The following is a 239,003-nucleotide window of genomic DNA, read 5'->3' as shown; positions in this document are numbered from 1 at the left end:
TTCTATTATACCAGCTCATCACCTTAGTTTCCCCCTTTTTTTTGGAGGGTTTGTGCACACTTGCTGTTTGTTTAGTGCCTTTTAGCCACCTAGCAGCAAGAATACACTAAAAGGGGGCACGCAGTGGCGTCGGGGTGAGCTAATCCTAGTTATCTACCTGAGCCACCTGGTTCACCCAAGCTAACTTATTATAAAACAAACTCCAGAGTAAAAATTAAGTTACTTACTTTAATTACTCCTTTATTTGTTACCAACTATACAGGTGATAAGTACAGTTTACATTTTTACCTGAAGCATTTTACCCAGCAAGAAAATATTAACACATTTTCTTGCTGGCTCATGCTAGTTATACCTTTTTTTTTTGTTCTGGTTTATTATGAAAGAAAAGTGTTCATTAAATCATATGCTGCCATAATATGCCCTAATTCATGGTAAAAAACAAGAGCCGAATATGAAGATAATTGTGTTAAAAATGGGATATTTGTACCAGAAATGGTCCTCATGCTAGTTTAGTTGGGGGGAAAAAAGGTTAGCTGTAGCTAAGTGGCTAGCAGCTCTGTCAGATGATCCCCACACATGCATAAAAGTCCTGAAAAAGTAATTAATGACCAGATTAATCATTAAATGTGTGCCAAAACCCTCCCAAAATCTCGGGCAATAAAAGATAAAAGGATGTATAAAATGTTCTTTTTAGTCCGCATTGTAATCATTTAGCTAACAGTATTATGTGAACTCACATTTCTTTTTTTCTGATACTGCATTTTTGTCAGTTTCAGGGCTCTGTGTTAGTGCCGTGTGCAAACCTTAAGAGTACAATGCAAAACATAATTTATGTATTTCAGGCGAGTACAGAAACCTGTCTGTGGGATACTTTCACCTTCTTCTAATCAACTTCTGTCTCTTCATCAGGGGTGGTTTTCTTTAGGCTGCTAGAGTAACCCATATTATTTATCTTTTTTCAACATATAAACGTGTGTTTGTAGAAGATTGGGCTGAGACATGGGTGAAAATTAATCTTATAGCATTGAGAGGTTTTTTTTTTCCTTTGGGAACATTAAGATGTCACAGGTGACACTAAAAGGATTTATAAAAGGAACAAGTATTGAGGCCCTTCTCTTTGAGAATAAATCTTAATGGTATTCTTTATGAAGATTTACTGAAGAAAAACCATAATGTATGATCAGAGTGGACCACATAGAAAGATTTTTAAAGGTTTATTTGCCTCTGAAAGCAGCATTTGTGTATCCCTTGCCCAAATGTTTCTTGGTTATTTATGTCCTTTTTGTGTGAAGTGTAAATCACTGTAAAAAAAAAAAAATCCCCCATTAGATATTTTTGTTTTCCTTCTGATATGTTGTCATTTTGTTTTGTTTTTTTCTCTATTGTGGGGGAAGGTCTTGTTATTAATCCTTCAACCATCCATCTACCTCACTTTTTTTCTTTTTTTTCCAATCTATCTACATGTACAGAACAACAAAACATCTCACCTACAGTTGACTGGCTGTAATGACGATCTCACTGCATGCTGTCAATAACATGGTCAAATCCAAACCACAAACCAAACCATCCTGGAAACATGGTAAAAGTTCCAAGGGGAAAAACATGACCATCAAACATCTTGCTATTGAAGTTTGGCCCACGATGGCTTTTGTATTTGGGCTTTCTAAAGTCTGGAGGAGCTGCTACAAGCATACAAGAATGGAGGAAGGGCAATTCTGTCCTTTGCACCTACTCTGCACATAATCCACCACCACATTGTAGGGTTACGAAGTAGCATGTAGAATCCCCCCTTTTTATCTTTTGTATTTTTCAGGTTATCCTGTAATCAGGTGGATGAAGTTGTGACCTAAGCTAGCCACTATATGGCAAATCCACCTATTCGCTTGGTAAAACACACACAATGCAAACTTTCTTTATGGTACTATAAATTACTAACGTTTAATATGAAAAAATATAATGAAGAGTACAACTTAAAAATGTTTTATGGGTGTATTAGGGCCACATTGAGAAATTACTATATATTTTTTCATTATGTTGCCCTAATATTTGTACAGTTCTGGATGCCATTGTTGCTTGGAAAAACACTGTCGAGTGGGGTTTTCAAAGAGAGGAGAAGTAAATATAGCTGTAATTTAGTAGTAGTGCATGAAACTGGGTCTACCTGAAGGCCAAATTCGCACCTTTTAAATCCCACACGTGACCTGTGCCATGATGGTTCCGACCTAGAAAGCCCACTGAAGATGTTAGACAATCATTCACTTTATTTTTCTGGTTTATAAAAACAATGCTGCTACTATATGCTGTTTTAAAACTTGTTTAAACACATAAGGATACATATATGCAGGACTGCAGGCTGACAACCACCAGTTTCACCACTTTCAGTGTGACAGTTTAAATCCGTGAAAGCCCTCACTGCCTTTTATTACACTTTGAAGCACCGCCGAGTCTAAAACGAGCTTTCTCTGGTGATTTCTTCTTCTAGCTGTGGACAGTATAGACCGGTTTCAGCAGGCACACATTTTATATGACTTTTTTTTTCTGTCAATACTTGCAGCAGGTATTTGGTACGTAGAAATGTTGATAAGTGAAGATTGTGTGACTTCTGGATTTCACTATAACTATTACTTGCTTCATTTGAGGATTTTTTTTTTCAACTTTTTTACTGCCATAACAGGACTTTAGAGCTGTTGCTTTTGCCTCTAGACCTGTTTCCACATCAGTCAAATGCTCTCCCTCGTTTTTCTTTTCTTTTTTTTAAACCCTTCTTCCTCTCCTGTCAGGGTCATAACTTCAAACTGGAGGTCTCTGTAAGCCCAGCTGCAGGAAACGAATCCATGTTGGGTGGTCAGGATGGGTATTTTGGAGTTTGTGGTCTGAATTTTGCCTCACTTTTACCACTGGAACACCTCACAGAGCCGACATAAAATCAAATTTCGATATTTTTTTTTCTCTCCTTTTTGTTACATTGATGGTCATTTTGTTACCTGTACTTTTGATTTGTGTAAATTATTCATAGCCTTCCAACTTTTTGCGTTTTTATTGAAATGATCTGTTAGACTGAGGTTTCATTTTGGTTTCTCTTTTGTACATGCTGTTGTAAGAATTTTTCCTGTTATCGATATATTCTGAGTTCTGGGAAAAATTATTGGCTGAAGGAAAAGAGAATGTCTGTTTCTCTGATTCTTTTTTTTTTTCTACAGGAGATTTAAGATGAATAAAAATGTATGCAAACTGTTTTGCTGCGTGTTTTGTTGGAACGGATGTTATTTGGGATGAATTTTGTATATTTCTAGTCAAGGTTTAAGGAAATATAAGTAGAACATCTCAGTGTATTTAATTTATAGTTCAATAACATGAGCACAGTGAATGAATATGGCTGAATTTATATAACAGGTTTAACATAAACGGCTGAAGCATGTTGCTTATTTTTCAAAAACAGGATTTGGTAACAGTAACCTGTGACTATAAACTGGATGTTGGATGCAGCTGCCAAAACCACATGTGCTGTCCGTGTTAATTACAGTATTCAGTTTTTATCCAAGTATTCCCTGTGAGCCAAAAGGTCAATTCAGGAGGATCTAAATGCTTTATTCAAGGTTCAAGGTTCTTTATTTGTCACATGCATAGTTATACAAGTATAACACACAGTGAAATGTAGCCTGACACGCTCCTCGACATGTGCAAAAAAATTGGGGGGGGGGGGGTGTAGAGGAAGAACATTATATACATATAATAATAAAAACATACATACATACATACATACATACATATATATATATATATATATATATATATATATATATATATATATATATATATATATATATATATATATATATATAGATATAGATATATATATATATATATATAGATATAGATATATATATATATATATATATATATATATATAGATATATATATATATATATAGATATATATATATATATCTATATATATATAGATATATATATAGATAGATATAGATATATATAGATATATATATATATAGATATAGATATATATAGATATAGATATATATAGATATAGATATATATATATAGATATATATATATATATATATATATATGGGGTGCAACGATATTCGTATCGATATTGAACCGTTCGATACAGTGCTTTCGGTTCGGTACGCATATGTATGAACAATACAACATTTGTAATTTATTTTATCAACTTTCCTTCTGACGATGCTGTCTGTGTTGAGCGCTCAGTGAATCTGTGTTCGACTACTCCGCCTAGGCTGCACTGTCGAGCGCAGATCCACTGAGCGCTCAACACAGACAGCATAGTCAGGAGGAAGAGCGCAGGGCAAGCTAGTGAGACAGAAGTTAAGCGCTCCTTACAACATGGACCTCCCCCACCCTCATTCAGATCTGGCGTTTGGAATTATTTTGGTTTTCATGTGACGTATGACCCTGAAGGTAAGCGAGTCATGGACTAAAGTAAAACAGTATGTTGGATGTGCCATGCAATGCTTAATTACATTGGTGTGAACTAGTGTGTTAGCGCAGTTAGCTCGTTAACGTGTTGGCCGTCTAGCCCCATGCACGGGGCGATCGGCGGTAGCTCGTTAACGGAGATTTGCCGTGTTGTGGCGTTAAGGTCATTTCAACGAGATTAACCTGAAAGCACTAGTGGGAACACAACGAATATGACTGCACATTTACACCGACATCATCCTAGTGCAAAGACAAAAACAACAAGCATGCTACTAACTTTAGCCGAGTCATTTAGACAGCTGTTAGCACGTGATTCTCCTTATGCTGCTGAGAATATAGCCCAGAAGAAGCGGATAGTATAGTTTTTATTTTGGAAAGAGACATTTCTCTGTAATAAACTCTCTTTTCCAAAGATGAGTGATTCCTCAATCAGATACAGGGCTTGCAAAATCGCTAGCCTGACGTCCTGGAGCTAGCGATCTTTCCAGTCGGGCTACAAAAATCTATCTCTTCCCTGCCCGTCGGGCTATTGTAGGAAAAATATATGTCAATGCTTTTGCATTCTTTCAGAAATGTAGCTGGGTAATTATGTCATTGGCATCCGTGAGCCACTGTCAATATGTGACATATTGAAATCGCGTTTGAATTTGCGCTTGTTTTTTGCTTTCACTTTGCAATCGTGCGAACTGTGTATAGAGAGCGACAGCACTGATCTGTGAGTGATGATAATTTGTGCACCAATTCCTCTGACATCGTCTTATTAATCGTTAGCTTACTATGCAAACATGACAAGTGAAATCTCCTGCAGCTTAAACATGTGAGAGGTTGATCGCGCAGAGAATCGCTGAGCTTATGTGAGTCCGTGTGTAAAAGTAGCAGTATATATATTTTAGTTCTGCTGAGCCAAATAAGACAGGTCGGGGTGAAGAAGTGACAGCCAAAGAAAAGCTTACCACAAAACGGAGAAGTTATGACAAATGAGACTATAAGGCAAAAAGAAAGTGCAGCTTTATGGTTTCATGGACAAAAGAATTTCTGTGGCTGCAATATGACGAGCTAAATAACCAGGGCTGCACATAAGTGGTCCGCAGGTGCGCATTCGCTGTCAAAATAAAAAACGCGCACAAGGGTTAGGGTTAAATTTAAAAACTGTACTTTTGAGTTAAAATATATATTTATAATTTTAATAAATGACAAATTAAAAAGGCATGAACATTTTTTTGTATCGAAAAAATATCGAACCGTGACACCAAAGTATCGAACCGAACCGTGAATTTTGTGTATCGTTGCACCCCTAATATATATATATATATATGTAGTATATACATTGGGTGAATGTGCAGTAGTAGCAGCAAGCAGGTGAATTCTGTACATTAATATGAATAGACATCTGACTATTTACAGGATAGACAATATAAACATATTTAAAATTAAAGGAATTGAAATGTACATTGTGCCTTGGTTTAGAGTGCCTGGAAGAGTCCTGTCTCAGTCAATTATAGATGATGTGAGAGGGCGGGTGTGTGTGTTTAGGGCACGGATGGCTTGGGGATAGAAGCTCCTCTTGAGTCTCTCTGTCCTTGCCCGGAAGATGCGGAACCTTCTACCAGATTGCAGAAGTTGGAACAGTTTGTTGCCAGGATGGGACGGGTCCTTCAGTATCTGCGCTGCTCTAGTCCGGCATCTCCTGGTGTAGGTGTCCTGAAGCGGGGGGAGAGCAATCCTACAGCAGCGTTCTGCTGTACGGATCACTCTCTGGAGAGCTTTTTGGTCCTTCACACAGCTGTTCCCAAACCACGATGTCATGTTCTGTGTGAGGATGCTCTCCACAGCGCCTGTATAGAAAATCCTGAGGATCTTTGGAGAGACCCTGAACTTCCTCAGTTGTCATAGGTGATACAGGCGCTGCCTAGCCTTTTTGGTCTGGACCTGAATGTGGGCAGCCCATGTCAGGTCTGAGGAGATGTGGACACCAAGATACTTGAAGGACTGCACCCTCTCCACTGGAGCTCCATTGATGATAATGGGCTTGTAGTCTCTGTGCTGACTCCTTCTGAAGTCCACCACCAGCTCCTTGGTCTTGCCGACGTTCAGCTGGAGGTGGTTGTCCTGGCACCACGATGCCAGATTCTTCACTTCATCCATGTAGGCCGCCTCATCGTTGTTGGAGATGGCACCCAACACCACTGTGTCGTCAGCAAACTTCACAATGGTGTTGGAGCCATGGGTGGCCACACAGTCTGAAGTGTAGAGGGAGTAGAGCAGTGGCGAGAGGACACATCCCTGAGGTGCTCCTGTGTTGATGGTGATGCTGTTGGAGAAGCACCTGCCCACCCTCACCACCTGAGTTCTGCCAGTGAGGAAGTCCAACACCCATGCACACAGACGGCTGTTAAGTCCCAGATCCCTCAGCTTTGTGAACAGTCTGCAGGGCACTATTGTGTTAAACGCTGAACTGTAATCAACAAACAGCATTCGCACATAGTTACCCTGTTTCTTGTCCACGTGGCTGAGAGTGGTGTGTAGGACGTGGGCGATGGCATCCTCTGTGGATCTGTTGGATCTGTAGGCGAACTGCAGCGGATCTGTGGTGTCTGGGATGGAGGAGGAGATGATGTTCTTCAGCAGCCTCTCAAACACCTTCATTACTACCGAGGTCATTGCAACTGGCCGGTAATCGTTCAGGGATGAGGGTTTGCTGTTCTTGGGCACAGGGATGATGGTGGATCTTTTGAAGCATGTGGGGACCACAGACTTCGCCAGGTACTCTTTATCAGTTTTTTCTAGTCTTGGTTCTGTGTGATGTCAGTGAGTTTAACATGGCCATCTCAGGCACACAGCTCTCTGTATGCAGAGGCTCTACTCCAGTGTTTTCCCAAACCACAACAACACTTCCCTCATGGTGCTTTATATTGTAAGGTCAAAACCCTACATTAATACACAAAAACTCCGACCCCCTATGAGCAAGCACTTTGGCGACAGTGGGAAGGAAAAACTCTCTTTTAAAAGAGAGAAACCTCCGGCAGAAGCAGGCTCTGGAATGGGGTGGCCATCTGCCACGGCCAGCTGGCGATGAGGGAAGGAGGGCGGTTTTAAAATTAAATTTAGAAATTAAATTTAGATGCCCAATTTAAATAAATATTTTACGCCAATTTAAGAGTTTTGTCACATAATCGCATGCGCGTTTCAGTTACATTTTAGCGCTGGCATGAGAAAGCCCTAAAGATGACATTTTGGCTCTTCAACTTGGCATGTTTTTGGAAGGTTTTGACGATTACTTCGTCAATCACTGAGTTGCTTGACCTCATTAAGAGTACTGGAGAAGGCAACCTTTCATGGAGTTCATTGTATACTGTCAGGCTGCGTTGTTAAATGTTCTCTGAGGACATTTTGTAGTTTTTGGACAAAATTTTGTTCCAGATCTTATGGGAAACCCTCTGCATAATAAACTCAGATGTATCTGGATGCCATGTTGCCGTCTCATTTCCTTCAGCCATAGCGTGCATTACCAGATCTTTAGTGAAATTTTTCACAACTTCCTTGTACTCTTCCCTGTTTTCAGAGACACTGAGTAGTCTTTTTGGTAAAGCCAACAGGTGTTTGGTGAAGGTTGGGACAGTAATGTTATCAAGCTGTTCTCTCAGATTAAAAGTCAAACGTTTTTCCTTGCAGTTATGTGTTTTGAAAAGATCCTTGAGAATGGCCTTGTCTAGATTTTTCAGGTAATTTGGGGATAGATCCATTTTGGGAAAGATAGACTGTCCTTCTCCTGTTTTAGGATCAGGATTTCACCGTCTCTCTGCTGAAGCTACAAACTGGGGTGTGTTTAAGACTGCTGCCATAAGAGAGGACGGTTCTGTGAATTTAGAGGAATATGCATCAGTGGTCACCAGCTGCATCAGCACATGCATTGACAATATTGTCCCCACCAAGCGATACAAAACATGTCCAAAATCAGAAAACACGGTTGAACTGTGAGGTACGTTCCATGCTACATGCATGCTCCACTGCATTTGTCCCTGGTGATGCAGAGGGCTACACAAAGGCCAGATATGACCTGCATAGCGCCATCAGGGAAGCCAAGAGGCAGTACAGGCTCAAGCTGGAAGGACACTAAAACAACTCAGACTCCTGACACATGTGGCAGGGCCTGCAACACATTAGTGATTTCCAGCTGCAACACGCTACCAGATGAGCTGAGTTCTACGCTCGCTTCAACACCATCAACACCAACCAACACAGAGGGATTCTACCAGCAGAGGCAGCACAGAGCTCTTCACTCACTGTGACTTCGACTGAGGTATGCAAGGTTCTGAGGATTAACCCGCGACAGTGACTGACTTTGAGGGTGTGCTCTTCAGAGCTGGCTAAGGTGTTTACAGACATTTTCAACTTGTCCCTCACCCAATCAGCTGTGCCCACATGCTTCATGTCTACCACCATAGTGTCCCTCCCCAAGAAAAACAACATAACCTAATTGAATGACTATCGCACTCACTTCAATTGTAATGAACTGTTTTGAGAAAATAGTCATGTCCCATATCAAAGCAGACATCCCGGATACATTAGACCCTCTGCAATTTGCATATCAGCGCAATCGTACTACTGAGGACGCAGTTAATGCAGCCATCCACACAGCCCCTTTCACACCTCAAAAATAAGGACACCTATGTTCAAATGCTGTTTATAAACTACAGCTCAGCATTCAACACCGTCATCCCAAGCAGACTGGTGGAAAAGCTCTTCACTCTTGAACTGACACCCCAGTCAGTCAGAGTTGGTATCAGGACAACAGGTACAAAGATAGTGAGCACAGGGACTCCCCAAGGCTGTGTGCTCAGTCCACTCCTGTACACCTTCTTCACCTATGACTGTGTTCCTGCACAGGTATACACTACATAATAGAACTGTAATTACCCCTAACCTGTAAGTTTGCAATTTTTGTACAGATCTCTGCATATACACCTTAATATTGCATACTCCATATATATTATCACTGTGACAGTGTTGCAACTACTTTCACTTTAAATTCTGTTAACACCCACATATAAGCTACAAGATTTACAAAGCACTGTTTTACTTATTATTACTTTCTTTTAGTTGTGTGAAGGGAACCCACAAAGTAAGAATTTATCAGTCCCATTTATTAGTATTAATTCAGATATGTCCCTCTGAGGAACAGCTGGACTGGATGGTGAATTTTTGTTTTTATGGGCCAATGTTTGTTTGTTTGTTTGTTTGTTTTTGTAACGGTATAAACAATGAAAGGTGGGGGATTGGCCAATTGGTAACAGTTGACTCTGGGCTGGACCAATTACAGCCAAGGAGGTTGGATGCATCCTCCTCCTTGCTTGAGTAACGGCTCTCAAAGCAGTCTTATCACAGGCAAACAGAAGAAAATGGTATTGAGGTATCCGTATTGAGGTTAAAAGGGACGCGATTTGATCTGTACTTCAGCTAGAATGAAAAAAAGACACAAAGCTGGAGTTATTCTGTGTCTTTGCTGCACAACTGCCCCTTCTTCTCTCATTCTCTCCCCCTCCCTCTCCTGTTGCTACTTCAATCATGGAACTGATCAATGATCAGCTGATTGGCTTTTCTGAAGCAAGTCTCATCTCTCTTGTTTGTTTATCACCCACTTTGCGCCAGAAAGAGGAAACCAGCAGATGTCGCGCTAAACAACAGCAGCACGTTTAAGCTTGATCAGCTGATGTTAGAATTTATTTAATATTACTTTCTAGTTTCAGCGGATGTTTGCTGGAGCCACAGCTGTAAAAGCTGCTGGTCATGATATCTGTTTGGATATGTGGTGAGAGGGAAACATGAAGCTGAAACCAGGAGATGTCCTTAGTGAATCATCAGAGCTGAACAGGTGATGGAGAAACAGGTTTACCTTTTAGGTGACATGAAGGAGTTGAAGGAAAGTTATGAACTGTTTCTGAGAGACAAATAACAAAATAAATCATTTTCTATGTAGCTGACAGCTGGTAACTGTGCAGGGGCGGGTCTAGCAAGGTTTTGCCAGGGTAGCCAGTAGGGGACAAGGAAAGGGGGGCACAAAGAAATACTTTTCTTTCTTATTCTCATTTAAAATGTCTAGTTTTTGATAAATAATTATCTGAATCTTACAACCAAAGTTTTTATCTGGTGTAAAATGTATAGAATTCATACATACATACCAACAAGACAGTGTACATTACTGTCACAACAGCGTTTCTTTTCATTCAAAGGCTTTATGGCTTTTCCTATCCGGTTGTTCAGTGATGACGTGACGAATCCTACTTCCGGGTCTAAAGTAGTCTGCGTTTAATGTGGCTTTTGTGTTGTTAACATGTTTAATGTTATGTATTTTCTTCTATTTGATCTCAAAAAGCTCCTAAAACAGTCAGTGATCACTGTTGACCTCCCTCGGCTTTTATTACCACTAATCATTTATTTAAGCTCAGTTTTTAAAACCTTAGGATGTAGCTACAGCCCAGCCCATGCAGCAGTATATGAATGACTAACCTCGTATTGTGGATGGATTATCTCAGTTGTTCTCCTGGCTGAAGTTTGGTCCTTTTACAGCATCCTGCCATGCGATTACATTTGTTCCTGACCACCGAGAAAAAGTTAGCTTGTTTATGTTATGCTAACATAGCTGTGTCGCTAGCGGTCACGTAGCGGTCACGTAGCACATCATTATATACCAGCTAGCCAAACGTCTGTAACCCTACAAACGTCACTGCTGTTTAGTTTTCTGTCTTCATTTATGCTGGAAGTGATAACAGAGCTGTACGTTTTAATTTGTTTCCAAAACCCCGCAGTCAGGACATGCTATATTGTATTTAGATAGAAGCTAGCGAGCTAACTCCCTGCTAACTTCTAACTCCGTTAAATGTCATAAATTCCGTTTTCATGGATGCCTGGATGTTAAACTCAATTGTTACACCTGGTAGAGCAGAACGCTGATCATTTTATTAAAGATGAAAGACTTTAGACAGTTTTTCAACTCTCAGTAATGCCATAGTGATCATTTGATATATGGACCTGCAGCAGAGTTTAGACCCAGACACGGCTAGTGACGTCAGACTGAACAACCGGATAATACCTCGTGGGGTGGTCTCTAGTCAAAATGCCTCTGCCGATTTTTTGTCCCAGTCCAGCCCTGATAAAAAATCACCCCTGATATTCCTCTCCATCCACTCTGCCCTACCTGCACTCTCCTTTACCTTTCTTGTGCACAGACCATTGCTTTGGACGGTTTACCCCAAGTATTTAAAGTCATCAGCTTTCACTTTCTCTGCTCCTTGCAGTTTCACCATTACGGCTGTGTCCCTCTCATTCACACCTATACCTCATAGCTGTCTTCCTGTCCTCATTTATGTACTGCAACCCTCTCACATACTTCTCTGCCACTCCTGATAACCTCGTGTAGTACCACTGTTTCTGTCTTAGCACCCTATCATATGCTTTCTCTCGATCCACAAAGACGCAGTGCAACCTTCTCTATACTTTTCCACCAACAGTCTCAAAAGTCTTTTTCTCCTTCTTTAGTGTTCAGCCTCATATACAAGTCGGTATAAGCTACAATTCATATATATTATATCTATTATATCTTCAATGTACTAATAACTTGAGAACAAAAATGTTTATCCTGAAATATTTACATGTTTGGACTACAGTTCCATAGAGCCCATTCTTTTTGTGTCATCTCGCGAGAAAACGGAAATAGAAATACACGAATGACCTGAAGAGGGCAGTAACGCCCCTTCGCTCCGTCTAGTCCGCCGAAAACTTCCCCACAGGAAGAAGACGACGAAGAAGGAGTTAGCCTTGACGTCTGGCCGTGGTTGGTTGTTGTTGTTTAGCAACCATTTGCTAGTTAACGGGTAGTTTACCTTTGACATCGTATATGGCGCATTAAGCTGGTTATGAGTATATGTGAGGTTTAAAGGGGATTAAAATGGCCCTGCAAAGCTGAGGTAAACTACAGTTTTCATGTTATTGGACAGTAGCAGCCTGTTAGCTGTCATGCTAATAGTTTAAAACAACAGATATTACTACTTATTATGTTTTCTTGTGTGTCATTTGGCGTCTAATTTTGTCTAATATTAAATGAACTAACAGGTTCCTACTTTATGCAACCGTGAGCCATTAACTGTAGTTGCACATCACACGAAAACCCCCTGTTAATGTGGTCTGGGTCCACCTCATGTCGCCATTGCAGCTTGGAATATCTGTCAGGACGTCTGCTCATGTGTTTGTCTGTCAGGATCCAGTGATGCCATAGAGGTAGGAGGCACTGCCAGGGCTCCTCCACCGGAGGACGAGAGGTCTCCTTAGCAATGGCAACCGAACTTCATGAGACCATATTCATGGCCAAGCAGGAGCGCCACAAAAACCTGTTTCTTAACTACAAAAACCTGAACATTTTCCCCGTGGAGCTGCTGAAAGATGAAGGCCTGCAGTTTCTGGAGAGACTTTACATGAAGAGAAACTCACTCACTACACTGGTATCCACACAGTGCATTTTCATTTTACCATATGAGACACTTATGAAACCCAAAGAAAATTTCTAACTACTTCTGCTTTTGCTCTGTCTTTATCAGCCTGACAATCTTGCTCAAAAGCTCCCAAATCTCATTGAACTGTAAGTATTTTGCTAAACTAAGTTTTGTTTTATAAATGATGACAACAGAGAGTTGACACATGCTGTCGAAGATTGATGGTGTGTTTTGTGTTTATCAAGAGGTTTCTAGTGAAGTTAACCACCAGATGTTGCATCACTAAATGAGATTAACTGTCTCTCACATTTAGGTGTTTTCAGCAGCAAACACCAGAGCTGTAATTGTCTTACTTGTCTGCTTGTACATTTCAGGTATTTGCACTCAAACAATTTGGTCATTATTCCCGAGGGTAAGCACATTGTCCAGTACAATAATATTAATAACAGTGTTTAATTCACTTGTTTGAATATTAAGATTGGTTTCATTCCCAGCTATTGGAAACTTGGCCAGACTGCAGTCGTTAGACCTGAGCAATAATGCCCTGCAGGTTCTCTGTCCAGAGATCGGCAGATTGAGGTCTTTGCGGCACCTGAGACTGTCCAATAACCAGCTCAAATGCCTTCCTCCAGGTAAGACACAACAGTTGTCTGTCTTGTTTTTAGATTTCCTTTTAGAGGCTTAAATTATTTTACATTATCTTATATTAGCCTGAGTCCTTTATTCAGGGGCATCGGTTTAAGTACAGCTACCTAGACCAGTGGTTTGTCTTGGAGCAAGTCCAGATGTTCCTTCTGATTTTGTGCCAACCATACACTGCAGCAGCACAAACTGAATGCTTAATGTTTGCGAAATCTGATACAAACCAGAATTTAACCCCTGCCCCTCCCCCACAACAAACGTTATACTTACACTATGCATTGGCAACATTTTTATATCATTAGGACCTAATTAAATGAGATCATTGAACAAAATGTGCTTATTCACATTATAGAAAACCAAGAAAAGCTTAAAAAAAACTGTGCTTAGCTGTGTCTTTATGAGCACAGAGAAGGAGGATGTCCGCTGGAAACTGTCATAAAATTCTACTCTGTACTCGTGTCAGTGCAACAACACGATTGGCTAATGTATTCATGTTTGAACTCTTGATTGTCACTTGTCTTACATAAAAGCTTCAAAACAAAACACTAGTGGAATAAAATCGTTTACTCTGAAATATTACAAAAAAAGAGCAAAACATGTACAACATACGTGTATTGGTAATGCTTTTACCTGCTTCAGCAATTTCTCTGTAAGAGTAAGACTTATATTTCATGTTTGGCATAAAATCACTTTGAACTGTTGCTTTTTTTCCCAGCGTGTTTGGTTTTCCCGACTTGTAAATATTTTAATTGCCAGCAGAGAGCAGCAGAGCTCTACCTGAGAGAAAAGTTGTTTTAATTTTTTTTTAAACACAGATTATCGAGGCGCATGTAAGTAGTGTAGCTGAAGCTGAAGGGAGGTTGTGCAATTTCATATACTTTAAAATAAATAAAAATAGTTACCTTCCATGGATTTTGTCAATAACTTGAAACCATTAGATTATTATTTGTTGTGCCCATAGTCAAATTCTCAGTAACGCCTGTTTTCTTTTTGCCATGGTTCTTGATTTACCAGGAATGTTTCCTGAACTTAGTGACAACACCAACAATTTCTTTTTCGAGTCTCACAATTTCTGTTGACTGAATTTCATCCTAACTATGAGACAGTGTGTGCAAAATAAAAATAGTAGTGATGAGAAACAGTGCTTCCAGCCCTATATCAAAGTATACTTAACCAAAACCAGAGAGTATATTCAGTTACAGCTGTGGTTCGAAAATAATATAATCATTTGACTGTGCTGCTGTTCTTTTTGCAGCGATGCTCTCGTTTTGCTTTAGAAATCCCACAGGCTCCTGCCTCCTTCTAAGAGGAGGGTATAATGGGCTTACATCAGCTTTAGCCAAGATGATGAAAAAAAGACCTGTCAACAAAGATGTTATGTCTAGTTGAGATGTTTGGAAACCCTTTGGTTTTAAGGCATCCAGCGAGGAACAACAAATACAAATCAAATTTCTGATAAAAGTTTGACAAAACTGGGATTTTCTTTTTTTCTTTTTTTCATTCAAATAATAAAGTTTTGCAGCTTTATCTGAGATTTACGTCTCTCACATATTTGTGACACCTGCAGAGATTGGTGATCTGCAGGACTTGGAGACGCTTGACGTGTCGATGAATCAGCTGATGTCTCTACCGGACCGACTGCATCGCTGTCTCTCACTACAGAATCTGACAGCGGACCACAACCTGCTGAGCCACGTTCCCCGGCAGCTCTGCTGGCTCCACCGCCTTAACCAGCTCTCTATGGCAGCTAACCGGCTGACTTTCCTACCACTGGGTCGGTGAATCCTCTTCTCTGTCCCTCCGTTATTTGCTCTAGTGGTGACAATAAAATGAGCGAGGTGGTGTTGAAATCTTTGTGTGTTTCAGATCTGGGCAGATCACGGGAGATGCAGTTTGTGTTTGTTGACAACAACGTGGACCTGAAAGGACTACCGTCCTACTTGTACAACAAAGTTATCGGCTGCAGCGGGTAATACACCATCCCAACAGCTCAACAGATACAGTTTAAGACAACTGATAAAGGTCATTGCTGATAAGCAGAGTGAAAAAGAAATGCAATTCCATGATGTTGGATATAAGTTAGCCAGAAAATTAACTGGTATTTAGCCCACAGACTGTTGGAAAAGTGTAAATACTAAATGTATAGAGAATGTGGCTGGTTGGGACAAGAGCGAGGTGGTAAGTATTATCCTCTGCATAGTGGTGAAACTGTCTTAACATATCATCTTAAGATCTGCACATGTGAGGGGAGGATACTGATATACGTCTTGTATAAAATAAAGGTGGTTTGTAGCATCTTTACTAAATACAACTGCAGACTTAATGGGCTGCATACTTGTGTTTGTGTGTGTTGTTGTCCTGCAGATGTGGCTTATCTGCTCAAGCGCTGGAGGGTGGACTTGGTGAAATGCTGGGTGAGGAATTAAGTGAAGCCTTGGTTGGCCTGCCAGCTGAAGTGAAGGTGGTGGGCTCAGAGACAGAACATGTTGTTCCCCTGGAGGAGCTGGCTATGAGGACGCTGCACCGCATCTACCACCGCCGCCCAACAGGTGAGCAGACACTGTTCACTCTTAAGTTAGAAAACACCTGCTGGTTATAATTTAATAACTTCAAACTTTAACGGCACCTTTTTTGTTTACTGCTGTTTTTAGAGCTCAGCTTGCTGCCTCCCATCACCCTCCCAAAGAGCCTGCGGGATCTGTTGCAGTTCCCCCTCGGTCACTGTCACCGATGCAGCCAAGCCATGTTCACGATCATCTACCCCAAACTCTTCCCCCTCCGTGACACCGCCCTGGCAGGAGTGCACCGCAGGTCAGGCAAACACACCGTCTTTTTTAGTTTCCCCCTGAAGAAGGATTTAACATGCATACTTACGTCCTTCTCCTCTCCTGTTCAGGACCACTGTGAGTTTTGTAGCCTACTGCTGCTCCAGTCACTGCCTCCGAACCTTTGACCTCCAGGGGTGATCTCATTTCCTTCTCTCTCCCCTCCCCCACTCACACACTGACATATAACATCAGCTGTGGATCTTGAATGTCTGTGGCTCGCTACTTGATAAAGAACCTGACAGAAGCAGCGTATGCAGATGTTTGGTAGGTCAGATGATGAACACAAAGCTCAACATTTCAGAGCTTTGCATTCCTGTTTGTGTGGGGGGGAGGTCAGCAGCAGTGCACAGTAGTGCTCATTAAATGGTAACTACCCACTCATAACTGGGCACTTTTAAGAACAAACACTTTCATCTTTGTGGAATAAGATGTTTTTTTCCACTGAAGCTTTTTGCAGCAGACTCATTGATTGCAGAGTGATCTTTGAGGTGTTAACATTTGTAGCATGCTTTTGTTTTTATGATAACCGAAGAATATTTGAAGGTTTGTGAGTTCAAAGAATGTTTATCAGTTTGATGTGTGTTAATTTCAGAAGAAATTAAAGTGAATGTCTAAAATAGAAAATCTACATTTGAGACAACATACTGCATGAAGTCATGTTCTTAGTCACAGTTTTTGTGAACTCTAAGACCTACTAAAGACAATGAGCCAAGGATTCATGTTAGGGCTGTCACGATATCAGACTTAAACTTCATCATTATAATATTGTAATATGAGTGGTTGAAAAAGAAACTTCTGTACTTATGCTTTCAGTCAGATTCATTAACTTTGTTTATTGGCCAGTTAATTAAACTCAAAATTCGTAGACATGGCGGGAGATGCTATGATGCTTAACCCTACAAAAGCATACAAAACAAAGTTTTTTCATATTGTGCATTGACACAATATTTACATTTCATTTTTAAATATCAGGATTTTCAATACATGTAATCGTGACACCTCTAACTCGCATTTATTTGACAGGTTATGAGAAAGTTTGTTATATTCTATATCAGCTTTTAAGATTTGACCGTTTTATATGTTAACAGCAATGTCTTTTTGTCATAACAAGAATTATAATAACACACTCTGTGTTTAAAAAAAAAAAATACACAAACCAAAAAGTCAGATTTTCACACTTTTTAGGGTTTAAAGGACACAGACTGTCTGCCTGAAGAAAAAGAGAGATTTAAACACAAGCAGCGCTGTGTGTTTCTCTTGTTGTACTGATATGTGTGTGTGTGTGTGTGTAATGTTTATTACCATATTGTACAGTTCTAATTTATCATTTGTTTTGTTTGGCAGTAAATATTGACTGATGTTTGACTTTGAATTTGTGTTTTTCTTACAAAAGAGAGTTCATCATAACAGTTGTCCATAAAGAAAACTGCAGAGAGGACAGAAGCATCTATTATCAGATCCATTACATAAAGTTCTGAAATGTCTGAGAAAACACAGCTTTTAATGTGACTCAGGTCTGAAGCTTGTGAGAATCATGTCAGTCTTACAATATGTTGTTAAAGCCACAACAGAAAACATGCCGTAGTCGCCTTTTGACTGTACCCATGTAAGCACCAACCTCTGCACCACCATGCCGTTCTCCTTTACAACAATAACTCAAAGGTCTGGAGATCTGGGAAAAAGAAATAGAAAGAAGTAGCCTTGGGTCAGCCACACAATCGCCAGAACCCAGAACCTCCCTCCCTAAACTAATTACGTAATTTGAACTAAGCTAACAAGTAAAAGTGAAAAACAGACACTAGGAGAAGATACGAGAATGAGAATTGTTATTTGTAATAAAGCACTTCACTTAGTTTGTTTCTTAGTTTCGTTTGTAGTGGAAGACTTCAGTCTATAAAACGACACAGGTTTAGATTTTATTTATTTTTTGTTCTCTTTCATGTGACTGATGCCTTACAGATGATTGAAATTGCTGCCCAGATCACCCAAAACACTTTCCACTTGAAAGTTTTCAAACATGAACACGTTCAAATCTTCTGTTTTCCTTCTCTTTGCATTTCACAACTAAGAGTGCATGTTTTTTTCTTTTTTTGTTAGAGTTAAAGTTCAGCTGCTTGGCTATAACAGTTGTTTGTGTCAGTAGGGCAGGAGAGTCGAGCTCTTTGGCTCCCCATTATGTGGGATATAAAAAACATCCGGCCAACAGGAAGGTCTTGTGCCAGTTAGCCTCGAGCCAAGCATGCCAGGGGAGCTTTGCTTAACTCCTGAGTCAGACTTTTATTTTCCTTATTTATTCCTCTGATATACCAGCTATCCCCCGCTGAACATGCTAGCAGCATACCCCGCCTTTCATTTCTTATTTTCTTTATCGTTTGCATTTTTTGCAATGAGTCCATCTGTAGCTGCTGCATAATAACAGAGGGTTGTTGAGAGGAAAGCGGAGCAGCTCCATTACCTGGATCGATGACATGTTCAGACAGATGTGATACCATGATCCTCTCTGACTGGTGCTTCAGCTTTCTGCCCTCCCTCTGGGACTATTCCATCTCAGCTGCCTGCACATAGGAAATATCACTTGTCCATACTTTATGCTCACATAAAGACACAGGCAAAGCAAAGCCTCATGAATTTGTACATAAACACAGCACTGCAGGAACACATGACGAGAAAGTCATCAGTGCAAATTGAACATGTGAGCTCAGATGAATCTGAAGGAAACCTACATTTAAAAGGAGGATTAACCCCCCCAAAAAAGATTGCGAATCCTTGTGCAGATGGACTGGTGTTGTGAGAAGTCAAGATTTCTCAGATGGTGTTTTCAGAGCCTGATGTGGTATGTTCACATGAAGTAAGAAAAAACCTACTATCTACTTTCTTAACCCACATTACAGTGGGGCAAAAAAGTATTTAGTCAGCCACCGATTGTGCAAGTTCCCCCACCTAAAATGATGACAGAGGTCAGTAATTTGCACCAGAGGTACACTTCAACTGTGAGAGACAGAATGTGAAAAAAAAAAAATCCATGAATCCACATGGTAGGATTTGTAAAGAATTTATTCGTAAATCAGGGTGGAAAATAAGTATTTGGTCAATAACAAAAATACAACTCAATACTTTGTAACATAACCTTTGTTGGCAATAACAGAGGTCAAACGTTTACTATAGGTCTTTACCAGGTTTGCACACACAGTAGCTGGTATTTTGGCCCATTCCTCCATGCAGATCTTCTCGAGAGCAGTGATGTTTTGGGGCTGTCGCCGAGCAACACGGACTTTCAACTCCCGCCACAGATTTTCTATGGGGTTGAGGTCTGGAGACTGGCTAGGCCACTCCAGGACTTTCAAATGCTTCTTACGGAGCCACTCCTTTGTTGCCCGGGCGGTGTGTTCTGGATCATTGTCATGTTGGAAGACCCAGCCTCGTTTCATCTTCAAAGTTCTCACTGATGGAAGGAGGTTTTGGCTCAAAATCTCACGATACATGGCCCCATTCATTCTGTCCTTAACACGGATCAGTCGTCCTGTCCCCTTGGCAGAAAAACAGCCCCATAGCATGATGTTTCCACCCCCATGCTTCACAGTAGGTATGGTGTTCTTGGGATGCAACTCAGTATTCTTCTTCCTCCAAACACGACGAGTTGAGTTTATACCAAAAAGTTCTACTTTGGTTTCATCTGACCACATGACATTCTCCCAATCCTCTGCTGTATCATCCATGTGCTCTCTGGCAAACTTCAGACGGGCCTGGACATGCACTGGCTTCAGCAGCGGAACACGTCTGGCACTGCGGGATTTGATTCCCTGCCGTTGTAGTGTGTTACTGATGGTGACCTTTGTTACTTTGGTCCCAGCTCTCTGCAGGTCATTCACCAGGTCCCCCCGTGTGGTTCTGGGATCTTTGCTCACCGTTTTCATGATCATTTTGACCCCACGGGATGAGATCTTGCGTGGAGCCCCAGATCGAGGGAGATTATCAGTGGTCTTGTATGTCTTCCATTTTCTGATGATTGCTCCCACAGTTGATTTTTTTTCACACCAAGCTGCTTGCCTATTGTAGATTCACTCTTCCCAGTCTGGTGCAGGTCTACAATACTTTTCCTGGTGTCCTTCGAAAGCTCTTTGGTCTTGGCCATGGCGGAGTTTGGAGTCTGACTGTTTGAGGCTGTGGACAGGTGTCTTTTATACAGATGATGAGTTCAAACAGGTGCCATTCATACAGGTAACGAGTGGGGGACAGAAAAGCTTCTTACAGAAGACGTTACAGGTCTGTGAGAGCCAGAGATTTTCCTTGTTTGAGGTGACCAAATACTTATTTTCCACCCTGATTTACGAATAAATTCTTTACAAATCCTACCATGTGGATTCATGGATTTTTTTTTCACATTCTGTCTCTCACAGTTGAAGTGTACCTCTGGTGCAAATTACTGACCTCTGTCATCATTTTAAGTGGGGGAACTTGCACAATCGGTGGCTGACTAAATACTTTTTTGCCCCACTGTATATTATATACTGGCATTTTTAATGTATCTGGTTGTCATACTTGTACAATTTCCTTCATCAATGACAGATACTGAGGATTTCAATCATTTATGTCCAAGGTGGTGGTTGGTGGGGTGTTAGGGTTAGCCTCAGTAGACTACCTGCTCTACCTCCTGAACTACAGTTGTTCCCAACTTCCATTTGAAGCTGATTTAGGTGAAATAAAAACTGCTCTTTCCTCCCAAAGATAACATCTGTTCTTCTGCACAGAGATCAGTACCAGGACTGTAGTATTTGATAAGCCAGCGACAAACATTGTCCAAATATCACTGATAGCAGAATGTTTGTCCACAGCCGGCTTGTTTGCTGTGGTTGCTCAGCTGTCAAACAGCATGTGCCTGAGGATAACTTGGAATCTTGTTCTAGGTCTATTAGGCATAATTCATGGTTCACTGTTGCAACACAGTATAGTATGTTTGTAATTCAAAGCGAAAAGGTAGAAAAGACAACAAAAAACCCCATAACAATAGCACATAAACAAAGGGATTCAGACCTGATCCAAAAGTTAATGACCTGTCCCTTTGCCTCTCCTCCACCTCTGAGTTTCATTAAATTCAGCCGGTCAGTTTCAGGTACACGTGTAGATTACTATACACCCTGAAAATGAGTTGATATCTTTGTAGCTGCATGGGTTTTATGATTAACAATAGTGCAGTGCAGTATTCAAATGTCCCAATACCACACGTGTAGTACTTAACACATTATGCAGCAGGAATCCTGTCACTGTTTTGTAAATGATAGCTAAATACTTATCAGATTATATGCATTCAATTGACACAGCCAGTTGCCAGTTCCCAACTGTCACACATCAGAGTAATCACTTGGAAATGTCTCTTTGCTGGATGTTCTGTGCTATGCATAAATTTGCACTCTGAGCCATTTTCAAACACTCGAGGAGGACTGCTTCAATCAGTGGCAACACGGTGTCACAGTGTTATTGGGTTCTTGACTTTATTGCTATTGGATCATCAACTGGGAGGGAGGAAAGCCAATCCATCACCTGCATAGATCCATTCTGCTGCTAATCAGCTGCTTTCAGGCCCTGAAGGTCAACTGGATTTCTGGAGAATGTTTTAGTGTTTTAATAGTAAATAATGAGGAAGAAGACAGTAGGGCGATAAGGACATTAATCCATTAAACTAGGAGAGATGACAAGGACTAGTGTAGGATCACCACATGCTGCTGATGGAGCACAGTAAGGACTTACTTGACAAAACAACAAATTTAAAGAACAAGAACTAAGGGCTGATTGGCTCAAAGGACACTTGGAAAAGCGTAGTGACATAATTTTTTTTAATGCGTTTTTTTTTTGACAGTGTGGGAATTGACAAGGAGAAAGATGATATGATCTGATCACTGCTAAGCCTTTACCTTACACTCCTTTCCCCAGCTCATTAGGACCTCTCCTGTGTTATCTCTCCACAGTCACAGAAATAATCAAGGCACCATGGCTCTCATCTTTTACCTGCTTAATGTTTGTCTTGCATGTATGCTGTTTGCATCTGCAGATGTGAGTCATCTAAGGCCACGTATCCGTTAAAGTACAATAAATAAAAGCTGTCAAAAAGAGAGTGCACACAAGCAAATTTTCATCTTAAAAAAGGAACAACAAGCTTCTAATTTCTGCAATTTCTCCAGCTAAAAAGACCTTTTTAGTAAAGAAGACGTGTTGCCCCTGCACCATGTCTTTTCAAGCATTTTAGCATTTTGTGTGATTATGTAAAGTCAAGGACTCCAGGGGCAAACAGCTGAGCACACAGAGGACAATCTCAAGAGGCTTTTTGGGCTCTGTGTGCATATAAACACACATGGATAGATATGCTTGTGACAGGAAGTATGGTCAGTGGAGATGGGAAATGTATTGCATGTAAGGGGATGTAAGGTTATTAAAAAAATATTTAGGGTAGGAAAGAAAATCATCATACTTGTAACTATGAAAATCTTTCTGTATACCAATTTTAAAAAAAAAGAATAGAAAAAAACTTGAACTACACGCTTTTGGATTTATGTCAGAAATATTCTATAAATAAATAACATTTTCTTTGAATGCTCTCTTATCTATCCCTCAAATCGCATTAATCACCTGCACTGAAAAAAGTCAGATTTGTCAGATTTTTCTTTCTCACATTTATTATTGTTTTCATTTGAGTTCCTTCAGTAAAAAGTTTTCTTTGTCAGTTACTCTGCTTTCTAAGTAGTAAACAGTCGGACTAAAGCACCGTGACTTTAGATCACAGACAATAATCTGCAGTTTGCGCAGATCAGCCTGCAGCTCTGCCTGATATCAATGCAGAAAGACAGCAGCTTGCAGCCAACATGGCTTTGGGCAGCGCGCAGCTGACCTACCTTTTTATCCGTTACCGCTGACGTCAGAGGGCGCGGCCATTTTGTGAGAGGCGTCAATGAGACAGGAAAACAGGTGGCATGACTGTCAAATTAAAACCAAACCTAGTATTATTATTATTGTTGTCAGAAGTAGCTGTGTTGCTATATATCTTATATTTTATCTAATAGGAGAGCAGGTAGCACTGCCTGGTTGGCCTGTGCCTAATGCCTTACGTCCTTCTTAATGCAACTCTCAAGGAATTTGTGTCTTCCCATGTAATCAAACCGGGGATCTTTCACAAATGTTAGGGAAATGTGTATTATTCACTTATATTTCCTTCCAATAACAGGAGTAAAGCATTTCGTGGATTTACCCTGTGCTATAATCTATGTATGACATGTATATTTCGACATTTCCGACTTGTAGTGTTGTTGCTTTGCCACCTTTAAAAATAGTCCTGGATTTCTTGGGATGTCGGAAGTTTTTTTCAGCACCACTTCCTGTGTATGCACCTCCTAATGACCAAACACCAGTCACGTTATACACAGTTTTCACTTAAAGTAACTACACAGTTCCTTCACAGGTTTTATTTTGTGAATCATTAACAGGAAGTGTTTGATGAGTAGACCTGCGGAGATTAACGCTTGCTATGGCAGTTAAGGGGGAGGGCGGTGCTGATCCAGCGGAGGGCGTGGGGGTTGGGGGGGGGGGACAGTCCCGTTGAACGGAGCGGCTGGACGGACAGACATCTTCACCCTGTACAAACATACAGCAAAAGAAAAAGAAGAGAAAGAGCCGAAGAAACTTAACCAGGTCGGTTTGATTCGATTTTTTAATCCTCTCATTTTGACCCACAGAATAATCAAAAGAAGAGCGATAATTAAAGTTTGAATGATTCTCCAGATTTCAGGTTTTAGCAGTTTATACGTCCCAGGACGTGACAGAGTTCTCAGCTGTAAGAACGCGTCATATTTGCTAGGTTATTTTTTGTTTGTGAGGTGATGATATCTGAGGGGAAACGAGGACCATGTTGCTGAGGTGTTTCTGTTGTGTTTGTAGCGACTCTGTGCTGAATTGTTTGAACTTTTGGCTGTTTCCTGTTTTCTGTCACAGGGGAAGAGTGGTTGTTTTATGTAAGGATTAAACAACAGGATAACACAGACTGTGTAATCTTGTTTTTCATGTTTCTGAAAGCTTGTAGGTGTAGCTGGCCATTGAACAGAAAAGCCGTGTGCAGGTTCAGGACCTTGGACAGCTCCCGAGTCTGAAACACGCTGAAAAACACTTTACGCACAAAGCGAAACGTTTGTTCTCAAAGTGCCCCCCCAAAAATGAAAATCTGAAGTTAATCTATTCGTGAAACGAGGCAAACTGAAGCAGTAAGTCGTGAAAAATACCTGAATCTAGTTTCTGCGCTCTGGAAACAAGTGAGACAGCATTCGTTATCACACTTATTGTTTTTATAAAATGGCCAGGCTGTTTGTGGTTCAGATCTGTTTTAATCCAGAGGTCTGACTTTTCACCTTTCCTTCACTTCCTTTTTCCAGAGGACCGTACAGACACAGTGAACAGGGAGCCGTTAATGGTAACAGATCATTTTCATGAGGGAAAGATGGATGTTCGGTTAGGAGCGTCAGGTGCAAGAAAAACAGAAGCAGAAAAAAAAGATCAGAGGTCAGCATATAAGTATTTGAAATAATTATTTTAAGATGCTAGTTTTTAAGGCCCTGTCTGAGAAAACGTGTACAATAGTCACTCCTATGACTGAAGCTGCGCAGTTGCGACATTAAGGTTGAATTTTGTTATGAATTTTGATTATGAATTTAACTCAAGTTAAAGTAGAAACTGCTCCAGTCTTTCTCCCCTTCCTGCATGTGCACCTGTGTTAATGTCAGAGAGGACAAAGAGCTCAGGCCGACTCTTAAGCAGATCAACACGTGTGTGTGTGTGTGTGTGTGTGTGTGTGTGTGTGTGTGTGTGTGTGTGTGTGTGTGTGTGTGTGTGTTGTCTTTTTTTGGCAGCCTGGTGTTGTTTGTAACTCGATGTAAACAGGTGGATATTTCAATTAGGGCAGGAAATGACTGCAGCACACCCAACATGGACTAATTGAAGCATATCCAACTTCCAGTCAATTCTATGTCCTATGTTGTATTTTGGTTTTGCTGCTGCTTTAAATTATGGAGTGCAAATGCATCCAGCATGTAAAAAAAAATATCAATCTCAGCTGCAACAGGTGAACTTTACTTCTAACAATTTGTTAAATTTAATTAATAATGTTTTCCTAGGACTTCCTGTGTTTTCTTGTCTATTTTTTCCTCCCTTACTTCCTGTTTTACTTTGATAATATGTTTTCTTGTGTCTCTGGTTGCTTTGCTTCACTTGCTTCACTTTCTCTCTTTATGGTCTGCTCCTGTAGGATTCCTGGTTTATTTTCTGGAGTTATTCCACTGAGTTTTGGTTTTTCCTTGTACTGGATTATTGTTGGACATATTCTGCTCTTCTTCAGTTTATTAAACTTACTTTTGTTTTGTTTTTTTCACCTTAAGAAATCTTAAATGTGTCCTACAGTTGTGTCCTGATTTTGCTGAAAGCTGGTGTACAGTGAACCAAGCAGTGTTGGTCAAGTTACTTGAAAAAAGTAATCAGTAACTAATTACTGATTACTCCCCCAAAAAGTAATCCCGTTACTTTACTGATTACTTATTTTCAAAAGTAATTAATTACTTAGTTACTTAGTTACTTAGTTACTTTTTAAAAACACGATTTACAACCTGAAGAGGTGATAAAGTGATAGATCTTTCAGCCCAATTCTACTTTTTCTACATAATCCATCATACAAAATGTAATCAAATGGAAAAGTCTCTTTTTTTAACTTGTTTTATCAGTTTTAATCTTTCAACTTTATGCATCAAGCAAAACATTTAATTATATGCAACATTCTCTGACTTGAATAAATTAGTTTAACATTTAAACCTATTTTCTACACATTCCAGCACATAAAATAAAATATTTTTTGTGTTTTCACTCACTCTTTCAAACAGATGCAAGTAAAACACAGCAGAAAATAAATAAAGTCAAAGACTCAGCGGTCCTTTTGCTCTATTTTCACCTGTAAAGCAGGAGCAGGGTAGGCGGAGGGTTACCCTGGTGCAGGTGTGCTGCGGTCAGTTGAAGAATCCGCGCAAGTGTCTCTGTGAGTTTCCCATCACGTCGTAGCTACTCGGTGCTTGCTCGGAAGTTTAGGGGTTTTTTTCGCTGTAAAAAGAAGTTTTCTTCCCACGCACGATGGACGCTAATGTTTTTGTCACTTTTTATGGAATCAAACTCAAAGTAAGGTCAGTACTTCCACACTTTAAACGCTGCACGCTCATACTCTCTCCCGCACTCGATATATTATCCATTGTTGATCTGCACACAGCTGCTGTCACCAACGTCGCACTTGCTTACGTCACTGTCATGAGACATTCTCGCAAAAAAAATCACGGTTTTAGTAACGCAGTAACGCAGCGTTCCTACGGGAAAGTAACGGTAATCTAATTACCGATTTTGCAATAGTAATCCCTTACTTTACTCGTTACTTGAAAAAAGTAATCAGATTACAGTAACGCGTTACAAGTAACGCGTTACTGCCCATCTCTGGAACCAAGTGTAACTGGTTTGGTTGATGAAATGTTAATTGCAGCTGTTTGCTTTTCCTGGAGCCGAAATGTTATGATTAACATGAACCCAGGGTGCTCAAATAATTAGCTTCCTGGTGAGAAAGTGCTTCCTGCTTTCATTAGCACATACCTGCCCCCCACCATGATCAATCCCCCATCCTCCCCCACAGCACCTATCACTCACCACTCTGTCACCCTGCCCACAAAGAGGTGAGAAATTACCACCAGTCTCCCGCTACATCTGTCAAACACGCACACATGCCACAAACAGCGTAGCAAACTTTTCCTCTCCTTCCTCTTCATTCGATACTTAAATGTACTCCCCTTGCTATTTATTCATTTTGCTCTTTACGCCTTCCTGTTAAATTTCAGTGCAATCGTCTGTGAAATTGCCACATGATAGACAAACCCGAGTGATTATGCGCCCAGATCACAATCTCACTTATTAACTTTGAGCAATAAAATGAGTGCGGGGATCTTCTTCTGGCAATGACTTCCCTTTTTTATTTTACCCTGTGAGGTTTTTATAAACACATGCACTCTTTAAACTAGTTTGGGCAGCACATCATTTATCAATCTAGGGCTGAGAGGGGCAGATGTTTTAAGAAGCCCTCCAGTATATTTTGATTGCACCCGCAGGGTTAATTTTTAAAGCTGAGTCAGTCAGAATGAGTGCTGCTTACAGAGTTTAGCTTTAACAGGGTGAGTTTTTATCAGTTTAAGTTCTTTTCACCATACAAAACAATTTACAGATGAAATAGACTGATATACACTCACCAGTTTGTTGGGGACACCTGTTCAACTGCCCTCATCAAATCAGATAATCACACTTTACTGGGTGAAAATCCCAGTGCTCAAAGGAGAATAGGAAGATGATTTTGAGATGACAGGAAGACAACCGTAACTCAAATATCCACTCATTATAACTAAGGTAGGCGCATCTACGGACACAAAATAACAACAAACACAAAGCAAACAAGCAAAAAATTGGTCTTGGCAAATGTAAATGCAGAATTTCAAAATCTGTGCACTTCTAATTTTAAAGAATCCAGCAGCAGTAGCACCAACAAAGAGCAATTACTGGTTTAGAACTTGAAATGCTAAATGCGGAACACGAGATTTCATATCTAAAGATTATTGCACATTTCTTTAACACTTTGTTTCATGTCTGGCCAACTTAATGTAACTTAAAGGCACCTTTGTCTTTTACCTCCAATCACAGTATGTTCGATGAAATGGGTGGATCTGTTTCAGTAAAAAAACACGTCTTTTCACAAGTAAATATGGATGTAAAAATGTTAAAATACATATTAAAACTCTTACATTTTTGCAAATATCTAAATAAGAGATGCAGTTTATGCATGTGTTGGACATCAAGGATAGACAAAGAAATACTTAATGTTGTTTGTTCTGTATTTTGATCCTGGTGCTTCATCAAATTATCATTTATAAAACATTCAAAATGGTGATATGATCCTTCTTATTGATCACAATGGCGTTATCGAGTTGCAGTAACTCGATTCCTTTGATGGCTTCAGTTTTACCCTTACAGCAAGGTTAAAGTCGGTGCAACACCAAAAGTACAAATCCTTTTGCAAAGAAGCCGCGATTATCTTTTAAGGATGTTTATGTTTTTGTTGTTAGCACAAGCATGTGATAACTCTAATCCTGTTGTCCACGCAGGAGGAGAACCATGCTGTTTTTACATCCTTTTCCCCCATTTGTCACACGTACAAACAGAAGAGTGTGTTTTTACCTAATATATACAGCTCTATATGTGCCTGTCAACAATCTGCATGTCTAAATGAGTGCGCACAGAGACGTATACTGACAGGTGTCCATTTGAATGTATACATGTAGAGAAGAAATGGAGGAGAGGAGATTGTGTGCGCATGTGTGTGTGTGTGTGTGTGTGTGCTCTAGGTTTTGTGTGTGTTTGTGAGAGCAGAAGTGAGAGAGAGGCTGTGAATGTCAAAGTGAAAGAAAAGCATGCAAAAGAGAGGAAGAGTGGTCTGTGTGTTATGTAAGTGTGTGTGTGTGTGTTCTGTAGGCCTGCAGATTAATCCAGTGGGTTTTATCCTCAGTGAATGGGACAGTGGGGCTTTGCAGTGATTATCCCTGGAGGCCACAGATGATTGCTTTGAATTTCTTGCATGTCCGACACTGCCACGTTTGCCTGCCTGCGCATTGTTCTGTCTGCCGACTTTATTGGCAATACTGTGACGCTCCGTAAAAGTTAAAAGGCCATAAAATTGGAGAGCGTGGTAGATGCTTTATATATTATTCTTAATATGTGGAAGGTTTTACTGGAATAATGTGTCTTTAATTGTGCAAAGTAGTTTAACCGGCTGTGTTAATGTAAAGTTTAATGTGTACTTTCTTTCTGACCAGCTACTCCGCCTCCTCATGTCTGTCTTTCCATAAGTCTGCTTCTCTGTTAATCTGAACCGCAGCTTTCTGCCTGTCTGTCTCTACTTTGGATTATATAACGAGGAAATATCAGAATTGCAATCTGCTCCATCATCCCTGCTCAGCTGAGACAAAAATGGCTGAATGCTGGGAACCTGCCCCCTCCATATGTTTTGGCTTTCCTAAAGGTGTCAAAATCAGAGCCTGGCATCTTAAAAGGTGCATTTTTGTATGCTTGTTGCCAGGTGGTCGACCATTTGCCTCTTATGTCATTGATGTTTGGCTGGGAAGTCATCACGTTACAGTACAGTTTATCTAGAAATATATAAATCCCTTTGATTTTGAAGCATAAATGGAAAATATAAGAAATGAAGCCATTTTGGTGGCTTTTTAAAAAAATAACAAGTCTTAATATTTTCCTATGCTTTTCCTCAATGATTTTCCACGGCAGATTTCTCTCTGTGTGTCTATCCTGCCTCTCCACAGGGAATGTGTTAATTCGTTATAGCCATATTGTCACTGCGGGCGTTGCTTTGGGCAGGACACCAGCTTGTTCCATTCACACTCCACCACTATGGTCAACCTGGATGGTTGTCAGGAGGCTTGATTATAAAGCTGTTCTCTCAGTAACTGACATTCATCCTGCTTTTTTGAGTCCTTTTAATTTAAAAGTCATAATTTCTTTAATTTTTAGAAGCCTTGCTTTGGGCCACCTTGACATTACATCTACAGGAGCTTTTGTAAGCCCCGATCTTAAATTCACATTTCTTGGAGGACTTTCCAGTGAATTTTCCAGTGTCTCCTAACTTTTCCCACAAAGTTAGAAGCACAGAACTGTTCAAAATATCTTGTTAAGCTGAAACATTAAGATTTCTATTCACTGGAACTAAGGAGCCAAGGCGAGCCCCCCAAATGCATCCCCAAACCATTATCCCTCCTCCACCAAACGTCACAGCTGGGACAGTGAAGTCATGAAGGTAATGTTTCTAGCTTTTGTCAAACCCAGACTCATCCATCAAACTGCCACGTAGAGGGGTGTTATTTATCAGTATGCAGAATGTGTTTCCACTACTCCAGAGTGGGTGTGCTTTACACCACTATGAATTCAATAATTCTGCAGATATCTGGCCAGCAGACCATTGGACTGGTGCTTATAAGTAAGTAAGTAAGTAAGTAAAGTTTATTTATTAAGCGCTTTTCATAGACAGGTAGTCACAAAGCGCTGTGTCTTTCTACTCAATTTGAGCACTAAAGCGCTTTCTACTATAAGTAGTACTACAGCGCTTTTGTTTATGCCTAAGGACTTTGACTAATATCTACATCTACACTCACACTCGAATAGTCAAGGCACTTGTATAAAAATTCACCCCTGTGCAGAAATTAGCTATAGAGACCCAAACTCTTTTTGTAGCAGGTTGTAAACATGCTTATTTCTGCAGTAAGGTTGCATATTTTACCAAAGGAGTCTATGGTTTTACTCACATTTGGAGACAGCCTCGAGCAACCAGCAGAGGAACTCTTTTGGCTTTGTTTTTCAGCCCCAGAGGTTGCTGCTGCCGCTGCTGCTCAGTCTGTGCATTTGTGCATGTTTTGATGTTGGCCCATGTATGCAGCAGCAGCAGTCAGGCGTAAACGGGTGGGTGAACTGTCTGAATGGTTTAGCCCTCAGGCTCTCATCATGCTCTCTGTCCAGGTCACATCTTGGCACGTGTATTTATTGTTTATAGGTCAACATGGTGGTACAGTGTTTATGCAGGAGTGGTTTTTATGACTGGAATTCTGCAATTTTTTTTGTTGTTGTCTGTACCGATATAACAGACACATTGTTTCTGCATAAGCTTCAAATTATCCAACAGATCAGTTTGGGTCAGGTGATACTGTAAAAATCCTGATCCTTCACTATCGTGTGGATTTATCTGATGTAATACAAAGGTTGTCTGAGAATGGATAATGTAATAAATCAAGTGTCAGTGGCCACTTTAGCTCCTGAGTCACTACAGTTACTTTTAGCTTTGCCCAGCCAAGAGAAAATCAACTTGAAAAGCCATTAGTACATACGGGGGATGGATGCAAGTGTATCTGAGCATGAGTGTGTTTGTGAGTGTGTGTGTGTGAAATGGAAAGGTATCAGCCTTTTCATCTTAACAGCAGTCTGTCTGACGCAAGATGGAAAAGTATCCTTGCAGGGTTACGCAGCTTTCCGTGCGTAGGATGGATGTTGATCTTGATAGACATTGAGATTTTATATTTAGTGATTAGTTTATTGATTTCTCTTTCCAATTTCCTAAATTTTTTTTAAAAACAAATAGGCCTGCACAGGATTTAGAACCCCTACAGTTTTATTATTCTTGAGTCCGAACACTGAAACCCACAAAACAGGAAACATGCCGTGTTTCTCAAACTGTGAACCCCACTAGTACTGCGCTGAGCAACAGCAGACGAGATGTAAAACTAGATCTTTGTTAAAAATGTATTTTTTTTTTAAAATGAGACAAGCTTTTTGGGATTCTTATATTGGGCATGTGAGAAAAAAACCTTTAAAAACCACTGATTTATTGAACTACAGAGGAAGCGGGGCAAGTAGTTTGCCTCTGGGATCTATAACAGACACGGAAGGTGCAGGTGGAAAATCTGGAGAAGAGAGTTGAGGGCATCAGAGGTCACAACAAGAACTGCAAGCCTAGAGAGGAACTTATTCCCTAAACACTGTCCAGGGTTGAAGAGCTGGGGTTCATATACTGCCCGTTGGTGATCAGTTGATGCATGTCAGGTATGTGAACAAAGGAACTGGCAGGAACTGGAGAGAAGTCACATCTCAGGAATTCACACAAAATAAGTCAGCTATATGAAGAGGGAGAGAAACCTCCACTGCATGGATTCTGATGTCACGGCTTTGCAATGCACAACAATAAAAACGTTATTAACTAATATTTTATTGACTAAAAAATAGCTCACCTGCATATGTAAACAGTATTTATTTACTTTACCTCCAGGATCTTTCAGGTCAAGGATGACTTGGCATAATGTAGTCAAAGAATTTCACACATTATAAAAACTAAATGATATAACACATTAACTGCCAATGCCTATCATTAAAGCATATACATTATAATGTTGTTTGCTGCAAAGACATACCTGCATTTGAGTTTCAGCAGGTAAGAGGTGTAAACCTGCAAAGTGGCAATCAGGAGATGAACTTTTCAGTCCCTCCTTCGTTAGGTTTGTTTGGCTTAAAATCAAAAGTAGTATTTACATGAGTGTTTCTGCATCTTATCTTTCTTATCCAGATGTTCACATGTTGCACATATGATGTGTCAGCAGGTTAGGATTGGAAAAGAGTGCAAAAGCACCTGTAAACACACAGTATATGTGTGTAGCACACTGCTGTTGCATTATTGACCTGGCTCCATCCAATAAATAATGAAACATAGTTATGCTTTGAAGTGGTGGATGTTGCTTCGTCCCACCCTTAACACACAAACGCAGCAGTATCTGCTCCACTGCTGCTCGCCTTCTTGTCCTTGGTCCTGTTCATCACATGTGGGGTTTTTTTTTCAGTTTCTTGGGTTCTCGGTCTAGAGAAGTGTTAACCTTCTCCCACACATTTTCTTTTGTGTGATGTGTTTCTGCAAATTATTATTAGGAGAGAAAATGACAAGGAAAAACTGGTTGCATGCCTGTTTTATAAAAACTGACTTTTGTCAGTGTTATGAAGCTTTTTGTTGCAGTCTCATTTATCTACTGCTGTGCAGAAGCTCCAGAGGCACTGAAGTGAAACAATACAAAAAGTCAGGTTTGGTTCAAATAGAGGAGGGAGTGAGTGAACAGGAGGGTGTTAAATGTCATCCCAATAGAGATTTGTTTTCTGCCTTTAGTCATAATTACTAATGTCACCTCTGGTACCCTCAGCGCTTCTGGTGCACTACCAGAGATTTCTGCAGTAATGAGAACAAAAGGTGTGAGAAATCTTTTCTTGCTGGGCGGAACTGCAACCTTTCCACAAACCCAGTGACTCCACAGTCTTCATTTCAGTGCCATTAAGTACTGCACATCCAGATTTCATTGCAATTATGCAAAGAAAGGAAGATTATAGGAACAGAAGTGCTCATTTTCACTAGCAACCCAAGTAACCTGAAAAATCCCCCATATGAAAGAGAAGGAAAAGTGCAGCAGCTATCCTAAAAATACAATAAATAAACATATAAATCTCAGGTTTAGGTTAGTGCTTCTATAAGCCTGTGAGAAACATACAGCCAACAAACTGATGGACTGACCTCGTTTCTCTTGACTCTCAGATTCAGTGCTGCCACGGTGTCCTGATGTCCTATTTTCTTCACAAACATTGTTTATCTCCAATGAACACGGCACTTGATTGATGGCGGTGTACTCGGTCTAACGGAGACCGTTTGTCACAACAGACTGACAGTCTGCTGGATGCTAAACATGAGCCTCTTCACTTTTTAAATCCTGATTCTGTCCTGTGTTAATGTTGCATAGAGTGTAACTGTGCACTTATGGTTGTATCTAAATTTATTTTGTTCCTTTACTGCAGACTAGTGCTAACATCTTCTAAAAAAATTTCTTTGCGGTTATATGTTGGTGTTTGTTAGATGTGACTCAGTTATTGTTTGTTTGGAAGCCTTTGATGTGAAGCTACGATATGATATGAAACAAGCCAGCACATGATGATTTTTGTTGCTGTGTGATGAGCATGGTGAGTGACGAATCAGTGTTAAGCTGACCTCAGCATTTTTCATTTCCTCCAGTGACATGTTGACATGATCCCCCGACTCACATGCCAGTGGATCATGTCAGCAAACTTGGGTGCAACTAGGGGGATGCTAACCGTGCTTGATCACTGTGTGAGGTTTTTTTTTTTGTAGCAACAATTTTAGTTCAGCTTTGGTAATATATATTAAATCTGACCATTTAGATACGTTAGCTATCAGGGTTGGTTGAGTTCATTATTTTTATTTTATTTATGTTACTCATGTGTGATTGGGGAACTGCTGTCGCCCATATATCATCCCCAGAGAGTATAAAACATGGACGTAGCTTCTGAGTCTGAAAAATGAAGCCAAATGAGAACTTTCCTTCTCTCTGATGTTCAAAAAGACTTCTCGTTCTATAGAAGTTTAGGTGGAATGGGCCTCAGCTTTAACCTCTGAAAACATTTTCTCATGAGTTTCTGGACTCAGTTGCTTATTTCAAATGATACAAAGAAGTATAAAGTCAATTTTGTCAATTTTGGTCATTCTAAGAGTCAGAAAGGAAGATTATCCTCCTTTAAGCCTGTGGCTTTAAAGTTAGACCACACCTCATTTGTCACAAAGAAGGAATTTCAAAACACAACATTGGTGAAAATGAAAATACTAATTTAGGCTTTATAACGGTGTCAAAGCAACGGTTGATGTGACGCTGCCTACATCCTACATTTATACTGTCTATAGTTTGAAGACAACAAATGCTCAAGCACACTAGCATCAGTGAAAGGAAACACAAAACTTTCCTGCACCTCTGTGCACGCCAGTGTGTTCTGTATATCAGGCATATTGTACAGCAACTGAGAGAACAGCCTTAAATCTGAGTGTTACAGCTCATGAACGAAGGCTTATTTGCTTTGCCTCACCTGCGCACACCTCAGCAAATATATAAATAATCACTGGTGTGTGTCTTAAGTGCCTGTTGTAATTTGCTCCAGCAACATTTTGTGTTTTAATATCAGCAAGATATGAAAATGTGCTCCACTTTACTCCAGAGGAGATGATTTGAAGATGATTCACACACACCATGTGAGAAACACATTATATTAAAACAATAACTCACTGAAAACATATGATTCATCATGTGAATGGACTTCAGTTTGCTAGTCATATCTCTCTGAGTTTTTATTAGATGAAAATGTTTATTTTTCCAAAGTAAATACATTTTATTTTTCATAGAGGTAGATGCTTTTAAAGCGGGGTTTTCAAAGTGGGATTTGTGTTTGTGTCCTTTAACTGTTTTTCTTTGTTTTTGACTAAAATAATTTGTCGCTAGATTCTTCCACGACTGGAGCTCCACAGTGGCGTGTTCATCGTGACAGTCCTAATCCATTCTCCTTCTGGAGCTTCGTTGCTGCTCTTTTCTTTGGACCATCTGCATATTTATAATGAAAAATGTGAAATGTCTGATTCTGAAACACAACATCAACACTCTCTCTCATCGAGGTCATGTCCTTGTTATTTTCAAACCTTCTCTCATCCTGTTTCCACATCTACCTTCAACAGCTTTCAGGATTAATGCTATTAATATTATCAATCAATTATTCATCAGTGACCTTTCAGTGTCTTCAGTGAACTTTATGTTCACCCATTACATTTAGTTTTGATGCTCATTCTGCTAAAGATCCCGTCCATTTTCCTGTGTAGTAAATTATACCAAATGTTCAGGTATTACATCATTCAGCTACAGATAAGACGGTAAATACTATAAAGTTTTTATAAAATATGCTTCCTCTTTCCTGGACAAACACTGTAAACATCCAGAGGGCGTTGAAAGAAGAGGAAGCAAAACAAAGAAAGCTACCGGCAAACTGAGAGGCGAGTGTGTGTGTGTATGAGAGAGAGAGAGCAGAGAAAACAGTGGAGACTAAATCCTCTTTTCCCCCTGACTGTAATCTCTCCATGGGCTGAGCCTGGCAGTTCAGGCCTTACAGCAGCTGTCAGTCAAGACGAGTGACAGGCAGCAAGGCCGTAGGTTGGGAGGGGGGATGGGAATGACCGGAACGTGTGTTATGATAACTGTAGGTGTGTGTGTGTGTCTTTGAAATACAGTAGGCGTGTTAAAGAGCAAGCGACTGTCATAGAGGGAGGGTCATTTTTCATGCTACAATTAAAAAATTCTTTCTAAATGTGGGTTACTGTCAAATAAACAAAACATTTAGCTGAGTTTGCCAAGCTAGCACTGCTTACTGTATATGTCCGATTAGTTTTTGCTCCTTGACACTGGATTTCGTTTCTGGTTGAAGAATCATGCCTACTCCGTGAAGGCTGGTTTATTCTCCTATCCATGCTATGTACTTGCATTAGTCCTGTTCAAAATAAAAACCACCTGGCTAATTCTGGTCCCCCTTGTCCCAGTAAAACTGGTCAGAAATACTGGACCTTTGTCTCAATGTATCTGCCACCACAGGCTTATATACTTTAAGTCATACTTGTTATGGAATTGGGCGTTTATCCTGTCATCTGGCATGGTAATAGATGCTTAAAAAGTTTTAATGCAAATTCTTTTAGTGTTCTGGCAAAAAAAAAGAAGAGAAATAAAGCTGCTATCGTTTAATCTTAGCATATTCCCAAGCACATAATTACTATTTCATGCTTTCCAAACATGTTCTTGAAGCTGTTTCACCAACATCCATTATTGATTTTTCTTTTTTTTTTTACAGTTGAGTGCTGCTCCTTACTTTCTTGTAATGATTATGAAACCGTATTTATCAACAGCACGAACAGCTCAAGCAGTGAATTCAAAACAATCTCAGTTCCACATTTTTAAAAATTCCAAAATGAAAACAAAAGGACCTAAAGAATTTTGCATAATTTTTGCACGCTGCCGATGATCTCTGACTTGTCGCAGCAGATGGCTGGATGCTTGCTCGTGGTTGGTCGTTTGATTGTTGATCTGGTTTTACCACATATTGTTGACACGGCCCCATCTGACAACAGAGGCTCTCTGCAGGTTTATGGGTAGCCCGTTGCTGCCCACGAATGTCAATGTTCTGCCACCGCTAAACAACAATTTCCCCTTTTAGTCTAAACACTGACTGTGTCCCTATTCTGTAGCCACAGCACTGTGCAATGTACACATAAGTGCTGAGCGTCTGTTACTCTTTGGAGTCGGTGTGTACATCTCTGTTGACTGGGTGAATGTTTTCACACTATTGATGCTGAAGTGACTGGCTGCAAGTCTCAATAGATGCTGGTGATGTGATTCTACAAATTCATATCTCACGCTAGTCTGTGAATGGCGACTTGTTTTTGTATTGAGCACATACACAGGGGTGATAATGATGATGTTTAAGAAACTTCAAAAGTAGCTGGCTAGGTTTGCCATTTTTAAAAACGTCGCTATTGTGTGAACTAGAATGAACTAAACAATTGAGTGTTGCTGTCCTTTTGAGTCAGCAGCAAAAATACAAGTTGGTTTATTATTTTTATAAAATGAGTAATAACTCACAATAAGATTTTATGGGAGCAGGTCATCTTCACCCATCGTGGGAAGTAGAAAAAAGCAAGGTTGAAAAAAAAGGAAAAAAAAAGTCCAGCTCACCAGCGGCCTTTTGATTTAGAAAATGAATGGTTGTATGCTGGACATGCAATACACTGTTTATACTGTTTATTCACTTCAGTATCAAAAATACGATATGATTGAACTGTATTTAAATGAAAATGTACTTTAACATTAAAAATTAATGAACAAGATGTTTTTAAATTTATAAAGTTTCGATGGCTTGAGAAGGAGGGTGAGAAAGGCCTCAGTCAGTATAGGAAAGAAGTAGAAGAGGCTGTGCAATGTGTGAGTAAACAGGAAGCTCTGCCACTGCAAAGAGATAAGCAATCAACGGCTGATCAATAACACAGTGGACATTACACTGGGGTAGATGTGTTGAAGTGTAGTAGGAACAGAAAACATAGAGCATGTTTGAGAGTACATGTGAGAGTACAGGCCTGACACGACTTATAATACTGTTTAATTCAGGTACTGCTGCTGGTCAAAGGGTTTGTAAACACACTCAGACATGTTTCACTTCAGAGTATGACGATTAATGGTGTTGTATTTGATAATGGGAAGGGCCAAAACGGGACCCAAGACAAAAGGCTTTGTTTATATGACACTTCTCATACAATATGTGATGTACACATATACAACATCCAAAGTTAAAATCAAAACTCTAGGTCAAAGACCCAGGACTGTGACATTACAATGTTTTTTACAGTGTCAGTTTTTTTATTGTTAGTGAACAGGAATTTATAAGTAATGCATTTCAGTAGGAAATAGATTTTATAGATAGACTTAATATATTTTTGTAGTGATATTGACTGTAGACAACAGTTTTCTACAGTCATTGGTAGTGACAGTGGCAGCCAGGAATATAACGTTTTGAAAGAAGTGGCAGCCCCTGTATTTTAACTAATATCATTGTATTTGGCATGAATGTCAAGAGAACTTATTCCCCCACCACTCCAAATCCAAATCAGTAGGCTACATGTGAGCACAGAGTGATGAAAAATGTCTTGTGGGATATGAAATAAAACTGGGAAATTTGTGTCGAGGAACATTAAAAAAACAAACACACACATTGGGATGCACAGCAAGACCTAATTTTAGTCAGATAATCAATTAAAAAAGACACCGATAGTACACAAACAGCAAAGAAGCCCAGTTTATTGGCTCAGTGTAATGGTTGACACCCAGCAGATACTGACTGGGACAGCTGCCACCCCACTCACAGCTGTTATGAAGGGGAAATTAACAATACGGGGTAAACTATTTGTTTGTCACCAGCCTGTTAATATGATTTTTAATGCAATAAAGTTTGTCTCAGACTTGGCCTCAAATGACACCTAGAAGAACTGCAGGCTTTCTCATTTCTGTTAGAAAAGTTTGAAAAAATACACATAAAAGGTGACTTCAACAAGGTTTTTTCATAATCTGAAAGATAACCCGTAATGCTGTTGATCTGTAAGCTAACTCATTCTGCTGTTGCACTCAGTGTAAGCAGCTCTCCATTATAGCATTAGTCACATGGCTAAAATGTAAAATGTCAACATAAATATTTTAAAGCAAAATTACATACAAGGCTGAGCAGACACAACACACACATGTGCGCGCGCACAGAGCACGAACGAGGAAAAGGACTGATTTTTCTCTTTCCGTTCCATCTTTTTTTCCCCGCACATGTTCAATTATTAACGGCTGTGACGACTCCATTGGGATCGAGGCAGAGGCGGACAGACAGAAGGAGGGGCAAAAATAGGCAATATTTTATCAAACATCCAGCTGTGGCACTAACTGACCATGCTTGATTGATGGCAGAAAACCTCATTTGAATGTCTCAAAAACTGGTCGTTTGTGTAATTTATGAGAAATTCAGAGTTTTACATTGTCATAAAACATGAAAATGATGGTGACTTACAATCAATGTAGAAAAATAACTTCCACTTTTAATCATGAGCATACATGCTATTTTGCAGTGGTAATCTAATAAAAATCCTCCACCACAAAGCTTTATAGAGTGCAGAAACCAACGGTCTGTTGGTCCCTTTGCTATACTTTACGCTGCAGTAGATTAGCTTACATAAAGCTTTAATGATCCTGAATTGAAAGCTGCTGGGTGGTTAAATATATATCAGCAACAAGCCTCATCACAGCAAAATCTCTTCAATGTGATTTGTGCAGTAGAAACAAAAATTCATTACACTTATAAATGAGATCTGCTCAGACCTGATTCTTTGCCTCATTGCAGGCATAATTGAGTGAAGGAAACAAAAGCATCTGAGCTGGTTTCTTTTGTCTCCTCAGCCTCTCATCAGTGCCGTCCCAACCAGCAGCAGACTTACTCTGTCAGACTGCGGAGTAACAGCCACATATATTTTTCATGAACCATACCTCCGGCTCTACTGTGTGTGGCTGTATGAAAAACTGCCTGGCAGTGCATCAGAGCAACAAAAATAGACCCCTGTCTCCTGTCCTGACTCTTTCTTCTAACTAGAATCATCATGGCACTCCTCCCTCGTTCATCTTAAATGATCACTGGTTCCAGAGGAAGAAGATCAGGGTTAGCAGGGTAGTGGCTTGAACTCACGGCATCCGTCACAGCAGTGTTTCCATGATACTTTTCTGGTTATAGCAGTTCACATATGTTGTTTTCTGCCCCTAAAATTGGATTATAGTGCAGGTGGTAAATGTTAATTTTGCCAAGCTTTAACTTCAGAATTCTGAAAGTCAGTAAAAAGCACCTGTATCAGAGAGAGACCGAGGTTCCGTTCTCTCATGATTCCTATGTGGACACTGAAATATAATCCTTGGACCTCTGGAATTAAAAAGTTTCCACTCATCTTGATTGTGCACATAGTTTGATCGGATCTAGGTACATCCGAGGACAAGAGAAGCAGTGCTGCTGGCTGTATTCTTTTTTTCAATGCAGAGATTAAAGATTACTGCTAACACCTGTGCCTTTGTCTGGCTTACTTTAGTTTGGAGACAGTAGCAGAATTAGGTGACCTTTCAGCTTGTGAGACACTTTTTTTTTTTTTACAAAGCGTGGTCAGTCTGTGTGTGTGTGACTGAGATTCACACTCAGTTCTAACATGTACACCTCCACGTGCGTCATCTCGGTATATTTAAATCGTGAATTCAGCTGTTTTCTCAGTGCAGATGGGTTGTGTGTTTATAGGTTGCATGGTAACACTAAATGTAAATGGGATATCTTGCTTTAATTTGAATTGGATCAAATGAATTTAAGTCTGTGCTTCCCTGCCTTTGCACTGCCAGGATGGTTCTCCAGAACTGCTTTTTGGATAGAGAGCTAAGTGCTAAGTAATTTTTATTGTGTTTGATTGGCAGTAAGAATTGTATTCAGCAGGTTGAAGGTAGTTGTGGTAAATGTCTTGTAACATGTTGCTGGATTTTAGTTTGCAGTCATACTTTTACTCAAACGTTAAATCCTATGTTACAGTGGGGAAAAAAAGTATTTAGTCAGCCACCGATTGTGCAAGTTCCCCCACTTAAAATGATGACAGAGGTCAGTAATTTGCACTAGAGGTACACTTCAACTGTGAGAGACAGAATGTGAAAAAAAAATCCATGAATTCACATGGTAGGATTTGTAAAGAATTTATTCGTAAATCAGGATGGAAAATAAGTATTTGGTCACCTCAAACAAGGAAAATCTCTGGCTCTCACAGACCTGTAACGTCTTCTGTAAGAAGCTTTTCTGTCCCCCACTCGTTACCTGTATGAATGGCACCTGTTTGAACTCATCATCTGTATAAAAGACACCTGTCCACAGCCTCAAACAGTCAGACTCCAAACTCCGCCATGGCCAAGACCAAAGAGCTTTCGAAGGACACCAGGAAAAGTATTGTAGACCTGCACCAGACTGGGAAGAGTGAATCTACAATAGGCAAGCAGCTTGGTGTGAAAAAAATCAACTGTGGGAGCAATCATCAGGAAATGGAAGACATACAAGACCACTGATAATCTCCCTCGATCTGGATGATGCAGCAGAGGATTGGGAGAATGTCATGTGGTCAGATGAAACCAAAGTAGAACTTTTTGGTATAAACTCAACTCGTCGTGTTTGGAGGAAGAAGAATACTGAGTTGCATCCCAAGAACACCATACCTACTGTGAAGCATGGGGGTGGAAACATCATGCTATGGGGCTGTTTTTCTGCCAAGGGGACAGGACGACTGATCCGTGTTAAGGACAGAATGAATGGGGCCATGTATCGTGAGATTTTGAGCCAAAACCTCCTTCCATCAGTGAGAACTTTGAAGATGAAACGAGGCTGGGTCTTCCAACATGACAATGATCCAAAACACACCGCCCGGGCAACAAAGGAGTGGCTCCGTAAGAAGCATTTGAAAGTCCTGGAGTGGCCTAGCCAGTCTCCAGACCTCAACCCCATAGAAAATCTGTGGCGGGAGTTGAAAGTCCGTGTTGCTCGGCGACAGCCCCAAAACATCACTGCTCTCGAGAAGATCTGCATGGAGGAATGGGCCAAAATACCAGCTACTGTGTGTGCAAACCTGGTAAAGACCTATAGTAAACGTTTGACCTCTGTTATTGTCAACAAAGGTTATGTTACAAAGTATTGAGTTGTATTTTTGTTATTGACCAAATACTTATTTTCCACCCTAATTTACGAATAAATTCTTTACAAATCCTACCATGTGGATTCATGGATTTTTTTTTTCCACATTCTGTCTCTCACAGTTGAAGTGTACCTCTGGTGCAAATTACTGACCTCTGTCATCATTTTAGGTGGGGGAACTTGCACAATCGGTGGCTGACTAAATACTATTTTGCCCCACTGTAGATAATCCTTCCAACTCAGAGGTCACTCAAACTTGGGCTGAGTCCTGAAGCAAAAACACTCCCACTAATGACAGCATCATGTGTCTCTTTGTTTTGTTTAGCTTTTTAATTTGAACAACAACTTACTTTCAGAAATCAGATTCTTCCCTGTGATTTGTCTGCTGTTCAAAGCATCTTTTGTGCAATAGATTTTGTTGTGTTGTTGGTGCACTAACCCTGCTTCTCCCCTTCTTCTTCTCTCTATTTTTCTAGTTTTTCTTCTTTGACGTCAAAGTACAACAGTCGTCATGGCAGACGAATCGGACATGCGCAATGAGCTGGCCGATCTGCAGACACGTGCAGACCAGATAGCTGATGAGGTACAGTAAGAGAAACATGTTTTTTAGAGGTTTTCGTTGTTGTTGTTAAAGTGTTTTTCATTTCTGTTCTACACATTGTTGTTTCTTAAGACTCCTCTAAAAGCTCATGATCAGACAGTTTTTTTCATATTTGTGGCTCTGTATCATGCCAGTGAAAAATGATATCCTAAATATGTATATACTAGGTGTTCTCCTCTCCTCTGGACGCATAAGCCCCACCCACCTGCTGTTTAAACCATTTATAAACACAGGATAGCCAATCAGAAGAAAGCTGGAGCCTGGCTTTGAAGAGACTGGAGCTAAAACTGAGGATTAGATGCAACTGAGAATCAAATCCAAAGCTACTCTAAAAGAATAAAACTATATAAGTGAAAATGAGCAGAATAAATCCACTTTAAAGAGATGGGATTTACAGAAAAAATATTTCCTATAAGGCTGAAAATATATAGTAGTAGTATAATAGAGTATATTTTTTATCTTTAATTTACAATATGTGACAGTTACACTGTAATATTTCTCATAGATATAAATTGCTGCTTTCCTGCAATATTGACAGCTGCCTGAATATTTATTACAATCTATTCTCTATTTTTCTGTCAGTGTGAAATGAAGATCCATTCAATTTAGCCCATTATTGGCTGACGCTGTTCCTTTCTATCTAGTGTTTCTCTGTGGTCCAGATAGATTGAACTGTTAGCTGTCAGACTCCAACTCCACCATCCAGACAACAACTGGCAACAGTAGCACTGCCTCTTTTATGCAGTTAGGTCCATAATTTGTAGAACAAAGACACAGTTGGATTTTAAATCAAACAGTGCAGACTGAAAGACGTCGTTCTTTTTCTTTTTGTTGTGCAGACTCAAAGACTGCACTTAAATCACACCATGGTTATTTGATTTAAACTCACCTGTGGTGGTTTTCAGGAAAAACCATAAAACCTGCTTCTTTGTCCGATAAATTATGAACCTAATGTATTTCATGTGCTGCTACGTTGAAGCTAATCGAGGCTGCAGAGCAGAATAAGGACTACTGTTGCCAACTGCATCTAAGATGGTGGATCTGTAGTCCATTCACAGGATGATGAATATTATTTACAATAACTGTAAATTTTATCGTGAATAATTTATTTACGAGAACAAGCCTGTGCCCTCTGCATCTTTAAATACAAAGTAAAAACAATCCAGCTCTGTGTGAAACACTGCGATTCCAAATCATTCTGCTATTTATGAGCTATTGTTTAAAAATTTACTTTGTAATTAATCACTTACATCAGCTACAAACATGCAGAGAACTCCTTCAGGCAACAGCGCCAAGTTTTAACTAATGATAATGTAGCTCACTGGCAAAGTTACCACATAAACAGGGAACAAGCATAAAAACTGAAATCTCCAGTAAAAACTGATTTTTCTGTGACATTCCAATTATAATTTGACATTTGAAAATGGACCGTTCTCATAAGGACACAAATGTATCTCCAAAGCCTGCAAGCTGACAGATACAGCTGCTAAAGTGACCTCAGCTTGTTTCAGCATTTGGAGCTCTAAGAATCTTTCATCAAGAAAGTGCTTTTTTTGGATAAGGAAGAACTCTGCCCTTTTTTAATGAGATGAGAGGAGCTCAGGAAGAGCAGATAATTCCATGCTGCAGAATAATGGATCAGCTCAAATGGCATTATTAAACATTCATGAGGAGATAATGTAGGGCCAGTGATGGGAATAGAGGAAAGGAAAAGAGGAGAAATGGGTGGAACGTTAGATTGATAGAGCAACAGGAGGCAAAGCAAATAACAGTAGGAATCATGGAATCAGACAAGAGGAGAGGAACATCTAGGTGTAACTATATTACTGAGTGACACTCATTCGTCTTACCATATTAGTGGTCCTCCGTTCTCCCTTTCCACCTTATGTTTTTAATACATTTTCTACGTTAACACACTGAGATGTTGTTGAGAAATTGGTGCCACACCGTGTGTCTGTGTTTGCTCTCCTTTGGACTCTAAGTTAATCCTTTGCTAATCTTTCTCTTACTCTCCCTGCAGTCTCTGGAGAGTACTCGGCGCATGCTGGCTCTTGTGGAGGAGGTGAGTCCAGTGATTCAATGACACACATCACATTAACAGATACAAAAGACATGAGAGAGAGAGAGAGAAGCTGATTTACCAGAACTGTGAGATCTTCTTGTTCTTGTACATGCCCCTCGCCTGTGCTTCTGCTTAATGTCTAAGGTTGAGTTTTCACATGGATTTACTTGGTTAGTCAGTCCCAAAAGATCTACACTTGGCCTACTAAACTTTCTATAACTTCCACAAAGTAGTATTCTTTGACCCTGTACTTAAATACCTGATGGACCTCCTCTTCTTCTTTTGAGGACTTGCACTTGTGCATGTCCAGTGCATGGTAGAGCTCCTCCACTGTGTCACAATAGCAATCCTTAAACAATTCTGAGCAAAGGACAAAAGATTTGCTTGAGTAGGACAGTGATGAACACTAGGTGTGCTAGTGTGGCCAGAAAATGTTGTCAACATGCTGTGTGATAGCTATGGCACACCTCACAGTTAAAATGGCTTGCAATAAATGTCGTCCATCAGGCTTGTAAGCCTGGAAGAACGATAACTGTGCTCCTGTTTGCACTACTGACCTGATTCTGAGGCTTTGAACCCATTGATTGTTTCAATGACGACTGCTGTTTAGCCTGTGGATCAACATTTATCATAACAGATGATCCTCAACAAACAAGTTAGATGAGTTTGATGGATTAAGTTTCACAAATGCACAAGTGGTCAGAACAAGACTCTCAACAGAGGGATCTAAAAATAGCAGGATGCCAAGCGCTGAACACTTGCTGAAGTACACTAACTTAATCAGGAGGTCAATATTTGGAGAACTCTGCAGTTTGTCACAGTGAATTTAAGCTGCACCAGTGTTTTCTGTGTTTTTGTGTGATCCAGACTGACCCTAAGATGTTGAGATCAGAGCTCTGTTTGAAAGAATCCTTGTTCTTCTTGTTGCTGAAAAAAATATTCACACACACACACACACACACACACACACACACACACACATGTATGTATGTATATATATATATATATATATATATATATATATATATATATATATATATATATATATATATATATATATATATATATATATATATATATATATATATATATATATATATATATATGAGTTCCAAATCTATACTTATTTAGATTTCTCTCTTATGGTACAGTATCATTTGAATTACCTACGATGCCTAAATTACTTGTCATTCCATTGAGCCAGGAAAAAAAACAAGATATTGTTGTTTTTACTTTTAGCTTACATGTCAGCAGGATATTCTAGCTTTAAGTGCTACCAAGATGAAAGCAATAAACAGCTGTTCATATGTCCTTTAGTTATCGGTGTATTCACACTGGCTGCAGAAATGGAGACATGGCTTCACACTAACCCCTGGACAAATGACCATGTCTAATGAGAGAAAGCCATGAGTGACAAATGGAAGTCCTTTGGGAGACCTACTCTACATACCAAGCTTTTCATTCACATCGAAAGAAATTAAATATGTGTCCCTGAAGGGTTAGCATGCTGATACTGTATTAATTTGGTTCTACAGTGTGTGCTTCTTCTGTAAAGATTAAGTGTTATTTGTAGGGTAGCTATGATTTGAAAAATGATGCGTTTTGAAGGATAATCCCACTTATTGAAGTAATCCTACTTATTAAAATAATTATTTTCTTTATTATTAAAACAACAGAAACTGACAGATTAAAAAACAACCTTGTATAATAAATCTGAACATTCACTTTTTTCTGGCACCATCCTACAGATTAGTCACAGTCACTGACGTATGTGTAGTTTTAGCTCAGATAATTTATTTCTATCTTCAGTATGAGCCACATGTGTATTGAAAGTCATGACATATTCAAACCAAAGACCAAAAACAGGATAGGTGAGTAAATCAGGCGAGTGTCTGTTGAGGGAGCGGAGAAGATATAAAATGACAGAAGCTAATAGTCAGGAAAGTATATAATTAAAATAAACTTGCATCCATCTTCAAGATCCCAGAATAAAATCTTAGGCTGCTTTTCTGACTAAGTTCCCCTTTTATGCTCAGATGTTTAATTTCCAGTTGTAAAAATTTCCAGTCAATTCATCATTATTATTCCTGAGCCATTAATTTTCTGCCACTTACAGTCGGTGATGTAATATGTCGTTGTCTCGTGCAAATTGGACAGGAGCAATGAGCGACATGAGCGCTGTTTTGTTTTAATGACTGATAAATGAGCGAGACAGACACAATAAAATGACTGTTTGTACAAAGAGAGTCAGCCAGTAGATCAGGTGAAGAAGACATAGACAGGGTGAAAACAGACGAGCAAAGGTATAAAAGCAGAAGACAAACCTCTGCACAGCTGTTATATAATTACGTGGCTTTTCAGCATCTACTCTGAATTCAGGTGTTAACATGATTTTCAAAATGATCCTGCGTCATTATTTTTCGTCTTCCTTTTTCTTTAATATTGGCATTTAGAAACACAAAAACAAAACTCCACTTTTAGATGAAGGCTATTTTTTATCGCTGAGACAGTAAATAACCAAACTGAATTAATACTTGTAAGTGCACAGTTTCCTCCATATCAGATGTAAAAGTGTGGTTAGTAAACCTGCATTAGTGCAGACTTGGAGGGTTTTTAAGGCACTTCAATTAAGTCTAGTTGGTTGGAAAGAGCTCTTAATGTGGCTGGCCCTCCATGCGAACCCACAAACTGAGTGAAAGTGTGTAAGGAGAGCTTGGCTCAGAAGGGCCAGCCAGGCAGACTGAAGTGCGGTTTGTAGCTTAAATAGGCCACTGCTAATGTGAAGGACAGAAATAAACCCAGACCTGTACCATTATCTTGGTGCAAACACATCACATTACACAATGTCATAGCAGAGTGTAGTAAGAAACCTCTAATGTGTATTGAACAACTCATGTCGGACATTGTAGAAGATTTCACTGTGCCTGGTAGTCACTGGCAGGAAAACATTACGTCATGTAGTGTGATATAACATGACGCTGGTAGGTGATGTGGAAATCATCTGCAAATGCTCTTTAAATAACTGAAAACTATTAGACTTTATGGTTTAAAAAAAGCTGAACAGGCTGTTTGTTTTCTGCAAAACTCTTAAGGTTTTACTTTTCTTTGATTTTGAAATTCACTGATTAACAGCGAAGTGGTAAATGTATCATCTAAATAACAATAATAACAATCCTGTAGCAGCAGCGGAGCGATGTAGAGAGAAGAATAAACTCATGCAGCAACTTGAAAAGGTTTCATAAACGAGGACCCGCAGATTATTAAAGTCTTTATGAAAGATGTTATCGTCATGTCAGGCCTGTAGGAAGAGAAATGAAAAACTGCTCCTTGGTTTGTGATACGTGAACAAAGCAGATGAGAGCGGTGGAAATGAAGTAAAAGAATGAAAGACGGAGATGAACACAAGTAGATCAGACGAGGGGAAATGTGAACGATAAACAGATGGATATAAAGAAATCTGTGAAGGACATAAAATTGGATTTCAGTGTCTCTGTGAAGCAGATAATAACACAAGAGATCCGCTGGACAGACCTGGTGCACCTAAACGCGTAGTGAGGGTGTGCTGGGAACGTCTAGCAGAGGCCCCAGTCCGCGAGATATTCAACGCACACCTCTGGCAGAGCTTCAACAGCATTCCGAGGGAGACTGGGGACATTGAGTCCGAATGGACCATGTTCAGCGTCTCCATTGCCGAAGCTGCTGCATTGAGCTGCGGCCGCAAGGTGGTTGGTGCCTGCCGTGGTGGTAATCCCCGAACCAAATGGTGGACACCAGAGGTGAAGGGAGCCACCAGGCTGAAGAAGGAGAACTATCGGGCTTGGTTAGCCTGTGGGACTCCGGAGGCAGCCGACAGGTATCGACAGGCCAAGTGGAATGCGGCTCGGGCAGTGGCTGAAGCAAAAACTCGGGTGTGGGAGGAGTTCGGAGAGGCCATGGAAAAAGACTTTCGGACTGCCTCGAAGAGATTCTGGCAAACCGTCAGACGTCTCAGGAGGGGAAAGCGGTGCTCTACCTGCACTGTGAATAGTGCTGGTGGAGCGCTGCTGACGTCGACTGAGAAAATTGTCAGGCGGTGGAAGGAATACTTCGAGGACCTCCTTAATCCCACTGACACGTCTTCCGAGGAGGAAGCAGAGTCTGGGGATGAGGGGAATGACCCGCCAATTTCCGGAGGCGAGGTCACTGAGCCAGTTAAACAACTCCTTGGTGGCAGAGCCCCTGGTGTTGATGAGGTCCGCCCCGAGTTCCTGAAGGCTCTGGACGTTGTAGGGCTGTCCTGGTTGACACGCCTCTGCAATGTTGCGTGGAGATCAGGGGCAGTACCTGTGGACTGGCAGACCGGGGTGGTGGTCCCCATCTTTAAGAAAGGGGACCGGAGGGTGTGTTCCAACTACAGGGGGATCACACTCCTCAGCCTCCCTGGGAAAGTCTATGCCAGGGTGCTGGAAAGGAGAGTTCGTCCGTTAGTCGAACCTCGGATACAGGAGGAACAATGCGGTTTTTGTCCTGGTCGCGGAACACTGGACCAGCTCTTTATCCTCTCCAGGATACTTGAGGGTGCATGGGAGTTTGCCCAACCAGTCTACATGTGTTTTGTGGACTTGGAGAAGGCATTCGACCGTGTACCTCGGGGTGTCCTGTGGGAGGTGTTGCGGGAATATGGGGTGTCTGGCCCATTGCTACGGGCCATTCGATCCCTATACAACCGTTGCAAGAGCTTGGTTCGCATTGCCGGCAATAAGTCGGACTCATTCCTGGTGGGTGATGGGCTCCGCCAGGGCTGCCCTTTGTCTCCGGTTCTGTTCATAATTTTTATGGACAGGATTTCTAGGCGCAGCCAAGTGGCGGAGGGCTTTCGCTTTGGTGGCCTCAGAATCTCATCTCTGATTTTTGCAGATGATGTGGTTCTGTTGGCTTCATCGGGTGAAGGCCTCCAGCTCGCACTGGAACGGTTCGCAGCCGAGTGTGAAGCAGCGGGAATGAGGATCAGCACCTCCAAATCTGAGGCCATGGTTCTCAGCCGGAAAAGGGTGGAGTGCCCACTCTGGGTCGGGGATGAGTTCCTGCCCCAAGTGGAGGAGTTCAAGTATCTCGGGGTCTTGTTCGCGAGTAATGGGAGAAGGGAGCCGGAGATCGACAGACGGATTGGGGCAGCAGCTGCAGTAATGCGGACGCTGCACCGGTCCGTCGTGGTGAAGAGGGAGCTGAGTGTAAAAGCGAAGCTCTCAATTTACCGGTCGATCTACGTCCCTACCCTCACCTATGGCCACGAGCTGTGGGTAGTGACCGAAAGAACGAGATCGCGGATACAAGCGGCAGAAATTAGCTTCCTCCGAAGGGTGGCTGGCCTCTCCCTTAGAGATAGGGTGAGAAGTTCGGCCATCCGGGAGGGGCTCAGAGTAGAGCAGCTGCTGCTCCACATCGAAAGGAGCCAGCTGAGGTGGTTCGGGCATCTGACAAGGATGCCCCCTGGGCGCCTCCTGGGTGAGGTGTTCCAGGCATGTCCCACCGGGAGGAGGCCCCGGGGCAGACCCAGGACACGCTGGAGAGATTATATCTCTCGGCTGGCCTGGGAACGCCTTGGTATTCCCCCGGATAAGCTGGAGGAGGTGGCTGGGGAGAGGGAGGTCTGGGCCTCTTTGCTTAGGCTGCTGCCCCCGCGACCCGGCCCCGGACAAAGCGGATGAAGATGGATGGATGGATGGAGATCCGATTTGATGAGCGGTGTCAGGCCTTAAGTCGGAGAGTAAACTACACAAGATGAACATGCTATTTTGTATTCATACAAGCTGTTTTTATTAGTGAAGTGATATGAATTGTAAATTATAATCTAAGCCTAAATAGACGTATAACTAATAGTTTTACCAATGAGGTACACTCACTTCAACCCACAAACTAACAACCCATGTTTTCAGCCGTTATTGTGGTATCGTTATTGAATCACAAGGTAAATACGTGAAATGCATCAGCGGTATTGTGAGGGGCAGAAAGCAATCCCATAGCTAGTTTGATGAAGCTTTTTAATTATGACCTTTATTATTTAGGCTAGATTAGACCAGACTAGTATCGAGGTACCTTTATGTGCCATGTGAGCTGGAAGTAAAGTGTGGTTATGCAAATCATGTTTTTTTCTCAACTCTAGCCAAGTAGTTTTAGCGCCTAATGTAACCAAATTAATTTAGAAAAAAATGCCATGCAGGTTGCTGTGTGTTTCCCGTGTGTTTGTACCCCAGCCCATCTCTGAACATGGCCTTTTAAATAGTTTCAAAATATGCATATTTTTTATTATTTCAAAGTACTGTTACAGATTAAACTAATGAGAGGGTGTTAAATACAGTTGTGCAACAAGTACGCACAAAGTGTCCTTTGGCACCTGTAGCAATAGTATGCTGGATCTGTCCTTACAATTAATCTTGTGTGGATTCCAACATAAGGACCCTTTAGCATCACATTTAAACACACCGGTAAGCCAGACAGCAAAGTGCAAATGTGAATGAAAGATCAATACCAGCTGTGTTTATCTGAAGGACTGTAACTGATACAAATGCAGCACTGAGCCTCTAAGAAGCTTAGAATAAGTTCACCTTTAAGATATCACATTATTTTTATTCTTCCTACTTCACGAGTTGACTTTATATGCTTAGAAATATATCAAAAGAGGTCTGCTTCACATATTTACAAATGGTTAACATCAAAACAAAGTGCAAAGAAAGAAAGCGCCTTATCTGTTCATTGGGTAGAAATTTTTTGGGTGGGTGGGGGGACAGTATCCTGTGACTTTATGACTCACAGTGAAGTGTGAAAAAGTCCTGATACTCTGTGAGCATGTGTCCTTAACTAGCCATGCAGAAAGAAGTGATGTCACCGCGTGAGACTCTGCCAATTGGCGAGGTCAGATATCCTGTCCTGTAGTTCTGAGGCCATGGCTGCCCTCGCATGATTTCCCATGAGCCCTCTTGGGGAAACAAGCCGCCCTCCCATAGGGTTTATGCAAGTGTATCTGCAAACTTTGGCACAGCTGAATGCGATGCTAAGAATTATCAATTTCTTTCATCAAAACTCATGTTTTTTGTCTTTTAATGTTATTTATACTGAGAAAAATTTCCTCATCCAGTTTAACTTTACTCATACAGACCCATGCAGACCCAGTCTTTTTCAGCATTGATATAGATGTGGATCAATTTCAGTGATACGACTGATTTATGACTGATTTATTCTAAATGTGTAAACTTTTTAACATATGTAACTAAATACACAAAAGATGGATACTTTGTACAGACATATCAGCACAGCAAACAGCCAAAAAATTGTAATGGGTTTTGTTTTGCTTCCTGGCCTGTTCACACATTGTTGTGGGACCTCTGGGGGCGTCCTGTGGTGCCTGACAGTAGGATGTTTGTAGCAGTCTTTGGTTCCTTCATGATTCCTGCTTTTTACACAACGTTAGACACAATTAGTTTTGTATTTTGGACATTTGGAAGTCCGATCAGTTCCTTTACCATATTTCTCGAGCTACAACTAAAAAAAAGCACAAAACATTTTAATGTATACTTTATTAATCCCCTGTAGGGAAATTACTCTCTGCATTTAACCCATTCACTCATTGAAGCAGTGTACAGCCACCAATCCAGCGCCTGGGGAGCAGTGTGTAGGGACCTGCTCAGGGGTACCTCAGGGTAGCCGTTCAGTGGATTCAAACCCTTGACCTTCCAATCACGGGGCGACCACTTTACCTACTGAGCTATCCCTGCCCTATTTTGTGCAGTTCAGTGGGGTGCACTACTCCTTTGGGGGAGACAGCTGTACCCCGAACCCATCTGAAAGTTGCTTAAATATCTTTTATCCCATTTTAAAAGATAAAAATATCAGGTTTTCTTTCAGAGGTGCGTTTTTGTCACCTTTGGACGGAGCAGACTAGCCGATCATCTGCTTTAATCTTTATATTTAGCACACAGACATAGGAGCAGTTTTGTAAAGCAAGAAGCTGTCAAAATGTCCCTGCTGTTTTCTGCTGTGCCTCTCAGGATCAGTTTCAAAAATGTGATTTCAGATTGCAATTTGACCCACTTTTGCTGCTGCTTTGATAGCTTTGCTCTGTTCTGCTCTGCTGACCTTCACTCATCTGTCAACTTTATTTCTCTTCTTCCTTTCACTTCTCTTCTCTGCTGTCGTCTTCTTACCTCTCCTTCTGTCTGTCTGTTAGAGTAAAGATGCTGGCATCAGGACTCTCGTCATGTTGGATGAGCAGGGAGGTAAGTTGACAGGGAGAGATCACTTTTATCTGCTCTGCTCCTGATTCTCTCTTGCTGCAGTTTCACGGTGTACAATCGGAGAGTCGTCATCAGTACATCCAGTATAACACTCTAGATTCTCAGACCAAGTTTAAGGAAAAATAATGACATTTATGGTCTTACAGCAGACCTGCACAGGGAAAAGTGAAATGAAGGGGTTCCCACAGGTTCGGAGACCCTTTGCAACTTTTACTTCTTCTAGATCAACCTTGGCTTCTTCTTCTTGGCTTTCTCTTTCCATAATTTCAGGCTGAACTAAACATTGATTAAGTTTGGCTTTTAGGGATGCGACTTTTTAAAAATACAAACCAAAACAACAGAATCACTGTAAAACTGACTGCAGCACAACACTTTTTTTTATCAGTGGCGGAAGCCACAATTGTAAGAAAAAGTTACATTTGATTAACGGAGTATACTGGAATGTGCTGCTGAGCTTGCCTTCTGCTTTGCCTCCCTGTATTACACTTTCATGCCCTTTTCTCAGTCACATGTTTATGTTTATGCACCAATTCATCAGCTGAGCTTTGATGCAGGCTGATATTCCCCTCGTTGTTCACCATCCACTTCAGATATCATGAGATTTGTCAAAGGCAGTGGTTGATAACAACATAAACAGGCATCAGCTGTTAGTCAGTTTAACACTACACATTGATGTTAGCCCACATTTCACAATCATTGCAGCCCTACACCTTATGAATTAAAACTTGGATTCTTTCTTAGCTGTATGTTAAGTACATGTTTTACTTTGCTCTGTTAAACCAAGCTAACATGTTTGCGGTTCACCTGATTGTCAGGTCTAAATGTTCAGAGGTCAGTCAGTGACAGATAATGTGTCTTACCAAAGTCATTTTTGGGAGATTTACTCTGACTCAAGAAGAGCCTTTTCCGGCCTGTTTTTGTCTACGTAACTTGGGAGCAAGTCAAACAAATAATGATTTTCTGTGGAGATTCTTCATTTTAAGATTTTCAGTGAGCAAAACAGCTGAACGCACTTCACAACAAAGTCAAATTTAGAGGGAAAAAAGTAGTATAGTATAGTATTTTTATTTCTTAATACTTGGTACATAACTCTGGGTGGATTACCATTACTTTTGAAAGCCACTTAGATTAATGGAAATCATGGATGTTTACCCTCAAAGTAGGGATTATAAATCCCTTCACTGTTTGTCCGCAAACTACACACGTACATCACTCTGAAGTATTAATTAACACATGCGGACTGTCAGAGCGTAGTAACTCCAGCTGTTTTCAAACTCAAACATAACCTAGTTATAAGTGTAACTGGAGATTTTATGCATGATGTAATACATGTTGTTGTGCCAGTTGTGCAGACACCCAGTAACCATCATGTGTGGCTCAACTAGCTAGCTTAACTGGAAGCTCTAAGCACTAGCTTTGCAAAACCTGTTTAGAATGAAGAATACAGTGAATGAAACAGTCCATGTGACAATTTATTAAGATTCACTTAAAAAAAAGTGTAAACTGAGTAGAGCTGAAATTAAAGAGCTAAACATTACAACAGCAAAACATTGTGTGTGTGGCTTTAGTTTTAAATGGACACAGTTAGCATGTTAGCTTGACTGCATGAATGAAACACTTTGCTTATAGATAGAAATAAGACCTCTTACTGTTTAACACCAATGGTTATGTTAGTTCTGAGTTTTTTCCACAATTTTTTAAAGTGTATGAACACTATCGTCTCTGAAAAAGTCTCCATGTTTGCAGAGAGTCCGCACTATTTTTAAAAAGTGTGCTAGAACTATGGAAAGGTTTTTTTGCACAAACTCTGTGAAACATGCATTAGAGTGTGTGAAGAAAATGAAGTTCAGTGAAGGCTACTACCAGTCAGAGGTCAGTGGTTTGAGTCCCACAGAAGTTAAAATTAATAACATACTGAAACTGACTGAATTTGTATGTTTTTCCAACCTTCATAATAATATTTGAAGACTACTTTTCTGCCTTTAATAACCACAAAATCTGCTGGTTCGTGGATGCATGTAGAGACACAAGGCTCATGGATTATGCGTAAAAGAGTTTTAAGTAAAAATACAGGCAGCCAGAAATGCTATAATAACAAACAAAGGAGGAAGAAAGAAATTCTCAGTAAATATGTACAGTTAATATCCAGTAAATATATCTAAACATTTAGTCATTTGCTGAAAAAGTGTGAAAAAGTGCTTGCCCCTGTCCTGATTTCGTATTTTTTGTATGTGTCACACTTAAATGTTTCAGGTCAAATATTATAAATAAATATTACTTTTATTTTTGCTAATGTATTTATTTAGCTTTATATTAATCCTTCTGTGCTTTAATTTCGCTCCCATTTTAATTTATCTCCCTTTATATTTATGAATTATGAATTTATTTGTGAATATTATTTTTTAATGGTTTTACATTTACCATATTTATCTCATTAAAGACAAACATCAGATAAACATTTACAAAGCAAACTATAAAATACCATGTTCTGTCACATCTTACTATGTTATTCGTGGCACATTCAATTTTATTTATAGTGAAATCACATTTTGTTATTTAATTCTGGTCCTCCATATAGGAAATATGTCTGTATCTTAAGCAGGCAGTTCTATGCATGAGAGAGCAGCCTACAGTAATGGGCCTGTCAAAAGAACAGATAGCCTATTTTCCTCTTCTCTCTTTCCTCACATCTACTTTCCCCCTGAGTAACTCTTGCCACAGCACACAGCTCACTGCTGTAATAACAGGACAACAATCAATGCAGAGATTTAAATTACCTCTGCCTCTAAACGAATGTCCTCTGTACCTGACCCTACATCTCTCTTGCTTGCACTGCCTTTCTCTTCTCTCTTTTCTCTCTTTTTTTCCATCTATCCTTCTCTCTTGGTTACTGATGGTAATTTATTTGTGTCTCCTTCACATATAGATATAAGAATTACCTCCTATATTTCTGTTAAAGAAAATCACTGGGCTGGTCATGCCTGTAGTAATTAGTACACTCTTGTTGAGGTGTAAACTGGGCTGTGACTAATCCCTCTTTGCACTTTACACTAAACGACATGCACGCACACTCATGCACAGGTCACACCGGAGGAGATTTGTCATTTCTTGCAGAGATGTCTCACCTGTGATGGAGGTCTTACTGCAGCTAATGAGCCCCTCCCTACTTGGCTGTTACATGCTGTGTGACCTAAATTCAACCAGACTCAAGGCTGATGGATTATACACAACTGTGCTTGGATGAGTTTTTAACAATTGTGACATTTTTGCAAACAGCACTAAACTTTGTCGATCACGTTTTCCATCTGGGGTTGCCATTTAAAACAAAATGCATTTGTGTTTATCCATGAACTTAATTTTAAGATCACAAAAATAATTTAGTTATTTTTAATTCATTAAAGAAGCTAAGTGTTCAAAAAATCAAGACTAAACCTTTTGTGAAGACAGACGATGGCCACTAATAGAGAAGATAAAGTCTACTAAACATTGAGTTAACAAACAAAGCTAAACATGTAACTTGGGAGTGTGTCACTGCTGCGTTCAGCAAGCAGCCTTTTCACAGGCTTGGATATGTGTCGGAAATTGCAATACATAAGCAAGAAAATCACTTACATAAGTCTAGACTTTGCAAAAGGTTTTATATATAAATAATGAAGGAGTTTTCTATTTAAATCAAGGTCAGTCCGTTTTATAAATGCGGCCCCTGCAGGCTGAACATGCATAACGATTTTGTCATGATTTATGTTGTTACGTCCCCCCCGAAGGAGTCTAGGCATACGAGTAAGGGGACCAGTAACAAATGAGTCCAGAACAGAATGAAAGGAGAACAGACAGGTGTTCTTAGTAAATAAAAGTCTTTATTATAGATAATCTTAACATAAAGAGCCGGCAACGCCGTTTTACCGATAACACTTGGAAAAAGGAAAAAGGTTGCAACAACACAGGACACAACAACCAAACAAAAACTCCACACCACGAGGAGGCACTTCCAGGGGCCCACAAGCTCACCCTGTCACTAGCAGCAGCTAGCTTTACTGCTGCCGAGGCCCACAAGCCCACACTACTCACGTGAAGCAGTTACACTGCACACTGCTTCCACACTATAGGATCTCTCCCGACAACTGCGACACCCAATGTGGGAACACCAGAGAAAAACCCCCTGCTCACAGCTCATCCCCAGCTTAGATAGCTTCAGAGGTGATTGCTGACTGGATTCAGGTGGCAAACCAGGCTAACCAAGAGCAGCTGTCTCCTGGGGAGAGAGGAGAGTGAGAGAAACAGAGGGGGTAGGAGTGGCAAGAGAGGAGGAGACGGAGAAAAACACCACGCCCACACAAGGGCAGTTTCAGGAGGCACAGCTAGGGCCGTAACATATGTTCATAATAACTAGTTTATTAATAAAGAGTTGAAGTTTATCCTTTCCATTTTCTTAACTAATATTGGTTTCTGCTTAGCGATATATCTGAGCCTCTCTGTCTGTCATTTTATTAGCAGGATTATTTAAAAGGTTATGAATTCATTTGCAAGGAAATTTTTATAGAGGTGGAACTTGGGCTAACTTTGACGTGATTAACTCTTGAAATTGATCTGGATCTGAGGATACTTTGAAGAATTCTTTTTAAGTAGACATTTTGCAGTTTTACAAAAATAGTATCACACTGACGTAAGAAAACTCGGGAGAGATTTTCTTGGTGATCTCAATTAAATATCATAAGACTAATCTGGAACCAGATATTCCTCCTTATCCAGGGATTCAGTTTATAAATGGGGTAGGGTGAATTCAGTGTCAGACAGCTTTCATTTCTATCTACATCACGCAGTTACAGCCAGGCTTGAGACTGAAAAATCGATACATTGTTTCCTTTTGTCTTAATAATACACTGGTGGATTTTATTAAAATGTGCAGGCGCCATGACTGGATTATTCAATCAGTTTGAATGACCAGAGTAACTACTATGGTGGCACCTATAGATGGCATTACCTTCTTTTTCTGTGGCATTAATACTGAAGCCTGTTTAATGCTTTGCATGCGGCATTGTGTTGTTAAACCCTCCGATATGCCTTTACACAGGCACAGTAATAGTTTTTTTCAACAATAGTCTGTCCAAATTTGTACTTAACCTATCATATTTTGAGACCTTTTAAATAATCTTTGGCCCTTTCTGCCTCTTCTGATCCTTTTTTCTTCTTTTCGTTCCTTTTGGATCTCAGGCTTCTCAGCCACCTAAGCCATGAATTTCTGTCTTTCACTCTCTTTGTCATCTATTTCTATTCTCACTGACATGCAGTAATATTTAAGCAGTTAAGGTGGCAGAATAAATGTCCTTGTGTACACTTGCAGAATTGGATGAAGCATACTGCTACTGATTCTCAGCACCACTCACATCAAATACTTACTGAGAAAAGATGATCCCATGGAGGTAGGGAAAAAAAGGCTATCACGAGAAATGCATGCAATTAAAAGTCACATGGAAAGCTCCAGATGAAGAAAAATTAAAGTTCATTTGATACTTTTAATGCTTTTTGCCCGCTTTGCCTTCTGCATCTAGCAAAACACAGTCTGCCTCTTGCAATCTAGCGTAGAGCGCCAGCCCTCGATACAAACCAGTCAACTTTATTTCAACACTCTCATGCCTTTGTCCTCACCAGAACAACTTGATCGTGTGGAAGAGGGCATGAACAAGGTGAACGCAGACCTGAAGGAGGCCGAGAAAGATTTAAAAGATATAGGACAATGCTGTGGTCTGATATGCCCATGTATTAAAAAGTAGGTACCGGCCAGGAGTCGTGCGCTCTTGCCTGTCCAGTGCTGGTGATGGTGGTGGTGGTGGTGATGGTGATGTCTGATGTCTCTCTTGTCACAGTCAATGTCTTTTTTTGTCTTCTCTCCTTTGTCCCCCTTCTCTACTCCCATCCCCTTCCTTCCACCCTGCAATTTCTTCCTCTCTTCTCTTCTCATGTGCTTACGTTCTTTTGCTGGGATAAATGACAATGTGTTGGTAATCAGAACAACTGGAACGCATCGAGGAGGGGATGGACCAAATCAATAAGGACATGAAGGATGCAGAAAAGAATTTGAACAATCTAGGACAGTTCTGTGGTCTATGTTCATGTCCCTGTAACAAGTAGGTGTTGCCTATGTCGCCTGACTGCATGTGTTTCAGTGCCTGCCTACCTGCCTCTTTATCCATCTGCCTGCTTCTGGTGTGTAGAGCATGGTGAACTGTGGTGTGAGCAGTCAGGCCTACAGCCACAACAGCACGCTCTCTGAACAGGCACCAGCATTGCATGCACGAGTGTGAGACAGATTATTTAAATTAAGACTCTGCAGGGAGAGAATGTGTGCATGCATGAACAACATACGGATGCCACTGTATTTTCTGTCCAGCCTCAGCAGCTGTCAAAAGCCCTTCATTCCACATTGGATGAGAGATTCTCTTCCAGCAGGGAGCAGCATCTGCAAGGATCTCGGCCACAGAAACACTCCAAACCCTACCCAAACTCCCACCCTAACGTCCTGCAGCATGATGCATCACGTTGTGTAAAAGTCCAACCAAGAAACAAATCAGTTAGTCGCCTCCTTACATAAAGATATATAATTGGTTATGCCTCAGTGCATTCAAATGAATCCAAGCTTTTTTCTATTTTTTCTTTTTTATAACAATAGGACTCTTTGAAGAAAAAGGGTAACTTTGTTTTACTGGCTGTTATTGTTATCAAGTAAAAAAAAGCTTATCCTGGGTTACACAGTTACTTGATAGTCACAGCCAGTCAGTCTGACGGGTCCTCCAGTTCAGAGACATACGTTAAAGTTTTATATTTCACATTTAGCCTTTTGGAAATGTGTTTATTTGCCTTTTTGCAGACATTGTGGTGAAAATCTGCATTTTTAAATACTCTATCCATGTCAGTTCAAGACCCTACAATATTAGAGAGCAACCCCCAGTGATCCAGGAATTTGTTTGGAGGAAATTATGAATTTGGTGACAGTAGGAAGGACTCTATGCTTCTGTAGAGTGTAACTAAAGGTGTTATTGTATCACTTATAAACACATATATATATTTAAGGAAGTGAAAGCTGGGAAAATTTACAACCTTACCTCTGATTATAGATTGAATCCTACCTCTCTTCCCTCAACATTGCCCTGCACATTACAGTCTCATGCATGAGTTAGGCAAACTTGTTCTCTTTTTTCTGACCACTGTTTCAGTATTAAAGTTCTTAAATCTGTATATTTACTTTTTAAAGTTAAGTTGGATTGCTAATGTCAGTTTTGCCAAACTCCTGTGTGATCTGTTCTCTACCCTTTTAGCAGCCAAACTATGGCTGCTGAGTCATGTCTGAGCATACTACACGCTGGAACAAATACATTTGCTGGATATGGTTATACTATTTCAGAGCTATAGAAAATACAAGTGGCTTACAAACCAAAAGTGTATATATAAGAAAATTATATTTTTTATTTTCATTTGGTTTACACCCAAAGTGTTTCTCAGATATTTGCCTGGGAGTGAATAAAGTGAAGTCTTAATGATTAACAATATGCACATTGTATGTACAAAGGTACAAGCCATGAATATGGGGAGTTGGGTAAAACTTGCTCTTTTGTTTTTGAGGAAAGGATTACACAGAACCAAACAAATGATTTTTGTGTTATATCTGATTTTATTCCTGTATTACTTAACTGGTATTTTTTTTAGTATTTTTGTTTGCCTTTAGTGTGTAAAGCAACAATTTTTAGATCTAATCTGGAAATGACATTACATTTGAACAACAGATAATTATTGTCCAACACAGTGACATTGACATTAGCACTATCCTTTTCGCTTTACTTCAACACATCAGTCATTATGTATGAGTAAAGTCTCTTTTTCCCATTTGGAGAATATTTAATATTTGGGTGTATTTAAAATCCGTCTTTATTCTGCTTCCAGAAGATTTGGTTTTTGGGTTCAGAGCTTGTCTATTCTATGGCTCTTTGGTCCTCCCTTTTGTAAACCAGTAGTTATGTAATCCTGTGGTTACGTCATATGTTTCATTTGATTGAGACTGTTTGTATGGCAACCCTGGGTCAAATAGCATGAGAAAAAGAATTCTAGCATGTCTAGAATACCTGGTGGGTGAATTTGTGTTGCCTCAAATGGGCTGTAATTGGCTGAAAACCAAACTAAATTTACCTAAGTGGAAATCTTCACCTACCAGATATTCCAAGCATTGTAAAACAAATGTTAAGAATTACATTTGCTTATTTGACTGTATGCAGTGAATCCTCCTACTGATCTATCCATCCAGATGAAATGAAGGGCTGGTTTTAGCAAGTCTTCCATGCAAAATGATCACATTGTATGTTTAGGGATTTTTTTTTTTTTTAATTAATATGCTTTTTTTTTTTTTTTAAATCACATTGGATCTAACGGCTTTCTTTTAATAGATAGAGCATGTATCGGATCCTTTGCCTTTTTTACATTTTTCCTTTTTCATGTCAAATATCATGTTTCTGCCTTGCATGTCTCCTCACTGCATGTTTACATCTCTGTGTTTGTGTGTCTTCTGTCTGGAGACTGCTTGTTGTGTTCAGTGTTTGTGCTTTTCTGTATGTGCTTGTGGGAGAAGTTTAGTTTTTAAACTTTTAATTCCTTTCTTGCATAAGCCACATTGAAGCTTACTGTGTTGGATTCAATTGATCTGCATGTTAGATCAATTATTTGCTAACAGACTGCAAATGCATGTATGTAACCTTATCATACGTGGCTGGCATGTTGCTTTTAGGTGGCTAATTGGCTTAAAACCATCTGCAGTGTCTTCTAAACATATATTCATATATATATGTTTTGATTGTAAATAGCAAGAAATAAATCCACATGGATAAAGCTGCTTACTCACATTCACACTCACTGGCTGCCTTACATGTTTACTCAGATACACAAACCAGCCCACAAATACACACATACACAACCATTCAGTCATTAACAAACATGCATATACATGCACACACATAAACATACACACACAGAATAAAAAGCTACACTGACTCTGACTGAACTGTATGTGTGGTAGGATTAAGGGCGGGGGCCAGGCCTGGGGAGGGAACCAGGATGGAGTGGTGAACAGCCAGCCGGGGGCACGAGTGGTGGACGAACGCGAACAGATGGCCATCAGTGGGGGCTTCATCCGCAGGTAACCATTCATGTGTGTAGGTGTTGGTTTGTGTACGCCCCAAGCTTGCTTGTTTGTGTCTGACTCTGTGCATAAATGCTCAGGTTTGGTTGTTGTGCAAAATGAGATATGTGGTAGTGTTTATGTATGTAATTATGTAATGACTGGAGGCATATCCTGGAGCCGACTGTTCATGTGACTCTTTAAGTAACTGTTTTCCTTCCTTATGCACAATGTGACTGTAATCTCTCAACTGAGTTTCGCCTCAGGAACAGATCAAATTGTATATCAGTTTAATGTTTAAAGATGTAAATACTGACGAACTGTGGAGACATTTCAGTCTGCAGCAATATCTCTTTAATTATGCATTAATTCGATATTTATATCAACACAATAATAGTTCCCACGACAACATTTTGAACCTATATCAGCGTTTAACCATTTAAAGCAAAACCTTATTTTTATTTATGTATCGCAGCTTAATTACCTGAAACCTATCTTTGGCTTACCAGAGGGATCTCAGCCCTCATGTTGAAAGTCATTCAGTAATACCTAGTTATGTAATTTGCTGTCTGAAAGGTGAACATTTGTACTTTTAAACGTGATGTTTCTAACCCTTCATTCTCACTAGAGACAAAAACACTGTAGTAGTTAGTGTTTCCTTCTTAAAGCAGATGTGTTATGTGTTAACCTATTTTCTGTTGTGCACGTACTTCACAGTAGAAAATGGTCACCAATAATGCTAATATTTTAAGTTAGAGCATGTACAGGTATTTCCTTTGTGCCAGTAGGGCAGGCTTTTCTACTTTTCTGTCTATATGATTTCAGTGAGAGCAGAAATTCCTCACAGGTAGAAACCCGACTGCCTTCTATTTAAACCTTTGGTTTGCAAGAGGCAGTCAAACAGAACACACCAGACTTAAAGAAACCCTCCTGTAGAGGCAAATGAGTTACAATGACTCACAGACAATGGATAAACTGAGGGGCTGCATGAATAAGACCTTTTAGTAAGGAATAAGGATTGGATAAGGGCTTTTTAAAATTAATATTACATGTTTTTAGGAAGCAATTTAACTCCATTAAAATGCTCTCCAGCACAATCCAACAACAGCTCCCATTGACCTTAAGCCAATAAGCAGTCTCACTTCAACCTTGTGAATTTTTCAGGGTAACAAATGATGCTCGGGAGAATGAGATGGATGAGAACCTGGAGCAGGTGGGCGGCATCATTGGCAACCTGCGTCACATGGCCCTGGACATGGGTCAGGAGATTGACACGCAGAACCGCCAGATTGACAGGATCATGGACAAGGTAGTGTACAGTCAGAGCTTTTTATGCCACTACCATGAACAGTATTCAGTTTATTTGATATGGGATGGTGTTTTATATCTGTATAATAAATATATATGATGTTTGATGGAAACAAGTCAGCTTCAAAAATGACGCTTTGAAATATATCTAGACTGACTCATTAGGTTATAATTTCTCAAAACATTAAAAAAAAAAGAAGAAGAAAAAGACAGAAATCGAAAAAAGGAATTAAAATCAGAACGTGTAGTTGGACCGTTCCATTGCTGGAATTTTATGTAATGCAAATAAAACACAAAAATACGTGCAAAATATAACTGTATAGAAAAAACAGAAGTTGGCTAATGGATTACAGGCTTGGCATCAGGGTATATAACAGCAGATATAAACCAGTTGTGCTGACTTTGATCAGATTTAGCCCCGATTTCACACACTAATGGGGAATTCCTGATTCACGTGCCATTGCATACTTTATCCATCCATTCAGTATCTTCATTTAATTTGCCCCTCTCCAATCTTTAGCACTGGTTTGACCACATTTTCCTACCTGAGCTCTATAACAGTTGGTGCTTCTTTCTTTCAGGCTGATTCCAACAAGACCAGGATTGATGAGGCCAACCAGCGTGCCACAAAGATGTTGGGCAGTGGCTAAACTACAGCGAAAAGTGCTTTCACCCTATTTAATCCATGTCACCCTAACCCCCACCCCCCCCAAAAAAACAAACAAAAACAAACAAAAAAAGAAACCCTCAACCAAACCTATCCCTGCCCTTAACATCGACACCTGGCGCCCTCTTCCTTTGCTTAGTAGCAGGCACTGCAAAATTATGCTTTTATTGTGATACTGATAGAGTTTTGCACACATGCACATATCACACGTTGCTCTGCTCGCCCATCCAACTCCTGCATCACTTCCAGTCCTTGTTGTCAGTGTTGTTCTGTGATGTTGCTCATCTAATTTTGTTTAAAAAAAAAATAGTTACACAACCACCAGTCAAACTCTTTCCATGCTGTACATAGTGTTTCTTTAATGGTTTCAGTGATTTAGATCACGTGTCCTGTTTTCTTCATCATTCTTTCTTTTTTTTAAAAAAAAAAGTATATGTGTAAGATAAGTTGTATGTACCCCCCGTTTCAAAATGTCCTTCACTCATATCAGTATTCTGGTGTTGTCACACAGTGTATTCAACAGTTAAGATGTTGTGATGCTACAGTACCAATAAGGCCACACTGATTTGAAGTTACCAAATGAACATGCAGCCTTTACTGTTTATTACCAAGGCTACTGTTTAAATACATTTAATGGCCATAGTTGACCAAGTGTCTGGGCCATTTGGATGAAGATGTGGCTTTCTGGTCAAGACTATACACTGGTATTTTATCAACTCAATTAACAGAGCAGTCTTAAAAGAATATAATGCCATTTAAACTGTATAGAACAAGTATTTTTCCTCAGGGAGCGAAATCTGACCATTTAAAAACAAAAGCAAAATGTTTGTTTAATGCATTGAAATCTATAAAAGCCACCGCTTATAAGGCTTGGTGTGTAGGTGAACAACTGCAGTTTCTTATGGTCTGAATAGCATCATTGATAATCAGACAAATATTAGCATTAATCACAGTGAATGTACAAGGATGTGAGGCTTTGATGGAGGTCAGAGGTCAAGCAATCAATCCAACAACTTATTCACGTACCATGCTACAATTTATTCATGATCCAACCCTAGCAATATAAAGTAGTGCATTAAACGTATTATGCATGTCCATCTGCTGCTAGAAAACACAAATTAATTCAGTTAAACAAGCAAATATACCCCAACATGGAAACCGCATGCTACTATGTAGGCCACACAGAGGAGGGACCCGTATTTATCTGCAATGGTGCCACTCTTTGTTTCATGTCTCTTTACCTTTCCAAACTGTGACCATCACTGTAAAATAAAACCTTGGAAAATGCCAATAAAACTATCATAACTGTAGAATCATACTGAGTTTTCTTCCTTTTTTTGGAACAGAGTGGAAGTGGTGAGAAAACAGTTTGAGTAATGGCGTTAAATGTCTGCAGTGTTACACTACACACAAGTTAACACCTAATCTGAGTGTGTGAGTTGGTTAACAATTGTAGTAGCATTTTCAGATTCTGTATTTTTTATGTCTTTCTTCAGAATAAAGTACAATAATTGTTATGCAAGGAATCAGAGCCACAGTGACATGTATGGATTTTATCTGGAATAGTTGAACAGTGTACTCCACCCCTTGCCCTATGAGCTGGGGTAGGCTCAAGAGATAGGCTTAAGAGAATAAATGAACTCAGAAGTTTTGGCTTCTTGGAAACATTTTGAGGTTTCATGATATCTGTATCATCTCATTTTTCACTTTATGGTGAATTTTTGAATTTCTATTCTTATTCCAGATGACTTTACATAAGAACAGTAACTTAAATTGTAAAGACTCTTATAAGAGTCTAATATCATTTCAAACTCATATGGGAACATGAATGTTCTGTGTAAATCCAATTTAAGAAAATGTTTTTTTTTCTGCTGCTGTTCCATGGTGAGGTCAGAGGTCAGGGAGCTTATAATTACATGTTTAAAGGAATTCTGAAATTGAGGCTAAATGCCTAAACATACAACGTCAACATGGATATTTACAGAGAAAAGAAGAAAATAAAAGCCTGACTCGGATAGAGAAAGATAGAAAGAGACAGGCAGAGACAGAGAAGGAAAGATGTGCAGCAACACATTACACTAATGGACATCTACTGTGGTGCTCTGGGCTTAGGGGGGATTACAGTTCACCGCGTCACTAAGAACACACACACACACACACACACACACACACACACACACACACACACACACACACACAAACTTGAATCAACACATGACAGAGTGATCCACTGTACCTTAGTTACATCCACAGCAAAGGCCTGTCATGTGACTACAGACAACCCCCACATAAATCAGTATTTGAAAACTCTAAAGTATTTGATCATTTGTGTTTTGCATTGACATCTTCCACTTCTTTGACTTGGGCTGCACCTGCAGCCATACTAGAAAATTACTCGTGCTGTTACAACCAGAGGGCTAAAGACTATATTTTAAAACCAACAGCTCCCTCTGCTGGTGTTATAGGCCATTACCAGTGGTGTTACACTGTACCAACTTGAAATATGAATTTTAGTTTAGTAATTTACTAGTCTACTCCACTATTAAATTAGTTTACTAGTCTAATATATAAAACTATTAAACTAGTTTAGCTTATGAAGCCAAACTAGTTTGCTAGCCAAACCTCTGCTTAACTGATGTAATTATGGGACGGACAAATGATTTCGAAGATGGAACTGCCAGACAGGTGGAAAGGAGGATGACCACGGAGAAGATTCGTGTATTTAGTGAAGGAGTACATGCAGAGGATTGGGCTCACAGAGGAGGATGATCGGGATATTGTGAGCATCGATACTCAGCTATGGCGACCCCTAAAGGAAGCAGCCAAAAGAAGATAAGTGAAAGCAAAAATTCAACGCAAAATTCGAAAATATAAAACTGTAATAACTTTTATTTCTGCATATATGACTATATTGGGCATAATACTAATTTTCCATAATTGGAAAACGAAACTAAAAATAAAATGGAAACTAAAATGAAAAAAATATAAATGAGCAAGAAGAAAAAAATTCTTTTTAGAAATTTTATTGTTAAATCAATATATTTATATATTACTTTATAGTAGCAAAAAAACCCAAACAAAAAAACAACAACAACAAAAAACAAAAAAACAACAAAAAACAAATCGCTCACGGCAACGGCCTGGAGGAGGCATTCGGCTGGCTTCGTTCAGTCACGTGACCATGGCGCCCTCGTCGTGTCCTTCCGTAGGTCCAGAGTACCCCTTTCTAGCACGTACAGGACGGTTAGTATCCAGTGCGGTAACATGTTCCGTGCCGTTTTCCGACTGTCAGCTTCAGGAGCGCGGAGTCTGACTCGGTCACGACCCTGCTACTCAGGTAGGACCGTCTGCTTTGCACCTTACTTGAAATTAAACAAACTGTGTGATAAATTAAGTAAAATGGGCTCGTATAGCTACCCAGCTAGCTTAGCTAACCCTGTGTGCTTGTATGTAGCTAGAAGCTAACATGGGGTGACATTGAATTAAAGTTGTGACCTGCTGTGTTTAAGGGTCTGAAATTAAAATAGTCTGGTGTTTTCACCTTTCGTTGTGTGATTTAAATATTGAGGCGCGAAGTGAATTAAAGCGTAAAAGTCACGACCTTGCGATGACCCTCCTCGGTTTGTTTGAGAGAGTCAGCGACCGCAGTTTGCACGCAGCTCATATCAACACGTTGAACTATGGTCAAAATTGAATGCAAATCACAATGCTACAGAGTTTGATCTAAGATTTACACCATGAGTATGTATTTTTGGCCTTTTTAATGCTGCTGTTCTCCTGAAATAACCGACCCGAGCTCACCTGTGCAGGTCATCTAATGTTAGTTGACGGTATATGGCAGACGGGTTTAGAACATTAATGAGTGCTATGTAAAAAGTTAATCATTATTCAGGATTGTTGGACTAAATAAATGGAGGCATTACAGTATTTGGTAGAAGTGGTTTTCACTATCTGTCCTTCAGTTAGTTTAAGAAGGTGCTCTGCTGCCTGTCCAGTAAGCGGTGCAGAGGGTCATCTGGATTATCCATAATGCATAACAGTTTGTTCAGTGACCTCCTCTCTACGACAAATTCTTAGTTTGCTGGCTTCCTACACTGGAAATAAAGAAACTGAAACCAAACTCGTTTACGTCTTCAAATGTACACGCAAACACCAGCTACTGTGATCAAGGCGATGTAGCAATAAATTGCATGACCCTATTTCACTTTACTCCCTCAAAATGTGTAACGACTACTGTTGTGCGTGTTTTCACTCTTTCTGTAATGCCGCTGGAATTTATAACTTTGGTACAGTACTTTGAGTTCTGTTTCTGTGTATAAAATGCAATTTCATACCAGAGTAGAAATGAAAAGGAATTAGAAGGTTTTTGACAATGTACCCTTGTTCAAAAGCCTCTGAGGTTGCATTCAGCCAGAGTGAAAAGTGATAAGAAGCAGCACTGTTAATGATAAGGCCATGCGAAGAGCAGTGGGGCTTTGAGTACTGTGGAAAAAAAATCAGTTTAACAGCAAAATGAACATATTGTTTTAAAATATATTGTTTGTTAAAATATCTATTTAAAAAGGTAAATGTTTATTACTATGGTTCAGCACCAAGATGCACTTCCTGTTCATTTGTAGATGCAGGTAATTTTACAGTGTGTTCCAAAAGTTTAAAATGTCACTGTGTGTATGTTTGATTAAGGACCTGGAATGTTTTATTTACTTTAAGTACAATACAGTGTTTTAGAACTTTCTTTGTCTCGGGTAACAAAAAAAATAAATGTATGTTTTTTTAAGTCCAAATTAGTTCAGTTTTAAACTGTATTATTTATGTATGTATGTAATACAAGTATGTCCTTGAAACTTATTTATTGAATCCTTTTTTCAAGCTCCCTTGGCCTCCAGGTGCTACTCCCATGGAAAGGTGGAGACAGATGAGGAGTTTGATTCCCGTTGGGTCACTTACTTCAGCAAGCCTGACTTAGATGCTTGGGAACTCAGGAAAGGTGACTTTGAGTGGATTATTTTTGTATTGTTATAGTTCAAATGAGGGTTACTCTAAAAATCATAACTTTAAAATGATGTTGCTACTTCTGTAAACTAAACACACACACAGGAATGAACACCCTAATTGGATATGATTTGGTACCTGAACCCAAGATCTTGGATTCGGCATTAAGAGCTTGTCGGAGGCTGAACGACCTGGCCAGTGCCATCCGCATCCTTGAAGCTGTCAAGGTGTGTAAGACTCATTTCAATAAAATATGCCATTAGAGGAAATGAAGTCACATAAATCGTAGTCTTTGAGATTACAATTGGATGTACACCTTGTTAGGATTTTTTTGTGCCTTACAGCTGATCACATTTTTATCTTTATCTTAGGACAAAGCAGGCCCCCATAAAGACATCTATCCCTACCTGATCCAAGAGCTAAAGCCCACCCTCACAGAACTCGGCATTTCAACACCAGAAGAGCTGGGAATTGACAAGTTGTAGATTATCAAGGTGAGACTGCACCATACTGCAGCATGTTACCTGGATGGGCAGTGTGGATTTTAAAAAGAATTGCTTCAGGCATTAGTAACTGATGCTGCCCAGTGCTACCTCGAACTGTGCATTTGCATGCTGTTCTACTTTATTGCACAATATTATTGCAGATTATGTGGCCCGTTACGTACTTTCAATTGCAAACTTGTTTTGTTTCTCTTTCCTCAGGTTATTAGATGTATAAAGAGATGAGCTTTCCCGATTCTCTCCATGCTGAATTGCCAATATTGTTTAAATCCTAGCTGTCCTGTGGTGTACAAAATAATGGACCTTATAAATAAACCAGAAATTGATGATGTGTGCTTGTTCTTTGTCTATGACTAATACATCCTTTGATGTACTTAATTACACCTTCATAAATATCTGATGTGAAGAATAGATAATAACCAGCTGAACTCTATTTAAAAGGATAGGAACTGTAGCATTTTTTTTTTTTTTTAAACGGATGGTCATGATGAATTCGATGAACCAGTGTTTTAGATTTTAGTCAGTCCTTACAGTACCCATGTTTATTGCCTATAAATAAAAAAAAACAAACAACAAAAAAAAAACCCCACTCCAAAACCTCCAGGGTCGCAAGCAAACAGGAGGCTGAAGACGATCAAAGGAGCAAAAGAAGTGTGTGAGCAAAATCCATTTTAGTGAATCAGAAGACTCCCTGATGGCTGCAGATCCTGACTGTAGACTATGCAGAGCTGGGCTAGTAATTACATCTCAAAGAGAGCAATTAATTTGTATTTTGAACTGTTTCTCATTCTCATATTTTTATATATTATATACACAGATGAAACCCTAATGAAAATGTAATTTTTAAAGTAATTCCCAAGTTAAAGAATTTTAAGTGTTTCCTTTTGCTCCTCTTGCTTTCTAAAGAAACCTAGTTTAGATATGCTATGTTAAAACTCCAAAGTTATTTTTAATAATAAAATATTTCTATCCAGATATTTAGGTGTATATGTAATACAAATGTAGACTTTTTATTTTTCACTTGGTCACAACCGTTTTAGACCTCTCTCTGGGCTCTTATTTTTGCCCATCAGGTGGCGATGAGAGGCTAGAAATCATCCTGGTTGTAACTATATATTTGCGTAAATAATATATTTAAATTGATACGTGTATCTTATTCATTTTTGCTTAATGTATTTATTGTATTACTGTAACTTGAAACCAAGTCATTGCTTGAAACTGCTTGAAAAAACTTTCGTTTAGTTTCACGTGAACCGTGAACATTAATTGGCAAATATGACAGTCTAGTATTATGACAGTTTAGTGACACATTTAAGGCCCCTTTAATATTTATCCGCAATTTTCTTAATAAGCTGGGCCGGGCTGCTTTGTCGTACTTCATGATTTTATAAACCATTTAAGGAAACATTCTCGAGTCGAGCAGGGTTTTATTTTGAAGTTTCTGATTCCCGGAAGTAGTATGAAACCTGTCCCGCGAGAGCACAGCTAGCTAACAGAAGTTCCTGTTTGCTTATGGACTAAAAGTCCCTTCCCAATGGGGCAGCTGTCAACATGGGTGTGTTGCGGCGTAAACTGTGACAACTAAAGCCAAGATGATGAACGACATTTTGGAGGAGCCGGAGAAGGACTCCCTGCTGGAGGCACAGCAGGATTCGCAGGGTTTGTCGGTAATGTCAGCTAAACCTAGCTAACGGGGGAGGATAGCTAACTAGCTTAGCGTTTGATTTTTGACATTTCGCTAATTGGGAAATCATTTCAAAATCATTATAAGGATGAACAAGACTTCGTTGATAGACCTTAATAAGTGTGGGAGAAATTAATGGAGAGTGAGTGAAATGAAAAATTATCAGAAGTATAGCTGTTTTTGCAAATCGAAAGGACTAAAACTATAGTTTTTAATTTCTCTTATATTCTTTGGCTGCTGCAATGTAATAGACAGCCCTGGGGAGGAGCTGGAGCTAAATCAAAAATGAATCCAAACGAGATTCGTTGCAATATTAAACATATTAACTAATTAATTCAGTTTCTATTTCTGTTTTGTAAATAATAGCACTAGGATATTTTTCTAAAAAGATGATTAATTACAATAATATTTGACTGATGTACAGTACTGTGCAATTGTCTTGGGTAGCTTCTCATTTCTGTATATTGTTCTGCAAAAATGGGAAATAGTTGCAGTGATTTTTTTTTTTTAAACTTGTGCAAGTGTGCATGAAAATAAGGCTGTTGCTTGGTCTGAAATACACTGGGAAGCCATGTTGGGAGAAAATCCTCCTGAGTTTCTGTGACAAACCTGCTACATAAAATACAGCAGTGCTGTTACAGTTTTGATTCTTTCTTCCTGGTTGGTGACTGGCATTCATTCATATGCATCTTTGCTGATTTGACAAAAGTCCAACTGGGATAACCGCATGTTTTAAGAGCTTTCTTTACACACCTATATTACTTTTCTTTCTGTCGGTGCTATAGAGTGCTGGCTATCCCAAGTTTGTGTTCCAGTGGCTGGTGGAAAGTGTGTGTTTCCAGTAAACTTAAAGGTTTAGGCTTCTATCCTCCTCAATGATCACAGCACAGACCAGGGACAATGATCACAGCACAGACCAGGGACAATAACCTATTATGCTTCGTATCCTCCCTGGTGAACCTTGTTTTTATCCACTGTTGATTTGTTTGGTATAGGCTTCTACTTGTTTTTTGACCCAGTTGTCATCCATGTATCAGTACCAGTGGCTAGGTGTTATCCCTTTGAAGGAGCCCAAAGCTTTAATTTCCACTTCCTCTGTGTAAAGGTTATGTACAATGGGTTATAGGGGGAGCCCATGGTACATCCGTGCTTATGTCTGTAGCAATTCTAATTGTTTTTGATACATGTGGTGGTAAGGCAAAAGTGTACTGCAGTGCAAATCTGATTGTAAAGCTGGTTCTGTTGTGTAAGGAACTTTCTTTACTCTTACTATACTCATTTAATGACTGTCTCCAATGCCTCGGTTGTAGGTAGGTATACAAACGAAAAGGTAGACAACATCAAAGGACCCTATGGTTTAATCTGGAATGAGTGCAAGTTTGCGGACCTTGTTGGTGAAGTCAGTGGAGTTTTTGAACAAATGTGTTTTTTGTAACAGGCTACTGATAAGAAATTGGTTTTTCTTATGGTTTCTCTTATATGTAGATGCAACACTATTTTATACCTTAAGTTAAGTGTTTTTCATGGTTGAATGTTTCATAAGTCTGTGTGAAGTGGTTTTGAAAAACTTTGAAAGACCTTCAAAAGCTGAGAGAACTGTTGCTCAAGACATGTGAAAAGATTAGAAGACAGCTTCTTGGAATCAAAATACTTTAAAAAAATGAGTGGTGTTTCAAGACTTTACACGGTGCTGTATATCTTGTTCTGTCCTTTTGTTCCACCCTGTTATTGTAACATGTAAACCATTTTATCTTTTCAGTGATTTTCACCATATAAAGGACAGTCACTTCATTTCATTGTACAGTACATTGTATTTTGACAGTGAAGCTGATGATTGAGTAATTTATTAAGTAAGATACTGATTGTGCTTTCAATTTTTGAAACTTGAGGGGCCAAGTAGTGGCACAAGACCTAAGAGCATAGATGGCGGCATCAGGCCTGTGGAAAAAAGAGGACCTTACATCATGTCCAGAGCGCCAGCCATCCATCTCAAACTACGTAAGTATTTCCTCACCTCAAACAGTTGGTGGCATAAACACGTCAATTTTATCTCTGTCTGTAGGTCACCAGTCCTCCTGTGATTGTTGTTTTTATGAGGTGATTTATGCTGATGTGCATGAATTGTGTTGAATGTGCACCTAGCAGGAAAACAAATCCTGAGTCATATGACACTGTTGGGCACTCTCAGCTTAACTTAGCCACAAAATATCTTCCTCTTCTTTTTTTTTTTTTTTGTTGTTGTTTGTTTGTTTTAATGCAGTCCTGCCTAGGGGCCTGAAGATCTTAGCCTAGTCTTTTTTTGGGGCCCTGTCCCTTGCACAGAGTTTCTTTTGGATTTTCTAAATCTTGTAATGATACCCCGTACAATGTACAATAAGACTCTCATCTTATGTTTTTCGCAGAGTGGTAAACCACTGCCAGTCTGCCTCTCCCTGGGATGTTCTTTATATCCAAAGTCATGTTACTTATTAACTAAATAGATGTTAGACATTTCATTGGATACAAAACTTTTCTAGTCAATGGTTCATACATCTCAATTTATTTTTAAAAGTGCATAGGAGTGTTTTTAGTCTGACTCACTATGAAATTCGTAGGTGTTATGAAAATGGGTTATAGGTTATATAGGTTAAATTTTTCTGCCTGTGTAAACTGTCAGTGTTTACTTTCATTCTCCACTCCCTCTATGGTCAGTTCTGCCCTAACAAAAATTTCTTTTGTTATCTCAAGAGAAACACAGGGAGATGGCGAGGAAAGCGCTGAAGAAGAAAGCTCTCTCACCGGGGCCTCCAGTGACGCACCAGCCCAGACAGGGAGCCAAGAGGTCAGAAGAAAAGAATATCAGAGGAAGCAGCTTTTTGTGATGTCAGCATAATGAAGATGAACTGTGATTTATTATTCTAATGTTGTTTCTGGTTGTCTTTTGGGTTTGTTTGTTTGTTTGTTTTTTAGGATGGTGAAATATAACAAGGGCTATGCTGCTTTGAGTCAGCACGCTGAGGATACTTTGGTTGCAATTGACTCAGACAGGTATGGTCAAACCTGGTATTCATGTTATTAGGTTAAAACAGTAGTACACTAAGGACTAACGGTCTGGTGTTATCATTCAAATCCTTACCTACTTAACTCTGTCCAAAGAATGTAAGATGAATCAAGATGTTAAACTCATTTAGACGTTAAATAACCACATGATGTCTAACCCACCATATGTCATATCTTACCAATTCAGGTTAGTGTCTGTAAACCTATACTCTACAATCTACAATCTAAAATGTAAACCTGTTAAAAAAAGTCAAAAGGCTTTTAGTAGACAGTTGAATTTTACACATCAAAATGACTGAATTTATTTATGTATGTGTAAATTTACGTTTATATGAAATCATAAGGCAATGTCTTTTTCAAATCGTCAAAGAGAAAGCACACCATTTCAAATATTAAACAAACCAGAACACTTCATAAATTACAGTTGCACTGTTAGGTTTGATATTTATTTATAGGAGTTTTGAACTCTTCCAGCAAGCTCAAAACATTAACATATAGTGCATTATGATTGGTGTTTGGGTCCTTAAAAGTGGAGGAATCTAGAAGAGGTAAAATCACAGCAGCTGTTTGTAAAAGACAAGCGATTACATAGAATAAGATGTGGGTATTTGTCCAGTATAGTTTTGTAAATAGAAAGTATACCAGTGCTTCTGGGCTAATGAAGGCCAAGAAGCCAGATTATAAAGTACACTCATGATGTGCGATCGATAATGAATTTGATATAAACTGTAACACAGAATATACGAATGTAGTCCAAAGGCAACAGCATGTATGCATATAAGTAAAGTTACTATAATGAATAGCGTTTAATAACTTGGTCTGTACAAGTATTTTCCTAACTGTTAAATTAAAACAGGCCCATTTTCTGTAATTCAGTCTAACCTTAATTTTCTTCACTGGGTTCTCAATTTGCTTTCTAAAATTGTGCCTCCTAAGTTATGAAGAATCTGTCCTTCATGTCTTAACAGTGATGAGGAGATTGATTTTGAGCAGTATTCCTCTGGATACTCTTCAGCTGAGGTGAGTTATTTCCACAGGACATTTTTTAGATTCTCTTCGAATCTGTTAGCATTGTGTCAAACTGGTTGGGTGACTTTTAGCCACAGCATGCTGAACTATAGTTTATGTTCTTATCAAATCTGGCTTTTTGATTTTTGTTTTAATTTTAGCTCCCTGCCTTGGTGCTTTGGTGCTTTTTTCACAAACACATTGGATTGACTTGTCAGCACACACCACTGAAACGAGACCACTGAACACACTACCCTTTGCACCACCAAATTACATGCAACCTTGGGATTTTTTTTTCTTCATTAGCATTCAAATCTCTCAATGAATACAGAAGAGAGACTTACCACAAAGCAAGAAAGCACGAGATAAGGCTAATCAAAAAGGTATTGGCTGAAGCACATGATTATTATGCCAACAAAGGTCATTCAGCAAGCAGCTCATTTACAGCTGCACCAGAAATGCATCAGACATTCACAACTGGTAGCAAATTGTTTTTTGTTTGAATTTGTACGCATGCTAGAAACGACATGTACTGAGTACATTTGTGAATAAATGTGAGAATAAAGGATAAGTTTTACTTCTGTTATTTGTCTTTCCCAGGCACTGAGTCTCGTGATTTAAGATTATTATCTTGGTTTGTACCTTGTGGCAAACTGTCTTGTTCTATTCTAACAAGACATGCAGAGACTGAGTCATAAAATCTGGAAATAACTTGGCATGTTTCACTTCCAGTTCCTTCCTCTTGAGGTTGGTGGGTTTTTTGAAGGTTTTCTGGTGACAAAAGCTTTAGACACTTTCAAGTTTACTGTCCAGCATGCAGGATGCAAGTAGATACCCCCATCATGAATTTGGACACTTTTACATGTCCCAGAAGTGTTTGCTAAAGAAGACTTCAGAGGTTGTCAGCTATAATGGATACATTACAGCTGAATGACTTCCACATTGTCACCACAATGTTTCTGACATTAGTGTTTTAAGTTTGATCAAGGCTGCATTGATTTTTAAAGATTTACATTCCAAAACGAATATAATAAAGTAACATAACAAAATAACATAACAACACTTCCAAGCTGGCTTACAAAACTATGTGCTAAATGGACTGGTACTCATCAAGAGCCAGGGAATCAAATCATATGCCTTCTGTTTAATAAATGAACTGTTCTACTTCATGAGCACAGCCTCTCACAGAGTGCAGCAGCCCTTGATAGACTTGCCTTTAAATATGTAATTTTGAGGGGGGCAGACTTTCCATGTAAAAATTCATTAAGTAACATTATTTTTAAGTGGTTACACTATTCTGGTTGCATCACATCTCACTTATATTCTGTCTTTGCTCTCCAGATCCATCCTGATTTGAGCAAGCAGCTGCTTCAGGATGGCTATCGCCTGGATGAGATCCCTGACGATGAGGACCTGGACCTGATTCCACCCAAAGCCATGGGCTCCTCTGGGTGCTGCTGCTCTGAGGGCCCGTCCTGCCCCATACAGTGATGTCAGTGCAGTGACTCAAATCTAACAAAGTCTTGGCTCCTGCTTCAGCTTACTTTAATGACTGGTGCCTGACGCCTTCTTTGTCACGCAGCTCCACTGCTGCACTGCTAGAGGACTTCCAGCTCTAAAGCCAAACACCTCTTCATGCAGGACTGCGTGCACTGAGATTGCTCAACCCCCTTTGAAAATGCAGGTGGACGTGAGAACAAGCCTTATCCACTGTGACCCCAAAGCTTGACCTATTTTTTTTATTTATTCTTTTTTTCTTTTGTTTCTTAAAAAAAATAGGACTGTGTGAAATGCTAACTACACTACTGCTCCTAACAGATTAATTCAACATTTAGGATGATGCCCTTGTTAACCCAAGGGTGAACTGGTTACTGTCTTTTGTAATCAGGCAGTTACTTGTGCAACCCTCTAAGCATGACATGCATACAGATATGCTATACAGTCTTACTGTTTCAGCTCTTTGGTGAATCTGCATTACCCAGTTATCAACCAACAGCTACATGAAGTAATTGTACCTTGTTTTATCAATGACATTCCCAGATCACTGAAGTATTAACTTTTTTTTTTTCTTTAAAATTACATTTGAGTTTTATTCCTAAATGAAATGGCCACCACATAAATAGTCATGTCTCAACAAAAATAACTACTTACAATCTGAAAGATATAGTTTTTGAGTGGACTCATTAATAACACAAATAATCACTATAAAAGGTCACTACGTTTTACAAGTTGTAATTGAGAAAACTGCGACAAACCGAGGAGGACTAAGCCATCATCTCCTTAAAAAAAACAAAACAAAAAAAAGGTCATTGGACAGGACTGGATAAGGAGAAAGTGAAGCATACTAGTATTCTAGTTGGCAAATGCCACACTGCTGTTTAAGGCACAGCTGTGAGCAGATGGAATAAAGTGCTTTGATACATTTAACTACATTTGGACTTCATAGAAGTCATTATGTGACATTTGCATTTCAGTTTTTTTTATTCGATATGCATTAAGTAACATGGTGTGGTTGAGAAAAATTCAAATATGGATTTATGTTAAAAACTTTTGTGTTCAAAGATGGATATGTAGCATTTTGATTTAGAGCCTCATTCAGGGTATGATTCAACTAAGAGTTACTTTATTTTATTTATATATATATATATATTTGTCATTATTTGTTGAAGACACTAACTATTGTGACACGATAACATGACAGCAGATCACCATTAGAATCAAACTTTTAGTCCAGCCTTATGTTATTTTATTAAGCTTATACTATATGTTGGCCTCATTTTCTGTGTTATGTGTTGCTGATGCCTACATAATGGACGCACTTATGTACTGAAAAAAATTAAACTGGAAGACAATTTTTCTTTTTCCACTTTTAAAAATGTATGTGTTCACTGACATGCTACAGCCTGGGTGATATTTTACTGTTAACTGTTTGAAACCGTAGTAAAAGGAAAAGATGTTAAATGTCAGAGTAAGTGGTAGTGATCACTTCTCAGGAGATTTATTTGTGTGTATGTGTGTGCATGCGTGAGTGATGGACGGATGGGTGGGTGTATGATCATAAATAGAAATGATTTGGTTTTCCACTTACATTTACGAAATAGAAATTAGGAAACTGCACAACGAGTCAAGTGCAGGGAGGACATGTGGCTGCTATTTTTACTGAGATACTGGCCACTCTGTTACTTCCTTTGCTGTGATGTTAACTCTCAGTGGTGTGAATAAATGATATAGCATACCACTTGATCAACATAACAAATTGAGGACTGGAAAAGTGACATTTTGTGCAATGACAAAGTAGGAACCTTGGTTTGTACTTTACAAAGTTGGAATCAGTTCCTTTTTTCCCCTTACACCTTTGCACTGTAAGGTGTTAGAAAATCTTACCTTACTAGTATTTGTCACGCACACCATCTCCTCCCAGCACTACTTGGTTGTAATGTGGTTGTTTAAGGAATAAAAGCTGATTCTACTATAACACTTAAGTGTGAGTTACTCGATACAGGTGTGAACTAAATGCTTTATAATGGACCAGCTGAATTTATAGTGTATTGACGCCGGCCCTGGCTCTGCACGTTCTTATGTACATACAATTTTGCACTTAACACCAGTGGTCAGTAGCAAGTACACTTGACTCACCTGTACTATGCAACTATTGGGACAATCTGTATGGTGTACATCCCTGTGATGAGATAGTGTTGTTGCGTGCAAAATGCAATAACAGGTTGTTTTTTTTATGATGGTAAATGCTAATCTTTTTATTTGAATTGTATTGTTAATTGGTTTACATTAAAAAATAAAAATCAGTTGATTATGCTTATGTGTCTTATTTTTGATTAGCTATTATTAGTTGTTCTTTGGTAAATGGGTAGTAACCACTTGCCTGCTACTATGTGGATTTTCAAGATATTAAAACTCATGAACTCTTTAAAACTTCTCAAGGTTTCCTGTAATATCAGGCACGTAGACATTTGCAGCTTTAAATCCTGGATTTTTTTGAGTCCTGGACCTTTATGGATTGGACATCCCACAGACTCTCAGTCAAAATAAGATTTGGGGAATTTGTAGAACAACCTTTTGTCATGTCCCTCAAAGATTTTATGCTACTGAACCATTGTTGCTCTATCAGAATACATTTTGCTCTTTCTTTTAGTGTTTAGTTACATTTACATTTACATGAATGTTACGTTTCATAGCAGAACATTCACCAGAATAGCACATAGTTCTTCTGTGTTTTGCTGCCATTTCTTTTAGGTAAAAAAACTGCAAACACACCTGAAACTGTCAGTGACACCTGGAACATCTCAGAGGACGCGCACATTTTGATCACATTTTTCATCAATCAGTAATTAAAAAAAAAAAAAAAAAATCCACCTTAGATGTTACTTTAATAATTATCAGCACAACAGCATCAATAGCCTAATTTGTTTTTTCCCCCCCTAACAGCCCTCCCCATCCTTATTTATATTAGTTTCACTTCATATTTTTCTCCAACTTGTCTGTGCCCCACCAGTGGGGACCCACCCAACCCCTCACAGTTTCAGAACCACTGCTGTCAGGAGATATTCAGTATTACAGACTGCACCTATCTGTGTCTTCACTGACACGGCTGACTACTGCAGTTGTTGTAGTTTTCACTCGTTTTTACTTTCATTCAGCACTTTTGTTTTCATTACTTTCCAGGCTGCATTTTCTCACTTCAATTTGATTTTTGTTGGCAAGTTTTATGGAAACACATTATAATCACACACTATTAAGCCTTTGCAAGATGTTAGTTAATATGTATTTCATCATCAAAGTATTACTTCTTCTTAGTATGTCGTTTATAAACACTGATATAAATGCTTTACTGTTCCTTAACAAGCTCACCTATAACGTGTTCAACGACAGCATTTTTATATTTTATAAATGACGGATTAACAATTTCTAAATACAGTTACATCAATTACATCAAGCACAAACAAATGTTTTATAAATACTTGTACTACATTGTAATTCATGAATAATTAAAACAGCTACTAGTCGTTAGTAAAGCATTTTGTGTGAATCTAAAGGGAAGACAATCTATGTCTGACAAAGCTTTACAAATGAAACTGAACGGTCAGCAGGACCTCAAGACTCAAACAGGCCTCAGCTATCTTCACAAGAGACAAAGGAAAGACACAAAGCACAAGGGGATCCAGCACATACAAATTTCTACTGCATGATGCAAACATAATTCACTGTTTTCAGAATAATGAAATGTATGTTGGGCCAGAGACACAGCGTTTAGCACTCTTTAATATGGTTATCAGCCCACCCTGTGCAACTATAACAGCTTCAACTCTTCTAGAAAGCTTTCCACAAGTTTTAGGAGAGTGTTTATGGGAATTTTTGTCCATTCTTCCAGAACCGCATTTGTAAGATCAGACACTGATGTTGGGCAAGAACGCCCGGCTCGTAGTCTTCAATCCGATTCATCCCAGAGGTGTTCTATCGGCACTTCTATCAGCACTCTGTGTCGGCCAGTTAAGTTCTTCCACACCAAACTCGCTCATCCATGTCTTTATGGACCTTGCTTTGTGCACTGGTGTGTAGTCATGTTGGAACAGGAAGGAAATTGTCCAAAATGCCTTGGAATGCTATAGTATCAACAGTTCATTTCACTGGAACTAAGGGGGTGAGCCAAACTCTTTCAAATCAACACCATACAATAATCCCCACTCCACCAAACTTTACATTTTGCACAGTGAAGTCACACAAGTACCGTTCTCCTGCCAACCACCAAACCCAGAGTCATTCTTTGGATTTCCAGATGATTTTCTGTCTAGAGAACAGGTTTCGACTGCTCTAGAGTCCGGTGGTGGCGTGCTTTACATAACTGCACCTGATTTTTTGGTGGTGTGAGGTTTAAACGCAGTTGTTCAGCTACAAAAACCTATTTCATTAAGCTCTCTACACACTGTTCTTGAGCTAATCTGAAGGGCACATGAAGTTTAGAGGTCTGTAGCAAAAGTCCGCTGACCCTGCTACTGTAGTAGTAGGGTAAATATTTAGTAGTGAGAAAATTTCACAACTGGACTTGCTGCACAAGTGGCATCCTGTCACAGTACCACACTGAAATTCACTGAACTTCTGTGTGGGTTCTCAATCACCTAGGTCATTTTCGTCTAAGGGACTACCATGGAAAGAAAGTTTTTTGAAAGTTAAAGAAGTGGGTATTCGTCAGGGTTCAGAGGAATTAATGTACAACACAAACACCGAACCAACAGCCATCTACATATCTCAGTTTCAAAACACATAAGCACCAAAGCCTTGTGACCAAAATGATAAAGAATAAAAGTAATATTGTTTATATATAGTTTTTGGTTACTTTATATAAAGTCTATTTTTTTAAAATTTCAGTTTACTATAAAAATTTCCCCAACACGTTTTAGTTCTTAGTTTAGTTTTAGTTAACTGTAATGGCCTCGGATCAGTTTACGAGCTAAGCAGCATGAACCATACACTGTCTGTGGTTTCCTCAAGGGGGTAGCAGGGAGCCACACTGCAATTTAATGATTATGCTGCGCTTCAACCTCAGCACAGCCCTGTCCCATTAACTTTTTGTAGAATTATTTTAAACCTTGCTTAATAATGGTTCATGTTTCATTTTAAAAATTAATAGAACAGGTTGTTTTCTTTAAACTTACTAACCGTCTACCTATTGAGAGACCAATATCCATGTGCAGAAAGATCAATTTCAAGCTTTAAAACTATCCATTTGTAACTGACAACATCCACATCTACTTGTGCTTACATTTTCATATATTGTGCCTGCATTTGGCACTTTAAAATCAGTTCAATACCTTCTGAAAATATACCAATTTGGTTCGAGTTTTTAGTTGATCTTATGCGAAGAATCGGAATTAACACATTACAGGTAAAAGAGCTTAATAAAAGTGGTGAACTGAAAAGGGCTGATACTTGTTGCTGTCGCTGGGCGGGCCTAACGCTGTAGTGCGCCATGCTGGGGGTGTCAATTGAAGGCGAGGAAAAAAACCGACTGGGAGTTACCTCAGCGCTTTCCGAGATATGAGATCTGGCCGTTTTCCAGTCGGTGCACTTTTTTATTAAAGAAGAAAACCCCGAAAATCACGGGGCAAAAAAAAAGAAAGAAAGAGACGCACACGCATTTGAAGAGGTCACCCAGAAAAACAGCGTTCAGCGGCTTTCTGCCGGCGGATCAGTCGGAATCTGCGGTGTACGCTCGGAGTCTCTCTCCCCCAACCCCCCCGTGCGCGCGCGCGCGTGTGTGCGTGTGTTTACAAGTGTTTGAACGACTGCCAAAAGAAGAAGGGAGGAAAACGCCAAGGAAGGAGGGATGGTGGACAATTCAAGCAGTAGTAAGGCACAAATGGTGAGTCGGGGTTCTGCTTCTCGCCCTTTTGCACTTTCCTAAACGGCAGCGAGCTGAAAACGCTCCGATTGTTTTTTTTATTTTACGCCATTGGCTCGTTCAACGTTGTAAAATTCAAAGAAAAAAACTTTTTAGGGGTAATCTGACTTTTGGTAGGTTACTTTTATTTATTCATTTGATAGTTTTTCGACAACACTGTAATGACTTTATTCATTTTTCCCTAAAGCGTTGTTGCATATTTTGCATTTGTTGGGAGTATCCTGAAATCGTATCCAGGTTTGAGGTTGTGGCACCTCACTATATAAACGCGGAAAATGTGTTTTGCCAGTTTTTTTTCTTCTCTTTTTTTCACTTTGATGGTTGTTTATCTAGTTTAGTTAAACTAGTAGTTAATCTAGTTTATCGGGATAACTACTTTTATGATTGTAGATACATGAATATCCGTTTAACTTTCTTACTAATACACACCTCTTACTGCGTTGTCGTTTTGACAAATTATTGCAATACTTCCTTAAGAGCTTAGCAAAACTCAGGGTGGGTTACTGCATTTTAATTATTTCCTCTAATCTTAACAGAGATTTTTCTGTGGCTGGTTACTGTAATGTTAACTTTCCAAACTCTTTATGTAGATTAGTCCTTTGTGTAAAAGTTTGATTTGGCTACTTTCTAGTCTAGTATTTTTTTCTGCTTTTATTCATGCTCAGGTTTTAAGAGCTCCAGTTACCAGCGAGATTTTTGTAATTTTTTTTCAATTTCTTTATTTAGCTTAAAATAATTTAAATTTGTTGTTGGGATATTGTAGGTTTAAAAGTACACAAGTGTTTACTTCTTTAATCTGAGGAAAATCATGTGGGTGAATTATCCAAATTTGTTTGAGTTAATGTTTAAATCGGGCTTCGTTGGCTCCACTGTAGCTTTCAGGAGTAATTAGGTTTCAGTATACAGTAAGTCATCCATGACTCCTCTCTTCCTCTCACAGCCCGGAATGTCTCAGGAGCCTGGTGTGGCCTTTCCTCCAAGCACCTCCGCAGGAGGAATGAAACTCGAAGCAGTGATGGAGCAGCTCCAGCGCCAGCAGCAGGCACGATTAGAAATGGAGCGCAAGGAGAGAAAGATACGAGAAGCCCACATCATGTACGCTCAGCAGGTTGCTGCCCAACAGGCCATCTTAGCAGCTGCCCGGGCTTCTGGAGCCAGCTTCATGGGGAAAGGCCTGCCTGGAGGCATCGCTGGTGGTGGATTGCCTCCCCGGGTGTCCAATCAGAGCAGTGTAGACTCAGACAGAGAGGACGACGAGGACAGAGGTCGGGATTCTGGAGATGAGGACGATGACAATGAGATGATGGAAGGGGATGAGGGCAGCGATGATGATGAGGGAAGCGCCAGTGGTCTGGAGTTCCTCCGCAAGCAAACCCTTGCTTTACAGCAGAATGCCTCGCGAATCCCAGCCCGTCCATTTGGCAGTTACTCTGCATCGGCTCCCCAGAGGGCTGCTTCCCCACCTGTTAGAGTGAAGCAGGAACCTGACGAGGGCCTGTCTCCTGCAGGGGCACACTCTGCTACTTCTCCTAATGGACAAGCTGACTGGGGCTTTGATGACCACTTTAGACAGGTTAGTATCTTGCCAGTTGTTGCCCTTCTTTCCACAGGATTTCCTTTGTAATCCATCTGATCCTATTATGTCCTTTCACAGTTATCTCATTCAAATATGAGTATAAAACTTCAGAATTTAAAATTGTCCATCTTTCCTTAAATATTGCAAATCAAGGCAGAATTTTTTTTGTTTTGTTTTTTTATAATTTAAATTGTCACTATAGTTTACTGAGATCCCAATGAGTATGTCCTTATACTGCTTGTCAGTTTTCCATTTAGGGTCTTGTTTGTATTCTAAGTCCAGCCCCCTGCCGTGAGAGACAACTTAATCTTAACTGTGGCTTGAACCGCTCCAGGAGTATCTTTGTGAGTCCCTTCAAATCTCTGCGGAGGTTTGACCGCCGATTGGCTTTTGTGGCAAAAAAAAAAACAAAACTACTAAGTGACTGCTGGCAGAGGGCCAGGCCAAGGCGCAATGTTTTCACGCTCACTAGTTCTCTCCCCACGCGCTCTCATTTTGTATGCCTCTCTCACTCTGTGTCCCTCTTGGCGCTTTGCTTGGGCTCTGGTTTGGCTCTGATCCAGGTAGTGGAGTCAGGCGAGACATAGCTGCTGTAAGGCTGTGGGTGGTTTGCTGGGTCAGTTGGAGGATTTCGGGTGGGTGGAAAGGTTGGATGTAGTACACAGCAGAAGCAGTCTGTCACACCCCACTCTCGCCTCCCCAAGAGTCAGGGCTCTGTGCCAAGTGTAGGCTACTTTCACTTGAAAGTAAATATTGCCTCAGCACAGTCTTACTGAACTCTGGAATGCCAACTGGGAACCAAGCCGAGCTGCATGTTTTAGCATCATGGCAGGTTAAAGAGAGCGCAGCAGGCTGCGGGTGATATAAAAAGCCTTAGCTGTGCAGTAGTTGGCAGTGTCGCAAATATATATGTGCTCTATCAGTGGGCTGAGGGTGCTGGACTATCATGTGTCGGGATTTTATTACTGTCTATTTAAAGGTAAATGTCTTTGCATGGTGCTTCTCTAGTTCACATTTCCAAATTTAGCTTTAGAGCGTGTACATTTGGTAGTGACACGTAGAAGTGCCACAGCGTGAGATGGTGAGAGAAGCCAGTATATACATGTTGTGGAAGGAGGCACAACGTTCTTTATATTGTTCATTTGCTAAAGTCACCGGCTTCACATGAATCTTCACACTTTATCAAAGGGATGCTGCTGGGACTGTTTAAATGGAGAATAAATGAAACTGTCTTTCTTATGTTCTTCAATATTTATTATTTTAAGTGCTGCTGAAATGTGCAAAACTTGGCAGTAGATGTCATTGGCAGTGTCAACACCAGCAGCCTTATTTTCTTTCGGGTTAATTTCCATGTCATGCCAGCATGAGACACCATTGACTGTCATCAGATGAAGGTAGCCTGTGGGTTTAATGGCCATTGTTCTGGTATCCGGGCTAAGGGGTACATTTCCAAGAAGCTAATAGCTGATTGTTTTCAGATTGGACAATGTCTTCCTCTCTTGCTCTTCCCATGGACCGCTTGTGTGCATCGAGCCATATGCTCGCTCAAATGTGATTGGTCAGTGATACTTTCATTATGAAAGAAAACCAGAAAGCCTGTTTTTTTTCTTATGCCCATTGCCTATAGATTCTGCATAGTCATATACAGAATCTGTACATAGAAACACACTCCTGTTCCTGTTCTTATCAGGATAATTTTACCCTTACAGACACTCTCATTGATTCTACTCTGAATGAAACCAGGTATGTGTGCAATTAGTCAACTAGATCAATTTTTTAAAAAGTTGGTAAAAACTGTTTTTACTTCATTAATATACAAAGGCAGTTAACTGTTGGGTCTGAGATTTCATCCCCTGGAGGTGACAATGGAAATTTGTAAGCAAGCAAAGTTAAAATAACACAGTTGAACGGCCCCGCAAACAGTTGCACTTCTCGTGCAGTTATTTTAGAAAACTAATCGTTATATGTAGACTTTGTCAACATCAACTCTGGACAAGCATGTGAAGTTTTTTTTTTTTTTTTTTTTTTTTTTTTTTTTTAAAAAGCTACTGGTATAGCAAAACTAGCATTAGCCACTCTCGGCAAACTACGCTGTTACACATGGGGCTAAGTCAGCAGCATTTAAAATGTTTTAGCAGCTTCAAAAGTCTTTTAAATACTAGAGTATTTCTACGAAAGACCTTTAACGTCTATTCTTAAAAATTGTGTTTTTTCAAATTTTCAAAGGTTTTCTTAGTGTTTTTGATTTTAGACTTGCCAATTTGTAAAACTTTCTACTCGCATTTCATTAACAAATTAGTCACTAGGAGAATCTTTGCTTAATTTGCAAGCTAATCTGCTAAGATAAGCAGGTATGAGCTTGTTTCAGAATATGCCTCTGGCATCAAGTGCTGCATTAATCTGAACAGTTAGAAGTGTTCATTAGATTCTATATTTTATTAAATTAAACGACTATTTCTGGACGTGACTAACAGGCATATCACAGTTTGATTGTCATGTGACAAATCAAACATGTGACAAATGATGACTATATAGTTTCTGTTTCTGAATATATGTATAAAATTGGGCTTTCCTGCATTGTGTGGGATGTGTTTTAGTTCCAGATGTCAAGGTGTCAGAATGAGTGGATGAGTATTATTTGCAGGGATGAGCAGGCTTTGTCTCGGCATTGTTAGAGCTGAAGATCATAGCAGCAAAGTTGTTTCTGACCAGTGTCCTATCTGTGGCCTGGTGTCTTTTATTATAGAGTGAAGGCTGAGCCAGGGGGTTGGGGGAGGCATTATGGGACGAGAATTGGTCTGGCCTTTTTTTTTTTTTGTTTCCTCCCTTTTATCTTTCCTGTCATTATGTCAGCTCTGCAGTATTTAATGACGGCTCATCTCTTCAGGCAGTTTCAGGTTGCACCGCTGTAGGGGGAGGGGGGGCAGTAGAGGCAGAACAGTTTTTTTTCTTTCCTTTTTCTTTCTTTCTTTTTTTTTTTTTGATGTCATTGTCTTCTAGAGGCCAGAGACAAGCCTGGCGGATGCCGCAAATACCAACCCGCTATAATAATGGGGGGAGCACATTTATTATGTTCTAAAAGCAGTGACAGAGGAAAGATGAGACGACAGCTAAAGAGCCAGTTGGATGGAAGACCATTTACATTAACATTTAAATTTCATGTAAACGGTCAGATTGGACCAAGGCTTTTATCCAAAGAACTCTTTGTATGATATCTGCCATGCTTCTTGAATCATAGCAAACCACATTCAGAGAGAGACTCTGGATTTCATTCAGCACATGACATATTAATGACATATGAATAAAATAATAATACTCATGTGGTAGTTCACCAACAGTTTACTGAAATAAAAGTGTTGATTGTAATGATCTCTAAACAATAGGTAGAGTGTGTCAGATATGATGATGAACAATCAGTGTATATATGTAACATATAGATATGAAGGGTTATTTGTTTTAGTTTTTTTTGACCGCACACAAATGTTGATGGACTATACAGGTCAGACTGAGTGGACAGACATGGTAGCCAGTGTTTTCTTGTCAGTGATGTATGTATGGTGACCTCAGCCCCATCCTAAACAGCAGAGTAAATAATTGTCAAACAAGGAGATGGACAAAGGCGTCGCGTGGTGAGAGAGCTGGACCGGATAACCGACCGGCCCCAGCGCTCTGGCCTTTGGACAGAGGCTACATGACCTCTGTAATCCAGCACCCACCCGCCCCACCTCTCCTGTCACAAACACACACATATCCAATGTCCTCCTCTTCTTGCCATAATCAGTCTGTGACTAATTGTTTTAATTGTGCCTGCAGATTGTGTACTATGTCCAACTCTATTGGCAGCGATATTGCTTTGGTTGGATTAGCTGGATGTTTAACATGTTGGGTGTTGTGTCTGTAGAAGCAGTAGCCTTGTTTTAGGTTTAAGAGTTTACCAGTTTACATCCAGATTTTATTTGAGGTTTTGAGTTTTATGTATGTGACCTATGTCGTTGTAGACTATTGAGAGCAAAACGGTTTGGTTCAATCTTCCTTGTGTCACATAAACTAATGGCGATGAATATTAGCACAGGACATTTAGATTATAGTTTTGCATGGTAATACATTTGCATGCAGTTGATTTACATGGTACCTGAGTAATTACCCTTTGCAGCCTGATTAGATTTGTAATTTTATTTGCTTAGACTGGATGACCTTTTGTTATGGAGATGCTGAAAACCTACTTGCCTTAGCATTTCAGGCTTAAGTAAGTCAGTGCAACAAATGAGGCCCAGTCAGAACAGAAAAAAGGCAGAATAGGTGTTCGAGTTGGATGAAGGATGCGTAACACAGGGAAGTGGTAGAGATGCACTGATTGATTACCTGATGACTGGAGTTGGGTGTTTTATTTAAGTTGATCTGCCATGGCTGGCTTGTCAGCCATAATTGAACAATCATTTTATCTGACGTTCTCATAATGATAACAGTGTAGCCAGTAATGTCACTGCTGCCTTTATGGACGTCTATTCAGAAGATCACTGGTTCAGTTCTAGTCGGAGACAAAAATCCTATTTGGGTTTGTGTCAGAAAGGGAATCTGGCATGAAGGTAGAGGTAGAGCAGATTATCAACCAATTACAAGGTTGGTGGTTTAATCCTTGGCTGCTTCAGTCTGCATGCCAAAGTATCCCTGGGGAAGATACTGAACCCCACGTTGCTCTCCCATGCATTCATTGGCGTGTGGCATAGAAAAATGTGTATGAATGGGTGAATTAAGCATTTGCGATAGAGCACTACACCACAGAGTGCTACAGTAGAGTAGAGATGGACCGATCCGATATTACGTATCGGTATCGGTCCGATACTGACCTAAATTACTGGATCGGATATCGGAGAAAAATAAAAAATTTAATCCGATCCATTAAATATCAGAAAGCACCTCACAAAACTTGCAACGCGCCGTAACTCACCTCAGAAAGTTAGCACGTCGGAGCAGTATGCATCACGTGATAGAGCGGCTGTGGCATGCGGGACCTGTCGGTGCTCTGGATAGCATTTGGAGCTTCGCTAGCAACCCGGCATTTCATCTCCGACAAAGTTATCCCCGAGAGAAGTAAAGCAAGTGTGTAAGTCCATCTCTGAATGTTTGTAAAGCATTCCTGCGTTAAGCTTAACAAGCGACTGCCTCTTCTTGCTGCTACTTCAATCATGAAACTGCTTAACGATCAGCTGATCGGCTTTTCTGTCGCGAGTCCGTGTCTCTAGTTTGCTTTTGGCCCACTTTGCACCAGAAAGAGGAAACCAGCGGCTGAACAACAGCAGCACGTTTAAGCTTGATCAGCTGTTGTTAGAATGTATTTAATATTACTTTCTACACCAGGATCTTTTTCTATGTAGCTGACGGCTGGTAACTGTGCAGGGGCGGATCTAGCAAAGTTTAGCCAGGGGGGCCGATAGGGCATTAACAGGGAAAAGGGGGCACAAAGACATACTTTTCTTTCTTATTCTCATTTAAAATGTCTAGCTTTTAATAAATAATTATCTGACACCCAAAGTTTTAATTTGATGCAAAATGAATAGAAGTCCATTATTGTATATAGTAACTATTAAGTCTAATATATATACCCTAGTAAGCTATAGTACTTTTTCCTTTGGGAAGGTACCATCTGTGCAGTCTGCAATTCTGTTGAAGAAAGATGTTGAATCTATTTAATATTTCTTGAAAAATAATTGATTTCTGTGCATTTTTTTCACACTGCATCAAATTAAGGTTGATTACGGCGATTAAGCATCATGAGGTGGAGCGTGAGGGGTGGTTCCCTATTTTTTATTTATTTATTTTTGTTGTTGCTGGGAGTTGGAACCCTATTAGTTAGGTTGCTTAATATTTATGCTAAGTACTCTTTAAAATACCAGAATAGGGAGGATGGTGTAGGTTTAAGTTTATTAGATTGATCAGTATTGCTGAACTATGAAATATTTTTTTTTGCATACAGGTATAACAGAATAGCTTTAGTGTAGTTGTTGTTTTAAACTTGAGTATGAACTTATACAAAATGCAGCAAGATATTTAAAAAACAGTTTTGTTGACTAAAAAACACTATATCGGATTCATATCGGTATCGGCAGATATCCAAATTTATGATATCGGTATCGGTATCGGACATAAAAAAGTGGTATCGTGCCATCTCTACAGTAGAGTAGAAACACACTATATAAGAACAAGTCCACTTACCAAATCTTCTGTCCTTTATATATTGCAGCAATTTCAGTAAAAGTGATGATCATGCCACAGATGGATTTAATGACCAACTCAGTTATGCCAAGATTGTTTACATAAGGTATGCAGTTGTGGAGAAGACGTAAAACTACACCTAGAAGGGATTAAAGAAAATATGCAGCCAACCGGACCAACTTGAATCCGATGTCTGGCCAATGGTTATGAAAAAGCCCTGGCATCGCTATCACTCTTAAGCCCTCTTTTTGCTATTTACTACTTCTGTTGAGGCAGCGCTGTTGCATAATTTAGCTGTCGCCCCAGCAACATCAGCCAGGAAGTGGGGAGCTACACAGCTGCAGCAAGGAGATCAATAAGGATTGTGAATGAGCTTTAAGAGGTTGGAGTGTTTGCCCGAATTTTCCCCTCATTTATGATAGATGAGCAGGACATTGTATTTAGCAAACTGACTTTTAGTTAGAATTTTGACAGGTTTGCGGAGACTTTACCAGCAGGTTGCTGTTTTTGTTGGGCGCATACAGCTGTTTCTCCGTGTCTTATGTTGAAGTGGGAGAAAGGAGGCCTCACTGCCATATATGCCAGTCTGACCTTGTTTGTGCTTTCTCAGTGTTATGTTGTTTTCCCATATGCCATAACTGTCAGTGGGTTTTAAAAGTACTGTGTATTATTTTGTTTACTGGAATTCCTGTTATGTTGATTTTATGAGGCTGGAATTGCTGTCTGACCTCTGCTTCCACAAACTGCCTGCAAATGGAGGTCATTCAGATGAGACATAATGAGGAAGGCTGAGTTCCTTTAAAACATGCTGCAGTGCTTGTTCAGAAGAAGAAGCTGCACGGTAATGCGTGAGAACTGCATCATTTCTGCCATGCTGTTGAGCCACACAAGGAATTGAAAGCCTCAACCCTGACCGTTCACTTATTGGTGTAAGTCCTAACAACTGCTTGCATTTTCAATTAATTAATAATTGAAAAACGCTGAAAAAATCCTCTTTGACAGCCCAATAGGCATTTCTAAATTTCGTACTTGTCATTTAGCACAGTGTAGGTGGGATATGTTCGTTTGGTTCTTTTTTTAATCTTGCATATGTGTAGCACTTTTGCAAGTAAAAATTCTATCTACTTCTTTTTGTTTGTGGCAAAGTAAATTCCACAGTTTCTTTGTTACACGCTTTACTGATTTGCACTCGAATCAAAGTCCTTCTAGATGCCACTCAGCATCTTTAGTTCCTTTTGGGCAGTCATTTTGGGATTACAGTCAGTTGCGGATTATCTCAACTGGCTGTAATTTCAGTTTCACACTGACAACCAAACTGCATGTATATGCAGTTTATCTGCCAGATTTGATAACATGCTTAAAAGGTTTGGTGCCTAAAACCTAAAATAAGGTTTGAAAAGCATTTCTTTTTCCCCACTGGAGCTTATGCTTTTATTATGATCTATACTTCTGTGGAGATTTCAGTTTAGATTTTGTGTGTCTGTGTGTTTCTCTAATATCGATGGTCAAGTATATTTCTTGTTCAGTCTTTCTTCTGAGCACAATTCTTTTTAAAAACCTTTTCAGCTTTTTTGTCATGTAGATAATGACTGCTTTGGACATTAAAACGATTTTACCTAATTTCTAAATCTGCCACATTGATTTCAGATTAGACTGGCTAAAAAGGTCATATTTCAGCTGTGTTTTTAGCGCATTAGTGTGAGTCCCTTTCTTTCTATATGTCTTCATGTCATACATAAAATCAGCCACAGCAGCATAATAATGAATGTGAATCTTAAACTGTTTACTGTTTAAGTTCCCATAAACATGTTCGGGTTTGTTCCTCAAGCACTTAACTCTTAAAACTCATTTCCCACACTTTGTTTGGGGATCTTTAAACAGATCTTTTATAACACAGTGAGGTTGTCTTATATCCGTGGTTCAGTGCTGAGTGAACTTTGGTTTACCTCATTAAGGCCAGATGTAAGCTGGCTGGATTGGATGGAGATGTCTGGGCTTTTAGCCTTGTGTTTCCATCTTTAATGTCTGATTGATGCTGCTCTTAATGTAGCTTAATGTTGGTCACTGGCTATGGCTCCACTCGAATTTGTGTCAGGATGGAAACAAATAAAGGTGACGCATAATTGTGTTTTGCACCCCCATTTGCTAGTCGAAATATTGTAGAAGTAACATCAGAACATCTAACTTCATTTCATCTGCCCGTTGTCTTAAATTGATACATGAGGAAATCAAAAGGATAAAAAGCACATTATCTAAAAATTATTAGAATTAATTCACTTAATAATCTCAGTGCTGTAGTGCAACTGTTTGCTCAAACTTTAAGCAATAAAATACATTATTCTCTTTTTTTCTGATAAAAGCAGCCAGCTTATCAAACATCTAGTTGAGAATGTTTTCTCATTCGAATCTCTGAATCAGTGTGTAAAGTGTAATTGCCCTGGTTATAAAACAAGCCTCATTTTGTGCAGAGCTCCTCTTAACAGTTAAGTGCAAAAGACCCCCCCCCCCCCCCCCCCATCTGAAATAGAGGTATTGAATTTAGTAGGGAGATGAAGGGGGAGGGAAAGGGGGAGGAGATGCTATGGAACTAGAAGAGGGTTTAGTGGTCTGGCTCAGCACACTAAACTGCCCCACCCAGAGGAAACATTCCAGACAGAATTAAAGAGTTAACTCTTCAAACAGTGAACATTCCCACTGGGGGCTCCCATTGAGGGGGTTTGATGGGGGTGGGTGCATGCCCATGTTGTAATCGTGCCTCTGATTGGTGATCTTTCTATTCATTTTGCTCAGTGTCACAGGGGCTGTAAAAGAAAGAAAGCCAAAGGCCCTGAATGGGAGGAGCTGGATGGGAGGACACAGTAGTCCAGGCAGAGACAGTTTTTTATTTGTCTGAGTCCCAAAGGGCACATCTGCTGCTGACAGGCAGGAGGTAGCTTCTCATAGTGAAACCAGTCACCTCTGTCACAGTGTGGCTTGGTTAAACGCAGCACTAACTACCAGTCTTGAGTCTGCCATCCACGCTCAAAACTATAACACTTATAGTTAATCTTATAGTAGTGTTTCACATGCTGGGCACAGCAGGCATTTGCCTGTAAAAAGTTACATTTTAAAAGATGTCTTTGCACATTCAGAAGATAAAAATGTTATCATTTATCTTTTGAGGGGATACTCCCACTGGGTTTAAATCTGGGACTCTCCACCATTTGACCCTTAGAACTGAAGAAGCTTCTCGGATGAGAGGTGAAACATCTTCAAGCAACTTAAAGAAGTCCAGACGCTTTTCTTTCCAAGCTCCTTACACTATGGTGACCTGGATGACTGAGAACCTTCACAGACATGTTGTCATTTATTATCATTTTTGAAGTTTAAATAATAGTTTGAGTTATTACAGATACGAGCCATGGTATCAGTGGCAACAGCTGTAATAGGTGGTTGTGTGTAAGAGTGCTTTTACATCCATTTATGGACTATTGAAGCTTGTATATGTTTTCCTGTTTTCACTGTGATTTAGATCAAACTACACCGGCTTACACATAAGTCAGATATTAATCTAATACTTTATTTGAGCCTAGCAGATAAGAAGGGATGAAAAAAAGATTATTGTATAGTAATGGTCGTGTATACAGTATACCTGTTTACCGGACATGATGTCTTGTTACATCAATTTCAAACAGGGAGACATCTGTAGTGATGTGCAGCACATAAATACATTCAGATAGAGGAGACAATACTGCCATTCTTAGACTGTAAAGTGCCATAAATAGTGTCTAATGAAGAAAAAAAACAAAGCTTGAAAGAGAGCTACAACGTCTGCCTTCTTTCTCACCTCTAATCAGCTGGCCCCTCGTGGCCTGAATGTCAGTTTGTCAGGGTTGGAAAGTTACAGATAATAGGCGACACAGTCAGTGAAGTTGACTTTGGAAAAGTGTGGGCGTGAAGAGATTTCCAGTGCCACCTGACAGGCACTCAGACAGTTTGATGGATTGCTTCTGCAACATCATGCAAATGACATTTAAAAAGACCCATCTTGTCTGGCAGTGATGGCCACAGTTTTCCTTTCTGTTTAATTGAATTGAATAACAAAAATTGTCTCATTTAAATGCAGATTGCGCATATCCGTTGGGGTTATTACACTCTTAAATTGACCCTGGAGGATTGACTTTCTTGCTTCTAATGGAACTGGAGTTACTGATGTATGCTGTAATTTGATCGGTTTGTAGTAAAACCACAAGCCCCCACCCTTCGCACACCATCTCTGGTTCTTTTTGTTTTTTACAAGCACTTCTACTGAACATATCTCAACACCTGCTCTTTAATGACGGCAAACATAGAAAGAGGAATAGCCAAATTAAAACGGAGAGACACCCGGCCTCAACTTTGGCAGCTGGAGGGAAACAGAGGCAAGGTCATATGACACCTTGGAGAGAAGTCTCCTTGAGTTTTATATAGGTTGGCACCATATAACAGTATGTACAGTGCACGTGTGAATCTGTTACTGTTAACACTCGTGCAGTGACTCTTGGCACACTATGTGAGGTCATGTTGTCCCCGTGATGTGTATGCTCTTATTTGTCTATCTTGATTTCATAAAATTAATTACATTTTAATGAATGATGTGCTTTATGTGACATGTAAAAACAAAACAATGTTATAGCTGCTTTTTTGCTAGTACAAAGTCTGTAAAGCAACTCACATCTAACCAGTGTTAGTTTAGTAGCTCTCACATTAGCTTTCCCCCACTGTCCGCCATTTTCCTAAGGTGGTTTCTCCGTCACTGCCAGCTAATTACCATTGGTTCTTAATAATTAAGGGAGCTATACCACAAGGAGTCATTAAGCAGTGACTCTGGTAAGTCAAACTGGTGGGTGGAATTTGTTGGAGCACCAGCATGTTCGAATAAAAGAGAACGTGAAGTGATATTTTTGTCGTATAGATATTTTGTCCCATCCTTTTTACATATCTTTGAATCTTGATGTGAATACTTTGCATTGAGACGTATAAACAAATGTTAGTCTTTTTGCAAGAGATGCAAAAAGAATAAAATAAGCATGTAATGAAAACATTGTCTGCCTCGATTGTGTCCTCGCTCAGGGTGAACCTTTTTCAAGGGTGCTGTCAGGGAGTTCTATGAGGAGCTCTATTCTCAAATGAGCTCAGTCAGACAAATTGAAATAGTGTTTGTGAGAAAATTACTTGGAATTATTTGAATTGGAAATTGGCTTTAGTCGTTTTTCATTGTCTAGTGGCTCTTTTTTTTTTACATCATTCTTTGAATAAGGAAGCTAAATGGCAGATTTTTTTTTCTTCTGTGTGTTCGCAATAGCGGATGGAAATGCACAGAAATGCTTAAATGATTTTCACATCCATACACTTTCTTAACTAATTTCGTTGAAGGTTTTAGTGTTGTAGTCCAGATTGGATTATGGGATTATTATCTTGATACTGATAACCTAAAAATATCCCAGCCCTGCCAAAATCACCAACAGCAGGTGTTTCAGAAACATAATGCAATTAAGGTATAGACCTTGTCATGGGAGGAACATAAAGCAGCGTGACATTTATGAGGCTGTCTGTGTTGTAGCCACAACATCCTCCAAATGGTAAATTGCAGATGGAGTCAAAAGATATGGTCTCTTTTTTGCACCTTGTAGAAAGGCAGAGGCTGTGATGAGGTGAAGGGTGAGAGTTGTCTATTGTTTTTGGCTTTCTTGGCCGTCTCGTGCTACTGGTTTGGCTCAGCTCCAGGCTAGAGTCAGGGGGCTAAAAGTGCTAACTGGACCACTGTGTCAAGGCACTTGGGTAAACATTGCAGCTGACTGGGACCTGGCACAAAGCCACGCAGAGTAGAACAAGTTGAAAGAGGTGCAAAAGGGTTTCCTTTCACTGTTGCCTCTCTGCTTTTCAGTCTCCATTCCACTGGCTGCCAAAATCCCATGTAGTTTATAATAGCTTGTGGCCAGATTGTTTTTCAGCCAAGTCTTCAAACACAAGCTTAGTATAATCATGTACTTGTGAGAGGGAGAAAGGAGCAAAAAAAAAAAAAAAACCAGACTCCCATACGCTCAGAAAATGCAATGTGTTCAGACTCCGCCATCCAACATTTACATTCTACGTTCAGGGATTTACATGCCCCAAGTTTCACAGTTCCTGAATCACAATCACCACAAGAAGTGAGCTTTAAGTGGAGTGTCTGTAAAAAAGCCACAGGCTAACCACTGGGTAAATCCTAAATGTTGTAAAGGTTTATGGAAAGTTTCATATTAAAGAAAAAAGAAGCTTGTTTTTTATTATTTATATGAGTTTTGGATATATTATTTGATAGTATCTTGTAGGGCTGTGCGATAGGACCAAAATCTCATATCCCGATATAAGAATTCTATCGTCCCGATAACGATATAAATCACAAAAATGTGACATTTTCTGTAAATTCTGTGAATCTCGGGCAGCTCGTCTTGCGGGAAGTGTTTCCAGCTGCGCGTCATGTACCCTGAGTCGAGTGTTTTAACCGATGCATGAAACGATACATTTTTAGACATAAGTTGTAACGGCCGCCGTTTTCTTTGTGAGTATTTATTACACGGCGTGCTGCAGGGAAAAGCCTGTTCTAACGTTTGAGTCTAAGGTTTATTTTTTAGCACCTGGCGGCTCTTTTTAAATTCTCATCCGTAAATAATCTGCTCTTTCACGTGATTCAGTTTATTTTGAAAAGTCTCAACAGGATCTTGAGCTTTATTGTGAAAGGTTAATGTGGAACATAAGCAAGCGGACACGCGATGCTGTTACCGTCGTTGTTGCTAACGACAACGCATAAAAACATGCGCTTGTCCATCTGTAGTGTGGTTATATTAAATATAAGAGAAAGAGAGAACTTTAAGAAATGAATATAGCCACTACAGTGACCATCAAAACGATGAAAAAATATTGCCGTAAAGAGTTTATTTTGTAAACATGTAACAAACGATAGTGGAAAATGAAACGATAGACGTTTTTATATCGTCATCCGATATATATCGTTATATTGAACAGCCCTAGTATCTTGTACAAAACTAAATAATCAAAAAAGAAACTGATAGTATATTTTAAGAAGCGTAATGAAACTTCAAGCTTTCATTATTGTAGAGATTGTAGATTAATGTCAGCAGCATATATATTGTTAGATTCACCAATGAATTGCTTATACTGAATTATATCAGTTGCCAAAAAACCCACCAGGCTCTGACCTGCAGTCGATCTGGTTAATAGACAATCGCTCTGTGAATGGAACTATGGACCACATCAACTTAAGTTGATAATTTCAAAAGCCACGGTAGTAAATGATTAAAGAGTAGCACAGAAAATTAGAATTAGTAACAGCAGGGGCTTCACTGCACCCACATTATTATAAGAAATACGTGTAGTGGCTTTAAGAAACACAAGAAAACTACACCTCCATTGTTCAGTTTCTTCTCAGCCTGTAATGTATGGAGATTTTCTGTTGAGTTCAATTATTAGTCAAAATATAATGTATACTGCTGTCAGTGCCCAGGCATTGATCTTTTCCGAAGAAGCTCTTTTTCTAAAAAAGACAAGCATAAACATGGGACTTTTTTCAATAATGTTTGTCACAGATTTGGGAGTCCCCCCAACCCCCAGTGGAGCCAGCCTAATTAGCCAGCCATCTGGTCAAACAAAGACAACTCAGGTTTTTCCTGCCCTAAATAAATGTGATTAGAAAACCTAAAGAGGCCCTGTGCTTTCAGTAAAATAAGGATGTGTGGAGGCAGACGTTCATAAATTCCAAAAGGATTAAAATATGAAGTGAAATGTAATATTTGCAGACAGTAATTTAAGTTTCTCATTTAGAATTTGGAAATAAGCTGTTGTGAATGCATACTTTAAGTGGGTGCGCATAGATAGAAAATGAAAGTGCAACAATGATGTTTGTGAAAGTTTAGCATGCTTTTCTTTTTCATATATTTGAGGCACTGGCAAAATGTTAATTGATTTCAATATAAAAACTGCACTGTTTTTTTTTTTTTTTTTTTTTTTTTTTTTTTTTTTTGCTTTTTTTTAAATTTATGTATTTATTTATCATGTCTTTCAAGCTGTATTTAATCTGCAGTTATGTATACTTTAAGCTGAACACCACTGTAGTAAGTGACCAAATATTTTCCAAAGTGTCTCGAGCTTTTGGTGTTGAGGTTGAAGCTGCGAGGAGGTGGGGGTTTTCTGTTTTTAAATCGGTCAATATTAGTCATCTTTAGGTATAAATATAAATATAATAATTAATATTTAAATACTTATATATTATTTAAGTTCAATTCAGTTTTGTTTGTATCATGCCAGATCACAAGAACAGTTGCCTCAAGGCGATTATCATTACTCCCCATCCATTTGAGAGATGAAGCTACTGCTGTCTAAATGTAGAGCAAGGTTTCAGTTCTTCATCTATAGATTGCCTACCTTGGTGTGGGCAGGTGGTCCTGCAGAAGGCAGTGGGAGGGGAAACGCATAGTTTACAAAACACACAGTTTTTAAGCCGTGTAAACTCTCTATTTGCACGTTTGCCTAAATACATTTACATCTATTTTTAGTATAAAAAGCAAATAAAAAATTTGGCTCAGATTTAAATATTTAGATAGACTAAGCACAATACTTGCATGCCAAATTTCCCTTTATACCAGCCTGTGCAGAAAAAAAATGAACTTGCACAGGACCTTTTCTAAACTCAGTTTTGTAAGATATGTACAGTGCTGTGAAAAAGTATTTGCCCCTTTCCTTATTTCTTAGTCTTTAGCATATTTGTCGAATTGAAATTTTCAGATCATAAAAAAATTGTAATATTAGACAGAGATGATACACATTATGTAGTAGGACAGCGATCCGAAACACACTAGCAAGCGCACCCCTGAATGGCTAAAATTAAGCTTTTCGAGTGACCTATGTCCAGGCTCACATCAGATTAAGATGCTTTGTCCCGATCTCAAATAGGTTGTTCATGCTCGAAAATCTTCTAATATGGATTAATTAAAACAATTCTGCAAACAAGAATTGGCTAAAACTCCTCCACAGTGATGTGAAAAACACACTGCAAATTATTGCAGTTGCTTGATTGCGATGTTGGCTTTCATGGACGGCACAACCAATTACTGTGTTAGGGAAGTTTAGTTCTAGGTGTATTTTTTCACACATGGCCTTAATAAATGAAATTCTCAAATAAAACAGCTTTTTTCAGGTTATCTGTATCTAGTATTAAAAATGTGTTTAATGATTAGAAACATGGAAGTGTAACAAATGTGCAAAAAACTAAAAGAAAATAAATCAGGAAGGTAGCAAATACTTTTTCATTGCTCTATATATTCTGGTACAACTAAAAACAAACAAACAACAACAACAACAACAAAATTATGTAGGTCCCCTCATGCTGCCCAAACTGCTCTGACCTGTGAAGGTACAGACTCTATGTCTAGAGGTGTCCTTTGGTATCAGACATGATGACAGTCAGAGATCCTTTTAGCCCTAAGTTGGGAATTGGAGCCTCCATGGATTGAACTTGTTTTTTCAAGAGATCAAGACACCAAGTCAACACCTCTTTGTGATATTCCTTAGTCCATTCCTGAACACAAATGTGAATGGGTGCATTATCCTGCTCAAAGTAGCCAGTGCGGTTAGAGAATAACATGTTCATGTTCAAGCGGTGTATGTCTACCATTACTCCATTATCCTGTTCTAATGCCAACATGTCTATTGCGGGTACTTTTAAGTGGTGGACAGGAGATTGCGATGCAAGCTTTTTTACAGTGTTTTGAAGCTCTTCACTAGTATTAAGGTTTTCATCCATGTGATCTTCTGTGGGAGTGGGCCACAAAGACCACCCATTTCACTCCATGTTTTAAGAGGCCTAGTGTGCTGATGATGGAATCAGTTGTTGTCATTCATTTACTTGCCACTTTTGGTAGCTGCTAATTATTGCAGACAGGTAACAACATCTGTCTTTTTGGAGATGCTCTAACTGGTTGTCAGTCCATTGCCACCCTGAGATCCATGCACTTATTCATTTCCCTGCTGCCAAACCATCAACTTCAAGAACTGATTATTAACTTGACATTGACAGTTGTCTTAATGTTATGGCTCATCAATGCATATGCTAAATGTATGTGGAAGCAGGTGTGGCTAAATGCAAGTTAAGCTGTTTGATCCCGATGGCCTGCCAATGACTTACATAGATGCTCGTCTGCTTTGGGTGTGTCTTCGTGTGATTTGTTGAATAAGAAATAGTTTCAAGTGCTTTGTAGAACCATTATGGTTATAAGTTCAAGCCATTTCCACTATATCTTAATGTATAAATGGTGACTGAGTAATGACAAGTAAGAATCTGGTTGATCAAGAAGTGTGAACAACATTATTCTATAGGTATTTGCAGTATTCTGCAAAGCACAATTGATCCCAATGAACAACCACGATATGGCATTTCTGGAAGAGTATGTTTTGTTACAAAGATAGCTTTCTCATTATTAAACTGTCAACAGACACTTTGATTTTTTTTTAGTTTTGATTTGGTAGTTTCCACAGTTACTGTGAGTTTTAGTGTTTGTTCGTTTCAAGGTTTTGGTCGTTTCAGCTATTCTCTGCACCCAGTAAAGATGTAGCATATTGACGGGCTGTGGAGATGAGCTCCAGATGCGTGACGATTGCAACATCTCGGCCCCGATCCCCAGGGGGTGCTGGCCTGTCAGCGGTGGAATGCCCCTGCACACTTAACGCTAGCTGAGAGGAAACAGATCCCTTTGGTTCGGAAGAGAGCGATCACATCCTATCGATTAGACTCTACATAAAGCTGTGAATTGGGCTTATGGTTTTAACATTTGATAGTGCAAATTCAGAGAGGCAGTCATAACATTAGCGTCTCAGATAGCGCGCCTACCCCCAGCCCGTATCTGCCCCACTGTTATAAGCCTGACAAAGAAGTAATTTACCCATCTGACTGCAGGCATTGCGACCTTTGTCATTTCACATGTAATTAAATGTGACGTGAAGGTTTTTTACTTGATTGTGAATATATCAAGTTCCTGCCACTGTCAGTATAATGAAAATGTCTATAAAGGCCTATCAGGTGTGTGTGATGTCTCCAGCTGCCATTAACGTGGGGGTGAAGTGGATGCTTGCTCTTTGAAAGATGTGAGATATGCAAGGTATTTTTAACCAAAGCTTTTAACCTAGAAGTAGTAGCTAATAGCTCCTTTAGCCTCAATGCAGTGCTATGGCTTCTCGCTTAAAGAGTCGCCAGTGACACGTGGAGTCAAAATATACATTTATTATCCAGCCATTAGCTTTCAAGCTCTTCGAGAATCTTCATACTCTTGTGTCATTGTCATATAATCTAATATCTATCAAGTATGATAGAGGAAGCAAAGGGGATAGGCACCAAGGGGCCAATGTTTTACCTTAAAGTTAAGTTTTAATTATAAACACTATGGTAAGGAGTTAAAGTATGAAGTACTGTATGTGATTGACTAAAATGTTTGCCTGTGAAAGGGTCTTTGAACCAATGAGTGTGAACTTCTGGCCACACCACCCTACAAACGTTGCATTTGTGTGAGGCAGCGAGAGGGGCCAGCTATGTGATGGGGGATGGGGCCTCTGCCTGTGGAATGTGGTGTCTTGGTGAAAGGGCTGGAGCTGAACAAATGCAGTTTATTTGGCAAACCAGACCTGCTGGTCACCAACAGACATGTTTACCCAAGGACTAAATAGGGAGATTCACCTCTCTCCTCATGTCTATCTTTTTTGGTTCGAGTGCAGCCACTTTCTCACACTCTCTGGCTTTAAAATTGTACAAATGCATCGATCCATCTGGACGTTTGTTTTTCCCATCTGTGTGCCTGACTACCTGTCTATCTTTGTCTTTCTATCCATTACCTTTCACCCCCCACACCTTTCTTTTTCTCTGTTTCTCTTTTTCAGCTTTGTAATTGGAGTGATTAATGGAGGGAGGGGTGGTCTTGCCTGAAGGCCTGTTTTTCAGTGGCTTATTCAAAGGTGCAGCACCGCTGAGGCCAGGGCAGGTAGCAACACGTTCTGCCCCTGGACGTTTAGCCCCTTGTCCCCGCCACTTTGTCTGTTCCCTTAAAAGCCAGAAATCTCTCAAACATGACTGGACACTCAGAGGCAGGCACGCCCCTGGGTCCTGTTCTCTGCTGCCGGTCTGCTCTCATGTGATTTGTGACCTTTTTTATGCTCCATAATAATTCTTAATGAGAGCACAGAGTAAGGAGTGGATCTGGCCGTAAGCAAGAATTTTACCATATGTTCCCGAGTGGCAGTGAGATTTACTTACATCTTGTCGCACATGGGATCACGATTAGCCCTTTGTTGGCGGTGGTGTATGACCAGCTCACCATGAGATTATTTTCAGTAATTAGGAGATAAAGGACGCCATCCACTCAGCTCAACTTCCCATGCACCCACCACTCGCCCTCCACCCCCTCCTGATAGACAGTGCCCCAATAAATGATTCCTGGAGTCCTACAGAGGGATCAAGACCCCAATTATTTGATTAGGATTAGAGATGTCTGCCCCCGACATTGTTCGTTATTACTGCCATGCTGAGAGGAAGCACATTCACTTTCTTTGAGATCATGAAGGCAAATTGGCAGATGGGCTAATTGATGGCTAGGCTTTTATTCTCTAGTAAATGTAGAAAACTAGGGATGCACCAGTTATCAACATACTTTTTTTTTTTTAGTTTGTTTGCCTTTTTGACACCGATAGAATAAATAAATAAATCTTTCAAAAATAAATTTAAAGCTCTTTGTGACTATTTTTGTTTTGGGACACTGTGCAAAACAAAACTGTTGTGATACTACAAATAGACATCAGCAATTGTCATCTTATTTGGGAGAAAATAAACAACTGTAAATGTAATCTTCTTTAATCTCATGTCCAGTTTATTACAGAAATATAAACACGTGCTTGTATTTACTTATTTCAGATCTGCACGTTGCATTGTTACCAGCTTTTTAATAGCAGACAATGAATAATATTACTGGCCATTTCAGTCAACTATCCAAAAAATCAGGTTTAACAACAAAGCAGGCCTGTAGCCTCTTTCGTGGGTACTTCCCATTTATCACTATTGTTGGCTGCAATCCAGATATGTGCTGGAGGCCTTGATTGTGATTAAATTACTGCTGCCGTGTCTGTTTAAAAGATTTTCTTTGCTGAACTGTTTTGACAGGCAGCAATTTGGCTAAAAAAGATTAGTCCGGGAATGAGATGTTAAGAGTACCTGTGGGATGAGAGGGGCTCTCCTGTTATTGTGAGATCCTGTTTCTGGTGTACAGGAATGTTGGTGAATTTAAAGCCAACCTCCCTCCTATCTGTTCTGGCAGAGCTCGCACTGAACTTTCTGTTGCCCTTCATTTAGTGCCTGCGGTTGCTATAGGGATTTTGCTTGTATGAGCATGTATTTTGTTTTCATTGAGGTTAGGTGTGGCTGCCTTACATTGTTTATTTTAGTAAAACAGCAATTTGATGAGGGTCCTCTTTGAAAACCTGTGCCGTGTTACTTAAAGTAAGGTTGTGTTGATGAAGGTGCAGAGGAAGGTTAACTCTGGGAGCAGTGATCTTGCCCTCGTCTCAGTCTCTCTGGCTTGGCGGTAGATGACTGAGGATGATGAGTATTGACTTATGCTGTGAGATTGCGTCCGGAGGGGGCTGGGGACTTCCCTGTGTTTGCACATCCAGGGCTATTGATTTGGACTGCCTGTTCAATGGCTGCGGCCCAGGGGACTTGGTTTGCAATGTTCAGCTGTGTAGGGTGCGACACAGGGCTGTAACGGTGCGTGAATAAGGAAGACGGGGGTTATGGGTATGTCTCAGGGCTAACAGGGTTCTAATATGGCACAGACATGCGCCTCTTGTCATTAGCCTTTGTTTAGTCTACAGGGTCACTCTTGCAGTCTGCAGAACAACAACTATTTTGTACTCCATGCTTTAGATGAGCTTGCTTTTACTCCCATCCCAACAGTCATCAACCTGTTATCTATAGTATGAAAACGACCTACTTCCCTCAGGTGCAGTACTGCTTACAGGCTATTCAAATGGATGCTAATCTGTTTTAAAAAACAAATGTGGAAGTTTTCTTAGTCTATTTTTCCTCCCAGCTGCTTTTAATATCTTAAAACAATTCCCAACTAGTTGAAAAGTGATTATTTTCTAAGCTGAGTGGTTGGTATTTGAGTCTCCTCCATCTGCCTTCATCAGGAGTGAAGGCAAATCACATGATGCTTTTATTAAGAGCAAGCCTCTTCATCTAATAACAGCACCGCTATCAAATTGGAGAAGTGCTGTCAACATCCTGAGCAATCAATGCCATCCATCCCCCTCTCCCCAAGCAGCAGCCATTAACCCTTCTTGTTCCGGCATGCCTGGCCTCACTAAAATGGTGGCTCTTCCTCAGACATCTTTCTATAATGGCTGAGTAGAATTACCTCCAAGCTATTCACCAACATTCAAGTATGAGTGCGTGCTGTGTTGTTTGTCCAGTGCAGGATGATTCAAAGAATGTCGGCTTGTTAAAGGTTGTGCACTGAAATGTGTGGCAGTAATGTTGCACAAATGCACACTGCATTTGTCTGCATTTTTATTTTATTTTTTGCCAAAATTGCATGTTTTACTCAAGGACCAGCAGATTAACGCTATCTCTGTCAGTGCCTACCTTTTTCTTTCTTTCTTTTTACTGAGATGATTTAACAAAAACTGCATAATTAAATATTAGCTTTAGCTTTATAGTGGAGCCTGGTTTTTATTCACCTGTGTGCTACAAAGTCTTTAAAGTCAATCTATGAAAATGTTCATCATCTCTGGGAAGCTTTGGCCCCCATTTAGAAACGATTTCTATGGGGAGAACTTGTCCAGGCACAGAGGTGTGATCTGTATGTCAACGTGTGCACAGATTTTCCTTCATCCCCCTGTGGGATGACAAACTCCTGCACACTAATGGTCATCTACCTTATTCTTATCCCTGATTTGGCGCTGTGCCAGTCAGTCACGTATGGCCGTAATGTGATTAGGCCACCCACAGCCTGTCCAGTAAACCTGCTAAGAGCATGTGAGAAACGGCGAGAGAACACAGGCTGTTTAAACATATGAAGGCTTCTGTTTATCTTCCACCCAACACACACACACACACACGTATAGACATCCGCATGTGTAACTAGTACAAATGCATAGACACACACACATACACGTGCCATACCTGGAAAAGATATATAATATCATTTGACCCTAATTGAAATATTAGCTCACATAAATATATTCTGGCCATAAGTTCAAAATGTAAAAACTGTCTAGAATCTATACTGCACTAAAAAAGTTACTTGAAGTATAGGTGCTAATGTAAAGACACATGTTTCCAGCAGTTCATTGAAGCAATTACAAATTATATCAGACAAGCCAGGCCTTGTATATGACTGCCATAAATATAAGCAGGGTGTGGGAATCGCTTTCTTTAAGAACTGCTTTCTGGGTTGAGCACTGAAAGTGATGTAGGGTATGAATCGACTTATCATAAGGAGTGTTTCCAACATTTCACTATCCACTCTAGCATTTAAAACAACAACAACATAGTGTTAACATTCCTCAGCTGACCAAGGTCTCAATTCAAGAGCCAACATGTCTATTCAGGGTTAATCGCTTCCATCTTACTGTGCTTTTTTTGACCCAACTGAAGAAGCAGAGGGTCTTCTATAGAGCCATCTGAACGTATTCACATTCTTACAAGTGGCAGCTGAATTTACACTCTAAGACTTAATTATAGGGAATCTGTCATAGTAGAGCCTGAGCTCGGCACTCATTTTTAGGGAGTAAAATATCCAGCTATTGATTTTTTTTTTTTTACCATATACAAAAAGATAGTGTGACACTATTTTCCATTTTTTGTTATGTCACATTTTAATACATTTTCCAATAATGTTTAAATAATTAGGAACCTAACATGAAAACAGGGGAGTGTCACTATGTACGTTTGTGTGCTGCAGGCATCACGGAGGGTTAGAATATTTCCAATGACTAATTTAATAGTGTTAATCATTTCAATCATTTCAAACCATTAATCACATTCTTCAAGAAGTAGCTTTCTTTTCCTTACTATTTTCTTTTTCTTTTTCTTGCTTGTATGCTTGCTGATTCTGACGCTGGGTACAACTGTTCATTTTCAAAGTGCTGATGAGCTATGCTGTTTCTATGGCTGTGAACTGTCTTACTTTCCGCCTTGCTTGTTTACAGCTTCCTGGCTCAGATAGAAAGAAGAAATTTTCTGTTGAAAACTAGTGAGGGAAGCAACATTTAGGCTTCTGTTCAGCATGCCACATTCATCCCTAGTTAAGAGTAGTTTCCTTCATTCAGTTTTCACTTCATTCATCACTGTAGATTAGAGTCAAAGCTACTCTGATGGATACATTATGTGAGAAGACAGTTTATAATATCATCAGTGCTTATCTTCTGTAATATAATCTGGTGACAAAATGGAAAAAATATTAATATGCAGACATATTGGACAATATATGTGGAAATGGTTATCCGTCAGCCAAAAACTGATATCTTATTTCGCCTCTACTTTGAAGTTGTTGGTTTAAAGACCAAAAAAGTATTGTAAAAACATCAACATTGATCCAGCAAAGTGGTGCAGACATTTCATTTTAGCAGGAAGGCAGTTAGTTGTTGTGGCTTTGGTTAAGATGTCTAGTTGAAGTAACTGATAATACCTTTTAAAGTCGTTGTCTGTTTCATCACATGTTAGTTTGCAGTTAACTGTTTTTATCTTGGCCACCATCTGCTCTTTATCACATCAGCCACTCTACTTTTCCTTTATTGCAGCTGAAGAGGAAAAACTGAAGGTCGTGGTTTAGAGCAGGAAAGCACTCCACAGTTGCAGTAGTCTAATGTGTGTGTTTGTGTCGGTTTTAAATGTGTGCTTGTATTGTGTGTTTTTAAATTAAAAACAAAAAACAACAACATATAAACTTTAAAGTAGTCACATTATTACATTTCTCCTCATCTTTCACCTTTGTTTACAACAGTGAAACTGTAATTACCCTTTATGCTCGTTGTTCTCAGCCTCATAAACAACACCACAAAAAGTTAAATTTACATCAACTGGCATAAGCTGCACTTTGGTGTGTTTTTGGCCGCTCGTACGCATCTCAGTTTTTGAAACCTTGCTTAAACAGTGACTAGTTTTGCTGCCATTTTAAGGATATTTCAGTACAGAAGCTCAGAGATTCAGATGTACAGCGGTTTTCATTTTGACAGCAAATTTTGTTTTAGTTTCAGTCATAGTCTTTTGACTAAAATGCCATTTAGTTTTAGTCATAATTTAGACATTTATTCTGATATTTAGTCAGAAATAAGCCTAATTATCATAAGATTATCACAGACTAAATCCAAAGTTGATTCAGCTCACTAAAGTCTCAAGTGTAAAAGTTTGCCATGTTTTTTCCAGGGAGAGTTGTTCCACGCGTTTTACAAAGCGTCTTATTTTCCTTGACATCAAATGTTGAACGTGTCCATGTGTCTACTCTTCTCTTCCTCCCAAATCTTGACATTCTTGAAATTTTGTCACGTTTTCATGAGAAACTGAGAGCATGCGAGCTCCCCCCTCACTACCCGTCTTTGCGGCAGCAGCTCAAATGTGCGCATCTAACCTTACTGCACAAGGAGATTACTTCTGATTGGATCACCTCAAAACTCCTCCTGCCTTTTTACACAACTTAATTAGTTCTGATTTGATCATTGAATCGCATTTTCATCTTGTTTTTATTTGCTGATGAAAATGCCAGTACATTTCATCGTATTTATCATCCTCTTGCATTAGTTTTTATTTAGTTATTGTCTCGCTTTCGTCAGGAAAAAAGGTATTAGATGAAAATATGCAGAAAATTATTGATCCATGAAATTAATACTGTTGTACAGAGAGATGAGACTTTCTGGAAATAATTTCTGTTTCGTTGTTTCTGGTTTTGACGTCTTCTCTTCCTGTACCTCTTGTTGTGGAGGTTTTGATGTGGAGTTTTTGTTTTTGCTGACAATGGTTATTCAGTAGAACACTGCAGAGAGTACTGACACCCTCAGCGCTGGTATAAATGGTACAAAGCGACACTGTTGTCGCTGTTTGCACGCAACATGAACAATGCGGTGAGAATAATAGGCCTAAGGCATAGAGAAGGTATATGTGTGGGCAACTAGGTGGGAATGAAATGTTAATAACCACTGGTCTGCAAATACATCTTTAGTAAATTCTTAGATATTAGATGTTACTCCTTTCACTGAACGAGGAATAGATAATTAGACAAAGTAATAGAAGATCTGGTGCCTCTTGTTGTATTGTCTGAAAGATTAGAAAAAGTATGTCAACTGTGGAAAGCATTTTCTTTAATATTATTATATTCGTCTTTTAGATATGGGACTAGATGTACTCACAAGTGAGGATATAGCAGTAAGCCTTTCATTGACTGGACACTGGTGTTCTGTCACTTTAGACCTTTGTTCCAGGCTAACATCAGGAACACCTTGACCCCTGCACTCCCATGACACAAGTGTCACTCAGGGAAGTGTGATGTTTGTATGCGTGCCTGCAACCCATACGCTACAGTCTGCTTCTTTTGTTTTAACATCTAACACTGATGAACTGGGAGCTAATTGTAATGTTGCAAGTCCCAAAATAATTTACTTTGAATAAGAGCACCTGTTAAATAGTAAGAATTTTTGGACTATGAATCAATAAACAAACACTTTGTGTCCTCTCAGTGCAGAAACGTAACCATCTTGATCTTGAAATATTGAACTCGGGGTCACAGAATGGGGAACATCCTGTTTGTATAAAAGGTGCTGCCAGCAGTTTTTTCCTAACCATGTAGAACTACATATGGCTGCAATGTGAATTATCTTCCCTTATAATCATTTATAATGGTTAAAGTTTAACAGACGTGGTCAATTGTGAGCAAAGGTCTATAGGCCCTTCAGATGTACCATAACTTATGTTTACTTTTACATGATATGTTAATCTGGATCACATATAAGAGATTGTATAATATAGGAAGCTGTTTTTGATGATGAAAAAGGTTTTGTTGTGCACACATTTTCAATACAACACTTCACAGTCTGTGAAGTCCAGTAGGATAACGTAGTGTTGATTTTTTTTTTTTTTTTTTTTTAAGTTTTGAACATTGAACTTTAGAACTATACGTTTTTTACACAGGGGAAGCATTTTCGAACAAACCCTTTTATGGTTGCTCAAGGAAAAGAAAACATTTTATCACATGTCGTCATTGCCCCTGTTAACAGCATTGCAGCATTGGATAGTTTGTGCTTGTGGTGTGGTGCAGACCATGTTTGCCCTTCTAAATAGCAGATGTCTCATTTTGTCTTCATGCTTTTGCCTTGAAACCCACCATTTGCAGTAGGTTTTCAACTTGATGGCTGATGGTATTTGTATAGGGAGCAATTGTTGACAACCGTTACACATACTGAGAGTGAGAGGGTGAAAATGACTTGCTCTCAGGGGCCTTGACAACCTTTGCCCCCCTGGCTCTTGTTTCAGGCCCTGTAATTGCCACTGACCAATGGGCTCCTGGTTGAAACTAGACTCCAGGCTGCAGCTATTAACGTCCCCCTCCAAACGGATCTTGTTTTGATTCCTGATGCTTTTATAGGTTTTGTCTTTAGGAGACATTCCTGGTCGGCACATACCGTGCACCCCTTTCTGCCCTTATTTTCCTTCCTTCCCGTCTTGTGGGGCCATTGGCCCCCCCCCCTTCCTGCACTCACAAACATACACATAGCCTTGATCAGCTTTTGCGTTTGTGTGTATGTGTGTGTGTGAGTGTACGTGTGTGTGTGTGTGTATGTGTGGGCGCCAAGGCTGCTGACCAGCCCACCCTTCTCTGGCCCCTCCTGACTGCCATCTACACTCCATGAACTTGGCCACCCGTCACAGCTGCGTTAAGATTGAAGGATGGGGGGCCCTTGTATCCAGCTGGGTCGGAAGACATTGTTGGGGGCAGGGCAGGCCCAGATGCAGATGGTTTAGGTCAAATGGAGATGTTTGAGGATGAAGGGGGAGGGGGGATTTAGGAGCTCAGAGGTACCATAACTCCAGAGGTTACTACTTCAACCCCTGGACTATGCACCCTTAGTCTTTGAGTATATATTTGTTTTGATAAGTGTGTATTGCAGATTGTACTTTGTCCTATCTAGCTTAGCGAATGCGCCACTTTTAAAGCTTGTTGCAAACTATTTGAAGGGAATTCAGGCTTAACTTAATAAATGTTTGGTGTAACAACAGATGAATACATTTTTTTTTTCATGGAAATGAGTCAGTTTTCTAAAAATAATAAATTTGTATATACATTAGTGTTGCAGTATATGTTTTTGCTTGATTAAACAAATGTTAAACTGGAAGAATGTGGGTTCAATGGGAAGCATTCACATTTACGGCAAAGTTCTTTATGTTATGGACTCCTTGGCAAGGGTTTGAGTCCAACACAGAGAGGGTCGTCTCCTCAGCCGATTCAGCACCCACAGACTGGAGCCTTAACATTTTGTCGAAATTTCCCAGTGGAGATGCAGTTAACAATGTGCCTATTTGGGATTGTCAAATCACACATTACCTACTTCTGCCCACCTGAAATTAGTGCAGCTAATTTCTAAGTTTGCTCTACGCAGCCAACTTCCCAACTCACCCAAATGGAGCATTTTCAGTAGTATTTTCAGTAATTTGTATATTTCAGTAGTTAGAATGCATCTGAAGCAGACTGTCTCCTGTTTTGTGTCAAAACTTGAATTACCTAAAGTTATCCAGAGCTGATGTGTGAAAACCTGCTTATTTGTTTGTTTCGTTTTTTTACTGACCTCATCTGTATTTACTCTCATTTGTTGCAGAATGGCAGTGCAGGATGGGCAGATGAGGCTGACAGCAGCAGAGGAAGAGGAGAGGCCTCCAGAGACTTTGCTAAGGTGAAAAACAAAATCAAGGAAAAAAACAAATAAAATCCCAAAAGTTTTGTTACAAAAGTAGCAAAAGGAGCCCTTTATGACAGTTATGTGATAACATACATTCTCATTTCAGTAGCACATGTGGGACATGTATATAGGTCAACCTTTTGAAGTATTATACAATTGCAGAACTATAAAAATGCAGGATCTATGTGTTCCTGAAACTCTAAGCCAGCTTCAAAGAACTAAAAGTGTCGAAGCCTGAAAGATTCATCTGTGCACACCTCAAAGATAACAGTTAGCTGCTGACATGTATGTTTTGTGGTTAAGTGAGATGAAAGCATGTGTTCTAAAAAGAACATTTCAGGGAGAAAAAAGAACAAATGTCTTCCAGACAAACATTATGTATAGAGTATATGAGTCATAACAATGGTGCAATTACAACGTTTTGCAATGCTATTATGAACTATCATCATACAGTCTAACATTAAAAAGAGCAGTAGAGAAAATACAGACATTCAGGATTAAGCACTGGACAATAAACTGTATACTTAAGCACTTTGAGGCGACTGTTGTTGTGATTTGGTGCTATATATAAAATTGAATTGAGTAGACACTGTGGCTGAGCAGCCACACAGCTCTACTTTTAGCAAACAGTACCCTAATAACGTTCTATTTTTCTTTACAGCTGTATGAGCTTGATAATGACCCAAAAAGAAAAGAGTTTTTGGATGATCTCTTTGCCTTCATGCAAAAAAGAGGTAAGCATACAAAAATATTATTTTACTAATATCAGATCCTGTGGCTTGGCATGTACTGGATGGAGCATTGAATTGGAGGTTTATTCGGGACCTAGATAACTTTTAGACTTTAAGGAAGACTACAAGTTATCATCATTATACTTCAAAGTTATAATATTTTCTGAGATGGAAATTATTATATTGTTGCATTCCTACTCTCAAAACATGTAGGGTGCTTTAAACTTTAACTTTCAGTGTGACTCTATGGGAATTGCCACAGATGTGTTACTAAAGTTAATTTCTTTTTTTAGAGAGCACCAGGAATTTCAGTGTTGATTGAGCAATGTCACACCTGCAGCACAAATAGATTACTTCTTCATACAATTGCTAGAAGCCATACAAAATCAACGAGGATGAAAGTACATACAGAATGTAACTCCTTGTCTGATGCCAGTGAAACATGTTTTGCCACTAAACAACTCACACACTGGCTGAGAAATACTTCATTAATTCCCCTCTCAAGCATAAAGGCCATAAGGTATCAGCAGGTAAGATCTGCCTCAGCTGATCCTGTGTTTCTGTAGCATCAGAGTCAAGTGGATCTGGCAGTGGCCTAGCTTAGTTGGCCAGCAGGCTTCATGGATCAGCTGACTTTGTGCTGCTTTGACACTGCTTACGAGACCTGTCTGACCAGGGCTGCTAATGCACTTAGGCTTTTATCAGACAAACCTATTGCAAAGCAAATTACACTGCTTGAGCAATACCTCCCAAGGTGAATCACAATGTTATTACAGTGGTGCATACTTCACATTATGTTTTGGCAGGCTGTGATAGGTGATGATAATCTGTGAGTGTGTGTGTGTGTGTGTGTGTGTGGTTCACTTCAATATGTTTTGCTACAGGCTTCAGTGGTCGGTACCGTACATGAGTGAAACTTTATTTGATGCATAGTTTGTTTTGTCGGACTGACAGATGATCACTTTGTGCAATTATTATTTTTTTGGGTAAATGGGCCCGTGTGCATCGACACCTATGTGTATGTACTTGCATATGTGTGTTTACCCACTAAGGTGCACGAGAGCAGCAGCTTCTGAGAGACTGGTTAGGTCTTACCACCCAGAGGTCTTGTTTGGTGGGTGATGAATTAAGCCGAGTAGGAGAGGGAGGGACGGGATCTGTCAAGGCCCTGTTAGCATCTTTGTCCAGTGGCAGACGCTGGGAGTGGCTGCCTGACCCTTTACTCACGCTGGTCAGATGGAGAAATCCATCAAGCTGACTAAATCGCCACCTGACAGCAGATAACTAGCTGATTACAGTGTCACATTATTTTTCATGCAGTTTGAAACGAGTCAGCACAAACATTGAGTGAATAATAACACTGATTTAAAACAAACAAATTAACATGTAACTTGTAAATTATATTGCCATAAAGTAAATTAGGACAAAGCACAGTCCTGGTAACTCTTTGGTGTTTAACTTGTTTAACTGAATTACATTTCCAAAGAGAATTATCGTGAGTGTAACTGGAATCGGCTTACGCGTTTCAGGTTCCCATGTCAACATTAATACAGGTGATCAATATTGAGTCCAAGAGTCAGTGCTAGTTGTTGCAGTTATCACTAAATTTCCAGAGTGCTCATCTACAAGAGAAAGATACTGAAAAGACAAAGGAAAGATATTGTGAGATTAAAAAGTATTATTTATTTGAATAGTTTTATTTTACAGTTACAAGTGCAAAGTTGAAATCTAAATATCCATGGCTGCACAGTGCTTTAAATATAGATGCAGGATATGACATTAGAGACTTGATGAAACCATTGTACAAGAGAGGGTATAATTTCAGCTAGACTAGAGTGCCGTCTTCACCCCTCCCTTAAGTCAGGAGCCACTTGGCTGACCTATGCTGTCCCTCAAGCCGGAGTCTTAATCATAGGGCATTGCTTGGCTGGATTTCTTTTACACTCAGTGCCAAGAGTAAATGAGATGAAGAGCAAGCCTCTCTAAGCTCTTATTCACGCTACCCTCTAATTTCTGTGCATTGGCTCCTCCCTCCATTTCATTTCATAGATATGTTGTCAAGATTATTGCAGTCCATTTTTTGTAATTAAAGAGCACTTAGGAAGCCTGTTTTGTTTTTTTTCTTTAAATGCAATGTCATTATTTGAGACTTTCTAAGAAGGGCGTAGCAAAGGGAAAATACCTCTTAAATTGAATGAGATTACAAGTGGACTCTGAAAAATGAGGCAGAGTGTGAGGTTAAGTTAAATCCAGTGGAAACTCTGGCGAGAGTGAGACAAATGGTGAAGTGCTTTTCCCACCTTGGCGTGGGGCCTCTGAGCCCTGAGAGGGAAGCAAACGGCGGAAGGAAAACTTACGAGGGATTCGCATTTCCTGCCTCTGCTGCTTAAAAACAAGCACATGTGTTTGTGTGTGTGCGTGTCTGTGCGTTAATGCTTGAGGAATTTTACCAGCGGTCCTAAATAGAGTCTGAGTGTAAAGGGAACCCATTGATGGGCTTTGAATCACAGACATGACAGAAGACACACATACAACCCCCCGCCTCTTTTTGTCACAGATGACCACTGTAGGGTCAGAGGAATATTTGTTACATCCATTACTGAACCCAGCCAGCTTTCACCACTGACCTCTGTGCTATTTGTTGCTTGTAAGGAGCTCAGCCTCATTCAGCTGGAGACCCTCATGTATATATTAGTCATTTGCTCCAGGTAGAAACATTAGCTAATGGCCTGACATGTACATGTAAATGCACTAGGGCTGCTCACATAGAAAGAGCGCGGGTGGAGGATATTAGCCAAGATGAGTTACGGTGACATCACTGTTCATTACATCCATTACAGGTTTTCCTGTCTCACCCCCAATTGCTGCAAAGAAAGCTTGGCGGTGGCTTGATGCTTTTAACCACCTCAAAGGTTTCGATTAAGCATATGGGTGATTGTTTGTTTTGGTTTGACACTCGACCGCTTTGTCATTGGGGATGGGGGTTTGGACCAGGAGGTGGGCTTTTGAGAAGGTGGGGGAGCAGGCAGTAAATGAGGCAACAGTTGCTCGATGAAGAAAAAAAAAAAAAGGGAAGAAACTCAGAGAGTGATGCAGCCAACTGCCTGTCCACTTGAGATGATTAATGGCCACGAGCTGTGATGGACAGAGCCAGAGAGGGAGAGAGAGAGAGGCTCCTGTTCAGTGAAGTCACCAGTCGAGAACCCCTGCCCCGCCCCACGAAGTGTTTTACTCGTTCTCCTCTCACCAGAAAACCACACACATCGTGGTCAGAGATCAAGATCCATCTCAGTGTGACACTCTTAATTGGAAGTGTAGCTTCAGCTTAAGAGGGACCACATGCTGTGCTATTACAGCTTTAGAGTTATTTTAGAGGAAAATCCCAGATTTAGCTCTGTTAATAGTAATAAAGTGGTAAGCAGGACTTGTCTGTGTGATTAAATTATAGTCCTGATGTTGTGGCTAGGGGAAGATTTATAGAATGAAATGAAGGGTTCTTATTTAGCTGTAGCTCCACAGTGAATTGCACGAGGAGAGCAGTGTTTGTTCCTTTGAAGCTCCCAGAATTTGCTGCAGGAGACAGAAAAATGGCACTAAAGGGATTTTGATCAAAACAGAGCAAGTCAGCAATTTAGTGACGTAGCATTATTTGCATATTCCTTTACACTCAATTTCTTTTTGACTAAAAAACAAATGTTAAACATGCCTTTGTATTACCTTTTACAAAGCACAGCATTTTTCGCTCCAAGGTTTAGATGGATTTTATTTGAAGTATTTGTGGTGTGGGAACAGTGGCCTCCCAGCAGGACATTAGAGGAAGTTCCCCAACTGTAACCCAGAGACCGAGTGCTCTGTCCGCACCAATTACAGCATGAATGGGCTCTGGGGGATCCACGTATGCATTATATTACTCCCCTGGTCAGCCTCACACTGGCCCTCGTAACAGGCAGCCCCTCTGTACAAACACCACACCACAATAGGAACATTCTCTGGCTCTGTGATATGGACTCGTTTTCCTTTAGTTAACACCCCACAACTTCTGGAAAGTGGCAGCACCTGGTTGGTTTAACAACAAAGTCCAAGGTTTTGTGAGCATATTTGTCCATTTCAGATGAAGTGTTGGGTTATAGTTAAAAGGATTTTTTTTTTCAGGTGGTGGTGGCGGTGGTGAGGTGTAGGGGCAGAACTAGAATCCTGCTAATTGATTTGGCAGGTAAAAGGCTGTAGATGTAAAAGTTTTCATTCATAATTTTGTGATAACCTTGTTTTCCTATTACAGTTATAATCTGAATCATGACAGATCTTCTCCTTAAAGCCTGTGAAGCATGTTTTACACAGAATCCACCAATAAAATAGAAAGAAGAAATGACATTATGTCCTCTCTTTTCATTCCCGTCCTCTTCCTTTGCACCCACTGAATTCTCCTCCCCTCTCTGTTTATTGTGCTACAGTTACAACCGCTGAAACTTGATAACACCATGGGGGATAGGGTTGGAGGGCCGCACTGTGGCCTGCTTGCTTGGTGAGACCGAGGGAAGGAAGGACTGGCTGGATTAAGGGGCCTCCTGTCCTACGCACAATGATTAATGATCTCTAAATAAGTGGAGGCAAGTCTTTTAGATATGGTAACCCTGATAGACATCAGACATGTGACTGTCACATGTCTGATGTCTGTGAAAAAGACAAAAGAAAGGATGAGGGATGAATGTGGCCAACATGGAAGTAAGAGCCGAGTGCAGACGGGGTGCCAGGGTTACTGAGGAGAGGTTAAAGGAGACATCAGGCAGCTTGTATGGGAGAACGCAGTGTTCTTTGATTTCCCTTTCAAAGCACTTTGCCAGTGGTCTGAAACTGACTGAGGTTACCAATCAGACTGAAAGATAATGAGGGAACTGTACAAGAAGATTAGAACTGGTAGTAAAGGGGCCCTTCTCTCAGCATAGGGTGGAAACCCAAATGATACATAGATTCCAACCACCGCTTTCTAATCATTTTCCAAAAGAAGAGATGAAACTCTGCCTTTTGGACACATCCTCCCATGCATTTTTCATCAAAGATTTGGTGGTAACTGCCCTGATACATTTGAGGGTTGAGATTGTCTTTGGTTTGGGCAAACCCCACCCATCCCCTGCCAAATTACAGCCCAGCCTTAAGGGCACAAGCATCTAGAGTGGTTATCCATTTCCTTCAAAACAAAAGGAAATAGTAGTTTTCCTGATGTTTTGCGTGTGGGATGGTTTATTGTGGGAAGCTTAGATTAAAATCTTGTGACTTTTTAATTTTTTTTGTTTTTGCTTCTTTCTTTCCAACTAAGGCTACTCTTTGTGTCCTTTCCTCTCTGTGTTTCTTCATCCCAGCCCCCAATTACTTCCACCCCCTGTTATTTCCTCTGTTCTGTGGCCAGACTATTCCACAGCCCTAGATTGCCACTGTGCTGTCCATCTTTAATTACAACCGTACTGTACTGGGATTTGAGACCCTAAATCGCCATGGTCATATGACCAGGCAAGAGGACAAGTGCAGGCCCTCAAACAGATTCATGCTTCCCAGTGAGGTCATTGGTCAGGGTAAAAATAATACTGGCTGGCTGCTCTGTCCATTCACCCATCTTGTTTTGCACTCACTGAAAAATACTTACAAGTGAATGCTCTTATGGGAAATGGGAAAGTAATAGGGTAGAGGATGTTATTGAATGGAAAAAATAACACGACTTGTGATACAAGTTGAATAAAATAGTAACGGTTTGAAGAAAGAAATTCAGAAAACTGTGGCTGAAAGTGAAACAGCAAGAAATCTGTTCCTCAAACAATGTATGCAATACAGGAACTTAAAATGTAGTATGTATATTCCTGCTTAAAGGAAGTAGGCCGCAGTGTATATTGTAAATTAAGTTAAAGAAACGCAAAGTTAAAAGTAAGAGATTTCAATAATTACAAATGATTTGTGTAAGTTGATTCATAAGCACATTAATAATATTGTGCCAAATCAAGCTTTTCTGTAAATATATGTATGCTTTTAATTTTGTATTTGTGTTCATTGGAAACTTGTTTACTTCATTGTGCTGTTTCATATAAAATATATTTAATCTTTAGGCAATCAAAATGGGGTTTGTGGTTCCATCGTAAAGCTTTCTGCGCACAGAATTCTCCTGTGATCGGCAAATTCCCTAAGCCTCTGCTATCTGTATATCTGCATGTCTTGCTTCTCCATCTGTGTCCTGTGTGTGCTCTTAAAGCAATGTTTCCTGGCCTCCACACCCTTGTGATGGATGGTATGAAATGCATTACAGCCCCCAGAGGAGCCCTACACCCGTACAATAGCCCTGAGCTCACTTCCACTGCAGCTTTGCAGCCTTGCTCCATAAGCCACACAGCAGCAGAGGTCTGAGTGCCTAATGGAAAACAAGACGTTTGATTTGAGGGAAGAAATGGACATGAAACACACAAGTGCTGTTGTCTCTTTGCCAGTGGCGCTTTAGTTGATGTGGTTTATTGTTTGGGGTACATGATTACATAAAGCCAGTGGTTACTTAACAAGTGGTGATATATGAGTGTGAGATGAGTTATCATCATTTGCAGTTAGGCTTAAAATAAAATTTTCAGTGTTGCAGTATACAGTGTGTCATCATCAGTTTTCTAGTGGTTTACTTTCTTTTGTATCGTTGACTCCAAAAGAAAAAATAAATTGTAGAGTTTTAAGCCCTAAATTAACAAATAACCTTTATCGAGAATTCACTAAAAGGGTTTTATTGCACTTGTATGTTACTTACAAATGAAAGCTTTTTTCTGATGTTGATTTCATTTTCAGTCACTCTGCATTAGCATCAGCTAAGACCCTGAAAGGTAAACATATGACCCACTCTCATGGATCTTAGAAGTCAAAAGTAATTAGCATTGACAAGAGGTAAAATTTGCAAGATGAGTGCACAACCCCCTTATGTGCGTGAACAGATTCCCCTTTCTCCCAGGCTTATAGCATTTGATGTCTCCGGTATTGATCAGTGGTGCTCGGCCTCAAATGGTGCTCATCAGCTGATGGCTTTATCCGTCAATCCGGGTGGTCATTGATTGAAGCAGTTAGCTGTGTTATAAAGCTTGCTTTATGGGACAGAGGGCCCCCTCAGTGCATCAGTAAAGTCATCACTGCCTCATGTGTACTCCTTAATCCAGCAAAAACTAGTTTGACTAGTGACTTGTCACCAGTGTTGGCCAGGCGTATTTTGGTCTCAGGATATCCTGCAGAACCCAGGTGTCCATAGCCAAAAGTTTTATTTATGTCCACTGTGGAATAGTCAGACCCAGGCATCTGTAGCCAACAGAGTTACAACATGTGAAATGCTGTTTTAATTCAAAAGATGGCCTTTCTTAAACCTGAAGTACTTTTGTTACTACAACTAAAGATAACTAAAGGAGGAAAAAATGTTTTGTGTGTAGTCCTGTCCTGTTTGTCCTGTTTGTCTACCTCACCACTTCTTTTCTCCCCTTGTGTATTTTTTAACCTCCTAGGACCTGGCGTCCACATGTGTGAACATCACATTTTGGATTATTTAGACCAAAATATTCCATTTTGCGCTACAAGGGCCTGATATCCACTTACGAGGACATTATACTGACACTGTTCTGTCGAAATTTTATACGAATATCCTTATATGTGGCTCTCATTTTTCTTAGAAGCACAAATCAGGTTAAAAAAAATCTGGTAATTCTTTGTTTTTACATTCATCGGGTCCCAATATTCCCAAATATCAAAGAGAAATTAAAAATGTATGCCGTGGAAGAGTTCGAGTATTAGGAGGTTAAAGCAGAAAGACCTGAAACCCAAGTTTTCTCTATCACACTGCCTTCAGTTCTTAGAACTTATAGCCCTCAACTGAAGCCATAAAGTAACGTGCAAAAATGCATGTAAAACAGTCCTTTTATGAAGCCTGGGGGGGCTATTGTACTTACTAAATAGCTGTTGTGTGTCTGTTTGCACCATGGCATTTTCCCCTCTTTCTATTTGTCTCCAGGCCTCCTTCCTCTAGTTGTTGTTTTTAAGCTTTATCTGTGTTCTTTTTATTTGGTCTAAATAGTACTCCTTCCCCTCACTGTTGTACTCTTCCTGGCTTCAGTTGAATTTGAAGGGTGGAAAATTTTAAGCCTCACCTCAGCAGCTTAATCAGTGAAACACCTCCACCCCCTTCTCCCCCCTTTCATGCGTAGAACAAGCTGTATTCTCGTAGCTGTCACATATACATTCTTTACACTGGACGATCAGAGATGTTTGTTTTCAGCCAGTCTGCTCGGTTACTGTAGTCTCACTTGATTTTCAAGTTAGGCAGAGATTTAGAGCAGAAGTTATCCTTGATATATGGCCTAGTTTTAAAGTTTGACATTAGGATATAAAAAGGCAACATGGCATTTTATATTCTCTTGTTGAATACGAGTTCCAGCAGTTTTGGCAAACATGTAAATAGCAATCATGCATACTAATTTTTAACCTATAATAAATTGCTTTTGAGGACTAAAAATATGTGTACAAAACAGCTTTCACTGATCTTTTTTCCAAGTGAGAGTAACTCATAGGACAGGCCTGTATCATTAGTTTTACTACATGTGTTAACAAACATTTTCCCTCCCAACACTCACACACTGCAACACTCTTGCTGTTTTCTGCTGTTAGCCCCTGTATCTGTACCATGCTCATAGATTTTTTTTTTCTAATCCAGTCATAGCTATAAGTCACAGAAAAGGAAACACCATCACACAATTTTAATAACGTCAAGCTTTAACAGAACAAATTGTAAATACATTTCATGCATGAGTTGCACAACAGGTTTCAGTAGTTCCTGCAGCTTGGCTGGAAACATACAGCCTGTAATGATAAATGTTGTTAGAGAACATTCAAGCACTTCAACAAGGTAAAGAATTGTTAAAAGAACATCCTGACAATCTCTCTGACCACAGATGTTTTCAAACGCATTCCTGTGACAATGTTTGCTTAGTTTCAATTAAAAGCTGTTGGGTGGAGTAACTTAACCAGATCTGTGATAAGTAAAAACACCCTGAAGGACTTGTAGGTGGATCCATAAACATCTGTTGACCATTGGTCAGTCAATAATCTTACTTTTTGTCAAACACTAAGCAGAGCAGAATTTAATGACTTTAATACAATTTATAGGAGACGGACAGAAAGCATATGTCAGGATGTCCCGATCAATCAGTGACTTTAAATATATACCTAACCTTTGTCTAAATTTAATATAGCCTAATCTTATTATTTTAAACCTTGAAGGAGTTTTTCCTTTACTGCTTTGGGCTTACTTTGAAGGAAGCAGAAATACTACACATGGTCCTACAACGTTTCCCATTTTATATAAATAGGTTTTCCCTTGATATACTTATCAACAAGCAAAATATTCTCTCTCTGGACTGGGATAAATGTGCTGAATGTGTGTTTCCCTTCTCTCTTTCTGATGTACAAGACATTTTAAAAATACCAGTGACTTTGAATAACCCTGCAGCATAAGACACCCCAACCACCACTTTTATCCATCCATCCACCCGTCCACTCATCCATCTCTCTGATGGCTCCGGTGTTGATTGGGGTCTGGTCAGTTGATCTGCCTGGTCTCTGGGAATCGAGGGGACTTGAGTTACAAATGGAGAGGCCGTCTCACTTTTCGCGCCATCCAACCTTTTCAATCCCCTTCCCCCTCTATTTCAACAGGTGACCCATCTTCATGACCCACAGAGAAGGAGTCATGTTTCTTTTCTTTTTGTCTTTCTTTCTGTACATCTATCCATCTCACCTCTGAGATACTTTACTGACAGAGCTGTCAAAAGATTAAGGAGGTCAATCCACCAATACTTAAAACACCATATAAAATCTTGTCCACTTTATCGTTGCAGAGATTTCTTGACAAATTGCACTTGAAAAATTGTCAAATTCAGTTTCTAATAGTGTCATTGTGTGTATTCTTGACAGACTTCCCAGTGTGTGAACAGCAGCCTTTGAGATTTACAGCTTCTGACTTTTGTCTTGAGACTTGCCAGCTTTGCGATGTTTTACACGATCCCAGAGCAGTTGACAGTGCACAGAAGACAGCTCCTTTAATATACTGGCTGCCTGCTCACTGTAATAATTCTTACTAAGAAGCTCCTCTCCCTGTTTTCTAAGCAAATATAGCTTCAAGTGAATTATCCATCACTGAGTGTTTGCCTTTTTCCCCTTAAGTATTGTTCTTTTTATTGAGGTAAAAGGAAAACCTGGATGAAGGAAGAGAGAGGATCTGCTGGCTTTTGAATAAAATAAAAAAAAAAGGAATTTATTAACCTTTTATTTAATTTTTCATCAACAAAGGGACATGTTAAATTCATCATATGAGAAAATGTTATTATTTGTGTAAGTCTGTAAGCTGATAATGGTGCCTTATGTAGTCCTTACATTGGTTAATCTCTTTACTGTGCTGTTATTGGTATAGTGACATCATGCAGTGGCCGGGCTTGATAATGTTGTCACACATTATCTCTGTAGATGGATGAATGTGGCTTAACTTGTTCCAGTGTAATTCATTCTACGTGGCGTCCTTTATTTTGACTTCAACCTCACAGAGCAATAGAAAGCCTTTGTTTTTCTTGGTTTTTGTGTTCCTTATCACAGCAGCGGTCAAATACAGTTGACAGAAGATAAGTCATTTCTTGGCTTTTCCTGTCTTTTCTTTTTTTCCTTTGTCTGCCTGTCACCTCACATTAATTGCATTTTATTGACATGAAAGTAATGAAACCTCTGCAGCCAGAGATACAGGAGTATATTGACTGACTTATATTATATAGACTTTATTAGATGACTCTCTCTCTCTTTATGTGACTCTGCCAGCTGCAGCTTTAGCTTCATGCTTAGAATAGCAATGCATCTATAGTGTAATGTTACATTTAACTTCCCTTAGGTGGAGGGCACTACATATCTTAACACTTGATATGAATTGGTCCGTCGTGTGAGGCTTGGCTCTGTCTGGACTAAAGATAGCAAATTCCATGCACTCAAGGCTTTTTTACCTTTTATGTCCCTGGCCGTGCATTAAAAATAAAACAAACATGCCCCAGTGAACACCAGGGTCCTGACAATATTCTAGCCTGAAGTATGAACATAAACTAAACAGCCAGGGGCTGCCTACATAAAGTAAACTCCCAGCATGTGGAGCCCAGACACTTATCTCCCTTGTCAGTGTCTCCCTGCCCCAGGTTAATGAAGGGTTTGGGCTGGTCTGTGTTGGTATTCTCTAAAAATGAAAACATATTTTTCTGTATTTAGATGCAATGTCATCAGACAAAATTCCTTCAAGATGGATGGGAACAAGGATTTCTTTCTATTGAGAGTAGTATCTAATATACATGCACAGAAAACATCAGAAGCAGCATATTAGGGATTCATAAAAACTTCATCTCAGCACTTCAGAGTATAAAATATCATCAGTAAGATCGGAGCAGTCTCAAGGAAGTAAATATTCTGGTATTATTGTTTAACTAACAGTGAATGTACTTAAATTGAGATGAGGAAACATAAGTTAAAAGAAACAAGAGATAACTTTGGTTTAGTCTGATCTGCTGTGTAGACGTGGTGTTTGAGGTAGCGAGGAGGAAGAGGAGAAAGGTCTCGGTCAGCGGCACTCTAAAAGGGTTCAGACACTGCTACAAGGCCAGGGGCTGTTTGTGCTGGCTGACACCTTTCTTACTGCAGTAAGAATCCAGTAATCCAGTCTTTCTCCAGCTGGCTAGCTACCACACCTCCCCCTTCCTTTTCTCCTTCCTTACACCCTTCCTTTCTTCCCTCCAAAGGGGAATTTCAAGATATTAAAGTCATATTAAAAATAAAAATAAAAAAATCTAATCATCCCTGCGAGGAATTTCTAAATTGATCGGAAGAGGTAAAGAAACCAAAAACGATGAGGTGATGTGATGTGATGTGGTGTTTAATCCTCTCCCTCCTCTTTTCCCTGTCTTTCTTCACTGTAGATGACAGTGAAACCTCACACCAGTCAATGTTCATTTAGTAAAAAATTCATTTCCTGTGTGTTGTCCGCTGTAAGGCTGTCAGGCTGTCACTTAATTATTTAAAGAAATGCCCATCAAGTGAAGTCAGCAATATTTAATTTACCACTACTGGCGTCAGGGGCACACAACTGATTTATTATACAGACCCTGTAATGTGAACAGCTGTTTCCTGCTAAAAATAGGTCAGAGGTCAGATAAAATGAACTTGTTCCTTTTTTTTGGTCATTTAGATACAAAGTCATGCATTTTATTCTCTCTCTAAGCAATAATTATAATACATCAAAAGGGCAAAATGGGTTCTTTTTTCTTTATCTGGTTTATTTCTGCCATATTTCCTTATGAAGTGATCACAAGCCTCTGAAATGATTTTTAGATACTGTTTTATTTATTTCATATGATACTGTGTTATTGTGAGTTTTTTAGATGAGGAGTTTATATTTCATAGTTGAACGCACTTGAATCATTACGGGAAAGCATCTTAATTATAAAATATAAGAATAATGATTTGTTTTTACTCCTCAAAATATTGTTCCACGAATACATTCCTCTTGCATTTTTGTCCTTATAATCTGCATCCGTTATCGTCTGAAGTCGAGTTGTTTGAAGGCTAGCCCTGTGGCTCTTGTGTTCTTGGTGGAAGTTGGAGGAAAGAGTTGGGTAGTGGTTCGGGGGCCCTCAGCCACGGCACTTCCCACCAGAGCGACCTCTGACCTCTGGTGCCATTAATCACTAGGCTTCTGATGGCCGTGTCCCTGGGGAAAAATCAGTCCGGGGCAAAGGATGATGGGAGGTGAGGCCTGCAGCCAATTACAGATAGACTCAGAGCAGACCAATGGACAAATCAGGTCTTTACAGAGAGATGAAACGCCCAATAGCTGTCTGCTTGAGGAAGAGATGGTCTTGTGTTGGTTGTGTTGGTAATCATAAAATCTCTAGTCTTCTCTAGTGGAAATTAAGCATTGAGGTTGAAGTGGGAACAGGTATTCCACCAGAGCAGAGTGCATGCGAGGCAGAGTGCCACTGTGATCAAAAGAGATGTTTGGGCCTGGTCTAATTAAGCCTGTTAGAGCTAAATGTCTCCAGGGTTGGAAAGGGAGCAGATGTTGAACACCAAAGGCTGGTGACATGCTGGTTTTCGCAAATGAGGGAACTGTCTCTGGCTAACTGCCCAAGCCTTGCTAATGTGATTTTTGCTCAATTACAGTATTATTAAAGGTGTTTTCCCACTGCTTTCACACGTGGCTGAGCAATGTTGAAATGTGAAACGTGACTGATGTCACACATGGAATAATTAATCCTTTTTTTTTTGTTTTTTAAAACCACATCTGGTCCACTGAAGATGTATAAATGGATATTTGTGTTTGTTTTCTTCTGTCTGAAATTGTTAACTTTTTGGCTTTATGGGTTATGTTCTAAAATTGTATGTAATTAATAAAGTCTTGTTTTGACTTTATTGTACAGCAAATGATGACAGAGGTGTTGGCGTGAATAAAAATCCTAACCAGCTGCTGGCCTGTCACTATGGGGCCAGCGTTGTTGTCTCATTTGTTGTGCTGTCATTGTTCACAGCCTGGCCTGTATGAAAACATGGCTTCCTGCTGACCTGCAGTTTAATTCACACATCAATAACCCCTGGCTGATCTCTGACCCCCTTAGTTGTATTAATTGTTTAATGTAGGATTGATGTCCAGCACTGCACCAAAGAATGATGGTCGCAGCGTAGCGCTGCTGGTCCTTTTGATGCATTGCTTGTTAGTAGAAAATTTAGTAGAAGCTCTCCATTCTTCACCTGCTACATTTGAACATGTCAATTGGCCAATGGCAGTTGTTTTGCTGGTTTTTGCTTTGTGTTGATGTTGTGTTTTTTAATATATATATATATATATATATATATATACATATACATATACAATTTCACTATCAGTCAAGCTTTGAAGTCAAACTTTGATGGAAGCTGGCACCTTCACCCAGATATTAGCGCCAAAGAAAAAGCTGCATGCCAAAATGAAAACAAAACTGAGCGGTTTAAATCATTCTAGAAAATTTTATTCATTCATTTATTGGGGTGAATGAGCAATTTATCCAAATCTGTTTAAAAAAACAACATTGCAACAATATAAATTTAAATTTGGTGTTGCTCTTTCCACCTTACTCCCTCTAATACACAGCAACTAATCCACACTATTATTACTCCAATTCTTTCCTTCCTTATTGCACATATTTCATCATTTTAGCAGGTTTTATTTACTTATTTTGATAATCAAATGATCAGAGATAGTGGCGCAACAACTGTGTAACCAAAATAAAAATGTCCCAATTCTAATTCACTAATTCGTCCTTCGATACTCTGGTAAAACTTTTAGTGCCCAGCTAGTCTGGTGCAAACAAATGGGCTGTAAATATGACACATTAATAGTTTAAGTTTTGTTATTCATGATCTTATAATGATTAAGTGGTTAAAAGTACTTCCCTCTAAATATATCCCTCAAAAGAAAAAGTGAGGTAGGACTTTTGTTCATTAGGATTATGGTTAATTTAATGTTTTGCTAAATCCAGTGGAAATGCACACCTAGTCTTAAACAAATTCTTGTTCCTTTCTACGACTCATCTTCTCTCTCTTACCACAGGACTCAAACTCAAATAATCTATAAAAGAAACTAGCATCTTGACAAGCTCACTCTTGATTTTCCATTAATTGGCTGTGAAGATAGGATCCCCTTTTCCCACAACAATTTTGTGCAGCTTTAACAAACTAAAAAAAATCCATCAGCTATAAATACTACATTAGATGTCACCATCGACTGTGTTATTTATTTATATGAATAAAGGTGAACTTTTTTTAATTTACTTCATTTTACAGATACGGTGGTCTGTTGTGTGTGTGTGTGTGTGTGTGTGTGTGTGTGTGTGTGTGTGTGTGTGTGTGTGGGTGGTATTCTTTTAGGTGTTTTCTGCTTTTTATGTGTTATCGTACCTACCAGCTTTCTGGACTGTCCTTAAATGCTTAACCCTTAGCAGCAGGATCCAAAAGCCTTCAGGCTTGATTAGTGCACAGAATAATGAAAAAGTAGCACCAAAGTTAGCCTGTACTTCCAAAGCCCGTTTAGAGAAAGACTTGTTAATAGTGACTTTTGTGTAACAGGTTAGAGACGATTGATTTTCAGTGGATACAGTAGTAGTAAAAGATTTCCTTGACCACTAACATTAAGACACCTAAAAGGTCATAGTGCTTTGCTAGTGCCATCATGGTGTCTTGATCTCCCCACTCCAAAGGTCCATGTGTTCACCTAGGACCTTTGCACATGGCTTAAAGACATGTTGCTAACTTAGGAAAATGAATCGGGGCTAATCTTCATGGCCTGATCACACTGCTATTTCACAGAGTCATTAATGAGTCCAATTCCAGGTTAAGAGCAGCCTGTGGAGGGGCTGGCGGATTGACTGGCATTAACTGTGAAGACAAATCTGTACGATTCCCCTGTGCTGGGCCTGGCAGCAGTAACGCAGAGGGGTGTGGATTTACTCCGTGCAATCCTCTAAATAAGCTTCATTATACCAGCCTATCCATGAGCCCCCCCCCCCACACACCCTACCCACCGCTGCCTGTGGATTAGCAGGTTGTCACGATCCTTCAGTCCCCTCCTCCTGCCTCATGCTTACACGGTTGCACATTGCACTTTTTGATTCTGTTTCGTACAGGAACCGCCCACTACCCCTCCCTCTTCATCCACCCACCGTATCCTCCCCTCAAGCTCCCAGCAAGCTTCGCTGCAGATAAGCTGTTGACAAGATTAATGCATCTGTATCAAAAGTCTAGAGCAGCTTTGCTTTGTGTTGTTTGTGAATCCCCTTTTCCAGGTCAAGCTAAATTGCTTAACTGGGCTAATGTGTTTTCAAGGCAAATTTCACAGGAAGTAGCCCTTGCCACCCATGTCTAACCAGTATCCTAACAACCCTTAACAATATGTAGAGGTCACAAAAGTATATTGGGCGCTTCACCATTGACTGATATTTTGAAGCAGAATCCAATTTTCACTGAAAAAACTTCAAATCAAAGTCATTCTTGCCTCTAGGCCGATTTGTGTTGGCAAGACAAAGTGCCTGTTTTAATTAATTAAGAGTCATAACTTTTACTTCAAATGTCACTCAGAAACTGTATGTGTATGTAAGGCTGATAAAAATGCTTAAAGTTTAGTGTTGTTGGCCCACAATGAGCTTAAGCATGTTTTCGCACAGGTTATATTTATAGTACACATGCTCAGTGTTTCATCACAATACAGCTTTTATTTCTGGCTCAATCCAGACTGCTGGCCTAATCAGCCTCACTCAACCTACCAGAGCTCTGAACAAACGCTCACATGTTTATTTGCGATCTGCTTACCAGAAAGAAAAACGGTGAGGACACTTTAAAACTTTACCACAATAAAAAGTAGATATGCCTGCCAACACACATTTCTATCTGTCATGGAACTCAACTGTGTAATTGCATCAATGTAGCAACATGATTGACTCATATGATTCCCCTATCTCACATTTGCTTGACTCTTTGTGTGACTCTTTGCTATTAAGATATTCCTTCAGGACTTTCTCCTCTAGTGTCTCTACAAGTCAAGATATTTCAGCAGAAATTCGAGTGTTAAACACAGGTCCTTTTCCATTGTATTAACATTTACACCTTTTTGCATGTTCCAACCACAGACCACTCTAAGGGTTGTGCTCGTGGGAGTTCACGAGTACTTCTGAGTGGCCCTGGAAAAAGAAAAACTGCTGGCTGGGCTCACTGTGATTAATTAAACTGGAAACAACTGCCATTTTTTTTTAACATAGCAGAGGAAAGGTTTATGGTCATTAACTTTAGCCATGCACTGTGCTTAAATAGCAACACAGCCAGTATGTTGATTCTCTCTGCTGCTTCTGTTATTGTTGCTGCTCTGCCTTGCTTTGAATTGACGTGGCAGTCAAAGTGGTTGTTCAGTGCATTAAAAACAAAAAACTTGAAACGGCTGATTAGGATTGTTCCACCTTGCTCCCGCCTTATTTTTTTATTAGATTTTTTTTCCAAAGTAAAGATGACTATTGGTAAAAGTATTTCATTTTAGAGGGAACTCCATTGTGTGTCAGTATTTGGTCAGAAAGAGCCCATTCTCAGCGTTAAGGTTCAATGTCTGAGTATTAAAAACTTTATCCATGTGAGACATAAATGCACTTTGAACCAAAGACATCCTTTGTAAGACATTGTTTATAATTAACTGAGCCATATTTGTTTTCTTTTCCTGTCTTCCGTAGGAACCCCAGTCAATCGTATTCCAATCATGGCCAAGCAGGTCCTAGATCTGTACATGCTGTACAAGCTGGTGACAGAAAAGGGAGGCCTCGTCGAGGTTATCAATAAGAAGATCTGGAGAGAAATCACAAAGGGACTCAACCTGCCTACCTCCATCACCAGTGCTGCTTTTACTCTGCGGACACAGTAGGTCTTTGCATTTGTGACACAAAGCTAACTAATTAAAGGTGCTGGAACCGATTAAAGAATTTCAGCAGCTTTCCTCACCGTGTGGAAGCCAAAAGCTTCTTCAGGCACTAAATATGTTCATTTCGGGAGCATTTCAGCCATCATTTCCAGTTGTCCTTCTCACTATGTCTTTTATTTTAATAATTCCAGCTGTCTAGAGAATTGTTGCGACAGCTAGTTTTACTTCCTAGTATACATACGGAAACACGCCTCCTGCACGCACATGCAAGGATCCGCTCTGGCTGCAGCTTCTAAGTAGACATGTTGTTAGGAGTGTTTGGATTTGTGTGTTGGAATGAGTATGAATGTCATTCATTAGAACCCATACCTGTGTATTTATACACACACACAAGTTTTCTCCACTGGCCAAACTTTTCTCTTTACCCCGAACCCCTCAGTGCATTACATCACACATGATTGATTTCCATCGATTTAATGATGTGAATTTGGTCAGAGTTCACAGTGACTAAGGTGGGGTTTGATTGACAGCTTATAATGTCGAACCCTGACTAAAACTATATCGCTCTCTGGATGGGAACCCTTTAGCAGAGGTAACACCTCTATCTTGTCCAGCAGTACATATCCCTAATGAGCCTTGATGTATTTTTAATGTTGCTGGACTGTTGTGTAGCATTGGTCGGCTAGCTCTGTCTAATGGATGCTGCTGCTCGTGCTTCTTATTGATCCTTGGTACTTCTATCCCACCATTATGCAGTAAGCACGCATAATGTGTATAGTGTGCTCATTTATGGCATGGAAAACATTGCAGAGCTGTGACTCTGCATACTTGCAGTGCTGCTGTGATGTCATGCAAAGTGCACCAAACATGTTTTGAGCAAAGCTTTAAAGCAGTAAATTCTATATAAATTCATACATTTAAGAAAGGAGGTTACTTTCAGTTTACTGAAGTGGCTTGATTTATAAATATGCAACCTAATGTCTGTTGTAAGGATCAAATATTAGAGAAATAAAGTTGCAAATGGTTTTTAATGTGTGAACGTGCACAAAGGATTTGACAGAATCATTGTGACAGCACTGCTGGAGATAAAAGGTTAGGTCTTTATTCAAAGCAGTCTGTTTTTTGTTCTAAACTAAAGTACAGACAAAAAAACAAAGTCGCAGTGAAATAAAACAGAATTATCTCTACTATCTGAACAAATACACTGAGCTATATACACATTCGGATAAACAGTGCATCTCTCGGTGCACATGTATTGCTTGAAGCAGAATCCAATCTATGTACTGCAGTTTTAAATGTCCCCATGTGTGCTTTTTTTATGTTCTGTCACATTGATAGAGTGCTGGATGCTCATCTTAAAAAAAATGGTCAGAGTGTGTTAGCATATGTGCAAGTAATCTTTGTAATTATTTTTTTTGCCTAGTCTTAGCTCTCTGTGTGAGAAAATTGTTAATAGGTTCATCTCAGGTGTTCATCTCTAACTGTGGTCTGAGAAGCCCCGCCCATTTGCTGTGCAAATATTTGTTTGCAGCCAGTCAGAGGAAAAAAAAGTCATCTTGAAGTTAAGGGAAATGGAACTAACACAAATTGCTTTGGAAAATAAGGACTATTTTAAACTGTAAATGGTGGGAGCCTACTGTAGAAGAGCCCAACAGTAGCTAGGAGTAAATTACCAGAATAGGTTCACCTTAAGTCAAATAGCACTGGACAGTTTTTGAAGAACCAAAATGTTAGACTATTGACAGGCTATTAATGAGACATATTCAGTTTCATATTGGAAGAAGGAGAAAAATGTTTTCTTTTCTTACATATTCATAAAAAAGGGTGCTGATGCCACTGCTGTACATGCTAACAGATTCTCTCATTTAATATTATGTTTCAGCTGTAATGTTTTGATGTAGTCAAATATTACAATATTATTTCTGATATTTTCTGTGCAAATCTTTCTGTCGTGATCTCACGTGTTACTGTGCTTTGCGTTTTCCTTAAGGTACATGAAATACCTGTACCCGTATGAGTGTGAGAGGAAAGGCCTCAGCTCCCCAGGCGAGCTTCAGGCTGCCATCGATAGTAACCGACGTGAGGGTCGCCGTCCGTCCTACAGCAGCAGCCTCTTCCGCTTTTCTCCCTCTCCCAGCACTGCTCCCCACATCCTCTCACCCCCAAAGATGCACCTTTCCAGTCTGGGAGCGGGGGCCTCAGTAGCTATCAATGGCCTTCAGGCCTCACCGGGACCCTCTTTGAAGAAAGGTACGTGTTTGAAAGCTTGAGGTTAAAGAAAACACCAGAATCTGATCTATGCCCTTTGGTTAATAAATAGAAGTGGGGTTTACTTTCTGTTGCCTATCTGGCAGCTCTCAGATGTATATACTGTGTGTTAGTCTAAAGGTCCTTTGGATCAATTAAGGCCACAATGAACTAAGTAAATGTTCATATCAGAAACTTCATACTGGTTACTATAGCTGGGTGCTGCTTGTTAAGAACTTGAAAGAGATTGTAGAGAAATGCTGCCCTCTGTTGCAGTTTTGAAAAACTACACCTGTGAAAACAATTGATAAACCATAAAATAAAACATTAGCTACAGGAACGGCTCCGGTTTTAGTAATTTGATGAGGACTTTTCCCTACATATGGTGCCTGACACTTCGTAGCATTGTGGTCTGTTTTTGTCAAATATCCATGTGAATGTGAGTGTCTGCTTCCGTGTGTGTCCCTGTGTGTTTGTGCATTTTTAGTGTTCATGTCTTTGTATATGTATGGAGTTATCTGGGTGGAACCAATTCTGCCTCAGGCTATCGAGGCCCTCACCTTTATTACGGCTTAATAACATAGTTGGGGACACTTTGTGAACTTTGCCTTTAGTCCACATAGTTGGGATCTGGTTGATAACTGTCATTACACTGCTATCTTTTCTGAAGTTACTTTAACTTTGTTGGTGTGCGACTCAGTTGTGAACCCCAGCAGAATCTGTGCTTTAATTTAAAAAAAAAAGGATTTTGACTCATATATTGGATGTAGCTACAAACCAGTTCTACTTTGTTATAAATCAGTGCGTTAAAAAATATTTATAACAACAGAAATTAAATCAGATGGCTAAAGATCAGTTTAATCAAAACGTTTTAGAGACATGTAGAAGGCTTGCAGTTTCTTCTTTGTTTCTCTTTTTGTGTACTTATACTGCTTTCATTACAATCTGAACCAAAACACAGCCAAATGCATTTGTTAAAAAATGTAAAGGAGTCCAGCATAAAGTTTCAGACACAAATTTTGCTTGTCTTCTGCAAAAATCTGACATTCAGTCTGTTTTTTCTGCTGTTCAGCTAAACATTTCTCACACAAAATGCAACTTTTTTGGAGATAGATATACATACTAGTAAAATATAACCGTAACCTATACTGAGTTTTCCATGGTTTTTTAGAGGTTGTGTTTCTGGGAAGTGGTGGTGTTATTTTAAGGTTGTTTCCCTGTGATTGTTTTATTTTATTTTATTTTATTTTATTTTATTTTATAGAGAATAACCCTTGTAGTACCCCTGTACTTATAGTCCAAAGTCTTTAATCTTCACAAAATAACATGTTTTAGAAATAATGCAAACTTATGTGGATAACTTTAACTTGCACACATAAAAAGAATAAACATGATTTATCAACACAACTCCATTTGTGGAGTAAGCGTAGTCAGGGCCTACAAGTTTCTGGCTGTTGTATATATTTGTTTTTGCTGGTGAAACACCAAGTTACCGGAGTATTTGTGTTGTGTTACCAGCGCCTCTCTTTAGAAAAGTTCAGTCCTGGGTAACCTGTATATGTTGTAGTTCAAGTGTCCCATTGTGTGAAGTAATGCTGCCTGCTTGTAGCCACTGTGAAACGCATGCCGATAGGGGTGATTGGGTTACTATAATTCGGCTGTGAATAGGAGACATTTCAGTATAACAGTTACTCAGATGTTGCGTACTATCTTCACTGCCCCAGAAAAGGAAATGATACATGTAACCTAAAACCAGATGTCTCCCTACTTCACTTAGAAATTGTGGATCTTCTTGACAGATACATTTGGGGCTTGTCTAAACTCTGGTGTCTTGCAGAATTTGAGGCTCTTTCACACAGCACTCACATAAGCCTTTCTTGAAACATAATAATCATTTGTGATCATTTCATTAAAATTTGTAGTTCCAGTTGCCAGCTTACCTTTTGTCTGAGAGCAAGAAACCATATACATATTTTTGTTTTGTTTTGTTTTGCCAACACACAGACCTCACACTTTTGTTTTTCCATCCATTCTGATGTATGTTGCCTAAATACAAAATTGGAATCATTTGGCTGAGCAAAAACATTGAGGTCCTTCATATCAGCTTTTCTATAGTAGAAAAAAAAACCCTTAAGTACTGGGTTTAGTATAGTACTATGGATAGTACATATACCCACTTGTCCAATCAAGGTGTGGGCTTTACTATTATAGCTCCCATTAGGTAGGACTGATAACCTTTCACATTCACCTTGATAGATTCATGCATTTCAGTTTTCAAGTTACACAGAATCACGAATCACTCCTTTTGACTTATTCAGACTAAACTTCCATTTTTCCTCCAGATGATCTGACCCCACCGATTATGGCTGCAAGACCTTCCATGGCGCTGGCTCTGGGTCAGCAGCAGGTTGCTGGCTTGGCCAGGGCTGCCACACTGGAGCAGCTTAGAGAAAAGCTGGAGACTGGTGGTGGAGAGGGGCCAGAGAGGAAGATGGCCCGCCTGGCAGAAGAGCAGCAGCGCCTGATGCAGCAGGCTTTCCAACATAATCTACTGGCCATGGCTTCCCAAATGCCTATGAACCTGCGTCTGGGAGCCCCTGCTATGCCTACCAGAGGTCAGTGTTGAGAAGTTTGTTGAGATTATGTCTAAAAAAACCCTGGAAATGAAATACAGTGTTTGTTTTTCTATTGAAGTTAGAGGTATCATATCATGGAATCACAGTTTTAGTGTGTTTTGAGACATCTGTAAACTTTGGTGAATGTTTGTGGTGAATATCCACCAATATTCTCCAAAGTCTGGATATCTCTAAAGAGCATGCTGCTATCATGGACCCAAACCTATTGCTGTACATGGGATTGGTAGCAAAGCATGCATTAGCCAACAGAAAAAAATCTTTAAGTGTAAGATATTGTTAACATCTTTTCACTGCTTAAATTTTTTCTTTCTGTGGGGAAACCTGAGCTCGTTTCTTGTTCTCATCAAACCTACCAGGCTAACTCTTCTGCCAAAAACAAATGTGTTTTCCGTTGCAGAGCATGTAGCTGCAACCGATTTACCAAAGCCCATCAGTTAATATGTTTTAAGCTGCAGCAAGAGTTTGCAGAAATCTGCATACATTCTATTCTGTAATTATTTGAATAATTTCATGTATTTCAGGAATAGCTGACAGTGCTCTTCCCTTGGTTAGATGTTGTTAAATTGTTTTTCTTGACCATGGAAATAATTCTGTCATCATGCACATTAGTTGTGTAGTTTAGCATAAACTGTCATGGGTCAAGGGTCAAGAAACTGACTAAATACATATTATGTATTAATGGTGAAATTATCAAGAAAGAAAATACACAAAAATAATCTCTCCACTCTTATTTATGTTTTTCAGAAGAGAAGCAGCAAGACATGTCTCTGAGTATCTCAACCAATGGAAATTCCAGCATTACTGTCTCAGTAGAGGTCAATGGCACAATCTACTCAGGTGTGTATAATAATAATAATAATAATAATACATTTTATTTATAGGCGCCTTTCAGACCCTCAAGGTCACCTTACAGTAACACATAAACAATATGACAGATCAGGTGCAATTCTAAACAGATGGGTTTTGAGTAGTGATTTAAAAGTGGTGAGACAGTGTGTGGTCCGTAGAGCAAGTGGAAGTGCATCCAAAGTCTCGGGGCAGAACAACTAAAGGCTCTGAGTCCCATGGTAGTCAGGCGAGCAGGTGGAACTGACAGAAGGGAAGCTGAAGAAGAGCGGAGTGTACGAAGGGGTGAGTATGTATGGAGAAGATCGGATAGATATGGGGAAGTAAGGTTATGAAGCGCTTTGAAAGTGAGGAACAGGATCTTGAAATTGACACGGAGGTGAATTGGGAGCCAATGGAGCTGTTTAAGAACAGGTGTTATATGTTCAGTGGATCTAGTTCTGGAAATAATACGAGCAGCTGTATTTTGAACCAACTGCAGTTTATGGAGGGATTTATGAGGTAAACCATAGAGAAGAGAATTACAGACGAGATGTGACAAGAGCATTGACAAGTATGGCGGTACTGTGTGGTGTGAGTGAGGAACGAAGACGGTTAATATTACGGAGATGAAAGTAGGAAGACCGAGTGATATTATTTATATGTGCTGTGAAGGACAGAGTGCTATCGAGGATGACACAAAGACTCTTAACCTGAGGGGAGGGTGTGACAACAGAGTTATCAATGGATAACGAAAGACTGGTTGGAACTGTAGTCAGTTTTGATCTGGTGCCTGTTAAAATGAATTCTGTTTTATTGCCATTAAGTTTAAGAAAGTTGTGAGTAAACCAGACCTTGATTTCACTTAAACAGTCAGAAATGGATGTGGGTGGGAGAGTAGCTGTGGGTTTGGAGGATAGGTAGAGCTGGGTGTCATCTGCGTAGCAGTGAAACTGGATGTTATGCTTCCTAAAAATATTACCTAGGGGTAGGAGATAGATGATAAAAAGTAAAGGACCCAGGACAGAGCCTTGGGGTACACCGGAATTAACTGGAGTAGATACGAGGGTGGGATTAGGTAAATTTATTTTGCTTAACCTCTGGAAGGATTCAAGCATCAATGTTCATTTTTAACTAATGACATTTCTCCTTTTTCTTTAGGAACCCTGTTCGCCCAGAAGTCTGGTGGGGCCCCGGGGCCATCTGTGTCTGCTGCTACTGCTACTGCTGTTTCAGCCTCCCCTGCTGGAACCAGCGCAAGCTTTGGTTTTTCCGCACCTCAGGCCCAGAGCCTCAGCCCCGCATCCTCCTCCTCCTCCAAGGGTCCCGGCTCGGCTGAGCCGACCCCCACCGGGTCACCCTAACTCAGGCTGCCCTTTGTACCTTCTCCCCAGGCCTCTGCTCCTGCAGGAGGCCCAGCATGAATATACAGTACAATAAGAAACCGAAAAGAAACTGTTGCACAACAAATACCTCATCAACCTGTCTTGGCTGTCCAATCATGAACACAGAGCCTGAAAATTTAATGATATATCCAAAATAAATTGCTATGCATTTTATTTTGATCTAACACACACACACACACACACACATGCACGCACATACACATAGGAACACAACACTACAACCACATCATGCACAGACACACATCACATATATATACTTGTTAATCCTAATCGACATGCTAAACACAATCAGCTCAGCCAAAACCCACTGACAGGTGTAGTCACAACCGAACTTGAAAAGTTTTATCTTAGAACATTTTGTTTGTTTGTTGCCATTTTGTTGTCTTTTTTGATTTTGTGTTTTAGAATGATTTTTTTTTTAGTTTTTTTTTTTTTTTTTTTTTTTTAGTTTTTCTCCTTTTACATACCTCAAATCAAATAACCTGCAGTGGTGTCTTTACCTCAGGAGCTGTAGTATATTTAACCTGAATCAACTTTATTTTTATATTCTTTTTGACCTAGTTGCAATCAGGGGAAGTTGGGTAACTGTCACCAGTGGAAACCTGTGTACAGAGCACCCCCCCTCACAGTGATGGGCCTCCAACTGGGGCTGCTCAGGTGTCTTCAACGTGCTGTGGCGTCAAACTGGTGATGATCTGATACTGTAGATCAGCAGATTAAATACCTCATTTCATCCTTTCAGCTGCCCTCAGTTGAGCTCTTGAGAAGTCCATTAGAAAGGTTGCAAAGCTAAAGTTTAAGTAGTTTCAGCTCCACGTGCGCGCACAAAGTTGGGTTAACAGTAACAGGCCCGTTAGAGCTTGCGATTTGTGTTTCACCCATAGCGGTACAGAGAGGTAATACTGAGGCATTCCTAGCTCCTGCAGACCAGATTTGAGTTTGTTGTTCCCCTATTTTTATTTTTTTGTGTGCATCCTTCCTCCAGCTGAATGTCGAGTTGGGTGGCATCGTCATCTCTGACCACACATTGGCCTCTCTGCTTTGGGGAGGGGGGGCAGCGTCTCTCTCAGGAAAAGCAATGTGACAACTGCAAGGAATCACTGTCAGTTTAAAAAGACACAAAAAAAGAGGATTAATACGTGAAGAATGCACAAGCCTATGTGACTGTTTCAAAAATACCTCATCAGACTCTCTGAAAAGGAGAGTAACACTACATACCTCAAAAGGCTGCGAAGCCATCGAGACTTGACGCCCCGAATCCTACGTGAACTGAAACTGTTATGGATGTGCTGTCACACTGCTGGTGGTTTTTGGGGACAAAGAAGTGGGATGGGCTTGATATATTTCTCCTGTATTTACTTGTAGAACGTGTTTCATGCTTGCTTCTTCTTTGTTTTTTGTTTTTTTTCCCCCTTTTTTAGGTTCATCAGGTTGTCTGAGAAGAATGATATATCTGAGGTGCTTTTTCAGCAGAGAGGAACAGACAAGTTATTTTTTCATTGACATGTTAATTTTCTTTCTTAAAAAAACAAAACAAAAAAAAAACCCAATGGTGTTTCCATAGGGGTAAGAAAACAACCTTAAGTTTGACTGTGTATGTTGAAATTGCATCTTTTTTGTGACAATGGCAAAATCATGATATGCATTTGAACAATCATGTGACCAGTGTTTGTTTTTTTTTACACCTCCATCCTCTGGTTATTGCACAGCTACATACCAAAGACTAGCACAGTCAGTCCTTATGAACTCTTTGTACAATCCTGCTAACAGGATGCTGATGCACAGCAAGCAGGTCTGTGTTGGACTGCAAAAGGTGTCTCTTTCAGACTCTTTCAAACTGACTGTGAGGTTTTTTTTCACAATTAGTTAGTGGAAAGTGCATTTAAAACTGTAAAGACTGAAAACCCAATTACATGACTTGTACAGGTGGGCATATTCGACCCTTTTAACAGATTCCATTATTTAAAACTGAAGGCCGGATACAGTGGCCTCATTAACAGTTGCATTTGAATAGTTTGTTTAACCTGTTTGTGCAGTCCCTCACAGACAATGTGGACAGTAGCCCGCATTTTCTTTTATCAATTTACCCCAGGCACAGCTTGATTATGATGAACATGTTATTGTAGGATGCTTTTCTCCCTTTAAAGATTTTTTTAAAAGCATTGAAACCCCACAAAAGAACAACATTTTCTAGCTTTACTTGTGTTGAATGTAAGGCATTTTAACTGTTTAGACCTTTTTACGCCTAGTGTGGTCTGAGGTGGGCAGCTTTGTTGCTTTTCTTAGATTGTATTTTAGCAATTATGTGTCAGGTTTTGCAGTGCAGATCGCAGGTCAGGGTTTAAGAACCTTTGAGAACTGCGCTGTTAGTCTGTCAGTATAGCCTTCGCAACCTTGTATGACACATAACTGTATTTTATAAAAGGTGAGGAGTATAGATGCTGCCTTAAAATTAGTTGCTGGTGAGATGCAGTCCATGCAGGCTTCCCTATGAAAGTTTTTCTCTTCCGGCTTAATCGTTTTGCTGCCCCCCCTTTTTTTTTATTTTATTTTAAAAATCACACGTTAGACACAAGTTATCCCTCAGTTTCTTGTGTTATCAAGTGAGTTTTGATATTTATTTGTTTTTTCCCTTTTCCTGGTGGACCTTGCTTTTAGTAACAATCTGCATTATTTTGGCTGCCACTAAAATATTTTCTGTTTTCCAAGTCCATTCTTTCTGTTTCTTGTGCTCATTCTAAGCAATGACTGTTTGATGATGTAGCTTCACTGCCTTTGTACATTAGTGTGTTTGTGTGTGTGTGCAAGCAGGTGCAGTATATTGAGTAAGTAATAACATTAAAGGCACTGCAGGTGGCGCCACTGGTGAATTTTTTTTTTTTTTAATGCTGAATGAGGAGGTGAAAAATGACTTTTAAGAAATATTTAAGTAGATAAGGTTTATCCACATTTTTCTGCTATATACTCGTACAGTTCCGGTTTGTTCCGAGGTTGAAGGGCATTTTTGGTGGTTCCTCATAGACTGAGTAAAGGGTCACTTTTCTTCCTCAGTGTTTGCTTCAACCCCGCAACCACTCTGGTCACTGTCTTTCAAGGCTCCTGTCACTTGCCACTTGTATGGATAGGTGCATTATGTATAATGTGTTGTGCCTGTATACCTGCATCCATGTGTGGAGTGTGAGTGAGTGTGTGTGCCCCCCCTCCACTTCTTCATACCACATTACCTCAGGGCAGGGAGCTGCATTCAGTGTTGCATACGATGTTGAAGCTGCATTGAGGGATAAATGCTGATAGAAGCTGCGGTCACTTCACAGAATGCTACTTTGGATTTGGTGTCTCTTTTCTTTTTCTTTTTGTTGTCAATAACTGCATTATGGCAAGGTCTCGTTACTCAGGAAGCTGTGAAGTTGGAAGTATGCGGAACCTTTTGATTTTGGAGTCAGTTCAATTTTAAATTGTTTAAAAACTAACCTGATCTGTGTACAAACAGGTGCATATGCAAGTGGTTATTGAATACCTCATTTATCAATTTTATGTTGTTTTTGGCTTGTACAATGCTCCGTATATTAATTCAACTGTGGGGTTTGTGCATATTTTTGTACTGTTATTATTATTATGGACATGATAATAATGATATTACTGATATTATAGTTTTCTCTTTGATTAAAGCAAACAAAAAATAGGACAAAACATGAATGCTTGTAAAAACTGGTTTGTGCTGATTGTATTTATGAGGAGCACTTTTCTAAAGTGGTTTTCACACATTCAGTTTTGTTCATATCAGTTAATATAAAGATATGGTTCTCAGGGCTTTTAACTTGTATGTCATGATAAAGTTTTACTTTATATCCTATGTCCCTGTGTGTTGGTTAGTTGCTTTCTTTCCCCCTTTTTCATCTGAGATCACCATATAGGAACACACTAACATGCAATCAACACTCTTGGGGGGGCTTATTGTACATTTTTGCCTTGAAGCTTAAATATTGAAAAGCATTTTTACAATCCTTCAAGTTAATTTCCAGTAAAGCTAACTTTCTCTTCGTAAACAGTCCTTATTAGGTTAAGTCATTTCAATACCAATACCAAGAAGTACAGTATTGTGCAAAAGTGTCGAGTCACCCTTTGTTTCTTTATACTTTGCTTCACTAAATGGCTAGGGTGTCTTCTTTGTTGTTCTTGTTTTCTTAGGTGATCTTCAAGATTTTGAAAGACAGCAGGTCATGTGGAATCAAGAATATGCAAATGTTAAATTTTTGATTTGAACTGTAAAACACATTGGAGGCCGTGTCATGGCTTGGGCCTGCATTTCAGCCAGTGGCAGTAGGGATGTAAAAGTAAAAGCAAGCTTTTGCCTCACTATTATTCAGGCACTGTGTGATCTTGACAGCAAATGGAAGAAAAGTCAGCAGGCCTCCAAAGACTAGCGTTGAATGTCCTTCGAGAAGCCTGGAGAACATTTCTGAAGACAACTTAAACAAATTATACAAAGGCTTGCTTGAGAGAGTTCAGACTATTTGGAAGAATTAATGTATGTAGTAATATCAAATATAGAATTCTACACACTCTGTTTTATGTCTTATATATTGTATTTTCATATATGCTTACACATTTAAATAAATAGCTGCACCTATTGTATTTCCTCTTTTTACTAGCAAAATAGAAATAAATGCGAGGTGGCTCAAGGTTTTTGCACAGTACTATGTCTCAAGACTGAAATCTTTGGTTTAGCAGTGTGAGTTGTTATTGGTTTCTCAAGGGACTATGAAGACACAACACTTGCAAACCAGCAAGTTCCAGGAACATTGTGTTCAGGAAATAATGTAATACAAGCAGTAACAATTCTTATCTTTCCATCAGCCCAGTGTGTTTCATAGACTTAAAAAAAAAAACACAAAACAAGTTTATTGATCATTAACAAGCAAACATGAATTTGTATTTTGAGTTGATGAACGTGGAGCTGTGGGAACTGAGAAGGTGACGTTATGTAGGTGGAGCCGCAATGAAGGAGGACCTGGTTATATCAGAGCTCTCATGTTAATAACTGACAGATGCTCAGGCAGATCGTTCCTGTTGATGGCCCCTTAAAATCTCTATGGTGATGTACGCAGCATGTTGGGGATGATGCTGCACCATCAGATCCACAGTTTGGGGGCAGTCTGCCCTCTCCAGTCTGCCCCCAAACTGTGTCTCCAGTCTTGAAGTTCTTAAACTCTTCCTGAGTCAATTTATTCAGCCCTTCAAAGGCAGCACTTTGATCTGTGCTCGACTTTTACACTTTATAGTATGTGTCATAGACTGATATAAATAGTCAATGGTGCATACATATGGAGATGTGAAAAGTGTTTGCCACTTTCATGGTTCCTTTTTTTTTTATTTTATTTGCATATTTGTCACATTTCAGATCCCCATGTCATTACTTGAAATGGCCTAGTCGAAGTCCTGACCTGAAGCCAATTGAGATGCTGTGGCATGACCTTAAATAGGCAGTTCACACTTTAAAACCCTCTATTGTGGCTGGATTATAACAATTCTGCAAAGATGAGTGGCCTAAAATTCTTCCACAGTGCTGTAAAAGACTCATTGCCAGTAATCACAAACACTTGATTGCAGCTGTTGCTGCTAAGGGTGGCCCAACCAGTTATTAGATTTAGGAAGCAACCACTTTTTCACACAGAGCCATGTAGCTTTGAAATTTCATGTCCTTCCCCTTAATAATAAACACTTTCATTTAGAAACTGCATTTCATGTTAACTTGTGTAAACTTTTGTATATTTGTGTGACAAACATACAAAAAAATCAGGAAGGGGGGAAACACTTTTTCACACCACTATACAGAAACATATGAACATATTTTTCAGGGCTGAAAAGCAGAAAAAAAACCTTAATTATTAGTAATGCCCAGAACAAAGGAGTGACTCCTATGGTTGCAAAAAAAAGTGGTTCTATAGTAATCTTAAACATGTCCACAGCTCTGTTGATTTTACGGATTACCGTCCTAATGACTTTGTCTCCATCTCTAGTTTTAAACCCTATTAAATATATCATGATGCTCACTGTTACAGCATGGTAGGGGAAAACAGAGCACAACACAAATGTGGCCCCCTGCACCTTTGCACCCACAGAAGGACCAGTGTGACCACAAAATTTGCTGTCTGGACAGCTGTTTTATTTGTCTTTTTCACACAGAACAATATTAGCGTGGGTGCAGCTAAAACAACAAGCAATATATATATATATATATATATATATATATATATATATATATATATATATATATATATATATATATATATTAAAAAAACAACAGCAACAACAACAATGCAACACAAAAATGAATTAACCTAGCACGTGGCAAGGCTGTTGAAAGAAAAAGACTACACCTACCAGGACTGCTTGTAAAAAAATACATATTTTGAATATGTACAAAATTGCTGCCACTTTGCAAGTCAGAAAACACACACACACCACTATAAACACATTCACACAGCACCCACTGACTAGAAATCAGGAAGTAGAGGGAACTGGTCTTTTTTTCTAATTTTTCTAATTTTTTTTCTAATTTAAAATTAGCACTTCAGTCTCCAATCAATGTCCAGCTGCTAAATAGAGCTTGTGAAATCTAAAACATGGAACAGAATGAACAACACCACGTTGTACAAGGTAGAATAATATGGTATAATGATAATATTTTACAGTCACTTTGTTTATTATGATCGCCATTACTGCAACAGACTGACAACCTGTCCAGGGTGCACCCCGTCTCTCACTGTTTTACAGCTGGGATAGGTTCCAGCCTTCTGTGACCGGGACCCCCATTCAGTGTCTGCAGAACAGGCTTCACTACCCTATGATTGTATTCTCATTGGCTGGCATTTTTTCTAGAGTAACTTTTTCCCAGTCAGAATGTCACGTTAAGTTTCACAGTGTCATAATGATGACATTGAAAATACTCAGGCGGAACATTCAATAACTGGTGTGTAGCATTACAATATGTACATTCAACTTTCGTATGCAACTTCTGGTATAAAAGTTAATTACTTATAAACTGTGTGTGTGTGCTTTTTCAATACAGGTATGTTTTAAGGAAGGTAAATATCACAGTTCCTCTGAGACTGAAACATGGAAATGATTCATGGTGGCAGCTATTCTCTTTTTAAAGATTTAGTCAGGTTTTGACGAACTAAACTCGGTATAAAAAAAGGAAGGAAGCTGTGGCATAAAAAAGAATTATCCTTATATGGAAAAACTATGTACACTATATAAGATTTGCTTATGTATGTTTTTTTAAACGTACAGATCAGTTCAAAAGCTCAAAGTTCAAAAGTGAAATTCACTGATACTGAATAGATTATGAAAGATTTGCATGAAAACACACACACATATGCACAGACTCAACCCTGTATTGCATTCACAACCTCCATCTACAAACAGCCCCACACATCCATCCACCCAGTGGTCAATTTCATTAAGGTTGGCATATTTAAAGGTAACAAGGCCGACCGAAGTGCAAGTTTAAAATAAGCAAAATAAAACCACTGATCAAAAAAAATAAATACAAAAAAGATAAAAGCAAACAAATGAAATATAATTAACTACAAATAATTTATGGCCTGCGATTACTAAATGTGGAAAAGCTTGCTGTGTTGGGCCAAATTAGAAATCAGAAAGTGAGTATTTTGGTAATTTTGCAGCACAGCATGAATTTAATAACACACTGTATTCTCTCCTGTATTTTGCTAGGCATCACAGAACAAAAGATCTAATAAAATTAATTTGGCATTTGTACTTTGTACTGTCAGCTCAAGTATTTGGCAGTGCAGCAACTTATTTGCAATTTGAAACCTGAGGGACAAAAAAATGTGTTGATGCAGAAACAGCCTTCAACAATAGCTGCTATTAACAAAAGATGTGTGAATGTTAAAACTGACACAGGGTCTCAGTCTTGTGAAATCTAACGCTTGAGGTAGCAGACATGACAGGATTTTTTAAAGTGCGAAACATACATTCAGATAAAATTTCACATTACAGGAAACCAATGTAACATTCAGTGCTGTGAAAAAGTATTCACTTCCACATTCGTCACACTTAAATGTTTCAGATCATCAAACAAACTTTAGACAAAGGTTCACTTAAATAGAGCCTGTCTGACAAAGAGAAGCAGCTAACAGATCTCAAAAAGCAACCCATCAGGCCACAATCTAAAGACACAGCTGAGAAACAACATAGTGGTGGGAAGTGTGATTGTCTGGGGACTAGCCATAACAGAACCATGAATTCTGATCTCTACCAGAGGATCCTGGAGGAGAATGTAAGGCCATAAATTAGTAACCGGAAGCTCAGGTGCACTTGGGTTATGCAGCAGGAGAATGATCAGAAACACACTAGCAAATTCCTCTGTGATTGGCTCAAGGCCACTCCACAAAATAATGTGTCTGATTTAAAACAATTATGCAAAAAAGAATGGTCAAAAATGTCTCTACAGTGATGTGATTGCCAATTATTGCAATTACTTGATTTCAGTTCTTGCTGCAAAGGTTGGCAGAACCAGTTACTTTTTCACAAAAAACTTAAAAAAATCAGAAAGGGGCCAAATATTTTTTCACAGCACGTCAATAACAGTAAAGATTAGAAATAGAAAGTTTCATAATGCAACATGTGCATGAATAAAAATGCTCTAAAACACTGGCAGTCTTTTCAAAACACATAAGGGCTTCTTAGCAATTTGTAAAGAAAGAGTTAAAAGAATGTTTACATTTTCATACAATTCATAAGGTCATTATTTGTTTAAAAAAAACGACATATATTGCAGAGAGTTGATATTGCACTGGAAAAACCAAACAAAATAACGCGAATGGCTTGCATTACCTGTCTGAGCCACAGCTGTTACAGATGTTTACACAGATGTTGGAAGTGCAGTTAATTAATGGAAGGAAAGAAACAATAAATGTCACTGAAAAAACAGTAATTGTAACAAATTTCGGATTTTAGACAATCACAGATTCAGCCTCTAACTTACATCACTGAGGAACTAAAAGGACAAACTCTTAATCAGAGCCATCATTACACAAACCCAGATCACTGGGCTTGTCTTTCGGCCCTCTGCCTTATTCGGCCACAGTTGTTGGTACTGTTGGGTCTTCGCGTCATTCTCCACCTGTAGTTCGTACTGTACCAGGACTTTACTGTAACCCATCTCCTGTGATATACATTTGTAAGTTCCCTTGCACTCACTGTCCATGTTGTCAATCAGATAAAGGCACTGCTCTTTCTCCGAGCTACAGGCTGTAGAGTTTTCATCGTGCTGCCAACTGTACTGAGCATGACGGGATGACACTGGGCATTGAAGGAAATACTTTGAGTAACGTGGGACTGGGACTGGGTCACCTGTATAATTTGATGCTGTGGAAACAACAGAAGAGGGACAACTTCAGTTCTGCTTTTCGTTTTGTCTGTTTATTTTTAAACCAGTCAGATTTCAAATGTAGTGTAGTTAACCTAAATCAAACTGGTTTCCTTCCCTCAGGTGAATGTTCATATAAGGACCAAGGGCAATGTAGCTTTAAAGCAAACAACAGAGAAAATGCGGTTGTATATTTTAACAATCATTGTTTACATAGTGTAAAACTGACATTGTGTCTATTTACGCATTTGAGTTTTCCACTGCAGTCAGCTCAACAAATACCTAATGGTGTGTAAGTGTTTCAGTTGTTAATTATAGAATATAAAGCATAAGAGAACTTCTCCTTTTAAAGCCTTCAAGTTAAAAGAGGAAGTTGATCAGCTATAAGGGTTGGAAGTATTTATAAAGAATAACAGAATAAAATAGAAGAACTATATCATATGCAAATAAACATAAAAGGATTACTATGAGATATTATTAATGTAAATTATTTAAATTTTAAAGGGTAAATGTTTGTAATGATGAAAGCACAAGTTGTGGAATAAAAACTTTTTTTAGTAACTCAGATAAACATGATCTTAAGATGTTGATAAGATTAAAACTGAAGCACATTTGACCACAGATGGCACCAATGATGAGTATCATTGCAGAAGCGTGTGGCATACAGATGCACAGCTATAAGAAGAAACAAATCTAGTTTTTGTTCCCCTTAACGTGTGACCTATTTGGCGAGACAGGAAGCTAAACTATGATGAATAAAGGCTATGCTGTCTGCTGTGCGTTTGAATCCCCCTTGCATATGGAGGAATACAATGTGCACACTCTCACCTACCAAGCTATTCAAATGAGTCTTATTGGCTGGTGGTAACTGGTTTCTGGTTCTGTCTTGAATTTGCGGTTTGCATCAATTTGCTGGAAAATTTGTGTGTTACATTACTTGTGTAGGTTTTCTGAAATATGTCACTCAAAAATGTGCTGCGAGTGTATTAATTTATCCTTTTAACATACATTTTGCCGTATTTGAAATGTTTGATTAGTGTATAGACAGAGCTTGTGTTACTTGTGTTGCTGCTGTTGATTTTTTTTGTTTTTGCTTTGTATATGAGGAAACAGCGCCATGGGTTACTAACGGAAACCACAGAGGAAGCGAGAGCGGGGTCTTTATGCGCTTGCATATGCTCATACATCTACACAGTATATTTTGCAAAGACTTTTAAAACTTTATAAGAGATCAGTTTCCTACCTATAATTGAATTATGTATAAGTGTATTGTGATATTTTTCCATTCACTTATTTTGCTCTTGTTTTGACTCTGCTAAAGTAGCTTTACACAATTCACACCAATATAAGATAAAAAAAAATCCTTATTTTTCTTTCATGCTGTCCATTCTGCATTTAAACAATCCACATTTTAGCCATTTTTCCTCTAATGCCAATCAACAGACTTTACTGCTCAACTGCATTGACTCAGCTCTTTGTGAGAGTTTGTCAAGTTAGTTAATAATTAACCACATTTAAAAAATTTTTTTACATGTACGTTTGATAATTACTGTTATGACACCAGGCATTTCTTTATCAGTCAGTTTTATAATAGAGGAAGAGAAACTGAACTGAAGGGCTTCTTCATGATCTGGTAAAAATTAAATAAAGATTATTTTGAATGGCAAACCATTCAAATCTATTCAAGTGAACCAAAGACTGAAAATAGTAGGAAATTACGATCATGCAGTCTCCTGGGCTACAGCTAAAATGGCCCTTTTACTCAATCTTAGCTTTTTAGACTACCTAATAAAAAATAATACATTTATATTATATGATAAAGCCAATAGTGTATTTCTTAAATATCAGATAAATATATAAACAGTTAAAGGACAGTTAATGATAACACTAACAGGCCTCACAAACTGTGTTTAGTTTTTGTATTAGGTTTCTGAACTAGCATCACAAAAGATAAGAAAGGGAGAGGATACATTTGGGTAATTTTCAGCTAAGAAAGTACCAACTACCAGTGTATACAGCACTGTATTGTTTTGTGGTGCATCTAATAGCTCTTGTGTTCGGAATACAAGAAAATAAAATTCAAATACCCCCAAAATATTTAAACAATTCCTTCTATGATTGTTCATAGACTATCGTTTGATCTTTGGGTTTTTCCTCTGCTATGCAGGGTCTTCACCTTAAAGTGTCCCAAGATTAGTTTTGTTGTGAATAGGCATTATGCAGTAAAGTAAAACTGAAATGAATTTAAATACCATTGTGCTCATTACAGACGGAAAGGTCCCCAGTGGCTGCATCATGCCAGCTCCCCCTGAAAAAGATAATGTATGAGTAAATTAGGCCGTATGGAATGATTATGCTTAACAATCGATTTAAAAAAATTTACATGTTACTGGAACCAGTGGAAAGTTTTGATCTGTGTATATTGTTTTCTAACTAAAACATCTTTGATTAGAAAATAATTTTTGGTAGTGTGTAAGATAGTCAATACCAACTTCAGTATTTTTCATTCACACAACACTCTTTGACTGTACTGGGATTTTGAAGCAAAAGGAAATCTAAACAGATCAAAAGAAAAAAAGTGGAATGATTCAATAACTGTAACATTACAACATATAGTACTGTCCCCACTCATAAATGTGCTCCAAGAGAGCTTCCACATCTACATGGTTTGGAGTTTTTAGGAGTTTTACTATTACTAATATTCTGAAATTTGTTATCCCTCTTGACTGTCAAGAAAAAGGGATTTCTCCCCATCTGTGGGCAACTTAGCCTGATCTTTTCATAAGTGGAGGATTAATATGAAGTGAACCTTGACAACATTTTATCAGAGAAAAAGATCCTTAGCGGTTAGTAATCTCCCACATAAAACGAAAAAATCATCTGCATGTGTGGAGCTGCAAAAACCCAGCTGTACTTTTGCATGCAGTGTGGTTGTGTTTGTAAGTTTGTTGGTTGAGGTTTGAGTAGCACTAATTTTACCTCACTAGACCCTGTTCTCTTTTCACTATAATGTTGTGTAGATGTTCCCATTTACAGTTAAAGGTGCCTTCCCTTTTAAGAGGTAAATTTCATCTTCAAGTCAAATTTCTGTGGAACAAAACTAGAATCACAAAGTGAGAATGAAAATGCCAGTGCATTGATATAGTTCAATATAGTTCCTATAAAGGTATTTACAGAAATTAACAAATTGCCATGTGAGAAGAAAAATGTTGGGAAAGTTTAAGTGAACACATCTCTTTAGAATGAAAAAAATTCTCGTGTCATTATCAGACTTATGTTGAAAAACGTAATTTCCTTGATAGTTTGCGTAGTATGCTTTTTTAAACCCGCATTTCCTGAAAGATAACAGCTGCTGAATGTGAAAAACAAAATCACACATTTTTTTACAGCAACGCATTTCTAAGTGTACAAACCTAGTGCCATTTCTGAATTGCTGTGCTTAATAATAAGATTAACAATAGCATTACTTTCATTGAGCCATGCAAATGATCAGGATTACGCTCATGGATGAGCAGGGCTGTGGACCACAGAGAAAAGGATTTGTTACCCTGATCAATGTGACAATGTTATTAGTTCATCTGTGGACTGATTTGCATGAAAAATGCATGACTAGAATGAGGCTTGGATCCAGGAATTTTTGGAAGGACTAACATTGCAAAACAGGGAAAAACATGACATTTTGCATCATATCTTCACAAATGCATCTTAATCAAGTTGGAGAAAAAAAAGGGGAAATTAGTGCACGCTATCTTGATGTTCAAGAAAATGTCACGAACTAATATAGATATCCATCTGAATCCAGGTATTCAGTCCTTGCAAGGTGTGCAGGGAAATATTCTTGTTTTTTTCAGTCTGAGTCTGCCAGTGTGTGCACAGACAAGTCTGGAAAGTCACAACAGACTGGAGGGCCTGCAGGCATCTGGAGGGAATCTTGCAATCACCCACCAATGAAATATGCGTTACTCATACTAAGGTAGACACATGCACACTGTAGACATGGAAACTGACATATTCTTAGAGCTCAGGTACTGTTTAGTTGCCAAAATCCTTATTGCATACATGTGACACAATATCCTGTACTCGACTAAAGCAAAATGTCTTGACACATGGCTGCATATAACTGATTTGTGGTTACTGGTCCAATTAAACTGCCTGGAGTTGGCTGTTATATTCTTTGTTGTTGTCTGTGAAGGTTCTCAGTCATCCAGGTCATTGTAGTCTAAGGAGCTTGGAAAGAAAAGCATCTGGACTTCTTTACGTTGCTTGAAGATGTTTCACCTCTCATCCGAGAAGCTTCTTCAGTTCTAGGGTCAAATGGTGGAGAGCCCCACATTTAAACCCTGTAGGAGTATCTCCCCAAGAGGGACAAAAGAACCCCCTAATGATAAAAAAAGAGGCCATTTATGTCCACTGTGAGTGACCATCTTTGAACAGAGGTGGTGGCTTACGACACCAACTGTCTGCATCTATAATCCAGTTTTGAGATCCCTTCCCAGACGCCTTAACGCCCACTCACATCCTGGGCCATCTGACCTCAGGAAATCACAAGATAGGGTGGGGCTAGGTTTCACAATGAGCTCACCCGAAACCTTGGCTGATTGTGACCTACACCCGTTTTCGCACATTGGCTCATGTGATTAGGTAGAGGATCTATAGGGGGTCCTTTTGTCCCTCTTTGGGGGACACTCCCACAGGGCTTAAATCTGTGACTCTCCACCATTTGACCCTAGAACTGAAGAAGCTTCTCGGATGAGAGGTGAAACGTCTTCAAGAAATTCCAGACACTTTTCTTTCCAAGCTCCTTAGACATTCTTTGTTGTTCTTCTATGTTTCTCTATGCTATCTCTAACTCTAGTAGTGTCTAAGACCATACAATATAAAATGCATTGAGATCACTCTCTTTTGTGAACTGGCACTATGTAAATGAAATTTGCTCAATTTAATGCACATTATCTTGTTTTGGTATATGTGCTCTTTAATCTATGAGTAATATACAAAATATACTCATGATTTTCTTGGTTATTTATGTTAATATTTTCTCAGTTGAACAAAAGTCACCTGTTGGCTGATACCTGATCGGTACACAGAACACTAGTCTTTCATAAAGCAGTAGAGCTACAGTAGGACAAATTCACAAACGGCTCCAAGTGTCAATATGTGCTGAAATATTGTGACAACATGATTTACGGGACATTGTAATTCCCGAGTGTTGCTTCATCCTGGATTAAGTTTGCAATGACTCATCTGTCGAGCTTTGTCAGGTGGCACAAGGCAAAAAGTACACTAATGATGTTGCATAATCATTTATACTCTTCGGGGCGTGCGAGCACGACTTTGTAGTATCTGAATCAAACCTGTGTATGATTCAAAAGGTACACTAATGAGTAATAATCCATCATACAAAATGTAATCAAATGGAAAAGTCTCTTTTTTTTAAACTTGTTTTATCAGTTTTAATCTTTTAACTTTATGCATCAAGCAAAAATTTAATTATATGCAACATTCTCTGACTTGAATAAATTAGTTTAACATTTAAACCTATTTTCTGCACATTAAAGCACATAAAATAAAATATTTTTTGTGTTTACACTCACTCTTTCAAATAGATGCAAGTAAAACACAGCAGAAAATAAATAAAGTCAAAGACTCAGCGGTCCTGTTGCTCTATTTTCACCTGTAAAGCAGGACTGCGGTAGGCGGAGGTTTACCCCGGTGCAGGTGTGCCGCGGTCAGTTGAAGAATCCGCGAGTTTCTCTGTGAATTTCCCATTACGTCGTTGCGCACTCGGTGCTTGCTTGGAAGTTTAGGGGTTTTTTTCGCTGTAAAAAGTTTTCTTCCCACGCACAACGGACGCTAATGTTTTTGTCACTTTTTATGGAATCAAACTCAAAGGTCAGTACTTCCACGCTTTAAACGCTGCACGCTCATACTCTCTCCCACAATCGATATATGATCCACTGTTGATCTGCACACAGCTGTTGTCACCAACGGCGCACTCGCTTATGTCACTGTCATGAGACATTCTCGCAAAAAAAATCACGGCTTTAGTAACGCAGTAATGCAGCGTTCCTACGGGAAAGTAACGGTAATCTAATTACCGATTTTGCAATATTAATCCCTTACTTTACTCGTTACTTGAAAAAAGTAATCAGATTACAGTAACGTAACGCGTTACTGCCCATCTCTGGTCATATTTGGTATTAGTAATGTTGGTATTAATAAACAGTCCTGATTCTGCTTTCATTGCCTTTTGACTGTTGACCATCAGCAGCAGTAGTAATGGGCAAAGAAACATACCAGCATAGGCAAAGAAAATTAAGGTGACTAAACATGAATATAAAAAATGAACATATTTCATATTTCTGTTTAGGGAAGGAAAAGCATTCAACACAACTGTGAAGCTGACTTGTTGTTCAACACAACTGTGAAGCTGACTTGTTGTTCGCTTGTATGACTTACCTCAAATAAGGTAAACACTTATTTTAATTTACTGTTGGAAACGTTTAATGCAATTGTTGGCTGTGAAGAATTATTCTTCATATTTTATAGATACGAGTTCCATAAAGCTCTGAGGTCTTACTTTGTGTCACGTATGCACTGGGTGCCATCCCAGCCACAGTAAGGATCTCTGGATAACATACAGTCCTGGCAGGTATCTCCATACTGGGAACAGTCTGCTACATCAAGTTGGACCAGTTGACTTCCATTGTTCACATACAGCTTTTTCTGTAATGATGGACAGGTTTTCTTAATGTACTGGGCTTTTTCGTAAAATTCATTGGAAAATAAGATTGAAATGATTTCAAAGTTATTGATTAGATGCTACAGTAGATTCTTTAGGAGATAAAATTGTTAATTTTTCCCCTTTCGTCCACAAAAACCATTTATTCCATATGAGTAATCTTTGTGGTTTGATTGGGACATTGGTTACACAGTGATCATTGTTACTCACAAAGGTAGACTGAAGGATGATGCTGAGAACGTGTGCTTTTTGTTTGAATGGTTGATACTCAGCAATTACAAAGGTGTGACTTTCATTCTGCAGCACCTTATGAATCCCTCCATTATCTGTGGAAAGACACAATGGGGGTGAGGGGTGAGGGAGGAAATGACTAACAGTTAAAAACTGTCTAACCACTCTAACCCACCTCTGCCATCCCACTCACTCTCTGGATCTGTTACCTTATATGATACTACATTTTGTCTTCAGAACCTGTATAAACTCATCAAATAAATTTGTTAACCAGTGACTAACTGTGATCTCAGCACCACACACATCACAAGGCGCAATCCACTCTGTATAGTAGCCTGTGGGGTAGTCATTCAACAGTCACATCTAACTCATCACATACTTTAATACTCTTCTGATCATATTTAGAAAAGGCTGACTTAGTAGTCACGGAGGTCAAAGCACAAACAGCGTGCATTGACTCAACATGTTATTTTAAGGGGAACTGGAGTAAAAGGAAAACCAAAAAAGTGTCAGGGCCAGCGGGGGCAGACCATGTGGAGAGTGTGTGTGGTGGAAGTGGAGACACATGAGAACACAGCTGACTCAAATGAAACATAATGACAATACAGAGGAGAGTAATACTAACTACAATGAACAAAGAACACCAGACTCTTACAGAATAAAACAGGAAACACGGAGACATAGACATGGAGATTAAACATGACATGAACTTAACCGCATAGACATGAAACGTAGACGCAGGAACCAGGGAGACTGAGTACAGGCGGAGATGACAGAAATAACTAAGAAATAAGGTCTGAACAGCAACCTAGAATTTAACTAGATTGAAAATGAATACAAAAAATACCTAAAACTCAAACACTGGGTCACACGACCCAGTACCGTGACAAAAAGCCTGTTATGTCAACATAAAAAAGGAAAAAAAAGAAAAAAGAGGAAGTTTATATCTGGGAGTTTTATGTTACATTCAGATTGTGCCACACCTGTTCTTCTACTCGTCACCTTTGTGTGAAGACCCCAGCAGGTGTGATCATACAGGAAACTTTCGGTTTCTGGTTTTGCAGGTTACACCACCCACCTACGTTTGCCCTTTAGTAAATAATTCCTCTTCATTACAACCCAGTCCCACTCAGTCTGTTCCGATGTGTGCCTTATTTTACTAGACATATACTAGTAATGACTACTTTAATATTATGTCCTGTTTCTACTCACCTTCCACTGTAGACAAACACACAGAACATTCTTCTTAACATTTAGTATTTTATCATTTAGATTTTTTTTTACTCACTTAAAGACAGGAAGATGACGTTCTGATTACTACTTCTGCTGTTTGGTTTACTGTCAACTTGGATGTGGGTATAGTTGTGATGATTAAAGAAAAGAAGGCCAGGGTTGCCGACAGGATGAACCAACTGCTCCATCTCTGAAGTCTTTTCAATCTTCTTCAGGGTGTCCACTGAAAGCTTGGAGCTATCAGGAGCGCACTGAAGAAGAAAAAAGTGCTCTATTTAATAGAGCTTCATACCACGTGTGGCCCCATTTACCCCTTGAAGATGTGAAGCCTTTTGTTTTCTCTTGCTGCATATGAAAACTTTACTCTGATAATGCTGTCGGAGTAACCATTTAAAATTCAAAAGCTGTTATAGGATCAGTGACTTAGGAGAAAATCATGTCTCTAATTTCCAAGTTACTTGTTTCAAACAAGTTTAATACACTCGATTTATTTGGCAATTTAATGAGGCCTGTGTTTACCAAAAGATATAGCTAAAAAGATCAGGCCACTTTGTGCTTTTAAGTATAATTACGCAGTTGGTTTGAAAGATATCAGCCATAAAATACATGAATCTTTGTGTAGTGGCACTGTTTGTTACACTTTTCTCTTCAGACCAGTTTAAATGTCTCATACCGTCCTTGGTCTGTCCATTTGGTCTTTTTTGTAGCCATTGAAAGGAGAGTTTTCGAAGATTTTGTTGATGTCTTCAATCGTGTAGACACAGACAGCACTCATCTCCCTGCAGGGAGACTCATAGTCAGCAGGTTTGTCTGACACATTTAAAGCAAAATGGCTGGAAAAACAAAAACAGCTGACCATACAGACTGAAAAAAGGGGAAAAATAAACAGAACATGGCTTAAAACTACAGAGGACATAAAGTGTCACCTGACCAAATAAATCTAAGTTAAATCGTAAAAGCACTATGAGGGTGGCATTTTTTTCTATTACAATTTTCCCAAGTTCCTGTGTTTTACTTCTGTGTAAAAATTCCAAATCAAGCAGCCAAATCATTCTGGTTTAAACCTTTGGTTACTGGTTTAACATCCATGTGATGTTAAACCAGTCATGATCATATTTTGAAAAATAAAACAGCACATGACTCAGTTACACAAACACTGAGTCATAAAAACAGACAATAACTGTATTATAACTATTATTTCATGTTAAATCAAATGTAGAAATGTGAATAATATTACCATAATAATGACATATATTAACTATGATAGAGTAGAAGCATCAAAATCAATGATAATAGTCCTACCATTCATTTCTAAAGAGTGCATAAATCTTTGTATCCTGCCATCGATCTGCATCCACAGTGGAAACATCCACCAGCTCAGAGAAATGCTGTTTTCTCTCCTGATCTCCACAGAAGAGCCTGGCATTCATCTGGGATGTCCAAGTAAACTGCAAGTTGTTCTTAGGACCACCAACATCTGTCTAGAAGCAATGGACAGTCAATCATTATGTATTTATGTTTATTTATTTATTTTTTATTGTTGGTGGCACTTAATACAAATTTTCAAACTATTTTGGTCTTACCATGCAAACCTGGGTCACAAAGGGGAGCCACATTTCACTGAACAGTCCAGTGTCTTCGGTTTTCTCCTTATAAAAGCCATAAACTCTGTTCTGGGAGGGATCCTCTTCACGTTTGCTGAGCACCAATCCTACATAATGCTGCTCTAAACATTGAAAGAGAAATATTTATTTGTCTCCAAACATTCATAGTGATGTGATTTCACTAAATAAGGTCTCTCCGGCTCTAACTTTATGAAAATACCTTTATGGTGGTTCTTTGGCCCCACTCTTGCTTTACCAAATTTGTGAATGCCAACAGATTCAACAGATCCATCAGATCCAGAGCGTGTTATGTAGAGATCTGTACTTTGTTCAGATTCTGGAACAAACAGTGGCAAATTGAGGTTTTATAGGGATGTACAAACAGGGAGAAACTAGTTCAATATTATAGTAATAGGGAGAAGAAGCAACCTTTAAAAGGGACTGATTTAAATAAAAGATGTTAGTAGTTTTGACAAAAGTACAGACTATCTGTAAACACACAAGAAGGATTAAAATTACAGACTCATAGAAAAAGGTGAATGAGGAAGGAGGGATTCATCAGCAGATTTATTCAAAAGCATCTTGTGTGTAAAAAACTCACCTGCAAGGGCCGACAGGTCACCCTCATTTATGTTAAATGAGCTTATATCTTTTATATCCTTGCATATCGGTGACTGCTCTGCCAAATTCTATTAAAAAGAAAGAGCAGTTTATCTTAATTTATCCCAACTAATGTACATCACAGATGATAAACATGTATAGCCAACACCCTGTATCTAACAGATAGTTCAAAAAATTATAAAGCAAAAACAAATATGGCTAAACAGGAAGTGCTGTGATGTATTTGCTTTGTTTGCAGAAGAGGGCTGTTTCAATTAAACCAAAGTAGAAGTAGCTTCGCTTAGTATCAACCCTGAGCAGAAACAACACAACTACCAGTTCCTAGTATTATATCAGTTCTCTGTCACAGTACTCTGTCCTACCGAGTTACAGCAAACTGTTTCATCGTCAGTGGTTCCACACACAAACAACTGGTTAGCATCTTCCATAAGGTGGGCCAAAGTGATGTTATAGCTGCAATCCTAAATAACAAGATTGTTGTTAGATTTTTTGAGTGTTCAAACAATACAATTTAACAAACTACTTAATTTTGCTCTGTTTATCTGTTCACTGCTTACTTACATCACTGTTGCAATTCTCCAACCGCATACGTCTTTGATTCTGTGGAAATACATAATGCATGACTATTACTTTCCCATGATATTAATATGAAGATCCATTTATTTCAGAGCATTCAATACATTAATTTAGTGTGATTATACAGCTATGTTCTACCTTTTTCTGGTTTTTAATGTAGGTATTCAGGTATGTTTTTCCAACAGCTAAGACAGTGTCCGGTTGCTCTTTTAGAAAAATCCGCACCGGTGGATCATGAGGAAGATCTAACCTATTCATTGCAGCTTCTAGAATTAAGAATAAAAAACAAACAAACATATATTAAAGGATAAACACAGCCAATGATGTAAAATTGCCAAGCACAGCACAAGGACAAAATGTTACTGTACACATGTTTATACATGAATAACCTGTTCTCAGTCCGTCTGGTCCTGCCTGGAACATCTCCCATCTCACATTATGTAGTATAGTGCTGCCACTAAAGTCATATATTTTTTGTTTTTAATTATTTTTTTCCCGTCATCCTGAGAATGAATCCTAAACCCTTTGGGGATCCATTTTTGTTACTTTGTTACGCCCTCACCCACATTACAGAAATCAGAATGTGAGAGTTTTAGGTTTTTACTGTAATAAACTTGCTAATATAAGCTTTTAGTTATAAATATTACGTTTATTCTGTGTTTAAAGGTGAAGGTTTTCTTTTTGTTTCAAACTATTACTTTTGTAATCTGAGAAGAAAAGTACACATCAGCAGATGTTAGTGCTTACTGAAAGTACAGGGCGTTGACCTGATGTTAATCAACTGACTGAAGCAATTTTTTGGTTTGCACACTTTTACTGAGAAAGTCAGTGTGCTTTATAAGCTAAATTACTTCTTCTACCTGCAGCAATGACGGGGCTTTCTGAAAAATGTAATCAAAAGAGCAATGGTCTCATACGAAATAAAATGATATAAATGTTAATATTATATAATATATTAATTAGCTAAACCCAGTATGAACTCTATCAAACCCCTGAAACTGGAGAAGCTAAATGGAATTCAGTGTAAGTGTCAAAACGTGGTGAAAAAGTCAATAATTAAACTTCCACTAATTGAAACCCTAACGTCTTTATTCTTTTACATGCCTTCCTTTGTACATAGAACCTTTTAAACATTTCTTTAAATGGATGCAACTCTTTATTTCATGGGACACTTGACCAGCAAACAATGTTATGAAAATATAAATTAAAGCAACAACACATAAATATAGGAAATTAGAACAAACAAAGAACATTATCAAAGTCCAGCTTAGTAACACAATTTGCACTCTGCAGCTACAGAATTCTTTATAAGTGCTTTGGGCTCAAACACACTTGTCCCATAAACAGGAAGCAAATAAGACTTTGATGTCCGACCAAGTTGTAGAATTTGGGCACCCAGCATAAGCAGCAAGTGATAGCAACTTACATAGATAAGAAGGAAATGTATCAACATGGCTTTGGCTTTCTTACCACGATTGAGCAACTTCGTGGTATACAATGATGTCTGCAGCTGTTCAAAAACAGCCAGACGTTCCTCAAGTTTGACTCAGAAGAGCCTAAAACATCTGTGTAAAGATTCTCTTTACATGTTAACATAGCATTCCAGGTGTTATTTGCAAGTATAGAAGAAAAAACTAAAGAACAGGGGGCCTAAAACTGAACAGCGTAGGAGTCTTTCTGAAAAAACCAGGAAACTTAACGTCTGTCCATCCAAAGCCACGTGTAGACCCTTTTTTAGGGGTGCACAACCACCCCCTAAATTTCATCATATCGTCCCTAAAGATAACTTTAGCATAGGTAGTAATAATAATGCAGTTTTAGTATTATATTCTGACATTGTATTCTAATGTTATGTTAACAGTGTGCCTTATCATTATTAAATAAGACTTTTTTTGCAACAGCTGGAGAGACGAACATGAAGATATTTCATGACAAGTATCAGTGTTGGAGACTTAAAACACACTTTACCTGAAACATCCCAAAAGTGCAAACTATTCTCATAATACGGAGACATTGCTGGGGGCGCTGTCATCAAGTGATTGCTTATGTAGCCCCCCAATAATGTAAAAATATACATTTATGTGCATTTTTTTCTATATAGCGTCAGAGATTATTAGGCAATGATGATCTTCTGAGCCATATGTATGGTGGACACACACTTTAACGGGATTGAATAATACCTACTGTACTTTTGAAAGGAATATGTCGTGTTTTTGTCCTGAATCACAATGATTCATATTGATTATAGTCATAGACTATAGACTTTAATAGACGTAAAGTATGCCAGGAAGTCACTTAACATGATTGAGAAGATTTTCCCGATTTTCGGCTTTATGACTCATGTTTACACTATGTTTTATCTTAGCTAAAAAGAGAAAAAAAAAAAAACATTTCCTACCTTTCTCTGTGAATATCATCCTCGGAGAACGATCGTTTCCCACAGCCAGACAACAAATGTGTAAAAAAAATAGACATGCCACTAATGAGAACCTCATCTTCCAGATCTCCAGGCACGATATTATAAGATGGATCTAATAGTTAGTGATGGGACGTTCTGTATCGAGGCTTCGAAGCTCGTGTCGAGTAATGGAGGGGGCGTTTCCGCGATGGGCGTATCGAGGCTTGCTTCATTTATGGGAGGAGCTGAAAATGATGACGTCCGAAGCCTCGCTGCCCGGCTGTAGCACGTGACTGGTTCATGAAGTGGTTCGAACTTTGCCACGAGATATGACAGCGATATAGACCCCTCAGACTTCATTCAAAATGTGGGTGTTTGATGGAGAGTTGCGGTTAGTGAGAGTTTGGAGACAGTTTGGAGGTTTATGAGAGTGAGGAGAGAAAGTCAGGAGAGAATGGAGCCAGCTAAGAAGAGGAGGATGTCCTCCCCTGTGTGGGAACATTTTGATTTTATTCCTCCCAGCAAGGTATGTAAATTTCTACAGAAGATGTATTTTCATAATACTGATGGTGCAATACAATTTATGTTAAGCTGTCTTGACTTTTGTACAAGGTGAAGTGTTTGCTATGTGCCAGGGAGCTGGGATATAACAACAACACCTCATCCATGCTTAGGCACTACAGAGCTTTGCATGAGAATAAGGGGAACACCGATTGTGGAGCAAGACCAGGTGAGCCATCAAATGCCATGATAATATAGCATGCAGTAATGTTACTAAATGATATAACGATATTATACAGCTGTAATAAGTTACGTGTGTGATATTTATATTTGTGCTTTGTCTTTATTGTCTTTCCTCAGGAGAACAATCTCCAATAGATGAAGACCTGGTTAGCATGGTGATTGAGGACTCCCAGCCATTTAGCATTGTGGAGGATGCACATGTGACGACTGATAAACGTTAAAGTGAAATCTTAACAAAAGGATGCATGAATGTGACAGGTGAGACCTGGGTCTGGGAACCGCCCCTGGTAGGCGGGGCTGGGTTTTTCCTTATATGAGCACAGGTACAGGTAGAAAACTTGTAGTGGACCTCTTAGTGAAGGGGTAAATAAGTAGTGAAGTAAGGAATGCGTTACCATATTGGAAAGCCAGTCTGATTAGACTGAATGCAAAGTGGAAATGCCTTAAACAACTGTTTGTTTGTTTTTCGCATTGCTTGCTTATGGCCTCAGTTAGTCCAAAAAGACGATGACGCGGGGACCTTCTTGTGATGGTCAGGTCTCCTTGGTTTTTCAGTCTGATCTGTCCCTCTTTTGCAATGTTCTGCTTGAGAACAACAAGGTGATGGACTTCTTACAGACCTCAGTAACTGATGAGTGACTGATAGGAAAGGTTACCTATCAGTTTGCTATCGTGGTGGCTATGCTCAAATATTATATGTATAGCAAATCCACCTTCACTACATGAAACATATTTTTTCATTAACTAGTGTTAAAGTAATATTCTGTTATCAGAATCAGCATACTTTATTAATCCCTCGGGAAATTATGTGGGTTACAGTTGCTCCAATACAGTAACAGAAACAGACGAGACTATTTAACAATACAATATGTTACAGATTTACAAATGTAGGAAATTGCACAATATAGACAAATCACTCAATAATAAATATCAATGATTTACTGAGGTATTTATGAATGAATATCAAGAATATTCACAGCAACATTACTGAGTAGAAAAGAGTGTGTGCAAAAAGGGTGTAACTATTGCAGTGTTTACATTGTATTAGATAGAGGAGTTGTACAGGGAGATGGCCAAGGGCAGGAATGATTTCCTGTGTCGTTCAGTGGTGCTTTTTGATCATCTCAGTCTCTCGCTGAACGTGCATCCCCACAACATTACTGGCCTTGCGGATCAGTTTATTTAGTCTGTTGGCATCAGCAACCTTCAACCTGCTCCCCCAGCATGCAACAGCATAGAGGATAGCACTGTTCAAAGCAGACTCATAGAAAAATCTTTATCTTTCTTAATGTAACAGTGCCATCCACAGCCTGGTTTGTGAAAGGAAGTGTTAGTGTTCGCACACTTACTGCACAACCTCATTAATAGTTTAATGTTTCTATCTGTATATACTATGAGCACTATATGCAGTTTACTTAAGTGGGTTTCTGCTTTTGCTGACACTTTAAAAAACGAAATAAAAACATTGTAAACCTATAAGTGTTCTGATTTTTTTTTTCCCCAAGTAGCTTCAGCTAAAACTTTCTTTTGGAAAGTTCTGCTGTAATCGAACTTCTTCTATTCAATTCAATTCAATTCAATTCAATAAAACTTTATTGATCCTGAAGGTTGACCCCGAAGGAAATTGGGTTAAGGCTGCCGACCTTTGCCAGCGCCATCTTACCCTTCTGACCATACATACATGATACAAACATCACATGGGGAAGACAGGTCAGAGGTATAACAATGGAAAATGCACAACATGAGGAAAGATAAGGAGAAAAAAATAACTCCCCCCAGACTGAGCTCCAACAGGGAGATCAGTTTGAGAACAGAAAAAAACACCTCTGTACATAGCACATGAAAAAAAAAACCCTCTTAATACACCAAAGAAACACATGACAAGCAACAGGGGTGGGTAAAGGGTGAGACACAGCCAATGTACACAGTGCATCCGGGCCTGCAGCATAAGCGCTGGTCTCCTTGATCCACCGTCAGCATCGGAGGGGAATAAGCGTCGAAGGCGTTTGGAGGGGGAGGGGGGATGAGTGTACATCTGCATGTGTATATATGTCCAGAGTTCAGCTGAGACAGTGTCCTTCGCCCTGCCAGGCTAAGTAAACAGTCTTCCAGCTCCGTTTAGCTGTGTGCTCAGTGTGTCCTGTGCTTCTCCAATAAAGCCTAGTTAGTTCCTAGTTTCTCCTGAATGACTCCTAATCTGCCTGGCACATGTGCTCCATAACAACACCATGCTAAAGGTTTGTCTAAAATAGACCACTATATATATAAAAAAAAAAGGGTTTGCTATCATTGTGGATCAGCACTAGCATGAATGCAGATGAAAGATGTGAGGTGCCAAAATAACCCTTTTCTTTATGGATGTTAACCAGGAGGTTCACATGGTAATGGTCTGTGTTTATATTGTGAGAGGTGTTTATTCACTTTATGGAGAATGAGACCCAGCAGCGCATTTTTTGTGGTAACATGTTTGGACTTGTTTATCATCAGACACTAACATGAGAGACTTTGAAAAAGACAGACGCATGTTGTAAACATTTGCAGTTTATTTCCTTTAGTTTATATGTTGAAAAGATGGTTGAGATGTTTAGATGTGGTATTTTTTTGGACTCGCGTAACTGCAAAAATGTGATAAATTAAATCTCTTTTTGTTTTGTTTGTAGCTTCATTTGTACTGCCAGGTTAAGGATTTGAAAAGCAGCAACTTGCTTGCTATCCTAAAGCACTGTGAGGTCAAAAGTCTTACCTTTCTACTTGGAATTTATGATCAGGTTTCACTCAAAAATAGGGGAAAAGTGTCTGAGTGTTTCTTCTCTTTATTAACCGAACTCTGAACAAACAGAAACTGGGTCAGTGTTTGGAAATCTACATGAGCTAAGACACATGGCCGGAAATTTATAACGTGCACTGTGTACATTCTGGCAGAATTTCAAATTACAGGAAACAGATGCAACAGTTACAGGAAAGAATAAAAAAAAGGAATCAATCAATATTGATTGACATGCGTGCATGTACTGCATGCAACACTGCAATTAATTTCTAAAAATTACCACAGACAGCATTTTATACCATTGAACTTCAGCTTTTAATACTGTCAACAAGCCTGAGTCCAGCTGATATTCAATATATTTTTTCCATAAGAAGAAAAAAATGAATGAATTAGCCCCTCAAAAAAAGAAAAGCTTTGGAGCGTGGCTGTATAACTGCAGTTTGTTTTTTAATCTATCTCTCTTACACACGCTAATGAATGCATTGGTGGCAATTGATCTCATCCAAGGACATTTGCGAAACCAGATATCAAAACTCTACAATAATGGCTTGCTCTACATCCCGAGCTGCAGCTCAAAGTATTAGAAGTAATAGAGTTTTATTTTAGTTAAAAAAATAAAAATAAATTAAAGAATAATGAAATTTTTTTTTATAGTATCACAACTCTGAGGAACTAACATCACAACATCTGAATCAGAACCACCATGAGACAAACCCAGATCATTGGCTTTGACTGTAAACCAACCACCTTGTTCCCCAGCTGTAGTTGGTACTGTGCCAGGATTTTCCTGTAACCCATTTCCTCTGATACACAGGTATGAGTTCCTTCCTGCTCAGGTCCCATGCTGTTGATCAAATAAAGGCAATGATCTGGCTTCCCGATGCAAGATGAAGAGTTTTGAAGGTGGTGCCAACTGTACTGAGCATGACGGGAGGATACTGGGCATTGCAGAAAATGCTTTGCGTGAAATCTGACAACATCTTTTTCTGGATTTGGAAATTCTGCGGAAAAAAACACAAGAACGCCCATTTAGCTTAGCCATGCTTTTGTTTTACATCTTTTTTTTTTTTTTAATTTCTGATTTCTTCTCACAAATCCAGTGCACTAAGCTCTTTGGGAAAATGGTTGAAACCTTTTTTTTAGGAAGCAATAGATAAGCCATCAGATTGAAAATGTATCAGTAAAAACCTTTCAAATGTCTCATTAAAAGTTTTGATAGTGTCAGAAATTTAATATAACCATGTGACTGCTGCTAAAACCCACATCTACATTCCAACCAATAGGAAAACAACATGAAAGAGAGCATATCGTGAAAAAAAGAAGACAAAAAAAAGAAGACAAACCAAGATTTCTTCCAGTTGCTGGAATGCATTCACAATAATAATAATAATGGATTGCATTTATATAGCGCTTTACAATACCACTATTCATTCACTCTCACATTCACACACTGGTGGAGGCAAGCTACAGTTGTAGCCACAGCTGCCCTGGAGCAGACTGACAGAAGCGAGGCTGCCACACATCACTTTCACTCAAGACCAGGTTCAGAGGCAAATGAGGAGGCAAGGTTGCTGGACCAGATGGACTGAGTCCCCGTGTCCTCAAGGCCTGTGCCCCCCAGCTTTGTGGAGTCTTTCATAAACTGTTCATGTTGAGTCTGAGTGTGCAGAGGGTCCCAGTGCTGACCCCCAGGATTACAGGCCTGTGGGCACTGACCTACCACATCAAGAAAATCCTGGGAAGACTCATCCTGGACCTACTCCGACCCATAGTCAGACCACATCAGAATCCCCTTCAATTTGCTTACCAGTCCTTACTCGGAAATGAGGACGCCATCATCTCTACCTGCTCAATCGTGTCTACACCCATTTGGACCAGCCAGCGAGTGCTGCATAGGTCATGTTTTTTGACTTTTCCAGTGCATTCAACACCATCAGGCCGACCTTCCTGGGTGATAAACTAACAGCAATGCAAGTGGATGCTTCTCTGGTGTCTTGGATTTTTGATTACCTGACAAGAAGACCACAATATGTGTGGTCTCATTGTGTCTGACAAGGTAATCAGCAACACAGGGGAAACAAAAGGGACTGTCCTCTCCCCCTTCCTCTTCACCCTCTACACCACAGACTTCAGCCACTGCACAGAGACCTGCTATCTCCAGAAGTTTTCTGATGACTCTGCAGTGGTTGGATGCATCAGCAGGGATGATGAGTCAGAGTACTGCGCTGTGGTCGACTCCTTTGTCATGTGGTGTGAGCAGAAACATCTGCAGCTCAACATGGGAAAGACCAAGGAATTGACTGTTGATTTTAGGAAGACCAGAAAACCCTTGACCCCTGTTTCAATCCATGGGGTCAACGTGGACATATAAATACCTTGGAGTACACATAGACAATAAAGTGGACTGGGTTAAAAACACTACTGCACTTTATAGGAAGGGCGAGAGTCGTCTCTATTTTCTGAGGCGGCCGAGGTCCTTCAACATCTGTCGGACAATACTCAGGATTTTCTACAAGTCTGTTGTGGCCAGTGCTATCCTCTATGCTGTTGCATGCTGGGGGAGCAGGTTAAGGATTGCTGATGCCGACAGACTAAATAAAGTTATCTGCAGGGCCAGTAATGTGGATATGGAGCTGGACTCTCTTAAGGTGGTGTCAGAGGGGCGAAAGTTTTTCCAAGATAAAGACAATGTTGGATAATACCTCCCACCCACTCCATGACACGCTGGCTAGTCACAGGAGCACGTTCAGTGAGAGACTGAGATTACCAAAAAGCACCACTGAACGACACAGGAAATCATTCCTGCCTGTGGCCATCTCCCTGTACAACTCCTCTATCTAATACAATGTAAACACTGCAATAGTTACATCCTTTTTGCACACACTCTTTTCTACTCAATAATGTTGCTGTGAATATTCTTGATAGTTATTTATAATTGCATCTGTCAACCCTGGATATTTATTATTTGGTGATTTGTATATATTGTGCTATTCCTTGTATGTTAACATATTGTATTGTTAAATAGTTCAGTCTATTTTTGTTAATGTTACTGTGCTGGAGCAGCTGTAACCCACATAATTTCCCGAGGGATTAATAAAGTGGTTGCTGGAGTACTTTTCTATGCTGTGGTGTGCTGGGGGAGCAGCACAGCAAAGAAGGACTCATCCAGGCTGGAGAAACTGATCAGGAAGGCTAGCTCTGTGGTCGGCATGAAGCTGGACACTCTGGTAACAGTGGCAGAGAAAAGGACACTGAAAAAACTGCTGGACATTATGAACAATGTTGGGCATCCTCTGCACACGGCCATTAACAACCAGAAGAGTCTGTTCAGTGACAGGTTGCTTCTCCCCAAGACAAGAACTAACAGACTTAAAAACTTCTTTGTCCCACACGCCATCAGACTGTTTAACTCCTCTCTGGAGGGGAGAGGGAGGGGAAACAGGTGGACAAAGGAAGGGGGAACAACTAAGCTGTAGTGCCTCTTCACTTCACTGTGCAATACCTTTTGTGCAATACTTTTGTTAATAGTCAACGGTGCAATAGACTCCATACTTGAAATGTGCAATTCACTTGTATTTTCATTTTTATTCCTATTTATTCTATTTATCCCCTTCGTATATTTTATTTATATATGTATCTGTATTTATATATGTGTGTGTGTGTGTGTGTGTGTGTGTGTGTGTGTGTGTGTGTGTGTGTGTAACTTCTGTCGGTGCTGTGCTTTTGGAAACCGAATTTCCCAGAGGAACCCACCCGAGGGATTAATAAAGTTTTATCTTATCTTATCTTATCTTATCTTAAAGTATGCTGATTCTGATATATCTATCAGATAGTTTGGGGCTCTGTCCAAATTTTACAGGTGCATGAATTTAAATACCTTTTTCAGCGTGTTCTTGACAGATGGCTAGGTTCCCAGTGGCTGCATCATGCCATATCCCACTGCAAAACATAGTGTATGTTTACATTAGACAGTATGTAACCAACATCCTGGCAGTTGATAGAAAACTAACATTTACAGGAACCCACAGGAACCTTACTCCTCCCAAGTATATCCCTTTAAATTAATTGAAATTATGCTGAAGTATCTTGACTTGCATCAGCTTTAGTTAGTTGAACAAAAAAGCCTAACACCCGTTGGGTGATAACTGGTTGTTACACAGTACACTAGCTTTTCATAAAGCAGTAGAACTGTACTACAGTAGGACAAATTCATAAACAAAAGCTCCAATGAGTGTCAGTGAGTGTTGAAATATTGTGATAACATGATTTACGGGACATTGTATTTCCTAAGTGCTGCTTCATCCTTGATGAAGTGTGCAATGATTCATCCATCAAGCTTTGTCAGGTGGTGCAACACCACTGGCAAAAAGTAAGCTAATAATGTTGCATATTATGTACACATTTCAGGGCGTGCTAGTATGACGTTATAGGATGTGAATCACACCTGTGTATGAATCAAGAGGTACACTGAGGAGTGTTTGAATACTAAGGAACATTGTTTTTATAAATATGACCATCTTTTACAATGTACATGATCTTGCAACCTATGGTGGTAACATTGGTAGGTTCTTAATAATGTTTGTATTAGTAAACATTACATTTTTATTTCAGCTTGCTGTTAGAAAAATGTAAGGCTACTTCATGCAATCTTTGGTTGCGAAGAATTATTCTGCATATTCTCCAGATATGAGTTCCATAAAGCTCTGAGGTCTTACTTTGTGTCACGTATGCACTGGGTGCCATCCCAGCCACAGTAAGGATCTCTGGATAACATACAGTCCTGGCAGGTATCTCCATACTGGGAGCAGTCTGCTACATCAAGTTGGACCAGTTGACTTCCATTGTTCACATACAGCTTTTTCTGTAACGATGGACAAGTTTTCTTAATGTACTCGGCCATTTCTAAACAAAAACAAAAAACTCCACTGGAGTTAATTTACAGATCTAAGTTTGATGTTCCTTTTCAGGAGCATCTAAGTTGTTTTCCATACTCACACACCTATATGGTTTAGTGGAGGATATATTGTTCTGTAGGGAACACTGGTACTCACAGAAGATGGGTGAAGGATGAAGCTGATCTGTTCTGTGTAGTTGAATGGTCGAAACTCAGCAATGAGAAAGGTATCATTTTTATTGTGCAATACTTTATGAATTCCTCCATTGTCTGCGGAAAACCACAAAAAGAAGCAGGGATGATACTAAATATTAAAACCCATCTAAATGCACAAATGCACCTCAGCCACCCCACTCTCTCTCTCTGAGGTTCTGTTAATTTTTGGTCTTCAAACTCAGGTAAACCCGTTGAATAATATTATATTCTTTTAATACATTCATAATTACATGGCTGTGATCACAGCACCTCCCGCATCAATCAAGGAGATTTGGTTACTGCACTATTTTCGCCCTGAGGTATGATCTCAGATATACACAAACATACATTATAGCATATTCTTCTTAGCATTTTTACTACTTCAGATTATTGTTTTTACTCACTTAAAGATAAGAAGATAACAGTGTGGTGACTGGTTCTCCTGTTTGGTGAGCCATCAATTTGGATGTGAGTATAGCTCTGGTGATTGAAGAGAAGAAGGCCAGAGTTTCCCACAGGATGAACCAGCTGCTCCATCTCTGAAGTCTTTTCAATCTTCTTCAGGGTTTCCACTGGAAGCTTGGTGCTATCATCAACGCACTGAAGAAATAAGGTGCTTAACTTAGACTGGCTGAACACCAGATGACTGGTCAATAAGCCTGTAAACCTCTGGTTTACTTTTTCAGTTTCCAAATGACTGTTTTAAAAACAAATCTAAAACCTTTTAATTTAGTTTTTTAATTAATTTAATATCGTAAAGGTGAAAGAAAATATTTAAAAGCTATTTTTCACTCAGTGATTACACTTAACCATTGGTTTAAATTATAATAAAGGGCTATTCTATTCTTGTCTATATACTCCGCCCCCCCAAAAACGCAGGGATCTTCTTGTGATGGTAGCCGTTATTAAATTTTTCACTTTAGACCAATTTGAATATTCCATACCGTCCTTGGCCTGTCCATCTCAGCTTTTGTGTAGCCTTTGAATGGGGAGTTTGTGAAGATTTTGTCAATGTCTCCTATTGTGTAGATGCAGACAGCACTCATTCCCCTGCAGGGAGACACATTGTAGGTTTGTCTGAGACATTTGCAGCAAAATGAGTAGACTGGTCCAAGGTTTAAAAAAAAAAAAAAGAGAGAGAGTTGAAAAAGCAGCTGACCACACAGAATGAGAAAATAAGAAACTGGTAGGGAACGGCTTAAAAAGAACAAAGTGTCCTTTTATCATCATGAAAGGATATTGTTTGGAAGTTTGGAAGCAGATGATTCGATTACACAAATAGCTAGTCACAGAAACAGAGTAAATTATAACTATATCATTATTATTAGCATCAAAATAAATATCATCAGAGTCCTACCATTCATTTCTAAAGAGTGCATAAATCTTTGTATCCTGCCATCGATCTGCATCCACAGTGGAAACATCCACCAGTTCAGAGAAATGCTGTTTTCTGTTACGATCTCCACAGAAGAGCCTGGCATTCATTTGGGATGTCCAGGTAAACTGCAAATTGTTCTTGGGACCACCAACATCTGCCTAGAAGCAATGGACAGTCAATCAGTCATGATGTATTTATGTTTATTTAATTTTTAATGTTGGTGGCACTTAATATAAATTTTCAAACTATTTTGGTCTTACCATGCAAACCCGGGTCACAAAGGGGAGCCACATTTCACGGAACAGTCCATTGTCTTTGCTTTTCTCCCTATAGAAGCCATAAAGTCTGTTCTGGGAGGGATCCTCTTCACGTTTGCTGAGCACCAATCCTACATAATGCTGCTCTAAACATTGAAAGACAAAATATTTATTTGAATCCAAACATTTAGAGTGATGTGATTTCACTAAATAAGGTGTCTCTGGCTCTAACTTTATGAAAATACCTTTATCGTGGTTCTTTGGCCGCACTATTGCTTTACCAAATTTCTGAATACCAACAGATTCATCAGATCCAGAGTGTGTTATGTAGAGAGCTGCACTCTGTTCAGAATCTGGAAAAAACAGTTGCAAATGAAGGTTTTATAGGGTTGAATATAATAGCAATAAGAAAAAGAAACAACCTTTAGAATGGATTGAGTTGATTAAAGGATGTTAGTAGTTTTGACAAGAGTACAGACTTTCTGCAAATTACACAATCATTGAAAACAAATGAATGAAATAGCAGGGATTCATCAGGAGATTTATTATAGAGCATCCTCATGTAGAAAAACTCACCTATAAAAACTGATGGTTCACCCTCCTTTATGTTAAATCTTTCTATACCTTCTATTAAGTTTGCGATATTTTCAGAGGAAAGGCACATGGGGGCCTCCACTGTTAAATCCTATAAAAGAAAGCACAGCACATCTTAATGTATGGTCCCCTCAAGATCGGTGGTGACCATGGTGGCCATTTAGAAGTCGGCCATCTTGGATACAACTTTTGTTTTTTCAATGGGAAGAGGGCCATGTGACACATCAAACTTATTGGTAATGTCTCAAGAAAAACAATGGTGTGCTTGGTTTCAACGTAACTTTATTCTTTCATGAGTTATTTACAAGTTTCTCTTTGTTCACAGCCATTGACATGTCAAAGAGGTTAACACGTGAGGAGCGCATCAAAATCATGTTGATATCTGGTGAACGCAGTAACCGGGCCATTGCAGCAGATTTCAATGCAAGACACCCTACGAGACCACCCATCTCCCATGCTACAGGCAGCAAACTGCTTGCTAAGTTTCGTGAAACTAGTTCAGAGTTGGATTTGCCAAAATGTGGACGCAAGAAAACTGTCACTAATGTCCTAGCTTCATTCAGCAAGAGCCCACAGCGTAGCACTCACTGCATGTCACTGGAGAGTGGCATTAGTCGAACATCCCTTTGGCGGATTAGCTACTCACAAATGGCACCCTTACAAACTCCAGCTACTGCAGCATCTCAACGAGGATGACCCAGATCGGCGCACAGAATTTGTAGAATGGGCAAAACAAAAATTGCAACAGGACCCTCAGTTCACACAGAAGATTTTGTTCAGTGATGAGGCAAACTTTTATGTGAATGGTGATGTTAACAAACAAAACCACTGCTATTGGTCTGACACTAACCCACATTGGATGGATCCTTCCAAGGCTGTTGGAACAACAAAAGAGATGGTTTGGTGTGGTATATGGGGACAACGATAGTGGGTCCATTCTTCATCAATGGAAACCTCAAGGCCACTGGATATTTGAAATTGCTACATGATGATGTGTTTCCCTCTTTATGCACTGAAGCTGGCACGTTCCCTGAGTTTTTCCAGCAAGATTGTGCACCACCACATTATGGGTGCCAGGTCCGAGCATTCCTAGATGAACAGTTTCCTGGAAAGTGGATTGGTCATCGTGGGCCAGTTGAAGGGTCATCTGAAGGCAATTGTCTATGGTGTGAAGATATGAGATGTGCAGCACCTGAAACTACAGATACTGGATGCCTGTGCTGGCATTTCTCCTGCGGTGTTACTATCAGTGTGTGAAGAGTGGGAGAAGAGGGTTGCATTGACAATCCAACACAATGAACACATTGAACACATTTTATAAGTGGTCAGAAACTTGTAAATAACTAATGAAAGAATAAAGTTACGTTGAAACCAAGCACACCATTGTTTTTCTTGTGACATTACCAATAAGTTTGATGTGTCACATGGCCCTCTTCCTATTGAAAAAAACAAAAGTTGTATCCGAGATGGCCGACTTCTAAATGGCCACCATGGTCACTCACCACCCATCTTGAGGAGTTTGCCCCCACACATATACTAATGTGCCACAAACAGGACTTTAATATCACCAACCATTCCCATGTCATTACGGTGTATCCATATAAATGGCCCACCCTGTATTTGTGGTGATGTTAACAGTTCTCAATGACAATGATGCCAGTGTCCTACCGTGTTACAGCAAACCCTTTCATTGCCATCTGTTCCACACACAAACAACTGGTTAGCATCTTTCTTCCGGTGGACCAAAGTGATGTTATAGCTGCAATCCTTAAAGACAAGACAAATATTGTTTGTTATATTTCTTCAGTGGTCAAACAATCAAATCTAACCAACTAAATTTGTTTGTTTTACTTACATGTTCACTGCTTATGCTGTTGCATTTCTCCCACTGCATAAACTTGTGGCTCTATGTAGATATATGATGCAGGACTATTACTTTCCCATGATATTATTATGAATATTATTTCAATGATCTCAGTATAATCATTTACTGTGGTTGTACAGATTTCTACTACCGTCTTATGGTTTTGAAAGTTGTAGGTATTCAGGTATGATTGTCCAGCAGCTAAAACAGTGTCTGATTGGTCTTCTAAAAGAATCTGTACAGGTGGGTCATGGGGAAGACTGAACCGTGTCATTGCTTTTTCTAAAAACAAACCCAGCAAAAACAAGAAAAGAAAGATAAAATGTATGAATGTATTATGAGATTCATCAGGTAAACCCATAATGTAGTATCATAAACAACAAGAATGATTTTTCGCCCCTGGAAGGCAAGGAGTATGTCATCAGTTCATTTTATTTATCTGTTTGTTAGTAGTGCAAGATCCACATACCCATAACAGTTTGAGCTGATTAAATTTTGTTGAAAACCAGGTCAAGATCACACCAAATGTGAAAATCTTTATATTACGCACAATTGTTTTTATGGATCCTCTCCAAACTTCACAACAATATACACAACAGTATAGAGGTTGAATAAGTGTTTAGCCTTGAACTTCATTGTTAGTACCCAGTATATACATATATTTGAAATGCTTGATGCATGTTAGTACAGGTCTCCTAAGAATGAAACTCAAACACTTTGGTGATCCTATTTCTGCCATCCCTCTTGCACTTTTTTGTAACTCCAAAAACCATTGGCCTTGTCTTACAGTGAGAATAATAATGATAATCTTATGGTTTTCTTGCATTTTTAAAGGCACATTCTTAACTCTTTCCCACATAAAGATGGCATTTGTAAGCAACAGGTGTCCAAAGATGTATTGTGTCTACTTAAAGTAGACAGTGGTAATCCAGTTTTATTAAGTAAGATGTAAAAAAGCTGAACAAAGTTTTTTCCCACACTACTGTCAATATGAAAGTGACACTGCTTTACATGTCCAGTTACTTCTTCAAAAAGAGGTTTATGGTAGCATTGTTGGTGCTGTTTTGAAAACTTAGCTGAAGGGAGAAAATGAAACCTACCCTCTGCAGTTGTCAGAAGAGTTTACCATTGCTTACATAAACAAAATAACAAGTGCAAAAAGTTTCAGTTAGATGAAGTCTGACACTCTACTAAAATATCACGTTGTTCTGTTAATGTTATACAGATAAACTTTTTTGAAATCTTTATTTAATCATTGAGTCCCTTAGCATTAAAATCGTGGGAGACCTGCCCAAGAAAGCACGTCATGAAAAGATTTCAGAAATATAATAAACGGCAAATAGACTAAAATAAAGTAGAACAAACAAAAACATTTTTTAGAAATAAAAATTGCACTCCACAGAATTCTTCAACTCTTTAACTTTTGAACTCTATCAGGGAGACAAAACCAGTGAGACTGCGTCTTGTAAATGTTACGACGTACGAAGGGCACCCACCATAAGCAGCTGTCTGTGCACGATAAGAAATTACATAGATAAGCAGTTTATCCACTTTGTAAATAACAATATGCTAATGCGTTTAGCTAAACGAAGTCAGTGACGTGCACTGGAGGGTGAAGTAGAGTTTTGTTAATATTGTCAAAACTTAAAGAACTATGATACAGGGACAATGTGTAGAACATAGTCTTCACAGCCATTTCTGTCCAGAAGAGGGTGTGTAAAAGCTCTCTTTGCCTTTATACGTATCATTCCTAATTTCTTTTGTAACTATAGAAAAAATAGAAAATAAAAAAACAACATGTAAAATCTAAACCATCATCCTGCCAGTGAGTCCTAACCACTACTCATTGTTGAAAAAATTGTCCACAGACAAACAAAGAAACATTGTAAGGCACAAAGCTGCCTTCTGTCCAACACATCGCCTTGTGGTTAACATGGGCATGTTGTCCTCCTCTGACGATAATGGAACTGCATAATACGGACTGTACGTTTGAAAGAAAGACTTGATGTTTTTTCCTGAATCACAATGACCAAGTCATTTAATACATATTCATTCACCTCACTGCATACTTTAAAGCGCTGATAAAAATCCCTTCGCAGTCCCTTTTAACTTTTTAGCATTTGATATCTCATAAATGAAGAAAAATCATTTCCTTTTTTTACCTTTTTCTGTGAAGATCATCCTCGGAGAAGGATCAACGTTCCCCATAGCCAAATTACAGAGATGTAAAAATAACAAATATGTCGCTAATGAGAGCGTCATCTTCGTCGTTACTGTCCAAAACAGTATTTCCGTCCCTAATTACTTGCCCTTCACCTCGATGGAACACATTCTCTGGAAAAAATGCACTCAGTACTTTGGAGAAGTGCATGACAGCTGGGGTGTAGTTTACAGTCAGAGTCTCTTCGCCCGCCCACGGGCACGAGGAAGAGAGGTGTAGACAAACCAACCCTCTGAGCAATCATTTTGTCAGTTGCATAATAAAGTTATCATAGTTGACACAGCTGCTTTATTAATCATTTAGCCTGCCCACAGCTGCATTTTATGATGTACAGTGTAACAGTGCTCATGATATTTAGGGTTAATTTTAATTATGAAGAGATTTCTTACCTTTTTTTCGAACACGTAAACAATGGAGGGCAAACAGTTTGATCATTTCAAATAACTAAAACAACATATGAGTACAGAGGAGTTATTTGAGGAGTTCTCCTTCCTTGTATGTTCCAGCTGTGTGCCACACTTTCTAGACTCTATAACACACACATCCTCTGATATGTCTCCGCTGTCCTCTTTACTCCAGAATAATTTCAGAAATTGAGAGACCCTTCAGATGACACTGATTTCTAGGTCAAATGGGGGACGGTGGAGGAGAAACGAGACAAAAAAAGACGCACAAATTGAAGAAGCGAGAAAGCACAGGTGTATCCACTATTACGTTTGATCCTATTTTCACTTTTTAATTACCTTTACCTGTATGATTGAAGTTAAGCTAAAGCTCACCCCCCCTCCTTTATTTATGCTGTAAAACAGCTTAAACAAGATTATAATACCAACATCATAGCGAAGGACAGATAAGTAAAAATGGTTAACATGAGCCATCTTCCAAAATTCTCCCGTGATCACATGCTATAGATCAGCTGCTCTCGACATGATACAATGCTTTCTTTTATCATATCCTGTTGTGCATCACAATTACTACTTAGCTGCCCCCCCCCCCCATTTTATTTTTAAATAACAGGTCGAGTTTTTAGAACGGATGCTCTCGCTTAATACTCATATGTGAATAATGCTACTGTGTGTTAAATTTAGTGGTACATTATCAGCATGGCTAATTAACAGTTTCTATCTTCAGCCTTTTTTTTGTAAATTTGCATATTTTGTGGGTTTAAAATGTTTTTTATTTTTTTTATTTTGTTTGTTTGCAGCCATAACTCATAATTCATTTTCAGAATCAACACCTGCAGTTGCTCTAACATGTATTGTGTTATTGTGTCAGAATACTTTGGATGTCAGACTTCAGTGACACATATCTTGTGGCAAAAGAGCATATGACAGGATTACATGCACTGCTTACAAGTGCTGACCAAATAGAAACCTACAAAATCGCTTCCCCTTCATGAAACACACTCAGCTACCAGAAAATAAGCAGGTGGTTCTGTGTAGCTCAAGCAACTAAAAGGGAAACGAGAGGAAAATCTCAAATTCGAGAAGGACTATGTAAGGTTTTTGGAAAACGTCATCAAAGAACGATCGACTCAAAAGAATCAGAGAATCAGCTGATGCAGCACAGCGGTACTAGATCAATATTAATCAAACAACTCTAGAAGCCTCATTGTTACACAGCTGTTCTGTTCAAACTGGCTTTTGGGACCTGATTTTCAGCGGGACAAAGTGTTTGGGAGTCAAATAATCAAAGTCAACTCCAAAGCATCTAGTGGGCAATTCTGTGGTCAGAATAAGACAAGAACTACAAATAAAAGCAGTGAAAAGCCTTAAAGGATTCTTAAAATAGCATGCAGCAATAAAAGTAGATTCAACAACTCGCCAAAATAGCAAAATAACATGTCAAAGAGAGGAAAAACAGAAGTCGAATGCTTGTAAAATTGGCACAAAGGCCTAGCTTAAAAAGGAAGTAAAAACACTGAATCATGGCAAACTGTCAGGAAGCGAGATGTTGTTCTAGGGGTGAGAGGGCAGTTACCGAACGTTTTCTTATCTCTCAACTTGAAGCATCTAGTAATTCTACCAAAGTGTGGCAGTTACACGTTTGATTTTGTAACTGCCATGGAAAGACTCAACATTAAGGCAAAGGACAACCCATGAATCAAATGAGAGAAGAAAATTCATGGATAATATAAAAACACGATACAAAACCAGAAGGTGGAATCAATCATTTCTCTGTTCGGTTTCACTTGGTCTGTCAAGTTCCTACCAAGACCCATGGAAAAACCTACTGTCCATCCACGTTCCAGTAAATGAAGTTGATTAACACTGTGAGGAGAGTTACAGATGATTTGATGATGACTATGATGATGATGAAGGGCAAAGTTCCCTTAGAGGTGAGAAGATCCAGCAGGGGTCAACGTGAAGCATCAGTATCTGATAGACTTGTAGTCAAGACCGCCTAATCCGAGACCAAGACAAGACCAAGACCAGAGGGTATCGAGACAAAGACAAGACCAAGACCAAGTCGAGACGAGACCAAGACCAAGACAAAAAAGTCTTTAAACTGCAGCCAGATGCTGCTTCGTTTATGGGTGTCAGGCATATTTATGTGTTTTTGCTTTCGCACAGCCCTCCTCACCGCTGTCTACTGTCTCACTCACTTACTCAGAGGACAGATGCACACTCCACTTGACTGTCGCGTCTCTCACCCTCTCTGTTTTTCACATAATGATATTATCCTATATCCTCGCATGTAATTGGACACAATATGGAGGGATTGGAGCATAGCTGAGCCACTGTGTGAGAGCTGAGCAGCGAAAGGAGATTACGTGAGGGTAGAAATGACTGAAAAATTAATAAGCTCTGTTTTGATTTTTGTTCAAAAAAGAATGACTTCATATAGGAAAAAAAAATATATCACATATGCAGGACACCTTAAACTAGGTTTTTAATTAAGCAGCAAGGCAGAAGAACAAAGTCAGGGTTGTATCAAAACATGAGGACTAAACCCCAATTCAACCAGACCCAGAACTGATTCGGAATTAAAACAGGACTACAACAGTTCAAAATCAGGACTACTTAGAACTTAACCAAAGATCCAGAACCAGAATCAAAACTAGATCATAGTAGCACTAAAAATCATCATAGACCTGCACTACCCTTATTTTTTAATTCTACCAAAGTCCACTATTTAGATTCAGAAAAGTTTATATAATTATTTAGCCTTGTTGTGCAAACAAGCCTGCATAACTTAATAAATATAGAATTTGAAAAGTAACAAATGGAATCTAAAAAGAAACACTAGGTACGAGATACATGTTCTGATGAGTTTTGGCAAACAACCATTTGACTAACATGTGTGTCTCACCTGCTCTTGTTCCATCTCTGCTCCTCTCTCTCTCTCTTTGTTTCTCTCTCTCCCTCTTTGTGCTGACAATCAAGCCAAACACCAACATCATCAAATATACAGTTGAAACCAGGGCCCTGTTTCAGGAAGCCGGTTTAGTGGAAAAACTGAGTAAGTATACCCTGAGTTAACGAAAACTCTGGGTTTTCGGTTTCACAAAGCAAGTTCAGATGAAGCCTCAGTGAGTCACTATGACAACACACTCCGTGAAGCTAACCTGCCCCCTAGCAGGTTTACTACAACTAACCCTGACTGTCTCCGCCCCTTTGTCGGAAACCTGACAGTAGGAAGTGTCGGACATGGCGTGCCCCTTCCTTGAAGAGCCAGTAGATCGTGAAGCCCAAATTCTCCGCAGAGCTCTCCGCCGGGAGAGAGTGATCAGAGCGCGTTTGGACATTTTATCATTTCCTGATGATTTTCTGTGTGAACGTTACCGTTTCTCAGCACAATCTATAAGTTATTTGGATAACATCCTCAGGCCATATATTACGCATGTGACACATCGTGGACATCCTCTCAGTTCTGTACATATTATTTGTATTGCACTTCGGTTTTTTGCAAACGGGAGCTTTCTGTATAATATTGGTGACGCTGAGCACGTTTCCAAGGCTACCGTCTGTCGGGCAGTCAGGAATGTTACAGTTGCACTGAAATGTCTCCTGTACTCGTTTGTGTTCCCCGGTCATAGACCCACAAGATTTATCAAAGAGGGATGCCACAAAATTGCAGGTATCAGGATGACCAAAACTTAATTTATGATGTGGTGATACTTGAACTACTACTTAAATTTTACATTTATTCTCACGGTTCCCAGGCGTGATTGGCTGTATAGATGGCACTCACATTCCAATCATTGCTCCTTCAGTAAATGAAGGAGACTATGTGAACAGGAAGTCTTTCCACAGCATTAATGTGCAGGTACATAGTTTCAAACTAACAAATTATTTCATTATAGTAATGGATGCTAATTTGTGTTCTCTGCACTGTGAAGATCATATGTGATGCTGCCAACATTATCACAAATGTGGAAGCCAAGTGGCCAGGCTCTGTCCATGACTCACAAATATTCCGTGAATGTACACTGAGCACAAAATTTGGACATGGTGAGTTGAGAATACTTTAAAATATATAAAGACCAATTGCTTCAGGGACATTTGAACTGAAGTGTATCCTTCTGTCTTAGGAGAGTTCACTGGCTACTTGCTTGGTGATAGGGGGTATCCATGTTTACCCTATTTGCTTACCCCTTACCCTGACCCTGAACCGGGCCCACAGCAGCGATATAATCTGGCTGATTGCAGGACAAGAGCCAGAATTGAAATGACTATCGGAATGCTTAAGGCCCGGTTCCAGTGCCTGCAAAGACTCAGGGTCACCCCAGAAAGGGCATGTGACATTATTGTGGCATGTGTGATTCTTCACAACATTGCCACAATTAGAGGAGAACACTGTCCTTCTGAACCAAACATCAGCAGTGATCCAAACCATGAACATCCTGACCCTCCCACAGACATACAAGATGGAAGAGCAGTCAGAGACACCATATGTCACAATCATTTCTTTTGACCCATCACCTCAACATGTTGAAAGAAGAATAAACAGATTTTTTGTTCAACTGGCTTTATTGGTCGCCTGTGTTTCCTGTACACAAAGTATTAAAAGATGTAAACCTCATAAAGTGTCTCTGTTGCTTCCTCCTCTGTAACAGCTGTCAATGTTTCTTCATTATTTTCCTGTAGTAAAGAAGTTAACAACATTGCTGTTCTACTGTAAACTCATATAATCTGTGGAGTATTACTCACAACTGCATGTTGGTCTGGCTCAACAGGAGGCTGCACCAGATGCAGTACACCACCACCATCAACTGATAGAATATGAGGTTTACACAGGTCACTTATAACTTACAAGGGACCAAATGGCAATTAACAAACATACCAATCACCTTACACTTCATTGTCATTATGCTCTCAAAGACAACCAAGACTGAGGGAAGGCAAAATCAGTAGGAAAATAACTTCACTACAAAATAATCCATTATGGTAAAGAGTTTATCAAATGAATGTGTCGCACTGCAAAGGTGACTATGAAGAAAGGATGTATGCACATCATGTATTATTTTGAATTTACCCCCTATTTAGGCACTTGTGTCTTGCGGGGTTATTGACTCAGAGGATGTCCCCGCAGAGATGCCTTCGGCCACAGGGCGCCCACTGTTTTGGCTGAGGGCCAACTGCTCAGCCTCTGTGAGTGGTGGAGGACCCCCACCTGTTTTTCGGGCCTCCGCTTTTTTTCTGTTGGCTATAACGGGGTCACATTTGAGCATACAGAGTAAGCAAATATGTACTTGTAATGTGCTCAGATAATTTCAATAATTTCAATAATTACAGAAAGAAAATTAATGTAGCCTCTAACTGCAATTGATTTACATAGGACAAACAGACCAAGCACTATGGCTCATAATACAATTACACCTCACCTGTTTGGACTATATTTTTATATTTCATTTTTACTTGCTGCCAGGAACGTTTGGGGCCTGTTGGGTTGCACCTGCGCTCACATCACATCACAAAATAAAATGTATGAAATAACAAATAAAATAACATATGATAAAATAACGTGTTAAATGGGTGGAAATCCCTAGATCAATGTTTATATTAACACTCACGCATTGACTCTGTCGGCTATGTTTTGCCATGCATGCTCCCTTTGTTTTGCAGCTGAGGCTGTGTTACTTTTTTTCTGAGAAATTTGCATGTTATCGGCATATGCTGCCATCAGAATTTCGGCCTCAAGCGCTGTGAAATACATTGACCGCGCCTTCTTTCCCTCCGTCTCCATGGTGACTCGCTTAATCTGTGCTCCGCTTATCAGGGCTTTATGTATCCTCGTCCGCGCGCTTCACTTGGGGTTAAAGCAACTCCGCGTTGATTGAACTAATTGTTATCAGCCTTTCTGAAACCGAATATTCCGAGTTGGACAGTTCGGGGTTACTCAACCCTGCGTATCATTTTTAACTCTGAGTTTTCTAAACCGGCTTCCTGAAACAGGGCCCAGATATTTACAAACTCTTCAGATAAAAACAAAAACACTTTTTAATTGTAACATCAAATCAGACTAAATGTTTATTTTTTTAGATTGATAGATATAAAAAAACATATTTGTTAACTTTAAGAGTAAAGAGAGAATCTGTCTGTATTTCTTAATTGTAAATGGCACCAAATTGTATTCAAAATTGAGCCACACTTATGGAGCTCCACAATTCTTTTCCTGGTGTTTTGGTTGATATCTCTTGATTTTTTCCATGTCAAAGAAACAGGCTCTGTGTTTTGGGGGTGTCTTATGTGCGTCCACAGGTGTGCCACCAATTTACTCACATGGACTCTACTAACCTATCAGAAGCTTCTTAAGCTCGGAATGGAATCTTCTGAAGTTTTCTTATTAATTACCAATAAACTTAGTGTATATGTACTCCTAAATTTGATGAAAGTGATTCTGACATTTAACTAATTCAAAAGACATTTCAACATTTATTTATCTAAAACAAAACAAGTTTACTCTAAATTGATGTTTAACAGTAAAAAAAAAGAAAGTTTTTATGTTTTTTTTCCCTAAAGTGTATGTAAATATCTGGTTTCAACTGTGAATATACTGCTGTGTATTGAAATTCCTCTTGTTTTGCATAGAAATATACTGAACAACATACAAAGCATAATATATAAAATAACATCTACCTGAGTTTTTTCTTTGAAAGAAGCTCCTTATGTCCATTGTTGTGTACATCAGTACATAACTGAAACCGATTTAGTTTGTTTAGCCGTGGAGAGTAACAACTGAAAATATGACTTATGGTCCTTCATTTGCAAATTTAAGATTTTATAATATATAACAATATAATACATCAACTCTGGCTTTAACATGAGAAACTCTGAATCAGAACCACACTTAGACAACACCAGATGATTGGGTTTAACTGTTGGCCCACTGCCTTGCTCTCCAGTTGTTCCTGGAGCCGTAGTTGGTACTGTGCCAAGACTTTCCTGTAACCCATTTCCTCTGATACACAGGTGTGGGTTCCTTCCTCCTCAGGTCCCATGCTGTTGATCAAATAAAGGCACTGATCTGCCTTCCAGATGCAAGATGAGGAGTTTTGAAGGTGCTGCCAACTGTACTGAGCATGACGAGATGACATTGAGCACTGCAGAAAATGCTTTGCATGAAGTCTGACTTCATTCTTTTCTGGATTTGGAATGGGACTTGTAAATTCTGTGGAAAGAACACAAGAATGTCCCTTTAGCTTGTTTTTCTCCTTATTTCTAGTCACAAGTGGAATGTAAGATCCTCAGAAAAATGACTGGACCTGCTTTTAGGAGGCAATGGGCACGCTATCAGATTTTGTAGACCTAAAAAAGAAATTGCTCAAATGTGTAATGAAAGCATTTTGGTTTTCAGTTTGGAATAAAATGGGGGACTGCAGAACCAGAAATATTTTAGCATCTAAGTAAAATATGCCTTTTAGCTGTTGATAAAATATTAACATGAAAAGAAAAACATTTTACCAGAGAGTAGGCATGGCACTGATAAAACTGAGGTAGAGGTTTATGGCATACAGAGACAGATATTAAATAATTCTCAGAAGACTCAAATCTTGCTTTCAAGTAGATAGCTTGGGGTACTGTAGAGATTTTGCAGTTTTCATCAATTTGCTGGAGCTTTCAGGTGTTCGATTACTTGTGCATGCGCCTGAATTTAAATACCTTGTGTAGTGTCGTCTCCACAGATGCCAAGGTTCCCAGTTGCTGCATCGTGCCACCTCCCACTATAAAGGACGATGCATGTTTAAATAAGGCAATATGCAACCATGATCCTTAACATGGATTTAAGAAATAAACAAATTATTGAAACTCAAAAACTCTATCCCATTAATTTAAAAATTAAATGATCTTTATAAAGTATCTTGACAACACACCTTCAATGAAAAGCTATTGAACATGAAAATAAAAATAAAGAAATAAAACAAACTCGCACAGTACCAAACTTTTAGATACTGCAACCAATTTAGAATCACAAATTAACTTAACATGCACCTAACACTGTGAACTGCTGGGAAGAAGCTGGACTATGTAGAGAGAACCAATGCAGGCAGCGGGACAACATGCATTGGATTCAAACCCAGGACCATTATGCTGTAAGACAACAGTGCTAACCACTGCAACACTGTATCGTCAAAAAGATGATGGAAAAAAGGATGTGCATGGTAGCACTCTACTTTCTTCTTAATGTATAGTTTATTAGTTACATGTTATTATTAATACTAATTCAAATAGACATTTCTGCCAGTGATTTCAAGTTATTTTGGCTGTTAATCATCATCAGCAGTAAGCAGCAAAAAAACGTATCGAGAAAGAGAGAAAATATAGGTGATAACTAGTGAAATATGAATATAAATGTGAACAATAAGTAATGTAGTAGTTCATCAAACTAATCACTATCACAATTCACATGTTGGTCATTATGTTAAGTTAAATCTGACCAACGCTTCAGAGGCAGTAGTAAATCTTGTGAATTATAGCGTAAGCTCTTCAATATCAGTCCTTTGGCTGGAGGACCTAAGAAATTGGCAATTTAATATTTCAGTTGATGTATAAGGAATGAATAGCATTTAATACAACTGTTAGACCTTGAATGTGGTGAGGGACAATAACTATACATAGCTTGGGTTTGTTTACAATTAGATAAAACTTAAGGGTGTGTCGTTTAATTGTTGGGTCAACAGTTATTGTTCACAGGTCACAGGTCTGCAGGTACATAAAGTCTTACTTTGCATCAGGGGTGCAGTGGGTGCCATCCCAGCCACAGTAGGGATCTCTGGATAGCATACAGTCCTGGCAGGTGTCTCCATACTGGGAACAGTTTGCTACATCAAGTTGGACCAGTTCACTTGCAATATTCACATACAGCTTTTTCTGCAATGATTAAAAAATGTTTTCTTATTGTTAAAGGCCTACTAGTAAAAATGGAAAAAAAAAAAAGAAAAAAAGAAAAGAAGCTAATATAAGCATGTAACTTACATATAAAGATGTAAGTAAAATGCTTGTCTTTATGATGTTCATAATTTTCCTTTAGTTGACTAAAACAATTATTTCCAATCAGTAAAGCATCAACAATTTCACCTTCATGGTTGGTGGGGACAAAAGTTTTGTAGGCATCATTGTTACTCACAGAAGATTGGTGAAGGATGAGGCGGAGGATGCGAGCGTGGCTGAACGGTCGATACTCAGCGATGACAAAGGTGCGACTTTCATTGTGCAGCACTTTATGAATCCCTCCATTGTCTATGGAAAACCACAAAAAAGAGGAGGAATGATACTAAATATGATGACTTTTCAAAAACACACTACCTGTTGTTTTTCTGGTCATATATTAGTACAGAGTACTTAAATACTACCTTCTGTTACAGAAACACATTAAAACATTAAAGTACATTCTTCGTAACATTTAGTGTGTCCTACTTCAAATTATTTTTTTTACTTACTTAAAGATAAGAAGATGACGTTCTGATTTCTACTTCTGCTGTTTGGTTTACTGTCAACATGGATGTGGGTATACTTGTGATGATTAAAGAGAAGAAGGCCAGAGGTACCCACAGGAAGAACCAACTGCTCCATCTCCGAAGTCTTGAAAATCTTCTTCAGGGTGTCCACTGGAAGCTTGGTGGTATCATCAACGCACTGAAGAAATGAAGTGCTTAACTTAGACTGGCTGAACACCAGATGACCGGTCAATAAGCCTGAAAACCTGTCTCTGGTTTACTTTTTAAGTTTCTAAGATGACTGTTTAAAAAAAACAAAAAAACATTTAAAACCTTCTAATTTAGTCTTTTAATGAGTCCAGTGTTTATCTTAAGCTGTCTTAAGCTGAAAGAAAATATTTAAAAGCCTGAGCAATTTTTTACTCTGACTACACTTAACCACTTGTTTTAAATTATAATAAAGGGCTATTCTATTCTTGTCTATATACTCCCTCCAAAAAAGGTTGGAATGTTTTTGTGATGGCACCAGTTATTACATTTTATCAATTATCAATATTCAATACCGTCCTTGATCTGTCCATTTGGTCTTTTGTATAGCCTTTGAATGGGGAGTTTTTGAAGATGTTACTGATGTTTCCTATTGTGTAGATGCAGACAGCACTCATTCCCCTGCAGGGAGACAAATTTAGCCTGAGACATTTGCAGCAATATTGCTATTATTTGCAGTTAGTGGCAGCATTAAAAAAAATAAATAAATCAAAAAATACATAATATGAGTGAAAAAGAACAAATACACACACAAGATAAAGATAGTTGCACTCTGGTTTGAGGGATTTGGAGGCAGTACAAGTTATTTAAGAGTTATACCGTTTGTTTCTAAAAAGTCCGTAGATCTTAGTATCCTGCCACCGATCTGATTGCACAGTGGCCACATCTACCAGTTCAGAGAAACGCTGCTTTCTCTCAGGGTCTCCACAGAAGAGCCTGGCATTCATCTGGGATGTCCAGGTAAACTGCATGTTGTTCTTAGAACCACCAACATCTGTCTAGAAGAAACACAACTTATTAATAATTGGAAGAATATTTATGCAAATATAAATCTTGTTTTGTAAAGTGGTTATGTGGTTACTGATGCTGTTCATTTTTTTCTGTTTTGGAAAAATGTAGGCATTACCTATTTAATTCAAACTTCCCCATTCATTCTGCTCTTACCATGCAAACCTGGGTCACAAAAGGGAGCCACATTTCACTGAACAGTCCAGTGTCTTCACTTTTCTCCTTATAGAAGCCATAAAGTCTGTTCTGGGAGGGATCCTCTTCACGTTTGCTGAGCACCAATCCTACATAATGCTGCTCTAAACATTGAAAGAGAAATATTTATTTGAATCCAAACATTTATAGTGATGCGATTTCACTAAATAAGGTCTCTGTGGCTCTAACTTTATGAAAATACCTTTATCGTGGTTCTTTGGCCCCACTCTTGCTTTACCAAATTTGTGAATGCCAACAGATTCAACAGATCCAGAGCGTGTTATGTAGAGATCTGTACTTTGTTCAGATTCTGGAACAAACAGTGGCAAATTGAGGTTTTATAGGGATGTACAAACAGGGAGAAACTAGTTCAATATTATAGTAATAGGGAGAAGAAGCAACCTTTAAAAGGGACTGATTTAAATAAAAGATGTTAGTAGTTTTGACAAAAGTACAGACTTTCTGTAAACACACAAGAAGGATTAAAATTACAGACTCATAGAAAAAGGTGAATGAGGAAGGAGGGATTCATCAGCAGATTTATTCAAAAGCATCTTGTGTGTAAAAAACTCACCTGCAAGGGCCGACAGGTCACCTTCCTTTATGTTAAATGAGCTTATATGTTTTATTAAACTCTCCTTGCATATCGGTGACTGCTCTGCCAAATTCTATTAAAGAAAGAACAGTTTATCTTAATGTTTCCCAACTAATGTACATCACAGATAGCACGCATATATATATACCCAACACCCTGTACCTGTGATGTATTTGCTTTCTTTTCAGAAGAAGGTTGTTTCAATTAAACCAAAGTAGAAGTAACTTATCAACCCTGAGCAGAAACACCACAACTACCATTTCCCAGTATTATATCAGTCCTCTGTCACAGTACTCTGTCCTACCGAGTTACAGCAAACTGTTTCATCGTCAGTGGTTCCACACACAAACAACTGGTTAGCATCTTTCTTCGGGTGGACCAAAGTGATGTTATAGCTGCAATCCTAAATGACAAGATGAAAATTGTTTGTTAGATTTCTTGAGTGGTCAAAAAATACAATTTGACAAACTACTTCTTTTTATTTTTTTGTTTATCTGTTCACTGCTTACCTCACTGTTGCAATTCTCCAACCGCATAAGTCTTTGATTCTGTGGAAATACATAATGCAGGACTATTACTTTTCCATGATATTAATATGAAGATACATTTATTTCAGAGCATTCAGTACAGTAATTTACTGTGATTATACAGCTATGTTCTACCTTGTTCTGGTTTTGAAAGTTGTAGGTATTCAGGTATGTTTTTCCAACAGCTAAGGCAGTGTCCGGCTGCTCTTCTAGAAGAATCTGTACTGGTGGATCTTGGGGAAGACTGAACCGTTTCATTGCAGTTTCTAAAACAAATTTTTATTTTTATTTATAATATGTGTGTGTGCGCAATATATATTGAAACTGGACAACGTGCTCAGATGCTCAGAGATTTCTGGAAACCAAAATAAATTTGGTTTTGGTTTAAGAACCAACTTTAAACCAGTTCATCATATGTGCAGTCAGGAAGTCCTAATGAGAAACATGCTCTTCAGACAAAGTCCTCCTGAGGTCATGTAGAGGGATATAAAATATCATTTTAACAGTGGTTTTTTCTTAGCAAATACTTTGGACAGATGAACAAATGAAGCAACATTGTGTAGCACAATATCTCATTTTAATTCATAACATTAACATTACCATTGTCACCACTTTCGATCACATTACTCACACTTAATGGATTAAATGATATCGACTCTATCTTCATGTGTTTGCATTTCATTTACACCTTTTTTCCTGCAGAGCTGTCTTTTAACTATTTAAAGAAACACAACATCACTGCCACCACAACAAACAAAAGTTGGAGCCAGTATGTTAAATCAACATCGCAGTCTAAATCTAGATTCATTAGCTTTCATTTAATCAATCTTGAAAATTAGTGGTCATTTTTTGACCACTTTTGAAAAACCACTTACATCACAACTAAAAATCAACGGTGCTCTAATAATATTTTAGCTTACACTAAACACAGCAACTTATTAACAACTAACATCGCTGAGTCAACCATTCAGCCACAAACTAACAACTTACATATCACTGTATTTCTTTATCTAAAGCAGTGGCGTTCCTTAGAAAATCAAAGTAAGTAGTTCTTGTAAAGTGAAATCTACACTTCAATTAAACCAAAGTCAAAGCGTGTCTCTCTGTACCTCAATAGGCATTCTGTCTAGTTGGCTGCTTGCACAATCCCTTCAAATACTGACATCTTGTGGCCACAGTTGGCGATTGTCTCTAGAAGAAGGCTTGACTTTTCATTTAAAAGCCACAAATCTAGAGTTTTGAAATTATGCTACATAAATAGTTTTATTTAACATTAGGCACTGAAATAAATTAAAATGTTTTTTTTTTTATTTTTTAATTGAATTTAATTTCTGATGAATTCACTTATTGAACGATTGAACGATTATAGTGCACACATTCTTTCTATACTTTAAAATTAAGATTTTCCCTTTCTTTTGTGTTTCTGGGTTTATAACTTTATCCTGACATTTAAAGTATTGATGTAGAACTGAAGAAAACAAATATTACCTACCTTTTTCTGTGAATATTATCCTTGGTGAAGACGCAAAGTTTGCCTCAATCCGACTACAGAGGAGTAAAAATAATAAATATGCCGCTAGGCTCATCTTTGGGACCGTCAAGCACGGTTGTCTAAAGATTTGAATACGATTTTGTGAAGAAAAACAACAACACACAAAAATACACGTTCGGATTGCCCAAAAAGTCCCATTTTTTTTTCTTCTTGTTAATAGCCAGGGGCCTACGCTGGGGCAAGAGGGGGGCAACGCCCCTTAAATCAAACTTTTAGAAGCTGAGAAAGAAAATAATAGATTACCCACAAACTGAATATGGACAAGATTTAGCAGATGAAAAATCCACTGGAAAAGGCACAGATGAGATGATAGCTTTCACCTCTTGTTCGTTCTTTCCACTCCGTGGTCTGTTTGTGCTCTGTTCTGCGTAGGCTTAAACAGCACTCGGCAGAGATCTCTCCCCCTGGGCAAACATCCAGTCACGTATGCAAATGGCCCAGTGTCAGGCAGGGCAGAGCAAAAGGAAATAGCAAGTCTCTGTCGTCAAAATAATAGCGACTCGTGAGATAATTAACAAGTAAAAAACAAACAAACAAAAAAAGGTCTATATTTCTACAATCAATGGGGTACTAGTCCATTGTTCTTCTCACACTTTCAGTCTGGCAGAGAAGTTTTTTCTTCTCGATCCAAAAAGCACCACTGTGAGCCTGTCTGCTGAGCCGACTCGACTGGAGGACGTGTTTGTCAGACCCCGACACAAAGCCCCGCTTCAGCTTTCAACTCTGAGCAAACTTTAAACACACTTAAAATTTCTTCTGAAATTTTTGCTTTCTATTTTCATTATATACTTTAGCTCAGGAAGCAAAAAACAAACAAAAACATTTATATGTATACATGTATTTAATTGATGTATCACAAATATATTACTTTTACCAGTCAATGGGAGGAAGGTAATTTAGAACCTGTGGAGCAGTGAGGAGGGAGAATAATGGAATAGAGTCATGGTTTTAAATGGTAAATATGAAATTATGTTTCCTGTCTGTTACACAAGCAAAGCTGTCAGCTGGCTTGCACACCAGGATAATGCAATGTAGTGATAATTGGAAACTCCTATTGCAGAAGCAAATGTTGGAGAAGACCTGCTCTCATCACTTTCACGAGATGACATCAAAGATCTGTTTCCTGGTCCTGAACATTTCCTCAGACGTCGGGCTCTATGGCTTGCAGTGCACAAATGTGAAGAAGTAAGTTATGTCCTATCGCTGTGTGACAAAACTGAGAACACACCAGTTTGTTTTATGCAGTTTCAAGTAATTCCACCAATGCTCACTTAACAGAAAGTAGAAGAGATGTTGATCATCTTCTTTAGTTTTGACTTAAATCAAGTGGCCTACATATTAACACTTACTGATATTGTGTTGTATTTTCTTTCATGTGTAGAGACCTAAAGTTCTTGTGCAATTTTATGTGAAAATTAGCCCTGTGTACACTGTATTTTAGAACAAGACTGCTGCTGAAAAAACGCTAACAACCACTGGAGATGGTGACTTCTCCAGAGAAGAACCCAGCACTTCTAAGTTTGTAACTATGTCCAACCCAGAGTACATAGTCTTCACAGACAGTGAACTTGAGCAAGCTCGACGTTCCTACTTTGAACAGAAGCAGCTGGGGACAGAGTGTGCTGAACCTTTGTCAAAGGAATTCTTTTGTCGACTCGTAAGAAACACCATGACAAACATGATTTCGATAGCAAGAGCAGCTGAGGACTCCAGATATCCCAGCAAACATGAGGTTGATGCCTAACAAAGCAATTGATGGAGTACTACCCAATGCTTAAAGAAACGTGGGGTGACTGGGTAAGTAGCATTTTCTCACAATCACTCTGTGTTAATCATGGGTGATGTGTGTTATCATCTCTTAATTATTACTGTTTGTACCTGTTAGGAGCATGTTGCTAAAAAGCTAATGAAGAGACTCTCCAATGTTAAAAGTCCAAGGAAGGGCAAAAAACCTCCTTCGAAGAAGCCAAGAAAGGATGGGAATGAAAGCGTTGCAAGAAGTGACAGCAGTGAGGAATCCAGTGCATCAACTATTATTCTAGATAAATCACCAGTTAGATCGATGGGCTTCCCAGTGCACCACCAGGATGGCATTGATGAAGAATATAAGTATGATTTAATGCACCCTCTTAATACACCTTGAGTGTATATGTGGTTTAAGGGATACTTTTTTTATTTTCTTAAAAATTCCGCTAACAATAGAACCCATCTACTTCACTGTTTATGTTGGAATCTTTGCATTCCATTTAATAGTGACAACTTGACAGGATGAATGAACAATTTGAGGATAGGTGGTTAGTTAATTTGTTGATCTAATTTACAGATATATTTTTGGTGTTTTTGTTTTGTTTTGCACCAATAACAGATATATAAAGCCTTACTGTTGCAATAAATAATTTACACACCTCTGCTCTGTGTGTTTAGCTGGTTCAGCTGACTTCTTTGACAGCCAAAAAACTCAGGCAAGACACTACAAGACTCTCCAAGATATATAAAAGACCCAAAAACCAAACCAATGCTGTAAAGGAGCAGGACAGAGCAGTGAAGATACCAGAGGCATACCTTTGTTTCAGAGATCTGGATCATGTAAGCAGCACTTATTTCTTTTAGCCATCCTGTTATTCCTTTGGGGACATTTTGATTGTTATCAGTTATTGTCAAGACCACACACAGAGCTAGATAGATCTCTTAGTTGGGTTTCTGTTTGTATTTTTCAGGTCCTGGATGACCTACAGAGAATTATTCAACCATCCAACTCGAAATACATTTCTGAGATGAAGGATAGATGGGAAATCTTCTACTCGAAGGTGCAGTTCTATGGTGTCATGAAGAAAGTTATGAAGCTGCCAAAAACTTTGAATGGAGGTAATGCTACAGTATCTTGATTTGTCTATATTTATGCTTTGCAAATTACATTATTTGCAATGCTTAATGGTGTTGCCCTGTCTTATTTTTCTTTTTTTCAAACCAGTGGAACATGCAGCAGCTGTGTTCAGAGCCCTTCCAATGCTTTTCCCTTCCAGCACAGTACCACCTAAGAAGCTGGGCGTCTGTAGTGAGGCTTTTTTTTCCATGTCCTAAAGGCAAGGCTGCAATATTCTATATTTATATATTGTTGTATTTTGCAGTTACTCATGCTTTCCTTTTATATATTTTACTGTGGAGTCGGTCTAAATATTCTTAAAGTTCAGATCCCCATAACATGTTGATGTTAATGTTGTGTAATCTTTCAACTTGTTCTTCTAAAAACTTATGTAATATAGGATAAAAACTTATGTAATTCAAATGCAGATTGTTTTAAGCTGCAGCTAAATTTATTTTTGCTACCAGAGTATGTTATACTGATATTATTCCTGTTAAGAGTATCTGGAATATGCACTTTTTATATTGACGATGTTACACAGTACCCTGCTGAAATGTAGATAATGTTAGACATGATTCTCCTGGAACTGACCTCAGTACTATTAAAATTGAGTTACTGACCCATTGCTGTGTCAATAAAAGCGCAAAAACTAAGAGTGTGTCTGCTGTCTTAATTTAAGATGAAGTCCTTTATTTTTAGTAGCTTTTGAAGAGATGGTGTCTTATTCTCAGGAATTTTTGCTAATTATTGTTCTCAGAGGTGAAATATATTTCTAATAGTTAGTTCAATCAAGAAAGAAACAATTCAGTTTTAAGAAAATTTGTCCTATAGTAATTTTTTTTTTGTTATGTGGAAAATCTACATTAGGTGTAGAATCTTAAAGTAAGCAAATAATTCTTGAAAATAGCTTGTTCAAGAAAGCATAATACTCGATTTAGGTACAGATTTTCTAAATATCAAAGTGTCTTTCCTTATAATAAGTCACATTTTCTTCAATTAAGCATACATTTTAGACAGTTTTATCTAGTTAAAAGGCATACAGCAGTTAGCAGTTTGCTAGTTTTAAGAATTCTAGTCAAGCAACTTTTGCTTACCCCATTGGCAGAATTTTTTCCTCAAAACAAGAAAATTTTGTTAGATTTGAGAATATTTGGCTTGTATCAAGTATAACTGTTTTTGCAGTGTGATGAGAGAAGGATGAGAAGCTAGTAAGCATTGCTAAGGGAATCCCAAAAGATGCAAAATACACATCTAAGGATATCCAAAATGAAATTATCCCAACACTGGCTGAGCTGCACACATTTTATGTAACAGTACGGGTAATTGGTGTGTCTTCAGAATTGTGGGAGAGCAGTTCAGTTCCAAACAGAGTTCAGTTCCTTGTAAGACAAGCAAGCTTAAGATAAGAAAAAAGAAGAAAAAAGTTCAAGTGTTCTGTTCTAAATCTGTTGTGTTGTACAAATTAGTAGACATGGTGAATTGTTGTTGTTTTTAAAATTACTATGCCAACCCTTTTTTGTTTTGTAAATCTGGCTTTTATTCCTACTTTAATTTGCAAATTTATTTGAGAATTAGGCCATGCAATTAAGATAAATATTATTTTGTTGGTTGCAAAGATCTGGATGGATCATTTATTTTATTCTTTATTTTTTATTCTATTTTTCTGTTTTATTTTTCAAGACTTGGTAAATTTACCTTTTTTAAATAACTTGGCTTACCCTTTTTGGTTTTGTTAATATTGGCAATAGTGTGAAGTACTATTGTTGGGTTAGAATATATTTATTATATAGGTCATCCAGTTAAGGTAAATGTCATGTTTTGAATTGTTAGAATCTGATGAGCATTATTTTATTTTATTTTTAAGTTTTCCCCCTGAGGGTTTGCCACCTTAACGTGGTCATGGGGTTTGCTGTGTCAGTGACCCTAAGAGCTAGACCAGCAGAAGCATAGCCTTCAGGTGGGACACCCAAGTTGGACAGGTCTTAGGGTAGCGGCTTGACAAAGTGCAATCCAATTGCATGACAAAAACAGTTATCCAGTCTGCAAGAGTGGAAAAAAGGTCAGGAGGTTTTCAACAAACCCACTTCACTAACAGACTATAATACACATGTGGAAATGTCTTAAACATGCATTCCTTATAACTTGCAGAAGGTGACTCTTTGTCTTAAAAAGAACTCCAGTTGTTTAGAAGACTGCAACAAGTTGCTCAAGTACTCACTTGGTATATGATTGTTATGTGTTGCATCCTCCTCCCATATGCGCTTCTAGTATTGCTCCTTCTACAGCTTTGATGGGGATGTTCTCATATTGTTCCCACTGAGAGTACACCTTGGATGGTTCAGTGGAATTATCTGTTTTATTCTGGTTTCTCTCTCTCCTATCTCTCTTAAAGTGGCTAGCCAAGACTTTAAGTTTTCACTTCATAGCTTCCAAGGCCACAGATGTGGATAGCTTGCTGTACTTCTTACACATCCCTTTCTTCATCACACCTGATGTGTGTATTTTTTTTCCTTTATGACATTAAATATTTGAATATTTCAGACCTCTTCGTTTCTGAGACAGGTGTTATAGACAATATTGTATACCAATATGAATGTTACCATCTATCGTGTAGACAACTTAAATCTCCAGCAGATGGCAGTGAATGATCATATGATTCTTCATCTGCAATTCAAATTAAACACTTTCTAGACTTATGATAAAACAATAGCAGCACCAGTTAAGTTATTTTTATTCAGGTGAGTTGTAAGAGTTCTCATTATTATGTGGATGCCCATTAACTGTTACTTTAGCAACAGCGTTTCCTTTAAGGTCACACAAAAATATTTTCTCATGCAGAGGAACGTGAGCAAAACTGGCTGAAAGAGTTTAACTGTCATAGTGGTGGTAAAAATGTTATGACTGATCTTTATAATTGCGCTAAAAGTCTTAAATTAAGCAGGATTTATTGACTATACAGTAGTGTATGCATGTTTGCGTCTTCAACCAAGAACTAGACTACAGTTCATACTGGAAGGAGGCCAGTCCTAAGGTAAATGCAGCTGCAGCATGTGCAGAAGACTTTCTGCAGTTACTAATCAGAGCAGGCGGCTGAAATGAGTAAACCTGTGACGCTCAGGATGACACAATGTAAAGGAACAAAAGGAGCATTTTAAATGAGTGATGTAGGGATTTCATCATCCAGCTGACCAACACCCAGTGGAAGTTGACCGAGGACGAGTGAAAATGCTCGACACATGAACTGGCCATTTAATCAGCAAACATTTTCCTGTAAATGCACACCAGTAGATTGGCAGCTCTGAACAGGAGATAGAGCCTTTGTTTTATGTCCTGCGTGTGCATCACAACCAATTACTTAAAAATCCCCAGGCTGAGACTTGCTATGCTTTAGATTTTGAGAAGGAACTTGCATTTGTCAGTTAAAAATAAAGGCCTGCAGGAGAGTACGTGAGTTGAAACAGCCATTTCATCCAAAAAGAAAAATCTCATTTACATTAGTTTTATTGTCTCAGTATGAAAACTTACCAACTTTCAACATAGCAGTGGATACAGTGAGTAAAAACACATTATAATAATGTCACCAATTTTCTAAATAAATATATTTCTAAGGGTGCTATTGACATGAAATTACCACCCATCTAACCCAAACATTCAAAGAAATCAAGTCATAGATGTTCATAAATTAAGTTAGTTGTGATAATAAGAAAAGACACAGGGAAGAAAGAGAGGGAGATCCAAAAAGGCATGGGAAATCATGACACCAGCGCAAATCTATCAGCAATTACGTCTTATGGTGGGTTGACAATGAGCTCTCGCAGGAACTTTGCAATCTTCTGTTGCAAAAAAGTGATGGAATTGGTTACAGAAGAATTTCTAAACTACTGAAGGTTCCAGTGAATTCTGTTGGGGCCATAATCCAGAATTGGAAAGAACATAATTTCACCAAACTGGCAATGACAGGGTGCTCCTGCAAGATTTCAGACAGAGGAGTGAAAAGAATTATCAGAAGAGTTGTTCAAGAGCCAAGGGCAACAGAAAGATGTGGAATCAGCAGGTACAGTTGTTTCACAGAAAGTAAGTAATTAATGCCCTCAAGCTTTAAATGCATGCACCACGGCCTGTTTGCACCCGCAACATGCAAGACTCCGTTGCTAAAGAAAAAGCATGTTTACGTGTGTTTAAAGTTTACTGAACAACATTTAGACAAGCTTGTGAAACACTGGGAGAATATAGTCTGGACAGATGAGACCAGAATTCAACTCTTTGGATGCCATAATGCACACCATGTTTGGAGGTCAAACATATTGGTATGGTATTTTGGGGGTGATGTGCACATGTGAGGATCTCAGTAAAGATATGCTACCACCTACCAGGATGATGAAGATGAAAATGAGGGTGGACATTTCAGCAAGACAATGATCCCAACGCACAACCAAGGAAACTCTCAACTGGTTTCAGAGAAATAAAATAAACCTGCTAGAATTGCCCAGCCTGAATCCAGCTGAAATGGACTGATAGAACAAAAAGAAGGGGCCCATGAAACCTTCAGGATTTGAAGACTGATTGATTTATTTGCATATCTCTTCTCTGGTGAGAATTTCATGTCAATAGCACCTTTGGAAATATTGACAAATTTACTTCAAATTTAAGTTGAAAATGTGTGATGTGTTCAGTAGTTATTTTACCTCCTGTATATGGTAACCAGTTATCCAGCCCTTATTTATTCCATACTTTACCCCAACACCTTTGCACTCTGCACCATTGCACATATAAATATAAATACAAAAATGCTATACATGTTGTTTTCTGCGTTGCCATCTTATGTGTTGTACGTTTGTGTATTCTGTTTAGTACAGCGAGAGCAAAGAGAGAACCAGAGCCCAGGTCCTTGTAAATATACACACTTGGCTAAGCATGTGAACATATACACATACTTGATTTGTATAGAAACACTGATTCTGATTGTGGTTGTGAAAAGAGAGCACAGTGAGCCAGACTAAGGAAAAGAGAAGACAACCTTTAATGTTGAAGTGGTATATAAACATGTGGGGAGTAAAAAGAGGTGAGTGGAGAAGAAATTTTCAGTGCATCACATGAAGTCTTGTTCCAGTTTGAGCCTAAAACTAAGGGATGGTTCAAGGTACAAGCTTTATTAAAAAAGTTTTAAGCCTGAACTTTAAATTCTAGATACATTGTAAATTGCCTGTTTTTTATTTAAAATATAGTGCTTTTCTAATGCACTTGGGAACTCAGTGTTTCATAGAAAGAATGGGTGTCTGTCTGTAATCTATGACAGACCATTCCTCAACAAGCTGAGGGGACAACCCCAACCATCCTAGGTAGCATCTTATTGTTTCTCTCTACCTCCTTATGGGAAGGATGATGTTTCATACAACTGTTTATGTGTAGTTTATGTGCAAGTGAAAAAAAGTTGTACTCCCAAGTGGAAACAGTGAGCCAAAATTAAAATTGTATTGTCCTCCATTCAGGTATTTCTCTGCAGGGAGAATGTGCTATGATTCTTTTTGATTTTACTACCTACTTAATGTTTGTAGGTAAGTCAACTAAAGCCATGGCAAATGAGGATTTTATTGTGTTAGACCCATGCTCACTTTACCAATGGCTAAAGGGGCGATCGTGGCTCAAGAGTTGGGAGTTCATCTTGTAGTTTGAAGGTTGCCGGTTCGAGCCCCGGCTTGGACAGTCTCGGTCGTTGTGTCCTTGGGCGAGACACTTCACCTGTTGCCTACTGGTAGTGGTCAGTGGCGCCAGTGTCCCGTAGCCTCGCCTCTGTCAGTGCGCCCCAGGGTGGCTGTGGCTACAATGTAGCTTGCCATCACCGGTGGATGACTGGATGTGTAAAGCACTTTGGGGTCCTTAGGGACTAGTAAAGCGCTATACAAATACAGGCCATTTAATCACATCAGTTTATATTTCAGAACCATAATATGCTAATCATAAATAAATGCACATAAGATTCCTGTGTTTTTTCTCCCGTATGATAGTCAGTTGTGATAATCACAGCTGACTCTTGCTTCAGGGAGAAGTCCTCTAAAACCATTTGAGTGTGTGTGTGTGTGTGTGTGTGTGTATTAGGCTGACCTTAAAATATATGTTGTTGCTGTAAGCATACTGCTAAGATTTAACAGTCAATATTTTTTCAATTGTCTGTGGCATTTTAAAAATTATTGCATTTAAAAATGTGCTTTTGCTCTAATGCAGTTACCTCTCAGCACATCCAAATGGCCAATCTGAGCTCAATTTTGAGGTCAGGTATGAAATATTGCCAAAGTTCCAGATGGATCAAAATCTTATGATCTTTTTCTAAGCACATCCACATTCCCAGTTAGACTATGAATGCACACACAGATTTTCATTTCTATTGCAAATGTGTTTCAAATATCAGTCTCTTTCATAACCGATAATTTCAGAATGACCATACTCAGTTGCCCTAAAATGTTCACGTACAAAAATATTATCTTATTAATTTGCAGTCATATTATAGTTGATTCATCCTTACAAAAGCTCAGAAAAAGTGACCCTCCAGGATATGTAATATTTTAATCTGGAAGAGCATAAAACTTCCGTCAAGGCCCATTTTCGCCTTAAGATAAATGTATTTATAGCACAACAATACCCATAGTTCATGGCTGGGCATTGTTGCTTTCAGGCATATAATTTCTCTCTAAGACTGAGGATTTTGAGGACAGACTGTTTTTTCTCTCTTGAAGATTAAAAGGGTGTGACACGGTGTGGAGATAGGTGAAAAGGAAAAGTCTAAGTCTTATTTATAGTTCAATTTGAATTTGTATTTATTTTTTTAATGTAGTAATGGTGGTGATAATTATGGGGTGTGTAGCTCGAAATGAGGCATCTGTCTCCTTCTAAGTGCCTGCAAGTTCTACACAGTGCGTTATATACTCGATTTGTCACCAAAAGCAGCTTCTTAGTAAATGTAAAGTAACTTGTAGCATTGCGTAGCATTGTTGCAGGGCACCTTAAAGATGTGGCTTGGAGGCAGGTTTGATTAATATTCAATGTGGTTTAATAGGGTATTTATATACAAATAAATCTGGATTGGTGCAGCTATTTCTACTGTTTTTCACAGCTGACTTGCAAAAAATCTGATGGCCCAACCGATGGCAATAATTAGCCACAATATTAAAACCCACTTACCTAATATTGTGTCCAGATAATGTACTGATTTATTGGGCATGGACCCGTGATCCTCTGGGTGTGTCCTGTGATGTTTGGTACTAGGATCTTTGCAGCAGAATCTCTGGTATTATGTGGGATGCTCTTGTGTATCCCTATGACACTTGATAAGAAATTTGTAGCAGCCATTATCTTAGGTGTTTTGTTCTTGAACAGTTTTGTGTGTGTGTGTGTGTGTGTGTGTGTGTGCGCGCGCGCGCGTGTGTTCTGCAGGTGGAGAGAGCTCCAATCAGAGTGCAATGTCATTGGGGTGCTTGGTTTATAACATAAAAAATTGAAGCCGTTAAGATTTAGCCGTTTAAGCTTTTTAAGGCTTGCAAAAAAGCATATGGTCAAATACCTGATTTCAGTAAATCACATTCACATTCACTAGTTTAGCACATTCTCTTTTTCTTCGACTTCAGCTTACAGTAATTTTCAAACAGTCCCTTACTATTGTCACGGAAGATCATTACTTGGAGATTGATGTAATCAATAGCACGCCGTATCTGACTTATTGATAGGCATGCATGAATTTTAATATGATATTCTGCCTGAGCATTTGTTTTACTTTTAATTTGGTTACAGTTGCAGGACATCTAGCATAAACCTAGCTGCTGTGCCTCATAAATTTGTAAAGTGAACAGTAACGTCGGTTGGCTGAACTGTAGTAAGGAGGCAGCACCTTTTTATGCCTTCAATGCACGGTCAGTGCAACTGAAATAAAAGCCCAGTTACCCGATGAATCTATTGGCTGGAAGGCTTCAGGTTCCTGCGCACTGGTGATGAACCACTCTCATAAACGGTGCTCACAGTGACTCCACACACAAACCAAACGGCGTGGGAACATGTCGCAGTACATGCTGGCAGGTAGGAAATGTTCGGTGTCTTTTTTAGATTTTACTAATTTTGTCAATGAACAGTCTGTGTTTGCTTTAATTTGTACCTTAGTCCCGATGGTCTATTCTTCAGACAGGGAAACATATCAGAGCATAACATCGTTTTTTTTTTTATTTGATTGCTTGTTTGTTTGTTTTTTCCACTTATGGCTGTTAAAAAGATTTCAAACACGAAAAATAACCGAGAGGAAAATAGAAACAGCTTTAAAAATCAGTTTGTTTTTGCACTGATACATGAACTGCAAAAACAGAGTGGGAACGTATCCTGGTTACAGTTGTTTTAGATAATTTGGTATGAAGAAGATAAAACAAATGGATAAATAAATAAATAACAATAAAAAAACAACCTAGGGAGTACAGTGATCTTAATTCAGTTATTTGCATGCCATTTAAAAATGTTTAGTGTAGGATTAGCTATGATGCATACCATGTCAAAATGCACACACGTCCTTCAGGATTAAAAACAAGAAAAAAAGAAATCTGCATTAAATGCTGATTTATCTCTACTCAGGTTTCACCATCACATCAATTGGTTGGCAATAATGTCCACTGGCTGGTCAGGCTGACTCATATCTTAGAGCAATCCCATCAGCCTTTAATTTTCAACATCACTGCTGCATCCACCCACTCTGTACTGTCATGACTGAGGCAGAGTGAGGAGCTCCCTGCTCCTGGACTTTGACAGGGCTGAAATTGATCTGCTTTGATTGTGATCCCATCTTAATGTAATAAGTGAATAATTGTGGTAAGTAATAATTGTGGCGTTAAAGGGTGCAGAGTGCGTTGACTCTCTAAGTCTCCTGTGATAAGCAATTTTATAGATGTGAGGGAGACACTCCTTTTGGGGGTAAGACCGTATACCTCTTCATAGCAAAACTGTGGTGGACCTACTCTTAATACTTTCAAAAACACAAGTAATGGTTTACTGTTGGCATTGTTGGTTGTTTACCTCACAATAATCATGCTTACTGCGCTGTCCACGAGTGTGTTTGATGCATGAGTCATCTCAATACATTATCCCATTATCTGACATTAAATCAGCATCAGGGCTCTGTTTTAACAGCTTCAGTCTGTGGTTGTTTTGATATTCTTTCATGTTTTAAAGGTGTTTAAAACACCAAAGTGGACTTTTAGCTCATCATAATAACTTGATGCAAACGAAAGGTGATGTTACAGTATGCAATAACCTGTTTTATTTTTTAAACATGGATGCTTCTAAGATAAATAAAAACAGAAATAATTGATCTTACAGCAGTGCAGTGCTCCCTTGGATCAAAAATGCAACTACAACAATATAAATTATACCGTTATCATGATGACAATTCCTCCAGAATGCAGCCACAACAAGATGTTTTGCAGTAACTTTGTTTGTAATGAATATGCCTTCAATTTTCTGAGCCTTCAGTCAAACAAAATCATTTGCTTCACATTTCAAATACCTGTATCTATACCTGTGTGCTTTGATTTCCTGTTCCTTTCTAGTTTTTGCATTTTTACGACATAATATTAATGTTTTATATTTATACCTTTTTTCTAGTTCACTTGCAGATCCTGCTGGCTGTGGGTCTAGCTGTATTCTGCTATTGTCTAGTTCTTGGCTGCATCCTTTGCTATCGCAAAAGGAAGAAAGCCTCATTGGAGGACAAAGAAGCAGTTTTTTTGTCTCCTCATCCTGCAGAGTGTGTGACTGTGACACTGACTCCTTCTCCCTGTACGCAAATTGTGAAACAGCAATATGAAGAATTGGATGGGGATGTGTTTGAATTTTCTTTCTCTAAGAGCAGCTCTTCTCCCTCTGAAGATGACCTCACTGCTCTGCCCTTTGACTCCAGCCCTACCAGGTCAGCTGACCTGGTAAAATCTCCTAGATCTTCTTTTCCACTGCGGCGCCTCAGCACTCCTGCAGTTCCCTGTTCACCTAATAAACCTCCAAGACATGGCCGAGCCTCTTTGCCTTCTCTCACCAGGTTGAGTTTTGTGCCTAAATCCCGTCGAGCAATCGGCCGGCGCTGCACTGTGACTGGTGAAAATTTTATTTACAGTGAGAGCAGTTGTCTGACTGCAAGCGCCGTCAGACCTCCTGTGGAGGAGGGAGAGCCTTGTCCATCACAGTATGGCTCTAACTCTCTCTCCCCTCCCAAACCAGCTCCACTCCTTCACTTCTCCGTGGTCTTCTCTTCTGCTTGTGGCACCCTGGTGGTCAACATCCTAGGTCTCTTGGGGGTCAGTCGAAGGCGCAGTGGGGTGTTTGTTAGGGCAAGCCTTCCTCCACTTTGCCCTTCCCCACAGCAGATATCCTCACGATGGCGCAGCCTCAGCCCAGAGCTCCACAACCAGAGCTTTGCACTGCAGGTGAGCTCTGTGGAAGAGCTGCGGACCTGTACCTTGAAACTGGCTGTCTACAGTAGGGACTTCTCTGGTCTAAGAGAGGCTGCACTGGGGATAGTGGAGTTGCCTTGTGAGAAGTTGGACTGGGAGCCTGACATTGCCACCACCTACACCAGGCAGCTCTGCCCAACTAAGAGCAAGCTGAAAAAGGTATATGGTGAGATGATTTGATCATGAAATTTATTTGGCATAGGTATTACAATTAAAAAAGGGGCAATGCAAGTTCCAAAACACAACAGATTGTCCATAAAAGCTTCTCTGACCCTTATGCTTGAACTTGAGATTAAAAGAGACCTAAAATAAATGCACAGTACCAGGGAGCATAGTGAAATACCATAGAGAGTATGTGGTAATGCTTTATCTGGTAACAATACCAAACAAATGAAAATTATTATTTTTTAAATATCTCCTAACAGCATTCAGGACTTTTTTCCTTCAGTGGGCTGGTTTCAGTCATTATGCAAATGTCATTATGCAAATGTACTGTTTATAAGATTGGGGAAACCTGCAGTCAGCTGAGACTGAAGAAGTCACTTGTATGAGTGACGAAATGTTTCTCCCACTAAAAAACGCTACGGCCAGATGAACAGAATCAACTTTTGGAGACATGCAGGACTTTAGAACTTCAATAGAAATAAAGAGCACAAAGTAAAGAGTTACATCTGAAACTGTCTCTTCGCCACCTGTGTTTGCTTAGAAAGTATGAAGCTACAGCCACCAGATCGTTAGTTTAACAGAAATCAAAGGGAAAACAGACAAAATGACTGGACTGCTCACTCAAACTAAGATGCAACAATTTCCTAATGAGTATATGGGTTCTATTGCTCTCCAGTCATATTAAATGCAATTTAATGTAGATTTTGCAAATTATAATCAAGCAGGAAATGGACAGTGCTGCCTGCTAAAGGTGGACATCTGGGTGGGGAGTCCTTGAGTACTTACCCAGATTGGCATTTTGGTAACCACCAAAATCTAGGGCAGTTAACAAACCAATGCCAACTGTTTAGATACATGACTACAACTGTACACATGATCAGTGATGGTATTTTAGAGGGGGTAGTTATAAAATCTCTCTTATTGCTTCCTGCAAGTGATTCTATTTTAGATTTCCTCGGTTCATTTAGATGCCGTTTTTATACATGATATGACACATCAGAGTCTGCAGAACAGTTGGTTCCTCACATATGCTGCTTGTGTAGCTAAATTAAAAGTACCGTGTCTGCCCTAACTCAGTCAAAATTTCAATCAAATAAATTTACTTTTGTTCTCCTGGTTTCATTGACTTGATAGTATAATTTCAGTCTCCATTTTCATTTGATTTAATAGAAAGGGAAAACTACACTTCAGTCATAAATAACACGTATCATGGTTTTCCCATGAAGGAATGTAGCATCTAATCAGCTCTCCCATTAGCCTGTTTTTCCACTGTTGTTAGTCATGGTGACGCTGTTGTTCGCCACTGCAGAGCAAACAAGTAGAGTGCAGCAAATGGGCAGTGTGCCCACGCTGTGGCCTCTGCGGCTCTGCTGATACTCTGCCAGGAGACATTAATAACAAGCTTTTGAAGGGAGGTGAGCCTAGTTTTTCAGGTCACACTGAGACGTGCTGGATTCTCTTGGGGTGTGCCAACTTGCTTTTTACAGTAAAGTGACAATCAGCTGGGTATACCCACCTCAGTCTCTCACCTTTATACCTGATTCAAACTCTCCACATAAACACACCTTTACCTTCCTCTTTCTTAGTAACAGCAGCTGCCTGGCACAAAGGTGTGTGCATACAAAGCGGGAGTTTACTTAGAAAAAACACAGCTGCTCAGCAATCTGAATAGTTCTTGTGTATTCTTGTTCATGTATATATCAACTGTGCATTGGAAGCTGTAGAAATCTTCTGCATAGATAGTAAAGGGCCAGTTTTCTTTATCAGTGTAATGGGATCAGCTGAAATATTGCTAATCATTCATCTGCATTGCCTTAGTTATTTTGACATTTTATGGGAATGAGGGGCTGATATGTTCAAGCAAAAGTGGAGTGATCAGGATGATCTGCAAACTTTGATTTGTTTCATGTAAATGCACTCATTGTTTTCACTTTAAATCACAGTCCTGTAGCGTTCCTGGCAAATTTCCACTTTCTCCAGTATAGGAGAGTATAGGAAGGGAAAAATAAATAACATTAGGGAAGCCTTTCTGAAAAACAAACAAAAAACAAATAAACAAACCAGAGAACCGTTTTGCTTGCTTAGCTGGCATTAGTAGCAGAAAGCTGCAGAGTTGGAGTTTCACATAATATTTCCCACCAGGATGCAGAAAGTCTACAAAAATAATCTAAGTATCGTATTATATTGTATCACTGCATCAGTCAGCTGTTACAATTAACTTATTACTTTTCCTTTAATGTAATGCAACTTCTTGTTACATAGCAAATAACCTTTCAGCTACTGGGGGGGCAAAAAGCATTCATGTTACAGAAAGAAGGTTAAAAGTACAAACTCTCACAAATTTAAAGTGACCTTTTTACTTTATAGGTTTAAGGTTAATAGTGTTGAACTGGTGTAAAACATCGATTTTTTTTCCTTTCTTATAAGCACTACCTGATGTTCCCAAGTGTGTCACTAAGCTTGGAGGGCCGGTCGAGTGAGCGAGCACTACACCTGTGGGTGAAAGAACACTTTACCTTACTGTATAAAGTGCCTTGAGGCAACTTTTGTGTGATGTCCCGCTCTATGGTATAAATAAACCTGAATTTATCTGATGTAATGGGAAGCTAATATAAGTTGTTGCTTACAGAGTATCAATGTGCAGTCAATTGTTCCTACTTATACACAGAAATTAGGTTGGAGGAAAATATTTCAGAGTCTCTTTAGGCATCTGTTTTTTGGAAATTATTGGATGATTCATAGAATCTGTTTGTTATATAACTCGAGATGATTTACAATTAAGAAGAGACTTTCATAGTCTGTTTGCAAAAATAACAGCCAGAAAATTACATAACGCGATGTTTTCATGTAAAATATAATCTGTGGGTGGAAAAGAATTTGCTTTGGGATTTTTTTTAATTACAGAGAAAATTAAATATTTTTATACAATGATATAGTTGCAAAACTTGATTATGGAACTGACTCCCAAACAATCTCATATTTGCATTAACAATGTAAATCACATATTGTAATCCTGAGTTGTGAAACCTCTGTTCTATTTTACACTTCAAGGATTTTCTTTCTCCAAAAAGTCTGATAAAAATGTTTGTGTAGGCTTCCTGAAGGGACGGCCTACACAAGCCCAATGGCTTCAAACTAATGATGAACATTTGTTGAACATTTAGTAAGCTGTCTTTAAACAGAGTATAAAATGACCAATGCTTTTTGAAAAGACCAATTGTGTCATGAAACTGTGTTATGATCTTCTGCAGTTTTTTTTTTTTTTTTTTTTCAATTTTTGGACTCTGCTATAGTAGCTTTGCATAATTCACAGTTCAAAATAATCCTTCTCTATCTCCGATTGGGACTGATTCCTATAAGGTGACCCTCTTCTTAAAAGCCAACAGCAGTTGGGTGGGACTACTACGTTTACAGCCAGAGCTGTAATGACCATATTAATTATATTCTATTCTAAAGATATCACATAGCGCAAGAGTAGAACTGATCTAAAACATTTAGAACAGGATGAAGCTTTCACTAGGAACTGGGAATTCATTTTTAATTTCAAAGTCTATAAGTGAAATCAATTGAGAGAGCTGCAAGTACTTCTGCAATGTATCCAATGATGACGAGGCAGAAAAGGAGAAAGTGTTCTTTCCAAGTTCTGCACAAACTGATGGAACACTGAATGTAATGAATTCTTGAGACTGTAGACTATGACTAAAATGTTTATGTAACATGTAATCTGATAAATAAGAGGCGAGTATGCAAATAGATTTATAGATAAAATTAAACCAATGAACCTTCCTGCAAATGGGGAATGAGGACCAGTCAACAGTCCAAAAGTCTAAAAGATGGAGAGAATGAGCAGAGGCATTCATATAAATTATATAACCATAATCCAGGAGGGGTTAAAAGGTGGTAGCATCAAGCCTTTTTCCTTGTAGTGAAAGAGAAATAAGATGCATTTCAGGAAAAGAACCCCAACTTCAAAGTCAACTAAATTTTAGTTGACTTTTGTGGTCTTTCATGCCCTTTGGTGTTGCTCAGATGACCGGTGCATTCCTTATTTTTAAAAAATCCACCAGGTTGTTTATTTGATGGCCCTCACTTGCACTTATATTTCTTTGAAACCTTATATTCAAATAACAGCTGCTACTGTAAATGCGCTAGAAGCTTAGAATCAACCCCAGATCTTTTTTCGGCTTATTTTGCCAATAATGTGGGGACATGCCTCACTGCACCCTGAAACTGCTTTTCAGTCAATTGTTCAATTTTTTTATGCTCTGAAAACGGGTTACTATGTGTAAAAATGTTTGTAATTCCTAAACAGAAAAAAATAATTGTTAGATCCATTGAGAGGCAAAACTGTGTCATCGTCCAAAAATTTATGGCTCTAACTGCAGTACATGTTTGACAGAAAATCAGAAAAAGAAGGATAAACCTACCCACAAGGCAGTGCTACTGAGTGACAGTGTTAGTGACAGTCAGAGGCAGTGAACCAAAACTCACTTGTTGAATGAAATTGACTTCACACTCTGCTACCCAGCATCAGCAAGTCGCTGACGGGCTAACACAGCAGCTTGACAGCAGAATGTGACTCACCAACCAATGAAAGCTAATGAAAGCTGACATGAAGTCAGATTAAAATTTGTATCAGATTTAAAGATGAGCTATTGCTTCTATTCACAGTGCATGGATGTCTTTATTGTTTAAGGATGACTGGTCAAATGGAATCCTCAAGCATGACAGCTGCACACAAAAGACAACCTCTAATATCGATGATTTGATTTAAGTGACTGAAAAAGTGGCGTAGATTTAGCCCTGCTGAGTTCCTCTGGCAGGTGAACCCAAGATGTCGTATGATGTTTTGCAGAAACTTATTCAGATTTAAATTTCTGACCTGTTCCTTTATATTAACAGGCAATGATTCACAGCAAACCCCATTGATTGAGAACTAAAACATTGATTTTCACAGATCTGAGCCTTACTGCTTTGATCGACTCACTCAGTGATAGCACTATAGAAGCATATTCATGAGTACTTCTGGTTTTACTGCTTGAATCACCTCTTTCCCTTGGTTTTTATCCACAGTTCCCCAAACAGATGAAGCAAACATCTGCTGAGTGAAAGACAACTTTTCCCCTTCTTCCTAAGCCTCACATTTCTATCTCTTCGTCTTTCCGTCCTTTCTACCCTTAGAGTGTGAGTTCTCAGGAAACGCTGGGCCGCAGGAAGAGCTCTGTGTGTGTGCCACGGGCTTTGGGGCAACTGTTCATCCTGCTGCAGTACCAGACACTAGCCCAGCGCATCAAGGTGATGGTTCGAAAGGCTGAGAATCTGGCCAAGCTCACAAGGATCCCAGGAGCTCCAGGTGAAGACTACACTCATACCTTTATCCATTCATCCATTCTGCTGGCTAAAGCCTATCCCAGCTACCATAGAGCGAGGGGCAGGATATACCCAAGACAGTTTGCCCGAATGTCGCAGGACTAACACAGAGAGACAGTAAAAACCATTCACTCTGACACTCACACCTATGGGCAATTTAGAATGTCCATTTAAAACTAACACCACTAATTACATGTCTTTGGGCTGTGGGAGGAAGCATCATACCTAAATTACAAAATAGACTATTTTTGCCATTGCCTTCCTTAAAGCCCGATTTTAATCAAAACCATAATTAAAAGACACAGACACTGACTATTGGTGGGAAACTCGTGATAACTCAGCTCACAGTTAATTGATGTCATTGACAGGTGCCATCAAATAACAGTAGCACTTTATTTGATAAGTTAATGGATTATTATCTCTGGATGTGAAGTACTGGTTTTCTGCCAGATACCTGTGTCATCTTTAATTTCACACTAAAGTGTCCCAAACTGACTAACTAACCCAACTACATTTTGACTTTGATTTTTTACTTTATCAAAGCCTCTGACTTTGTGCATTTTATGTTTTTTACTCTGTAGGCATTTGGTATTACCTTTGAGAAATTCCTCCCAAAACGCTGAACCCAAATTAAATCTGTTTAATCCTAAAGATTACCAAAAGTAACAAACGTTTTGTCCTGCTCGTCCTGCTCTGCTTGTTTTTTGTTTTTAAAAAATCAGTGGTTCGATGTGAATATCACAATACTGAAGGCTTCTGTAATATTTAGATAGTGTAATATTAATGTTGTTTTAGTAATAAGGTGGCAGAGTGGTGCACTGGAATGCACTGCAATGTTTCTTCGTTCCTGACTGGGTTTTCTGCCACAGTCCAGGGATATGCTTGTTAGGTTAATTGGTCACTGCTCAAGATTATAATTATAATGACATTACTGCTCATAAATTTGCCTAAGGTGTGGATGTGAGAGTGTGTGGTTGTCTGTTTCTTGTGTTATGTCTGTGATGGACTGATAACCTGTCTAGAGCGTACCCTGCCTTTTGATCTGTGTCAGCTGGTAGAGGAAAGAAGGAAAAAAGACAACTCTACCCACCCTCAACAAAGCTAGCTCACAAGTGTGTTATGAACATTTTCTTATATGTTAAGTGTGGATTATTAACCCTTTCATACATTTTGCATTTAAAAAAATTGCATATAGTTTTCTCTGCACTGAGCAGTAAAAAGTAAATGTTAGTATTTTTTAATATACAAGTCACACACACTCTACTGCCTGGCTGGTTATGATCTGATTAGTCTTCCGTCCCTATGCCCAGATCAAAGCCCCTTGAGGCAACTGTTGTTGTGATTTGGCATTTATATAAATAAAATTGAATCGAATTTAATACATCAGAGGACCAATTTGGACCCAAGGACCACAACCAGTTTCCTCTGGCTTCACTCTTGCCCAGTGGTGTTGGTGAGACAAGCTGGTGAAGCACTTTGAGCATGGGGACCAGGGATCCCACTTCACTTTCACTGTGCCTTGGGATTTCGATGGACTCTTTGATTCACATGTACTGTAAACTTTTGAAGCCTTAGTCTATGTTTTTACTGCCCACCTCATTTTCAAAATGATATAACCCAGGACAATCCAAATTTACAAACCAAAAAGATAGTGAACCCTTATAATAATCATAACATTTTTTTAAACATGTTTTAATAGTCCAGAAAAAATACTAATAAAATGTAATGCCTGGTTGCTCTGTGGTGTATTGAAGTAAACCATGATCTCCTCCAAGTAAAGGAGAAGGGTTAAATTTCCCATTAGCACATTGTAAGTATACAGATCTATTGTTCTGTCTCCTGTTTGCCCATCTATGGTCAGACAGACCAGATCTCTGATTGGTTTGTTATATAATCAGATTAGGAACAAATCGCCCTGGTGTCATTTCCCCCCGTCTGTGCCATCCGATTTAAAGCCTCGCTGAAGAGCAGAGGAGGAAGTAGGAAATTGTGTCAAAGTAAAAACAACAACCTAAACTGACACTTTGAAGCATAAAGTCAGTTATGTGTTTCTCGTGAGCTTTAACATCAAATTACCCGTGTCAAATATATGAATAATGGGCTTTGCAGATGCACGATTGCACATTGCTTTTAGTTTTAGTAAATCGAATTAGTATGCTTGACTGGATTATTGAGATTATGTATTTATAAGTGATCATGCAGATATGCAACAGTTAGAGAAGAGAGGAGAGCAGAGGGAATTTTAAGGATATAAATAAACTGTTGCAAATCATTTTATGTGAATCTAGCAACACAGCCCTGCAGAGAGGTTGCTTTGGTTTGTTAGCACCAACTGAAAATGTTCCTGTAACTGATGTTTGCTGCTCCTTTTTATTTGTTGACCTTTCTAGAAAGGAAATGTAATTTAATAAACTGATTCAATCTGATTATAATCATAACTAAGGATGTAATTTTATTCCAACAGACCACTATGTTGTCATTAACTTGCGTCAGGATGGGAAGGTAATTGGTACTAAGGAGACTAAAGGGGCCAGTGGTCCAAACCCCATCTGGAACGCACCATTCCTGTTTGACCTGCCTCCCGGTGACATAAATCAGCTACCACTGGTGCTTGAATTCATCGTCATGCAGGTAGGAAGTTCTACAAAAGTCACCAACCAGTATCGTATTATTCTGAGATCTCTGTCGCATCTTCATTTTATTGATTTATCTACAGGGGCGCCTCTACACTAAGAGCAGCATTCTGGGTCGGGTGCTGATTGGCACTGATGCTTCAGAGGAGGGACAGAAACACTGGAGGGAAATTTGCAGTCGGGGGCAAATAGAAACTACTCGCTGGCATACCATCCAGTCAGATGCGCTGTAAGAGTGAGAGTGTGAATGACTGACACAGCGTGGGACGCCCTTTGCTGACTAGTGAGGATGATTTCAATAGCTATGATCACAATTTCTGCCAATTATCAAAAAACAATTATTAAATAATAACTCTTCATGATTTTCTATGTACATTGACAGACTTATACAAGTAAAAAAAAAAAAAGAACACCTCATCTGCATCCAAATCATTACATATATTTTAAGGACAGCTGTGAAGCTGTTTTCTCTGTATCAATAATATTTTTAAACCATGCATTTATTGTGATTCTTTCCATTGTGACTTCTTAACCTTTATTCCGTTTTTTGTTTTGAGTAAAAAAAAAAGGGAAAACATATTTAGTTTTCTTTATAGCCACTAGAATTACAAATGAGGGGACATTTTGATTTTAATTCAGCTATACATTGTATTTTCATATTATGTATTATGTATATGCATATTTAACATTAATGAAGAGCAAATTATTATAAAACCTGCACATTTTTCAGACCCCTGTTTTCCATTCTGTCTTACTGTAGCAGCATGACTTACTGTTATTGTGCAGCATCCGTCCATAGCAGCTGTTTTGATGTTTTTGTTACTAACCATTATCTAAAATACACAAGATTACCTACAGTACTTATTATTAGATAAGTAAAAAATTAGGGAGCAAATAACAAAACTAAGGAAACCACTTCTGTTTTTGATAAGAATTTCATATTAAAAGATACTAGAATATATATATGTATATATATATATATATATATATATATATATATAAAGATGTATAGTTATTAACATCATTTGGGAGCATTCTCATATATAAAAATGATTCTTTAATTATAAAATTTTATTTAGGAATTGTGTGTTTGTATGTGTAGTATACTATCCATGGGAATGCCTACGGTGACTTGTCTTATGTCTGAGCTGTGTACTGTATGTTTTCAGAGGATTAAAAAAAACAAAAATCAATAAAGGATTTTTTTCCAAAGTATAATAAATTCTTATTGATAAATAAAACTGTTTCTTGATGGTATGATCATACAGAAACATATTACAAACGCACTGGTCTAAATAATAAAATTAACAGTGACTAACTTTCATTCAGCTATGACAATGTCAGGTGTTTCGTTGTGCATGCTAGCTCATTACCAATGTCCGTGAGGATTTTGCTACTGTCACAGTACAAGGCTTGTTGTTTCATGTTGGCTTTGAGTTGTAATGTTTACGTTTTAGTGAAGATGCTTTTACTGTTGGAATGTAAATGCTTACAATGCCACACAACAATTCTTCTACCTGATTTTTATTAATGGCCACCAGGGGGTGACTGTTGTAGCTGAAAAAGTTTTTCTGCTGGCCCTCGGTGTCTGCCCTTTTTGATCTCAGCATACACTTTCCTCATGATTTTAGTTTTTCAGTCACTATTTCCAGTCAGGAGACGTGTGTGACTGAGGGCGTGTCTGTAAAACTATGATGTTGCAAGGAGTAGAAGTAGTGAAGGTGGCTGCATTTAAATACCTGGGGTCAACCAGCCAAAGCAATGGACAGTGCACAAGAGAGGTGAATAAGAAAGAGCAGGATGGAGAGGATGGAGTGTCAGGGGTGGTTTGTGACAGAAGGATGGCATGTGCAGAAGATGAATTGTGAATATATTACAATCAGGCAGGAGGATAAGATTAAGACCACAGAGATGATTCATGAATGGAGTAACAGAGGACATGGTGTGACAGAGAAGGATGAGATGGAGGCAGATGATCAGCTCTGGAGACCCCTAAAGGGAGCAGCCAAAAGAAGAAAATTTAAAACATGAAGTTATTTTGTATTTTGTATTTAGCTTGATCGATCCATTAGTTCTGTCCATGAAGTGGAGCTGACGTTTTCTATTTCTTTTTGAACAACTAGTCATCTGATCCACTTCAAACTTGCTAGTCTGCTTGCTGGGGATCGGGATAGGTGCACTGTTGAGTTTGAGGTCAGTTAGAGCTGTTGCTAGGCAATTAACGGACAAAGCCTGTTGCTGTTATTGCTAGGTGTCATCAACAAAGGCAAATGCATGACCTGAAGAGATGATAACACAGTTCAGATAGTATTGTAGATACTATTGTAGATTCTCTGGCTAATTTGTTTCTTCACAGATGATGTCACATGTCTTTGTGGCTGTGTGTTGATGCTAGTCCAGATACTGTAGCTTAATTAAGCTACAGTATCTCGTTCGTGTTTCTCAGGTAATTACCTGAGAAACACGAATGCTTGCTCAACATTTCACGATAATCCATTCAGTAGCTGCTGAGAGATGTCGCTTAAAGAGGTCTTTTGAAACTGGTAATTGCATTAATCACATTGAAATGTACAATTTACAGCCTCACAGCCCTGAATTAAATAAGTGGAAGAAAATAGGTTGATACATTTACTGTGACGCTGAACAGCTGTATGACATCCCTGAAATAAATACTGGAGCAGCTCCAGTGAAAAATGGTGAATAACTGACTAATGCCCTCAGCCATTATTATGACTTTATGGGAATATGGAAACGTTTCTTTTTCACTTCACAGCTCAAGGTTCTGCGCTCAATAAAAGAAATGTAAAATAATAATAATAATAATAATAATAATAATAATAATAATAATAATAATAATAATAATTGTGTGTCATTTTTCCAACTAAAACTCCATAGAGACAGTCACTAAATGGTAGTTAGTAGATTGAAACCTGCCCCCTGGACTAAACCTGGTTGCATTCAAATTATGTGGTGTTGACAGAAATGTGGTAAATGTAAACTTCATGACAAAATCTTCCAGTCACTGTTTCTTGTTGCCAGCATTGTGACGTCCACCCAACGAGTTATAAATATCCATAGGATGTGCAATCTAATGGTGATGCAATCTAGCTCCTGGGGTGATCTTATGTCATATCAGATCACCAACTGAATGTGACTGCTATCACACACCAGCACACAGAGTTATGTCTCAAGTGTTTGTGACTTGCAATATCATGACATCGGAAACTTTAAGGCCAGTTGGCTGGAAAACACATTCTTGCACCCAGTTATACTTATCATATCAGGTCAGGCTTTGTATTCTGCACCTGATCCATGAAGTGGGGCATGAAAATGCTGTAGATATGTTTGAAACCTCAGATTATATTACATATACGTGGTCCCATGTAAAACCTTAATTTGCTTGATTTATTCAGTATATTTATTTTCAGGTAAGCATGGTTTTAGAGCCTTTTTTTAGCTTTTGATATAACTTAATATATGCATACTAAATGTAACTGGTAAATAATTTAAATCTACTAGTGGATTATTAGTATCCTCTGTATTCCAACATATGTTAACTTTACTTGACTTTGGATGTTTTTTCCCCCCCGAAGTGTTTCTGTGGTGCTGTAATGGGAATAAATCATTTGAACATGAAAGCACATAAACCTTTTTAGTGAAAAGGACACAAATGAAACCTGCTGGTGTGGGGCTGTAAAGCATTTGATACAGACATGCTTCTCTTTCTCCATTCCTCTGATCTGCCCACTCTCCTGAGGGAGACTAAATAAATGAGATTTTGCTGATCTGTTCGCAGTTCTCTCTGTGTGGGCCTGCAGCAACTCTGCCACTCAGGTTCCCTGAATCTGTTGCTGAGAGACAGAACATTTATTACTTTGAAACCATTAAGATGTGTAAGTGAAAGAGATAAGTCCAAATAATAATCGTAAAATGTATTATCTTCCTGTTTTCAACGCAAACCTGATTACATTATTCTGATATGATCAGACACTCATTTCTAAGCAAATAGAAACATTTATATCTATTAATCTTTGTAACAACCTGGCTACCTATGACTTAACAGATGAGCTGAAGTTAGAAAGAGGTCTCATCTTTTTGTGACACATCAGTTTTATATTAGTAATAATAAATCAAATTATTTACTATTAGGTAGACAGATGGGAAGCAATGCAAATAAAGGGCAGGCAAAATCGCAGTACAAAAAAGTAAAAACCAAAAATACACTAAAACAAAATGTACTAATAACCAGATGAAAGTTAAAGAAAATGATCACAGAAAACACAATAAATGGTAAATGACAAAGAGTTAAAAAGAAATTTAATGGATAAAGGAAGCAGGGAGTGTATTTACAGAAAACCTTGATTGAATAATTTGTGACAGGTGGTGCAAAAACTAATTTGGCAAAGAGTTTATTGGGACCAGCATTAGGTATACACTGTCTTGATTTATCATTAATTGATTCAGCTAGTTTTTCATATCTTGGTACAACAGAATTGACCCTTAATAAAGTATCGTATTGTAACAGTAAACAACTAATAACCAATGAAGAGTTTCTTATGTGAAAGTGGTTCTAAATTTCTCTTGCCTTACATTGTGTGTGTGTGTGTGCGCGTGCGTGCGTGCGATTTTGCTACACAGTGAACCACAAAGGCAAATGTTGTACCTTCTCTACTGTAAGAAATTAGTGGTCTAAAATAAGTTACTGACCTGGACTCTGTGTTCTCACACCAGCGCAGAGAGCAGTGAGCTGCTGTCCCTCACTCATAGTCCCTAAACAACCCTCCATTAATATGCTGTATTGATCCACAGTGTGTCCACATGTCTACCTTTCTGTTCAACACTCTGAATGACCTCTGAGTAGATATTATTAATAATTCCTCTCTGAAACAGAACATAGTGCAAAGTTTTATTAATTTGTGTGCAGGTAAAAGCATCATTGATGTTTTGTGTGGGTTTACTTAGACACAATATACCCTTCAGCAAGTTAGACAGTAATGATCTCTAGCCTCACAGAGTTTGAACATCACAGCACAACAGGATGCATCCATGACTCACTGCTTCGCTTGGCTGCCTTTACTAGACCCACGTTCTGACATTTACTGCCTGTCACTGAGCACCTGCCTTCACCTGAAGAGACAGCAGGGCCTTTTAGAACCGGGGTGGAGGTGACGTGTCCACCTTCTCTGTTTTATTAGACTAAATTGAACATTGAGGCGTGCCGCCTACGTTCTCAAACCAACTGTTTTGCTGCCCCTCCATGACAAACAAGATTAAAAAGTTTCTGTCTTCTTCAGGAGTACTGAAAAAGTCCACCGGGAGTGAACAAACAAAACAACTTTCCATTCACATCTACTCACTGTTCAGTTTCTTTGGTCACTGAACTCTAATGATAAAATTCTGACCAAACTTTTTTAAAGATGCATGCAGAGGGCAGTTCCAAGAAAGCAAATATCTTTCAGAAATATATCAGATTTGATCTGACCACAGTCTCGAACAAAATCCCAGAATGAAGTTACACTTCCAACTTTATACTTTCCCTCAGCTTTCTACCCCTTCCTGGGCAGAGACAAAGCAAGACACAGCAGGTAACCTGTTTTCTGTCAGAGAGCCTTGGCCTTCTCATAACAGGCCCTATGTGTTTAATAATATTAAAACATCAATCAATAAAGCTAAAACAGCAAATTCCCAAGAGGAATATCTACATTTTGCTTTTTTTCCCTGACTCTGAAGTATAGAAGTACTATAGATGTGTTTTCCACAAACAAAAGATTATTTTATATAAAATTATGAAAACAAAATGACAGAACAGCCCTGGTAATGGAGTGACCTAAAGACACATAGGGGGTAATGCAATTCATTCTATATTTGCATGTATTACTTCAGTGTCAATAGGTGTTTTCTTATTGTACGCTGTACATCAGTGAAATGTAAAAACCAAAATCTCACACTTCTTGGGAACTTCAGTTTTCTTTATAGATAGAAAGCAGTGAGTAGCACCTGAGGCTGAAACATTGGAGGCAAATAATAACAGTGGCTCAGTTCCATTAATTGTTCCATTAAGCCATGATATTAAACATGAATACACAGAAGAGGGATCTCCCTAAGCAAAACTCAACCTTCATACCATTACACCTGTGCTTTCCCTTCTGTGACAAGTCAAGATGTCTGCTATGAAGCAGAGCAGCTGCTGAGCCTCCAGCTGCGACTCGGTCCTGTGCGCACCAACTGGATCAAATAAAAAAACTCACATTTTCTAATATTATGAGTAAACATGTGCTTTTAATACCGGCTTAATTGTACTGACGGTTACTAATGAACCATAGTTGCAACAACAATTTCAGTTTTTCATAAATTATGTTTTTACAACACAAATGAAGCCGTTTGTTTATTAAGATAAGATAAGATAACTCCTTATTATTGATAAGCACACGAGCATTATTACTAGTTAGATCATTGAGAATCACAGCAAAGATTTGAAAATGCCGCACTAGAAAGAAAGACACAGCTATAATTGATAACAATAATGTTATCCATACTGCATGTGCTTTTCTCTAGGTAAGTTTTAAACAGATGTGTGCAAAAGATGAAACAGACAGATACGTGTTATGTATTACAACTGATGTAAGTTATATTATATATAGATAAAGGTTTTATATTTTCTATATTTTCTGTTATCTGTTAATTTTTGCACATTAACTTCTGCTTTAAAGCAGATGCTTTGAAGTGAGCTTTCATCAGGCAATTTTTTTTCAAACCATGAACAAACCATGAGTATTAAATACATCTGTGTGAACATTGCCATCTAGAGGCTGTCTGAGACAAAACATCTGCAGGCTGAAAACTGTAACTGAAAACTTGTGAAACCTGGCGTTTGTCAGTGAGGTCACATCTACATGACTCAAACTTACCTGAAGAGTTTGGGCATGTGTCCTTGTATTCATGTAATGAACAGCGCACTGACAGAAGAAACAGCTGCTGCTCTTGTTGACTTCACAAGATGGTTGTGAAGTTCACAGCAGCTGCGTTTTCCAGGTGAGAACTTCTCCATCCATATTGATAACACAAGAAAGCCACATTTGACCTACATTGTTTCAAAGCAAACACATGCCTCATTGCACATCATGTTATGCACAAGGCATTTTGCGTGCTTGGAGATGGGTGTGTGAGTGACTTCACAGTCCACCCTCACATCTGGAGCCCACTGCAACCTGGTACAGGATCAGAGAACTACAGCTAGAATCAGATCCGCCTCCTTTTCTTTATTAGAAGTCTCTGTGACCATGATTAATGAACAGTGTGTCACGATTAGACCAAGTTTCACGCCCCTTTGTGCCAGCTCAGAACTTTAACCCCTCTGGCTCAGGTTGCTCTGTGCCTTAAAATCGCAGCACGGTCAGAGGTCTCAAGTCCAACTGCACTGGATCAAATGCTTGGCGGATTGGAGTAGACATGAAAACCGTTCATGTTTCTCAGAGATTGGCAGAAAAAGGGTGTAAACATGTTGACATGCTTACTGAGTTCTTGACTAACCATTTGAAGACTATAGGAAAGGTCCAAAAACTGGGTGGGGGCTCAAACTAACTCTAATCACTGCCAAGACCGTTGCAAACTCTTACTCATTTGGCTCAGAGTGTTTAAACACTTACAAAGAACAAGTGGAATGTATTTACGATGCACTGATGAGGCTCACAATAATTAAACCAAAAAACAATGCTCCTGTTTTTACAGCACGGATGTACGTTCAAGGTTTAGGTAAGAGTGATCATGCTCTTGCAGGGGCAGCTGCAAAGGTCTTAAACAGCAGTCCTCTCACAATCCCAAAGTAGGCATGTATGACTCTTACGAAGTGCAATACATACATGTTTTATCAGTTGTTGCATGAGTTTTCTTTACATTTCATCATAACTTGCTTTAATATCAACCCAGTCATTTATTGCTGTTAGGTATTATTATTTATATTTCAGTCTACATTTTGAAATAAAGTAAAAATATGCTTATTTTATTTGCATAATAAAAAGTTTCATGTTTTTCTTAAGTTTACATTTTGCTATTTATTCTGTTATCTATCCCATAGCTGTTGTGTAAAAAAAAAAAGAATCTTCTCAACCAAGTCCATAATATTCTTGCAGTCTTTTAATGAGTTTTCTTCTCTTTGAAACAATGCATCCTCACAAATTGTATCATTTTAATTCAGTTTTTTCTTTAACTAATGACTGACAAATGATACAATTCATTTGCCACTACTTTCATAGACTCTTACACTTGGGCTGAAGGTGATAATAGCTAATGAAAGATATCAAATTGTCAGTGTCTGAAAAGGCATAGCATGTTAGCACAGATCTACACTACCCTAAAGAAGGTTTGGTGTGCATTCAGGGGAACAGCATGGTGCATGACTACAGCTGCAGAGAGGGCTGGTGAGCACTACAATGAAGATGTGTTGAAGACAGTGAAACTCAAATATTCCAGAGCAGCTGGACTCAGTGTGCCTCTCTCTGCTCTGTGTAAACAATGGGCCAGTTTAAGCAAAAACAGATGAGATTCATTTCTACTTAGACTATCTTTATTGTTGTGTTTGCTGACAGGCCTATCTGCACGAAAAGACATTCTTTAAAACTCCACAAAATTTTAAAGCAGTTGAAGAATGGAAAGGATGACATTTGTGGTTTTAACTCTAAAGAATGTCAAACCAGTTAAATATCTCAGGAGACTTATTTTCTAAATACTTTACTGTAGGAGAAATACAACTGAAAACAATGGAATTGACCACATCCAAAACAGATTAATGTCAAAATTCAATGATTTTCCTTGGGTAATACAAGGATTATTCACTTTGTCATTTGATATATTAGGAGACATCCACAATGTTGGTCCATTTTCTGGCGAGACAATAAAGGATTTCTATGCCAATTAAATGATAATATAAAAAAGGTTCTTCAGTTATATAACATTATAAGAAATAAGAACCACATCCCTATAAAGGGACATCATTTCTCATTCTCACATCCATAGTTATCAGGTGTCAAGAATGGTACAAGAATAAAACATGTATAAAGAGACATGAATAAAAAACCTACAAAGAATGATGGCACTGATGTGTACTGTATGCATTCTTAATTCAGTCATTATGAGTCTTGTTTTAATTTCTGAGCTGCTGACCGAAGGCTCCATATACACCACTCCCAGCCAGCAGACTGTGTCGACTCTACGTCACCTCTGCTCTGTTCGTCTGCCAGGGAAAATAAATAAATAAGAGTAAACCAATAATGGGAGTCAGATGATTATGTGACAATGATGTTACGGGAAATGTTTCGGGCTCAACATGTGATATGCAGAAGGTCAACTGAGTGTTTTACATTGGCTAGAAAACAGAGAAGGAAAACCCACAATTACTTTTTACTGTATTTTACTATGCAGTTACAGTACACATGTTGTAAGTGCTTTCTTTTATATTTTATTACCTTCACTGCATATTATTTTGAATTAAAATCATATCTCATGATGTTTCAGTCAGTCAAATCAAAGAGAATGAGACAAATGTTCCTGTGTTTGGCACTAATGTAAATCACAGAGAGACTAATAAGGAAAGCTTAAAAAGTAAAACAAAATCAAACAGGAGCTTAGTCTGACCATCTTTGTATCTGTGGTCATGACTATGACTAGACTAATTGTTGTTCCCTATTAACATTTTATCTGCCTTTACTCTGCAATGTGTTGTAAGGTGAACATCTGATGACCATGCAGATTCAGTCACAGTCTTGTAAAACACATAAACACAGTCAAAAAAGTTGCACGCACATACGAGTGCCTGTATTTCACAAAAGGTGCTAAACTCTCAGAAACAAACCTCTCTCTGATGTTTATCTAATTAACTTGACAGAACAGCAATCTACACATGAGAACAATATCTTAGTTTAACAGAGCTGGAAAATTACCACTGTTTCTTTTTTTTTTCTGCCTCTGCTGTCTGACACAAAGAGCCTTCTTGTTTAGATGCACGCTGCAAGCAAAACGAGAGCCTGATGATTAGAGAGGAAGCTATGCACAGTGCCTGGTTCCCAGGCCAAAATGCTAATTTCAGAAGAATTAAATTAACTTTATAGGCTATTTTGTCGTGTCTTAATTAAAAAAAAAAAAGGTCTCACTGAACATTCTCTTCTCCTGGTTTTTGTACCACATAATGTATATGAAAATATGCTCACAAGCAGACAAAAACACCACAGTCAGGATCATTAGAATATAAATTATTTGTTATTGTAATCTGCAGTAAACCTTTCACATCAAAGCTGTCAAGTCAGAGAAAGAAAAAAAAGGAAAAAAAGAGGAGCTACAGTGGAAGTGTTTTGCAAAGCAACTTGCAAATGCGCAGCAGCTGTACACAGGGTAAAGCAACAAATAGGATTCAAATAGATTTGCCCCTTGGAGGCGTAGATGGATAATAGCCTTGGCATCCGGTGATGTGCATTGGCACTGTGATCACCTTATCTGCTTGGCTTGCCTGCTTGAGTTTATGCCCTCTCTCATCTAATACCATGCTAAACATATAGAATACATAGAAAATCATTCTATGCATCATCTTGCATTATATTTTTTTCCTTCAGCTGTTACGTTTACGGGTTGCCAAAGCAGATCATCTGCTTCCATCTCACTGTATCCATTGTGTCCTCCAACCCTTCTACATGTCCTTCTTCACTACATTCATGAATCTTCTCTGTCATCTTCCTCCTTTGTTCCTGCCTGGCAGTTCTTCAGTGTCCTTTGGCCAATGTGTCTGCTATCTCTCACCAAATATAAGTCACTGCATATTAATCATTCAAGCAAATAAGCAAAGTATATTTTTTAATTTGTATAGCACCTTTCAAGATAAACATCATAAAGTGCACTACAACAAAATGTTAGAACATGAAAACAAAGTTAACCAAAAACAAGTTTAAAAAGATGATGTAACCTTCATGTGGTGTACTCTGCACTAATTAACTGATGAGTAATGAGTCCTGTGAGTTCAACGGCCATAACCAGAAATACAGCTGCAAGGATGTTTTCCTTCTTAGCTTTGTTCAACAGAAAAGCTTCACAGACATGTGAAAAAGGTTTGTCCATCTGTTCTCAGCATTGTGGGCTGTTGTTCTGTGCAAAATAAAAGACACGTGGGCACAGTAAAAGTACAAACAAAATCAGTTAGGGAATTTATGAACTATAAGCTGACGATGTGAAAGCTTTCAGGGGAATGTTTGTGTTTTCTTTTCATTCTTTTCATCCAGAGTTAGACTTTAGAGTTAGAAAGACAGTTGCACTTAGGTACAGATGTTTGCTGTCGAGGTTTCGCAACTGATCTCTTCAGCGCACTTTTTCTACAGAAGACCAACTCTTGTTCATTATTGTATTGTTAACAAAACAAAATGGCTTTAATTAATCTGCAAATCATCAGTTTTTAACGACAATGTCCTTGTTTCTGCATTTTATCCTGATGACGATGTTCACAAAATCCAAATTTTACAGGGAACAGTAAAGACAGCCAAATAATAAAACCAAACATTTAGATGGAGCAATTTGAGGGCCGCACCACAAAAGACTTGCCTGCTGTCCCCATCTGCTCCTGCTTACTGGTACCTTTAAAGTTTTAACATCACCAACTCAGACCCGTTTCCAAACTGCCTGCTTTGTAGAATAATGCCTGGCTTGTTAAAAAAAAGAGGAGTCCAGTTTGTTCGGTATTTATTTACATTGCATCTCATATATCTGTATTGGGTCTACAAGGTTTGACCTGTAAGTCTGCAGGGATGTGTGCATATTCATCCTCATAAATGGAATAATGGGAGGGGGGCTTTTATGTGGGTCAGTGACCACAGGAACACTGCATCTCTCTCTCCCCCTCTTTTCTTCATGCAATGCGAGCAAAAGGAAACTGTAAAACAACAGGTAGCTTTAACCAACCAATCTGATTGGTCAAAAACATGTTCCATTCATAACATGAATGCCTCATAAACAAAGCTAATATTGCAATATAAACTAGAAAGTGCCTATAATGTCAAGTATTCTACTAATTTGGAAGCTTAAACTGGTTTTAATGTGGACTCTTGATACTTAGTTGGATTCATCACCCTGCTGTAATTAGAGAGGTGACCGGTGCATTGATGTATAAAAACAATAACAATAGTAAACGAAAACTCTTTATTTGCCCTTTAAACATTTTTTGCCATTTCATGAGTTTTCATGACCAACATCATTCTTTCTCAGAAGCAAACACTGTAACCGTGTGGGCTTGTTATGTTGTTATAATGCTCTAAATTCTTGCAGAAAGTGAGGCACACGACAGTGTTTATCGATCGCAAATGGAACAATTGCTTCAAATAGTTGTTTCGAAACACTTCTGGTAATGTAAATCTGAAAATTAAACAACTGCTTCAAGAAAAATCAAAAAGAAGAAAAAAACAGATCCAGAAACCAGGAAAGGCTGAAAAGTACAGAATGAGATCAGGCAGCAAGACAGAGCAACAAGCACAGTGATTAAAACACGATAAATAATAGATGATATAACAATACGTCTGAGGCCAGTTATATGTAATAAGAGACTAATTATGGAAGATTAAAAGTGTGCTGTAAGATGCCCGATTACTGACCACTGCTAAACAATAAAATGATGGCTGATGTAGCTGCTTCTCTTTCAGGTGCCTGCACATGACAGCTAATGGCGTCACTGTTGAGGCTTACTAAACAGCTTTAGTGTCTGCTGTAAAAACAACTGGAGTGTTTCCAACTGGTTTTGGTGGTTTGGTTGTTAATCCCAATTGATGTGTGTTTTATTTCAAAGTAAAAGTAAAATATTCAAACACACGAGCCAAACTCAGAATCTAACATTTTGTTATTATTAACAAATGTTTTTAGCAAACTAGTCTTTTACCAAATTGGATCTCATTTATTTTAATAAATGTATATAATGTTCTTCTCTCCCCTTTTGTACAGTCGAGGAGCGTGTCAGGATACATTTCAGTGCGTGTTGTACTTGTATAATGTGACAAATAAAGAATCTTGAATCTTGAATCAGGGTTCATGCTGCAAGATCCAGGAGATGGTCAGTTTGGAACTAAGTATTCTAGAGGATTATGAGGGGTGTCAAATTATGAGGGTCCCCAACTAAACACTACTTTGAAAGTGTTTGAAAATGATTGAATTCGTGTATAAAGTTCATGAAACTTCATTATAATTATAATATTTTTAAATGACTCTCTTTGAAATATGGCCGTGTAATATGGTATAAATAGTATATTGTTTTGTTTGTTTTGTTTTTTAAGTACAAATACAACGAAAACTAAAATTAAAGATGAATTTCCAAAGAACCAAAAAAGGTTAAGATGGAACGGACAGAAACAAAGACACAAGAAGATCAACATTAGATGTGGTTTAGTGGTTTTAAACTAATGGAATCTCTTTATTAGTTCAGAGTGGAGGCTTGTTTCTATTAGTGTCTCTGTATTTGTCGAGTTAAAATGGTGGATTATTTTGTACACAAATTGTTAAGAACCAAATGTCTGTTGAGCCCCGAGACTGCTCAGACTGTTACATCATGTTTGTGGTTGTTGTGTGAAGAGTGCAACCCTCTGTGATCACATTACTGATCACTTTCAGGTTGATGGTGACAGCTAATGACTGTAGCAGGCTGGGTATGAGCTATTGTGGCCTAGGGTAAACTGACTTGGAGTTTTCTATATTGTGACAACTGAAAATAAAGCATTTAATGTGGTTAATTAAAGTGCTAACAGTGCAGTCATTACAGGGCATGAAAATCAGCTGCTGCACGTCTTTGAACTGTGAGACTGCTTATTAAACCGTAATGTTCTGCTTTCTCTTTTTACACGTTTAGTAACAATACGATCAAATACGATGGTTTGAATAATATAATATATTTATTTTGCTGACCATTAAATAATGAATTGTTGTATGTTTTCCCAGTGATTAATGTGTAATGAGTAATTGATTACTGCTTGGCACTGATCACTTCCAACCATCTGTAGAGCTAACTTTTAGTTTTTACTGCTTTTTTCATTTGAACTGATTCAAATTATCAAGCTAAAGTAGACAGACGTCTACTTTAGCTTCGGTCTGTTGTCACATTTGAATTAAATATATGAAGCTGATCCAAATGCAGACAAGATAACGAGAAAGACTGGCATGGATTCAATTGAAAATGCACAGAGAATAAAATACATAAACAGAAAAAATGTGTTTGAATTATGCATTCATTCACTTTATAACACACCACATTGAGGGTATGTTGTTTCCCTTATCCTGTAACACTGTAGGTGTTACAAAAGCATCACCTAACAAAATCAAAAATTATTGTACAGAACTATAAAACGGTCCGCGTTCTCCTGTGCCTGAGCAGAATGATTTACAAGGTAAAACACCTAACACACATTAGTTGTTACTCTAAATAACAAATAAGTAATATGTTGTTAAATAGCTCTCTTGTGGAATATTTTCAGAGCCAAAGCAACTGTGGGGATGCTGTTGTTTACTTCAGACTTCAGCTCAGCATTCAATCATATCATCCCGGAGATCCTGGTCCAGAAACTGTCTCACCTGGGACTCTCCACCCCCATCTGCCTCTGGATCAAGGACTTCCTGACAAATAGACCACAGTCTGTCAGACTCGGCCCCCACCGGTCCAGCACCATCACACTCAGCACCGGGTCTCCACAAGGATGTGTTTTGAGTCCCCTCCTGTTTACGCTCTACACATCCGACTGCTCCCCTACCCATCTCTCAAACACCATCATAAAGTTCGCGGATGACACCACAGTGGTTGGACTCATCTCAAGGGGGGATGAGTCGGACTACAGAGATGAGGTCAACAGACTGACTGAGTGGTGTTCAGTTAACAACCTCCAACTGAACACCACGAAAACTAAAGAACTTATCTTGGACTTCAGGAAGGGCAGAGCAGACCCGGCCCCACTTTACATTCACGGGAGGGTACACTCCATGAGGTTTCTGGGCGTGCAGATATCTGATGACCTCTCCTGGACTGCAAATACTACAGCGGTGGTTAAAAAGGCCCAGCAGCGTCTCCACTTTCTGAGAGTGCTCAGGAGGAACAACCTGGAGGAGAGGCTGCTGGTGACATTTTACAGAGCCACCATAGAGAGCATCCTTTTTTTTTTTTTTTTTTCTTAAATGACATCAGAAACAGCAGTATGCGACATTACGTGATGGCAGAGCTTCAGTTCATCCTTTGTCTTTTTTTTTTTTTTTTTTTTTTTAATAAATAGGACAGGGGGAATGAATGAGAGAAAGAGGGGGAGAGAAAGAAAGAAAACCAAAGGGGAGAAGAGACTGTGAGAAGGGGGGGGAAGAGAGAGAAAAAAAAAAAAAAAAAAGAACTCCTGGGTCACCTGTATGGAGAAAAAAACAAAACAAAACAAAAAACAAACAAAAAAAAAAAAAACAAACAGAGGAGACAGCAAACAACAAAGAGCAACATAATAATAGAGAAAACAAAGCACCATCACAATAAACTAGCTAGTCATAGATATCAATATTTACTAAATAATAAACGATATTGTGCAGCACGCAAGATAGACAGCGCACAGTGTGCTTTGAGGCAGCAGCCAAGAAAGCTTTAGTCCGCGTCTGTGAATACCCATGTGTGCATACCTGTGTGGATCAGCATGCTTGCATTCCAAAGGTTTCTCCATGTAATGATCTGCTAGGGAGTGTGGAGGGGCCACAGCCCCGTCCTCCAGGGTGTGAAGCGGGTATGGAGGAGATCAAAACTCCAGACATCCAGAGGCCCCCAGAACACAAGAGACCATGGAAGACCAACAGAGGGGCAGCCGCGCCACTGTTCCAGTAAGAGCTGAGGAGAGTCCCAGATGAGGGCTCGCCCAGCAGCCGCGGAGCAGAAGTCAGGGGGAGTTGCAGTGACGCGCCCATGAGCTCCGCCGGCCCCCAGCTGCGCCTGAGTGACCGAGCCCCAGGCCGAGAGGCCGGGGGCACCCCACCTCCGAAGTGGCCCGAGCGAGCCCCAGGCCCCAGGCCCCGACAAGCGGCCGCCAAGGAGTGAGCCGGTGTGTACCCGGACGCCCACCCCCAGACACAAAGAACCACCAACACACCGACACCTGAGGGAGTCCGCCACCGGCAGGGGAAGTGGTGGTGGGTGGAGATAGGCCTCCAAACCTTGGAGGGCCTGAGGTGTCCCCAGAGAGGTGGCGTCTGATACCCAACCTGACATATAGACACAGACATACAGGCACACACAGACACAAACATCCATTCCCACCCTCATGCTCTCATATGCACTCACTCCACACTCAACCAACGTGGAGACAGACATAAAGAGACGTTGTACACACGATCACACTCCCCAAGCGTACTCTACAAACCGGGTCTAGGTACCCTTGCCCCTGGAGGGGGGAATTGCACCCAGACCCAGGTGGTGTTACCCTTTTCCCTGCGGTGGGGAGAGGCAGACCACCCCGACTCCGCAGCAGCAGGGAGGCCCCACACCCCAGACCGCAGTCGGACGGCCAACTCCTCCTACTAGCCCTCCCGCTCCAGCAGGCCGCAGAGAATGGGGGTGGGAGAAGACTCCAAACCTCCCTCCACCCGCTCATTGTAGTGTTGATGCATATGTGTTCTAAGGTGCAATTAAAACCCAGGAGGGCATAGAGCTACCTGCCAAGGAGCGGCAGGTAAGCGCATAGTCCCTCCTGCTAGCCCTCAATGACTAAGTGCATTTAAAATTGAGAGGTGGGCAACGACGTCAGGGGTGAGGTATACACCCTGATGGTGATTTGGACTCCGTGATTGTGCCCACCCCCAAGATCCTATATGTATGTGTAATGAGAGTGTGAATAATGTGAATGTCTAAGTTGTGGGATAAAATTGAGGCAGAGGCAGCCAGAAGGGGACGGGGGGGGGGGGGGGGGGGGGGGGGGGGGGTAGCCTCCTCTGCACCCTGGTGCATAGAGAGCATCCTAACGTACGGCATAACAACATGGTATGCAGGGTGCTCAGCTGCAGACAGGAAAGTACTGCAGAGGGTCATCAACACAGCCCAGAAGATCACTGGCTGCTCTCTGCCCAGCCTGGAGGTCACTGCAAACTCTCGGTACCTCAGCAGAGCTGGCAATATCATCAAGGACCACTCTCACCCCAGCAACCAACTGTTTGAACTATTACCGTCAGGCCGAAGGTACAGGTCACATAAAACCAGGACAAACAGATTCAGGGATAGCTTCTTTCCCAGAGCTATCACCGTAGTAAATAAGCACAAAAACAATTGAACCTATTCCATACCGTCACTGTCATTATATTATGCTGCTATTCATACTGTCATTATATTAATGCTGCTATCCTGTATATATTGTACATACTATTGTTTGAGTACTTACGATTGTTTTTTTTGTACTTTTTATATTTTACATTTATATTTATTATTGAAACTTGCACCAAGGGAGTGGCACTCCAATTTCGTTGTACTCTGTACAATGACAATAAAGGCTATTCTAAAAAACAAAATGTAGTTTTAATTTATCTGACGTAATTCCACAGATGCAGCTTCATCATGCTCTGGTAGGTGGATACGCTTCATGTATGTTGTAATCAAATCAAATCAAATCACTTTTATTGTCACATCACATGTGCAGGTACATTGGTACAGCACATGTGAGTGAAATTCTTGTGTGCGAGCTTCACAAGCAACAGAGTTGTGCAAATACAATAATGTAAACAAGCAAAATACAAGAATGGCTACATCTGAAACTAATAAATATATGTACAATATATAATAGTATATGCATTTCTGGATGTGTATACTAAATATTTTTCTACGTGTGTGTGTGTGTGTGTATGTGTGTGTGTGTGTGTGTGTGTGTGTGTGTGTACACATATTTTACAAATTAAATAGAGTAAACAATAAATAAAATATATAAAATAAATATACAGAGTGAGACATGTGCAAAACAGTGGCATTACTGTACAGTATGGAGTGCATAATGTTAAAGTTCCAGTAGTGAAGCTGAGGTGTCTATGACGTGTTCAGCAGTCTGATGGCCTGGTGGAAGAAGCTGTCTCTCAGTCTGCTGGTACGGGACCGGATGCTGCAGAACCTCCTTCCTGATGGAAGTAGTCTGAACAGTTTATGGCTGGGGTGACTGGAGTCCTTGATGATCCTCCCCGCTTTCCTCAGGCACCGCTTCCTGTAGATGTCTTGGAGGGAGGGAAGCTCACCTCCAATTATCCGTTCAGAACACCGCACTACTCGCTGGAGAGCTTTGCAGTTGTAGGCGGTGCTGTTGCCATACCAGGTGGTGATGCATCCAGTGAGGATGCTCTCAATGGCACAGTGATAGAAGGTCCTGAGGATGCGGGGGCTCATGCCGAATCTTTTCAGTCTCCTGAGAAAGAAGAGGCGCTGCTGCGCCTTCTTCACTGTTTTGTTTGTGTGTACTGACCACGTAAGATCCTCAGCCAGATGTACTCCAAGGAACCAGAAGCTGCTCACTCTCTCCACAGAAGTGCCGTTGATGGTGATGGGGGTGTGTACTTCTCTGCACCTCCGGAAGTCCACTATCAACTCCTTTGTCTTTGCGACGTTGAGGGTGAGATGGTTGTCTTGACACCAGTGGGTCAGGGCGCTGACCTCCTCCCTGTAAGCCGTCTCATCACCGTTGGTGATAAGACCCACCACTGTAGTGTCGTCCGCAAACTTCACAATGATGTTGGAGTTGTTAGTGGCTGTGCAGTCGTAGGTGTAGAGTGAGTACAGGAGAGGGCTCAGTACACACCCCTGTGGAGCACCAGTGTTCAGTGTGATGGGGGATGAGGTGATGCTGCCCAGTCTGACCACCTGGCGTCTGTCAGACAGGAAGCTAAGGATCCAGCTGCAGAGGGAGCTGCTCAGTCCTAGATCCTGCAGTTTCCTGTCCAGCTTCGAGGGAACGATGGTATTGAATGCTGAGCTGTAATCTACAAACAGCATCCTCACATACGTGTCTCTCTTCTCCAGGTGTGACAGGGCAGTATGTAGTGTCAGGGCTATGGCATCATCAGTGGACCTGTTGTGGCGGTATGCGAACTGTAGAGGGTCCAGTGAGTCGGGTAGTGCAGAGCAGATGAAGTCCTTGACCAGCTTCTCGAAGCATTTGCTTACGATGGGGGTCAGCGCTACAGGTCGCCAGTCGTTCAGTGAGGAGATGGTGGAGGATTTGGGTACAGGGACGATGGTGGCCATTTTGAAGCAGGCTGGGACTACAGACAGAGAGAGGGAAAGGTTGAAGATGTGCGTGAACACTCCAGCCAGCTGAGCTGCACATGACTTGAGGACGCGGCCGGGAATCCCGTCCGGACCAGTAGCTTTGCGTGCGTTCACCTTCCTGAAGCACTTCCGCACATCCTCCTCAGACACAGTGTGCGCACTGACGTCATCCGCGGTGCGCACACTGTCCGGTCTCATGGTGTTCGCTGTGTCGAATCTAGCGTAGAATACGTTTAGATCCTCACACAGAGAGGCCGTGGTCTGCGGTGTGCTGGTTTTCCCTCTAAAGTCTGTGATCGTGTTTAGTCCCTGCCACATACTCCGAGGGTTGTCAAACTGTTGCTCCACCCTGTCCCTGTACTCACGTTTGGCTGCTTTGATCGTCTTCCGGAGTTGGTAATGTGCGTGTTTGTAGTCCGATGTGTTCGCGGAGGCAAAGGCGGTGCTCAGTGCCGCGCGAACATCTCCGTTAATCCAGGGTTTTTGATTTGGGAAGGATTTAACTGTTCTGGATGGGACGACATCTTCCACGCATTTCCTGATAAATCCGCAGACTGAGTCTGTGTATTCATCAATGTCCCTAGCAGCCACGTGAAACATTTCCCAGTCCGCGTGATCAAAACAGTCCCGCAGCGCAGACTCCGATTGGTCCGTCCAACAGTGCACCGCCCTCCGGGTTGGAGCTTCCTGTTTCAGCTTCTGCCTGTAGGCGGGCAGGAGCAGGATGGAGCGGTGATCTGATTGGCCGAATGGGGCGCGGGGGAGGGCTTTGTACGCATCCCGGAAAGAGGTGTAGCAGTGGTCGAGTAGCCGATCTCCACGAGTGTTAAAATGGATGTGTTGGTGGAGTTTGGGTGAGACTTTCTTCAGGTTTCCCTTATTAAAGTCTCCGGCTGTGATAAACGCTGCCTCTGGGTGTACGGTTTCCTCGCTGCTGATCGCGCTGTACAGTTCCCTGAGTGCTCGGTCAGTGTCGGCTTGTGGGGGAATGTAAACAGCCGTAATAATCACTGCTGTAAATTCCCTCGGTAGCCAGAATGGCCGGCACTTAATCATCAGGTACTTCATACACCTTGTAAATAAGGTTAGGTGTGCACAGATGTGTGGCATGCATCTTTAATTAAATGTTGTGCAGAGATTTGTCAGTTACAATATGTATTTAAAAAATGGTAGGCCTCAAATGTGTTGCAGATGTTCTGCCCTTGTTTAAGCATCAAAGATAATTATGAATATCGGGATCATGATTATGTAAGAGTGGCACACCCATGTAATGTATCAACAGCTGTCTACAATTGTTTGCTAGTTAGTCTACCATGGAGAAATCACTATATAATAGAGGGAGTGAGTGAAAGATTGGACAATGCAAACACAGCTAAAGGCTGAGGAGGAATATACTATATATGAAGGAGAGGCATAATAAGGAACAGGTGAACTTAATCATGACAACGAAGGCAGAACAAGGGGCAAACAAAGGAAGAAAAAACACAGAAGGACATGAATAATATAAAAAAACAATCCCCAAACCCATGAAAGTCTATGAGTAGAAAAAAAAAAGTTTGGGAAATGCTGCATAGAAAAAAAGCTCTTCATATATTTTTTGGTTTTGAAACAGCTGTTGGATTTCTAAATGCAGCTGTAATGAAACTGATGATAAATAAGCTGTTAGGACGCCGCATTGTGTTTTATCCCTCACACATCCTCCTCTTTTCTTGCAAAGAGGAAACCGCTCTGTAAAAAACACAAAATATTATTACTGTATTTTTTCTTTCAATGTGTAACACAACCCTAGCCAAACAAGGAAATGCTCATTTATAACAGCAGTGGGGGAGAAATTGTACAAGTCCACTCAAATGTTGCCCTAACCTTTACGCAATCATCTCGTCTTTCAAAAATAAATAGCCGTCATCAAAAGCTGCGGTCCGGCTAAAACAATTATTCACAGTTGTGAATTCATTTACTACCATTTTGCCTCTTTGAGTTCTGCCATGATTTATAGTTTGTAGAAAGCTTTGAAATGGGGAGATTATTTTGCTCTCACAGGTGCACCCAGCAGTCAGCAGCTGAAAACACACGCTCTCACAAGCAAAATGTGGCTTTGACACAACTCAGACCACAACACGTCACCCCGTCCAGCACAGCGGCTGTGTACTCACACTGTGCCAACTGTGACGGATATGACTTGGCTTGCCAGATGATGGTATGATGAAGCAATCTACAGAACAACAAAAAAGGGATAAATAGCAATGCTTTATTAGATGTAATGAAATACACTAAACCGGTTCACTTAAAGTAAAATATATGAACGTGCCACCATCTGCTTTTTGGGTTCTGAAATAAGCTTGTCCAACTGCATATAGCCAGCAGGTGTAAAAGCAGATTGCAATAAATAAAATTTATTCCATTATTATAATTTTATTACTATTATTGACGAATGGAGGCTTATTAAAAGTTAGGTAATGGTTTCTATTGAAAGACAAACAACTATCTTCTTCTGTGTCTAATAAAAATATTATTAAAAGAAGTTGCAGGTGACCAAGACTGTGTCTAGACCACAATTCAGCCAGTTTTGGGACAAATCAAACAGATACTTGCATACTTTGCAAACATATGAGAGTGGTGTTGTCCAACTCCTGACAGCAAGATAAAAATTTGAATTACTGCAGTGAACCACATGAAGTAATCGCTCAAATACTCCCTAATGATAACATTGTTATTAGTTCTTATTGTGAAATTGGAACAGAATGCACCCTCTGGTTTCTTAAAAAAAAAAGATGTTCTGCCCCATGTGTGACCTCCATCAATCATGCCACTGGTACTCAGATTGTTAAGTGGCTTAAAAAAAAAGCTGTGTAAACTGATGTAGGGGGTTAACCCTACATTAAATCCCGATCAGGCAGGCAGGGGGGGAGTCCCGCTATAGTAGCACCCTTGCTCGGCCATGCAGACAAAGCTAACACTTTGTGTGTGTTCACTGATTGGTTTAATGGGCTAGAAAGAGCAGCTACGTCTGGAATGCCTCCCAACATGGCCATGACCTCCTTGGATGAGAGGGGTTACAAGTTGTGGGAGAGGACGGACCTTTCTTCACACACTGAGCAGAGCAACAACACAGCAGGGTCAGAGCCTGGAAAAGCGGGCCTTTTAGATTCTGCCCTCAACAATTTTCTGAACATGGAGACTCACAAGGTTTATGATGCTTACAAAGACCCCTGACTGAACTGCAATGCAAATATTGAGGGGGACTGGTGGGGGACACCAGCATTTAGTTCTCTGTATCAGAATCCTTATAAAATGATGGAATTTCCAAAAGTCTTTGAGCTACTGTAACATGCCTGTTGAATTTCAAGTATGCATTACCACAGCAAGAATCTGTACCTGGCAGGGATCTATCCCTTTAGATAAACTAGACCACATGGAGACAGACACAAGATACATAACAGTGAAATAGTGTGCGTAGTTGGAACTCTAGTCTTCCGACTGACTTTTAATTTATATGCTGCCAGCATGAAGCGGGGTGCAGAATGAGAAAAATGTGTAATTCTGCATTGTTAAACTGCAAATTAAACACCTCTGGAAAGATAATGCGAAACTCTTGTCGTGAATCAGACGGCACCATACCAGGTGCAGCTGTGTGGCCCTGAGACAAATTCCTGCATGCAGTAAGTCACACAGAGAGATGGTGGTAGAACACACACAATGTAAAAGACATTATTCATCCTTCCATTCACACTCATGGGGAACATTTTATTTCTTAATTAACTGTGATGGTGATGTTGTGACCAAAGTAAGACAGGGCGACAGGGGAGTCAGCGTCCGTATTTAGGTTTCAGTTTCAGTGTACTAACACACTGGATCAAAACTGAGGTCTGCTCACTGTCCACTCAGCAGCAGACCACTTCAGTTAATTGCTATACTTCAATTAAAATGCTCCCCAGAAACATAGAGCTAATCAGATCAGAGAGTAACAATGACAGGCGATTAGAGGTGCGCACTAAATCTTAGCTGCATGTGAGGTCTTGCTGCAGCACAACGCTAGCATGTGGTCTCTATGTGTGGGGTGAAATACTGCAAGGATTTTAAAATCCCAGACAATGTGTGAATTGACCCTCATGGTATTGTTTATAGGCAGCTGCACAATTTATGTACTGTATCACAGTCACAAAAAAGTTGTCTTGAGTATTAGGTCTATTAAAAACACATTTGCAGCAAAAGAGGCACGCTTTTGATATACTTTTGTAAAGTGTACAGTGAACGATGTGTGAAAAACAGGGACTACAGGAACACAGATGAGACAAAGTCCTTCTAGAAGCAAGTCATACAGTACCACTTGGCAGCAATTTTGACTTGCCTCTGGGCAGTATTTGGACATTTAAAAAAAAAAAAGGCTCCCACCAAAATTAATCAGGACAGAGTCTAAACAGTAATTTTAATGGTGACTGTGATATAAATACTGCTGTACAGAACTACCAGTAAAAACCGGTTGGTGTTTAATTTTACCTTGGCTTTGAGCAGTGTCAGGACACTCACCAGCAAAACACTTATATAAATTTCTATTCAGGATTTTTTTGCGTGCAGTGTCTTTCTTGTTTAACATCTCTAGATGAAACACAAGAAGAAAGCTGATGTTATCCAGAAAGAATGATTTTATATCAACTCTGTCTGAGCAGCAGCCAGACACAACAAAAGGAGAAGAATCAAGGACGTCAAAGAGCGTGGTTCTGCTCAGCAGTGGTGGAAAATAAGAAAGTACTTAAGTAGTTTTTCTTATACAAGGGTCATGTAGACAAAAGGCCTGGGGAACAGGATTTGATAATTCGTTGTGCTTGATAAACTGCAGGCAAATGGAAACCGAGACACTAGAGTAGTTTAACTGTTGTGGCAAATTTGCCTAAATGATTCATACATGTAGCTCCATTTTATTCAATACAGCAAACCTGCAGCAAAATATCATATTTTCCAAAGGGGGCCTGGATCTCAAGTTGAAAATCAGATGTTGAACAGCAATTGGAAGGTGGCAGGATAAAACCTTATAAAATAAACTAGAAAAATAATTTTCCACTGGCTGCATTACATCTCTGGAGCTTTTTATAGGGGCTGCTTTTTCCAGTTTGAATTTCATGAAACAATAAGAAGCAATGCTGCTGTGTTTATATAAGTCCCTACCTTGTCCCAGCACTCAGAGGTTCCCAGGTCCATGTTAGTGAGAGACGACTGAATTAAGGCAGGTACTGCAAGACACTGACCTCAACACTTGACAAAATGTAAAAACGAGATGCAATAAAAAGACCGGAGCTGCTGGGAAAAGGTTTCTGCAAAGCCTGCTGCTGTCTGCTGCAATAAAAACAACAAATTGTCAGAAATAATAAAAAAAAGGAGCAAAAAGCTTGCTAAGGCATTTGTAGAAAGTTCAGTCAAGTGTCAGTGTATTAAATTTTAGCACTGCTAAATCCAGCAACAAAACATTTGAATTGTGCAACATCAGTCAGATTACAAAATAACTTTTTCCACATTGTCCTTCCTGGTACTAATGGATAACTTCTGTGTTGTTTGGCTTGGAGATTCAGGTGTTTACCAGTGATAAGAAGGGCGTGCAATGTGCATATTTTGTAAACTCCCTCACTTTCTAAACACAATACAATAGAAACAGAATTGCATAAGAGTCCCAACCAGAAACATGATTCACGACTCTTCTTGTCAGTATTTTATGACAACCTATGTTTTAACTGGAAGAGTGCAATTATTACTAAATCAGTTTCACAGAGTTCTGTGTGCTAAAAACAGAGAAGCTTTACAATGATTTGTCTTTGGAACACACTCATAAAAATAAGTTATGTCTGTGCAGCTCTGTGGTATGAGCTCATCACTTTTCTGCTGTGTTTACCTGGCAATGGAGACGTTTTTTGAAAATATTACTTGTTCAGTATAAAGAAGTTTGAGTGCCTGCAAAAATAAATAAGCAACTAAATACTATAATGAAGTACAATTAGTCAAAGTAATTTTTAACCGTTCTAACACATTATGCCTCTGATAATTACTTCATTTAAGATCTAATTGACCAAAATAAAAAAAGTATTCCTGTGTACTTACCTCGTGAAACACAATATAAGTATGTATATATATCTGACAATGAAAAATCCAACTAGTTAAAAAAGTAAAACAGTAAGGTTGTTGTCTACATTTTCAAAGAAATAATGAAAACAGAAAGTCATCATACTTTAATAATAAATACCTATATGTTTATAAAGAATGACTGAATATGATTGAATCCTATTTTTCATTTGTTTGAGTTTAAAGCTCGAATTGGTTAGCACTAGTAGCAGGAAAAGGTTTAGGTTTGTACCTGCTGTTTTTCTGTGTTAGCGCTGACAACATGTCCTGGATGTACTCCACCTTTGCCAACATCAACCGAGACATTTTAAACCCAGATACAAATAATAAATGATTACAGCCACAAAATAGGTCTCTCTTTTTAAATCATGCACAGTGTAACAACAGCCACACAATTGAAATAAATCAGTCAGACATACAGGTTTAAGGATTCACAGTATACTGCACCATTACCACATTAGAGTTCTTTCCTGTTGCAGTCACATATTATTAGACAAATTGTTTTCAAATTAGCTTATTTTTTCTTTTATAACCCTTTCACGCATAGTGGTCACTACAGTGGATAGCTATTCAAAGGTTGTGTTCTTGTATTTGTGTCAGTGATGATGGTATACTGGCACATAAACCTTTTACACAGTGTATATTATTTATTCATTTGTCAAATTCATAAGTCAAAACGTATGTTGTCCACCTAAGTGGGCATGTAACAAACTCTTTGAAAAAAATATTTTTTATGCCTAAAGATGAAAAGAAAATCCTGATTGAGGTTGTCATAATTCATGCATGAAAGGTTTAAGTATTTTGGGGTTAGGTAAAACCCACTTTTTGAACAGTGCACCTGCGCCTATGAATCCTTTGACTGTTTGCTCCCTGACATGTTCTAATGGCTCATTCTCGTGTTTCTGTGTTCAGATGTTTAGCCTCAACTTGCATGGATTTGTCTGAAAGACAAGACAAGGCTTTAAGAGAGATTAATGTCCTCTATGTATCCAACACAGATAATATCATTCAGGGATGTACTCCTGGAGCGCCTTATGTCTCATTGTGGACATGCTCAACATTCTTAGACATGTCACAAAAGAACAACATTAGTGGGTAACGATCAGCTGTTTCAGATGCTTTGCTGGTATCAGCCAAAACCAATGAAAAACATCTTTGAAGTGACTTTAGTGCATTTGGCTCATGCAGGACTTGGTAAAAACAAAGAGATGTTTAACAGCAAAAACTGTTAACTTAAACAAAAGTCTTTGATATATGAGCACCACATTTTTAGCATTAAATCATTTGAGGTCAGTCTTAAATCCTACTGAGAGTTAGCACTGCCTGTTCACCTATATTATAGATAAGTGCTTCAGTATAGCTAAAGAGCTGCTTTAACCGATTAGAAGCAATTATTCATTGACAACATTCAAGTAATGCTCAGGTGATAAAAGTAAGCACTAACTTCTCAGGTGCAATTTAAAATGAGCAACACAGCAGAATAGCCGACTGTTTTTTAAATTCCCTCTGAATGTGTCTTTCATTTCATGTGTTTCACAACTGGCTGGTCTTATCCATGAGTGACAAGAAGTTGGTAACGAAGCAGAATGCAGCCTCAGACCTCGATGAAAAACACATTTGTTCCTGCCTGCTTATGTGCATATACAAAAACACTAAATAAAAACCACAACCAAAGAAAATGGAGAAAGGAGACTCTCCTTCATGGGAAAAGAGGAACCGTGGCCTGTGTGGTCGTAATAATGAAGCAGAGGCCGTAGTTTCAACAGCTGCCTTTTTGCTGTGGTTCTTTAATAATGTTACTTTATGTATTTTATGAATTTATTTGATTCTAGAGGGAATGGAGCCAAAGGAGATTGTGCAGTTTAATTTGATGTGAGAGACCATGTTACTATGTGTATACATGTATACAGTGCTAGTAAGTGAGTGCATGTGTATTTCTAGTGTGATTCATTTGCGGTGAATAAAACCAGCTGTTTCTATTGAATGGTGGCCAGGAATCCCGCGTACCCAGGGGAGTGACGGTGTAACAGACCACTGAGTACAGACTTAGCTAACATCGCCTGACCATCCTCTGGCCAGTGTGTTGTGCTTCCCTCTAAGGTGACTGTTGGGCAGATCGTCGCTCACAACTATGAATAACACTATTTCTTCCAGTGAATCATCAAAAGCTGCCCACAGAAACACAGGCATGCAGTTGGTAACTAAGCAGCTCTCCCTAAAATATTTGTATCCCATTCACGGGCAGCAAAATCCCCTAAAGTGTTCTTAATCTTTAGTGTAGGAGCTTATGTTGGGTAAGTGAAATTAAGATGAACTACCCTCCTATATGTCATTATTAGTACACTGATGTATGTATGTGTAATATGCTGCAAAAGTGTATCACAGGATTGGTAATAGTTTTCCCCCACGTTAGATTCATGTTGTAAGAACAAGATTTTGATCTACACTCCACAATCTGGCTCTGATTTCATTCAATTACTCTTTCAGGTTGAGTTCTAATTAGTATTAATGTTGTTTTGTATTAGCCATATATCAAGCAGACAAATAAAGGTACGGAATCTTCTCATCTTGAATTAAATACTGATATAAAAGACCTGCAAAGGAAAGGAGGAATATTTTTTCATTCCTAATAAAAAGAAATTAAATGTACAGTTAACAAGACTTCCTTTAATGTCATGATGCATAGTGAAATTTATCATAATGTAAAAAATAACAAACATTTTGCTGGATAGTATGGTGACTTAATCAGATAGTGACACACAATCCACTGCTAAAAGCCCATGGCAAATGTTACGTTGGGCAATCAGGCTGTGATTGCAAGTATGATTAAAAATAATGGGTGGATAATTAGTATGCATAGAAACTGACCTCTGCACAGGGGCTATTTACAAAAAAAAAGAGAAAAAAAATCATATAGGGTGCATTATAAATTGTACCCACTCCACCTTCAGGATATTTTCCAAGCCAAGCAAATGGACAAATGTGCTTTAATTGCACTGACCATGTTCAGTTCTAGAATTGTCCACAGTGACAGATTGTCAGCAGTCAACAGTAACTTCAGTTTGATGCTCTATACAATTTGCAAGAAATTGAATGCCTATTTACAGCATATAAAATGTTTTCAGTGTTCTGCATTAGCTCACAGGACAACAACAGAAGAGATAATTTGTCTTTGACTGGCTGTAAGTTGGAAACCATGCATTGAGCATCTCATGAAATTAGCAAGTTTTAGATCTGGATCGATCTTGGAGATTGTGGTTTCATTTCTGGGACCTAAACCAAGTCCAGCCTCTGCTGACACCAGGAATTTGTTTGTTTGTTTCTTTTTTATTAGAAATCACTCCACCCTTTGCTAGATATTGCAAACATCAAAGAAATAAATACTTCCCTGGCTCTGAGACTTCACAAACTCACTCAACAAACTTCCTGGTCTAGTATGCAGATGACATTCAAACGTTTGCATACTATGAAAGAAGAGTGTCTGATCAATTACACTCAACCCGTTACTGGGTCTTATAGAATGGCAGCAAGACAATAAAATAGACTGAAGTAAAGTCAAGT

General features: G+C 39.2%; 9 protein-coding genes across 13 annotated transcripts; 6 read left to right on the top strand and 3 right to left on the bottom strand.

Annotated features, from left to right (window-relative positions):
• Positions 1 to 12,210: 12,210 nt before the first annotated feature.
• Positions 12,211 to 17,785, top strand: lrrc28 (leucine rich repeat containing 28). Of its 2 annotated transcripts, none has more exons than XM_026174532.1 (10): positions 12,211 to 12,421; positions 12,712 to 12,952; positions 13,049 to 13,089; positions 13,318 to 13,355; positions 13,438 to 13,575; positions 15,153 to 15,359; positions 15,452 to 15,554; positions 15,950 to 16,134; positions 16,237 to 16,396; positions 16,482 to 17,785. In XM_026174532.1, exons 2-10 carry the CDS (start codon positions 12,785 to 12,787, stop codon positions 16,549 to 16,551), a joined length of 1,110 nt encoding a protein of 369 aa, XP_026030317.1. In that variant the 5' UTR covers positions 12,211 to 12,421; positions 12,712 to 12,784; the 3' UTR covers positions 16,552 to 17,785. The 2 variants fall into 2 exon arrangements, with proteins under 2 accessions (XP_026030317.1, XP_026030323.1); XM_026174538.1 differs by having other exon boundaries at positions 12,214 to 12,288.
• Positions 17,786 to 23,978: 6,193 nt separating this feature from the next.
• On the top strand, positions 23,979 to 65,585 carry LOC113026071 (synaptosomal-associated protein 25-B). Of its 2 annotated transcripts, none has more exons than XM_026174499.1 (8): positions 23,979 to 24,090; positions 42,678 to 42,784; positions 44,823 to 44,864; positions 53,068 to 53,116; positions 59,142 to 59,259; positions 62,193 to 62,312; positions 63,459 to 63,603; positions 64,184 to 65,585. In XM_026174499.1, exons 2-8 carry the CDS (start codon positions 42,713 to 42,715, stop codon positions 64,250 to 64,252), a joined length of 615 nt encoding a protein of 204 aa, XP_026030284.1. In that variant the 5' UTR covers positions 23,979 to 24,090; positions 42,678 to 42,712; the 3' UTR covers positions 64,253 to 65,585. The 2 variants fall into 2 exon arrangements, with proteins under 2 accessions (XP_026030284.1, XP_026030291.1); XM_026174506.1 differs by lacking the exon at positions 59,142 to 59,259 and adding an exon at positions 58,784 to 58,901.
• Positions 65,586 to 67,462: 1,877 nt separating this feature from the next.
• On the top strand, positions 67,463 to 70,095 carry cox5ab (cytochrome c oxidase subunit 5Ab). The gene is made up of 5 exons (XM_026174519.1): positions 67,463 to 67,606; positions 69,140 to 69,256; positions 69,367 to 69,488; positions 69,633 to 69,755; positions 69,966 to 70,095. The coding sequence occupies exons 1-4, from the start codon at positions 67,534 to 67,536 to the stop codon at positions 69,744 to 69,746; spliced, it is 426 nt and encodes a 141-aa protein (XP_026030304.1). The 5' UTR covers positions 67,463 to 67,533; the 3' UTR covers positions 69,747 to 69,755; positions 69,966 to 70,095.
• An 856-nt stretch (positions 70,096 to 70,951) lies between these two features.
• Positions 70,952 to 79,289, top strand: fam219b (family with sequence similarity 219 member B). Of its 2 annotated transcripts, XM_026174487.1 has the most exons (7): positions 70,961 to 71,431; positions 73,338 to 73,446; positions 74,176 to 74,269; positions 74,398 to 74,475; positions 75,456 to 75,507; positions 76,837 to 76,987; positions 77,078 to 79,289. In XM_026174487.1, exons 1-6 carry the CDS (start codon positions 71,357 to 71,359, stop codon positions 76,984 to 76,986), a joined length of 558 nt encoding a protein of 185 aa, XP_026030272.1. In that variant the 5' UTR covers positions 70,961 to 71,356; the 3' UTR covers position 76,987; positions 77,078 to 79,289. The 2 variants fall into 2 exon arrangements, with proteins under 2 accessions (XP_026030265.1, XP_026030272.1); XM_026174480.1 differs by lacking the exon at positions 77,078 to 79,289 and having other exon boundaries at positions 70,952 to 71,431; positions 75,456 to 76,903.
• Positions 79,290 to 82,662: 3,373 nt separating this feature from the next.
• Positions 82,663 to 137,240, top strand: LOC113026050 (AT-rich interactive domain-containing protein 3B). Of its 2 annotated transcripts, none has more exons than XM_026174466.1 (9): positions 82,663 to 82,870; positions 83,850 to 84,482; positions 111,618 to 111,692; positions 112,360 to 112,432; positions 129,748 to 129,931; positions 131,923 to 132,182; positions 134,522 to 134,794; positions 135,560 to 135,652; positions 136,802 to 137,240. In XM_026174466.1, the coding sequence occupies exons 1-9, from the start codon at positions 82,835 to 82,837 to the stop codon at positions 137,002 to 137,004; spliced, it is 1,830 nt and encodes a 609-aa protein (XP_026030251.1). In that variant the 5' UTR covers positions 82,663 to 82,834; the 3' UTR covers positions 137,005 to 137,240. The 2 variants fall into 2 exon arrangements, with proteins under 2 accessions (XP_026030251.1, XP_026030244.1); XM_026174459.1 differs by lacking the exon at positions 82,663 to 82,870 and adding an exon at positions 82,883 to 83,022.
• A 6,118-nt stretch (positions 137,241 to 143,358) lies between these two features.
• Positions 143,359 to 160,024, bottom strand: LOC113026043 (semaphorin-7A-like). Its single transcript, XM_026174447.1, has 14 exons — positions 159,852 to 160,024; positions 157,592 to 157,719; positions 157,439 to 157,477; positions 157,240 to 157,338; positions 156,858 to 156,945; positions 156,477 to 156,593; positions 156,236 to 156,378; positions 155,955 to 156,133; positions 155,326 to 155,431; positions 154,708 to 154,903; positions 153,399 to 153,514; positions 153,027 to 153,172; positions 148,699 to 148,754; positions 143,359 to 146,445 (listed from the first exon to the last, which is right to left on the bottom strand). Exons 1-14 carry the CDS (start codon positions 159,946 to 159,948, stop codon positions 146,075 to 146,077), a joined length of 1,881 nt encoding a protein of 626 aa, XP_026030232.1. The 5' UTR covers positions 159,949 to 160,024; the 3' UTR covers positions 143,359 to 146,074.
• Positions 160,025 to 163,788: 3,764 nt separating this feature from the next.
• LOC113026035 (semaphorin-7A-like) lies at positions 163,789 to 176,587 on the bottom strand. Its single transcript, XM_026174434.1, has 14 exons — positions 174,707 to 176,587; positions 172,696 to 172,826; positions 172,536 to 172,586; positions 172,349 to 172,447; positions 170,663 to 170,771; positions 170,332 to 170,439; positions 170,090 to 170,232; positions 169,809 to 169,987; positions 169,396 to 169,501; positions 168,856 to 169,051; positions 168,414 to 168,526; positions 168,078 to 168,223; positions 167,240 to 167,301; positions 163,789 to 164,363 (listed from the first exon to the last, which is right to left on the bottom strand). Exons 1-14 carry the CDS (start codon positions 174,804 to 174,806, stop codon positions 164,041 to 164,043), a joined length of 1,866 nt encoding a protein of 621 aa, XP_026030219.1. The 5' UTR covers positions 174,807 to 176,587; the 3' UTR covers positions 163,789 to 164,040.
• Positions 176,588 to 181,972: 5,385 nt separating this feature from the next.
• Positions 181,973 to 188,958, bottom strand: LOC113026026 (semaphorin-7A-like). Its single transcript, XM_026174423.1, has 14 exons — positions 188,511 to 188,958; positions 187,154 to 187,284; positions 187,001 to 187,039; positions 186,796 to 186,894; positions 186,471 to 186,564; positions 186,099 to 186,206; positions 185,858 to 186,000; positions 185,513 to 185,691; positions 185,209 to 185,314; positions 184,649 to 184,844; positions 184,336 to 184,448; positions 183,934 to 184,079; positions 182,871 to 182,932; positions 181,973 to 182,379 (listed from the first exon to the last, which is right to left on the bottom strand). Exons 1-14 carry the CDS (start codon positions 188,602 to 188,604, stop codon positions 182,027 to 182,029), a joined length of 1,863 nt encoding a protein of 620 aa, XP_026030208.1. The 5' UTR covers positions 188,605 to 188,958; the 3' UTR covers positions 181,973 to 182,026.
• Positions 188,959 to 199,458: 10,500 nt separating this feature from the next.
• Positions 199,459 to 210,730, top strand: LOC113024110 (synaptotagmin-5). Its single transcript, XM_026170848.1, has 5 exons — positions 199,459 to 199,497; positions 201,064 to 202,064; positions 207,252 to 207,423; positions 209,905 to 210,071; positions 210,157 to 210,730. Exons 1-5 carry the CDS (start codon positions 199,476 to 199,478, stop codon positions 210,304 to 210,306), a joined length of 1,512 nt encoding a protein of 503 aa, XP_026026633.1. The 5' UTR covers positions 199,459 to 199,475; the 3' UTR covers positions 210,307 to 210,730.
• Positions 210,731 to 239,003: the final 28,273 nt, after the last annotated feature.

This window comes from Astatotilapia calliptera, chromosome 1 (assembly GCF_900246225.1).
Source record: "Astatotilapia calliptera chromosome 1, fAstCal1.2, whole genome shotgun sequence".
NCBI lineage: Eukaryota > Metazoa > Chordata > Actinopteri > Cichliformes > Cichlidae > Astatotilapia > Astatotilapia calliptera.
The sequence above is the reverse complement of the archived record's forward strand: the minus strand, read 5'-3'. Positions and strand labels throughout refer to the sequence as shown.

Excerpts from the sequence above, each read along its gene's own strand:
- LOC113026071 (XM_026174499.1), top strand. The coding sequence starts at position 42,713 with ATGGCAGACGAATCGGACATGCGCAATGAGCTGGCCGATCTGCAGACA. Across the intron at positions 59,260-62,192 it reads TGTTCATGTCCCTGTAACAA|GATTAAGGGCGGGGGCCAGG; the intron begins GTAGGTGTTGCC and ends TATGTGTGGTAG. Across the intron at positions 62,313-63,458 it reads AGTGGGGGCTTCATCCGCAG|GGTAACAAATGATGCTCGGG; the intron begins GTAACCATTCAT and ends TGAATTTTTCAG.
- LOC113024110 (XM_026170848.1), top strand. The coding sequence starts at position 199,476 with ATGTCGCAGTACATGCTGGCAG. Across the intron at positions 207,424-209,904 it reads AAGGATCCCAGGAGCTCCAG|ACCACTATGTTGTCATTAAC; the intron begins GTGAAGACTACA and ends TTATTCCAACAG. Across the intron at positions 210,072-210,156 it reads TTGAATTCATCGTCATGCAG|GGGCGCCTCTACACTAAGAG; the intron begins GTAGGAAGTTCT and ends ATTTATCTACAG.
- LOC113026026 (XM_026174423.1), bottom strand. The coding sequence starts at position 188,604 with ATGAGCCTAGCGGCATATTTATTATTTTTACTCCTCTGTAGTCGGATT. Across the intron at positions 187,285-188,510 it reads GATAATATTCACAGAAAAAG|AAACTGCAATGAAACGGTTC; the intron begins GTAGGTAATATT and ends AATTTGTTTTAG. Across the intron at positions 184,449-184,648 it reads CGTCATCTTCTTATCTTTAA|ACAATGGAGGGATTCATAAA; the intron begins GTAAGTAAAAAA and ends GGTTTTCCATAG.
- fam219b (XM_026174480.1), top strand. The coding sequence starts at position 71,357 with ATGATGAACGACATTTTGGAGGAGCCGGAGAAGGACTCCCTGCTGGAG. Across the intron at positions 74,270-74,397 it reads CCCAGACAGGGAGCCAAGAG|GATGGTGAAATATAACAAGG; the intron begins GTCAGAAGAAAA and ends TTTGTTTTTTAG. Across the intron at positions 74,476-75,455 it reads GTTGCAATTGACTCAGACAG|TGATGAGGAGATTGATTTTG; the intron begins GTATGGTCAAAC and ends ATGTCTTAACAG.
- cox5ab (XM_026174519.1), top strand. The coding sequence starts at position 67,534 with ATGTTCCGTGCCGTTTTCCGACTGTCAGCTTCAGGAGCGCGGAGTCTG. Across the intron at positions 67,607-69,139 it reads GTCACGACCCTGCTACTCAG|CTCCCTTGGCCTCCAGGTGC; the intron begins GTAGGACCGTCT and ends CCTTTTTTCAAG. Across the intron at positions 69,257-69,366 it reads TGCTTGGGAACTCAGGAAAG|GAATGAACACCCTAATTGGA; the intron begins GTGACTTTGAGT and ends ACACACACACAG.
- LOC113026043 (XM_026174447.1), bottom strand. The coding sequence starts at position 159,948 with ATGAGGTTCTCATTAGTGGCATGTCTATTTTTTTTACACATTTGTTGT. Across the intron at positions 153,515-154,707 it reads CGTCATCTTCCTGTCTTTAA|ATAATGGAGGGATTCATAAG; the intron begins GTGAGTAAAAAA and ends GTCTTTCCACAG. Across the intron at positions 146,446-148,698 it reads CGTCTGTAATGAGCACAATG|CATCAAATTATACAGGTGAC; the intron begins GTATTTAAATTC and ends TTGTTTCCACAG.
- LOC113026050 (XM_026174466.1), top strand. The coding sequence starts at position 82,835 with ATGGTGGACAATTCAAGCAGTAGTAAGGCACAAATG. Across the intron at positions 84,483-111,617 it reads TTGATGACCACTTTAGACAG|AATGGCAGTGCAGGATGGGC; the intron begins GTTAGTATCTTG and ends CATTTGTTGCAG. Across the intron at positions 129,932-131,922 it reads GCTTTTACTCTGCGGACACA|GTACATGAAATACCTGTACC; the intron begins GTAGGTCTTTGC and ends GTTTTCCTTAAG.
- LOC113026035 (XM_026174434.1), bottom strand. The coding sequence starts at position 174,806 with ATGACGCTCTCATTAGCGACATATTTGTTATTTTTACATCTCTGTAAT. Across the intron at positions 170,440-170,662 it reads TGAACCATCAGTTTTTATAG|ATTCTGAACAGAGTGCAGCT; the intron begins GTGAGTTTTTCT and ends TGTTTTTTCCAG. Across the intron at positions 167,302-168,077 it reads CAGTGCATACGTGACACAAA|TGGGATATGGCATGATGCAG; the intron begins GTAAGACCTCAG and ends TATGTTTTGCAG.
- lrrc28 (XM_026174532.1), top strand. The coding sequence starts at position 12,785 with ATGGCAACCGAACTTCATGAGACCATATTCATGGCCAAGCAGGAGCGC. Across the intron at positions 12,953-13,048 it reads GAAACTCACTCACTACACTG|CCTGACAATCTTGCTCAAAA; the intron begins GTATCCACACAG and ends TGTCTTTATCAG. Across the intron at positions 16,135-16,236 it reads CTACCACCGCCGCCCAACAG|AGCTCAGCTTGCTGCCTCCC; the intron begins GTGAGCAGACAC and ends TGCTGTTTTTAG.